Source organism: Halichoerus grypus, chromosome 6, assembly GCF_964656455.1.
Source record: "Halichoerus grypus chromosome 6, mHalGry1.hap1.1, whole genome shotgun sequence".
NCBI lineage: Eukaryota > Metazoa > Chordata > Mammalia > Carnivora > Phocidae > Halichoerus > Halichoerus grypus.
Window position 1 is genome coordinate 52,451,056 of NC_135717.1, and position 288,358 is coordinate 52,739,413.

General features: G+C 41.4%; 3 protein-coding genes and 1 pseudogene across 13 annotated transcripts; 3 read left to right on the forward strand and 1 right to left on the reverse strand.

The window, feature by feature from the left end:
* Positions 1 to 1,511: 1,511 nt before the first annotated feature.
* Positions 1,512 to 120,619, reverse strand: CCDC3 (coiled-coil domain containing 3). 3 transcript variants are annotated; one of them, XR_013448991.1, is made up of 4 exons: positions 119,944 to 120,607; positions 117,428 to 117,602; positions 3,828 to 4,175; positions 1,512 to 1,979 (listed from the first exon to the last, which is right to left on the reverse strand). XR_013448991.1 is itself a non-coding variant. In XM_078075147.1 (4 exons), the coding sequence occupies exons 1-4, from the start codon at positions 120,315 to 120,317 to the stop codon at positions 1,855 to 1,857; spliced, it is 885 nt and encodes a 294-aa protein (XP_077931273.1). In that variant the 5' UTR covers positions 120,318 to 120,596; the 3' UTR covers positions 1,512 to 1,854. The 3 variants fall into 3 exon arrangements, 2 of the variants coding, with proteins under 2 accessions (XP_077931273.1, XP_077931274.1); XM_078075147.1 differs by having other exon boundaries at positions 3,965 to 4,175; positions 119,944 to 120,596; XM_078075148.1 differs by lacking the exons at positions 1,512 to 1,979; positions 3,828 to 4,175 and adding an exon at positions 48,468 to 48,726 and having other exon boundaries at positions 119,944 to 120,619.
* Positions 26,752 to 27,812, forward strand: LOC118520391 (peptidyl-prolyl cis-trans isomerase D-like; annotated as a pseudogene).
* A 70,951-nt stretch (positions 120,620 to 191,570) lies between the features above and the next one.
* OPTN (optineurin) lies at positions 191,571 to 244,712 on the forward strand. Of its 6 annotated transcripts, none has more exons than XM_036068419.2 (15): positions 191,571 to 191,763; positions 198,695 to 198,871; positions 199,482 to 199,684; positions 204,245 to 204,427; positions 207,063 to 207,136; positions 209,088 to 209,222; positions 216,576 to 216,678; positions 218,366 to 218,481; positions 219,847 to 219,996; positions 220,376 to 220,469; positions 223,494 to 223,652; positions 228,486 to 228,616; positions 229,615 to 229,697; positions 232,727 to 232,886; positions 242,492 to 244,712. In XM_036068419.2, exons 2-14 carry the CDS (start codon positions 198,706 to 198,708, stop codon positions 232,852 to 232,854), a joined length of 1,725 nt encoding a protein of 574 aa, XP_035924312.1. In that variant the 5' UTR covers positions 191,571 to 191,763; positions 198,695 to 198,705; the 3' UTR covers positions 232,855 to 232,886; positions 242,492 to 244,712. The 6 variants fall into 6 exon arrangements, with proteins under 6 accessions (XP_035924312.1, XP_035924311.1, XP_077931278.1 ...); XM_036068418.2 differs by lacking the exon at positions 242,492 to 244,712 and adding an exon at positions 233,121 to 239,126; XM_078075152.1 differs by lacking the exon at positions 232,727 to 232,886.
* On the forward strand, positions 243,911 to 285,254 carry MCM10 (minichromosome maintenance 10 replication initiation factor). Of its 4 annotated transcripts, none has more exons than XM_078075149.1 (20): positions 243,911 to 243,979; positions 247,894 to 247,982; positions 250,771 to 251,112; positions 251,887 to 251,988; positions 252,126 to 252,263; positions 254,184 to 254,358; positions 256,206 to 256,371; positions 258,157 to 258,324; positions 259,771 to 259,887; positions 261,261 to 261,460; positions 263,113 to 263,213; positions 263,876 to 263,986; positions 264,072 to 264,189; positions 265,840 to 266,068; positions 267,170 to 267,311; positions 267,944 to 268,062; positions 269,640 to 269,753; positions 272,015 to 272,160; positions 283,264 to 283,306; positions 283,391 to 285,254. In XM_078075149.1, the coding sequence occupies exons 2-20, from the start codon at positions 247,976 to 247,978 to the stop codon at positions 283,472 to 283,474; spliced, it is 2,622 nt and encodes an 873-aa protein (XP_077931275.1). In that variant the 5' UTR covers positions 243,911 to 243,979; positions 247,894 to 247,975; the 3' UTR covers positions 283,475 to 285,254. The 4 variants fall into 4 exon arrangements, with proteins under 4 accessions (XP_077931275.1, XP_077931276.1, XP_077931277.1 ...); XM_036068410.2 differs by lacking the exon at positions 243,911 to 243,979 and adding an exon at positions 245,545 to 245,600; XM_078075150.1 differs by lacking the exon at positions 272,015 to 272,160 and having other exon boundaries at positions 283,391 to 283,457.
* Positions 285,255 to 288,358: the final 3,104 nt, after the last annotated feature.

Below are 288,358 nucleotides of genomic sequence, written 5' to 3' on the forward strand. Positions count from 1 at the left end.
GCTAGGACTTCCAGTACTATATTGAATGAAAGTGGTAAGAGTGGACCTCCCTGTCTTATTACTGATCTTAGAGGAAAAGTTCTCCATTTTTCACCATTGAGTATGTTGTTAGCTTTGGGTTTTTCATATATGGCCTTCATTGTGTTGAGGTACATTCCCTCCAGACCCACTTTTTTAAAAATCATAAATGGATGTTTATTTTGCCCAACACTTTTTCAGTAACTATTGAGATGATCAAATAGTTTTTATCCTTCCTCTTGTTAATAGGAAAATTATATGGAATCCCACCAAATAAGCTCTCATTTCTGATAGGCATTCGGCCTTTGTGGTGAATATTAGAAACAACAGTTATTCTTATATCTATTGAGTGCTTGCAGGGTGTCAAGAACCAAGCTAAGCATTTAAAGGAATGATTTTATTCAATCTTCTGAACAGCCTTTGAGGTAGAAGTGTTTATTATCCTCATTTTACAGGAGCAAGTATAAAGAGTGAAACCAAGATGGAGTTGAATCCTTGATTGGCCGCTTACACTATGTGTGTTCACTGGGCAATTAATCTCTTGAAATTCCAGATTCCTCTTTAAGCATGGGGAACAGGATCACTATTTTATAAAATTATTAGAAATAGTAAATGAGAATATGGTAAAAGAGCCTAATACAACCGGGTGCTTGATTTTTAAAACCACTTTAGAATATGGACTATTGTTGAATCAACAATTTAGGTTCTCTCTCCCCTAAGAGAGATGGGGCCTTGCACCACAGATGTGAGAATCACTGTTAACTTCTGTTACCAGGCAGGCACCAGGAAAAGAAGTGTGCCATAGCCTGGCATCAAAAAAAAAAAATCAGTAGGAACCATGGTCTGGAGTCCAACAAGGGCATTCACGTTGAAACACACCATGGAGGCCTAAGGAACTACCCCACACTAGCTGCGGCTTACATGCTGACAGCTGTGACTCCTGGGTCTGTAGCTGAAAGATTCTAGATTCTGTCTGCCTCTCATTTATTTATTTTGTGACTGGGGTTTGAGGAGGCCAAGTGATTTTCCAAAGTAGAACTCGACAGTGGTCTGTATCTCAGAGAAAATGATACAACAGGTTGGTTAAGCATATCAATTTTGAAGGACTTCTTGGATTCTTCTTGCATAAAACATTCCTACGAGTACAATAAACAGGTTGCCAGATGGCAATGCAGCAGATAACAGGCACCTGGGGAATTCCCTTTGGCAACAGATTCAAAGGTATTTTTGCAGACGTTGATTAATGAAGCTGCTTCTCCCCTGTGAAGAGCAGACCCAGATACCACTGCTTTTCTGCAGGTGTGTTGAAAGGTGGGAACCCTGGGAAAGAGGGTCAAGTCATATCGCCAGGGGAACATCAAAAGCGATCTGAGCTCAGTCTCCTACATGCCCCAGCTGTTACTCACAGATGCCCCCCCAAAAGGATCTAAAGTGCTTTTCCAGGCCAAAGCTGGAATCTCCCTGACCCAAAAGAAACACACATCACCTTACCATTGTGGCTGAAATACCGCTATTTATTAAAAAGGCAGAACATAATGCAGCTGTAGTGGTCCAGGTTCCACAGTTCTCAAAACACTAGCTGTAAATCACCCTGAGGCTTGTCATTCCCTTGGGTGGAAGCAAAAGTGCTTTAACGAAATGGCCCCAGAAAGACTAAACTATTGTACCGTACTATGAAGGATACAGCTAATAAAGGAGCAGCAGAAGCTTGGAAAAGAAGTAAAGCTGCCATTCTATCCTGTCCAGAGTGCAGACATCTCCCTCTGAGCAGTAGCCTCAAGTGACACAGGTCCGTCCTCCCAAACCAGCTGCCAGAGCAAGAAGAATGCGGTTTTCCTAAAGGCAGTGGAAGGGAAATCTGATAATTGCCATTTCCAATGGACAGGACAACATAATCAGGTGCTGCAGTGTCTGGAGTGGTCTAGGGGGAGATTTCCTGATGAGGAACCTGAAGGTTCTATCTGGAACAACACGGAAAAGAGACTTGTAGATTTGGAGGTCCACCAGAAGACGATCACAAGATGCTCACTCAGTTGCCTTCTTAAGAACAAAACTGTGACTGGTTCAAATGTACCTAAATTAAGGGCTCAGATGTTCTATATAGTGGATACTCTTTTTACTCGTAGTACTGTCTTTAAAGGTTTCTTTCCAAACAGGGTGAAGTGCTCTGAGATCATGTACAAAACCTGACACACTGTCAAGTGGGCTCATGTGCAAACATTACTCCCAGGGTTGGACAGCCCTGGTGGGTGGGAAGTGTGTGCATACAGAAGCAGACATTGGAATGCCTGGAACCCTGTCTGGTATTTCCACCATAGGCATCTTTGCCACAAGCATTTTCACTGCATAACTCATTGGCCAGAAGGCAATTTGGCCATAAAAGATAAAATAACAAAAAATAAAAGAGGCACCTTGCTAATTTCTTCATTATGTCCTTTTTAAGAGAAGTACCTATTTTCCAAATCCTAGGATGCATATTTGTAACTGAGCTTTGTATTACATTATGAAAGCTTTCTACATTACTGTTCATTCTTAGCATAATGATGCATGTCTATCAATACATGTTCAAAAATTCTATGGGACATACAAAAGAAAAGCTGTAATGCATTTCTGAGTTGTTATAACTGATAAACTACCACTCTGTATTACAGTATGGTATGCAATCTGGCCTTATAGTCTTATTTCACACTTCCAGTTACTGTATTTTCTATCAAGTTGATATATGGAGTTATCATCCACTGTTTTAAGACCACCATGTATACTGGTCATAGACCATTAGGAGGGCTAAGATTCATGTAACAGAAAAATGGGAACGTAGTTTGTCAATAGGGAAATGAAACCAATCAGTTATTTTCTCTCTGACAGCAAAATTGCCTTACAGTCAATTTACTTAGGTGGTGAAAATGCTTGCATCGAGACTCTGCAGAACTGCCTGGAACAAGCTCTTTGGGTGCCTGGATGGGAATGAGGCACGGTCACTTGATTCCAATAGGTAAGGAGGTATCTTTGCAGAACAGAAGTTAATAGTGTACTGGGTCAATTTACCTCAAATTCCGAGCAGCTGGAAGGAGTTAATGAGCAAGCAGTAAATCTGCATTTAGTAGGGGCTGAGATATTGCTCAGGCTCTTCCCAACTCAGGAACATGGTTTGGTAAAACATGACCAGTCCACAAAGGCAATTCTCCTTTAGACTAAAGTGACCCATAGGTATCCTCTTCAACTCTGGGTAACTGGTGTTGGAAATTGGGTATAATTCATCTTGTTCAAGTACCTGCTGCCACGCCCCCGCCCCAATGCTTCAGCTGTGAGGAAATGCTGGCTGGAGTAAGGACACCATGCATATATATATTTGCAGGCATCCTTGGGTGCTTTGCAAGCCTGCCCTCCTCCTTCCAAAACTGGCAAAAGAGACACCAGAAGGTTCCAAGACTTGCTGCTGATCCCTTCTCTAACTAATGATGGTCCTGGAGCCCAGACCTGGAGATCCCACTGCCTCTCTTCTGAAATAAGGTTGAAACCCTTGATTCTCGTACATCTAGAGATTCTAAAATATTCTTTCCATAGTAAGTACACTTTCCAGTGTGCTCCTGAAAGCTGGAGACAGGCCCTAGGCAAGCACATGACATTCCAGGATCGTGCTGCCTCTGGACTTGAAAGCACTAGGTCTGGGAGCAAGGCAGAGAAGGGAAGGAGCCCAGCAACTAAGAAAATTAGCAAGACTTGCCCCTTCAAGTAACTAGGCACTACCAAATGCATATTAAAAACATCATCTACAAGATTTTTTGACCTATGTGCACATTAAAACCTACCATCACTTTACATTCCCTGGCAAGAGGCAACATGTTCCAGCAGAGCCAGGCTAGGCCATTACCCAGTCCCTGCTACCCCCGCAGGTACGTGGCACCTGGTGGCTCCTGCCCCAGGGCATTAATGTGTGGGAGGGCACCTGCTGCAGCTGCTAACTTCTCGCTGAGCTTCTGGTTCACCAGCTCCAGGTGGCGACCATTCTTCCGTGCCTGCCTCAATGACCTCTTGACCTTCTTCACCCGATCCCGAAGCTGTTTGTTCCGCTTCTCCAGAGTGGCCACCTTCTGCTGCAGTTTCTTGACATGGTCCTCCTCCTCAAACAGAGCTTTCTGCACTGACGAACACATGAGCTGGGGGAAAAAATGCCATGGGGGAGGCAGGTGAGTTTCATAAAACCTCCCTAGAGCAGTGTCCCTGGGTGCTGTCATGTACCCAACAACACAGGCTCTGACAGCCAATCGCTCCAACCCCAGGATGAGGACAACCCTCAAGGCCCCTTCTGGGTTTCACCCTGTGAACCCTGCCCTAACAGCAAATATAAAGTACCCTCTCTGGGGTATCTTCCATAGTTTAATTTTTAAAAGCTATTGCATATTTTGTCTTTTGACATGCTTACCAACTTGTATACTATTGATTCCCTGAGGGGATTGGTGACTTTTCACTTTTCGCTCTGATTCAGCAATTTTGCCTATTCTAACCTGGTTTTAAAACATTTTCCAGGCAAGCCTAAGTGTGAGGATCTGCCATAGAGGGCCTTCAAAGTATCTTTACTTAAAGGGCTTTGCTGCACTATGCATCAAATACTCCCACTCTGGGAATTGTTCTGGTCACGGCAGGATGGGCTTGAAGGAAGGGGCAGTTTTAAAAACTCAGTTTTTGTTTCTTACCAAAACCCCCCTGGTTCTTTTGGTTGTTGTGGTTTTGTGTTGGTTTTTTTTTTGATATACCGATCAATTAAAAAAAGAGCTCCAATAAATCACTAAGTAAAAGACCAAAACCCAAAACAAAAAAATATACAAAGTGGGGCACCTGGCTAGCTCCGTCAGTAGAACATGTGACTCTTGATCTCAGGGTTGTGGGCTCGAGCCCCACATGGGTGTAGAGATTACTTAAAAAATCTTTATTAAGGGCGCCTGGGTGGCTCAGTTGGTTGGGCGACTGCCTTCGGCTCAGGTCATGATCCTGGAGTCCCAGGATCGAGTCCCGCATCGGGCTCCCTGCTTGGCAGGGAGTCTGCTTCTCCCTCTGACCCTCCTCCCTCTCATGCTCATTCTCTCTCTCTCTCAAATAAATAAAATAAAAAATCTTTAAAAAAAAAATCTTTATTAAAAAAAGAAAAATACACAAAGAATAGGGATAGTTCACTGGAAAGGAAATATAAAGATACATGCCAATTAGGGCTATAATGAATTGCTCTTTTTCAGACTGGCAAAATAAAGTCAATAGTTGGAGAAATAGGCACTCTTATCCTGTGGATAGAGTGTAAACCTCTATAAAAAGTGATTTGGCTATATCTACCAAAATGAAAACTGCATATTCCCTGTGACCTAGTCATTTTGGAACTTGATCTCATTGAAATACTCCCACATGTACAAACATATATATACAACAAATAACATTGTCCTAAGATTGAAGAGTGACATTAGCATCACGGCAGCCTAAGACCTCTCTCGTTTTTGTCCCCCAGCCCAACAATAAAAATTGCGCATCCATCCCTAAATATTAGTGCCTTTGAGAGAGCTATGGGATCCAGGAGGAGTCTGGGCCACCCATGTAACAGGCAGAGAGACCTCATTTCTACCTAGGAACCCTGCAGTCATCTGCGTACCAGTTCCAGGGTCTCTCAGTCAGAGGACCTCAACAGATTTCTCCAAAGATATAAATACAGCCAACAGATATATGCAATGGTGCTAGACATCACTACTCATTGGAGAAATGAAAATCCATACCACAATATTATCACCTCCTACCTATTAGAATGGCTATTATCAAAAAGACAAGAGATTCCAGTTCAAGATGGTGACATAAGAGGATCCTGAACTCCTCTCCTTCCATGGACACACCAAATATACAGCTACCTAAAGAACAATTTCCTCTGAAAAATAAATTAGTTGAGTGACTCCTACATATTATACAAACAAGCAAAAAACCCACATTGCGATATGTAGAAGAGGCGAAGACACATACCATCAACCCCAACCCCAGTGCCACAACTCAGAATTGGGAGGAGACTCACAATTCTGAGCTTCTCCTTGAGGAGCAAAGGATTTGAACCCCAACTGTTAAGATGTGTATCTGAGAGAGGAGCCCCTGTGCAAAAGGTAGCTTTGAAAGCCACCAGACTTACGTCCATGAGACTCACAGGCTATACAAAACTAAAAACCTCATGGCAACCACCCCTCAGGACCCAGTGTAGAGGCAGCAGACTGAAAAGCACCCCATCTTTCTGTGAAAAAAAGTCTATTTGCTTATCTTAGAGTTTTGGCCTGATAAGCAGGTTTCTAATTTAACAAACTGATAAGACTCTCCAAAGACTGCGGAGGCCTGTGGGAGTCCTCTTCATGCTCTCCCTCTGTTCTAGGTTAACCTCAAGAAAGGAGTTTGTCTACACATCTAGCACCCTGGCTTTTGTGTCTGATGCTCAGAGGACCCATCCCTTGAGAACATGGCACGTGTTTATGAGTTCATTAGGACAGTAGCAACCAAAGAAACACTTATTAACTGTCTAGCACCACAGACCTCAGCACAGAGGGAGCATACAGAAATGCCCATCTTCTTATCTTCCCCTGAAAGAGAAATCTGCAAACTTTAAAAGTTACTACCTCAAGTTCTGCTTTCCAATCAATCAGCCTGAATCCAGATGCTGACTGAGATCCTCCCCTTTGAGACAATGAAAGGTCTTGGCACAACCTCCACTTCTGGAAGCCACTAAGAATAAAGCAGGTTGCTTGGACAGTCACAGAGGTTGAGAGACAGCCAAGAGCTAATAAGCCAGAGGAGAATGGGAGACTTGGCTCTTTTATCTAATGCATAGAAACCAATACAGAGAATAGATCAAAATGAAGAAATAGAGGAATATGTTCCAGACAAAAGAACAAGATAAAACCCCAGAAAAAGACCTTAATGAAATGGAGATAAGTGATTTGCCTGACAATGAGTTCAAAATAACAGTGATAAAGATGTCCACTGAATTCAAGAGAATAACACATGAATCAAGTGAAAATTTCAACAAAAATAGAACAAAGTACCTAATAGAAGTGACAGAGCTGAAGAATACAATAACTGAATAGAAAAAGACTACAGAGCAGTTGCACAGCACACTTGAAGACAGAAAAAAGGATCCATGAATTCAAAGGGCAGTGGAAATTATCCAATCAGAACAGCAAAAAGAAAAAAGATTGGGGACCCCATGATGTGAATGTTGGTCTGCTTGATGTTGTCCCCTAAGAGAAATAGAGAAAGAGGCAGAAAATGTACTTAAATAATAATGGCTGAAAACTTCCCTAACCTGGGAAAGGAAACAGGCATGCAGATCCAGGATGCCCAGAATATTAAATAAGATGAACCCAAAGAGATTAGCACTGAGATACACTGTGATTAAATAGTCAAATTTAAAGATAAGGAGAGAATCTTAAAAACAGGGGAAAAAAAACTTGTTATGTACAAGGGGACCCACCACACATGAGACTATCAGCAGATTTTTCAGCAGAAATCTTCCAGGCCCATAGAGACTTGCATGATATACACAGGCATACCTCATTTTGCTGTGCTTCACAAATACTGCATTTTCTACCAACTGAAGATTTGTGGCAATTTGCTGAATAAGTCTATTGGTGCCATTTTTCCAACATTCACTTTGTGTCACGTTTTGGTAACTCTTGAAATATTTCCAACTTTTTCATTATTAAATGTCATGGTGACCTAGGATCTTTGATGTTACTCTTATACTTGTTCTAGGGTGTCACTAACCACACCCACATAAGAAGGTAACTTAAATGTGTGTTTTCTGGCTGCTCTACCAACTGGCCATTCCCCCAATCTCTTTCCTTCACCCTTGGGCCTCCCTGTTCCCTGACACACAACAATAGTGACATTAGGCCAGTTTATAACCCTACAATGGCTTCTAAGTGTTCCAGTGAAGAGTCATGGATCTTTCACTTTAATTCAAAAGCTAGAAATAATTAAGCTTAGTGAGGAAGGCATGGCAAAATCTGAAACAGGCTGAAAGCTAGACCCCTTACACCCAACGGTTAGCCAAGCTGTGAATGCAAAGGAAAAGTTCTTCAAGGAAATTAAAGGTGCTACTCCATTGAACACACAAATGATAAGAAAGCAAAACAGCTTTTTGGCTGATGTGAAGAAAGCTTTAGTGGTCCGGAGAGAAGATCAAACCAGCCACAGGATTAAGCGAAAGCCTCACTCAGAACAAGGTCCTAGCTCTCTTCAATTCCATGCAGTCTAAGAGAGGTGAGGAAGCTACAGAAGAAAACTATGAAGCTAGCAGAGGTTGGTTCATGAGGTTTAAGGAAGACACCATCTCCATAACATCCAAGTGCAAGGTGAAGCACCAAGTACAGATGAAGAAGCTGCAGCAAGTTATCCAGGAGATTCTACCTGAGATAATTAATGAAGGTGGCTACACTAAACAATAGATTTTCAATGTAGATGAAACAGCCTTCTATTGGAAAAAAGATGCCATCTGGGGCTTTCATAGCTAGAGAGGAGAAGTTAATGCCTGGCTTCAAAACTTCAAAGGACTGGCTCCTTTGTTAAAGGCCAATGCAGCTGGTGACCTTAAGTTGAAGTCAATGCTCATTTACCATTCTGAAAATCTTAGGGCCCTTAAGTATTATGATAAATCTACTCTGTGTTCTATAAATAGAACCAAAAAGCAGGCTGAATATGGTTCAGGTTAAAAAACAAAACCAACATGGTTTACTGAATATTTTAAGCCCACTGTTCAGATTTGCTCAGAAAAAAAGATCTCTTTCAAAATATTACTGCTCAATGACAATGTAGCTGGTCACCCAAGAGCTCTGATGGAGATGTGCAATGAGATTACTGCTTTCATGCCTGCTAACACAATAGCCAGCTTCAGCCCATGGACCAAGGAGTCACTTCATATTTCAAGTCTAATTATTTAAAAAATACACTTTATAAGGCTATAGCTGCCAAAGACAGTGATTCCTCTGATGATCTGGGCAAAATAAATTAAAAACTATTCTAGATGCCAGTAAGAACATTCATAATTCGTAGGAAAATGTCATACATCAACATTAACAGGAGTTTGGAAAAAGTTTATTCCAGTCCTCGTGGATGACTTTAAAGGGTTCAAAACTTTAGTGGAGGAAGTCACTGCAGATGAAGTGGAAGTAGAAAAGAAGCAGAATTAGAAGTGGAGCCTGAAGATGGGACTGAATTATTGCAATCTCATGATAAAACTTGAACAAATGAGGAGTTGCTTCTTATGGATGAACAAAGAAAGTGGTTTCTTGAGATGGAATCCACTCCTGTTGAAGATACTATCAAGATTGTTGAAATGAAAACAAAGGATTTAGATTATTACATAAACTTAGTTGATAAAGCAACAGGGTTTGAGAGGATTGACTCCAGTTTTGAAAAGGAAGTACTATGGGTGAAATACTATGAAACATCATCACATGCTACAGAGAAATCCTTCATGAAAGGAAGAGTCAATCACTCTGGTAAACTTCATTGTTGTCTTAAAGAAATTGCCCCAGTCACTTCAACCCCCACCCTGATCAGTCAACAGCCATCAATGATTACTACTCTGACCTGAAAGTTCAGATGATGTTTAGCATTTTTTAATAAAGTATTTTTAAATTAAGGTATGTATATGTATTTTTTTAAGATACAATACTATTGTGCACTTAACTTTTATATATACTGGGAAACCAAAAAACTCATTTTACTTGCTTTATTGCAACATTCACTTTATTGTGGTAGTCTGGAACTGAACCCACAATATCTCAGAGGTATGCCTATAGATATAAAGAGTGGAAAGAAAAAACTGCCCACCAAGAATACCCTACCCAGTAAAACTATCCTTCAGAACTGAGAGTTTTCCAGACAAGCAAAAGCAAAAGGAATTCATCAGCACTAGACCCACCTTTCAAGAAATATTAAAGCTGAAAAAAAGCTTAACAATATATGCAAGTATAAATCTCACTAGTAAAGGTAAATATATACTAAAATTCAAAATAATGTAATGTTATAAAGGCAGTGGGTTAATCACTTATAATGCCATTTCGAAGGTTAAAAAACAAAAGTAGTAAAAATAACTATACACATATTTGTTAATGGATAAAAAGATATTGCAAATTGTGACATCAAAAACAAAATGGAAGGGGAGAGTTAAAATGTGGAGCTTTAGAATGCTTTCAAAAATAAGTTCTGTGACCTTTAAAATACTGTTTTCAGTTGTTTTATATAGACTTCATGGTAACTACAAAGCAAAAACCTATAGTAGATACACAAGATAAAGGTCTCTAAGCATACTACTACAGAAAATCATCAAATAACAAAGAGAGCAATAGAAAAAGAAAGGAATAAAGAAATTACAAAACAACCAGCAAACCAGTAACAAAATCGCAATAAGTACATATCAATTATTAAATGTAAATAGTCTAAATGTTCCAATCAAAAGAAATGGTTTAATGGATCAAATACATGACCCATCTATATGCTGCCTACAAAAGACTCACTTCAGCTTTGAAAACACAAAGACTGAGGGTGAAAGGATGGAAAAGAACATCCATGCAAATAGAAACTAAAGGAAAGCTGGGGTAGCTACATGGTTATCAGAAAAATAGACTAAGAGAAAAGCTATAATAAACACAGATCATGATATAATGATAAGGGAATCAATTCATCAAAGGGATATGACATTTGCAAATATTTAGGTACCCTATAGAGCAGCACCTAAATATATAAAGGAAATATTAATAGACCTAAGGAGAGAGATAGACAGTCATACAATAATGAGGGACTTTACTATCCCTCCATCAAAAATTAATAGATTGTACTTAAACTGCATGTTAAACCAGATGGACTTAATGGAAACATACAGACTATTTCATCCAGAAACAGCAGAATACACATTCTTCTGAAATGCACATAGAACACTCTCCATGATCAATCCTATATTAGGCATCACATATCTTAATTAGAAAACTGAAATCCATATATCAAGCTGTTTTTCTGACCAAAATGGTATTAATTACAAGAAGAAAATTGGAAAATTTACAAATATGTGGAGATTAAACATGCTCCTGACCAGTGGGTCAAACAAGTAATCAAAACAGCAGAAAAAGCATTTGACAAAGTACAGCATCCTTTCTTGATTCAAACTCTTCACAGTGTAGGTATAGAGGGTACATACCTCAATATCATAAAAGCCATCTATGAAAAACCCACAGCAAATATCATATTCAATAGGGAAAAACTGAGCGCTTTTCCCCCTAAGGTCAGGAACACGGCAGGGATGTCCACTATCACCACTGCTGTTCAATATAGTACTAGAAGTCCTAGCTTCAGCAATCAGACAACAAAAAGAAATAAAATGCATCCAAATCAGCAAAGAAGAAGTGAAACTCTCACTTTTTGCAGATGATATGATACTTTATGTGGAAAACCCAAAAGACTCCACCCCAAAACTGCTAGACCTCATATAGGAATTCAGTAAATTGGTAGGATATAAAATCAATGCACAGAAATTAGTTGCATTTCTATACACCAACAACAAGAGAGAAGAAAGAGAAATTAAGGAGTCAATCCCATTTACAATTGCACCCAAAACCAAGAGATACCTAGGAATAAATCTAACCAAAGAGGCAAAGAATCTATACTCAGAAAACTATAGAATACTCATGAAAGAAATTGAGGAAGACACAAAGAAATGGAAAAATGTTCCATGCTCATGGATTGGAAGAACAAATATTGTGAAGATGCCAATGCTACCTAGAGCAATCTACATATTTAATGCAATCCCTATCAAAATACCATCAACTTTTTTTCAAAGAAATGGAATAAATAATCCTAAAATTTGTATGGAACCAGAAAAGAATAGCCAGAGGAATGTTGAAAAAGAAAACAAACCTGGTGGCATCAAAATTCCGGACTTCAGGCTCTATTACAAAGCTGTAATCATCAAGACAGTATGGTACTGGCACAAAACAGACACATAGATCAATGGAACAGAATAGAGAGCCCAGAAATGAACCCTGAACTCTATGGTCAACTAATCTTCGACAAAGCAGGAAAGAATGTCCAATGGAAAAAAGACAGTCTCTTCAACAAATGGTGTTGGGAAAATTGAACAGCCACATGCAGAAGAATGAAACTGGACCATTTCCTTACACCACACACAAAAAGAGACTCAAAATGGATGAAAGACCTAAATGTGAGACAGGAGTCCATCAAAATCCTAAAGGAGAACACAGGCAGCAACCTCTTCGACCTCAGCTGCAGCAACTTCCTCCTAGACACATCGCCAAAGGCAAGGGAAGCAAGGGCAAAAATGAACTATTGGGATTTCATCAAGATAAAAAGCTTTTTGTACAGCAAAGGAAACAGTCAACAAAATCAAAAGACAACGGACAGAATGGGAGAAGATATTTGCAAATGACATATCAGATAAAGGGCTAGTATCCAAAATCTATAAAGAACTTATCAAACTCAACACTCAAAGAACAAAGAATCCAATCAAGAAATGGGCAGAAGACATGAACAGACATTTCTGCAAAGAAGACATCCAGATGGCCAACAGACACGTGAAAAAGTGCTCAACATCACTCAGCATCAGGGAAATCCAAATCAAAACCTCAATGAGATACCACCTCACTCCAGTCAGAATGGCTAAAATTAACAAGTCAGGAAATGACAGATGTTGGCGAGGATGCAGAGAAAGGGGAACCCTCCTACACTGTTGGTGGGAATGCAAGCTGGTGCAGCCACTCTGGAAAACAGTATGGAGGTTCCTCAAAATTTGAAAATAGAGCTACCCTATGACCCAGCAATTGCACTACTGAGTATTTACCCCAAAGATACAAATGTAGTGATCCGAAGGGGCACGTGCACCCCAATGTTTATAGCAGCAATGTCCACAATAGCCAAACTATGGAAAGAGCCAAGATGTCCATCAACAGATGAATGGATAAAGAAGATGTGGTATATATATATATATATACAATGGAATATTATGCAGCCACCAAAAAAAATGAACTCCTGCCATTTGCAATGATGTGGATGGAACTAGAGGGTATTATGCTAAGCGAAATAAGTCAATCAGAGAAAGACAAGTATCATATGATCTCACTGATATGAGGAATTTGAGACACAAGACAGAGGATCATAGGGGAAGGGAGGGAAAAATGAAACAAGATGAAACTGGAGAGGGAGATAAACCATAAGAGACTCTTAACTCAGGAAACAAACTGAGGGTTGCTGGAGTGGAGGGGGGTGGGAGGGATGGTGTGGCTGGGTGATGGACATTTGGGAGGGGAGGTACTATGGTGAGTGCTGTGAATTGTGTAAGACTGATGAATCACAGACCTGTACCCCTGAAACAAATAATACTTTATATGTTAATTTAAAAAATTAAAATAAAAAACAAAAAAACCACAACATACCAAAACTTACAGAATGCAGTAAAATCTGAGAAACAAGAAATTCAAATAAACAACCTTTACACTTCAAGGAACTAGGAAAGGAAGGAAATAATACAGATCAGACCAGAAAAAAATGGAGAATAAAAAGAAAACAAAAAAGATTAGTGAAACAAACAGACTAGACCAGAAATCAAAGAGAAGTTACAACTTTTACCACAGAAACTGGACAATTAAAAAAAAAATGGATAAATTCCCAGAAGCATAAAACCTACCAAGAGTGATTCACGAATAAATAGAAAATCTGAACAGATTACTAGTAAAGAGATTGAATCAGTCATCTGTAAATCAAAAACCTGTCCAAAAAAGTCCAGAACCAGAATGCTTCAGTGATGAATTCTACCAAACATTTAAAGAAATATTAATACCACTCCTTGTGCAAACCTTGCAAATTCATTTTATAAGACTATCAATTATCTTGATACCAAAATCTGACAAGGTCACTACAGAAAACAAATTATAGGTCAATATCCCTGCTGAACATACAGGAAAAAACCCTCAACAAATTATTAGCAAATGAAATTAAACATAAGATCATATACCACAATCAAATAGGATTTATTTCAAGGATGCAAAAGTGGTTCAACATCTGTAAATCTATCAGTGTGATACACCACATAAACAAAATGAAGGATAAAAACCATATGATCATCTCAATCAATGCAGAACAAGAAATTGACAAAATTTAACATCCTTCATGATGAAAACTCTCAGTGTTATAGAAGGACTGTACCTTAACATAATAAAGGCCATACATGAGAAGCTCACAGTTAATATCATACTCAGTGGTGAAATGCTAAAAGATTTCCCCCTAAGATGAATAACAAGACAGGGATGCCTACTCTACTCTCACCAATTTTAAACCCAAGCTACAGCAATTAGACAAAAAGAAGAGGTATTCAAATTGGAGTAGAAAAAGTAAAACGGTCTCTATTTACAAAGGACATGATATTACATTTAGAAAACCCTAAAACTCCGCAAAAAAACTGTTAGAGTAAAAAAGTTCTGTAAAATTGCAGGAGATAAATATATTAAAATCAGCTGTGTTTCTATACTTTATTTAATAAACTATCAGAAATAGAAATTAAGAAAACCCATTTACAACTGCACCAGAGTATATAAAATCTAGGAATAAATTTAACCAAAGAGGTAAAAGACCTGTACACCAAAAAACTAAAATTAAATACAATCCCTATCTAAATTCTAATGGAATTTTTCACAGAAATGGAATAATCATAAAGTCTGTATGTAACCACAAAAGTCCCTGAATAACCAAAGCAATTCTGAGCAACAAAGATGAGACAACACACTTCCTAATTTCATACTATATCACAAAACCACAGTAATCAAATAGTATGATACTTGCATAAAAACAGACTCAGATCAATAAAACAGAGTCCAGAAACAAACCCATGCATATACAATCAATTAATTTACAACAGGGAGAGAAGAATATACAATGGGGAGAAGATAGTTTCTTTGATAAAGGGTGCTGAGAAAACTGGACCCCCATCTTACACCATACACAAAAATTCACTCAAAATGAATTAAAATACTTGAATGGAAGACCTGAAAAACATAAAACTCCTAAAAGAACACATAAAGGGTAAGCTCCTAGGCACTGGTCTTGGCAATGAATTTTTGGATTTAACACCAAAACAAAAAAGCAACAAAACCAAAAGTAAATAAGTGGGACTCCATCAAACTAAAAAGCTTCTGCACAGGAGAACCATGAATAAAATGAACAAACCACCTAGGGTAGACTGGCTAGATGGTGGAGTATGAGGATCCTGAGCTCAACTTGTCCCACAGACACAACTACATGTATTGTAACTCTCCCTGAAAACAGGTAGAGCAGATCCTCCACAGCTAGTTGTAGAGAGAAGGCCACACGGAAAAGGGTAAGAAGGGGTAGAAATGCAGTCAGGAACTAAACCTCTGGTGCAACCAACCACAAAAGTAAGGAATATCACAAACATGGAAAAGAGAGGGAATCACACCCCACACGGGGCACTAACCCCCTGGCCTAGGGACTCACACTAGGAAAACAAGTCCCCATAAGGTCTGGCATTGAAAGTCAGTGGTTCTTAACTCTAAGGGCACCTAAGGGTGATAGGAAACTGAGTTCCCACCCTTAAACAGCCAGCATTCCAACTAACTCTGCCCAAACACAGTTTGAAAAGCACCTAGGGTGTATGTGGAAAAGATTTGTTGACTAACCAGATGCCAGAAGTGCAGCCATCTGCAGGAGATTTCTCCAGGAACAAAAGTGCTGACAGGTACTGTTTTTCTTGCCCTCCCCCAGCCTAGACAGCCTGACACTTGGAGAGTGTTAACACTGGCTGTCACTGTAAACTCCACCCCAGCAGTCAGTCCTCCAAAATGGCTCCTGCCCCACCATACCCAGCGGCAGCCCAGCATGGGACTGGCACCTCTCCAAAGTGACTCCAGCCCTGAGGTGGGGGGTAGCTAACACCACACACCGATAGGCCCACAGCTCCTGCAGCCAAGCCTCTCATTGACTGTGCAGGGAGCAAGCGCTACTCATCAGTACACTCACAGCTGTCCTAGTGGTAAGTGCAGACACCCAGGTTGGTTAAGTGCCAACCCCACCCACCAGTCAGCCCAGCCTCTAAATTGCACATAGGGAGTGAGACGTACACCAGTGTGCCCATGGCACATAAAGTGGGTCATTGCAGCGAGCTGAGCTGAGGGCCAGCTCCACTTATGAGCATGCTCACATCAATCATGGTTCAGCCACAACCAGAGAGCATACACAGCCCACACAGGGGACACCCCTGGAGTACCTGGTTCTAGTGACCAGAGGGACCTGGACCACAGGGCACTATAGGATCCCATATACATAAAGTCACTACTTTCAAAAACTTCGTTGGCCTACCTAATACATAAAAACAAACAAAGAGAGTTAGACAAAATGAGGAGACAGAGGCAAAGATCTCAAATGAAAAAAACAAGACAAAATCACAGTAAAAGAGCTAAAAGAAACAAACAATATGGTTGATAAAAAGTTCAAAGTGATGGTCATAAAGATACTCACTGGACTTGAGGGAAGAGTGGATAAACTCAGTGAGAACTTCAACAAAGAGACAATATAAAACAGAGCCAAAGAATACATTAACGGAAATGAAAAGTACACTAGAGGGAATCAACAAAAGATTAGAGGATGCAGAAGAATGGGTCAACTTGCTGGAAGACAGAGTAATGGAAAGCAATCAAGCTGGGCAGCCAAAAGATAAAAGTATATTAAAGGAGAAGGAAGATGGCAGCAGAATAAGAGGACCCTAAGCTTGCCCCATCCCAAGAATACAACTATATAACTATGCTCTTGGAGAGAAGGAAGGGCAAACAGCCCACAACATACAGCATGGAAACTGATCTGAAGACCATCTGGGAACACAGTGGGGAGGTTATTTATGCATCTCTGAGTATGTCTCAGAGAAGCAGCATTCATGGAGACCCCTCCCAAGGAACAAAGGAACTGGCAGATGCTGTTTCCCTCCCCGGCCCCTCAGCATAACCACAGGACCACCTGCAGGAATCAGTGTAGAGCAGACATTAGCTGCCTAATTTGCTTACACCAAGCCTCCCCCCAACCCACTCCAGTGGAAGTGCCCTTCCCAGTCATGACTGCTTTAGTCCCAGCATGGCAGGCCCTAGCCCCCAGAAGATCAACCCAAACCCTTACCCCACACCATGTCTCCTGACCCAGGAGCTTTGCAGGACCTCAGTTCTGGCAGTGGTGGGGACAGATTTCATTTCACAAGCAGACCAGAACACAGCTAGTTAAAAATTGCCACATTCAGGCCAGGGACCAAACACTGCCCACAAATAGAGCCTCTGAAGATGGCTGGCCTGAAGGATAAAGGAGCAAGGACTAAATAGAGTGCACACAGCACACACTGGAGATACTCCCTAAAGTGCCAGGCCCTGAGAAACAAGGGACACTATACAGCAGGGCACTACAGGATTTCTTCTTCATAAAGCCATTACCCTCAAGAACAGGAGAGATAGCTGACTTTTCTGACAAAGAAGCAGGCACAAAGACTTAGACAAAATGAGAAGACAGAGGAATTTATCCCAAATGAAAGACTAGGACAGGACCACAACCAGAGACCTATGTGAAACAGATCTAAGTAATATGCCTGATAGAGACTTTAAAGTAATGATCAATAAGATACTCACAGGGCTTGAGAAAAGAGTGGAAGGCATCACTGAGACCAATTAACACAGAGATAAGAAATAACAGCAGAGATAAAAGAGTTAATCAACAAAATGAGAAACATGCTTGGTGGAAAGAATAGCAGACTGGAAGAAGCAGAGAAATAAATTAATGACCAAGAAAACAGAATAATGGAAAGTAATCAAGCTGAACAAAAGAGAGAAAAGAATTATGTAAAATGAGAATACTTAGGCAACTCAGTGACTGACTCCATCAAATGTAATAACATCCGCATTATAGGAGTCCCCAAATAAAAGGGAGAAAAGGAGCTGGAGAATTTATTTGAAGAAATAATAGCTGAAAACTTCCCTTATCTGGGGAAGGAATCAGATATCCAGATCTAGAGGCACACAGAACCCCCCCCCCAACAAAATGAACAAAAGCAGTTCCATACCAAAACATACTGTAATTAAAATGGCAAAATATAGTGACAAAAAATATTAAAAGCAGCAAAAGATGAAGTAACACACAAGAGAAACCCCCTAAGGCTAGCAAGGGATTTTGCAGCAGAAACTTTCAAAGCACAAGGGAGTGGCATGATATATTCAATGTGCTGAATGGGAAAAATCTGCAGTCAAGAATACCCTATCCAGCAAGGATATAACACAGAATAGAAGAAGAGATTAAGAGCTTTCCAGACAAAAACTAAAGGAGTTCATGACCACTAATTCAGTCCTGCAAGAAATATTAAGGGGGATTCTTTGAGTGGAAAGGAAAACCAAAAGTGATAGTATGAAGGTAGGAAACAAAAAAGGGGGGGGGTGAGTATTTCTGTAAAAAAAAGATCAAGGTACTCACAAAATAAAAGGTGGTAAAATATGAAGCCACATACCAAAAACATGGAGAGGAATAAACAACGGGTTCAAACTTAAACAACCCTCACCTTAATATAGATTGCTATGTACAGAAATATAAAAACCTAATGGCAACCACAAACCAAAAACCACTAATAAGGGGCTTAGTCAGTTGAGCATGTGAATCTTGGTTTTGACTCAGGTCATGAACTCGGGGTTGTGAGATCAAACCTCTAGTCAGGCTCCTCATTCAGCAGAGAATCCGCTTGAAATTCTCTCTCCCCCTCTGCCCACCCCCCCCCCCCCCGCTCACCCTCTCTCTCTAAAATAAGTGAATCTTTTTTTTTTAACACTAATAAATATGCAAAGAATAAAGAAAATATCCTGCTCTATAAGTAATGAAAACAAGAAAGGATGAGAGAAAATCTTCAGAAACAACCACAAAACAAGTAATGGCCATAAATACGTATCTATCAATAATTACTTTGGATGTAAAAGGACTAAATGCTCCAATTAAAAGACAAAGGGTGACAGAATGGATAAAAAAAATAAAAGACCCATCTACATGCTGTCTACAAGGGACTCATTTTAGACCTAAAGCTACCTGTATATTGAAAGTGAGGGGATGGAGAAATATTTATCAGGCAAATGGATGTCAAAAGAAAGCCAGGCTAGCAGATCTTGTATCAGACAAAATAAGACTATTTTGTGTGATTTTTTAAATTTGAATTCAATTAGCCAACATACAGTACATCATTAGTTTCATATGACAAAACACTTTAAAACAATGACTGTAATAAGAAACAAAGAAGGACATTATATAATAATAAAGGGGACAATCCAACAAGAAATAATAATTGTAAATATTTATGCACCAAACATGGGAGCACTCAAATACGTAAAAACAGTTAATAACAAAGGCACCAATTGATAATAACACAATAATAGTAGGGGACCTTAACACCCCCTTAAATCAATAGACAGATCATCTAAACAGTAGATCAATAAGAAAACAATGGCTTTTCCTTTCCCTTAAGATCAGGAACACGTCAAGGATGCCCACTCTTGCCACTATTGTTCAACATAGTACTAGAAGTCCTAGCAACAGCAATCAGACAACAAAAAGAAATAAAATGTATTCAAATTGGCAAAGAAGAAGTCAAACTCTCTCTCTTCGCAGATGACATGATACTTTACGTGGAAAACCCAAAAGACTCTACCCCCAAATTACTAGAACTCATACAGCAATTCAGTAATGTGGCAAGATACAAAATCAATGCACAGAAACCAGTTGCTTTCTTATACACTAACAACGCAACTGTAGAAAGAGAAATTAGAGAAACAATTCCATTTACAATAGCACCAAAAACTATAAGATACCTCAGAATAAACCTAACCAAAGAGGTAAAGGATCTATACTCTAGGAACTACAAAACACTCATGAAAGAAATTGAAGAAGACACAAAAAGATGGAAAAACATTCCATGCTCATGGATCGGAAGAATAAACATTGTTAAAATGTCTATGATACCCAGAGCAATCTATACCTTCAATGCCATCCCGATCAAAATTCCAATGACATTTTTCAAAGTGCTGGAACAAATAATCCTAAAATTTGTATGGAATCAGAAAAGACCCTGAATCATCAAGGAAATGTTGAAAGAGAAAAACAAAGCTGGGGGCATCACGTTGCCTGATTTCAAGCTATATTACAAAGCAGGGATCACCAAGACAGCATGGTACTGGCACAAAAACAGATATATAGACCAATGGAACAGAATAGAGAGCCCAGATATGGACCCTCAACTCTATGGTCAAATAATCTTCGACAAAGCAGGAAAAAACATGCAATAGAAAAAAGACAGTCTCTTCAATAAATGGTGCTGGGAAAATTGGACAGCTATATACAGAAGAATGAAACTCGACCATTCTCTAACACCCTACACAAAGATAAACTCAAAATGGATGAAAGACCTCAATGTGAGACAGGGATCCATCAAAATCCTAGAGGAGAACATAGGCAGTAACCTCTTTGACATCGGCCACAGCAATTTCTTTCAAGATACATCTCCAAAGGCTACAGAAACAAAAGCAAAAATGAACTTTTGGGACTTCATCAAGATAAAAAGCTTCTGCACAACAAAGGAAACAGTCAACAAAACAAAGAGGCAACCCACAGAATGGGAGAAGATATTTGCAAATGACACTACAGACAAAGCACTGATTCCCAAGATCTATAAAGAACTTAAACTCAACACCCAAAAGACAAATAATCAAGTCAAAAAATGGGCAGAAGACATGAACAGACACTTCTCCAAAGAAGACATACAAATGGCTAACAGACACATGAAACAATGTTCATCATCATTAGCCATCAGGGAAATTCAAATCAAAACCACATTGAGATACACCTTACACCAGTTAGAATGGCAAAAATTGACAAGGCAAGAAACAACAAATGTTGGAGAGATTGTGGAGAAAGGGGAACCCTCTTTCACTGTTGGTGGGAATGCAAGTTGGTACAGCCACTTTGGAAAACAGTGTGGAGGTGCCTCAAAAAATTAAAAATAGAGCTACCCTATGACCCAGCAATTGCACTCCTGGGTATTTACCCCAAAGACATAGATGTAGTGAAAAGAAGGGCCATATGCACCCCAGTGTTCATAGCAGCCATGTCCGCAATAGCCAAACTGTGGAAAGAGCCGAGATGCCCTTCAACAGATGAATGGATAAAGAAGATGTGGTCCATATATACAATGGAATATTACTCAGCCATCAGAAAGGATGAATACCCAACTTTTACATCAACATGGATGGGACTGGAGGAGATTATGCTAAGTGAAGTAAGTCAAGCAGAAAAAGTAAATTATCATATGGTTTCACTTATTTGTGGAACATAAGGAATAGCATGGAGGACATTAGGAGAAGGTAGGGAAAAATGGGGGGGGGATCGGAGGGAGAGATGAACCATGAGAGACTACGGACTCAGAAACAAACTGAAGGTTTTAGAGGGGAGGGGGATGGGGGATGGGTTAGCCTGGTGATGGGTACGAAGGAGGGCACGTACTGCATGGAGCACTGGGTGTTATACGAAAACAATGAATCATGGATCACTACATCAAAAACTAATGATGTATTGTATGGTGACTAACAAAACAAAACAAAATAAAATAAAAATAAGAAAACAATGGCTTTGAATGACACACTGGACCAGATGGACTTAACAGATATATTCAGAACATTCCAACCTAAAACAGAATACACTTTTTCAAGTGCACAGGGAACATTCTCCAGAAGAGATCACATATTAGCCCACAAAACAACCCTCAACAAATTCAAGAATACTGAAATTATATGAAGCATCTTTTTTTACCACAATGCTATGAAACTAGAATTCAACCGCATGAAAAAAATTTAGAAAGACCACAAATACATGCTACTAAACAATGAATGGGTCAACAAGGAAATAACAGAAGACAAAGTACATGGAAACAAATGAAAATAAAAACAAATGGTTCAAAACCCTTGGGATGCAGCAAAAGTTGTGCAAAGAGGGAAGTTTATAGCAATACAGGCCTACCTCAAGAAGCAAGAAAAATCTCAAACCACCTAACCATATACTTAAAGGAACTAGGAAAAGAACAACAAAGCCTCAACTGAACAGAAGAGAGGAAATAATAAAGATTAGAGCAGAAATAAATTTTACAGAAACTAACAAAACAATAGAACAGACCAATAAAATTGATAAACTTCTAGTCAGACTTATCAGGAAAAAAAATAGAAAGGACTCAATAAAATCACAAATGAGAGGAGTAATAACCAATGCCACAGAAATACAATTATAAGAGGTTATTATAAAAAACCATATGCCAACAAATTAGACAACCTGGAAGAAATAGATAAATTCCTAGAAACAAACTACCAAAACTGAAACAGGAAGAAATAGAAAGTTTGAAAAGACCAATAACTAGCAAAGAAATTCAATCAGTAATCAAAAAACTTCCAGGGGTGCCTGGGTGGCTCAGTCGTTAAGCATCTGCCTTTGGCTCGGGTCATGATCCCAGGGTCCTGGGATGGAGCCCCACATCGGGCTCCCTGCTCGGTGGGTGGCCTGCTTCTCCCTCTCTTACTCCCCCTGCCTGTGTTCCCTCTCCTGCTGTGTCTCTGTCAAATAAATAAATAAAATCTTAAAAACAAAAACAAAACAAAACAAAAAAACTTCCAAACAAAAGTCCAGGACCAGATGGCTTCAAAGGCGAATCCTACCAAACATTTAAAGAAGACTTAATACCTATCCTTCTCAAACTATTCCTAAAAATAGAAAAGGAGGGGAAACTTCCAAATTCATTCTATGAGGCCAGCATTACCCTGATACCAAAACCAGATAAAGACACCACTCAAAAGGAGAAGTATAGGCCACTATCTCTGATGAACATAAATGCAAAAATCCTCAACAAGGGCACCAGGGTGGCTCAGTCAGGTAAGTGTCCAACTCTTGGTTTCAGCTTACGTCACGTTCTCAGGGTCAGGAGATTGAGCCCTGCGTCCATGTTCAGCAGAGTCTGCTTGAGACTCTTTCTCCCTCTGCCCCTACCCCTCACCTCAAATAAATAAATATATTTTTAAAAATTCTCAACAAAATATTAGCAAACCAAATGCATACATTAAAAAAATCATTCACCACGATCAAGTGGGATTCATTCCTGGGTTGCAAGCGTGGTTCAATATTTGCAAATCAATGTGATATATCACATCAGTAAGAGAAAGGATAAGAACCATATGATCATTTCAATAGATGTGGAAAAACATTTGGCACAGTACAACAACCATTCGTGGTAAAAACCCTCAACAAAGTAGGTTTAGAGGGAACATACCTCAAGATTATAAAGGCCCTATATGAACAACCCACAGCTAATACCATCCTCAATGGGGAAAAAGTGACCTACCCTAAGGTTAGGAACAAGACAGGAATGTCCACTCTCACCACTTTTATTCAACATAGTATTGGAAGTCCTAGCCACAGCAATCAGACAACAAAAAGGAGTAAGAAGCATCCAAATCAGCAAAGTAATAAAGCTTTAACTATTTGCAGATGACATGATGCTATATATAGAAAACCCAAGACGTCACCAAAAAACTGCTAGAACTGAAGTCACAGGATACAAAATCAATGTACAGAAATCTGTTGCATTTCTATACACCAATAATGAAGCAGCAGAAAGAGAAATCAAGCAATCATGCCATTTTCAAGCATACCAAAAACACCAGGACACCTAGGAATAAACCTAACCAAACCTATACTCTGAAAACTATAAAATACTGATGAAAGAAATTGAAGATAACACAAAGAAATGGAAAGACATTCTGTGCTCATGGACCGGAAGAACAAATATTATTAAAACGTCTATGCTACCCAAAGCAATCCACACATTTAATGCAATCCCTATTGAAATGCCAACATTTTTCACAGAGCTGGAACAAACAATCCTAAAATGTGTGTGGAACCACAAAAGTTTCCCCGAATAGCCAAAGCAACCTTGAAAAAGGAAAGCAAAGCTGGAGAGGTCACAATTCCAGACTTCCAGTTCTGTTACAAAATTGTAGTAATCAAAACAGTTTGACACTGGCACAAAACTGGCACAAAAACAGGTCAATGGAACAGAATAGAGACTCCAGAAATGGACCCTCAACATTATGGTCAACTAATCTTTGACGAAGAAGGAAAGAATATCCAATGGGAAAAAGACGGTCTCTTCAACAAATGGTGCTGGGAAAACTAGACAACCACATGCAAAAGAATGAACTGGACCGGTTTCTTACGCCATACTAAAAAATAAATTCAAAATGGATTAAAGATCTAAATGCAAGGCTGAAACCATAACAATCCTAGAAGAGAGCACAGGCAGTAACTTCTCTGATATTGGCCATAGCAACTTTTTTCTAGATAGGTCTCCTGAGGCAAGGGAAACAAAAGCAAAAATAAACTATTGGTACTACATCAAAATAAGAAGCTTCTGCACAACAAAGGAAACAACAAAACTAAAAGGTAACCAATGGAATGGGAGAAGATGTTTGCAAATGACATATCTGATAAAGGGTTAGTATCCAAAATATATAAAGAACTGATAAAAATCTAACACCTCAAAAACAAATAATCTAGTTAAAAAATGGGCAGGAGACATGGTTAGACATTTATCCAAAGATGACATCCAGATGGCTAACAGATACATGAAAAACTGCTCAACATCACTCATCATCAGGGAAATACAAATCAAAACTATGATATCACCCCACAGCTGTCAGAATGGCTAAAGTCAACAACACAGGAAACAGCAGGTGTTGGCAAGGATGTGGAGAAAAAGGAACCCTCTTGCACTGTTGGTGGGAATGCAAACTGGTGTAGCTACTTTGGGAAAAGTATGAAGGTTCCCCAAAATGTTAAAAATAGAACTACCTTATGATCCAGCAATCACACTACTCATACCCAAAGCATACAAGAACACTAATTCAAGGGGATACATGTACCCCTATGTTTATAGCAGCATTATTTATAGTAGCCAGAGATATGGAAACAGCCCAAGTGTCCATCAATTGGTGAATGGATAAAGATGTGAGATAGATACATATATATTTATACATGTATATATAAATATATATATTATATATATAATATATATAATTTAATATTATTCAGCCATGAAAATGAAATCTTACCATTTGCAACAACATGGATGGCGCTAGAAAATATTATGCTAAGTGAAATAAGTCAATCAGAGAAGGACAAATACCATATGATTTTACTGATGTGCTATTTAAGAAAAGAAACAAGCAAAGGGAAGAAAAAGATTCAAACTAATAAGCAAACTCTTAACTATAAAGAACAAACTGATGGTTACCAGAAGGGAGGTGGGGGAGAGGGGCAGGAAATGTATTAAACAGGTGATGTGGATTAAGGAGTGTACTTGTTGTGAGAAGCACCTAGTGATGTATGCGATTGTTTAAGCACTCTATGTACACCTGAAACTAACAAAACACTGTATGTTAATTGGAATTAAAATAAAAGCTCAAGAGAATATTAAAAATGGATAGGTTAAAGAGACCTCTGTGACCTCATCAAGCATAATAACATTCCCATTCTAGGGGTACCAGGAGGAGAAGAGTGAGACAAAGGAGCAGAAAACCTTCTTTAGAAATAATAGCTACCATCTTCCCTAATCTGGGGAAGGAAACAGAAATCCAGATCCAGGGAACAGACCACCCCTAATAAGATGAATTTGGTGAGGTCCATACCAAGACACATAATAATTCAAATGACTAAAATTAAATGTAAAGACAGAAACTTAAAAGCAATAAAAGAAAAATAGTAATATACAAGGGAAACTCCCTGAGGCTATCATGTGATTTATCAGCAGAAACTTTGCAGGCCAGAAGACAGTGGCACAACATATTCAAAGTGCTGAAAGCAAAATACCTACAGCAAAGAATACCCTACCTGACAAGTTTATTTAATTGGGGAAGAAAAGGCCATAACTAGAAGAAATTTACAAAAGGAAAAAATTTCACAGGAAAAAGCAAACACATAGAAAAAATAATAATTACTTATAAAGGCAGTATGGAGATGAACTAGGATATTTTATCTACAAAAATTATTCAAGAGATACACAAAGTAAAAAGATGTAAAGTGTGACATATACATAAAATGTAGAGGTGGCAGTAAAAATTGGGTGCTTTTAGAATGGGTTCAAACTTAAGTGACCAGCAACTTAACAGAGACTGCTATACACATAAGATGTTATATATGAACCAGAGGGTAACCACAAACCAAAAACCTGTAACAGATACAAAAAATAAATAAATAAATAAAGAGAAAGGAAATACAGGAGCCACCCATAACTGTAAAGGAAACCATCAACCCACAAAGTAGGAGAGCAAAAGAGAAAGAAACAGAAGATTTACAAAACAACCAGAAAACAATGAACAAAATGGCAATCAGTATATATTTATCAATAATTATTTTAAATATAAATGGACTCAAGACATATGTGACCAAATGGATTTAAAAAACAAGACCCATCTATATGCTGCCTATGTGAAACCTCACCTCACACCTAAAGATACATACAGACTGAAAGTAAAGGGATGAAAAAAGAGCTGCCTGTCGTCCACAAGGTTCTCTGTTCACTCCCAAGCACATCTACAATTCAAAATGTCACACCCATCCCCCCAAACTAAGCCCTCCAACCCCAGTAATCCCAGAGTCTTCTTTGATGTGGACATTGGAGGGGAGCGAGTTGGCTGAATTGTCTCACAATTGTTTGCAGATATTGTACCCAAAACTGCAGAAAATTTTCATGCATTCTGTACAGGAGAAAAAGGCATTGGACCCACCACTGGGAAACCTCTCCAATTCCAAGGATGCCCTTTCCATCAAATTATTAAGAAATTTATGATTCAGGGTGGAGACTTCTCAAATCAAAATGGGACAGGTGGAGAAAGTATTTATGGTAAAAAAATTTGAAGATGAAAATTTCTATTATAAGCATGATCAGGAAGTTTTATTGAGCATGGCAAATGCAGGCTGCAATACAAATGGTTCTCAGATCTTTATCACAACCATGCTGACTTGTCACGTGGATGGGAAACATGTGGTATTTGGCCAAGTAATTAAAGGAATGGGTGTGGCAAGAATACTGGAAAATGTAGAAGTGAAAGGTGAAAAACCTGCAAAAGTAAATAAAATTTTATTAACAACAGAAGCCATAAAAAATATTGGAAATACAGGATGGGTCTTGTTTTTTAAATGGAAATAGATGGGTCTTGTTTTTTAAATCCATTTGGTCACATATGTCTTTTTTTTTTCAGATCTCAGAATTGGGAGATGGCCATTAAAAAATACACAAAAGTTTTAAGATATGTGGAAGGTTCAAAGGTTGTTATCAAGCCAGCAGATAGATTGAAGCTACAACCTATAGCTTTAAGCTGCATGCTGAATATTGGTTCTTATAAATTGAACATGTCAAATTGGCACAGAGCAATCAACAGTTGTTTGGAGGCTCTTGAAATAGACCCATCCAATACCAAAGCATTGTACCATAGAGCTCAACGATGGCAAGGATTAAAAGAATATGATCAAGCATTGGCTGATCTTAAGAAAGCTCAGGAGAGATAGCACCGAAAGATAAAGCTATCCAGGCAGAAGTGCTGAAAGTCAAACAAAAGATAAAGGCACAAAAAGAGAAGGCAACATATGCAAAAATGTTTGCCTAATAAATTCAGTTTTCCTTAAATATGCATTGATTCTTGTATAAGAATATTTACAGGTCTTTGTCTGTTATATATGCTCTCTGATGTGTTTCCTTTGATACTTTAGTTTCCTATTGTTTACAGTTTAGAAATAGTGAGAAGAGTTCACTCAATAAAACAATGTTACAAAATACAGTGAAATTTATTTTTTAAATGGCTATCTGCATTCATCACAAAGAATAATGGTGTCCAACCTGTTTCTAAACTCCTAAAGATACATCTTGTTGAAAAAAAAGATTAAAGCTTAAAAAAAATATAAAGGGATAAAAAAAAGTATTTCATGTAAATGGAAGCAAAAAGAAAAAAACAGGTAACAATATTTATATCAGAGAAAAATTGACTTTAAAACAAAGACTGAAAGGAGACAGAAAAGGTCATTACATAATGATAAAGGGATCAGTCCAATAAGAAGATATAACCATTGTAAATATCTAAGGACCCAACATAGGAGCACCTAAATATATAAAGTAAATACTAACAGACATGAAGGGAGAAATTAACAATAATACAATAATAGGACACTTTAACATCCAACTTAACATCAGTGGATAGATCATCCAGACAGAATATCAGTAAGGAATCAGTGGCTTTAAATGACACATTAGACCAGATGGACTTAACAGATATATACAGAATGTTCCACCCCCAAACAGCAGAAACACATTCTTTCAAGTGCTGATGGCAGATTCTCCAGGAGAGATTACATGTTAGGGCCACAAAACAAGTCTCAGTAAAACTTAAGATTGAAATCATAGCAAACATTTTTTCTGACCACAATGGGATGAAACTAGAAATCAATTATATAGGAAAGAAAAACTGGAAGAAACAAACACATGGAAACTAAACATGTTACTAAACAATCAGTGGGTCAATAAAGAAATTAAAGGTTAAATCAAGAAATTCCTGGAGACAAAATGGAAACCAATGGCCCAAAACCTCTGGGATGCAACAAAAGCAGTTCTAAGAAAGTTTATAATGATACAGGCTTACCTCAAGAAACAAGAAAAATCTTTAAAAAAAAAATCTGACCTTACATCTAAAGGAACTAGAAAAAAAAAAAAAGAACAGAGCCAAAGTTAGAAAGAAGAAAATAACAACAATTAGAGTAGAAATAAATGAAAGAGACAAAAAAAACCACACAAAAAACCAACAACTGGGGCACCTGGGTGGTTCAGTTGGTTAAGCGTCTGCCTTCCGCTCAGGTCGTGATCCTGGAGTCTCAGGATCAGGATTGAGCCCCACATCAGGCTCCCTGCTCAGCGGGGAGTCTGCTTCTCCCTCTGCCCCTCACCCTGCTTGTGCTCTCTCTCTCTCTCAAATAATATCTTTAAAACAATGACAACACTATAAAATATCAATGAGATTAAGACCTGGTTCTGTGCAAAGATAAATTTGATAAACCTTTAGCCAGACTAATCAAGAAAAAAAAGACTGGACTCAATCAAAAATGAAACAGTAGTTAAAATTGGTATCATAAAATACAAAAGATTCTAAGAGATTAGTATAAAAATTATATGCCAACAAACTGGACAACCTAGGATAAATGGATAAATTCCTAGAAACATAAAATCTTCCAAGACTGAATCAGGAAGAAACAGAAAATCTGAACAGACTAATTACTAATAACAGAATTCAATGGGTAATCAAAAAGTTCCAGACCAGATGGCTTCACATGTGAATTCTATCAACATTTAAAGGATAGTTAATACCTATCTTTCTCAAACTGTTCCAAAAAGTATAAGAAATAGAAAAGCTGTCCACAAGTCCAGCATTCCACAAGGCCAGCATTACCCTGATACAATCCATAAGGCCAGCATTACCCTGATACCAAAAGAAGACAAAGACACTCCAAAAAAAACCGCACACACACACACACACACACATAATAATTAGACCAATATCCCTGATGAACGTAGATGCAAAAATCCTCAACAAAATATTAGCAAACCACATTCAACAATATATTAAAAGGTTCATTCACTATAATCAAGTGAGATTTATTCCAGGGATATAAGGATGGTTCAATAAATCCAAATCAACCAATGTGATAGATCACATTAACAAAATGCAGGATAAAAACCATATGATCATTTCAATACATGCAGAAAAAGCATTGGACAAAATTCACTATCTCATCATAATAAAAACCCTCAAGAAAATAGGTATAGAAAAAACATACCTCAACACAATAAAGGCTATATATGACAAACACACAGCTAACATCAAACTGAATGGTGAAAGCTGAAAGGTTTTTCCCTAAGATCACAAATAAGACAAGGATGTCCACTCTTTTTTTTTTTTTAAAGATTTTATTTATTTATTTGAGAGAGAGAGAATGAGAGAGAGCACATGAGAGGGGGGAGGGTCAGAGGGAGAAGCAGACTCCCTGCTGAGCAGGGAGCCCGATGCGGGACTCGATCCAGGGACTCCAGGATCATGACCTGAGCCGAAGGCAGTCGCTTAACCAACTGAGCCACCCAGGCGCCCAAGGATGTCCACTCTTAACATAGTAATGGAACTTTAATTCAACATAGTACAGGAAATCCTAACTATTACAGTCAGACAAGAAAAACAAAAGATATCCAAATTGGTAAGGAGGAAGTGTTTATCTCTGTTTGCAGAGGACATGATACTATAAATAGAAAACCTTAAAATTCCACCAAAAAATGATTAGATCTTATAAATCCATAAAGTTGCAGGATACAAAATCAATACATGAAATCTGTTGTGTTCTGGTACACTAATAATGAAATAGCAGAAAGGGAAATAAAGAAAACAATCCCATTTTCAACTGCATCAAAGAAAATAAAATACCTAGAAATAAATTTAACCAATTAGGTGGGAGGATGCTTTTTTCTGAAAACTATGACACTGATAAAAGAAATCAAAAGTGACACAAATACATATACTATACTCATGGACTGGAAGAATATTATTGAAATGCCCATAATATCCAGAGTAATCTATAGGTTCAATGCAATCCCTATCAAAATACAAATAGTGTTGGGGCGCCTGGGTGGCTCAGTCGTTAAGCGTCTGCCTTCGGCTCAGGTCATGATCCCAGGGTCCTGGGATCGAGCCCCGCATCGGGCTCCCTGCTCAGCGGGAAGTCTGCTTCTCCCTCTCCCACTCCCCCTGCTTGTGTTCCCTCTCTCGCTGTGTTCTCTCTGTCAAATAAATAAAATCTTAAAAAAAAAAAAATACAAATAGTGTTAGGGTGCCTGGGTGGCTCAGTCAGTTAGGCATCCAACTCTTGATTTCTGCTCAGGTCATGATCTCAGGGTGTTGGGATTGAGCCCCGAGTCAGGATCTGCATTCACCACAGAGTGTGCTTGAGACTCTCTCTTCCTCTCCCTTTTCCACCCCTCTCAAATAAATAAATAAATCTTTAAAAAAATACAAGTAGTGGTTTTCACAGAACTAGAACCAAAAAAATCCTAAAATTTGTATGGAACCAGAGAAGACCCCAACTAGGCAAAGCAATCTTGAGAAAAAACAAACCTGGAGGTTTCATAATACCAGATTTCAGGAAATACTACAAAGCTATAGTAATCAAAACAGTATGGTACTGGCACAAAAATAGATCAATAGAACAGAATTGAGAGCCCAGAAATAAATTAATTGACCATATATGTATAGGTTTATGACAAAAGAAACAAGAATATACAACTGGAGAAAAACAATCTCTTTATTTAATGGTGCTAGGAAAACTGGACAGCTATGTGCGTAAGAAAAACTCTAAATGAATTACAGACCTAAATATGAGACCTGAAAAACTCCTAAAAAAAAAAAAAAAAAAACTGCATAGGCAGTAACCTCTTGGACCTTGGCAATTATTTTCTTGGATCTGTCTTCTCAGCCAAGGGAAATAAAAGCAGAAACAAACAATTGTGATTACAACAAACTAAAAAGCTTTTGCACAGCAAAGGAAACCATGAACAAGATAAAAAGGCGATCTACCAAATGGATGAAAATGTTTGCAAATGATGTTATCTGATGAGGGGCTAATATCCAAAATATATCAAGAACTTATTCAACTCAACACCAAAAAAAAAAAAAATCCAACTTAAAAATGGGTAGAGGATTTGAATAAATATAGAGAACTGGTGGTTGCCAAAGGGGAGGTGGTGGAGGATGGGCAAAATTGGTGGAGGATTAAGTGGTACAAACTTCCAATTATAAGTCACAGGGATTAAAAGTACAGCATAGAAAATATAGTCAATAATATTGTAATACACCTATCATGGTATTTCATAATATATATAATCGTTGAAACACTATGTTTTATGCGTGAAATATTATACATCACCTATACTTCAATTAAAACTTTTATAAATTTAAAAAAAGCAAAGCCAACCTATGGAATAGGAGAAAATATTTGGAAATTATTTATCCAATAAGGGGTTAATAACCAAAATATATAAAGAACTCCTACAACTCAATAGCAAAAAGGCAATTTTATTAAAAAATGGACAGAGGATCTGAATAGACATTTTTCCAAAGAAGATGGCCAACAGGTACATGAAAAGGTGCTTAACATCACTATTCATCAGGGAAATGCAAATCAAAACCACAAGGAGATATCCCCTCACACCTGTTAGAATGGTTATTTTCCAAAAGACAAAAGATAACAACTGTTGGTGACGATGTGGAGAGAAGGGAACCCTTGTGCACTTATGGTGGGAATATAAATTGGTACAGCCACCATGGAAAACAGTACGGAGGTTACTCAAAAAATTAAAAATAGAACTACTATATGACCCAGCAATTCCCCTTCTGTGTATATATAGATAAGAAATAAAAACAGTCTTAAAGAGGTATCTTCATTCACATGTTTATTGCACCATTAGTCAAAATAGTCAACATATGAAAACTACCTAAGTGTCCATCAAAGGACGAATGGATAAAGAAGATGTGGTACACATACACAATGGATTATTATTCTCGCCGTGAGAAAGGAAATCCAGCAATCTGTGACAATATGGATGGACCTTGAAGGCACTATGCTAAGTGAAATAAATCAGAGAAAGACAAGTCCTGTATGATATAACTTATATATGGAATATAAAAACGCTAAATTGAGAAACAGAATAGAATAGTGGTTACCAGGGGCTGAGAGGTTGGGGAAATGGGGAGGTGTTGTCAAAAGTTACAAGCTTCCAGTTATTAGATAATAAGTTATAGAAATCTAATGTAAAGATGGTAATTTTAGTTAATGATACTGTATTATATACTTGAAAGTTGCTAAGAGGGTAGATCTTTTTTTTTTTTTTTAAGATTTTACTCATTTATTTGACACAGAGAGAGTGACAGCGAGAGAGAGACAGAGAGCAAGCACAAGCAGGGGGACTGGCAGGCAGGGGAGAAGCAGACTCCCCGCTGAGCAAGGAGCCTGATGTGGGGCTCGATCCCAGGACCCTGGGATCATGACCTGAGCCGAATGCAGCCGCTTAACCGACTGAGCCACCCAGGTGCCCCAAGAGGGTAGATCTTAAATGATCTCACTGCAAAAGATAAGGGGTTATTACTAACGCTCAGGTGGTAATCATTTTGCAACATAAAGGTGTCAAATCAACATACTGTACACCTTAAACTTATATAATGTTTGATGCCAATTATATCTCAGTAAAGCTGGAGGGGGGAGAAAATTGAAAGCAATCTAAAAATGCCCATCAAGAAAAGATGGTTCAGTAAGTTACAGTAAATCCATGCAACAGAAACCTCTGCCATCTAAAAGAAAAAGGCAGCTGTATATGATTGGTACTATAGCAATATCAAGGTTATGTTATTATAAAATCAAGGCCCAGGGGCACCTGGGTGGCTCAGTTGGTTAAGCGACTGCCTTCGGCTCAGGTCATGATCCTGGAGTCCCGGGATTGAGTCCCATGTCGGGCTCCCTGCTCAGCAGGGAGTCTGCTTCTCCCTCTGACCCTCCCCCCTCTCGTGTTCTCTCTCTCATTCTCTCTCTCTCAAATAAATAAATAAAATCTTCAAAAAAAAAAAAAATCAAGGCCCAGAACAGTGTGGATCTTGTGATACAAGAGTATAAAAATATGGTATCCATATCTGTCTATACTGAAGTATACATATACTGTGTCTGGAAGAAGACAGAAGAAACTCTTAAGGATGGCTGTGTCCAGGGAGCAAGAGGACAGGGGTGAGGAGATTTTCACTGTGTATTCTTTCGTACTTTCAGAATTTTGTACTTTATGTTAGTATTCCCTTTATTGTTAAAAAAAAAATCTTACCTCCAAATCACTCTTCTCCCACCTATTCTACATGTCACCATTAAGACTTATGCCACCAAAGTAAGGCTTGAGCTGCAGTTTACTTCTACTTCGAAATCTCCGTCGAGCCCCCCTGAATACACTGCAGTATAGGGCAGTGGTGAACTGGCCAACCTCTGAGGCCAGGCTGCTCTGGTGAAAGTTCTGCCTCTTCTACTGATGAGTGGTGTGATCCTGAGCAAGCTTCTTAAATGCAAGGTGGTGGGATCTGTGCTATCCCAGCCAGACCCTGCTGACCCTACAGCCCTCCACTGAGTCTCTCCAGAAATTGCCCCTGCCTTCAGAGAGCCACCACACCTGAGGTCGCACCTCCTTCCCGGGCACCCACATACAATGACTGGGTGACACAAGGGAATGAAGGGCAGGACCCTTGGAACATGGAACCTGGAACATGTCTGAAGGGAACTCAGCTTTAGAGCTCCCACTGGGCAGGATTTGGCCTTTGCCAGACTGCACTGCAGTCCAGCTTCCACTGCCCAATCCTGCTCTTCCCTCTCCTTCCCACCCCTTCTCCAGAAGCAACCTAAAAAAATCTTCTCTTAAAAACAAACAAACAACAACAACAAAAAAACAAAAAAAACTTCTTGCATACTACTCTCAGCTCAGTCTGCTTGCCAGGGAACCCGGCCCACCATACTTAGTTTCCTCACGTGTACAGTGGGATAGTGGCAGTACCCGGCTTAGGGCTGTTTCAAGGATTTAATGAGTTTTACTTGTAAAGTGCTTAGAACCATACCCCCATGCTATGGTTTGAATGTTTGTATCCCCTCCAAAATTCCTATACTGAAATCCTAATGCCCAATGTGATAGTACTGGGAGGCGGGGCCTTTGGGGGTGATTAGGTCTTGGCAGCAGAACCCTCACGAATGGGAGTGATATCCTTATAAAAGTGGCCTGAGAACTCCCTCGCCCCTCCTGCCATGTGAGACTATGACTAGAAATCTGTGACCCAAAAGAGGCTCCTCACCCATCCGGGCTGGTACCTTGATCTCAGACTTCCAGCCTCCAGAACCGAGAGAGATACATTTCTGTTGCTTATTCACCACCCAGTCTGTGGAATTTTGTTATGGCATTTCCAACAGACTAAGAACCCCTGGTACAGAGTAGATGCTTACTAGATGTTAGCCATTATTTTGAGATCAAGTTCAATCTCTTTAAATCCTTAACCTTTGCGATTGGACTCAGCCTACATCTCCCGTCTTACTTTTCATTCTTCTATTCACACACTTTATGCCTAAAGCAACCTGGCTCCTGGTTGTCTTGCTTTTTTCTCATCTCTGCCATGTTCCTCCTTCCTCCTGGAGGGCTGGGCTCACCCAGCCGTGGCTGGCAATCCTATAACCATTCTCCAGACCATCTCCATGCTACTTTGCACAGAGCCTCCAACCATACATAACGTCTGCATAGTACTCTCTAGGTATCCACACAGCACGTGCCAAGTATAACACGGCACTGGCAGGATACTTAACTGCCCTGTCACATGACGAACTCAAGGCCTGCTTCACCTTTGCCTTTGTAGCCTCATCATGCTGGTCATTTTAGGCAGACACTGAAAAATCTGAATCCAGTTCAGCATTCCCAAAATAGCTGTCATTTAATAAAAGTCTTTGGCCCCCTGGAGCTGCCAGTTAGCAAGGGGAAGACCACACATTCAACACCGCCCTCTTCTGGCCAAAATGAACCCCTTGAAGACAAAAGAAGGTGGGCACAGGTCATGATGTCAGAGGACTTATTATTTATACAGACCAGACAGTTATCTGTATAACTTACTGAGGGTTTCCTATGGCCACATACTAGGCTAAGCACTTTATATCCACGCTCTCATTAAATCATGTTCTTTCTATAAGGTACGGCAGATTCTTCAACCAAGAATAGGATCAAAGAGTCCAAGCAAATTCTATTAAAACAAGAGCACTGGGTTTTAACATGTTTGTTCAAATTCTAGAAGGACAGAATCCAATATTGTGTTGGAACATCACATCAAAGAGAAGGCTAAGTTCTATTTTATGACATTCTTCAAAAGCAGCATTTTAAAACAATAAATAAAAGCAGACATAGTGGGATGGAACAAGATCTGTCCTCTTGGTAGAACTTCAGTGATTACCGCTAAGACATCAATATTCTGCAAGAGGCCAGGTGTTCCTTACTCTAGAGAGTTAGAGCAAGAGGAAGACCACGTTGACAATGGCCTGAAGAAACCAAGATGGAACAAGGGGTCACTTGTGTGACAGGGGTAGTTAAGATGGGATGGACAAGATGACTGAAGTTCCTTAGTGAATATGTCAATCTTGATCCCTGCAGCCTCTCCTTGATCTGGATAGGGTTTGAGTTGGAGCAGAAAGACAAAGGAGGACTCTTGGTAACTTGTCCAATGTCACCAATCCAAGCTGTGACTCAGGACCCCCTCCCAGGCTGAAGGTCTTCCTCTCTGTGGAAACTGGGCTATGGCTGCAAGTAGAGACTAGACTCCCCACCCTGAGAATAGAGGCTAATCCTATAAAATAAGGAAGCCGCCTGAATCCTGCCCATCACCTCTTGAGGAAGCAAGAATTTCTACACAAGAGCTGTTTTCAAAAACATGTGTTTCTTTAAGAAACTGTCCTTTCTCTGGGATGCTTTCCAAATGAAATTAATTTCTTTATAAATATGCTTTTATTTTTTTTTAAAGATTTTATTTATTTATTTGAGAGAGAGAGACAGCAAGAGAGGGAACACAAGCAGGCAGAGTGGGAGAGGGAGAAGCAGGCTTCCCGCTGAGCAGGGAGCCCGATGTGGGGCTCGATCCCAGGACCCTGGGATCATGACCTGAGCAGAAGGCAGACGCTTAACAACTGAGCCACCCAGGTGCCCCTATAAATATGGTTTTAAAAAATATATAAAAAGATATATCATTTGCTCACTTAGCTTTGTGGTAGTTTTTGGTAAGCTGAGGAGGGGAAGAACAAGTCAAGCTGAATTAGGTATTGCCACATTTTCTTTGAAGAAGAACCAAAGAGAAACAGATGAGTCTATCAGGTGACCCCAAAACAATGGACTCCTAATCACCAGTGCTGATTGGCTGAGAATGGAGAAAGCCCTTGCCCAGCAGGTCTGAGCCCCCCCAGCATTAGCCTATGGCAGGGATGTCTTTCTCTGGAAAACTCTACATGGCCAATGGGGTGCCTGCTCCAGGGTGGATGAGCAGACTGTTGTAGGGGGGCCTATGCTCTTATTCTCAGTGAGACCAAAGGTTGGCTAAGATATCTCTTCTTCATCATTTCAAAATAACACCTTTTGAACTATAAAAGCAACACTTGTTTATTATAGAAAAACTTTTTAAAACTATGGGACCAAAAAAAGACAAAAATCATCTGTCATTCTATTGTACAGAGATGGCCACTGCTGACATTTTAATGTATTTCTTCCTAGGATTGTTTCTGTGGGTATAGACAAATATTTAAACAGAGTTGGGATCATGCCACGTTAGACTTAGATCAAGCCATTGGGATCATACCATCAGTTCTAATTATTTCCCTTTGGCATTTTATCATAACTAGTTTCAGGACATTCATTTGCACACTGCCGTTAAGCATTTCAGTGGGAGCTGGGGGAGGGTGAGTCAGGTGGTTGTGCCTAGCTACCACGAACTGCAAGACTGCTCACTAGTTGCTAATTCTCCTCTACCCTTAGGGCCACAGGCTGACAGGGAAGGATGCCAAAATGGGCCTCTCTGCATCTGTAAGGCTGAGTGATCTTAGTGTGGTCTTTTGGGTGGTCACCTATCTCCAATGACAGGACAAACCCAGGGAGTTTCTCACCTGTGCTTCTACCTAAAATCTTCCTATGTGTTCTCTGCTTTCCCTAGGAATATCAGGTGCTATGGGGAAGTTTCACAAGACTCTGAAAGATTAAGGAACTGTATCTATGTTACCATCTAGATTAACCACATAGAATCACCATAGAGAATCCATATACCATCAAGTCACTTCTAAATGATTTTTAAATTTATTTCTAAACAGTTTCAGCTTCTGTATGTGCGCTCGTTCCAACAAGAAGCATTTATTATACCATGCCTGGCACTATATGGTGTAAAGTTTTCCTGAATTATTCTGCAATATACCAATAAACTCTGTACATAACTAAACAAAAAGACAGTGCATTAAAAATTACTATTTTATGGCAGCAGACATACCAAATACTCAGAAGATTCTTGCCTTCCACAGCTGCTTTCAATTTAAATAACCACCTATAAAGACAAGACAAAGTGTACTTTCTGAAATGTTAAAAATGAGGAAAGGCCAGTCCAAAAGAAACAACACAGACCGACAGCTTGCCTTTTTAACACTCTGTTCTTGTTTTGGGGATTCAGAAAAGAGAATGAGAAAAAGAAGGAGACAATTAAAATCTCAACCAGGGGTCAGCAAACTACGGGCCAGTGGACCAAATCAGGCCCCCTGCCTACTTTTGCGAATAAAGTTTTATTGGAACACAGCCACGTTCATCTGTTTACATATTGTCTGCAGCTACTTCTGTGCCACAGTAGCAGAGCTGAGTCGTTGCAACACAGCCTGTAGGGCGCAAAAAGCCGAAGATATTTATTATCTGGCCCTTTGCAGGAGAAGTTCCCCAGCCTTAATCTCCAGAGGGGCCCTGGGCAAATGGAGATGCAAAGAAAACGGCTGACAACTGCATGGGTTTGGAGGGGAAACAGCCAGCAACCGAAGAATGAAGGGAGAGCCAAGGGACAGGAAAAACACCCGGTACCCGAATCCCACCCTCCCCCCCACCAAGATCCTCACTGCTCATACTCACCCTTCTCACACTACTTTCAGATCACTGATTTGTGATTACTACTCTGGGCTTTCAACAATCCCTGTCAAGGATCCTTTTCACTCCATCTACTGGACTGCCGCCAATTTCAAACCTCCAGGCAGAAATGAACAGAAGAGCTCTTTGCAGAATGATTAGCCAACTCTTTCCAAAATGCTTCCCTGGCGACCCTGGAAAGATAAGCTCTCTAGAACCAACCAATGTGCACTGATCAGGAATGTTCACTATCGGTATGGAGATCCGGGGATCAGATGGTCATGCAATTTGTCAGTTCTGGAAGTTTACATTGCGCTGTGTTTTCTGACCTAGTCAAGGGCACAAGGAGGGATTCTTTCATTCTCTGGGTGATTCAGGAACTCTTGGGGGGCAGGGCATGTGGGTGAGCCTCAGTCCAAATTCTCCAAGATCTCTTTGCCCTTGTCTTTGTTCCATCACTGTTTTAAACCCCTGAGAGACAGATGTGTGAGGAAGTGGGCAGCAGGGCCAAGTCCATGCAGAATGGTTTCCTGAATGATTCAGCACCAAAAGGCTGGATGATACCCAGGGCTACTGGAAAAAAAAAAAAAAACCTCCCAAGCCACGGAAATGACAACATGGCAGTTCTTCTGAGGACTCTCTGGAGAAACAACCTGAGATTCCTATGACTGTATTTGACTTGGCGTCTGGTTCTTTGCTCCACCCAAAGTCCAAAGAGTTGTCTCCCGTGCCAGGAGCCCAACAGATGGGAAAGCCAATGCCCCTGACAGGCTGTGGCTGGAAGATGAGGAAGTGAGGATATGCAAGCGGGGTGTGGGGCAAGGCAGGGGTCAGGAGAGGGAGCTGGAGCAGGATCAGGCAGGCGCCCCTCCACCTGCCTCTCCCTACTCCCCCCTCCCCTCCCACCACTCTGCCCAGGCAAGCAGAAGGTGGCTAGTATCCTGGGTAGGAATGTGAAGATATGAATGCCTCCACCACAGACTTACTTTGAAGATGAAATCAGGTAATATGTATAACACATTTGACATAGCACCTAGCATAAAGTGAACAATAAATAGAGCTTTTACTAGTATTATTCACCTATACTTGAGCTTTCCTCATCAAACTACCGCTCCTCCTTGGCCCGACTGGGCTCCCTTCCATAGCTATGCCTTTGCACGTGTAGTTCTTTCTGCATGGAAAATCTCCACCAACCCACTCCTCACACTTTTATCCTACTGATAGAATTCTTCTGCTTCTCCAAGTCTCAGTTCAAGAGTCACCTCCTTGGTGAAGCCTTCCCTGATTCCTCCAGGCGGAGCCCTGTCACCACTCCTTGATTCCATTGTCAAGTTTATCCTATTGTGCCCTCTGGGCAAGTCCAACTTTCTCCTCAGACCATGAGCCCCTCAAGTACAATGGTTCTAGCTTCTCATCTTTGTATCCAGCACCCCAGCACACAGCAAGCACTTAATAAAGGAAGGGAAGGATGCAGATTGAAATAGGATCAAGTTCAACGACTTAAAAGGGTGAAACAGAGAAGCAGAAGCTACCTTTTGAAAGTGGGTGCTGAGTTCACCTCGATCCTTCCTAAGTCCTGATTCTTAAGAAGAAAGTTGGTTTTGACTACCTGTTCTGGGATGATCAGGAACTGGCTTTGGGGATTGCTGAAATTTGTGCATTCCACTTTTCTGATACTCTCCCCATCCACCCAGTTGGCTGGGTTATTTTCTATATCCCCATACCAAATGCCACAAAAGTTGAAGAACAGGAAGGAGAAAAGACCGGGAGTTTTAGGGAGTGACGCTGAGTTCCAGGACACCCAGGTTAATGCAGGAGATGGGATCCCATTTCAGAAGCTGGCTCCAGAGAACAGCCATGGCTAGGTGGGGACCGGAGGGGCACAGGGTCTTAGAGAGCCAGGGCTTAAGGCCTCCACTGACCCTAATTAGAACCAGGAACATCTGTGCTACCTTGGGTCACTAGCTGCCATCATGAAAGGGTAACTTTATAGGTTCAGTTCAGTTACAGAGAAGTAAAGTTCTAGCTTGAGATAAACTCACTACAAACAGTTGCCCCAAGTAAGGTTTACAAAGGGCTTCTCAACTCATGAGATGCTCGCATGGGGACAAAGGGATTTTTTTTTTTTTATTTTGGCCAGATAAAGTTCAGAAATGCTGCATATGTCGTCTCTCTCTTTGATGTAATACTCACTAACCTATCAGCCATGCACACGGGTCCTGCATTAAATAAGCCTCCTGTAACTCTGTTTTACCCCAAATCTCAGCTGACTATGGCAGAGCCCGCCACCAGGCAGCAAGAACAGACTACAAGGGTGTGGATACTTTGATGCTCTTGGTCAGGGAGGCCCCCGGAACTGCCGGCCGGTCCCCCGCAGCATTTCCCCCAGGGAACTGTTGCTCAATGTCAACTACAAAAATCCTTTGCTATGGTTGAAAATGGCATGAGTCTAGGAGTTTAGTAACTTTTAAAATTAATTTTGAAGACATTTTTATTACCACTCATTCCTAAGATGAATGACTTTCCTCATTAAATTCCCACTGGTCTTTCTCTAAATATTACTTAATTGTATGCAAGTGGACCTCACCGATGGAAACCGAACTTGTCCCGTTCTGTGACATTTCAATCTGGTTGCTAAGCTTCTTGTGGTGAATCTGTATCCCTCCAGAGAGTTTGGCAAGTATCATTTTCCATTGTCTAGGACATAAAGAAGACTGGAGAGCGCTAGACCATGGAGTACAGACTCCAACTTCCAATGCTTTTCTAGACCTACTAAGGGGAGGAAAAAGTGACCTCACAGATCTCTGGCTAAGAAGGCTGCTAGCAGCTCTTGGTGAATGCCACAAACTTTCCAAGGTGCAGTGGAGACAAGACTCCCAGGTAAAGTAGGTCCATTACAGACTTGCTGATGCCAAGATTCCCCTGGGAGGGATGGGTGCTCTTCGTGGTCCCTGGAATCTCAGGTTTTTGTAAATATCTGACCACTTGCCTTCTGATGTGTATGTGCTCAGCCTCCATGGTATCTCAGACTCTGGGAGAGGAAAGGAAAGGGTCTGATAATGCAACCTCCTCCCCCAAACCCAGCAGATGACAGATATGCTGCCATTGGGGGTGGGGGGCAATTTCATTCCTGCCTCAACCCTGGGGGTGCTAACTCTCACTGAGTGAGGTGCGTTGAGCCACTTAATCTCCAGGCCTTGGGTCACTGTTGTTGCCCAAGGGAACAGTAAGTCATTAACCAAGTCAAAGCTTCCACCTTGCTCTGTGAGCCTCTGAACTTGATCCAGGGTGATCTAAAGACAGTCCCCTCTGATCTCAGTGCATTCCCTTGAGGATGCTCAGAGTGGGAAGGCTGGGCCATGGCCCCAGCAGCCTACTGAGGAGGGGTACCCAGAACCAGCCTGCTCCGCCCCTGCTCTTTCCCCAGCTGCACCATTGGCCTGACTCCCCTCTGATCAGATGCTCATTTCACTGAGGTCTTTCAAGGTCTTGGGTTCTGAGTACTTGGGGTTCAGTCTCCAAGCTCTTCCCCTGAGAAGGGCAGCTAAGGACCAGGCTCTACTTTTCCTCCCAATGGCTAGTGTGTTTTCCTGGCATCATCACCAGCTGAAAACCCCAAAGAGCTCCTGCCACCCGCCCTAATGGGGAATATGATGGAGATTTAAGAGCTCTGAATGTGCTCCTGTTTACTTCTCAGCGACCGAGGACTTGTCCACACGGCCACATCCAAGGCCTGACTCAGCCTAAAATCTGTCTGGGAGAGTTTAATCAAACCCAGAAACAGATTTTTCTGCTACTGAATCAAGACAGGTGGCCCTGGAGCCATCTCTTCTTTGAGTAGAAAGAGCTGGGTGTGGGATTTGGTGGGACCTGGCTTCAAACCTGGTTCTGCCATTTACTAGCTATGTAGAGGTTTTCCTTCTTTTGTCAAGTAGAGGTACTGATGATATTGGTGAGGATATGCATAGACGTAGTTAGTAAGCCTTAAAGCCACTAAATGTCGACTGTCATCCCTACATATTGCCAGGCTCAGTCAATCAGCTCATGTCCCAGAATCAATTCACAGTTAATATTAGGTAAAAATATTATTGGAAAACCTTTAAAGAACAGATGACAAATGGATACTAAAGCATAGTGATGGGTTTCGGCCAACTTTCAAGGGCTGTCCTTTCTGATGCGGTATCTGGCACAAGTCCTTGTGAGCTTGAAAGTTTCAACAACAGGCTAAATTTACATGTGAATGGCATGACATTACAGAGTTCTACCCAGTGCACAGTTACAGCCAGACTCTGTGACAAATGAAAAATGGATACTAGCTTCGAGGAGAAATTTTAAATATGCCTTCATGAGAATTCTATTATATAAACAAGCTACGTTATTCCTAGCCACCTCCTTCAACAATTTGCTGTTCCATCTTTCTAGAATGCGGTTCTGTGACTCTGCATGGCAAGCTTGTCTGCAGCATTCTGGTTCCTGTGTCACCTCCTCAGATGTCTTCCCTTACGACCCTGTGACCTCCCTGAATGCCTATCTCAGCACCCTGCCTATGCCCCGAACAGCACTATCAAGTCCACTCATCAGTGGTTAAAGGTTTCTTTCTTCCACGACACCAAAAAACAAGGACTTGGTCTCCCATTTTTACGGCTATAGCACTGGTGCCTAATCAGAGCCTGGCACATAGTAAGTACCCAGAAGAGTAACTGTTGACTGACATAACAAGTTATAAAACTCTTACATGCTAATTCATTTAAAAATTATAAACTACTGAAAAACAGAAAAAAATTAAAAGTTACCCTCAAAGACAACTTTTACATTGGCATGATTTTTTTTAACCTTGTTATAAACTTGCTGTATTTTATTTTGCTTGTAAAACTTACATTAAAAAAATTATAATCTAAGAATGTCATTATTCTATTCCATTAACTTTTTAAATAATTTTAATTTCAGAGAGTGCACACATGCACGTGCGCGTGCACACACACACACACACACACATACACGTGCACGCATGTCTGCTTCCCTGCGAACGAGGGAGGGGCAGAGGGAGAGAGAGACAATCTTAAGAGGCTCCATGCCCAGCACAGAGCCCGATGAAGGACTGATCTCATGACCCTGACTGAGATCATGACCTGAGCCGAAATCAAGAGTCAGATGCTTGGGGTGCCTGGGTGGCTCAGTTGGTTAAGCGTCTGCCTTTGGCTTAGGTCATGATCCCAGGGTCCTGGGATCAAGTCCCACATCGGGCTCCCTGCTCAGCGGGGAGCCTGCTTTTCCCTCTCCCTCTGCCTCTTCTATGGCTTGTGCTCTCTCTGGCTCACTCTCTCGCTCAAATAAATAAAATCTTTAAAAAAGAGTTAGATGCTTTACTAACTGAGCCACTCAGGTGCTCTTCCGTTAACTATTTTTAATAAGGTTATTCTTTAATTTACTCATCCATACTCCTTTTACTGGGTATACATGCTATCTAAATGCTGTACTATTTTAAATAATGTTAAAGAGAATAACACCACATTTTTCTTTATCGGGATTCTTTCTTTTGAGTTGATGTTTGGAAATGAAATATTAGATTTGAAGTAAATAGACATTTCTAAGAATTTTGCTTTATGTTACCAAATTATTTTCTAAAAACATTGTGCTTGTTTAAGGTTTAATTCTTCACATGTATTTCCTGAATTTACCTAGAATTTATGTGGGTATATGTGATATGACTATATAAATTTTGGGGCCAAATTTTTAAAATCCAGACGGATGCTCAAAAAACCTTATAATGGACCTATGCATCTCTATACATATTTTGAATAGATCAAACACTATAGACTAATATTTAATTATCACATAACTTTAAAAATTAGTTCCGGGGCGCCTGGGTGGCTCGGTCGTTAAGCGGCTGCCTTCGGCTCAGGTCATGATCCCAGAGTCCTGGGATCGAGTCCCACATCGGGCTCCCTGCTCAGTGGGAAGCCTGCTTCTCCCTCTCCCACTCCCACTGCTTGTGTTCCTGCTCTCGCTGTCTCTGTCAAATAAATAAATAAAATCTTTAAAAATAAATAAATAAAATAAAAATTAGTTCCAAGTTTACCCATTCTGACTGGTATGAGATGCTATGTTGCTGGAGGGGAGGTCGGTAGGAGGGTGGGGTAACTGGGTGATGGGCATTAAGGAGGGCACGTGATGGAATGAGCACTGGGTGTTATATGCAACTGATGAATCACTAAACTCTACCTCTGAAGCTAATACACTACATGTTAATTAATTGAATTTAAATTTTAAAAAATTAAAAATTAAAATTAGTTTCAAGTATATTCTTTTCTGATCCATCTCCCTGCCCATTATTTTTCTTTAAGTATATACTCTTGATTCTATCTCTGTCTTGTTCCTATGGAGGTAATAAAGCCAGGAAATTTTGTGTTTCATACTGGATTTAACCTATCAAAGTTGCATTATCACCTCTTCTCATGCCCTAGCTAGAAAAATATGCACAGTTGTTCCTAATGACACAAACAAGGATGGTCACTGCAGAATTCTTTGTAAGACTGAAAAATTGGGAACTTTCATGCCCATCAATTTATAAAGGAACAGCTAACTAAACTATAGCCCATCTACCCTATGAAATACTACAGGAAATTAAAACATGAAAGGGGATGGAGCTCCAACATATATTATCAAGTTATCAAAAAACCATCAAGTTTTAGAACCATTCATGTTGTAAGATACCATTTATCGGGGAGGGGAAGCCCACAAAATGATTTTATTTTTAAGGTCCACGTATTTGTATATAAAGTCCTGCTCAGAGATCTAGAAGGATCTTTACCATTAGCATGGTTGCCTCTGAGAGGGGCTTGGGTCTGAGTGTATAAAGGAGGCTGTGCTTTTATTTGTAACACATTTTTTACACAGATAATGTATTCAAACTGTTTCACACGGGCAATTAGAACTTATTAAACAGGGGCACCTGGGTGGCTCTGTCGGTGAAGCGTCTGCCTTCGGCTCAGGTCACGGTCCTTGGGTGCTGGGATTGAGCCCCACATCGGGCTCCCTGCTCAGCAGAGAGCCTGCTTCTCCCTCTCCTCCCTGCTCATGCTGTCTCTCGCTCTCTCTCTCTCAAATAAATAAAATCTTAAAAAAAAAAGGAATTATTAAACACTTAGAGGTCATACTCTGAAGGGATTATCAGCTCTTGGGTTGCAGTCTCACACACACACCTTGATGCCATAGCACCATGCAGGTCCTTCTGTGGGTGCTCAGCACAAACTTAGCTCCAGCGAGCACCCAGGGCATGAACACTCTGCAGAGCAGGTGCACATTCAGCCCCCAGGGAGATGCGCTATGACAGAGTCCTCACCCTGAAGGAATCACAAAGACTCTGCCAGTTTAGGTAAGAAAACCATGCTCAGGAAAGAAAAGGGCTTGCCCGTGGACTGGCAGTGACTCAGAGCCCGGCACAAGTGGCATCTAGGCTTACCAACTGATGGGTCATGAACAGTTGCTAAGCATGCTAACTGTCCCAGCCCATCAATGACTGGTCAGAGCTGGTTAATGGCTCTTGGAGGGTGTCCCTGGGGAGGGGGTAGCTACTTATCCAAAGCACTAAGATCCCCAGACTTGGGTCTTCATCTTCACCATATTCCAGTGTTAGACAAAGAATGACAATAACTGCCATTTACTGAGCGTCTACTATTTGTCAGGCACTGTACTGGGGGTCTGGGATACATTCTCTTACTAACCACTGACATCCAACCCCTACAGCAGGTTGCACTCTTTCCCCCGTTTTAGAGATTGTAAAAACGATACTCAGGGAGCTGAAGTAACTTGCCTAGGGCCCCATGGGATGGGATGGAGCTTGAACTTGAAATCAGACCATCTGTCTTAAAAGGCATGCTCTGGAGCTCTCCAATAGACTACTGAGGTTTTCAAAGAAGGAGATTTATTTGCAAACCTGAAGCTCAAGTGGAGTTTCCAGGGGGCTTAGCTTTCCCGTCTCGGCTTTCCCCGACCCCCAACCCTCCACAGCGCACACAAGGGCACACTCTTCTTGCACAATCCCCACCTCCCAGCTGCTCCCCTGAAAACAGAAACTACATAGGATACTCGCCTGGGAGACAGTGGTTCTAATTACCAAAAAATAAAACTTGAAACCACCATTCCAGAGGACCGCATTCTCCTCCTCTTCCATAATCCCACTTGCGAGTAGTCTGGATATTCAATTTAAAACGAATTAGGATGGCAACCTGAGTGAGGAAGGACGTCAGCCCCAGCTTTAAAAAACGCAGTTAAGGGAACATGGAATTCCACTCCCGAGAAAGGTGACCTCTTGACTCATCAACTTTATACATCCTCTGTGGCCAGAGCCACCCCTGTGCCTTGATGTGGTCTGCTGTGAGGGCAGCCCAGAGCAGGCAGCAGCCCCCCATGCACCCCAACACCGCCACTCACTGAACGGGGAGCCAGGAAGCCCCACCCGCTGACAGACTTCACCGCCCAGCGGAAAAGTCAGGCCTTACTTTTTTTAATGATTTTTTTTTTTTCTATTGTGGTAAAACACAGAGAACGTAAAATGTACCATTTGGACCCTTCATACGTATGCTGTTCATGGGCGTTCAGAACATTCACACTGCTCCGCAGCCGCCGTACCGTCCATCCCCAGGCCATAACTTCGGACTCCCTAAGTGTTTCCACCACCCCCCACCCCCCCGAACCGCTCTCATTTGGTCCACTTCTCCAGATGGTTCTCTGGTTTTCACAGAGGCTCTGTGTTTGTGAGTGAAGCCTGCAGCGTGACCAGTCCACACTGCACAGGCTCCTGCGTGGCCCCTGCTCTGCCAGCAGAGCCGGCTAGGACCCCTCTCCCCGCTGCCCAGAGGGCTCAGGGGCTGCCACCTGTGCCTCCTCTTGGCCAGGCCCCTCCCCCTCCCCCCTCCTCCCCTTCCTCCTCCTCCTCCTCCTCCTCCTCCTCCTCCCCCCAGGTTACTATCCAGCACCTCCTTGAGCAGCTGCGTGGTCCTGGGCAGTTGACTGAACCTTGTGGAGCCTATTCACCTCTGCCCAAAATGAGGCCACTGTATCTAGCTCGGGGGGAGGGCTAGGCACTGATGTCCTGCCCCGTCTGTCCAAGGGCCCCGACCTGCTGCTCCCATTCTGGTCAATTACTTTCCTCCCCATTCTCATCTTCCTCCTTCCCTGCTCTTCTTCCCCTGACCAACCCCCCCTCACTCTCCTTTGGAGGGAGCCCCCCGTGCTCAAGTTATCCCAGGAGGTGTAGAAAGTAAGAGTCTCTCAGTTATCTGAACCCGAATGAGCTTGCCTTTCCCACCTCTTCTCTCTGGCGGATTCTAGTAAAGAAAAAAAAAAATGCCCACTTAGATGTCACAACTCATAGTGCAGAATGTGCCAAAAGAGCCAATTCCCCAAAAGCCAATTTACAGCCTAGAAGGGGAGCTTTCGGGGCTCTGGAAAATACACTCATGTCCTGATTCTTGCCAAATCGATATTCAGACTTATGACATCCTTTCTTTGCCTCCTCCCTTTGTGAGACAAGAAAGACAATCCCTTGACAGGTTTGAAGAATCAATCATTTATTTTTAAAAGTCAACAGGGGGAAGGAGATGATCCAGAGTCTTTGAAAGCCTCAGAACACAGGAAAGAAAATGAGTAGACAAAACCAGGTTGGAAAGGCCTTCTGTAGATGTCCCATGGGCCCACGTCTGTAACTTTAATCTTCTAGAAGGGAAAGTAACTCTGGATGATGTTCCCTTGCTTGGAGAACAGATGCTGGTCACTAGCATTATGTCATTTCTCTGCTCAGAAACCTTCAAAGGCAATGAGAGCTGTCAGGAGAGGGTCCTCACTTAGCTTCCTGATTTAAAATTCCTCTTTCGCAAGCACTAATTTACAGGCACACTGAACTATTCTCACTGTTCCTTAAACATGGTCCAAAGATCGCTCCTGAGTCTATTCCTGATGCTTCTTCCGCCCAGCATGTCTCTCCACCACCATCAGCTTAGCCAGCACCCTCCCCATGGCCAGTCTCGGATGCTACCTTCAGTCTTTCCTGGATCCCTCCACAGCACGCAATCCACCTGCTCTGCACTCCATGGCACTTGGAGCCTCTCTCTTTGCATCTGTCTTGCAGAGGCAACAGTGAAAACCAATTATGTTCTATTATGTTATAAAATACATAGGTCTACTTCGGGATATACATCATAGTCACATACACCTTGCCCTCGCCTCTACACTCAATGATCAGCTCTTTAAAAGCAACATGTGAAAACCACATTGAGATACCACCTTACACCAGTTAGAATGGCAAAAATGGACAGTGCAAGAAACAACAAATGTTGGCGAGGTTGTGGAGAAAGGGGAACTCTCTTACACTGTTGGTGGGAATGCAAGTTGGTACAGCCACTCTGGAAAACAGTGTGGAGGTGCCTCAAAAAATTAAAAATAGACAACCCTATGACCCAGCAATTGCACTACTGGGTATTTACCCCAAAGACATAGATGTAGTGAAAAGAAGGGCCATATGCACCCCAATGTTCATAGCAGCAATGTCCGCAATAGCCAAACTGTGGAAAGAGCCGAGATGCCCTTCAACAGATGAATGGATAAAGAAGATGTGGTCCATATATACACTGGAATATTACTCAGCCATCAGGAAGGATGAATACCCAACTTTTACATCAACATGGATGGGACTGGAGGAGATTATGCTAGGTGAAATAAGTCAAGCAGAGAAAGTCAATTATCATATGGTTTCACTTATTTGTGGAACATAAGGAATAGCATGGAGGACATTAAGAGAAGGAAGGGAAAAATGAAGGGGGGGAATCAGAGGGTGAGATGAACCATGAGAGACTATGGACTCAGAAACAAACTGAGGGTTTTAGAGGGGAGAGGGGTGGGGGGATGGGTTAGCCTGGTGATGGGTATTAAGGAGGGCATGTACTGCATGGAGCACTGGGTGTTATACAAAAACAATGAAATGTGGAACACTACATCAAAAACTAATAATGTACTGTATGGTGACTAACATAATAAAATTAAATTAAAAAAATAAAAAATAAAAGCAACGTGTGTCTGCTCCAGTCTTCATCACTCACCACCTCACTCCATGCCTGGAACTTACTGGATGCTCCATAAGCATTAGTCCATCAAGCTTTGCAACTCATAGCCCTACTCTTAGCCTACAGCCTGTGGACACAAACTCCCCTGCCACATGTAACTTTGCCAACATTGATAAGGACGCCTGAACTCAGCAAGGCACACATCCCCAAGGAATGGCTGCACTTTGCAGGAAAACCAAGAGGGATTAGAATTTCCTCCCTTTGGTGAGCTGATGAAACACTAGTTCTGGTGTGAGATTGATTTGTGAGCTCAATTTTGTGCCTTGGAAGAGACTGGTTTCAGATGCTAGAGAATGGTCATGGCCTCAATTTCTGCTTTACATATCTGGCATCATTAGCTTAAGCTATACAACCTCCTAGGTGAAGCTCTGAGTTTTTAGACCCCTTCTCAATCTCTCAGAAAGCTGCAAAAAAAGTCAAAGAGCTGCACATTCCTCGTTTCCAATTTATCTTTAAACCACTTTGCCATACACTGTGGCTTAAGACACAAAACACATTGCACCAGGGGCCTGCAAAGACTTTTGAGCAGAAACAAGCTTGTTCTATGTTATGTTTTAGGAAATCCTATGCCTGTGGGTTGAAGTAGAAATCCTAGAATGCCTTCCGAAGTAGAAATTCGTTGCCAAAACAGAATTTATAACTCAGTTGTCATGGCAGCCAATCTGTCACGTTTCACTCAGCCTAAGAATATCTAAAACCTGATGATTCTGAGAATACGCTAAGTACAAGAGCCAGGTGTGATCACCGTAAGGGGCCCAGGTTAACATCCATTTTACTGCTCCTGATCCACTGCCTTTCTATGGATCTCAAAAAATCCCTGACTTCTTCCTCATAATGTCATTGTTTGGACACAGGCTTTCAAAGTACCCAGGCTTTAACTCCTACTTTTCTGTCACATTCTCTGTGTGTATGCCTATGTGTGAGACTCTCCAAAATATGCGGGAAACTTGGGTCTCAAGAGCATGGGGGACCATGGACAAGAATGGAAGGGAATAAAATGAGAGTGGCTACAGATTTTCAAGGAAGACTTACAGTTCTGGAAAAGCCTGCATAGGACAGTGGAAACACTGACACAGGTGGAGAGGATGGGGTTAGCCTAAAGTTCTAGAAGCTTCTGTGTGCTGAAAGAGAGGCAGCCACCCATACTATTCAGGGGGAAAGGCAGGTTTGGGAGGCAGAGATGGTCTAAATAAGACACATGATCCCAGAAGAGTCCAACTGGGGAGCAATAACCCAGTGGGTCTCCATCAGGAAGCAGGCTGGTACGGAGGGGGATCCCAGCAAGGGTATAAGAAGCAAAGCCTGCAGAGATGGCTTAAGGTGCTGAGAAATACATCCAGTGGGAGGGCTGTTCATGTCCCCAAACTGGGGTGTACTCTAACTCTCTGGCTTATATTCAACAGGTAACCGTTCCTAGTCAAAAGATCATCAAGACTTCATTTCCCCTCTTCAAAATCCTTTGTGGCCCACAGTTAATCAAAAATAATTTCAATATCCAGACCCACTGATTCACATGTTTCAAGGTCCCATAGGCAACCTCTTACCCAGTGAAGGCAAACCCTCAGTATCTCCTCCAACAAGTAGTCGGTCAGCCCCCGGTGGCAAGACAATCCAGCCACACCTGGTACCCATCCCACTATTTTTTTCTAGCACAATAACCTAACCCAAAGGTAAATATACCCACATACTTTATAACAAAATGTAATATAAATGTTTTTACCTCTTGCTTCTGGAGTCACACGGACTAAAGCCATTTCCTTTTTACAAGGTAGCATGTCAAAGGTTTGAACACACATCCTACTTTCTCCATGTCCTCTCTATCCTGTGGTAAACATCCCTGGGTGCCTGGACCATTTCTCACAGTACAATTTTCCAGACCCCTCACGGTCTGACTATACATCTCAAGAAATTCTCCAAGCCATCCTGATAAGGTACCCAGAGGTGAGCACTGTGCTGAAAGATAGTCTGACAAGGTCTGTCAAAGCACAAACATTGTATTTGAGGCAAGAAGGAGCAGGGAGGGAAAAGCTGGGAAAGCCTGGGACTAAATCCTACTTAAAAGGACAGAGATGATCAAATTGGACACAAAAGCAAAACCCAACTATATATGCTACTTACAAGAAATGAGCTGTAAATACACAGACATGAATAGGTTCAAAGTAAAACAATGGAAAATGTATACATGTGTATCATGGAAACACTCTGCATAAGAAAGCTGGTGTGGCGGGGTGCCTGGGTGGCTCAGTCGGTTAGGCATCTGACTCTTGATTTCAGCTCAGGTCATGATCTCATGGGTCGTGAGATCGAGCCCTCCATCAGACTCTGCACTGGCCATGGAGCCTGCTTCAGATTCTCCCTCACTCTCTCTCCCCCTCCCCCCCACTCACATGCTCGCTCTTCTCTTGAAAGAGGGAAGGGAAGGGAAGGGAGAAGGGAAGGGAGAAGGGGAGTGGGAAGGGGAGTGGGAAGGGGAGTGGGAAGGGGAGTGGGAAGGGGAGTGGGAAGGGGAGTGGGAAGGGGAGGGGGAAGGGGAGGGGGAAGAGGAGGGGGAAGAGGAGGGGAAAGGCAGAAGGGAAGGGAAGGAGGAAGGGAAGGGAGAAGGGAAGGAGGAAGGGGAGGAGGAAGGGGAGGAGGAAGGGAGAAGGGAAGGGGAGGAGGAAGGGAGAAGGGAAGGGAAGGACGAAGGGAGAAGGGAAGGGAAGGAGGAAGGGGAGGAGGAAGGGAGAAGGGAAGGGAGAAGGGAAGGGAAGGAGGAAGGGAAGGAGGAAGGGAGAAGGGAAGGGAAGGAGGAAGGGAAGGAGGAAGGGAAGGAGGAAGGGAAGGAGGAAGGGAAGGAGGGAAGGGAAGGAGGGAAGGGAAGGAGGGAAGGGAGAAGGGAAGGGAGAAGGGAAGGGAGAAGGGAAGGGAGAAGGGAAGGGAGAAGGGAAGGAGGAAGGGAAGGAGGAAGGGAAGGAGGAAGGGAAGGAGGAAGGGAAGGAGGAAGGGAAGGAGGAAGGGAAGGAGGAAGGGAAGGGAAGGAGGAAGGGAAGGAGGAAGGGAAGGGAAGGAGGAAGGGAAGGAGGAAGGGAAGGGAAGGAGGAAGGGAAGGAAAGAAGGAAAGAAGGAAAGAAGGAAAGAAGTAAAGAAAGCTAGCTAGCTGGTGTGGCTATAGTGTTATCAGGAAAGTAAACTCCAGCACATGGAATTATTACCCAAGATATTAGGGGATATTTCATCAAGGGTCAACTCAATGTGAAGACACTATAATCATAGATGTTCATACTCTTAAAAACAAAAAAAAGTATGTCAAGTAAAGTCAGGAAACACTAATTTAGCATTGAGGGCATTAGAAGATTAGTAAAACAGTCACTTCCCCAGAGCAAATTCCATCTTGTAAAAAAAACAAAAAACAAAAAACAAAAAACCCAAGTATTTAAAGATTTTCAGAGTAGATATGAACAGCAAAAAAAAAAAAAAAGACACCCTAATATCCCAGTCTTCTTCCTATCAGCTGATGTGATATTTGCCAGCTCCTATTTTCCGTCTCCACCCAGAAAAGGAATCTTCTTTTAAAAAATCTTTTTATTATGGAAATTTCCAGGCACACATGAAAGTAGAGAGATTGTACCTATCACCATCCACCTTCAACACCCTCTTTTTTTTTAGAATTTACCTCTTCTGTTTCATCTACTCAATGGCCTTTACTATTTTCGGAAAAAGTATTTTAAAGGAAATCCCAGATATCACATTATCTAACCTGCAATTACTATTGTAGGCTTCTCTAGCTGATAAAGGCAATTTTTAAAAAAGCATAACCCCTCGAGGACCTGGGTGGCTCAGTTGGTTGAGCCTCCTACTCTTGGTCTCAGCTCAGGTCTTAATCTCAGGGTCCTGAGTTCAGGACCTTCCACCCCCAGCATGGAGCCTACTTTAAAAAAAAAAAAAAGCATAAACCCAAAATTTTACAGAATAACAACTCCTTACTATTAGCTAATATTCAGTAAAATTGCCTCACAGATGTTTTTTTTTCTTTTGGTTTGCTCAAATTATGATCCAAATAAAGCCCCTATATTGCATTTGGTTGTCAGAGTTCCTGAGTCTTTTTTTATGCTATAGTAATCCTTTTTTTTTTTTAATGCCATTGATTTAAGAGAAACTGGGTCGTTTATGCCAAAAAGTGGCAAAAAAGAGCTCTTTTTGATTTAAAGATCTCATCTAGAGATGATTACTACAACCACATAAATAAAGAGCAATAATATGAAAGTTTAAGACTGAATTCTTTAATACATACTCTTTGTTCCAAAACACTCCAGAGATTGCTTCTTTTTGCCCAAGGAAGTCACTGAAACTGTTTAACTCAATTTGAACCACATTACAATCCCTTAGACCCCACTAGAATCATCAAGGGCAGAGACATTTTCTCAATTCAATCTCAAGTGAAATTCCACCTGCATTTCAAAAGCACGAATAAGATGTGTTAGGTTCTATCTATCTCAAACTACAAGCAAATTCCAGAAAATTAAGATGGAGCAAGGTCTTCAGAGAGCCCCCTAAATCTGAAGGAGATGAACATTGCCAAGTCATAAGTAAATTTCTTCTAACCTCAAGGCCTGCTGTGGCATATGGGAGCCATCAAGGAATGCAGGAGTGCACACCCAGGGCTTCAGCGTGTTCAAACACAGCCAAGCAAATGGCATCTCAACGCTTTTCAAACACAGCTTAATATAGACATACTCAGAGCTTGGAAGAGGTACCTATGAAAACCATGGCCCAAGGCATGTGGTGTTAGCCAACCAGTACCACAGAACTATTTCCGACACTTGCCCACAGCAAACTCAAACTTTATTCTCTCTCAGAGTTCTCGGAAAGCCAAAATCTTGGGAAGAAAACGTTCAGAAGGCCCCAGGCCCAGAGGAGAAAAATACAAGAAAGAAAACAACAAAAGGAAAAACAAAGCACGAAATGACTGCCTTTTCTTGGCTGTTTCCTGCTAAGTCTCTCTCTGGTTTTTTTCAGAAATTGTAACACTTGATAGCCTCAATAGGACGCATCAGTGAACCAATAGCCGTGTATCATGCCTCCTCCTGCCCACTGGCAGGACTGCATTCAGTCCCCAGACGGAAGGTTGTCTCTTAAATAAGGGAGGTTGCATAGCGTCAGTAAGCTCCCCCTGGAACTCCTTTTAGGGGTGTATAATTTATACCAACTGTCAAGTCTTAATTTGGACCTGCATCACCTGATCTGCCAGTCTGCCTACACTGCCTCCCTGTAGGAGGCGATTCTGCACCCAGGAGCCCCTGCTGGAATTGAGCGTGAGGTATCTAGGTAATCTGTTCTCTGACCCCCATTCCATTCCCAGAGCAGCAACTGTGAAGCAACAGCCCTCCCTGCAGAGCTGGTTCTGATGTGGTGAGGAGCTCCTGTTCCACTGAGGACATTCCTAGTCCTCCAACATCCAAGAGAGGGGACAGGAAGGTCTCTACCACTGCAGCACTGTTGTTAAAGGAGCCTCTTCGGCACATGCCCCAAAGGGAACAGCAACAGCTTTATGGGCACCAGGTTGACCTCAACTGGAGGTAAGTGTGATGAGTAACTTTATGTGTCAACTTGGCTGGACTGAAGGACGCCCAGAGTTGGTAAAACATTTGTGGGTGTGACTTTCAGGGAGTTTCTGGAAAAGATTAACATTTGAATTGGTAGACTGAGTAAAGATCACCCTTCTCAACGTGGGTGGGCATCATCCAATCTTTTGAGGGCCTGACTGGAACAAAAGGGCAGAGGAAGGGCAAATTCTTGTTTTCTGCTTGAGCGGAGATGTCCACCTTCTCCTGCCCCTGACACCAGCACTCAGACTGGGGCTTACTCCACTGGTCCCCTGGTTCTCAGGTCTTTGGGTTTGGACTAGAATTATACCACTGGCTCTCCTGGGCCCTCAGCGTCCAGAAGGCAGATCATATGAGCCAACCCCTTCTAAGAAGTCTTCCCCTATTCCTCTGGGTTCAGTTTCTCTGGAAAACTCTGATTACCACATTGAGGATCCAGCCACCTGGGACGGTCAGACTGAGAGAGAACTCTGAAGTTCTATAGGGGGAATGTTGCCCAAACAGGACACCTGCCCAACTGTGAGTTTTATTTTTGCACCATGTCATTTTAGACAAACTACTCAACCTGCCTCTGCCTTTTCTTAAGGTCACGAGCTTTGATGTGCCAAGGCCACAAGGGGCTCTGACGAGGCCCTTGCACAAAAGCAGAGCTTGGGAGCGCTGCATGAGAGCTGCTCTGCTTCAGTGGCTTGGTTTCCCCATGCTGACACCCATGTATGCAGATGCTGGTTAGAGCCCACTCTGCCCCTTTCTGCCAAAGCTTCTCTCCACCACTATCATCCATATGACACTGACTCCAGAGTGATGCCCTCAGCCTTTGTGATGCCCCAGTACTAGCTCACCCCTTCTCCACGGGTGCATAAGACCAATACGCCTCAAAAATGACCCCATTTAGACTATCCAACACCATGGTCCTGAGCTGGTAAGCTCTACCTCTCCTTTTTTTTTTTTTTTTTTAAGATTTTATTTATTTGAGAGAGAGCAGAGAGAAAGCAAGCACGAGTAGAGGGGAAGGGCAGACGGAGAGGGCAAGGGATAGGGAGAAGCAGACTCCTCGCTGAGTGGGGAGCCCAATTTGGAGCTCCAGTCCAGTGCCCTGAGATCATGACCTGAGCTGAAGGCAGACGCTTAACCAACTGAGTCACCCAGGTGCCCCTAAGCTCTACCTCTTGAGGCTGTTCATTTATATTTAAAATGGGAGTAATGATGCCAGTCTAATAGAATTTGGGGGAGTATCCAACATAGAAATGTGTATGGAAGGTCTCTGAAAACTGTATAATGCTATATAAAAGCAGGCTAAGAAATCAAAGTGGGAGGGATAATGTAATCCTCTGCAGGGCACAATAGGAGAAAAGCTAGAATGAGAAAGAATGTTCTGTTTTTTACCCAGCCCCTGAAATGTCTTTTAGTAATGAGTACACAGAAAGGTAAAGAGTGGTAGAAAGTGGTTTGCAAACATAAAATGAGAAATGATGATTAACAGTTACATTTCCAAATAAAAATCACTGTTTGCACATGTGTATATATAACGATGAGAGATGCTAACTTAGGAGCAAGTTACAATGATGATTTTCTTAGTGTTCCGTAACTGCACAGTTAGAACAGAATTCCAGATGTCATCGAGCTCCTTCCTGCTCCAGGCAGAACCTCAGCCAAATCATTCTCATCAAATAGGTCTCTAATCTTTTTTTAAAAAGCTGTCCAGGGAAGGAGATTGTAAAGTTTGTCTACGAAATGGCTCAACATTTCTCAGTTTCTCTTCTACTCAGGGACAATAGGTCATCTACTTGCAACACACCCTCAAAAACATGTGTCCAAAAGCAGTTTGCAAACATTTAACAGTGAAAAGTATAATCATCTATTATTTGGAGGGAAAGCGTTCCCTAATTTCTGGCGACGAACACTGGGAACAGTGGAAAACATGCTCTGCTCATGATCCCAGTAACAGTCCCCCTCGTTTTGTGAATGTTCGCCTGTGTTATTAGTAACAGGTTAACTTGACATAAAGGGGATGAATGTCATTCTGATATATGCAGAACTGTCTTCCTGTGCAACTGCCAAAGCAAATAGGGGCTGTGACCATTGGGTTAACAGCTGAAACCATGTCCTAGAGCAACAGCTCTCAATCAGGGAGGATTTTAGCCCCTAAGGGACATTTGGCAGCATTTGGAGACAATTTTGGTTGTCATGAATTGGGGAATAATGCTACTGCCCATTAGTGATCAGGGATACTGCCAAACATCCCCAATGTACATGACAGCCCCATGACAAAGAATTTTCTATCACCAAATGTCACTAGTGCTAAGGTTGAGAACCCCCATCCTAGAAAGAGATCTGGAGCATAGAGCAAAAGAGGGGCTTGTAAGGATGGGGCTTCAGTGAGAACTCCAATGACCTGTGTTTGTCCCAGGCTCTGGTCCCACTCTGATTCTACACAGTGAGAGGGACAAATCACTCTAAAGCTCTGATAATTATACTGTATTCACAGAACTTTATGAATGAGGTCCACCCATAAATGCAACAACTATCAATTATATTAGTTTCTAGTTAGTTATTTACAATGTATGGCAGATAGAGTGGAATGGGAAAAGCCAGAAATCCTCAAATGTCTGCATTTCAAGAATATGGTCCTACTTGTGAGCTTCCTCTACACCGGGTCCTTAATCTGGGGTTCTCACCACCCAAAGGGTCTGTGAGTAGAATTCAGAGACTATGTGGATTTGGGTGGGAAAATATTACAGATTTTTTTCACTAATCTCCAACTAAAATATAGCATTTCGCTCTATTATGCATGTAGTGAACAGACCACAGCAGTACCTGACATTTTGTGAGCAATAAAAATCATAGGAATCTTGGGGCACCTTGTTGACTCAGTCATTTAAGCCTCTGACTCATGATTTTCTCTCAGGTCATGATCTCAGGGTCATGAGATTGAGCCCCACATCAGGCTCCATCCACAGCTTGGAGCCTGCTTAAGGTTCTCTCCCCCCCCCCCTTTTCCTTCATTCCCTCCCCATGCTCGCACTCACAGGCTCTTGCTCTCAAAAAAAAAAAAAAAAAAAAAGGATCACAGGAATCTTCACCTCAATGTTCTATCTTATTATTTATATTCATCATTACTTTGAAATTATAATTGTTATTAGACCTGCTGTTGGTTCTTAGCTTGTAGTGTTAGTAATAGAGCATGTGCCTTTCTATGTCGCAAATTTGTTTTTCATAATCTGATGACCTATGTACATTTAATTGGTTGCCTCTGTAATCCTGGGCATCTTATTTGATATATTTAAAAATGGTCATCTGAAAAGGGGTCCATTAGCAGACTGTCAAGAGCTAGACTGTCAAGGAGCTCAATGGCACAGGAAAATTTAAAAACCCTGTTGCGTAGAGATAGACTATGACTCAGAATAAGCCCATTTCACAGCTTGTTGCTGTGGCTAAAGGGAGAGCTGATGGTCCTGTGGAAAGTGTGTTCATTGTTCTGGTTCAGATGGAAGGCCTACCTGGTCCCCTTGGACGAAAGCCGGTATGGGGCCCCTGGCCTGCACCGAGGCCCATGCAACCTTATGCACGTCCCAGTATGGAACCTGAAAGGCCAACAGTCTGCCATGTCTCAATCATTACCCAGAAGGTGAGCCCCTTTAATCTCCCACCCTTTGCCCTACTTCCATTCCAACTTTCTATATTCTTGTGCCCCTGACCCAGGCTCCCCAAATGCTCTTCCCTCCCCAGTCCCTGGAACCTTGTAGTGGAGAAAATAAATCCCCAAACATCTTCAACTCATGCAGAGTACACTCCTTCCATCTGGCTGCTTAGCTAAAGCCTGGCTTCTTCCCAAGAATACAACTTCCCAATCCCTAAGACTCAGGGTCAGGAGGAGGCTTAGCTTCTTCCTTCCCCAACAATGGTATTTCCAAACTGTTCCTCCCCCACTCACAGGTCATCTGATTTTATCACCATCTCCACCTCTTCATTTTGTCATCTACTGCCTTCTAATCCCCAGCCACATTTGTGAATGCTTTTAGCCTCAAGCCCCTAACCCTGTCAGTATTCCAGGGGACATTAGTAATCCCATGGAGAAGACACCCAGCCATCTTGCCTCCAGGGACCTTTGCCCACACTCAGCCTTAGCCTCTTTATCCTGCTGTGTAATCACCTGGAACCTACCACCTGTAACACCCTGCATCCCATTCTGACCACAAGCTCCTAGAGGCAGTAGAGTATAGGGTGGAAAGATTGAGTTATGATGCCAAACTCCTTGGGTTCAAATCCCAGCTCTACCGCATGCACTAACTGGGAGACCTTGGACAAATTACTTGATCTTTCCATGCTTATAAAAGGTGAGTAATAATAGTTCTACCTCATAGGGTTACTGAGAGATTCAAGTGAGTTAATGTGTACAAAGCATCCATAATAGGGCCTGGCACAAAAACAGAACTACTGAAACACTGGCTTCCATTTTCATACTTTCAGATTTCTCATGGTTGTTCCTCAAACCTCCTGAGGCTTCTAATCTTCCGACCCTCCATTTCTACAATAGTATCCTTTTACTCCCATCTTTACCTCCTTCCCTAGCCAGCCACATTGTCTCCCATGGTTGCTTAAAAAATATTTGTTTAATGGATGAATGAATCAATGATCCATAACTCTTATCTCAACTATTCTCTTATTCATACCTTCAATTCCCTTTGTCCTTTCTAATAAACACCCTTGACAATACAGCAGCCCTAGATCTAACAAAAAAATCTATATTCTCTCCTCCTACTCCTATTGACTGTATCCACCACAACTTCAGCTCTGCCCATCATTCCTTTGTGTGTATCTAGCCAACTCTCTTTCCTGGTCCTGACAACACTAATGTCTAACCTTTAACACACTTCTCAAACCCCTCTTCCCCACTGCTTCTTTCTTCACTCTTGGCAGATAACTTTGCTTCCTACTTTATAGAGAAATAAAGGCTGACACATACACAAACACATACAGAAGTAAAGGCCCCTCAACTTTCTTCCCCGTTCTTTAAATGTATCTGCATCCTCTAACCTTCCCATTCTAGTAGAAAAAAAAGTCCTCTTTTTGAGTAAGGTCAGTTTCTACTCCAGCACTCAACTTCTGTCCAACCCATTGGATCTGTAACTTTCTCTTTTAATTCATTTTATGGTTTTTTAATTCCACTATAGTTAACCTACAGTGTTATATTAGTTTCAGATGTATAATATAGTGATTCAACAATTCTATAGAGTACTCAGTGCTCATCATAAGCGTACTCTTCATCCCCTTCACCTATTTCACCCATCCCCTCACCCACCTCCCCTCTGATAACCAGTTTGTTCTCTATAATTAAGAGTCTGTTTCTTGGTTTGTCTCTCTTTTCCCTTTGCTCTTCTGTTTCTTAAATTCCACATATGAGTGAAATCATATGGTATTTGTCTTTCTCTGACTCACTTATTTCACTTAGCATTATGTATTCTATCCATGTCATTGCAAATGGCAAGATTTCAATCTTTTTTATGGCTGAATAATATTCCATTATATATACCATCTCTTCTTTATCCATTCATCTATCAAACACTTGGGCTACTTCCATAATTTGGTTATCATAAATAATGCTGCAATAAATGTAGGGGTGCATGTATCTCTTTGGATTAGCATTTTTGTATTTTTGGGGGTAAATACCCAGTAGTAAAATTACTAAATTGTAGGGTAGTTCCATTTTTAACTTCTTCAGAAACCTCCATATTGTTTTCCACAGTGGCTGCGCCAGTTTGCATTCCCACCATCAGTGCAAGAGGGTTCCCCTTTCTCCACATCCTTGCCAACACCTATTTCTTGTGTAGTTGATTTTAGCCATTGTGACAGGTGTGAGGTGATATCTCATTGTAGTTTTGATTTGCGTTGCCCTGATGATGAGTGATACTGAACATCTTTTCATGTCTGTTGGTCATCTATGTCTTCTTTGGAGAAATGTCTGTTCATGTCTTCTGCCCATTTTTAATAGGATTATTTGTTTTTTAGGTGTTGAGTTTTATAAGGTCTTTATTTTTGATACTAATCCTTACTGGATATGTCATTTGTAAATATCTTCTTCCATTCAGTGGGCTGTCTTTTAGTTTTGTTGATTGTTCCTTTTGCTGCGCAGAAGCTTTTTATTTTGATGTAGTCCCAATAGTTTATTTTTGCTTTTGTTTTCCTTGAGACCTGTAGCTTTGAAGCTCCTTGAGAAGGAAGCTTTATATTTTATAACGAAGATTATTAGTAGGTAATAAATGGCAGGAGTGGATAAATTCTGCCAAGATATCAGCTGGCCTCTAAGAATAAATTAGACACTCTGTGAAGGTCCATCTCTCACATGGAGGCCAAGCAAAAAAAGTATTGCATGACTTCACAGAGATTCTGACCAAATCGTAATGTTTAGAAGAGTGACAAAATCAACGCTGGTCAATCGCATTAAGACTGACCAAAACACAACTCTTCTTACAGAGAATGATTTAATAAAAATATTAACTAACTGGCTAATCCTACAAATTTCCAGAACATCAAAATTGTTTGGTACCAGCACAGTTCATCAAAGGAGGTTGGAGGCCTTTAAAAGTAGGATAGACCTGGCCAGGGTGGATTAAATGCCCATCCTAGGACCCTCACCATCTCTAATTTTTCTTCTGCATGAATACACCAGACTGAAATGTCTAAAAACACGGAGATTTTTCTGAAAAGCACAGGACCCTGCTGGCAGATGTTTTACACAGAAAAGAAAACAGCTCAAAATACACCAGACTATTTCAGTTACAGAAGCAACAATGCAAAAAAGAAAATTAAGGCATCTGGAAAAAGAGTCATTGAAATAGATTTTTCCCTAAGCCACGGCCCTGTTCACTGTTTCTCCTGGGAGTGAGATTGTACCACCGGGACACGTGACATGGACAGAGCTGCCGCTTTTCAGGTATATGGCTGGCACGTAGGAGACTGCAACAGACAGGGTCTACAGGACCTTCCCCCCACGACCCTCGAGGGCTTCAAGTCTGCAGAAGTATCCTGAGGGTCAGAGTGAACATTCCACAGCCCCAGGGGAAAAGTGTAGCAGAAATAACCGAGGGTCTGCAGTCAGATACATCCAAATTTAAATCCTGCCCAACCACTAACTAGTTGCCTGACTACCACGCACTTAACCTCTCGGATCCTTATCTGAACACATAAGCACATTTCCTTCCTACCTTCAAGCACATTTCCTTCCTACCTTCGTGGTGAGGATTAAGCTAATGACATAAGTCAAGTGCACACAGAAGGTAGATAATTGATCCCTCTCTCCTTTGTCTCCTGCCCCTCAATCTAAACAAGGCAGAACTGAACAAGAAAGCCTGTAGCCTGACTCATTGTGTTACTAGTTCTGAAGAAAGAACTGATCAACAACAGGGAACAGCCTGGGGGAAGTCTGGAAGTCACTACAGACCTTTCTCCACATGAATAAGGGAGGTCAGAAGCCAAAGGAAGGAATCAAGTCCTAGAAAACCAAACAAAAAAGAAAGTAGGGGGCAGCCCTCTTATTACTGGTTTTCCTTCCTGTTTCTATCCCCAGATAGAAAATATATAGAATAAATAGAAATGTCTTTTTTCTGTCAAAAACTATACCCCTTCTCCCAACTCTGAGTCAGCCTCCTGCCCAGATTCAGGTATGCCTGATGTAGCCTTAAAGCAACTGCCATCTTCCTGCTCTGAGGACACCTCAAAAAGAGGCATCAGGTGGCAAAGGGGCTCCTGACTAGGGGTTTAGCTTGCCAAGGGCCTTGCATATCAAGCATTTGGTAAATATGATTTAGACTTGAGTTTCCAGGAAGTCAAAGGATATGACACTCTTCCTCAAGTTTATGCCAGAAATGGCCAAAGATTCCACACTCATTATTTTCTGCTTAATTCTCTGCAACAAACATTTCTTGAGCATCTACCCTATGCCTGGGTGCTGGGTGCCAAAATACATTAAGGAATCACAGCTGAGTTTACTTTCCCCCTCCACAGTGTGGCACACTGTCACCTCAGCTACAAGCTACCGTATCACCTCCGATGTCCACATTCTCAAATAGATTATAACCTCCCTGCGGGCAAGAACCCGCTCTTCTATTAGTGTGTGTGTGTGTGTGTGTGTGTGTGTGTGTGTGTGTGTGTACACACAACAGGAGGAGGCAAATGGGAGGTGCTCAGTACTTGACTGAGTAGAATACGCTATAATGAATTAATAAAGAAAGTGCCCCTTACCTGAAGACAGGAGTGGCTTGTAGATTTCCTTTAGGACAACATTAATAACGGCTGAAATTTGTGGAGGCCTTACCAAGGGCGAGGCACTATGCTAAGCTCCACTTCCTGACAATCCTGGGGGATGCCTTCTATGATTAGCATCATCCCCAGTTTCTAGATAAGGAAGCTGGGCCTACAGGACAGACCTGAGATGTCCCGGTCATTCAGCAGCAGAGCCAGGCCTGGAACCCATGCAGTCTGACTCCAGAGTCCAGCTCTTAGCCACGCTATACTGACTCTCAGGGAACAGGGAGAGCATGTCCTCACAGGCATCGATGTCAGTGATAAGAATCTGATGTGGCTGAAGGAAGGCAGGCAGTGTCCATGCATCACACAGGAGAAGGTCTACCTTCACCTTGGACCCCTCTTCTTTTTCCTTCTTGCTCTCTACTTGCGGGACTTTTCCTATGGTAGCTGATCTCTCACTTCAACTCTAATGTGAAGGTCACTGTCAGATAAGATTTGCCCTTCTTAGACCCAGAGTCTGATGCCTTTAGTCACTAACGGCACTGAAAAAAAGATCTGGGGACCAACTGAAGACCAACCAGTCTGGTCACAATTCAAGTGTGCTCATAAACCAGTTCACTTTACCCGGTGACATTATGAGGATCCCAGGGCAGCATCCAGGCTGCGAGTGGATTGCAACATCCCAGGAGATCTTAGGGTTCCTGGGGTGCAAGACTCCTAGTTAGGTAAATGGCAAAAGAACCAGAAACCACTGCCAGTGGTCCCCCAATACTGGTTCTCCCTTTTCCTCAGTATCAGAGAGCTCCTACAGGAACTGTATAATTGGGCACACAGCTGCCCAGAATAAAGCCCACATATTTCCATCTGCCTTGAACCAAATGTGGTCATGTAATTAAGTTTTGGCATGGGATGTTAGTGGAAGGACTATACACAACTACCGGGAAGTGCTTCATAAAGGGAAAAAGCATGCTTGTACCCTTTCCTCTTTCCCTCTGGCTAGAATGCAGACGTGATGGCTGGAGCTGGAGTGGACACCTTGGACAGTGAGGTGAACTCCATAGTAGAGGTTACGCATAGTGCAGCAACTAGATAGAAGGCCTTGACCCCACGGAGTTCCATTCCAAAATGGACTGTCTAATGACTGTCACAAGAGAGAGGGACAAACTTCTCCCTCAGCCTCCTGGGTTTTCTGGTCCTTGAGCTGAACCCACTCCTCCACAATACATGCCTATTAACCCAACATGACATGACTGGCTTGCTCGCTGGGAGAGAAGTTACCACAAGCTCACTATTCTAAATCAATGGAAGTAATAGCCTGGCCTGTCTCTTTGAGGTCATAGTAGATTCTTAGACAAAAGACTATTCCGTTAATACCACTATGCCTGGCTTTTCTGACCAGACAAGAGTAACCATGGACTGCTCTGAAAGCAGAGCACAATGAGTGCAGAGACTGTTGAGAAATGAAACACTTACACCAGGTTGAGGTTATGAATGTTTGGAAATTGTGTAGGCCCAGAAACCTATGCATCGAAATGGTGGCAGGAATGGATTGGGGATCGCACTGTACCAGTCTGAGCATGCTTCAGGTGCACACACTTGACTACTCTCCTAGCGTACCAGCACTTCCTGTGTCCCCTGGCTGTCTCCTCCCCAAAGCCGGCACCCTTTGACTTCCCCTTCCTGCATCTGCTATTTTCTTTAAGACACAGATCCAGCCCCATCACCTCCTGGAAGCAGGTCCTTTTCTCATCCATCCTTCCAGAAGCTCTCATCTGTGCACTGACCAACCCAAGGGCTCCCTCTGACAAGCGAAAGCTCAATAAATACTTATCAAAATAAACTAAATATGATCAATAGGGCTTCAGACCTGATAAGTTCAAGCTAACAGAAAACTCTTTTCAAAGCACCCCCCCCCCCCAGAAGCCTGCAAGTATGTATATTTGAGAGAGAGAATCAATCCAAGGAGTCACCAGGCTAGTCCGCCCAAGGGATTGTTTCAATTGAAAAAAAAAAAGGACACTGCAGAAATGCTAAGCAAGAACCCAAAGGAAGGAATTCATCCATCAACCTATCAGATTCTAGCAATTGCCACTGAGATTATTTCAGGAGCAAAGAGCAGAATGAGGTGAAGTATTCTCTATTAAAACCACATGAAATGCTTGGACATGCCAGGGTTGGTGAACCCCAGAAAAATGTGTATTTGTCATTTTTCCCCCTTCTCCTAGATTTTCTGGCTAAATCTCCTGCACACCATTAGAATAGAGAAGACAAACATTTCTAAATTTCCCACCTCCTCACCCCTATCAGCAACCCTTAAAAGAGCCTATGGGCTCCAACCAGAGCTGAGTGCACAAGCTCAGACCTGCAGTTTTCTCTGGAGAAAGGTGTACTGTCAGAATCATTTATTTATTCAGACCTAATAGTGAGGCCCTCCGTAAGGAGGGGAGTGTGGAGAGGCCGCTACTTTCCCACCACATCTGACTCTGTTTAATGCCCAAAGTAATGACCACAGGGCAGCCTGGGTTACCCCACCAAGGGCAGAGTATGCAGTAGGGCACAGAGGACCAGGTTCCTCTGGTGACACAAAGACTAAATGATCTATAGCTCAGTTTGTATACAGTTGATTGGGTTCTAAAAGGCCAAGTAGAAGCTGAAACAATTCATCAACAGCTGCTTAGTGAGAGCTGAGAGAAATAAAGTTGAAAACTCCATGTCAGCCAGCAAGGATGTTCAACTTCATGCAGTGCCTCTTAGCTTGGAGGCAGTGACCCAGTCGCGGTGGGTTGTGAAATCAATTTAGCAGGTCCCTGCCAGCATTTGTAAGTAAAGCAGGATAAAACAGTAAGCATCAGGGCATCGCTTTCATGATTTTGTGAAACTTCCTTTTTGGTTCTAAGATGTTGTTCTTTGAGCCACAGCCAAAAAATGTTGGGAAGCCATAGATGGAACAGATAACGGATGAGCTCATGTTCTCCTGGGAACTCCTCATTTTATGTCTCATGTGCATTCACCTTCCAGGGCATTCAGCCCCCATCTGTAGAGTGACGGATATTCTTCTGGTGTTTGCACTAAAATGGCCATGTGGATACCCTTTTGACCAAAAAGGGATAAAAGTGCAAAACAGAAAATTACTTCCTGTGGCCACACAGAGAAGGGAACCAAAATGGTTGGGCCAAAACAGAGAAAACCAAAAAACAGGCTTGCGTGGTTCTCCCCAAACCTTCTATGTAGCCAAACAATGAAGGAACACAGATGGCTTGTGGGCACCAGTTGGAACATGAGCTCCACAAGGGAAAAGTTTGTTCAGCTCACTGCTCTATCCTTAGTTCCTGCCACAGTCCCTGGCACAAATTAGGTCTTCAATAAATATTACTCAAATGAATAATTTAATAAAGAAATTAGGACAATCCCCAAACCCAAAAATACTTACTTACCGATGTAAACATTTACCTAAACATACAAAGACATCACGTTTCACTGAGGTGCAACAAATATGCTCCGCTAGATTTAGAGAACTAGTTAGAAACAACAAGGATTATCTGCCTCCAGCTTGAAATGTTTGGTTGGAATCCTCTAGACTCAACACTAAACTGACCCATGACACTCTTCCTACCTTCTGAGTTCCCATCTACCTGTCTAGTGACACATTTTTCCCCTCTCGCTCCATCTTAAAACTTATTCTTAAGCAATAATGAACTAGTTTGAATTCTCCAAACACATGGGTTTATTATAAGACTTGGTGCCATTGCACATTCGTTGTCTTTTGCCTGAAACAGTGGCCTCCTTTGAGAGCCCAGACAAATAGAACCATCCTCCCTGAAGTCCCAGGCCAGGTAGGACCTCTTCAAAGCCTTTCCTGACCACGTGCCCTTAACTCCAGCCTCTACAGAATAAACCAAGTTCTCAGCTAATGTATCTCTGCACTGGGTGCATATCCATTGTTTTTCGCATATCCTGTTGCACTTTACCTGGTTATGGTTTTATTCCCCCATGGGATTTTTGAGCTCCCTGAGGGTTACAGTGGATCTTCTTCAGTAAGCATTTACAAGAGGTATGAATGAAAGAATGATCCAGTCAGTCCTCCTGGACCCCTCTCTGCCCACTCTCACTTAGCCCACCTCAGCATATCCCCATAAGTTAAATATGTGGGGGAATACTGAGGGAATTAAATGATTAAAACATACACATGCAAATAAAATACTGATATGCCCTGAGGCAAAAGGAAAATAGGAAGTAAATGATTCATCATGTTTTCATAGGGATACCATGGAGATGTTATTCATCTGCTACTCAGGCATCAACTATTTAAATGTGGACAGGGAAAAATCTTCCCCCGATCTCCCTCTTCATTTGCTGAGGGACAATGAGCTAAGAGGAGGGCTCACTCAGGTTTTAACCCTGTGTGGTTGTAATTTAGGAGGAGCCCCAGGGAGCTCATGGGCACTCAGCCCAAGGGAATGCTCAGATAGGAGGTCCTTTCTCTTGGGGTCAAGCTATGTGGGAAGAAGAGAACAACAGAAGTCATTGGTAGGCTCTAGTGCAAGGATAGGCACACTTTTTTGGTAAAGGGCCAGTTAATATTTTCAGTTTGAAGGCCATGTGACCTGTGACCATTACTCATCTAGGCCATTGTAACATAGAAGCAGCCATATACAATATGTATTTAAACAATTGATCAAAGCTGTGAACCAATAAAACTTTATTTAAACACACTAAATTTTGAATTTCACACAGTTCTCATGTGTCACAAAATATTTTTTTTACATTAAAAATTGTAAAAACCATACTTAGCTGAGGGGTCATACACAAATAGGCAGTGGGCTGGATGTAACCAGCTGACCAGGTATGGCCTATGGGCTGAAGTTTGCCAATCTCTGGTCTAGTGTGAAGTCCTGATACACAATATTATCTGAAAACCTTCAGTCAGAAAACAAATACTGTAGTAGTTCACCCAGAATGCCCATTATCTGACCTATTCTAAATTACCGGTATTTCCAGAATTGGATATTTTAAATCCAAACAAATGTGATGTTCTTGAAAGACTTCATGCAACCCAAATGTTTATTTTGAATGGTCTTATGTTTCCTTCAATGATACAGATTACTGGATAGGATATATTATATATATTTGCCCAATTATAATCCAACACTCCAAAATGACTGTTATCCATGAAAACTTAAGGGACCTCTACAGTCACGATGCATTTGTCACCTGTGAGACTGCCATGCTAGCCCTGCCAACATCCATTACCATCTGCCTCTCCATTTTTAGCCTGTGGACTAGCCCACCTAGACATCACCAGTTGTCACTCACAGCCCAGTACTTCATGCGATCACCACACACCACCCACGACAGCAGACTGTTTTTCAATTTTGGGGGATGAATTATCACTGATTTTTAAAATGTTTAGAATAATTCTATTATTGTTCAGATGTGTCTGGCCTTTAGACTTTTTGATCTACCCAACAGTTATGAGTCACCAAAATTGTTTACTTCTATTTCCATAAAGAGTCACTATAAGATCCCTTTAAATACTAAGTTCTCCTGATTCAAAATCTAATTAACTTTTCAAGGACATATTTGTTAGACAACCTGTAGTCTTTTGCTTAAGAAAATCCTACTACCTGTTCTCCAATTAGGATTCCACTTCTCATGACTACTTCATCCTTGTCTCAGTGACTTGTGGTCACTAAGTCGCTGTTCTGCCAAACCACCATCCCCATGGTCAAAAAGAGGAAAACATTCTGACCCCATCATTCTATGCCTTTCAAGATATATTGGGCTGTCCCTGAGGGAGCAAAACAAATTAAGCTCTTCAGACCATTTTCCTCCCTCTAGAATTTTTGTGGAGCAGGAATATGGTTAAGATGGACAGTAACAGGCCCTCTGCCCATCATAGCTGGGGAGTCGGCATAGAGACCCACTGGGAGACCCAAAAGCCACATTCATCCCCTTCTTCCTGCCCATGTAACCCTGATTTTGTTCACCAGCTCAGAGAAAAGGTCCTTCTCCCCGCTCCAAGAAAGAATCCTGAGGAGTCTAAGGTTAGACTCTATGCTAATAACAGAAATCACCTTTCTTTTGTCACAATATAAGCCTAGAACTTCTTATGGCTTCATCTATCATGGGCTGATAATTCTGGCCAAGGAAATGACAAAGACCTCTCCTTAACCAAGCTTTTGGTCATGCACCTTGGAGTCCCCCCCCCTCAACAAAGGCCTCCACCTTGTGCCGAAAGAACAGCGACTTTTGGCACAAAGGACTTGGTTCACTCCACCACACTAGGAAACTCAAGCAAACTAACATGGCTTTTAGCTGCCTTCAGTCATGTCCCTCACTTGACCCAGTCCCCCTTGAGTTCCTGTCTGAAAAAACTCAAGGCTCTCAGAAGAATTTACCATTTGTTCCAGCCAACAACCTCAAAGGCCTCTGATCTTGCTTTTCATAATGTATTTTAAAACTTACAATTGTGACTCCTTCCCCTGTCCCTTTGAGATATGTATGTATCTCATACCTTCCTCAACAACCTGAAAGCCTTATTCCCTTGAAATGTTATCATCAGGAAGGACAGGACCCCGGCTGTGTGCGCAGGTAGGTGCCTAACTCCGATAAGCACCTGTTAGCAAACTCAGATGGCCGATCACACTGAGCAACCTACCTGCTTTTTGTGATTTTCTACTTGTCTGTCTCTGCTCAAGCCCCCACTTTGTCCCCCTTATTCTCCCTTTAAAACACCCAGTCACCTCTACACAGATCAGACATGCACTTGTGTCTCTTTCTCCAACTGCAAAGGCACTGAATGAAATCTTCCTTTACCATCTTTAACTAGGATTGGGGTTTGTTTTTCTTTAACAGAATATAAAAGTAAGTCTGCTAAAGGGTGCTAGAATTTCTCTCTGATCTAAACAAAAATGGGACCAAGAAAACAAACAAACCCAATAAACCAACAACCCAAGAAATATGAAGGAATTTGGGGAGAAACTTCCATTTAAAATAAAGCAGCCATGTGAGGAGGCAAATTCTAGAGCTGCAACATTGCTCCACAACGGGACAACCTTAAGGGCCAAGCCAGAGCTGCAGATGACAACCTAAGCATCTAATGACCCTAAATACCAATCCTGGACCCATGTTGCCTGGGGCTTCTTGTTATAGAAGACTGATAAATACCCTACCTGTTTAAACTGCTGTGGGTACAGTCTTGAAGTCAAATACATCCTGATTCAACCCATTCAGTAAAAAGCTACCCAGAGGACATGACAGAAAGACAATAGTGCCTGAAGAGTAGTACTGAGACTCAATTATAGGTGACACTCAATGCAAAACTTGAGCAGGTAAAAGAAATATATTGGCTAATATAACTGCCAAGTCCAGGCCTCACTTTATGTTCTGGCAGAGCTAGACTCAAATGCTGATGATGCCTTCAGAAGCCCCCTCTTCTCTGCTCTGCTTCCCCCAGCATCAACCTCACCCTTAGTAGGTCCATCCCATATTGAGATGAAGATGACCACCAGCAGCATCAGGGGTACATTCCTCCCACCTCACAACCCCAGTGGGAACAGAGAGCCTCTGTCCTTGTAGTTCCAGCAAATCTCATTGGCATGGCTTAGGTTTCTGCCCATGGCCAGGGACTATGGATTCTAAATGGCCAGACCTAGATCGGAGAGGTTATCAACCCAATGGGAAAGGACAACCAAGGAAAGTCAGGGTGCCATTACCCAAAACAAGGCAGGCAGAGGCAGCAGCTGTCCACAAGTAGTATATGAAGAATTCAATCTTCGATTCTAACTGATAGACTACTACAACTGCCCTAATTTATCATCAACTAGAGCAGGCCACCCCTCCCATTGCATCCATCCTCATTATTTTATAAGCTACGAAGAATAGGACTATGCTTTATTATTCCTCAGCAAATACTAATTACCCAAGTGTTCTACATATACCAGGGTGAGGGTGAGCCAAGGATTAAGCCCATGGAAAATCATCTTTATGGACACAGTATCTCCTTCACTCAAACAACAGAATGTCGGAGCTGAAAGACACCTCAAAAATCATCTAATGCAAACCCCTTGGTTTACAATAAACAAACAAATATACAAACACCAGAGCCCCAGAGAAGGTAAGTGCTATGGCCTGAATCTCAAGGCTGGTCAGGGCAAAAGCCAGGGATGGGGCCTCTTCCAGCCCAATGCTTACCACTGTGTCACATGGCACCCAGAACACATACATGTGAGACTCCAGGAAAACTAGAATTTCCTTTGCTTTCTTAAAAGTTTTCTCAGTATAACAGTACTGTCCTTGGGGGGAAAAGCAATAAAAAGAACAGACGTAAGACTTTTGAGTAACTGTTGTGTTTTTATCCTTTAGATCTACAGACCTTTGGCATTGTTGTATGGTTTCTTCCTGTTTCCATTGTGTTTGGGAAGATGTGGGGAGAAAAGCCAGAATGGAGGAAGGCTGGGCAAGATAGATCACGGGGAGCCAAACCACACGTCTGAGTCCTGGTGCCTCAGAGCATGGAAATTCCCCATCCCTTGGTTCAAGGCTTATCTGTTTATTGACTCAGGGAAGGCAGCTGCCAGGCACGGGAGATTTATACTAGGTCATTCCAACCCTGACCTATGTGGAACAAATGGAAGCCCACAACACTCAATGTGTGTCCAGTGCTTTTGTACAAGGCTCAAGAGCTTTCCCGCCACAATGACAAGCTATACAGAATCAAAATAGAAGGTGGGGCAAGGGAACCCAGCAGCGGGGGGGGGGGGGGGGCAAAATATGTGGGAAATGGCTAGGAAGCCCCACAAGGGGTCAAGGTTGCACAACCCTGCCCTAGAGCCAAGGGTTTGGAAAAGTCAACACTGATCCCAAGTAACTCTGTTGCCCAAACTCCAAACGCTGTATCACAAGCTGGGGATTTCTGCCCTGACCCACAGAATGAGTCCTACTGACCAAACCAAGCAGGATAGTAAATGGAAAAGCATTCTATAGCATAAAAAGTGTTCTGCACAAATACAAGGGCGTTTTTGCTAACAATTAGACTTTCTTACCCTTTACAATTTGGGTTGGTATTCTTAGAATATAGTATCTCAGTGGGAGAAAAGTAGATAGGAGGGGGAACAGAAGTGCATAACAGCAGGGGAGGAGCCTAGAAATACATCATCCACTTAGCAACATGGATATTCTTTGAGGTGTTGGCAGAGAGCACCACCATCAGGAAATAGCTCTATGTCGTGCTGTGAATGAGCATAGCTTTAGAATCCCACAGACCCAAGCCCCAGGCAAGATTCTGCCCTCACTAGCTCAGTGGCTTCAGCAAGTGGCTTAACCCTACCATGCCTCTGTTTATACATCTACAACATGAGGGTAATAACAGTATACACATCACAGGGCTGTTGTGAAAACCTAGCATCACCAGAGCCCTACAAGTGACTGCTACCCACACAATATCCTGTCCCAAGAACATGTCAGGAAAGAATAGAGCAGGTGGGTCAACTCGTTTCTTAAGACCAGTATTTCCTTTAAAGCCAAATAATAAGAATAAAGTCAAATAGCATGTAGAGAAAGGGGAAGAGCTTTCATCTGTCTTAAATTATCCTAGCTACAGTCTATGTAGCAAAACTATTAATAGAAAAGGTCACTATGAGCCTTTGCAAAGATGTTGGCATATATAATTTCAGGTGTTTTTCCTGTGGCTTCTTCCTAAAGACTCTGGGACCACGGCATACATGTATCCTACTCTCCAACCATGTTTGCTCTTAAGCCTACAACAACTTAGTACAGCTGGTGAAGTCCATTAGCTTGATTTCCAAAGGAGGGCTTTGCATTAGGAAGTTAATGGATTTTACGCTCATAGAACAGTAGACGCACAGGGGCGCCTGGGTGGCTCAGTTGGTTAAGCGTCTGCCTTCGGCTCAGGTCATGATCCTGGAATCCCAGAATCGAGCCCCACATCTGTCTCCCTGCTCAGCAGGGAGCCTGCTTCTCCCTCTCCCTCTGGCACTCCCCCTGCTTATACTCTTTCTCAAACAAATAAAACCTTTAAAAAAAAAAAAAAAAAAGAACAGTAGACGCACAAATGCTCTCCCACCCCCAAGTACTCAGCTGAAATCAGTATAGTTCCCATTTCAGCCCTCTCCTGGTGATCCAGGTTTGCTCTAACTACCCGCTTCCAAAGCTTCCAAATAGCTAGCTGCAGTCTCAACTTCAAAGAGACTATTCCAGAAACACAGAGAAACATCCCTGATCCCTTTTTGAGGGGTCTAAGTGGCAGGAAATGTAAGCCTCTGATAAAGGATGATTATTTGGACTCGTACATGTTAAGTGCCAAACCAAATAGACTGGCAAACATCAGATTTCCTGCAGTTGATTATAAATAATGGGGCATTACTTTCTGACAAGATTCAAAGTAAAATTTGATAAAAGCCCAAAAAGCATGAAAACAGAAACTGCAGTTTTCACACCAGAGTGAGAACTCCAAAATTTCTCCCTGCCTTCTTTGGCTTCCCTGAAGTAGAAGGATTTGATATGACACGTTCTACTGTCAGGTGGACACCTTTCCTTTAAAGTCATTTGCTTTGCATTTAAGAAAAACACAACAGTCAGAAAACACCCAAAATCTCTTCAAGGCTGTGAGAATAAAACTCAATGCGTTAGTGTGAAATGGGCTTTTACATTTAGAACTGCTGCTTCCTGATTTCTAAAGAAATGAAGAGTAGTTTTACAGTTGTCACCTGTCACATTTAAAATGCCATATGAAGTAGCCAGGACAAAAACCTAAGTCCCAAATGGCATCAAATACCAGCAGATACAACAGGGACCCTAAGGCACACAGCGTGAAAATGAACTCTAAAATTCAGGATACAGAGGCGACTTCTCAAGTAATGTATCAAACGTGGACCAGAAAGATTATTTTTAGTTATAGCTAAAAAGCTTCAAGAGCCAATTTTTGTCTTTTCCTTTTTCTTGGCTAAGACAGCTATAGTTTTTACATGGTTTCTTACAAGTGAATGTGTGTACATCTCATAAAAAGATATTTAAATTTACATACGTAGACACACAACACACAATTTTCTACCTCCATTCTCCCCCCACCCCCCATGAAAAGCAATAAAGTCTAAAGTTTTTATTTGGTTAAGAAACCTCTGGCTGTTTTAAAAGAATTCTGCTGTTAAATACCACTTTCAACCAGTGAAAAAAAATAGCTGTGGGAAAGAGACCGGTGGGGCTGGAACTCATTAACACTTTGGGCAATAGCATTTTTCCTTTATTTAGAAGCCTGTTCTAGCTCCTCCCAATGGAAAGAGGATGACCAAATATGGGCCAACTGCTTACTTGGTCTCCTCTTTGCCTCCAAGTATCAACTAAATTTCCTCCCTTGTTTACCTTTAACATCTACCTCTTTTATCTCCAATAAAACACCACCACTCATAATGCTATTTTTATTGGTGAGGCACTCAGTTATCCAACACATAAATTCATTACAATAAACACACACATATAAAGCACTTCCCATGTCCCAAGCAGTGTTTGAAGAGTTTTGTATGTGTTCACTCAATAAGCCATATGTTATGCCACTTATTCTTCAAAACAATCCTCTGAGTTTATTATATTGGTTGGTTCAATCCTTTTCCCCATCCTAATTAACCCTAATGTTGTTACAGTTCCACCCTTTTCCTCATGGCCATTACTTCTGGAGGGGCTGTCCCAGGAGGTGGGTCTTCATTGTTCTAAGCTCATTAAGGAGACCCCACTAGGTATAGCTATGTGACACACTTCTGGCCAATGACACAAGAGAAAGCCTGCTGCTTGTGGGGAAGGGGGACTGTTTGTGAGAATACTTTTTGTTTTAATAAAAGCCACACAGGATGAGAGAAGGTCTCCCTCTTTTGGATCCTGTTGAATACGGAGTTGATGCTTGGAACTGCTGCAGCCTTTTTGCAATGATGAGGGAAGCTAATCTGAGGACAAAGGCACAAGAGACAGAATACCAAGCCAAGAAAGTCACCCGGAGAGGGGGGGCCCAGAGCCCTGATTATACTGTGTCTGGAGCTGCCATAGCTTTTGCTCTTGCCTCATGTGGTAATACATTTCCCCATTGTTTCTACATTAGTTGATTTCTCTTTTACATGCAGCCAAAGGCATCTTTAATGACACAGTTAACTCTATGGATGAAGAAAGAAAAACTAAGAGGGTGAGTGACTTACCAAAAATTACACTGCTAGTAAGTGTGCTGAGAACACATGGGCTTTCAGGACTAAAGTGTGTATATAAAATTATTCTAAAGGGTGATAAGAGAAGGACTCTCAAATCCCAACATTTTACAAATTGTATGTATGCATGTATGCATAATTTCACAATCACACACACTCACATACACACTGATCTTGAAATTATGGTTAGCAAGTTCATCACCTAGGGCTCAATATCTATTTGATCCCTACTTCTAAAGATTGTTAGATTTTGATTGTGTGTGTGTGTGTGTGTGTGTGTGTGTTTGGAGGGGAGAGAGAGGGGGAGAGGGGGAGAGGGGGAGAGAGAGAGAGAGAGAGAGAGAAAGAAAATAGATATAAGTCACTAAAGGTCTCATAAGGCACATGGAAAGACAAATATATTGTCACTTGTTATTAAACTAATGCTTTTGACTCTAACAGTTCATCTTAACAAGTGATTAGCCATGATAAGCAAAGTATATACACAGGCAGTAATCTTCTGTTAATTATTAATGCTTCTTTTCTCCTGCAATCATGAGTCATTAACTTCTGGGTGCTCATCTTTAAAGAAAAGACTTCATTACTATATACTAACTAGAAAATAACATGTAGAAAAAGGAGGTCTGACTCAAGTGGGCAGCAAATGGGATGCAGAATACCATTCACTTTGGATCATCAATCACTGAGTTCTAGGAAAATGAACAGAGAGTTCATTTTAGCTACTACATATCATTAAGAGTCTCCAGCATATAAAGTGCATCTCCCACCCAGGCATTTTACTTATATATCCTCTTTGCAAGCCTTTTCCCAGATGTTCCTAAAGATATGTCTCAGTATACCTGTCATGGTCTATAGACAAGAAGCATCTGGAAGTGATTTAAATAGGCTGCATTGAATTCAGAGGCCACAGCATCCATTCTTGAGCAATGAATTACTTCTAAATGGTACTATATATGGGAAGAATCTCCTCTCTCCTGATGTCTAGTTTCTCTGTAGAGGATCTTTCGTTAAACGTTAGTTCCTGGTCTCCATTGGGACCCTCACTCACACTGCCCTAGGTACAGGCAGTGAATTCTCACTGGTATGTTCTGGAACAGGAAATGAGCATGCATCAGTCCCTCCTATCCTAACCCCTTATCCTCTTGAGAGCTGTTTGACTGCAGGGAGCTGCCAGTCCAGTCTTCTCATCAAAGCTGAAACTGTTAAGAGTATCAGAGCCCACAGAATGGGCTGCTTGTGCCCACCTAGGTGGGCCAGTCCATAGAATCCTGAGTTTGAAAATCAGCCCACTCACCTACAGAGAGGAAACCACATTTTCTAATAGCATCTTGATCATTTAAAAAAAAATTTTTTTTAAACCAATCTTCCACACGTTTAAATCAGAACATGGGTGAGGAAGCCAAGGATGAATTATTGAGCTCATTCAAACCCCAACATTTTCCAAAAATGGAGAGGCTTCACCACACCATGTTTTGTATAGTGCTTAATGGCAGTCAAAGCAATCTCCAGTATTTTATCTCTTTGGGCCATCTCAACAAACCTGGGAGGAAGGCAGGTTTTATTATCCCAACTGGACACCAGTGCGGAAACAGAGACCCAGAAATTTTAAGTGATCTATCCAGGGTACACAGTTCCACACAATGTTCCAGATCTCAACCTCCTGCGCTTCTGTTTTTTCTGGAATACCTTTCCCTCCCAGCTCCCTCTTGCACCACAAGAGTCTAATGAGCTGAGTGACTTACCCAAGATGGGGCAGGATGTGGACACAGGCTCTTTTCACCTCCCCCTCAAAACGGCAGTTCTGCTTTTTAAAGGCTACTTCAATACATAACACAATGCATGGACTTTGGTGCCATTTCATAAATAGCCTAATTTACCAGAAGCCCCAACTTTAAGTTTTACAAGCCTCAGGGCTTCTACCAGGCAAAGAAGATAATTAAATTAATTCTTTTGTCATTTTAAGTGACCTATTTTTCATTCGTAATCAGTATGTCTCTACACAAATTAGAGACTCTTACAAAGTTCTTTAAAAGTCACTCTATAAATTGACTAATAAACTAAGCAATTATAAAGCACTTTGCAAAGCCAGGCACATCATTAAATCCTGACTTCTCAGTGCCATAATTTAAATTGGGAATCTATCTACTTACAGGTGTAGTGTCAAGGCTAATCTCTCTAATACGGAAATAGACCAAGTTAGCATATTTTGAAGGGAAGTCCTTGACTGCCATTACATGGCATCAGACCCTAAGTTATCTACTGCCTCCCCGCCATCCCTGGGTGAGGCCTTGTAGACTCTATTTACACCATGGAGTAAAACTACCTTGCTAAATAAATAGGAAAGGGGCCATTGTGATCAGCTGCACCAATGCTGGGACAGAAAAAACAAGTGGTTAGTATCCTTTCTAAAATGAACTAGGATATTTTCTTGTCTTAACAGGTCCTGCACAGTGAACAGAACTCACTCTTTGAGGACCTCAGACCCCTCTCTCAGAGCACAACTTCTCATTGTAGACCACTGTAGGCAGAGCTTTGGAAAAGTGGGAAATTGCTCCCTGGGGTCCTACATGACTTCCTTCTTGCCAAATCCAATGTCCTTTCCGTGCCTTGAATTTCAGCTTTTGGCACTACTGCCCTCTTTCTCCTGATTGTCTCCATGTGTGCATCCCGCCACACTGTGGTCTTCTGCTCTACCACCCATGGCTCTCATGGGTCGCCGTCTGTCTGCCGAGTCTTATCCCTGTTTCCAGCCCCAATTGCAGCCAAACCCCAAGGCTGGACTCTCAAACTTGGTTCTCCCCTGTCTCCTCCGAGATGGACTCTCTCTTCCTCATGGCTCCAACCAGCTCCCTCCCAGGCTGGGAATGTATCTTCTCCTCACCTCTCATCCCCACTGCCTATAGGACAGCAACCCTGAATATCAAACCATTACCTCAAATCATCCACAACCTGGACCGAGCTCACTATTTCCACCCCAAGCCTTCCAAGGCAGCCCCTCTCCCCAACTTCACTTGTGGTATTTTTTGTCATTATACTCATAGCCACGCAGGCTTACAGTCCAAGAAAGCACAGTGTATTCAGGATTCATTCACACCTTGCCCCCCAGTTTCCAAACCCGAAACTTCAAATGCCCTCCAGTTTCTGCCATAGGTCCAGGCCATTTATTTGAGCTTCTCCCTTTTCTCCAGCCTGGCATTCTAGATGCCCTGCTGGACCTCACTCCCTACCCTGAGCCACATCCCATTCTTTGCCAGAGCCCTGTCTTGGTTCTTGCCAAGTCCCCACCCACCAGGGTGAGAAACCTGTCCCATAGCCACTTAGAAACCCCAGGTTCCTTTAAAATGAGGAACCCCAGAAATCAGCCTACTCTGGGGTGAACAGCACCATAGAGGGAAATAGGGTGGTACAGAAGAACCCCAACTTCGGATCTGGACTGACCTGGGTTTGAATCCCACTGCTGCAACTCACTTACAAATGTGATTAGGCAGACTTCTCCAAGCCTGGTTCTTCATCTGTGAAACGGGAACAAATTCAACCTTGATTTCAGAATTGTGAGGAGTAAAGGAAATCCTAAGAACAATGATAGCAACTACTATTTATGGAGCCCTTACTATGTGCTCAGCTAGGGACCCAGAGAAGACAAAGAAAGCAAAGCCTACAACTTGTTTTATTTCTTGAAGACCTGAGGTCTCTTGTGCTCATAAACAGTCTGCTGGATCACAATGGGGATAAGAGGTTAGCTGAGACTTGCCCTTAGGTGTGTAAGAAACAGAATACCACAGCAAAGCACAAACCCTTAACCCAGGATGGATCCTGGTACGGGGCCCACTGCAGCAGCCCAACCCACAAGGTGAGTTACAAGGCTGAAGAGAGGAAGCTCAACAAAGAGTCAAATCAAGGTGGGAGACCTAAGCAATGGAAAAGGGCAGGACAGCAAGCAACCCAGCTTGGCCTCATCCCTAAGTCCTGAAGGAGATCCTTTGGGGAAGGCCACTGGTCCTTGCCTGTCTAGACTGGCACTGTTCAGGGAAGGTAGGGGGAGCCAAGCATACTCTTCCAATATGGAAGTCTCCTCCAAAAGGTCAAAGGCAGTGATTATCTAGTGGGCTCCCAGGGCCACCTGAAAGCTGTTGCTGTCTCCATGTCAGTGAGGAGGCATCCTCTCACTCATGGCACGTTTCCCAACTTGTACTGGACTTTGGACTTACAGATTAACCTGACCCAGGTCTCGTATGCCCAAGGCCTCTTATAAATGACACCCTAGTTCTTCTCCAAGCAGCATGATGTAGAAAAAAGAGGGGGGAAAGTGCCAAATAAAACATTAAAGAACCTGAATTTTTTTCCTACCTGTTACCAACCTCTACGACCTAGAGTAGGTCACTTACCTCAAGGTTCTCACCTATAAGATCATCTGTGGTTGTGAAGGTCCAAAGAGAAGTGAAAACACCCAAAAACTAGGCAGACATCCAGAAAGGTCCAAGATGGTCGAAGGACACAGCCAGTAGCCCTTCTAATGGTAGGGGAGAATGAATGATGGCCAGAGCAACCCAAATCTGAAATAACCTCAGCCACTACAATGAAATTTTTTGGACAGGAAAGGCCTTTTGGGTACAGTGAAAAAAGTAATAATCGTACCCATGCAGAAATTAGGGCCAGGTTCTCAAACTTCCTGTCTGGAGTTTCCATTTATTAGATGGGCTGCTTTCTGAACCTGGCCAAGCCAGTCGGCATGTTCCATGAAAATCGTCATCAACAGAACACAAGAACAGGACAGTTCAGGGCAGGACGCAGGTTTCCACTACCACCAAAGTAACTATCCTGCTGGCAGGGACTGGCCACATTCCTCTCTGCCTGTTTTTCTGTGAAATTGTTTTTACAATTGTTATTTCTACCAGCAGAGGGGATGGAGCAGATTGATAGTAGATTGATATATTTAAGTGATAGCAATCATGAAATATGGAAAACATACATGTGACCATTGTATACACTGAAACTTGGCCTCATAATATCCTTAAAAAGGCAGAGGGGTGTGGAGGGCAGGGAAGGAGGAAAGGAATGGTGACCCAACCAGAACAGGAGGTAATGGCAAGTAGAGGGCATGGGGCAAAGACTGAGTGAACTCTGGCCGTGAGTCAACAAGTGGGACTGAGACCTGAGCTCTTAGTTAGGGAGCCCCAAACTGAGCTGCACCCCCAAGCCAACAGGATATCCCCAGCTTTCGAGAAGAAAGGAAGGTAGACCAGAGGGTCAACAAGAGGACTAGTTTTTGATAGTAATAGGATCTCCCCCCGAATCCCCCCCCCCAAAAAAATTGACATATTGTTTTAGGAGAGTTCTTCCCACAGCCCAGAGAAGCCCTATGTGTACCCAAGCCAATGGTCTGCTCGTTTCCTTCTTGCCCTAGAAGCCCATCCCTCAAGGTCTCATAAGGACATACTCTTGCCAGCTCGTGCAATGGTAGCAACCAACCTTATGGATAGCAAGATCTGATTTCTTCCAGGCACACAGGAAGAAAACTGGGCTAACTCAATGCAACAGAGATGGATGGGTGGGAGATGGGGGGCAGGATAAATACAGCTTCCACAAGACAGCTGGTCCCAACATTCCACACCCCTTCCTGGAAACTTCTTGAAACCCAAACTGAAAGTAGAGTATGGAAGGAGAAGATGGAGGTATGGGGGAGAAGACAGAAGTTAATCACAGTAATAAAAATAGAGCCATTATTCACTGAGCCCTTACTATAAGTGCATTAAGAATATAAGCAGGAGTTAATACCAAGTAGGTTGTATTATCCCATCTTTTGACATGAGTAGACTGATCTCAGAGCTCGTACTGACATTCACATTCATGGTTCACATTCACAGGACTTTAAAAAAAAAAAAAAATACCCCTGAGACTTCCAAAGCATGATTTAACTGTCACTTTGAGTAACCAAATAGAAAAGGGCAGCATGTCTGGGAAATGTCTTTCTGTGTGGCAAAATGGGAGCATGGCATGCTGTTGCTGAAAGCTTCTGTAAGACTGTAGGAGAGAGAAGTAGATGCAGCCCTGAACAGCCCTGGGGCACCCTCTGGTACTGACCCACCAGCAGAGGCATGTACACTTCTGAACACCTGGGTCATTGCTGCCCACTACATGGGTGAGCTCCCATCATCTTCGATCACTGCCCAACTGAGGGGCTTTCTGTGGGCTTTTGGCATCTTGATATCTTGGAGTTCTCAATGAGTCTTAGTAGAGCACAAAGCACAGCCAAATTCTTGAATCCTATCCAGGGACAATGACTGATGACCAGATTTGGATCTTCTTGGGATTTCATTAGAGCTACAGCATAGTCTCCTCAGTAACAGGTCTGCTAACAGTCCTCCCCCAGTTTAATAGTTGATAGTAGGTGTTTGAAAAATGGTAATTGTATCAGAGACTCGTGGTACCTAGTGTTTTATATACACTGGCTCATGAAATCACAACCCATCAAGGTAGGTATTGTTATACCTACCTTGTAGGTCTCCTGACAAATGAAAAATCTGAGGCTCTCATGGTTAAGAGATTCTCAAAGTTCAAAAAGCTAGCAAGGCCAGGAGTTAAGTCCACGCTAAATGATTATCATTATGTGGGCTTCTCTGGTCAGTCCCTCCCATAGGTTTAAATTGTTTAGTGCTGGGCACCTGGGTTGCGCAGTTAAGTATCCGACTCCTGGTTTCAGCTCAGGTCATGATCTCAGGGTCATGAGATTGAACCCCACTTTGGGCTCCACCCTCAGCAGGAAGTCTGCTTGAGATTCTCTCCCTCTCCCCCTGCTCACATGCTCTCTCTAAAATAAATTAAAAACTTTTAATTGTCTAGTGCTGTGGGTTTCAACACCCTGTCCACATCTTCTTCCCAAGCCCCTGACTCAGCAGACAGCAGGGACCAACCCCCTGCCCCACATAAATGTCCTCTACCCTGGGTCTTTTTGTCCTTGGCCGATCTCAGAGGGCTTAGTGAAGAAGGTCCTCACATGCCTTCCCACCGACCCCTTACACACACATGCACATCCCAGGCCTCTGCAAGCCCTCCAAAAGAAACAAACCAAGGTTGTTTTGGGCCTAGCCACCAGCCCAAGTTCTAAACAGACAAGAACCTTCCCATGTTCTGCTCAGCTCCCACTCTCCATGCTGGGTGTGTATTAGTTCAACCTTATAAAGGAACAGGAACACGATGGGTTTCAGGAGTCTTTGAAGAAAAAGGCTTAAAGAGAAAGCAAATCCACCAAACCAATCTGCCCCTGGTTGCTTTTCAATTAGAGGAAGGATGGGCATATCAATACTGAACCACCCCTCCCCTGGTCTTGGGACTCAAAAGTCTTCCTTTGTGTAAATGGCCAAACCAGCAGCAGGAGGCTCTGAAGGCAGGTGGCCACTGCCAGGCCTCAGGTGGGCAAGTCCCACTAACAGTAGTTCTTCTGTTGCCAGCACCCTCTGCCATTCAAAGGGGTGCCCCTAGCAGTTGACAGAAAAAAAAAATATGGACACATGGTACATTCAACCTGCAACTTTCACAGAACTACCTCAAGGCATTTCACTCTTGACATCCTTTAACCATGTTACTGAGGGTGACAGAGTTAACCCAGTCCCAGTTTGCATACACAAAATTTAATTTCCCCAGGTTTCAATGAGATAGGCTAGAAATTCAGGACATGGTGTAGTCATGGGACCTTGATCCCTAAGACATACCCTTCCACACTGCTTCTACTGCCTTAAAGACAAACGAGAATTCCCCAGGGCTAAGATTGCTATTATTTGCACCTAAGCCCCCATATCTCCCCAGATGGGGTCCAGACAGTGGAGCAATGCCATCCCAACCATCTCACACCCTTGCTCTCTCTGCTCAAAGCCATGTGCCTTGGCTTGGTGCGAAGAAACCTTTTCATGTCTCTGGAAACCCAAGCCTCTGCCCTATTTTCCCTAGATGGAATAATAGAAAAATGAGCAAGGGCAGCAGCGTAAATGAGGGAAGGGCAGCCTGTGGTCAGCAGAAGATTATGGAAAAGCTTGAATGAAAGCAAGTGACAATTTAGGAGCTGGTAGGTGAGCATTCACTCACTCACTAACCGAGCATTTGCTGACCAATTGCTGTGTGTTAAGCTCCAGGAGACAAAGATGAGGAAGACATGGTCCCTACCCCTCGACGATCTATTATAATGGAGAAGTGAAAGATAAGGAGTGGCAGGGATGGGGAGCAGGAGTGACTATGAATTCTAAGACAGAATTCTACCACATGAAGTTGAATTATAAAGGCAAGAATCCACAGCCGCAAAGAAACAGGTTATAGAATTTTCTTCATCTGATCCATGAACCTACTTTTATTCATTATCTCATGATGCAAATAGATAAAAAGATACATAGATCTCTAAATATGTCCTGTCCAATATGCAAAATCATTTAATTCTTGCTAAAAATCCAGTAAGACTAAGAGGGAGAGAGGAATGAATTGATAGAGCATAGGAGAATCTTAGGACAGTGAAACTACTCGTTTGCTACTATAATGGTAGATACATGTCATTATATATTTGTCCAGACCCATGGAATGTACAACACCAAAACCGAACCCTAATGTAAACTATGGACTTCAGGTGATGATGATGAGTCAATGTAGGTTCATCAACTGCAACGTATATACAACTCTGATAGGGATGTTGATAATGGAGGAGGCTATGCTTATTTGGGGGCAGAAGTTATATGGGAAATATCTGTCCCTTCTATTTGATTTTGCAGTGAATCTAAAACTTCTCTAAAAAAATGAAGCCTTTAAAAAAAAAAATCCAGTAAGACCACTGGATCATAATATTGACAGGTAGCTTAGTCTATTCAGCCTACTTTAAAAATTACAAGACAGGGTAGATCTAATAATTACTTTGAATGTAAATGGACTAAACACTCCAATAGAAAGACAGAGGATGACAGAATGGATAAAAAATACAAGACCTATCCACAAGCTGCCTACAGGAGATTCATTTTAGACCTAAAGACACCCGCAGATTTAAAATGAAGGGATGGAGAAACATCTATCATGCAAATGGGTGTCTGAAGAAAGCTAGAGTAGCAATACTTATGTCAGACAAAATAGACATTAAAACAAAGACTGTAACAAGAGACAGAGAAGGACACTATATAATAATAAAGGGGACAATCCAACAAGATGTAACAATTGTAAATATTTATGCAACCAACATAAGAGCACCCAAATACATAAAATCTAACATAAAAGAACTAATCAGTAACAATACAATAAGAATAGGGGACTTTAACACCCCACTTACATCAGTGGGCAGATCAGAAAATCAGCAAGGCAACAATGGCTTTGAATGACACACTGGAACAGATGGATTTAACAGATATATGCAGAACATTCCTTTCTGAAACAGAATACACATTCCTTTCAAGTGCACAGAATATTCTCCAGACTAGATCACATATTAGCCCACAAAACCAGCCTGAACAAATTCAAGAAGATAGAAGTCATACCAAGCATCTTTTCTGACCACAACGTTATGAAACTACAAGCCAACCACAAGAAACCATCTGGAAAAACCACAAATAACATGAAGGTTGAATAACATGCTACTAAACAATGAATGGGCCAATCAGGAAATGAAAGGAAGAAATAAAAAATACATGGAAACAAATGAAAAAGAAAACACAACAGTCCAAAACCTTTGGGATGCAGCAAAAGCGGTGCTAAGAGGAAAGTTTATAGCAATACAGCCTACCTCAAGAAGAGCAATCACAAATAAACAATCTAACCTTACACCCAAAGGATCTAGAAAAAGAACAAACAAAACCTAAAACAAGCAAAGGAAGAAAATAGGATTAGAGCAGAAACAAATGATATAGAAACTTAAACAAGAGAAAAGATTAATGAAACCCAGAGCTAATTCTTTGAAAAAAATTAATAAAATTGTTAAGACCTCTAGTCAGACTTATCAAGAAAAAAAGATAAAGGACTCAAATAAATAAAATCACAAATCAGAGAAGAGAAATAACAACCAACACCACAGAAATATAAGCAGTCATAAGACAGTATTATGAAAAACCATATGCCAGCAAATTGGATGACCTAAAGGAAATGGGTAAATTCCTAGAAACATAAGCTACCAAAACTGAAAAAGGAATAGAAAATTTTAACAGATGGATAACCAGCAAAGAAATCAAATCAATACTAAAAAAAAATTCCAACAAACAAAAGTCCAGAACCATATGACTTCACAGGCAAATTCTAGAAAACATTTAAAGAAAAGTTAATACCTATTCTTCTCAAACTCTTCCAAAAAAAAATAAAATAAAAAAGGCAAACTTCCAGATTTCTTCTATGAGGCCAGTATCATCCTGATACCAAATCAACTAAAGACATCACTCAAAAAGAGAACTACAGGCCAATATCCTTGATGAACATAGATGCAAAAGTTCTCAACATAATATCAACAAACTGAATTTAATAATATTAAAAAAAAAAAACATTCACCACAATCAAGTGGGATTTATTCCTCAGTTGCAAAAGTGATTTGATATTCACAAAATCAATCATTATGATACATCACAATAAAGGATCAGAGCCATATAATCATTTCAACAGATGCAGAAAAAGCACTTGACAAAGTACAACATACATTCATGATAAAAACCCACAACAAAGTGGGTTTAGAGGGAACATACCTCAACATAATAAAGGCCATATGTGAAAAACCCACAGCTAACACCATCCGTAATGGGGGAAAACAGAGCTTTCCCCCTGAGGTCAGGAACAAGACAGGGATGTCCACTCTCACCACTTTTATTCAACATAATTACTGGAAGTCCTAGCCACAGCCATCAGACAACAGAAATCAAAGGCATCCAAATCAGTAAGGAAGAAGTAAAACTTTCACTATTTGCAGATGACATGATACTATATATAGAAAACCCAAAAGACTTCACTAAACTGCTAGAATGGATACACGAATTCAGTAAAGTCATAGGATACAAAGTCAATATACATAAATCTGTTGCACTTTTATACACCAATAATGAAGCAGCAGAAAATTAATAAAACCATCCCATTTACAATTGCTCCAAAAATAAGATACCTAGGAATAAGCCTAACCAAAGAGGAGAAAGACCTGTACTCTGAAAACTACCAACACTGATGGAAAAAATTGAAGAGGACGCAAAGAAATGATAAAACATTCCATGCTCATGGATTTGAAGAATATTGTTAAAATGTCTATACTACCCAAAGCAATCTACACATTTACTACAATCCCTATCGAAATACCAATCACATTTTCTGTAGAACTAAAACAATCTTCAAATGTGTATGGAAGCACAAAAGACCCTGAATAGCCAAAGCAGTCTTGAAAAAGAAAAGGCAAAGCTGGAGACATCACAATTCCAGACTTCAAGTTGTATTACAAAGCTGGAGTAATCAAAACAGTATGGTACTGGCACAAAAGCAGACACAGATCAATGGAACAGAATAGAAAACCCAGAAATAAATCCACAACTATATGGTCAATTAACATTCAACAAAGTAGGAAAAAGTATCTAATGGGAAAAAGGCTCTCTTCAATAAATGATGCTGGAAAAACTGGACAGCCACATGCAGAAGAATGAAAATGGACCACCATCTTTCACCATATTCAAAAATAAATTCAAAATGGGTGAAAGATCTAAATGGAAGACCTGAAACCATAAAAATCCTAGAAGAGAACACTGGCAGTAACCTCTTTGACATCAGCAATAGCAACTGCTTTCTTATCTTGTCTCTGAGGCAAAGGAAACCAAGGAAGAATAAACTATTGGGACTACATCAAAATAAAAAGCTTCTATACATTAAAGGAAACCGTCAACAAAACTATGGAATGGGAGAAGATATTTGCAAATGACATATCTGATAAAGGGTTAGTACCCAAAATATAGAGAAAACCTTTTAAAACTCAACACCCAAAAAACAAATAGTCCAATTTAAAAATGGTCAGAAGACACGAATAGACATGAAAAGCTGTTCATCATCACTAATCATCAGGGAAATGCAAATCAAACTACAATTCGATATCACCTCACACCTGTCAGGATGGCTAAAATCAACACAAGAGCAAGTGTTGGTGAGGATGTGGCAAAAACAGAACCCTCTCACACTGTTGGTGGGAATACCAACTGGTGCTGCCACTCTGGCAAACAGTATGGAAGTTCCTCAAAAAGTTAAAAATAGAACTACCCTATGATCCAGCAATTGCCCTACTGGGTATTTACCCAAAGAATACAAGAACACTAATTCAAAGGAATACATGCATTCCTATGCTTACAGCAGCAGTATTTACAATAGCCAAGATAGGGAAATAACCCAAGTGTCCATCGATTGATGAATAGATAAAGAAGATGTGGGTATATATATACAATGGAATATTATTCAGCCATAAAAAAATGAAATCTTGCCATTTACAACATGGATGAAGCTAGAGTATAATGCTAAGCAAATTAGCCAAAGACAAATACATGATTTCACTCATACGTGGAATTTAAGAAACAAAATGAGTGAGCAAATTTAAAAAAAGAGAGATAAATCAAGAAACAGATTCTTAATTATAGAGAACAGATGGTTACCAGAGGGAAGGGGGTGGGGGATGGGTACAATGATAGAGATTAAGGAGTGCACTTGCAATGAGCTCCGGGGGATGTATGGACTTGTTCAATCACTATATTGTACGCCTGAAACCAATATAACACTATGTTCACTAACTGGAATTAAAATAAAAACTTCAAAAAAATGACTAAACAGGTGGCTTATAAACAATAAAAATTTACTTCTCACAGTTGTGGAGGCTAAGAATTCCATGTTAAATGTGCCACCAGAACTGTTGTCTGCATAGGACCGTTTACTGGTTCATTGACAGCCCTCTTCTGAGGTCAGAAGGGACAAGGGAGCTTGTTGAGGTCACTCTTAAAAGGGCACTAATCCCATCACGTAGGTTCCACCACTGCAATTAAATCACCTCCCAACCATCACATTGGGGAAGAGGATTTTTCTACATGAATTTGGGGAGACACATGCCGTCTATGATGATAGGAGTCCTGGGCATCCAGCCAGGCTACTTGCCTCAAGTACTCTCTTTGCCCAGAACCAACCCCCCCACCCCGCCACCCCACCCCGCATGGCAGGCATCAAACACACGCTGTCCCCAGAGAGAGAATCCCACATGCCAAAACAGGAGACATTTCACAGCATGCCAGCCTTTTGGGTCTCCTTGCCTACCCTCTGGGGTCTAAGATTTAAAGAGAAGAGATATCCCCTTGGAAGTCCAAAGTTTCTTGATCTGCAAGCTCTACATGCACACACGCATCACATTCTAAGATGGCAATTAAATGGGCCAAAATGCATGCCATTTGGGGATTTACCAAATTATAGATCTCCCATTCACCAGCTAGACACTTCTTACTCTGTGCCAGTGTGCTGCATAAGTATCTCATTTAAATCTCAAAATAATCCTGTGAAAAGAGATCATGATCCCAGTTTTGCAGATAAAGCAGCTGAGGTTCAGAGAAGCTGAATGACCTGGCTACAGTCACAGAAATTAGTTTGGAGCAGTACTAAGATTCAACCACTGGGTCTGCTCTAGTCCATCACTCAAGATAGTATCCATCACTTGTAGTGTGCACAAAAAAAAGCCTAAGCAGCATGTTCTGTATTGTTCCTTGGCATCCCTACATGCCTGGTGAGATCAGTACTGTTGAGGAGAGCAAACCCACTGCCCCGCATAGCAGCTGATCAAAATGCTGACAAAAGCAACTAAAACTAATTTCCTCAAGTCTCCAGAAAGCAGAAAATTCTAGCCATGAAAGAAACCTATTTGCAACATGAATTGGCTAGAAGGAAAAGAAATGACCTTCACTAGAAGATTTCAATTAGTGTTTCTTTTAACGCAAAATCCAAGCCTTCGCGGGGCCTTTCCAATAAGGCTTTATAAGCAGTTTGCAAACACTAAGAAAGACTCCTAGTGACTCCTTCAATCATATTACTACTTCATCATTAGTAGATACATATTAAGTTCCTACTGCCCAGAAGAAGAATCAGATTTAAAAGATAGGATTCCTGTTCATTAGTAGCTTATAACCTAATTATACACAGATACGTATAAAAGACACACCTAGCATAAATGTGGCTTAATCTTCCTTAGGAACAACCAGAGAGAAGAAAACACTCAGGCCTGGGCTGTGCATTATTGGATCAGCCACGTGGCTTGAGTGACCCACTGTGGCATCAAGAAAAGCTATTTTCCCCCTCTTGCTTGAAAGGCATGTTCCACTTACCTTAATTCTAAAAAAAAAAAAAAAAAAAAAAAAGTATCAAAAGCTCTCAAATGTACAAGTTTACAGAAAGCAAATAATGTCATTCCTATTGTTTTTATCACTTTACCTTGACTTATTCTATGGGATCAGCTTCAACTGTCCAGCAAAGCCTTGGGGTTACACAACATGGATCAGCCAAGTATTGGTGAGGCCTGGACAATGATACACTGAGACCAGGCAGGAAGCCGTGGGCATCCAGCAGGCAAGCCAACCTGGGTCTGCAGGGAGAACCCAGAGAGGAAAACCAGAGAGACAGCACAGAGAGACCAGCCTTGTCTCCACGCACAACTACAACCATCGCCCAGAAAACAGAGACATCAACCCTTCGATCCAGCCAGAGAACAAGGAAGTGGAAAAGGACCCTCTCCTCTGAGGAAATAAACAGACATAACTCAGAAAGCACGTACAGGGTTACCATCTGATACTGTGCAAAAGTGTCCTTCCTTTTATTTTTTGTGTGCACGTGGGTGGCTGTGTGCACACGTGTGATTTCACGTGCGTGTGCAGTCGTTCACCTCCCGCTTTGCTATGACCATTTGGCTTTACCACAAAGCTGTGACAAAGGCTTGCACACTTTTAGAACCCTATGCTATTTTCTAATTTGTTAATAGTTGTATCATTCAAGTTATGATTATTGTATTTAAAGTCAACAGTCAATAAAACAAGGAGGCAACCCACAGAATGGGAGAAGATATTTGCAAATGACACTACAGATAAAGGGCTGGTATCCAAGATCTATAAAGAACTTCTCAAACTCAACACCCAAAAAACAAATAATCAAGTCAAAAAATGGGCAGAAGACATGAACAGACACTTCTCTGAAGAAGACATACAAATGGCTAACAGACACATGAAAAAATGTTCATCATCATTAGCCATCAGGGAAATTCAAATCAAAACCACATTGAGATACCACCTTACACCAGTTAGAATGGCAAAAATTGACAAGGCAAGAAACAACAAATGTTGGAGAGATTGTGGAGAAAGGGGAACCCTCTTACACTGTTGGTGGGAATGCAAGTTGGTACAGCCACTTTGGAAAACAGCGTGGAGGTGCCTCAAAAAATTAAAAATAGACAACCCTATGACCCAGCAATTGCACTACTGGGTATTTACCCCAAAGACATAAATGTAGTGAAAAGAAGGGCCATATGCACCCCAATGTTCATAGCAGCAATGTCCGCAATAGCCAAACTGTGGAAAGAGCTGAGATGCCCTTCAACAGATGAATGGATAAAGAAGATGTGGTCCATATATACACTGGAATATTACTCAGCCATCAGAAAGGTTGAATACCCAACTTTTACATCAACATGGATGGGACTGGAGGAGATTATGCTAAGTGAAATAAGTCAAGCAGACAAAGTCAATTATCATATGGTTTCACTTATTTGTGGAACATAAGCAATAGCATGGAGGACATAAGGAGAAGGAAGGGAAAATGAAAGGGGGGAAATCAGAGGGAGAGATGAACCATGAGAGACTATGGACTCTGAGAAACAAACTGAGGGTTTTAGAGGGGAGGGGCGTGGGGGCATGGGTTAGCCCAGTGATGGGTATTAAGGAGGGCACGTACTGCATGAAGCACTGGGTGTTATACAAAAACAGTGAATCGTGGATCACTACGTCAAAAACTAATGATGTACTGTATGGTGACATAACATAATAAAATTAAATTTAAAAAAAAAAGAAATTCTTTGGTGATGTTGCATTAAGAGATTGGATTAGATGGCTTCTCAGCTCCTTCTAGCCCCCGACATTTCTTCATTCTGTATCTACACAGAAAAAAAAAAAAAAGGACTGACCCTTAGTGCACTCCAGGGACAGTGACCCTTGGAACATGCTGGCAGCATCCGGGTCTGCCTAAGCCCTGGGCAGGGAAGAGTGGGAAAAGCATGGTTCTGCCAGGTGTCACAGCTGATTTAACTAAAAGAAGAGAACCAGCCAGGGGAACCGAAGCTTGACAATGTTCCTGAGGGTCTGTCCAGTGACAGCCAGAGCAGTATGGGGGAGACAGGGGAGACCTCCTACAGCCCAAGATTCACAAGCAGCGTTTGTTCTAACCACTGAGATCAACCCTGAGAAATGTCCCCTCCTGTCTGCAAAACCAGTGTGTGATGAGAAAGGCAAGAGCTGAAGCTGCTGATGGGTTGCTGGGCAGGATAATGCAGAAGCAAAGGGCCTACGGGGGCGGGGGGATGGGGGGTGGGCAATAAGGCAAGTAGATTTTTCGCCTTTGCAAGAAAAGCTTGCATGAGCTAAGATGTCCACAGAGAGAGCTCAGATGGTGGCAGATTTTCCACTTCCAAGACAGAAGGGGAAAAATGATCACCATGTCTTATTGAAAATCATATCCCGATGGCTGGAGAGCTTAAAAAACTCTTGTTCCTCTTTGCAGAACCTCTGCACAGTCAACACATTCAGCCTCCTTGTCCACATGGGGACAATGAAACATTAAGAAAGAATTTAATGGGGGCGCCTGGGTGGCTCAGATGGTTAAGCGTCTGCCTTCGGCTCAGGTCATGATCTCAGGGTCCTGGGATCGAGTCCCGCATCGGGCTCCCTGCTCCTTGGGAGCCTGCTTCTCCCTCTGCCTCTCTCTCTCTCTCTCTGTCTCTCATGAATAAATAAATAAAAATAAAAAAATAAAAAAAATTAAAAAAAATTAAAAAAGAAAGAATTTAATGAACAAAGTAACTGCAGGAGACTATGGGAACAAAAGTCAGAACTTCTATTTCCCAGCCCACAAGACTCTAGGAATGCTTTATTTCCTTCACTTCCTGTCCTGGAGCACATTTCCATAGTAACTCCCCAGGACTGAGGTGACTCCTGTGGCCAGGTGGAGACTGGCTAGAGGATTCTCCTCCTAAAGCGCGCAGCAGACCCTGGATGAAGAACCACACTCCCATAGGATTCCCTCTCTTTCCATCTCAGTATACAGAGACGGAGGTACTCTGGAAAGGCTTTGGGATTGAAGTGTGAACTTCACTATGCAAGAAACTAAAAATTAAGGAAGAAATGAGGCCACTCAGTGAAGCTTCTTAACAAACCAGGATGAGCACTTTGTCCTGCTGACTTCTGGCTTTCTGGAATGGGTGCTAGAACTGATGGCATCTGTGAGGCCGTCCATAGGACAAGAGTACTAATTATTTACAAAGCTCTGAGTTTAATTACTCCTACGTTCCATGCCATAATGACCTACCGTGACCCATTCTGCTGATGGAGAAACAGAGTCATGTTGAGATCGTGTGTTTACCAGTGAGTTAAACATGAGAACTGACCTAACATGGGTCAAAACCCACAGCTAATAGTTACACGCTACAACGTGGATCAAGCTTGAGGACATCATGCTAAGTAAAATAAGCCAATTACAGAAGGACAAATATGGAATGACTCCACTTATAGGAGGTATCTAAAGTAGTCAAACTCCTAGAAGCTAAAAGGAAAATGGCAGTTGCCAAGGGCTGGGAGGGAGGGGAGCTGCTATTCAATGGGTCTAGAGTTCCAGTCATGCAAAAGGAAAAAGTTTCAGAGATCTGTTATAAGGCAATGTACATATAGTTAACAAATTTAGGTGTACAGTACAGTCTTAACAGAGTAGATTTCATGACATATATCTTGTGCCACTATAAAAAAACCTATAGCTGTGACTGGCTTCACAGTTGTGTCTCTGATCCACTTTAAGGGTTGCTTCAAGAAGTGTGAGGAAGTTTAATTTATAAAGGGAAATGTCTACAGCCATAGGTCCAGTAGGAAGAAAGGACAAACACAGACCAAAGACCTGAATAGATAGTTCACCCAAGAGGTCATATGGATGATAAACATGCAGACGAAAAGATGTCCAACATCATTAGTCATTAGGGAAATACAAGTTAAGACCTCAGCGAAAAGACAGCCCACAGATTGAGAGAAAATGTTTGTAAATCGTAGGTCTGGTAAGGGTCTACACAGTGGAAACACCTGACATTAAGTTTTTTATTATCATGTAAGTTTCTGACATTTAACTTTTGATTGTCAAGGCATCCATTTCAATGACCTCCATCTCAAAAAAATACTCTGCCAGCTGGCTGACCCAGTGACTAGCTGAGCAACTAGATAAGAAACCAGGCTGCCCACCCACCGTGAACTTCCCCTTTTATAAAGCCCTAGATAACCTAGATAAACGGCCACGTGAGTGACCCCACTTGCCCCTTCCTGTGCCCCAATTCCTGCTTTTATGTTTTCAATTGCCCAATGAAGAGTAAACCTTTAAAACCCTAGCCACTTTGCCCTTGGACCCTGATAAAGGTAGAGCCCCAGGCCCGTGCTCCCCTCTCTCTCCCCATCTCTCCCTGTGACCTTGCTGTGTAGCCATCAGTGTGTTTGTGTCCACCAAAACCTGCAGTAAATCCCGGGGCTCCCTCCTCCCCTGCAAAATCGCCTGATGGTTGCTGCTGAGTTGCATCTTGCAATCATAATAGCAACATGGCCTCCAGCAGGTAACAGGTCTCTGGTGGCTTCAGCACAAGGAGTACAGGCCTGAGGGAGCACCTCAGACATTCCTAGCCAACAGCATCATTATCAATAGGCTGTGATTCAAGGCATCGGTCTAGTATATGGAACATATAAGGAAATATTACAACCCAATGATGAAAAGACAACCCAATTAAAAATGGGGCAAAATACTTGAATAGGCATTTCTCCAAAGCAGTTACATACAAATGGCCAGTAAGCACATGAGAAGATGCTCAGCCTTAGTTATTAGGGAAATACAAATCAAACCCATAAGATACCACTTCACTCCCAGGATGGCTAGAATCAGTAAGAAATACTAACAAGTATTTGGTGAAGATGTGGGGAAACAATCCTTCATACACTGGTGTGGATGTAAAATGGTGTAGCTGCTTTGGGCAACAGTTTGGTGGTTCCTCCAAAGGCTAAGCATAGAGTTACCATATAACCCAGAAATTCCAGTCCTAGGTATAGACCCAAGAGAAATGAAAATGTACATCCACACAAAAAGTTATACATGAATGTTCACAGGAGCATTATTCCTAACAGGCAAAAGTGGAAACGATTCAAATGTCCATCCACTGATGAATGAACAGAATGTGATCTAACCACACAGTGGAGTATTATTCAGCCTTATAAAAGAATGAAGTAATGAGTCATATTACAACATGGATCTATGCTGAAAACATTATGCTAAGTTAAAGTAACAAGACACAAAAGGCCACATACCATAAGACTCCATTTATATGAAGTGTCCAAAATAGGCAAAACCATAGGCCCTGCAGATTAGTGGTTGCCAGAGGCTAGGAAAAGGGCAAAATTGAGAGTGACTGGTAGTGGGTACCGGGTTTCTTTTTGGAGGAATGGAAAGGTTTTGGAAACGGATGATGGTGATGGTTGCACACGTGTGAATGTACTAAAAAGCCACTGAGTTGTATACTTTAAAAAGGTGAGTTTTATGGCCTGTGAATTATAGCTCAATAAGTAAGAAAGTTGAAACCACAATGAGATAGCACTACACACCTATCAGAATGGCTAAAAGCAAAAACTGGCTGAAACCAAAAACCGTGGGAATACCAAAGGCTGGCAACAATGCAAAAAACTGGATCACTCACACACTGTTAGTGGAATATAAATGATTCAGCCACTTTGGAAAACAGCTTGCATGTTTCTTTTAAAATGAAAAATGGACTTTCCATATGACCCAGCAATGATACTCCTGGGCATTTATTGCAGAAAAATGAAAACTCAGGTCCACATCAAAACCTTGCCTGAATATTCAGAATAGATTTATAATAGCTAATAACTGGAAACTACCTAAATGTCCTTTAGTGAGTGACTGCTTTAACAATGATGGTATATCCACATTACAGAATATTACTCAGCAATAAATATAACTTGGATTAAGCTTGGAAAAAAGAGTCAAGAAAAATCTCAGAAAGTTACATACTGTGTGGCACACTTCTAGAGTACCTGAAACAACAGAATTCTAGACAAAGAGAGCAAGCAGATTAGTAGCTGCCAGTGTGCAGGAACGGTCAAGAGAGACGTATAGCTATAAAGGGGTAGCACAAGGGGAGCCTTGGGGTGATAGGATAGTCCTGTACCTTTTTTTTTTTTTTAATTTTATTTATTTGACAGAGAGACACAGCGAGAGAGGGAACACAAGCAGGGGGAGTGGGAGAGGGAGAAGCAGGCTTCCCGCTGAGCAGGGAGCCCGATGTGGGGCTCGATCCTAGGACCCCGGGATCATGACAAGAGCTGAAGGCAGACGCTTAATGACTGAGCCACCCAGGCACCCCAGGATAGTCCTGTACATTAACTGCGGTGGTAAGGACAGAAAGCTATGCATGTGACAAAATTTCATAGAGTTTTGGGTATGCACGTGCATAAATGGTAACATCTGAATCAGCTCTGCGGACTTTACCCATCATTACCTGATTTTGCTAATGCATTCTACTTATCCAAGATGTTCACAGTAGGGGAGAATGGGTGAGGAATACCAATCACCTCTCTCCCTTTCTTTGCAACCACCTGTCAACCTAATTTTTCTAAATCAAGGGGTTTTTTTTTAAGTAACTATACAGTGATGGCATCAGTCGATGTTTAAGAGTAATGGTTGTGTTTCAGTAACTTGTATTTGATGGCAAAGAAAATGATCGCCTGCATAGTACAGCCACAAGCCATGACCTCTGCATGTCAGAGGGAATCCTCCTCTTAGTGTGAGCTGCCCATACTCAAAAATGAGTGAAGAACTTCCAGTGCGGACTCACTCACTTATGTATCCTCATTTGCCCTCGGTTGCCCTGCATGCTACTCTACTGAACTCTAACACACGTTCAGTCTGAACTCATTCACACTCTTCTTCCCCACCTAACCAAACCCCTCCCATCACATAAGGCTGAGCAGCAGTATCCAGCCTGCCACGTGGGTTAACAGTATCTAACTGGATACTGGAGTTCGGAATCCAAGTTTTCTTCTATATTCTCCATAACCTACGACACAGTGCCAAGAATGCAGGGGGTACCCAAAAATCATCATTGATGGAATCAAGGTCTGTTGGCCTCAAGATCTTTTATTCTGGGCACCAGGGTGGCTCAGTTGGTAAAGCGACTGCCTTCAGGTCAGGTCATGATCCCAGGGTCCTGGGATCGAGTCCCACATTGGGCTTCCCCTGCTCTGCGGGGAGCCTGCTTCTCCCTCTGCCTCTGCCTGCCACTCCCCTGCTTGTGCTCTCTCTCTGTCAAATAAATAAATAAAAATCTTTAAAAAAAAAAAAAAAGATCTTTTATTCTTACGCTTGTGCTCTATGTGATGAAGGAGACCAGGCATATACAAAGGGGCATGAGAGCCATGATAGAACGTTTCACACATACCCGGTACTTTGCATGTTTAAATAGGTCCTTTCACTTATTACAGTGCCATGAATGGAGCCTAGTAGGTATAATCAGACCCATTTTGTAGATAAGGGGATGGAGTTCAGAGTGGTTAAGTGATACACAGTGTCACAGTTGGTACGGACTTGGGTGAGTACCCAAGACTCATTCGAAAGCCGGATCAAGATGCAAAATGCCACCATAAAACTTTTTTTTAATTAACACACAGTGTTATATTAGTTAAGTGTACAATATAATGATTCAACAATTCTATACATTTCTCAGTGCTCATCATGTTAAGTGCACTTTTAATCCCCCATCTCCCCCATCCCCCCACCCACCTCCCCTCTGGCAACCACCAGTTTTTTCTCTGTATTTAAGAGTCTGGGGTTTTTTTGTCTTGTTCTGTTTTGTTCCTTAAATTCCACATATAAGTGAAATCATACGGTATTGGTCTTAAAGCTTTATGTTTAAGGAGGCAAATTACTAGTTAATAGATGAAGATCTTAAAGCAAGTGTAACATTTTGCTGCACAAAATAGTATACTTAGCCAACACCTCGGGGATGGCCAAGGCCCTGCAGGAATAGGACACAGAGTAGAGGTCTTAAAAAGTAGGGACAGAAGAGTGGACCAATCAAGGACAAATTGGAAGAACACAGGAAAAGCACCACTTCCGAAGTATACCCTGAATCCAGCCATTTCTCTCCAGTGCCACTGCTGTCCCCTACTCAAGCTTTTATCACTCAGATCAGATTGCTCCATTCAATGGCTCCCCAGAGCATAAAGGGCTACACTTCTTACCCTTGCTTAGACAACTCTCAATAGTCTGGCTCCTGCTGACCTCTCCTAATTCACTTTGTTCCATTCCTCCCCCAACAGCAATGCTCCCTTCTCCTTTTCCCATCCCTCATGTATGCCAGGCCATTTCAGCCTCGGCTAATGACATTGGCTTTCTCTTCTACCTGAAATGCTCTTCTGCCTGATCTTTGATGGCTGGCCCTGTGGGATTCAGATTTCAGCTTGTTATCTCCTCAACCTAAAGTACCTACGTGTTCCTCTCTATCATACCATCCTCTTAAGTCTTTGCCAAACACCTATGATTATCTGACATTTTTCTTGTTGACCCAGGTATCAATGGATGTACTGACTGTCCCTCCCTCGCTCCATTGCAATGTAAGCCTCAAAAGGGCAGGGAGCTCTTTTTCTCTTGTTCTCTTTTGAATTCTCAGCACCTCACACAGGGTGTGTGTTTAATAAATACGCATCAAATAAAGGTATGAATGAGTGAAAAAGACCACCGCCCTGCGTACTTCAGTTTTGGCTCTTTCTGGCCAAAGGAACGGTCTAGTAATGACAATCTGAGAATAAGTTAATAGTTTTCACCTAAAAGGTAAGTGAATAGCACGATGCTACATCCCTCAAAAGCACTTTGAAAAGTCTATTATAGGTCATCTTACAACATCCAGATCAAGCCCCCTCTCTTCTCTGAACTTTTCCTAGACCCCAAGGCCTTACTGATCCCTTTTACTGTCTTCATCAATCATGTAAATTTGGAGATTATTAAATATCACAATAGTAGGAGGGCCTACCATGTGAGTAAACTGTGCTAGGTCCTGGAAATACAATGAGTTAGTAGTTTATGGGGAATTTATGCTCTGGATGGGGGACATAGATATTAAACCAATATTTGCACTAATGATTACTTAATTATATTTGTAATAAGTACCACAAAGAAAATTCAATTTGTGTTAATGGCATATTTGGAGGACAAAACCAGACCAGCTGGATAAAGGAAGGAAAGCAGGTACAAAGTGGGTCAGAGAAGTAATAGTTACTCTATAGGCTGGTTTGAGAGGCAAGAGACCATTGAGCAGGAAGGATGAAGATCATAAATAGCATGGACTTGAAGTAAGGAGATCACAGTCTCACTTCCAGCTCTGTCACCACCTCTCCACATTCCACTTGACTTGTCCTGGCTCATCTGAAGCAATGCTGTTATTAAGAACAAAAATAAAAATGTTTAGTGTTTGTAGAACTCTCTAAAGAATAAAACCCTTTCATTTTCTAGAGATGAAATAATTCCAAAGAATATTAAGCATATATTAATTATGTCCTGGGCACAAAGATCCATAAAGGTGAATGGATTTGCCCAAGATTAACATTAGTTAGTGGTAGTGTCTCAATTAGAATCCTTAGCTCCTGAATCCCAGCCATGGATTCTTTCCAAAGGCATCCATGGCCTTCCACAATGTGGTTCAACCCTGACTATGCATTTTTCCACTATTCTCAATGCTGGATGCCCAACTGCTGAAATCATCCCCAGCTCAACGCTTACTCTTGGTCTTCTGAAATTCTGGCCCCCAGTGTGAGGTCACACAGTTTCACAGTTCTGACTGTGAAATGTCCCCCACCCTTGAGCACTCAAGTACCACTTCCTCTTCTATTCTCTCATCACCAAGTTGATCTACAGCAGTGGTTCTCAAAGTGTGAGGATTCTTGGGGGATCTCAAGATCCTTTCAGTGCATCCAAGAGATCAAACTATTATTAGAATAATACTGAGAGGTCTTTGTCACTGTATTGACATTTGCACTGTTGGTAGAGAAGGAAAGGTAACTAAAACTACTGGCACCTGGTGCAAATCAAGGCGGGCACTAGTATTAAATTATATTAATAGTCATTGTATTCTTCAGTGTGGTGTTGGCAAAAAAAGAAAAGGCACGCTTAATTTTTTTGATAAAGCGGTAAAAATCATTAATTAAATCCTGACCCTTGAATACACATTTTTAATACTGTGTGTGAAGAAATCAGAAGCACACATAAAGCACGACTGCTGCTTATCAAAGTACAGTGGTGATCTCAAGCAAAAACACTCAGGTGATTGAGTTCTGAGCTGATCTAGTGGCTTTCTTCCTGAAACACTATTTTCACTTAAAAAAATTACAAACTATATTCATTCAGTATTGAGTATTCAATAGATATTTTCTTTAAAATGGATAAAGGAAGCCTGTCCCTTCAAAGAAAAACACTCTCAGTATTTGTTGCCAGTGATAAAATTCAAGATTTCAAGCAAAAACTGGAATTTTAAGAAACCTGCCTCTGTGTGCTTGACATTTTCCCAATGCTAAAAAGACTTTCTTGATGAGATCGATGATGATAATAGGATTTTTTAATACTGCATAATTAAGTCTCAACATTTGCAAGATCTGTGTAATTCTGTGAACTAATTTTCCATATAGTCAATTCACCGTGTTACAAAATCATGCACGGGTTAAAAAAAAAATCCATTTAAAGTGCAAGACAGACTAAAGATGGATTTTCCTGTAGGAATGCAAAAAGTTCATTGATAAGGTTTCAGTTTCTGCACTGCAACTAGCTTTTAGGAGACTCACTTTTTGAGTTCTGATGTGGTATTTTCTTGATTTTATTATTTTTTTTTTTAAGATCTTATTTGACAGAGAGAGACACAGCGAGAGAGGGAACACAAGTAGGGGGAGTGGGAGAGGGAGAAGCAGGCTTCCTGCAGAGCAGGGAGCCCGATGCAGGGCTCGATCCCAGGACCCTGGGATCATGACCTGAGCTGAAGGCAGACGCTTAAACAACTGAGCCACCTAGGTGCCCAATTTTATGATTTTCTTGATTAACTGTGGGCTCAAACCTCACTTTAAAAACTACAGATTCTCTTTCCCATTTCTATTTGCTTTTGATCATGAGGGGGAAAAAAACAATCAAGTAATGCTGTTCTTTCCCTCCCTTTCCCTCCCATGATGTTCTTAATGGGCCCAATCAAATAAAGATCGACTTCCAGTGCCATTCAAGATAAAATAAGTCAAACACAGCCTATGGCTCCTACTGATTACAATTAAAATCTCTGCACAGAATACAAAAGGCAACCACCTGAGGACTCTGAAAACTAAACAATTAGAGACAATGGAACCTGAACCAACAGAGGCTGAATCATTGTACTATACAGCACCAATTGCAGGACAAATCCCTCACTCCTATCCAAAAGACCCAGGAAAGGGGTCCCAGTGTACTAGAGAGTATGGAGTAAGTCTCTGGATTTCTTCTCTTTTTCTGATTTTTTTTCTCACCCACCTTGTCTTAAGGCCAACCCTGCCTCAGGTCTGCAGGGTGATCATGATATAGAGAAGTAGAAATAGGTAACCTGAATATACTCATCTATTAAAGAAATTTAATGAGTAGTTTAAAACCTTCCAACAAAAGAAAACTCCAGGACCAGATAACTCACTGAAAAATTCTACCAAACTATGGACCTAATTGTGTCCCTCCAAAATTCATAATTTGAAGCTCTGACCCCCCCACTACCTCAGAATGTGACTATTTGGAGACAAGGCCTTTAAAGAAGTCATTAAGTTAAAACAAGGCCATTTAGGTGTGCCCCAATCTCACATGACTAGTACCTTTGTAAGTAGAGGAGATGAGGATGCCTGGAGAGACACTAGGGATGCTCACACACAAAGGCATAACATGTGAAGAGGCAGCAAGGGGGCAGCCATCTGCAAGCCAAGAAGGGAGGCTTCAGAGAAACCCAACTCTCCTAGCACCTTGATCTTGACTTCTCGCCTCCAGACTGAGAGAAAAAAAATTGTTTAAACCACCAATTGTATGGTTTTTTGTTATGGTATCCCTAGTAAGGTAATACACAAATATTTAACAACAACAACAAATACCAATTCTATACAATCTCATCCAAAAAATCTTAACTAAAAATCTCATCCAAGAAGAGGGAACAAAACTCATTTTGTGAAGTTATTATTACTCTGATACCCTTTTTTGATTACAAGAAAATTACAAATATTCCTCATGAACAAGGTATTAAAAAATCCTCAACAAAATATTAGCAAAGTAAGTCCATCAATATATAAATAGTAAGGCTTATCCTGAGAATGTAAGTGTGGTTCAGTGTTTGAGTATCAATGTAGTTTCACTTTATTAACAAACTAAAGAAAAATCTCATGATTGTCTCAGATCCAAGAAGAGCATTAAACAAAATTCAGCTTCAACTCATGGTTAAAATTCTTAGCTAACTAGAAATAAAAGCGAACATACTTAACCCGATAAAAGTTACCTTCAAAAAAACTATAGCTAGCATACTTAAAATAGGCAGTCCATTCTCACCACTACTAGGCAGATCATATGGTAAGTCCTAGCCAACGCAGTAAGAACAAAAGGCACATAGACTTGAAAGAAAGAAAACTCTATTCATTGACAAAATGATCATTTACATAGAAAATGCAATCTACAAAAAGCTTTTAGAATAAGTGAGATTACCAAGACTGTGGGTTACAAGGTTACTATGAAAAATATACCATTGTATTTCCATAGACAAGCAACAGACTATTAAAAATAAGAACATTAAAAGGAATACCATCGATTGTAACACCAGAAAAGGAAATAATGAGGTATAAATCTAACAAAATATGTACAAGGTCTGTATGCTGCAATCTTAAACACGTAAAAGTACCAAACAGGAATCCTAGAGCTAAAGAATACAATAACTGAACTGAAAATTTCAATAAAGCAGCTCAATAGCATACCATAACAAGTGCCAGAAGGGATTGGTAAGCTTGAATACAGGTCAGTGGAAATCATCTAATCAAAGGAACAAAAAGAAAAAAAGAAAAAATGAAAAAGAGCAAAGATAGCTTAAGAGACCATCAAGAAGACCAACTGATATACATTATGGGAGTCCCAAAAGGAGGAGAGGGAGAGAAAGGGGCAGAAAGCTTACTCCAAGAAATAATGGCTGAGAATTTCCCAAACCTGGGGAAACAAATAGACATCCAGATCCAGGACACCTAAAGAACACCAATAAGATAAACCTCAAGAGGCCCATACCAAGACACATTATTATCAAACTGTCAGAAGATAAAGGTAGAATTTTCAAAGCAGCAAGAGAAAGGGGACTTGTGACACCCCCTCCCCAAAAAGACTATCAGAGGCTTTTTCAGAAAACTTGCAGGCAAAAAATGAGTGGGGTGATATATGCAAAGTACTGGAAAAAAAAAAAAAGCCAACTAAGAATAACCTTCAAAAATGAGAGGGAGATAAAGACTTCCTGAGACAAACAAATGCTTAGAGTTTACCACGTGCCTTACAAAAAAAAAAAAAAATGCTAAAGAGAATTCTTCAAGTTGAAATAAAAGACATTTAACAGAAACCTAAGAGATTAAGTAGGAAACTCATTAAATATATAGACAAAAATAGAATACTGCAGCAATGTAACAGTGGTAGGCAAATTACTCCTACTACTATAAAAGCTAAAAAACAGAAGTATTAGAAACTAAAACTAAATTTTGTTAATAAATATATTTATCAACATAAACTGTGACATTAAGAACACAGCATGTGGGATTAGGATCAAGATAGCAGAAGAGAAGGATCCTGAGCTCACCTCATTCAACAACACACTAAGTCTGCAATTACATATAGACAAATCTCTCGAAGAATAACCTAAATACTAGCAGAACTCTTCCACAACCAAAGATATAAAGACCGCAATGAAAAGGGTAGGAATGGCAGACACAGTCTAGTCAGGACCCACACCCCTAGCATGATAACCCACAAGCAGGAGGGATATCACAGGGATTGAAGTCCTCCATGAGAAGGGAGGGGTTCAAAGCCCACATAGGGCACCCTAAGGACCTGCATCAAGATGAGCCATCATAATGTCTGGCTTAAAAAAAAAAAAAAAAAAAAGTTGGGGGGCACCTGGGTGGCTCAGTCAGTTAAGCATCTGCCTTCAGCCCAGGTCATAATCCCAGAGTCCTGGGATCAAGCACTGCATCGGGCTCCCTGCTCAGTGAGGAGCCTGCTTCTCCCTCTCCCACTCCCCCCTGCTTGTGCTCTCTCTCCCTGTCAAATAAATAAATAAAATCTTTAAAAAAAAAAAAAAAAATCAGTGGAGCTTAACTCCAGGAGAGCAGAAGGGCTATAGAACACCAAGACTCCACTCTTAAAGGGCCCATATACAAACTCACTTGCTCCAAGACCCAGCACAGAGTAAACAGTTTGATAAGCACCTGGACCACACATGAAGGACATTAGTTGACCAATTCTAGGGCATGTGCCAGAGGAGCATGGATCTGTAGGAATTTTATCCAGGAATGTAATTGCTGGCAGGTGCCATTTTTCTTGCTCTCCTTCTGCCTAGCTAGCCTGACCTGGATGAGAAACAGTTCTGACACTTCCCATCTACCTTGCTAGCACCATTTGCCCTACCCCTGCATTCCACTGCAAATATGCCCTGCCCCACCCACCCACCCCAGCAGGTACTTGTCTAATGTGGCTCCTGTCACACCACACCTGGCATGTGGCTTGGCAAAATGTCCCCCCCCCCCCCACTGAAAGCAGCTCCTACCCAGCACACATCCTCAGCCAAAACCAGTACCCCTCCATCAGCTCCTGCTGTGCCAGACATACCCCCCCAATCAGTTCCTACCCTGCCACATTCAGCAGGGGGTCTCAGCTGGGACCAGCACCCCTACAAAGTGGCTCCTGTCCCCCCACACCTGGCTAATGGCCTTAGAACCAGTGCTCCACCAAAGCGGCTCCTGCCCAGGGGTAGGGAATGAAGCCCTATGCAACAGTGCAGACAGCAACCACAGGTAGGACCCTCGGCCAGCTACTCCACTCATCAGTTCCACCTACCAGCATGCCCACATGTCTCAGCCCAGCCACAACATGTACCAACTCAGGGGATGCCCCTGAAACACCTGGTTCTGGTGACCAGTTGGACTGCACTTCTGGGCTCCACAGGACTCCTTCAAGACAAAGAATTGTCTACCTGATCTACCTAATTACACAGAGAGCTAGGCAAAATGAAGAGAGGAGAATGTTCCAAATGAAAGAACAAAACAAAACCTCAGAAAAAGAACTAAATGAAATGGAGATAAACAGTGTACCTGATAGGAAATTCAAAGTAATTTCCATAAAGATGCTCACCAAACTTGGGAGAAGAATGGATGAACACAGTGAGAACTTCAACAAAGAGAAAATATTAAAAAACAATAAAAGCTGAAGAATACAACTGGGGGATATTATACTAAGTGAAGTAAGTCAATCAAAGAAAGACAATTATCATATGGTTTTACTCATATGTGGAACATAAGGAATAGTGCAGAGGACAATAGGGAAAGGGAGGGAAGACTGAATGGGAAGAAATCAGAGAGGGAGACAAACCATATGAGACTCTTGACTCCAAGAAACAAACTGAGGGTTGCAGAAAAGGAGGTGGGTGGGGGAATGGGGTAACTGGGTGATGGGCATTAAGGAGGGAACGTGATGTGATGAGCACTGGATGTTATACGCAACTAATGAATCATTGAACCTTATATCAAAAACGAATGATGTACTATATGTTGGGTAATTGAATTTAAATTAAAAAAAAAGGATACAATAACTGAAATGAAAAATCCACTAGAAGGAATAAACCGCATATTCAAGGACACAGAAGAACTGAGCGGTGATCTGGAAGAGAGGGTAGTGGAAATCCTCCAAGATGAACAGCAAAAAGGAAAACAAAGGAGAATAATTTAAGGGAACTCTGGGACAACATCAAGCAGATTATCTTTCTCATTATGTAGTTCCCAGAAAGAGAAGAGAAAGGGGCAGAAAACTTGCTTGAAGAAATAATAGCTGAGAGCTTCCCTAACCTGGTGAAGGAAACAGACATCCAGGCCCAAGAATTAGAGAACCCTAAACAAGATGAACCTGAAGACGTTCACACCAAGACACATAATAATTATGATGTCAAGAGTGAAAGATAAAAGGAGAATCTTAAAGGCAACAACAAAAAAAGCAACTAGTTATGTACAGAGGAACACCCCTAAGACCATGAGCAGATTTTTTAGCTGAAACTTTATAGGTCTGGAGGGAGTACACTAAAGTATAATCTACATGCTAAAAGGAAAAAACCTATAACCAAGAGTACTCTACCTGGCAAAATGTATCATTCAGAAATGAAAGAGAGTTTCCCAGACAGGCGGAAGTTAAAGGAGCTCATCACCACTGAAATGGCCTTACAAGAAGTGTTAAAGTACTTCTTTAAGCAGAAAAGGCCATAAATAAACTTAAGAAAACTGGGAAAGGAAAAATTTCATTGACAAACGCAAACATAAAAGTAGTGTATTGACTATTTATAAAGCTATTATGAAAATTAAAAGAAATAGCAAAATCAACTAGATCTACAGTAATTATTTAAGGGATACACAAAATAAAAATGTAATATATGGCATAAATTACATAAAATGCTGGGGGATGTTAATGTAGTGCTCTTAGAATGTGTTAGACCCTAAGCAACTGACGACTTAAAATAGACTGTTACGCATAGGAGGTTTTAACTAAACCTCATGGTGACCACAAACCAAAAACCTTTAATAGACACACAAATAACAAAGAGAAAGAAATCCAAGCATAACAATAAAGTCATCAAAGCACAAGAAAGCAAAAGAACTATAAAAACACTATATACAAAAATAAACTCAAAATGGATTACAGACCTAAATGTGAAACCTGAAACCATAAAATTCCTAGAAGAAAATATAGGCAATAATTTCTCTAACATTAACCATAGAAACATTTTTCTAGATACATCACCTCTGGCAAGGGGAACAAAAGCAAAATTAAACCATTGGGACTATATCAACATAAAAAGCTTTTACACAGCAAAGGAAACAACAAAACAAAATGGCAACCTACTTAAAGTAGATATTTGCAAATGATATATCTGATAAGGGGTTAGTATCCAAAATATATAAAAGAGCTTATACAATTCAACACCAAAAAAACAAATAATCCAATTTAAAAATGGGCAAAGGATCTGAATAGACTTTTTTGAAAGACATACAAATGGCCAACAGACACATGAAAAGATGTTCAACATCACTCATCATCAGCATAATGCAAATTAAAACCACAATAAGGTATCATTTTATACCTGTCAGAATGGCTAAAATAAAAAAGACAAGAAATGACAAGTATTGGCAAGGATATGGAGAAAAAGGAACCCTGGTGCACTGTTAGCAGGACTGCAAATTGATACACCTGCTGTGGAAAAGAGTATGAAGGGTTCTTCAAAAATTAAAAATAGAATTACCATATGATCCAGTAATTCGACTACCAGGTATTTACCCAAGGAATACAAAAATGCTAATTCAAATATATGCACCCCTATGTTTACTGCAGCACTATTTCTAATAGTCAAGATATGGAAGCAACGCAAGTGTCCATCCACAGGTTAACAGATAAAGAAGATGTGGGGTATGTATACACAATGGAATATTACTCAGCCATAAAAAGATCTTGCCATTTATAACAACATGGGTGGATTTAGAAGGTATGATGCTAAGTGAAATCAGAGAAAAACAAATACCATATGATTTCACTCATCTGTGGAATTTAAGAAAACAAGCAAACAAAAAAAATCTGTTTTTTAAAGATTTTATTTATTTTTTGAGAGAGTGAAAGTGAGCAAGCAAGAGAGAGAGAGAGAACAAGCAGGGAGAGGGGCAGAGGGAGAGGGAGAAGCAGACATTCATCCCACCCCACCCCCTGATGAGCAGGGAGCCTGATGTGGGGCTCGATTCTAGGACCCTGGGATCACAACCTGAACCGAAGGCAGACGCTTAACCAACTGAGCCATCCCAGGTGCCCCAAAACAGACTCTTAAATACATAGAACAAACTGCTCCTAAAGAAGAAGAGAGTGAGGGACTAGGTGAAATAGATAAAGAGAATTAAGGGTGCACCTATCATGATGAGCACTGAGAAGTATATAGAATTACCGAACAAATATAACATGATAGGTTAGTTATACTTCAAAACAATAAAGTACTACCAAAAAAAAAAAAACCATAAATCAACAAAATAAAAGTACATAGTACTTTTAATGATCACTTTAAATGTAAATGGCCTAAATGCTCCAATCAAAAGATATAGGGTGACAGGATAGATTAAAAAAAATAAGACCCTCTATATGCTGCCTACAAGAGACTCACTTCAGACCTAAAGACACATACAGACTGAAAGTGAAGGGTTGGAAAAAGATATTCCATGCAAATGGAAAAAAAAAAAAAAAAAAAAAGCTGGGGTAGCAATACTTACTAGGCAAAATAGACTTGAAACAAAGACTGTCACAAGAGACAAAGAAAGGCATTACATAACAATAAAGAAATCAATCCAACAAAAGGACATAACAATTATAAATACCTATGCAACTAACATAGGAGCATATGAATAGATCAAGCAAATATTAACAGACATAAAAGAAACTGACAGTAATACATTAAGAGTGCGACTTTAACACCCCACTTATGGCATTGATACATCATCCAGACAGAAAATCAATAAGGAAATAGTGGCTTTAAAGGACAGGTTAGACCAGATGGGCTCAACAAACATATATGGAACATTTCATCCAACAGCAGAATACACATTCTCTTCAAGTGCACATGGAACATTCTCCAGGATAGATCACAAGTTAGGCTACAAAACAAGTCTCGAATTTAAGAGGACTAAATTCATATCAAGCATCTTTTCTGATCACAAAAGGCATGAAACTAGAAGTTACAAGAAAAAAAACTGGAAAAAATACAAACACATAAAGGCTAAACAACATGTTATTAACCCAGGGAAGAGATCAAAAAGGAAATCAAAAAACACCTTGATACAAATGAAAATAGAAACACAGTGTTCAAAAATCTGAGACATAGCAAAGGCAGTTCTAAGGGGGATGTTTATAGTGATGCAGGAGGCCTAGGTCAAAAGAAAACAAAACAAAAACTTCAAACAATCTAAATGTACACCTACAGCAACTAGAAAAAGAAGAACAAAGCCCAAAGTTAGTAGATGGAAGGAAATAAAGATCATAGGGGCAATAAATGATATCAAGACTAAAATTACAATAGAAAAGATCAATCTAAGAACGGGTTTTTTGAAAAGATAAAACTGATAAACCTTTAACCGACTCATTAAGAAAAAAAAAAGAGGACTCACACTCAGAAATGAAAGAGAAGTTACAACTAACACCACAGAAATACAAGGGATAAGAAACAACTACCAACAATTATATACAACAAACTAGAAAACCTAGAAGAAACAGATAAATTCCTAAAAACATATCAACTTCCAAGACTGAATCAGGAAGAAATGTAAAATCTGAATAGACTATTAGCAATGAAACTGAATCAGTAATCAAAAATTCCCAAAACTCCAGGAGCAGAAAATTTCACAGGTGAATTTTACTAAACATTTAAAGTAGAGTTAATACCTATCCTTCTTAAGCTATTCACGCAAATTAAAGCAGTGTTTCCAAATTCATTCTACAAGGCCAGCATTACTCTGTTAGCAAAACCAAAAACACTACAAAAAAATTATAGGCCCATATTCCTGGATGAGCAGAGATGCAAAAATCCTCAACCAAATATTAGCAAACGCAATTCAAAAATTTATTAGAAGGATCATTCACCACAATCAAGTGGGAAACCAACATGATACAGCACATTAACAAAATGAAGGATAAAAATCAGATTATCATGATAGATGCAGAAAAAGCACTTGACAAAAATCAAACATCCATTTATGATAAAGAATCTCAACAAAGTGAGTACAGAAGGAACATACCTCAACATAATAAACACCATGTGTGAAAAACCACAGGTAACATCATCCTCAACAATGTAAAGCTGAAAACGTATCCCCTACAACTAGGAACAAGACAAGGTTATGTTCACTCCCATCATTTTTGTTCAACACAGTACTGGAAGTCCTAGCCAGAGAAATTAGACAAGAAAGAAATGGCAACCAAATTGGAATGGAAGAAGTAAAACTGTCTCTATGTGCAAATGATATGACATTAAATACAGGAAACCCTAATTTACAAAATTAATATACAGACATCTGTTGCGTTTCTACACAATAATGAATTATCAGAAAGAGAAATTAAGAAAACAATTCCATTTACAATTGCATCAAAAATAGTAAAATGCGGGCACCTGGGTGGCTCAGATGGTTAAGCGTCTGCCTTCAGCTCAGGTCATGATCTCAGGGTCCTGGGATCGAGTTCCGCATCAGGCTCCCTGCTCCTTGGGAGCCTGCTTCTCCCTCTGCCTCTCTCTCTCTCTCTCTCTCTGTCTCTCATGAATAAATAAATAAAATCTTTAAAAAAGAAAATAGTAAAATGCCTAAGAATAAATTTAACCAAGAAGGTGAAACATCTGTACTATGAAAATTATAAGGCACTGGTGAAATAAGTTGAAGACACAAATGGAAAGACATACCATGCTCATGGATTGAAAGAATTAGTATTGTTAAAATGTCCATACCACCCAAAGCAATTTACACATTCAATGTAATCCCTATCAAAATACCAAGAGCATTTTTTCACAGAAATAGAACAATCCTAAAATTTGTATGGAACCACAAAAGACCATGAATAGCCAAAGCCATCTTGATAAAGAACAGAGCTGGAAGGATCATCCTCCCACATCTCAAGCTATACTACTAGTCAGTACTAATCAAAACAGTATGGTACTGGCACAATAACAGACACACAGATCAAAGGAACAGAATAGACAGCCCAGAAATAAACCCACACATATATGGTAAATTCATCTACAAAGGAGGTAGCTAGAATATACTACAGAGAAAAGACAGTCTGTTCAATAAACAGTGTTGGAAAAAGTGAACAGCTACATGAAGAAATGAAACTGGACCACTTTCTTACACTACATACAAAAAGAAATTCTAAATGGATTAAAAACTCTAAATGTAAGACCTGAAACTATAAAACTCCTAAAAGAAAACATAAGCAGTAAACTCTTGGACATCGGTCTGAGCAGATTTTTGTGTAAGGCTCCTCAGGCAAAAGCAACAAAAGCAGAAATAAAAAATTGAGACTGCATCGAACTAAAGCCTTTTGCACAGTGAAGAAAACCATCAACAAAATGAAGAAGCAACCTACTAAATGAGAGAAGGTATTTGCAAAGGGTGTATCCAATAAGGGGTTAATATCCAAACCATACAAAGAACTTAGATAACAGCAAAAAATAATTGGACTTAAAAATGAGCAGAGGACAGCAAAGGAAACAATCAACAAAACCAAAAGAAAACCTATGGAATGGGAGAAGATATTCACAAAGGACATATTAGACAAAGGGCTAGTATCCAAAAATAAAGAACTTACCAAACTCAGGGCACCTGGGTGGCTCAGTCCTTAAGCGTCTGCCTTCGGCTCAGGTCATGATCCCAGGGTCCTGGGATCAAGCCCTGCAGTGGGCTCCCCGCTCCGCAGGAAGCATGCTTCCCCCCTCCCACTCCCCCTGCTTGTGTTTCCTCTCTCACTGTGTCTCTGTCAAATAAATAAATAAAATCTTAAAAAAAAAAAAAAGAAGAAGAACTTACCAAACTCAACACCCAAAAAGACCAAAAAAATCCAGTCAAGAAATGGGCAGAAGACATGAACAGACACTTCTCCAAGGAAGACATACAAATGGCTAATAGACACGTGAAAAAAAATGCTCAATATCACTCAGCATCAGGGAAATCCAAATCAGAACTACAATGAGATACCACCTCACACCAGTCAGAATGGCTAAAATTAACCACTCAAGAAACAACAAATGGTGGCGAGGATGCGGAGAAAGGAAAACCTTCCTACACTGTTGGTGGGAGTGCAAGCTGGTGCAGCCACTCTGGGAAATAGTATGGAGGTTCCTCCAAAAGTTAAAAATAGAGCTACCCTACCACCCAGCAATTGCACTACTAGGTATTTACCCAAAGGATACAAAAACAGTGATCTGAAAGGGCACCTGCACCCCAATGTTTATAGCAGCAATGTTCATAATAGCCAAAATATGGAAAGAACCCAGATGTCCATCAACAGATGAATGGATAAAGAAGATGTGGCATATATATATATAATGGAATTTTACTCAGCCATCAAAAAGAATGAAATCTTGCCATTTGCAATGACGTGGATGGAACTATAGGGTATTATGCTAAGCAAAATAGTCCAAGAAAGACAAATACCATGTGATTTCACTCATGTGGAATTTAAAAGACAAAACAGATGAACATAGAGGAAGGGAAGGAAAAATAAAATAAGAAAAAAACAGAGAGGGAGGCAAATCCTAAAGGACTCCTAACTATAGGAAACAAACTGAGGGTTACTGGAAGGGAGGTGGGTGGGGGAATGGGGTAATTGGATGATGAGCATTAAGGAGGGCACTTGATGTAATGAGCACTGGGTGTTATATGTAACTGATGAATCACTAAATTCTACCCCTGAAACTAATAATACACTATATGTTAACTAAATTGCATTTAAATTTTTTTTAAAAATGGGCAGAGGACCTGACTAGACACTTTTCCAGGGACATACAGAGGGCCAGCACACACAAAAACATGCTCAGCCTCATTAATCATCAGGGAAATGTAAACCAAAAGCACCATAAGGTATCACCTCGCACGTGTTAAGACAGCTATTATCCAAAAACTAGAAGATACCATGTACTGGCAAGGATGTGGAGAGGAGGTAGGTCCCTCATACACTGTTGGTGGGAATGGAAACTGATACAGCTGCTATGGAAAACAGTATGGAGGTTCCTTTAAAAATTAAAAATAGAACTACCAAATGATCCAGCAATCCCACTTCTGGATATAAACCCAAACTGGATGAAATCAGTACCTTGAAGACTTATCTGTGCTCCCATGTTCAGTGCAACATTTTTCACAAGAGCCAAGACAGGGAAGCAACCTACATGTCCACTGACAGATGAAGGGATAAAGAAACTGTGGTGTATATATACGCACAAAGATTATCTAGCCTTTACAAAGGAGATCCTGCCATTTGCAACAATGGACAAAGGATGGACCTTGAGAGCATTATGCTAAGTGAAATAAGTTAGACAGAGTAAGACAATTACCATATGAGCTTAGATGTGGAATCTAAGAACCAACCAAACACACGCACACAATGAGATACTACCACACACCTATTAGAAAGTCTATTTTTTCTGACCATACCAAGTACTGATGAGGATGCAGAACTAGAGCTTGCATACATTGCTAATACAAATGCAAAACTTTGCTGTTCTCAAACAGTTTTGCAGTTTCTTACAAGGTTAGACACACACTTACCGTATGACCCAGCAAACCCATCCTAGGTATTTACCGAAGACACGCTGAAATTTATGTGCATACAAAAACCTGTACATGTGTCTTTATGGAAGGTCTAGTAGTCTAAATTTGTGAACTTAAATCTCTCTCAACTGATGACTGGATAAATAAAACCATGATACATCCCTACAATGGAATATTCAGTAATTAAAAACAAAGTGAACTACTAATAAACAACACAAACAAATTTTAAATGTATTATGCTAAGTAAAAGCAGCGAAAATTAAAAAAAAAAAAACATACTGTAGATTCCATTCATAGGACAGTCTGGAAAATGCACAACTAGTGTTGGAGAACATATCAGTGGTTTCCGTGAGTTCAGGTGAGGGTAGGGCAAAAAAAGGGCAGACTGACCAAAAAGAGGGCAGAAGGGAGGTTCTCTTCAGTGATGGAACTTTTCCACACTGTGGTTATAGTTGTGATTATACGGTAATGTGCATTTATTAAAACTCATAACAGCATATGCAAGAGAGTGATTTTTACTGTATATGGATTTTCGATCTTAATGTAGAAAATGAGACAGAAAGAGACAGAGGCTTCTGCTTCCTTAGACATCAGATCTGTCTGGATGAGAGACAGGATTCATTTAACAAATGTGTAAGACCCATAAAAAAATGCACCAAGTATACAAGAGTAAACAAAGCAGATGTCCCTGCCCTTGGGTCGTTCAGTCAACTTGAATAGACAGCATCTGAGGAGTGGGAAAACAGAGACCAAGTGGTGTGAACAGGCTGCCATCTTTAAATACAACACAACCCCTCCCCTCAACTATTCTACGCTTCACCTGCAGCCTTATTATATGTATTAAACCATCCACAGGCAAACTTCATCAAAGAGTTGTCTACCCTCACTCATGCCCCACCACCTTACTCCCTCATATTACGGAAACTGTCCTCATTTAGATCACCAAAGAGAGGTTACTCCTCAGTCATCATTTTACTTGACTTCTCAACAGCTTTTGACTCTGATGATCACTCATTCTTCTAGAAACACTCTGTATCCTTGACTCTTCTAGCTTTCCTTGACTCTTCTACCTCTCTGACTGTTACTTCTCAACCAATATTCGCATTCCACAAGGCTCAGTCCTACCCTAGGGCCTATATTTTGCTCTATGTGCTCTCCCTTGAAAATCTCATTCACATCCAGCCTCAACTGACATCTAATTATTAAGTCCCAAGGTCTACCTGCCACTTAGAGCTCTTCTCAAAGCTCTGAATGGATAGATCCAACCACTATTCAAGATCTCACTTGGCGCAAAATGGCTCAGATGGCTCAAAAACACCTCAACTCTGTACGTTCAGCATCTGACATATGAATTCCCCTACCAAACCTTTCCTATTCACATTTCTCCGTGTCTGTCCTGGCATGCAGTTCACATGCCAGAAACCCAGGAGTTATCTTTGACCTTCCTCCACCTCCTTTTGCAACCAAACCATCAGGAACACACCTACTTATTTTCTAAATCTCTTCCAAATTTTTCCACTTTACTCCATCCCTACTGCCTCTACCATAGTCCAGCAACTACCTGGTAGCTTTTATAACTACTACCTGTTCTCACCACATCATTTGGATTCCTTCCAACCCAGTTGGTCTTTCAAAATGTAAATTTGATCCCCATCGCCCCTTCCTTTCACAACATAAAAGGTTTCCCATTACAGTTAGGACAAAGCCCAAATCCTCATTAGATCTGGCCCCACCTCCAGCTCTTGTCCCATCCTTCTCACTCACTCCCTTTGCTCCAGACAAGTAGCTTTCTTTCATTCCCTCAAAGGCACCATGAACTCTGCCACCACAGGGACTTTGGACTGCACTCCTCTCTCCTTGATCCCAACATTAACTAGGATGCCTCTTCATCCATCAGATCTTAGCTCCAGTATCAAGTCAACAGAGAAGGCTTTCTTTACCCTTAAGTCTAGGCCAGATTCCTGGATTTTTTTGGAGCATAGGTTTCCATTTAAAAGTATGCAATCATTAATGGGGTCTTTTGATTCTGTCAATCACCAACACGAGTACTACAAGCTCCAGGAGAACAGGCACTTTGTATTTTGCTCAACATTGAAAAACTAGCATCTAACACAGTAGCTCTTTATAGTAGGCACACAATATTGGCTAAAGATTGGACTCTGCAGTCCCACAAAATGAGGTATGTATAATATCCTACATGTCCACACTCTTTGTAATAGCTAAGTACTGGAAACCAACCTAACCACCTATTAACAGAGGACCTGATCAAATATATTGTGACACATGCACACAATGGAACACACTAGGCAGCCTTTAAGGCAACTTTCTCTGTACTGATATAGAAAGATCTTCAGGATGTACTTGTGAATAAAAGCAATGCACAGCAAAGTGTGCATAGTGGGCTACCATTTGTGTCAAAGACAACAGTAAATAATACAACTTTGAATTATTTGTTGGATGGAAATACTCCAACATTTATAAGAAACTAGGAACAGTAGCTACTTGTTTGTAGAGTAGGTGGGAACCGGGTTGGGCGGGCATCAGAGGTGGGAGAGAAACTCCATTGACTACCATTTTACACTTCTAGATTTGGGGACCCATGGGAGCCACTTACCATGTGCAAATTAATTCATCAACCCATAAAAATAGTCCTTGTCCCATGGGATACCTCAAACCCCACATCAGAATGCTCCCAGCAGTCTGTCACACTGTTCTAAAAACATCTCGGATGGGAGACTGGGACTGGGGCCACCTCCTCTACTGACCCAATCTTACATCATCCCAGCTCCAGTATGGCAATGCCGTTTGGGAAAGGGACAGTCTTCAAAATCTGCCTCCAACTCTGGCATCTGTCCCAGATGGGCAGATCCCTTTTATATCTTCAGACCCCAAATTATCTTAACCCTTACAATTCCACAACCACTTTGGCCACCCTGTACCTCTAGGTCTTCACAACTAGAGTTAACAATCATGAAAGTGTTAGCTCGGACAACCATTTCTTTGAGGACTTTTTCTTCTCCCTTAGAAGAGTCCCTAGAGCCTTATGCAATCAATGACAGTAATGATATAATAGTCCTAACAGCTCTCATGTGCTGAGTACTTACTCTGCCAGGCACTAGGTTAAAGGCTTTAATATTTTTTTTTTTACATAGTTAAATCATATTGCATCAACCCTATGATCTAGACTGTTTCCATTTCACAGGAAAGGAAACTGAGGCCATGTGCCAACCTTCATTCCATCTGTTCTCTCACTTTATGAGGAACCCCAGAGTAAAGCCTCAGGAATCCAGTTTATGAGCAGTGTTTTGGGGTTTGTTTTGTTTTTAACGGCCAGAGTAACAGGAGGGATAATACTCTTTGGTCTGGGCTTCTGGAAGAGCACTCTTGACTCCTTTGGTCACGGAATTCAGACAAGATGTAGTTGGTCTATTATTTTGCTGTGACCCAGGGAACAGCCAGTTCTTACCCTATTGTCTTCCTGGATCTCCCAGTCACTGGAAAAAGTTGCCAACTGCTGCCCTTGAGAACAGTTCGAAAACTGGAAAAGGCTGGAAAACATCCTTCTGTTCTCTTGAGTGTCTGGAAAGATGGCATCTTGGAAATTGACTCCATGAGGCAAGAGATTATAATTCTCATCCATCCTAATGGGAAAAAAAGAAAAAAAGCAGAACTGTAGACTGGAGAGCCATAGGGTATAGCAGCCTTAATCAAGAGTTGTAAAGACTGACGGTCTTGCCATTATGCAACTAGATCTCACATGGCTCTCATTAGAGGACTTACTATTTCTAAATGTTTCTCTGCCTCACACTGCATGAGTCTATCCTTAAGGTTTTCCCAGAGGGGAGTTTAGGTGAAGGGTTGCAGAGGGTGGGGATGCATATGTGTTTGTCTACTTGTAAATCTCCCAAGTGGCCTTCTTTCTCACCGAGTGTTCCTTGTTTCTTGATCAAAGGAAAGCCAGTTCTAAGGACCCAGGTTTGAATCCTGCCATTGCTACTGATCTTCTGTCTGAAGAGAGATGAATTTCCTCGATTATCTAAGCTTCACTATTCCAGTCTGTAAAAAGAGGAGGAGAATAGCACTTTCTTGCTGGTAGTGGAAGGACTGCATTAGATAAAGTGTCTGGCATAGAGTGAGTGCAATATAGATGTTAACATTTTTATAGAGCTAAGAATAAATCGCCTGTTGGAAAGATAAAGAAATCACGTAGAGGGAGAAGAGGTCGAAGTTACCCTCCAGCACAAAGAGGGGATGTAGGGCTCACCAGGGAGCCTCCACTGCCACTTTCCCCTGTGACACTGCCCAGAATCTGTTCTTGTCTCACTGGGTCCCAGAATAACAGGGGAGGAATGATTTGTATGCAGTTGTTAACTTCAGGGCAACACAGCCCTGTGAAATGGAAATCTGTCAGACTACCAGTTGACTCTGTATTTCTGCCCTAACTTTTTGTAAATATGTCAGAGGGAAAGATTAAAGAGCTGGCTGACCACCACAGAGCCACTGGACAAAGCTCTTTCATGATAAAAATCAGGAAAAAATAACGTCTGCTCAAGTCCTCCAGCTCTTTTTTCTTTGGAAAATAAAGTTTCAGTGATTAATAGCTTTATAGCTGGGGTCTCAGTGTCCTTCCTAAAGAGAAACATGAGAAATCTGAGTTAAGTTTCTCTGTAAGGATACTAGCTCACTCCTTGCTGACTTTATTTAGAAACTATACTTCCCCAGCAATTAAAAAGAAAGAAAAGAAAAACAACTTAATCTCACTAAACCACTCAAGCCAACACAAAGCACGCCATGTAATCTAAACTTAGAGGTTCTGGCTTCAATACGGGAAACATGTGTTGCCATGAGCTTATGAACGCCCCTCGGTGGATCTTACGGTTTTCTTTCTCAGAGGGATGTGAAATCTCAAGAGGTTAAAAGTGAATCCGCAGACTGGGGTCCTAGCCATTCCCAAAGTCCTTGTTGCCGCTTCAGGGACTGGGAAGACTGGAACCATTACCAGCCTCAACTGTGGATTAATTCACTCACTAGCCTGATAGGTAGGTTACATTCCAGTTCAAGGCTTCTCTCAGCTGCTCTACATCACTCTAATTCAACGGGAGACAGCCAATGCATTTAGGGTCCCACCTGCTTCAAACCCATTGACTGAATTCTTATAGGCGCGAATTGACTGCAGGCCAACTATCATGGAACTTGACAGGATTCCAGGAGTCTCCAGTCAGAGAGAACCTCCTGCCTGCTTCACCTCTACTCTTCAAAGCGCTACAAGCCAGGTCTTCCCCGCCCCCCCAGCAGGCCCCCACATAAACCTTTGCTACTTTGAAAAGCCCAGCGCTGAGGTCTGCTGGTGGTGGATGAGGGGGTGAAACAAAGGGACAGCTGCGCGGCATTCCACACCATGCCGATCTTGGCATTTAAGCAGGTGGGGAAAAGAGTGACTATTCCTTCTGCAGCTAACCTGCACCAGGTGTTCGGCATAACCCGGTTTCTCACATTATGAAACTGAGGATCCGGAGGTTCTTCAAAAGACAATTTGCTCAGAAATCACAGGAAGAGCAGAGCCAGAATTCCAACGAGAATCTGATTTCAAAGTCTGGTGTTCCCCAACCCCCTCACCATCCCAAGCTACTCCCAGGGAATCCAATTAAAAGTATAAATTTAAAGAAGAGTCAAATGGATTTTTGGAAACTATTTTGGGCTTTTGCCTGAAACACTCTTCAACGCTTTAAGCACTGAGATCATCCCTGTCTTGGGGTGTTGTTTTGTTTTTTAACAGCCTTAGCCAAATACACCCCAGGACCTTTGTCGAGACGTCCCACGGAGCAGAGAGAATAAAGAGTAAGGAAAGGAGCCCAAGGCGTATTCCAAAATGGTACGGACAGGATTCCCTGTTGTTCCTGACCTGGCTCGGGATAACGGGGCCCTCGGGAAGTCACGCGGATAGCTGCAGGAGAAGGAGTGGGCGGGACGTGCCGCGCTCACCTGAGGAAGAAGAAATACGAGTAGTCCTGGACTACGGTGTGGGAGTGACACGAGAAGTAGCCCAGGCCAGTGAGGTTGAGTCTGGAGCCCGCGGGCACCTCGAGCATGCTGCCCCACGCCTGGTCGCACAGCATCTCGATCTCGGCCGAGTAGAAGAGCCCCGCGTCGCTGGCCTCGTACTGCCACGGCAGGTAGTTGTACAGGCCGTGCACCTCCTGGTGCAGCGCCAGCACCTTGGCGTACACGATGATCTCGGCCAGCTCGGCGCGGCAGCCCTCGCTCAGGGGTCTCCACTCGGAGGGCAGCTGACAGCCGCGGGCGGGCCCGAGCCGGCCGGCCAGGCAGAGCGCCGCGAGCAGCAGCGGGCGCAGCATGCCTGCGGCGGGAGCGGGCGGCCCGCGCGGCCGGGGTCGGCGCTGCGCCCTGGGCGCACTAGCCTGGGCGCATGGCGGGGACTCCCGGGACTAGCAGGACAGAGCGGGGTGGCGCGCGGCCGCCGGGAGCGAGAGGCGTCGGCGAGCCCGGAGCGCCCGCCCCGGGGCCGACAGCGCCGCCCCGCCGGCCGGCGAAGGGCAGCCCTGTGCGCTGGGCTCGGAGCGCCGCTCTCTCAGCCGCCGAGCTTACGGCGCCCGGCCCTCGCCCGCGACGCTTTAAAGGGTCTCGGGGCGGGCCAGCCGCCCGCCTCCTGCCCTGCCCCCCGCGACGGGGCGTGGGCGGCGGCGGGACAGGGCGGGGAGGCGGCCGCGGCGGAGGTGGGCCCCGGGCCAGGGGCGCTCGGCAGCCGCTGCGCGCCGTGTCCGTCTCCCCCCCTGCCAGGCCCCGGCGCGGAGTTGGGGGGAGTGCGGGGGCTGCGCGAGAAGGTCACTCGCTGCCGGGGGCGGCGGCCCAGCCCTCCTCCAGCGCCCCACGGATGCGCTGGGTTAAAGTTTTCCAGACGGAAAGCCTGTTCCAAACCCGCGGTCTCCTGACAATGATCGTTGTTGCTTTGCATGATTCCTCGGTAGACGCGTTTACGTTTTCTGTGTAGTTCTTTTAGGGTCAAAACGCGTAGAAATCAAATCTGACTTTTGCTTCGCAGAGGTGAATTAGGAAATTCAGCGTGGGCTAATAAACTTTTTTGGAGAGCTCTCTCTCTTTCACTCTCTTTCTGTTGCTTATTTCATGATAATCTTAGGAAACCCTTAGTAAAAGGTTTGAAAAGTCGTTTTGTCCTGATTTTCCTAAAGCTGCATGATTTATATAATTCCTACTTCCAGATTCTGAACACCCTACACCTGTGGAATAAATTAGGAAGTAAATTCCAACCAGCTTTTCACAAGTCAATGCGTGAGTCTGATGAGACTCAGACTCAACAGTCTCTTTCTCTCTAAACTCAGCAGCTCCTTTTATCCCCAGATTGCCGTAAGTGTTCCTAATGTAGTAAGAAGAAGAAAAAAGAGGATGTTTATTTATAACTATATTTATAATATTTTATATATGTATTACATCGTACATATAATCATGCATGTAATATGCATTCCGTGGTGCATGTCATATATATTGTATGTAATATATATTTATAATAAATGTATAAGCAGAACTGCATTAAAATGGAAGACTCTTTGTCCTGTAAGCATCTTATTTACTAGGGTTTCTGCAAGTCTGAGTCTTGGAACCCAGCTAAATCCTTCCATGCACTGAAGGGAAAGTTCTTAGGGAATTCTGGAAGGAAAGGTAAGGAGAAAAGAGGATAAAGAAGCAGGAGAGGAAGTTTCAAGGCTGTGCCTCACCTCCCTATGGCCCCCAAATCTTCTTTCTGTGATCCCTAAATCTTCAGTTAGGGCAATTTAATTCATGAGTGCTCATTGTGACCGTAGTCTGAAAGGCAACTCTGGTCCAGATCCCACGCCTGCAGGACAGGGACTCCGGAGGAAGAAGCGGTGAGAAGGGCAGCCTCAGGCAATAGGGGGACAACCAAGGGAGGCCTTTGGGCATCCCCAGAACTGGAATGATCAGTACTCCAGCCAGCACTGCCCAGCTGGTGAGGGTATGGGAGGCCCCAGCTGACATGCAGTCACATTAGCCCAGAATCTGATCAGTGACTCAGTCAACCAAGTTCTTATTCCTACGAGGTCCGCTGTGATGAGCCTAAAAGCAGATAGAAGAGTGAGGGCTTCTCACAGATAATAACTAATACCTGCATATCTAGTAGTCAGCCTAGGGCTTTGATGAATTTTGTGGAAAAAAAAAAAAAACAGTTATCATTAGAAGGAATCAAGTGAACAGTAGTCCTGATAGTGTATATGACCCCCCCACACATACACACATGCCCCATGGTAGATACCAGACTTTCACACGATGGGTAAATGGTGTTCAAGGATGACCTCCAACACCATGTGTCAGCACTGCTCACTTGTCTCTCACTGAACATGTAAATTAGGAAACTTTATCATGTCATGGTCTTAGTCTGCTAGGGCTGCCATGACAAAATACACAGATTAGGTGGCTTAAACAACGGACATTTCTCTTATTACAGTTCTAGAGGCCAGAAGTCCAAAATCAAGACGTCATCAGGGTTGGTTTCTGGGGAGGGCTCTCTTCCAGGCTTGTAGACAGCTGCCTCCCCTCTGTGTCTTCACATGGCCTTTCCTTTCCTGCATGGAGAGAGAGATCTCTGATGTCTCTTCCTTCTTGTATAAGGACACCAATCTATCAGATTAGAGGCCCACCCATGTGACCTAAGGAAGTAATTACTTTTCTAAAGTCTTCATCTCCAAATACAGTCTCATTGGGGGTCAGGGACTCAACTTGTGAATTTGGGGGGGGAGGGAAGGAGATACAATTTGGTCCATTACAGATATTAACAGGCATTCTGCAGGTTTGCCACAGAGAGAGGGGATATAAAATGGTTTGTATTCCTGGCAAGCAGACTTTGAGCAAGCATTGCCAAATTATATTAACAATTGCTAGCTTGTATTCATTGCTTACTGTGGGCCAAGCACTACTGTAAGGACTTTGAATGTGTTACCTTAATTAATCCTTCAAACAACACTCTGAAGTACATACACCATCATCCTCATTTTGTAGACAAGGAAACTTAGGCACAGAGAGATTAATTGACTACCCAAGATCACAGAGCTGGAAAGTGACTGAGCCGGGATTCAAACCCCAGCATCAGACTCTGGAGTATGTGCGTTTAACTACAACATGAGAATATGGACAAAATAGGCAATGTTTTAAAGGTGCAAGTGGACCGTTCATCTAGAAGTGAATATATGCATAGTAATAGCCTTAACATAATCACCAAGGATCACTAAAGCAGTATGTCATTGGACTAACATTAATTTTGTATTAACCAGCAACCCTGCTCTGTGTTAGTCTTATGCTGTAACTTAAACAGACAAGATGGTAAGCAAGCTTTTCATTTGCATCTTCAAGCATCTCAGAAGCCCAGGAAAGATTTGTCCGCTCAACAGATCATAAAACCCTGACTTTTCTTTCCAATCAGACAAGCAAATAAAAAAAATCTATATGCATGGCTGATTTCTCTCTTCTTTTATAAACTTGACAGAATCCAAACTCTTCCAGTCCTACCCAGAATGTATTTTCCAAAAATGAGCACCTTTGAGAGATTGTCATTCTCCTGGATTCTTCACAGAAACGTCAGTCATGCTTCTCTTCTCCTCTGTCAGATCAGGCAGAGTGCTGCACTGACTGGGGTGATTTACCTCGGGCCATGAGGGTGTCCTCTGGTGAGCATCTTCTCTTCGGAGACTAAGCATTCCATACAAGCAGAGCGCAAGGTAGCCAGGGTGGGAAGCAAAAATTCTATCAATGAATGATTGGGCTTACAAGTGAATGAGCCACTTCCACTCCTTGATTCCAGGACCCGTATGTTCTGACTGTGGGGAAACGGCATCCTGGATTATTCTGTTTCAAAGCACATCTGGTATTCTTTTTTTTTTTTTTATGATTTTATTTACTTATTTGAGAGAGAGAGAGAGAGCACAGAGGGAGAGTGAGAGGGAGAAGCAGACTCCCTGCTAAGCAGGGAGCCCAACACAGGACTCGATCCCAGGACCCTGAGATCAGGACCTGAACCAAAGGCAGACACTTAACTGACTGAGCCACCCAGGCACCCCCTGGTATTCTTTAATATAGCACCCATTCCTTTCAGGGTATGACTCTCAACTGACACAAAAGAGTGTTCAGTGAGCCATTCTATTACATTAGTGAGCTTTCAAAATTTGTCCAGTTGCTTCTAGTTGATGGAGTATAGGAGAAGACCAGTTAATTCCATGGCCAAGAGCCCACTGCTGCATTCCCTTTGCTATAAAAGAAGCAATGCTATGGAAATCACTGATCAGAGACAGTGCTATGGGAGATACCATGATGGGGTGTAAGGGGTTCTATGAGTCCATAGATAGTGCTACTGGCAGAGGCATTGTGGGGCAGGGAAGGTGTATCCAGGTCCAGAACATGCCAGTTCCAATGAGGACCAATCTCTGTCCTCTCCAAGATGGAAGAGGTCCAATGTAATCAGCCTGCCACCAGGTGGCTGGTTGGTTCCCCCAGTGAATGGGACCATATTAGGGGATCGGTATTGGTCTCTGTTGCTAACACAGTAGGCTCTCAGCAGTGGTGTTTGCCAGGTCAGCCTTGGTAAGAGCAAATCCATGCTGTCAAACCAATGCATAGCCTCTAATCCTACCACCATGGCCTCTCTTTTCATGGGTCCATTGAGCAAGCACTGGAGTGGCTAGGAAGAGAGAATGATATCCACAGAGTACATGATTTGTCCACCTAATTACTGAGAATGCCTTCAGTGAATGCCTTTGGTCCTCATTTGGGGGGGACCAAATGGGTGGATGGGACACAAACATCTTTATAATCTGACCATTCCAAGAGGTCCATCACAGACCTCTTCCCCAGACATCCTTGTTGCCCATTTTCCAAATCTATTTCTTTCAAGTCCTTAGCAATCTGTGATGGTTAATTTTATGTATCAACTTAAATGGGCCACAGGGCACCCAGATTAAACATTATTTCTGAGTGTGTCTGTGAAGATGTTTCCAGATGAGATTAGCATTTGAATCAGTGGACTCAGCAAAGTAGGCAGCCCTCCCCAATATGGGCCAGCCTCATCCAATCCACTGAGGGCCTAAATAGAACAAAAAGTGGAGGAAGGAGGAATTTGCAACCCCATCTTTTTTCTCCTTGTATCACTCCTTTAGCTGGGACATCTCATCTCATCTTCTCCTACCCTCAGAATTTACACCATTAGGTCCCCTGCTTCTCAAGCCCTTGGACTCAGAATGATACATACCACTATTTTTCAAAAGGAAAATAGTCATATCCAGCACAAGGCATAGATTTGCTACAAAATCCTAGAGCTTGGTGCTGTGACTATCCTGTCGGTGCTTGCCCAGAGGCTCCTTACGGCATGCCCATTTGCCACAGACACTTTAAGTATCATTGGACCTGACGGGTAAAAAGCCCCAAGTGATACGTGGCTTCTACTACAGGCTGAACTTGTGGCAGGACATTCTTCTCCTTGTTTCTACTTAAAACTGGTAGCCTTATCATTGATTCTGTAGATGATCCAAGTAGCACATTCAAATGCCGTGTGTACTGTATATATTGCTCCCCGAATACAAAAAGGCTCACAGAGCATTTTTCCTTTTTTTTCATTGTAGGTGGTCCAAAGAACAGCAACTTTACTTTCCCTTGGGAAAGTGACATTTAAACTTCCAGAAACTTCACTGAGGTCACAGGCCCCTGGATTTTTGTGGGATCTATCTCCCACCTTCTAGTTCCCATTAGGAATGCCTCTTAGGTATCTGCTACTTTATGAACATCAGAGCCAATCATCATAATGTCATCAGCGAGGTAGAGTATGATATTTTGCGGAATGTCAAGACAATCAGGATCTCTGCAGAATAAATGTAGCAAAGAGCAGAATTGGCCTAGCCTGAGGCAAGACTGGAAAAGTGTACTGTTAGCCCTGACAAGTAAAGCCAAACTATTTCTGGTGGTCTTTACAAATTGGTATAGAGAAAAAGACATACACCAGGTCAGCAGCTGCAAAACAAACACCAAGGAACATGTCAGTTTGCTCCAGGAAAGATACCATATCTGGGGCAGCATCTGAAATTTTAGTTACCACCTCATTAGTTTGCAGTAAACATTGCTCCTTCTTCAAGATCCATGTGACTTTTGCCCAGGCCAAACTGATGAGCTCAAGGGAGACGTGATAAGCATCGTGTTTTGCGTAGGTCTCAGCTGGGGTCTGGACCAGCCCTTGTGGTTCTCATGATTAATGCAAGATGCCCTCAGCAATAACCATCAGGACACTTCGAAAAAAAGTTTATTACTTACAAGTCCTGGAAATTACACAGAACACCTGAGGCCACACGGCAAGGTCACGGGTAGAAAAAGAGCAGGGGTCTGGAGTTCTGCTTTTATTGGGGTTGAGGGTGGGATGCCTAGGGTTTAGCAGACTCCTTCACTGGTGAATTTAAAACATAAGACCAGAAATTTACAGCCTGGAACTAGAAAAACCAGCAGCTCAAATACTCAGTTATCAAAATCAACTGAGATCTCTAAAAGAAAGGAGCCTGGGGGCAGCTTGACTCTTCATCTAGTCCTGTAGCTGCACTGTGTTTATTCAAGATAGCTGTCTTTGAAGTGCAGGCCTCTTTGAAGTGCATGCCTCAGCCATCAAAGCTTCAATCAGACATTTGCATCACAAAAAAAGAAAAAAGAAAAAAACAACTAACTGTCAGGGCTTCCACTACCTGCACTTCTTTCATGCCTTCAGCCTCAGTATTAGTTTTTACAATCCCCGCCCCTCACCCCCGAGGTGCAGTATTACTTCTGACTTCCTTTCTCGGTATGAATGGAAATCCTAGGGGCTTCCACGTAGCCCTTCCTACCCTAGCGGCCGTCACCCATGGATCAGAGAGCACATGTGGGGGACTCTGCCACTTGCCAACTATGTCTATTCCATGTACACCTCCAGAAACAGGGAAAATAACCATTAGCTGAGTCTCTGAACCAAACTGGCCCAATATGGGTCTGATTTGAGCTACACTTCATCTATAATCTGAACACTGTAAAATTTTACTTTGGTGGTGGGGCCCTCTGGGATTAAGATCATTTCAGAGCTGGTGTCTAAAAATCCCCAAAAGGTCTTGGTATTTCCTTTTTCAAATAGACAGTCATCCCAGTAAATTGCCTCTGGTCCTTTTAAAGAAGTCCTAGAAGAATAATTACAATGTATACTTGTGGCAATGATGCAGAGTCCTTCCTCAAGGTAGCTGGTCTACCCTTCAATCAAAGGGCTCTGTCTCTGTGAATTTACCTATGTCTGGAAACTGGGTAAGAGGCCTCAACTCTCCTCGGTGGCAACTTTCTGCTATGAGGCTTACAGTTTTTCCTGTTATATAGATCAAGCAATATTCTAGTAGACTCCATATATTTACTTCTGAGGGACACCATGACCAACTAGCCACTGCCAAAATCTCCGACATTCAAAACATTTACTAGTATGTCCCTCCTGTCCTTACAGTAGATGGGCTTGTCTTAGGCAGTTAAATGTCACTGCTTGTCCCCCACTACTTCAAAATCCCATCATCCCCTTTACAATCAGGGAACACAACTCAATGGTGGCATCCTCTACAGTCATGCCTTGCCTAGAAAGGAGAGCAACCGCTAATATATATCTCATTGCTTTTGTGAAGGGAGTGTCTTTGGGCCATCTTGTGGAATGGGTTAGGAGCTGGCTGTGCAGGTCACACATAAAACATTCAGTTCAATATTCCTAACTTCTTAAGCCTTTGGATTCCCTCCTCATTATGCCATGGAAGCCCTGACATCTCAACCTCATTAAATGTATGCTATCACTGAGGGGCGCCTGGGTGGCTCAGTCGTTAAGCGTCTGCCTTCGGCTCAGGTCATGGTCCCAGGGTCCTGGGATCGAGCCCCACATCGGGCTCCCCGCTCAGCAGGAGGCCTGCTTCTCTCTCTCCCACTCCCCCTGATTGTGTTCCCTCTCTCGCTGTGTCTCTATCAAATAAATAAATAAAATCTTTAAAAAAAATAAAATAAAAATAAATGTATGCTATCACTGAATCTAAATTTTCGTCAACCAACCAAGGAAACTCTTAGAGCCACCTCTAGCAGTACATTGAATCTACACTCTCTGGTAAATGCATCAATATCAATAAATTTGGACAGAACTAGTGTTATACTCTGCCTACTTTAGTTCTGCCCAGATTCTGTCAATATATATTGGCAGAGTTTTGCAAGTCCTTTAGTGTATGGGCTATTTCCTCCTGGGTCATAGTTGTACCTGTCCCCTGGAGCATACTGAGCTTTGACCTTAATTACAGCTCTAGCTGACCTTAATTGTGGCTACAGTTGCCCTATGGGATACTCTTCTGCGGTAATCGAGCGGGACCATCCAAAGATGGAGAGACCAAGTACTGCCAATATGTCATTTCCTTCTAAAATAGGTTTAGCGAAATCCCAATCAAAAGCACAATGGAAGTTTTTTAAGTTTGATTTAAAAAAATTATTCTAAGTTAATCACAATAAGTAAATGAGTGAGTTCTTCTATTCTTTCTCCTCTTCATATCATTTCCCGAAAAACTCAGTCCTAAACCCCATGGGACCAAATATGTCATATGTCCAAGCTGGGGTGGGAAGAGGGATATAGGAGACCAAACAAAATAAGTAGTTTCCATCGCAGGAATGAGCCACAAAGGGTAAGGACAGCTCGATGCAAAGGAATGGCCCAGCACAGGATGTCAGAGCTCCAGCAGGGTTAGGAGGGAGTCTCTGCATATGAACTGTATGTCATGGGACTTTAGAGCCCAAGAAACTGAGGAAGATAACCACGGGGGAGATCAGCCTTTGCAGAGATGCATGTCTGAGTAGGGCAAAGAGGGGGCCTTATAGCGGTACAGCCCAACATGGGTTTCAGAAGCCAACCCGGGTGAGAACGTTCACATAGTTGTCTGGTACAGGATGTCAGTGCATAAGCTAGTGGGAAGAGCTTCCATGTGGAAGGTGATTGCAAGTGCAAAGTGTCAAAGTATGGTCAGAGTAAGGTGGTGTCCATGCAGAAGGGCAGCTCAGGGCATGGAGTCAGAGGCTTAGCAGGGTAAAGAGAGTATCCATATCAGGGAAGGCACCAGCAGTCCAGTGAGTGTGAGAGCCCAAGTGCATCTGCAGGAGATATGGGATGGTGGCAGTGATGGGAGAATGGATACACAGGAAGTTGACCAAACAAGCAAATATATTAAGGATAATGGAAGCCAGGTTTCTACTGCCAAAGAAAGGAGTTACAAATATGAAAAGGGAGAAAAACGGAATAAGCCATGTGGTTCATGGTTTTCAATATAATATAAAATGTTTTTAAATAATGTAGAAATATAATGGTGTGTGACTGTGCATTATGGATATACATCTTTGTCTCAAAGTCTTAGTGCAATTTCAAGCTTTAATAAACTCAGAAATATACATGTTACATGCTTACAAAAGAGAGAGAGAGAGAGAATTCTTGATTAAAAACTCTCAGCCTGGGTGGCTCAGTCGGTTAAGAATCCGACTCTTGATTTTGGCTCAGGTCATGATCTTGCGGTTGTGGGATCGAGCCCCACATCGGGCTTTGTGCTCAGTGCAGAGTGTGCTTCAGATTCCCTCTTCCTCTCCCTCCTCCCCTCCTCTCTCACTCTCTCTCTCAAGTAAATAAATAAACTCTTTAAAAAAAAACTCTCAGTAAACTAGCAATAGAAGGGAATTTCCTCAACCCAATACAGAGCATCTGTGAAAAATCTATTGCTAACATTAATGTGAGAGACTGAATATTTCCACCTAAGTCTACTCTTACCACTTCTATTCAACACATTACTGGAGGCTCTAGACAGTAGTAAGCAATAAAAAGAAATAAAAAACATTGTGAAAAGAAATATGTAAAATTCCATTTATTTACAGCTGACATAATCATCTATCTAGATAATACAAGTGAATCTAGAGAAAAGCTACTAGGACTAATAAGCAAGTTTAACAAGGTGCAGAATGCATGATCAATATATGAAAGTCAGTTGTTTTCTATACACTAACAATGAACAATTGGAAATTGAAATTTAAAAAATAATACAGTAGCACCAAAATTCATAAAATACCTAGAAATAAATCTGAAAAATACGTGAAAGACTGTACACTGAAAACTACAAAACATTTACTGAGAGAAATTGAAGAAGATTTTGAGAAATGGTGATACATGTCTTGCTAACAGGTCAGGAAACAATATTGTTAAGGTGTCAATTTTAACCAAACTGATCTGCAAATTTGATGCAATCCGATCAAAATCCCAGCAGACTGTTCAGTAGAAATTAACAAGCAGATTCCAAAGTTTATACAGAATGCAAAGATCTTAGGGTGTCTGGGTGGCTCAGTCAATTAAGCGTCTGCCTTCAGGTCGGGTCATGATCCCAGGGTCCTGGAATCGAGCCCTACGTCAGGCTCCCTGCTTAGCAGGGAGTCTGCTTCTCCCTCTTCCTCTGATTGCCTCTCCACCTGCTTGTGCTCTCTGTCTCTCTGTCAAATAAATAAATAAAATCTTTTAGAAAAAAGAATGCAAAGATCTTAGAATAGCCAAAATTACTTAAAAAAAAAAAACAGAGCAAAGTTAGAAGGCTAACATTACCTGGTTTTAAGACATAATAAAATTAGCGAAATCAATCAAGTGTGCTTTGTTGTGAACACAGACACATAGGTCAATGGAACAAAATAAGGAGTGCAGAAATAAACTCATATATATGATTTTCTATAACTGATTTTCTCCAAAGATACAGAGGCAATCATTGAAGGGTAGTGTTTTGAACAAATGGTGCTAGAACAACTGGATATCTGTATGCCAAAAAAACAAATCAAAACAAAATAGAAAAAAAGCCTTCAATCCCTACCTTGCATCATGTGCAAAAATGACCTCTCAAGCTTTTAAGACTTGAGTTAGACAAAAATTGGCCTTTATCAAAATTTAAAACGTCTGCTTTTCAAAAGACACTGCTAAGAGAATGAAACATCAAGCTATAGACCGAAAGAAAATATTTGCAAAGCATATATCTTATAAAGGATGCATATCCAGATACAAAAAGAACTCTCAAACCCAATAAAAAGACAAATGACCTGATATAAAAATGGGCAAAAATACTTGAACAGACATTTCACCAAAGAAGATATAAGGTTGGCAACTAACTGCATGGAAAAATACTTAACAATGTTAGTCATTACAGAAATGCAGATTAAAACCATTGCAAGATACCCTACAAACTTACTAGTATGGCAAAAATTAAAGAGACTGGCCCTACCAAGTATTGCTGAGAATGTGAAGGAATTGGAACTCTCATGCACTGCTCGTGGGAACGTAAACAATACAACCACTTCGGGAAACAATTTGATAGTTTCTTAAAAAGCTAAACATATGATCAAGCCATTCCACTCCTAGGTATTTACCCAAAAGAATTAAAGCATATTCCATACAAGGATCTGTATATCAATGTCCATAGCAGCTTTATTTGAAATAGTCAGAAACTGGAAACAACCCAAATGTCCATCCACAGGTAAATGAGTAAACATATACAATGAAATATTACTCTGCAGTAAAAAGGAATGAACTATTAATACACACAAAACATGGCAGAATCTCAAAGTAATTATGCTAACAGAAAGACACCAGATTCTTAAAAAAGGAATGTATCATATGGTTTCTTTTATGTAAAATTCTAAGAAATGCAAATTAATATATAATATCAGAAATAAAATTAGGAGTTGCCTAGGGCCCAGGGAGATGTGAGAATTAGAGATATAAAGAAACCTTTCGGGATGATGATGAATAGGCTTTTTATTTTTATTGTGGTTATGTTCTCATGAGTATATTCATATGTTAAAATTTACCTAATTGTACATTTTAATATGTGCAGTTTAGTGTATGTCAATGGTAATAAAGAAAACTATGTTTTAAATTCACATAATTACTATATTGTGCTATACACAGTTCTAGTCAATTTTGAAATTTTGTCAAACTTTCATCAGCTATTCCTCAATAACATAAAAGATTTCCTTTATAATTCTAGCTTTCAGATCATACAAAAAATGAGGGTTTTAGACTCTTATTGGTTTTGCTTTATTGAGACATAACTGACATTCCATAAAATTCACCCCCTTAAAGTATACGATTCAGTGGTTTTTAGTATATTCACAAGGTTGCATAACTATTGCTATGTAATTTCAGAACATTTTCATCACCCCAAAATGAGACCCCAGACCCACTACCAGTCACTGCCAATTTCCTCTCCCTTCAATTTTGGCAACTACTAATCTACATTCTATATCTATAAATTTTCTTATTCTGGACACCTCTTATAAATGGACTAAAACAGTATGTGGCCTGGGGCGCCTGGGTGGCTCAGTTGGTTAAGCGACTGCCTTCGGCTCAGGTCATGATCCTGGAGTCCCTGGATCGAGTCCCGCATCGCGCTCCCTGCTCGGCAGGGAGTCTGCTTCTCCCTCTGACCCTCCCCCTCTCATGTGCTCGCTCTCTCTCATTCTCTCTCTCTCAAATAAATAAATAAAATCTTTAAAAAAAAAAAAAAAACAGTATGTGGCCTTTTGTGTTAGGCTATTTTGACTTTGCATAATACTTTCAAGGTATATGCATGTTTAATATGAATTAGTGCTTCATTCCTTTTTATAGCTGAATAATATTCTATTGTAAGGATATACCATATTTTGTTTATCCATTCATTAATTACTGAACATTTAGGTTGTTTCCACTTTTTGTCTACTATGGTCAATGCTCCTGTGAACATTCATTTACAAGTTTTTGTATGAATATATGTTTTAAATTGTCTCAGGTAAATACATAAGAGTGGAATTGCTGGGTCCTAAGATAAATATATGTTAACATTTGAGGAAACTGTTTTCCCAAGCAATGACACCATTTTACAATCCCACCATCAATCTATGAGGGTTCATATTTCTCCACATCTTCAGCAACATTGGTCTTTGTTTTTTATTCTAGCAATTGTGTGTTAAACCAATCTGGCATTCCTGGGATGAATCTGTAGATCACTTTGGGGAGTACTATCATCTTTATTCAATGAACGTGGGATGTCCCTCCATTTATTTAGGCCTTCTTTAATTTCTTTCAATGGTGTTTTGTAGTTTTCAGTGTACAAGTCATGCACTTGCTTGATCCAATTTATTCCTATGCATTTTATTCTTTTTGATATTATTTGTAAATGGAATTGTTTTTCTAATTTCATGTTTTGCTTTTTCATTGCTAGTGTGTAGAAATGCAACTGGTTTTCGTATATTGATTTTGCATCCTGCAACCTTGATGATCTCGTATATCTGCTCCAATATTTTTTGTCAATTTCTTAGGATTTTTCTATAAAATATCATGTCATTAGCATATAGAGGTAGTTTCACTTCTTCTTTACCAATCTTAATGCCTTTTTATTTCTTTTTCTTACCTAATTAGCCTGGCTAGAACTTCCAATACAATGTTTAATAGAAGTGGCAAGAACAAAATCCTTGTCTTTTTCCTGATTGTAGACAGAAAGCTCTTAGTCTTTTATCATTAAATATGATGTTAGCTTTGAGCTTTTCACAGATGCCCTTTATCACATTAAGGATGTTCCCTCCTATTTGTAATTTCTAATTGGCTATATTTTTTCTTTAAGGGTGTTGGGTTTTACCAAATGTTTTTTCTTTGTCTATTGATTTGATTATGTGTTGTCTTTTACTTCTGTTAATATGGTGCATTGATTTTCATGTGTTGAACCAACCTTGCATTCCTGGGACAAATCCTACTTGGTCATGGTGTACAAACCTTTTTATATGTTGCTGGATTCAGTTTGCTAGTATTTTTTTGAGGATTTTTGCATCTATATTCACAAGAGATATTGGTCTGTATTTTTCATTTCTTGTGGTGATGGGGGTTTTTTCATTTGTTTTGTTTTGTTTTGGTATCAAAGTGTGACTGGTCTCATAGAATGAGTGAGAGAATGTCCTCCCATCTTTTTTTTGGAAGATTTTGTGATTTATTGGTATTAGTTTTGCTTTAAATGTTTGATAGAGAGGTGCCTGGGTGGCTCAGCTGTTAAGCATCTGCCTTCGGCTCAGGTCATGATCCCAGGGTCCTGGGATCGAACCCCGCATCGGGCTCCCTGCTCAGCAGGAAGCCTGTTCTCCCTCTCACACTCCCCCTGCTTGTGTTCCCTCTCTCGCTGTCTCTCTCTCTCTCTCTCTGTCAAATAAATAAATAAAATCTTTTTTTTTAATTAAAAAAACAAAAAAAATAAATGTTTGATAGAATACACCAGGGAAATCATGGCTACCTGAGCTTTTCTTTGTGGAAAGAGTTTTGATTACTCACTCAATCTCTTTACCTGATATAAACCCATTCAGATTTTCTAATTCTTTTTGAGTCAGTTTTGGCAATTTGTGCCTTTCTAGGTCCATTTCACCTAGGTTATCTAGTGTGTTGGAAGAATGTTGTTTTGATGAGTACATGACAGTTTTGATGTGATCCTACAAGAAAAAAATCTAATGGAGATACATCGGACAGAGGTGGCCAAGCAAGGAACCTCCACTACTGGGAACCAATCCACTGGTCTTAGAAATTCTCATGCATAAAATTATCACAAATAAAACCTTAAGATAAAAATTTATTATTCAAAATTCAAAAAACTAAATGTAAAGAGGTATAAATAACTAACCTTCCCAGTGATTTTTGTTTATTTATAGCATTTGTACTTCTGAAGTTATTAAAACCTAAGACTACACTAAGACTTAGGGACACCCTGACACACACACACACACACACACACTCCCCAGTTCTGTCTACTGAGCGAGCCAGGAGCAATAACACACAGAAAAAATAAGTGCACCTAGTCCTCAGATTCACGTTTCTAAATATCATTCTCCAACAAAGGAACCAGGGCTCTTTGGAGAAATGGCTGATTCCATAGAGTAGTTGTGGGATGAGCCAGGAGTATTGCTGTGCCAAAAAAGTCAAAAAATAAGGGAGTATTCAGTGAACAACAGGGACATGTCAACACACACACACACACACACACACACACACATACACACACAAAATCTAGCCTGAAGGAGCTCCCAGTGATCAATTAAAATTAATAATGATAGTAATGGATTATAACCTACAGTTTACTATTTATGACAATTGTAATTGTAAATAGCTTACTATTTACAGTAGTAAATGCATGAATGAATAAACAGAACATTTTAGGGATATTTACCTAGTTACAAGTAGCTCCCAACAACATATTTATTTATTACAAAGGAAAAAAAGAATAACTTTATGGTTGGAAAAGCCTGGCAGATACCACCTTCACCAAAATAAGCATCCTGAGTAATGGGACACATTGAAATCACATGCTACTTGGTAAAATGCAATGACAACATCACTTCCATGATGTTCCTGCTGAAGATGTGTAACACATATATAATAGTGAAGAAATATCAAACAAAACTGAGCAATATTCTACTGAATAACTGGCCTATAGTCTTTGGAAGTGTCAAGTTCACAAAAATCAGTAAAAGACCCTGTAGCTATTCCAGATTGAAGGAGATGGAAAAGACATGCAAAAGCATAAATGCAAAGCATGATTCTGCCCTGGGTCCTTTTGCTGTAAAGGATATTATTGGGACAAGTGGCAAAACTTGAGTAGAACCTGACATTTCAATGATGGTAACATATCAGAGCTAATTTTCGATTTCTACAGCCTTGATTGTAGGAAATGCACACTAATATATTTGCAGGTAATGGGGCATCATGGACCAACTTATATTCAAATAGTTCCAGAAAAAAAATTGTTGGTACTGAATCTGCAACTTTTCTGTTAGCTTGAGGATGTTTCAAACTAAAAAAGGCAGGAAAATTAATAAGTAGGATAGCTAAGACATGTTTAAAAGAGGACTGACAGGAGGGGCACCTGGGTGGCAGAGTCAGCTGAGCGTCCAACTCTTAATTTTGGCTCAGGTCATGATCTCAGGGTCCTGGGTTTGAGCCCTGCATTGGGCTCTGCACTCAACACAGAGCCTGCTTTTCTCTCTCTCTGCCTCTCCCTCAGCCCCTCCCCCTGCTTGCACATACACATACTCTCTCTAAATAAATCTTATAAATAAATCTAATAAATAAATAAATAAGGACTGGCAGGGATAATTTGCCCTTCCAGATATTAAAATATATTGTACAGCTATAATGCTTGAAATGGTGGTAACTATGCAAGGAGCAACTGGTATATCAGGAGAACAAAAGAGATCTGTGTTTATAAGAACTTAATACAGTATGTGGGAACAACCCAAACTGCCAACAGTCAGGGACTGCTTTATAAATTGTCACACATTTATAGATTTGAATAGTTTGTCACAATTAAACATATTTTAACAAATTCCAAATGACATGAACATGATGTAATGTTAAGCGAGAAAAGAGTAGAAATGATCTATGTGCACGTGATGGATTCTTGAGGGTGCTGACAACATTCCATTTCTTGACTGTGGTGGTAGCCATATGGTCATTATTTTGTTTCATAAATCTGTTCTACATATTGTCCTGATGTATATTACAACAGAAGATCTTTAAAGGACATCAAGACCCTTTATCACACCGGACTATATTTCAAATATTGACCTGCTAAGGAGATCAAATTTTAGCACCCTCTTATACCATTGCTCTCTGGGAGCTGATAGATACTATGGCCAGGATGTGGACTCCTCTGTGCTTTGGCCACAGCACTATCCCGTGTTGCCAACATTAGTGGTGAGAAAGACAACAGTTACTGTGTTATATACAACAGTTACAGAGATTATGTGCCCCCAAAAATGCATCAGACAGTGAGCTGAGCACTTTATGCCTATCACTCATCTAGCCCTCGCGGTAGCCTGAAAAGAGAGTATATTACTCCCAATTTACAATTAAGGAAAAGGGGCACAATATTGGTGAATGAAGCTGCAATTCAGATCCTAGTGCACTCATTAGATAAACACTAATTTGCAGCTCTATGTCAGGCTCTGTAAGATCCTGGAGACATCAAGACATTAAGACACAATTCCTACCCTCCAGGAGCTTACCATCTTGATGAACTCCAAACTTAGGCTATTCCATCTATGCCTACAGCTGTTCTCCAACAGAAGTACCTATCTGTTTTACCTAAATACGGTCCAGAGTCGAATACTTCTCCCAATCGTAATCCAGTTACCTCACCCCAAAGTTAACAAAGGAACAAAAACCCCCAGCAGCTATGGTTCAGAGTTATCCTATCTGAATTAGGTTCAGAACTTTCTTTTATGTTTGCCTATTCTTTTACTACTGTACATAGGGAGTAGACCCAGAAAGACTAACCAGAGTCTAAAATAGAAGATGTTCTATCTTCTAAAAATAGAAGACGTTCTTCCTATTATATCATATTTCCTACTCATGCAGTGCCTTTCTTGGAGGCTCCCAATGCAGCTATGTAAATGTTAACTCGTTCTTCCTTCTGGTATCCTTGGGAGGCAGGAAGCCAATGTTATTTCATAGATAAAGAAGCTGGAATCCCAAGAGGTGAAATGCCTTACCCGGGGTCACATAGCTATAGGCAGTCGGGGGTGCTGGGAATGGGGCATGGGGTTAGGAATCCCTGCCTGGGGTCCCCTGGCTCCCAAATGTGGCCTCCTCCTTATGAGATAACTTTGTATGTTAAAACTCTGTTGGAATCTTGCTTTATCACAGGAATGTTATGGGACTGCTGAGAAAAAACATTAATGCATGGTACATTTTCACGAGGTGGGTTTAGAACATGTAGCCACTGTCTACCTAGTTGAAAATACATCCAATTTAGAGACAAATATTTAGCCCAAATGACCCTTCCAGTGACCATGAGTCTATGACAATTCTGTCTTGTCAGGAAAGGACAGAAACAGGAGCCTAAACTCTTGATAGACATCTTAATCTGTGCCATTTTGCCATCTGCATTTGGGGGGGGGAATGAGCTAAGTTTGGGGTCAACAAGCACCCCATAACAATGCACTGCGCTTCCTTCCTCACTCCACTGCCTTGATGAAGACATTGCCACCAGCCCTTTTCACAGTTGGCAAAACAGAAACAGGGAGACCAGTTCATTTTTCAAGTAATCAAGATGAGACTCTAAGATTCCTATGATATTTTTAAGTCCATCAAATCAAGTTCCCAACATCCTCTTGTGTAAATTTTTAGACACTAAATGGAAATACAAGGCATGAGTTGAGCATTTTATATTCTGTAATCATCACTCAGTATGTGTTTCCATAAAATAACTTTCAACATTTACCTTTCAACTACTATGTGTCAGGCGCTATTCAAGTCCCTGAGGGAATAAAAATGAATAAAACAGACCATGTGCTCAAAGTCACATTAGTACCATTGATAAATTGGGGAGAGAAAAAATTACCTTTGAAGGCATAGCCTTTATCTAAGAAAGAACACCTTGAAAATCTAGTTCAACGTCCTCTGAAACACCTTCATTTAAATGTCTGTGTCACTGACTAGGTTAAGGTAATGCCAGATGTCAGGTGAATCTCTAAGAAGACAAGCTTCCCTTTTTTACGTTAGAGTATAACTAACCCTCAGACCTAAAGCAAGATGGTTTTCACTGATCTTTTCACATCAATGTCCTTGGAATGAAATGGGGAAAAAAAACAAGCTAAAGTTAAGAAAGGGTGGAAAGAGGGTATATGTGTGATTATCATAAAGCTGCCCTGAGTTTCCCTGAGATATTGTCAACAAGGGGCTCTTTCCCATAGGAAGTGAAGTCTCCTGGGGAGGTGGTAGAAGCCATGGAGGCTGGAGTGGAACAAAGTTCTTAAAAGGGAAGAGCCCTCCTGCTGAAGGGAAGGCCCACAGCTGGGCCCACTCAATAGACTGTAAATTCACAAACTGTGCATACTAGACCAATTTTCACCTCTGAGCACTTGCATGATATCTCAGCTCATCAGTATCTGCTCCGGGAATGTGCAAAGCTGATGGAATAGCATGCATGGGAAAGTTTACAAAGACTCCAAACATACATACCACTGTGTGTTTTCAATCTGCTGGTTCAATGTTTTTGCCAGCTGACAGAAGAGTTAAAATCCTGTTGAAAATCTTGCTGGAGAAATGGTCTCTTATTCTGGAGGAAGGATCTCACAGGATTTTTGGCTTGGTAGGACATTGTGATGACTTGAGAAATGAATAGAAAGTGTGGAAGAAATTCGGGTATTATGCTTACAATGAAAGCTCTGTATTAAAGGGCTTAACAAATGCTCTGAAACATAAATGAAAGTAGATAGTGCTGATTACAGCCCTTTTTTGGCATCCAATTGATTCATTTATAACAACACCCTGAAGGCATCACAATTAGTGTTTTTTCCTTAAGTGATTTTTCACTTGCACTCTGCGTTTACTAACCTTTCTATCTGTGCTGTCATTGCAAAGGCATAATCGTGGTATTTCAGCAACTTCTATGCCTAAGGTAAAGTACTTTGTAGAAGAATATCTGCTTTTTTCAAATTTCCCATTACTGACTTTGTTCCATTTAAAAATATTATGACTTAGTGCCAGTGACCCCACTTTATACATTACAGCTTTTAAAAATAAGTTTTCCTTGGGCGCCTGGGTGGCTCAGTCGGTTAAGCGACTGCCTCTGGCTCAGGTCATGATCCCAGGGTCCTGGGATCAAGTCCCACATCGGGCTCCCTGCTCTGCAGGGAGCCTGCTTCTCCCTCTCCCACTCCCCCTGCTTGTGTTCCCTCTCTCGCTGTGTCTCTCTCTGTCAAATAAATAAATAAAATCTTAAAAAAAAAAAAAAGTTTTCCAAATCTGCTTTAATAATATGAACACTAGGTATAGTGACTGGCATTCATCAGGTGCTCAATATTTGTTGAATGAATTAATGGATATATATGTTCCATAGCTTTAAACATACAACTTCAGCTTTCTGAAAGTTTGTTCCCCACTAAAACTGTTTATTCAGTTTAAATGTTCTCTTGCGTATTGAATTTGTATGTTTAAACTCAGAAGGGTGGGCTTTGAGGGGTACATTATAGCTATGCTATAAAAGAACTATAAATGTTCTGCTAATTATTTACAAAAATGAGTTATGTGGCTATAACTAAGCTTAACGTTTACCAATAGAAAGTAGATCTAACTCTCCTGGAACAACCTTTTAAAAGAAACCAATTCAAAGTACATCTGTTCCTTCCCATCTTTGTACTCTTGTCAATCACAGCTTGATCTTGTCCCCATCTCCAGATCTTCACTCAAGACCTGCTCCCTCCATTTCAAGCCTCCCTTGGAGTCAATGCCCTCCTACCTGTAGTGCCAGACTAGGAAAACTTGGCTTTATAAGTCAATCAGAGAAAGACATGTATCGTATGACCTCACTGATATGAGGAATTCTTAATCTCAGGAAACAAACTGAGGGTTGCTGCAATGGAGGGGGGTGGGAGGGATACGATGGCTGGGTGATAGACATTGGGGAGGGTATGGGCTATAGTGAGTGCTGTGAATTGTGTAAGACTGATGAATCACAGATGTGTACCTCTGAAACAAATAGTACATTATATGTTAAAAAAAAAAAAAAGATAGTAGGAAGGGAAAAATGAAAGGGGGAAATCGGATGGGGAGACGAACCATGAGAGACTATGGACTCTGAGAAACAAACTGAGGGTTCTAGAGGGGAGGGGGGTGGGGGGATGCGTTAGCCTGGTGATGGGTATTAAAGAGGGCACGTACTGAATGGAGCACTGGGTGTTATACGCAAATAATGAATCATGGATCAAAACTAATGATGTAATGCATGGTGATTAACATAATAAAATAAAATTTAAAAAACAAAAACAGAAACCTAAAAAAAAAAAAACTTGCAGTTTTTTTCAACACTAAGTTATGAGAACTTCAATTCAGACAAGCTCATGTCCTATGACTGCCTTCTCTTAGTCCATTGCTGAAGTGGTTCTGCCCAGAGGAGAAATTCCTTTGCTTAGTTCTCTCTCCTCCTTTCCATGGGGGAGAATGAGGAGAGAAATACAGAGTGATCTGCCCTCAGAATGTAAGACCTCCCTCGTTCCTCAATTGGTGACTTCCCCACATCTCATCACCTAATGTGTAGATTCCCCCCCAGTAAGACGGATATTGCAGAGGGATGGGATTCTTCAGTCCTCTCTGTCTACTCTTCTATTTCTCTACCCCCTCCTACCTCCACCCTCCCACAAGAGATGAAGGTTTACTAATTTTATTGATGAGAGTCCAGGACATTCGCTAGGTCCCATCTACTAGGTTCTTGGTGCCTTTAAAGGCCACACAGGTCAGCAGACCTCTTTCTCTTCAGCCTCCCCCCATGCACACTGTGAAAAAGCTGAATTCTCAGAGAGTTCATCTGTCCTTTTCCCACCTCTTCCATAACCTATAAGGCATGCTAAAACAGGCTTGGGGATCCAATTTCTCTCTAGTTCTCCCCTCCCCAAAGTTTAACCTGAGTGGGTTGTGCCAAGATTTAGATTCATGGTGAAAAGTAGGAAACTCCTCTTAGACCATGAGCCTAACACACATGCTTCAACTCAGCTTTTACCAGAAAGCCCAGCACTGACTTGTCCCAGGGCCTGCTCAGCTATAAATAGAGCAGTACAGGGGACCTCTCATTATATGAGCATACATTATCTGATCTGTTGACGAGAAGCAAAGTCATCATAAAGCAAAACTATATATTAATAAACTGACTTCTTATAAAATTAATCTCTAACCAAATCCCTTCAAGACATCAGTATCTACCTCACCATTATAGCAGATAATAAATTCAAATGCAGTAGAGGTCTACTGTGAAAGGAAATTATAAATAATACAAAAGATGCAGAATTTCAGGAAGTTGATGAAAGAAATATTGCAGAACTATTTGAAATATATGATGTTATAATACAATTTGCCAGTTAAAGAGAAAATAAACAAGAATGATAACATAAAAGATACTTTAAAAATAAAGATATTCAACTATCAAAGGATTAACAAAGCACTTGGGAAAAACTAAATACAACTTTTGGATATTTTTACAAAAATAGCCCTTTTGTGATTATACGGAAAAAGTCAAAGGTGAAGTAGAAGATATTTTATCCTACTGTTAGACAATTTTATCTAAAACTTATTAACTTCCTGTTTGGTTTATTTATTGCCATGTAACAAACCAGTCATACATGTAATAATTTAAAAGAATGACAGTGTGACATTTCTCACAGTTCTATTAGTTAATCTGGTAGTTGTTCTACTTCACATGTTATTGACTGGATTGACAAGAAAATCCAACATGACATCATTCACATGGCTGCAAGTTGGTGCTAGCCATTGGCTGGGAGTTTAGCTTCAAGTGTTTTCTGAGGTCTCAGTTCTCCTCCACATGGTTGCTTGGGCTTTTTCATAGCTTAGTGTCTAGGTTTCAAGAAGTACTGTCCCAAGAGAGCAACACCCAATGTACAAGTGCTTATCAAGTGTCCTATTGCATCAAACTTGCCAAATTCCCATTTTCCAAAACTAGTCACATAGCCAAGCCCAGAGTCAATGAAGGAGGGAATACCAGGATGTAAAGTTCACTGAGGGCTACCAAAGTACAGTCTACCACAAAGAACCCTCTGGCCTCTAATGGGTCATGCCCATTCCACATTCAAAATACACATGCCCTCTCCAAAGCTCCCAAGACTTCATCCCATTATGGCATCAAATATAGACTCTCATCGTCCAAGTCAGATCTAGAAGCAACCAAATTCTCCTGAGTGGAGCTTTTTTTTATCTGAAGTGTGAACTAAAGAGACAAGTTTTCTGGTCCTCACACAGTCAACATGCAATGAAGAGTCAAGGCAAAGAAAACTGTAATAGGTACTTCTACTCAAAAAGGTTGAAAATGGGAGGCACACATTAGTTACTGGTCCATCGCAATTTTGAAATCCAGCCAGACACATGTAGCCAGTTTCTTGATAATGACCCAATTCTATTCCCTGAGAGTGACTTTTTGTGGCTCTTACCTCCACCCTCTGTGCTCTAGACTCTGTTCTGAGTTCTAAGAGAAATGACCCAGGTGAACAGCTGAGTTTTCTTCTCAGCTTGCTTCCTCCAAGGAGTTTGAGGATCTTGAGGCATTTTCTCATTTTGAATTGCCCCTGTTCTTTTAATCTAGGCTCGTATAATTTCATTACATACTTTGTATTTTTTATGTATCAAATTATATTCACCTTATTAAACAAAATAACACTCATGAATCTCTTTAAGACAATCTTCTCTCCGTTTGGGGCTGCAGATCAGAATCTTATGGGAAAATACCCATTAGATTCTTAGAAGTCTTCTTGTCTAGCTGAGAGGATCTTTGAGATACTCCTCACACCTTTCAGATACCTTAGCACAGACCTTGACCCTGAGGGCATAGTTCACTACCAGCACCCTGGATTTCATCTTCAAACAAAGGCCATTTCTTACTTTGAGAAAATTGTTCTTGTAGAGACTGGGGATGAAAAACAATTTTACTATCAAACCCATACTTTCTAGCTCCTCTTTAGCTCAAATTTGGCTTGAAATCTGAGGAGTTCTTTCTTTGCCTCAGCATGTTCCTCCCATACTTTAGCATAGGCAGCTAAAAGAAGCCAGATGGCACTTTCCACATCCTTCCCAGAAATCTCCTTAGCTAGATTCACAAGTTCATTAGGTACCCTTTCTATTTCCCATAATACCACAAGCCATTTTGATCACTGTTCTGCCAACACATAACTCAGGTTCCCTGTTCTTCAGCTTCCAATGGGAATTTCCTCACTAACTTCCAGGCCCCACTAACAGTCTCCTTGTAATTCCTCCAAATTTCTCCCTTCCTTCTACCAGATTCAAAATCAATGCCTCATGTTTTGGCAAGACCCTAGTTTCAGGTAATAGTTTCTGTTTTAGTTATCTGTTGCTGTATAACAAATCACCCCAAAATTTAACCACTTATCACAATTTATTACTTCTTACAACTCTCTGGGTTGACCTAGAGGTTATTATGCTCCACATGTTGTTGGCTTGGAGTCGGGATGTCTAGAAGATCTAAAATGGTCTCATATTTGTGGCTGGAAATTGGTACTGGCTACAGGCTGAGAACTCAGTTGGAGTTGGCTAGAGGGCCTCAATTCTCCTCTATGTGGGCTTCTTCACACGGTTGCTTATGCTTTCTGATAGCATGGTAGATGGGTTCCTAGAAGCATCCCAAGACAATAAGGCCCAATGTGCAAGGATTTACCAGCCCTTCACTTGCTTCACCCTTGTTAATGTTCCATTGGCCAAAGCTAGTAACATGGTCAAGCCCAAAATCAATATGTAAAAGGACTCATAAGAGTACAAATACAAAGAAGCATGCTTCATTGAGGGCCACCAAAGTTAACAGTGTATCACATCCCTCAAACCAACACTTGATTTATTTTTGGTTGAGCAAAAATATGCTGATTAGTGCATAATTGTCATTATAAAATTATTTTGTTAATTATAAGACAAAATAAAGTTGTTTTTATAACTTTTCATTTTATTTTTCAAAAATCATACCTATCAAACCTGTTTTACATTGTCTACTATGACATTTTGGTCCCCACTTTAAGTGGATTCCATTTGAGTGGCCTTTTTCTGGTTTTTCTATTTCCCATTTAGTTTTCATGCCTTGCTTTCAATCTCAGGTCAAGAACCCTTTGCAGAGGAGGAGTGAGTAACAAAACAGAAATTGGGTGGGCATCACTGGTCCTTAAATAATACCATCATAATAGCACACACTTATCAGCCCTCATCCTGACATGGTTTCCTAACTTCACTCATAAAGAATTAAATGGTCACTCTCCCAGCAGCTAACTAGGCACTGATAACCAGATATGGCTTGAAAATATATACAATAGTACCTTCCTCATCAAGCCTCAATAACCTACAGCTTTTACAAACTGTTTCTGTATGAGAGTTCTACACCAATTTGTTCTAAAAGGCCTATAGTCTATACAAAGAACATTTGAACAAAGGTGTACTTTTTAAATAGAGGTTTGATTTTCTTCTCTGCTACATGTGTAAGTTTTAAATGAAACTTTAAAGAATAAGAGCACTTTGTTTTTTATAAGACTCTGCAGTCTACACCTGGCATTGGATAGCTGGGCCATGTCTTCTTTACATAATAGAAAAAAAATCTGAAGTGTTTGAATTCACTGAGACTTAGGAAGCACTCTCCATTCTTATTTAATTGTTGATGAAGTGACAGGTAATTTGTAAAAAAGGGATTTAAAATCCAACCAAAAAGTATATGTGTTGACCATTTTGTTTTTCTCTCATGAGATTCTCAGTTTAAATCATATACTAGGCAATGTAACATAAGCTTTCTTTTTTTTTTTACCCCAGCATAAATCTGACAGGTAGTGTAACTGAAAGTAATCAAAATGCTTCCACAGAGCCAATGATTCCAACAGTGCTGTTTGCGGCATCCCCGGGGGTGTTGTTACCTATTTTTTCATTTCCTTTTCTTGAACAGATCTATCATTTTACCAGGCCCAAACTTTGCATTCCTTTCACATATCTTCATAAGCAATTAACAAAGGATGCCCCCCACCTTGGTGTTTTGTCATTTTGATTTCAGTTTCCGTGGTAATCTCCGTCTTTTTTTTTTTAATTTTTTTATTGTTATGTTAATCCCCATACATTACATCATTAGTTTTAGATATAGTGTTCCATGATTCATTGTTTGTGCATAACACCCAGTGCTCCATGCAGAACGTGCCCTCCTCAATACCCATCACCAGGCTAACCCATCCTCCCAACCCCCTCCCCTCTAGAACCCTCAGTTTGTTTTCCCGAGTCCATTGTCTCTCATGGTTCTTCTCCCCCTCCGATTTCCCCCCCTTCATTCTTCCCCTCCTGCTACATTCTTCTTCTTCTTTTTTTCTTTCTTAACATATATTGCATTATTTGTTTCAGAGGTACAGATCTGAGATTCAACAGTCTTGCACAATTCACAGCGCTTACCAGAACACTTTAAAGGACCTGTAAATGCTGCTTCAATATGAGCTCTGTTTCTGTCACACTTGAAAAGAAAACTGCCAAAGGCAAACCAGCTAATCTGTCACCAAGCAAGAATGTAGGACCTTTATTAGGGATGGGTTTATGAGAAGCATCAGTGTCTGCGTTCATAGGTTGAATCTCAATAGCAATTCCTCTGCTAACAGCATTTCCCAGAGCCCAAAGTGCACCTCAGGAGGTAGTCCACTCTACAGCAAACTCTCAACAAATGGATATTGTCTTATATTGAAGAATCTAACAAGAAAGAAATTCAGTATCTTCCTTCAGAAATAGTTTCCATTAGTCATGATTTATCAGGAATTTCTTCACATCCCTTAATATTATGAAGTCTTCCCCTTTGTCTCCTTTCTCTCTGAATTCTCACTGCAGTAAAACACTAATCATTCATTCATTCACAGACACCATTCATTGGGCAGCCACCATGTGCCCATATTATACAACAACACTCTACTACTTTATCATTTCATCACTGTGACCTTACACAGTAAATATTATTAGCCCCATTTCAATGATAATGAATTAAAGCAATAGCTCAGAAAGGTTTTATTAACTTGCCCAAGTTTTCATGGTCATACAGTGAGTAAATGGTGAGGCCAGAATTTAAACCTCAAATTCTATCTTCTCAATTAGTGATGGAAGCCAAGGTCAACACTCCTCTTAGGGAGATATCATTATTCTTCAGTAGAATGCTTACCACATGTTCGACTAGGACCCCTTGGCTTACATGGCCAGGTTGATGCAATAGGCAGTGTCATAATGCCAATAGCTCAGAACAGAATTTAGAACACATGTGACCCAGACCACCCAGACACTTGAACGACCTTATTGGGATTTCAAGTTTATTTTTTTCTAATGTGAATACTCAATTCTCAGTTCATAGAGCACCCACAGATGACAGAGAAGAACCAAACCTCTAGGAATTCAAGTGGGTTGTCCTATTTCACACACGCACACACACACAAAGAGTAGTAGAGTGAATTTATAGACAACTACTAGTCCCTAGGCCTCATCTACTAAATAAGTGGTTTGGGTGAAAGTCCCAGGAAGATGAATCGATGGCGTACAAATACACACAAATAGGCAACAGGACAGTAAAATCTAAAGGGCACTATCTCTCTAATCGTTAAATCTCCCAAAACCAAGTTCTACCCCCCTAAAAAGAAGGTTTTTTTCCCATCAAGACAAGAACAATAAATGACCTAAGGACAGGAAGCACAGTGTTTCAGTCCCTATCACACCATAGCACCCTACAAAATGACAACTATATTATCAACACTCAACAGATATTGACTGGAATTTCCCTCTGATTCAGAGTAACCTGTTCTACAACTAAACCAAGTGTGTGGGTATGTGATCAAGGATGAAAGTGGACTCAGATGAGTTACCGGACTCTCTCCCGGTACTGCTGTGGTGTACTCTGATACCACTGCCTTCGCCATAGATTTCACCTCCAACTTTTAAACTTCTGGAACTTTCCATGGCATAAGAAAAGCTGTTTTGACATTGCCTCAAAAATCAGTTTTGTTTTGTTCATTTGAATTCAAAACACGAATGACTAAAAGAAATACTACAAAACCCAGTCCTAGCATCATTTCAGGGTGCCCAAATAGAGAGCACCATTGTTCTCTCCCTTTCCGGGTGGCAATCTTACAGATGGAGCCTTTGCTAGGAGGAAGTGGGCTCTGCATGGCTTCAGTGAATTTTGCTCCTGTTTCTGCTCTAGCGTGTCTTACATTATTTTTTTCTGCTAACTTCCTGAAAGCTAGACAGAAGAAAAACTTTTTGGCATGACTGCTATCATGGTCTGGTAACTCTGTTCTGGAATGAATGACCATATCCTTCAAAAACACTTTGTCAGGACAGGCCTCCTATCCTATGGGACCCTTTCAAAAAGTTTCAATTTTCGGGTGGTTCCACATTTGTCATTTTGGCTAGACCTGCGAGCTTCTCAAGGACAAGAAACATATCGTGTTTATATATGTTCCACTGAACCAAGATTATTCTGCTTGTTTGAGTCATACTAAGAAAGGGCCATATTATCCAAAGGTATTTGTTAAAATATTAAGAAGGCCAAGGAGCTCCTAAATATATAAAGCAAATATTAACATAGCTAAAGGGAGAAGTAGACAGCAATATAATAATAGTAGAGGACTTCAATACCCCACTTCCATCAATAGATAGATCATCCAGACAAAATCAATAGGAAACATTAGACTTCAATGACACATTGAATCAGATGGACTTAATAGACATTTACAGAACCTTTCATCCAACAGTAGCAGAATACACACTCTTCCCAAGCACACATGAAACATTCTCCAGGATCAATGTAAAGCCACAAAAAAAGTCTTAACATTAAGTTGAGATTGAAATTTTGTCAAACATCTTTTCCAACCACAATGGTATGAAACTACAAATCAATTAAAGGAAGAAAACTAGAAAAGTCACAAATATATGGCGATTAAACAATATGCTATTGAGAAACCAATGGGTTAAACAAGAAATCAAGAGAGAAATTTAAAAATACCTTGAGACAAATGAAAACAGAAAGTCAACACACCAAAAGTTATGGGATGCAACAAAAGCAGTTCTAAGAGGGAATTTTATAGCAATAAACACCTACATCAAGAAAAAATAACCTAACAAGGAATGAGAATAAATTAGAAGAAACCAAGTCTAAAGTTAGTAGAAGAAAAGAAATAAAGACTAGAGTGGAAATAAATGAAATAGAAATGAAAAAGACAATAGAAAAATATAAATGAAATTAAAAGCGGGTTTTTTTAAACTGTAAACAAAATAGACAAGTCTAGCTAGACTAACCAAGAAAAAGAGAAGACTCAAGTAAAGAAAATTATAAATGAAGGGGGAGACATTTTAGTAATACCATACAAAAACAAAGGATTGTATGAAACTACTATAAACATTGTATGCCAATGAATTTGACAACCTAGAAGAAATTAATAAATTCCTGTAAATATACAATCAACCAAGAATGAATCATGAAGAGATAGAAAATTAGAGCTAGGACAAATTCCCCAGTAAAAACACTGAATCAGCAATCATAAATCTCCAAGGAAGAAAAGTCCAAAATAATATGGCTTTGTGGGTGAATTCTTTAATTCACCCACAAAGAATTCATTTAAATAAAAATTAGTATCGATTCTTCTCAAATTCTTCTAAAAAATAGAAGGGAATACTTCCAAATTCATTTTATGAGGCCAGCATTACCTTGATACCAAAAGCATACAAGGACACTTCAAGAAAATTATAGGCCAATAAGCCTGATGAACATAGATGCCAAAAAATACTCAACAAAATATTATCAAACCAAAATCAGCAATACATTAACAGGATTATACACCACAGTCAAGTGGTATTTATTCCATGGATGTAAGGATGGTTTGACATCCACAAATTAATCAATATGATACACCACTTTAACAAAATGAAGGTTAAAAATTTTATGATCATCTCCTTAGATATAGAAAATGCATTTGATAAAATTCAACATTGATTCATGATAAAAACTCTCAATGAAGTGAATATAGAAGGAATGTACCTCAACATAATATAGGCCATATATGACAAACCCATAGCTTGTACTCATACTCAATATCATATTCAATGGTGAAAATGTAAAGCTTTTTTTCTAAGATCAGGAACAAGACAAGGATGTCCACTATCACCATTTTTATTTAACATACTACTGGAACTCCTGGCCATAGCAATCAGACAAGAGAAAGAAATGAAAGGCATCCAAATTGGAAAGGAAGAAGTAAAACTGTCTCTATTGAAGAAAACACAAATAAATGGAAAGATATTTAGCAATCATGGATTGGAAAAATTAATATTGCTAAAATGTCCAACTATCCAAAGCAATCTACAGATCCAATGCCATCCCTACAATGGCATTTTTCATGGAAACAGAGCAAACAATCCTAACATTTGTATGGAAAAGAATTATATGGAATACAATAGCCAAAGCAAATTTGAGCAAGAAGAACAAACTGGAGGCATTACACGTCCTCATTTCAAACTATATTACAAAACTATAGTCATCAAAACAGTATAGTACTGGCATAAAAACAGGCACATAGATGAGTGGAACAGAATAGAGAGCTCCCCCCAAAAACCCACCCATATATGGTCAATTAATTTATGACACAAGAGCTAAGCATATGCAACAGGAAAAGGACCATTTCTTCAATAAATGGTGTTAGGAAAACAACAGCCGCATGCAAAAGAATGAAATTGGACCCCTTTCTTATACCATACACAAAAATGAACTCAAAATGGACTGAATATTTGTATGTAAGACCTGAAACCATAAAACTCCTAAAAGAAAACATAGGGGGTAAGCTCCTTGACATCAGGGTTAGCAATGATATTTTTTATTTGACACCAAAAACAAAAGCAACGAAAGCAAAAACTAAACAAGTGGGACAACATCAAAGTAAAAAGCTTTGTACAGCAAAGGAAACCATCAACAAAATGAAAAGGCAACCTGCCAAATGGTAGAAAATATTTGCAAATTATATAAATGATTAAGAGGTTACTACCCAAAATAAAGAAGTCATACAATTCAATAGAAAAAAAAAATCTAATTAAAAAATGGGCAGAGAATATAAATAGACATTTTTCCAAAGACGTACAAATAGCCAACAGATATATGAAAAGGTGTTCAGCATCACTAATCACCAGGGAAATACAAATCAAAACACAATGAAATATCACCTCGCACCTGTTAGAATGGCTATTATCAAAAAGATAAGAAATCAGTATTACTGAAGACATAGAGAAAATGAAACCCATATGTACTGCTGGTGGGAATGTAAATTGGGGCAGCCACTATAGAAAACAATATGGAGGTTTCTCAAAAAATTAAAAATAGTACTACCATGTGATCCAGCAATTTCAAAATACCCATTTCTGGATATTTAACCAAAGGAAATGAAATTACTATCTCAAAAACATACATGCACCCCCATGTTCATTGTAGCATTTCCAAAACATGGAAATCACCTGAGGGTCCACGGATGGATGAATAAAGACAATGTGACATATAGATATAGACAATGTGATATATATAGATAGACAATGTGATACATATATTTCCAAAATATTTTATATATGGATATACATAATACATGGAATATTCCATATATTATTCATATAATATTCCATATAATATATGGAATAATGGAATATTATTAAGCCATAAAAAAGAAGGAAATCTTGCCATTTGGGACAACATGGATGGACCTCAAGGATATGCTAAGTGAAATAAGTCAGAGAAAGATAATATTGTTATGATCGATCTTATATACCAAATCAGAAAGCAAAAACCAAACTCATAGAGGACCAATTGCAGTTACCCAATGGCAAGGGGTAAAGGGGTTGGTGAAATGGGTGAAGGTCATCAAAAACAACAAACTGCCAGTTATAAGATAAATAAGTCCTGGGGATGTAATGAGAACATGGTGACTCCAGGTCGCAATACTGTATCATCTATATGAAAGTTGCTGAGAGCGTAGATCTTAAAAATTCTCATCACAAGAAAAAAACCTTTGAAACCATGTGTGGTGATCACAGTCAGATCATTACGTGGCACAGCTAAAAAGAACACAATGTTATGGACCACTTATATCTCAATACAATATATATTATTAAAAAAAAAAAAAAAAGAGCAACAATGTCTTATGGTCACCACTCACATACAATTCATGGTTCCTTGACCTCAGGTGCCCTGGAGTTGGAACCACTTGGGAAGACATTTCAGAAAATGGACCTTAATGGAAATGTTCAGAAAAACAAAACCTTTTCCCCAAAGGAGAAAAGCAAAAAGGAGCTGAAGTGTCTAATCCTACCCAGAAGTGCCCATCCGCCAATGTGAAGTAATAAGGAGAATGTGGGAAACAGATTGCCTTGGGGAATAGAGGTGTTACTATGAATCCTGCTTTATCTCTTTGGAACTGTGGACATCCATGAATTTAGCAGTATTTCCAAAACACAAAAAAAAAAAAAAAAATCCATAAAATAAAATATATAGATTTTAAATTTCAGGTAAACCATACCCAACTTTGCAAACAGAAACCTCTTTCCCAAAGGCCTTACATAGTTCTAAAAAACTATGCTCTCTCTAAGCTAGACAGAAGGTAAAAGCCTTACATATGTTGAGTACCTTTATCACACAACTAATGTCCATATTTTCATATAAGATATTTAATGTTTTCTGTGTTAAATTATCTTGATAAAAATTTCCAAATGTACCCCAAATAGAACAAAGCCCAGCTACCAGTCATCCAGCTTCAATAATCATCAACATTTTGCCATACTTTTTTATCAATAATAACTTTTTTTTTAAAGATTGAATAGATTAAAGCAAGGCCAAGTTTTCAAGTCATTTTGCTTCAGTAGGCATGTAAAAAGAAACGAATATTCTGGCACGTAACTGTATGCCATTAGCACACCCAACAAATCAATCATCTGATACTCGATTTCATAAAAGTTCCTCAAATGTCTAAAACAATCTCTTTTTACCATAAATTTGGTTGAAACACTGTATAAGGTATTATGTATCTTAAGTCTCTTTTATATTTCTTTCACACTAAAACATTGCCCTCTGTCTTCCCTTTTTTACCCCATGCCATTGGGTAGTTGAAGAAACTGGATCCGTAGTCTTGAAGAAATTGCCACACTCCGAATTTGGTTGCAAAGCCATTTCTTAAGCTCTGAACACTCTGCTAGGCTGAGATTTCCCAGAGGAATGCCCTTTGGTCTGGTGGGCACTCTGTGTTGTCTCGTTTAGTAAAACTGGCAGGTGTATAACCTGAGTGTCCACTACCCTGTTCGCCTAGATCCAGGTGGAGGGATGAAACTGATCACTGAGAACCCTAAGACACAGCTTTTCCAGAGAGGTCTCTAATAGATTGAGAGCTGGAGGACCACAGTAGTGTCCCCACAATTCAGTTACAAGAAAGAGGAGCCCAGAGCTGTGTAGGAGCTCTACTGGGAAGGAACAAAAGTTAACTGTTGAAGGGAAAAAAAAAAATAGTATTTATTTCCAGAAGAGGAAGCTCATATCACAGACAAATATATAGGACTTGCTAAGGCTTAGAAGTAGGAACTTAACGTCTCTTGTTGGAAAGGCACGTAGCAAGCAGCAGCCTGGGGTGCTCAGATGTATTTGTTTCTGTCCACCCAGCCCCATTCCTTTCTTTGTCTTCGCAGACACAGAGCCCAGGATCTGCAGATTAGAAACAATCAGGATGATGTTTGTACAGCACCTTGTTCCCCGCAGTTCAGAGCACTTGGCGGGCAGCATCTTGTTCAAGCTGCAAGAACTCCCGGGTGGGAGGGATTTATGGGCTGGCCAGGAGGCCTGCTCTGTGCACCCTGCCCAGCAACCCCAGTGGCTTTGTCTTGGCCACCTCCTCACACCTGCTGTCCAGGTGACTCCTTTAGTTCCCACTCAATCTGGACTTCTTTTCAGAGTCCCATTTCCTTACCACAATCCAAGCAAGCCCAAACCAGAGCCCCTGGAGTAATCAGAAATGAAACCTCAAAGAGATACCTTTTGATAAACTGCAAGAACAGCTCAAGTGGCTTTGCCTCAGGTCCAATGAACAAACATTGGCCGGCCGGCCGCTTCATGCCACGCTTAGCGCTTAGCCCGGGGGTGTAAAGAGCATGTTCCAGACCTGTCCTCTGGCAGCTGTCACTCTGGGCACAGCTGTGTTCTTCTACCCATCTCTGATCTGTTTCTAAAAAGTACTTCCCTAAAGGATTACAATGTAAATTTTTCTTCTGTAATGTATACTCTTGTTCATAGTGCCTTGTGCTACAAATAGATAAAAAGAAATAATTGGGGATAGTTATTTAGTATCTTTTGCCTAGGACTTTAAAGCATTTCAGGGCGCCTGGGTGGCTCAGTTGGTTAAGCAACTGCCTTCGGCTCAGGTCATGATCCTGGAGTCCCTGGATCGAGTCCCGCATCGGGCTCCCTGCTCGGCAGGGAGTCTGCTTCGTCCTCTGACCCTATCCCCTCTCATGTGTTCTCTCTCTCTCATTCTCTCTCTCTCAAATAAATAAATAAAATCTTTAAAAAAATAAATAAATAAATAAATAAAGCATTTCACAAACACTGCCCACAAATAGTAAATTAACTAGCATGTTCCCTCCCTGTTTTACAGATGGATAGTAGCAATAGGGGCATGAAAGTCAACAGATGTCAGAGTAAAAATCTGACTCCACTACTAATTTGCATCATGACCTCAGGCAAGCCACTCCCCCGCCCTGAACCCTGGTGTCCTCCCTGTACCCAGCATTGTCACCTGAAAGTGTTAGGACCCTCTCCTCCTCTCCCCCGGTATTTGGAAATGCTATCACAGTAGCTGTGGCAGATGCATTATTAATATGTGCTGTTTCTCCTGCACAAGAATGTTTGGCAGAAAAACATTTTCCTGCCCCAAATGCCAGTAGCCCCAAATGACCCTGGATGGTCATTGACACCCAGGTAAATGACCTCTAACCTCCTTCCCGGTGTGACAGACTATGTACATCCGTCTCTGAAAGTTCAGCCACAAAGGGATTCAGCTCTACGTTCAAGTAGTCTGTGCCATGTTCAGGGACATTTCAGAGGGCCGATCGGAACCAGAGGTGAGCACAGAGAACCAGCAAGGTGACTACCAACTGCAAGTTTTTCGGGTCCCCCAGATTTTGCTTCGGGAAAGGCCCCACCCACTGTTTCACCCAGATTTGCTTTTAAGTTCCGTGTAGGAATTTAATATTTGTGACCCTGTCAACTTGTGTTAACACGTTCACCAGCCCTAGATCAACTCTGACAAAAGCAAGCAGGTCCCAGCCATCAACGGAGGCTGAGTAACTATCATGTGAAGCTGCACTCAGAAGTAAACAGCAGGAGCCAACCAGTGAGAGTGGGTTTAATAAGTTCCAGGTGGCTAACCTCCTACTCATCTGCACACTGGAACTTCCAGGTGGTCTTTGAGGCTGATCCCTGACTGTTTACAATGCTGAAGTCCTTTCGTTAGTAAATTATTTCTGTGTGTGCTAAGAGGCCGTTAATTATTTACCATATATCTTGACAACATATTTACTCCTTTACGACCTAGAGAATCCATCACTTTCAGAAATCCCAATTATAATGTTCTTGAAGGGTCAGCTTCAAGAAACCCCTCACACTGAGGGATCAAAAATCAAGGCCCAAAAATGGAGTAATTATTTTTCTAAGATATATGTCCAGCAGCCTGAATGCACTTTAAAAAAAAAGTTCTCCTCAAAAGTTTGCAAAATAACATGTAAAGCATAGAGCAAGTCAACTTATTCAGCCAGATATACCTATTAACTTGGGCTTTTTGAGGTAAATTGAAACAGATTTAGCACTTCTCTTGGTTTCTAAAAGTCTTTTGTCTTCAATTAAAAAATAAAAACTGAAGCTAGATGATTGGTATTTTGACATCCAACCAAGTGTTATTTCTGGTACAACTATACAGACTAAAATACCGCTCGTGGCAAATCTGGTGCATTTTTATGTGAATGTTTGTTTATACTCATCTCGTCTTGGCTCCGCACCATCATATCTCGTTCCACATCAAGCATGCATATGTCTTGATTTCCCTTCTCGCTGTCTGCAAGTCTATTCCAAGTTTCTGGCAAAGAATCTCGATGGAGACCCCAGGGAGGAGCCGGCAGACAAAGACACTGGGCTAACACCCCCCACCATCTCCAGTGGGTGGGCCACTCCAGACCGGGGAGATCCTAATTGGTTTGCTTTGACCTTGGACTGAAAAAACCCCCCCGTGGCAGTGAGACATCGTGGATAAAGCATGGATTTCAAAGACAGATGACCCAGATCCAAATGTGAACTCCACCGTTTCTTGCAAATCACTTAAATCCTCTGAGCCCCAACTTCTTCATCTAATGCAGCAGGTTGTGGTAAAGAGTAAATGAGAGAATATAAAAAGGGAAACACTTTGAAGACCTAGACGTTAAGGCTAATTGTTGAGATGGTGATGGGTGGACGAGGGCTCAGGGGCCAGGACCAGCTGTGGGCTTCCTACCATCTGAGGGTTTCTGGGATAGGGGCAAGAATGAGGTGGGGAGTGTGAGGCAGGGGACCAGGAAGTGTCCGGAGGCCAAGTTAACATGGTTAGTTATCAAGCCTAAAGGGAAAGAGTGCTGGGTCCGGGGGGAGGAGGAGGAGGAGGCTAGGGGTAAAGTGGGACATTAGCTTGGGAGGTGAAGGACCCAGAGCTGGCTGGATGGATGTAGATGCCAGACCAGAGCAAGGGCTCCGTAGAGGGAGGAAGTATGAAATGGGCACGGGGCAGGAGGGACAACCCGAAGCTGACTTAGGCCAAACATTGCCATCTTTGGACCCATACCTTCTCCTTCTCCTTATGTGCTATTGGACACAGAGCCTTCAACTTCCTGCTCAGTTACCCCTGAAAATAATTTTTAAAAACAACACATCTTCTCACACCCTTTGAGGTTAACATCTAAAATATATCTTTATCTGTTTGAATAGTTAGAGAGGATATAACTCCTGGTGAATAGATATACTGGACATTAAAAGATAAAACTCCTATGACATTCAAAAAATGTTTCCAGTGCAATCTAATACCATAGCAATTTGATATCCACCATAATTCATTTTAAATATACACCAACAAGCAAAAAATTATTTCATCCACTTCCCCCACATAAATGTATGATGTGATATTTTCTGCCTGAAACCCTTTTATTGATCACCCAGAATTATCTGCAGCAAAAATATGCATATAATTTGAAATTAATCTTGCACATTTTAATTAATTTGAAATTAATGTTTAAAATTTCCTGTGACTATATAGGTCTAGGTATCAAAGAAATATTTCTGGACTGAATTGTCATTATAGGTATTATTAACATACAATTTATGAAAATAAATACAATTTTTATAAATATTCAACATAAGTCATAGAATTTTATTGGAAACACTACTCTTCATCAGACTCTTTAGTAAAATAGATGGGGTTTCTTATTAACATTATTCCCATCTTGCAATTATGGTTGTTACAGTTATTGTAAGCACTATGAGGCCATTTTCATAAAAATAAGTTTAGAATGGAAGGGTTTTATCATAGCTATGTCAATTACCGAGCCCCTTCTGATATGGTGATCTATCATCAAAATTATGATGATGATCTAATTCTCTGACAACTCAATTAGGTCTTCCCTCAATTTGCATGAAAGCAAAGAATTAGAAATCATCTGAGGTGCAAAAAGATGACTCAGTCAATAGACACATTCACTCTTGTGCATTTGTCAGGCACCCCAGGGATTTGCCTACCCTGGGGCAATGCAGCATTGCAAGAAGGGCTGCCAGTGTGCAAGAAGAACAGAAAGGGGGTGCTGCATCCTGCAGGCGTGGCTCCCTGCCATTCAGCTCCCCGAAGAGCCAGTGGAGGAGAGTGTGCCCATGGAAGTGATGGACCTAGAATTTTTTTTTTCAAATCCATGCATATTTATGTACTCTTAGCAAGCCTTTGTGTGCCCCCACGATGTAGGTACCCAAATGCGAAGCCCACTGGGCTAGGACCTGAGTGTTAGTGGAGCTGGTGACCCTGGGCAGCTGGGGCTTCCCTGACTTCTCCAAATGGCATTCTCCAAACTGGGTTTTGTGGAATTTTAGTGCCCTTCAGAATGTTAGAGATTCCCAAGGAAAAGGAATTCCCAGGTCCAAAGAGTTTGGGAAAAGCTTACTATTATTTCCCCCTCTTAAGAGATTCACAATGAAATCTGAACATTAAAGGCTGAATAAACCTGTTTCACTTTCTTTAATGCAGAATTTCCCAAACGAACTTGATCCAGTCCCATTTTGTCCCCCAAAGAATATCTAGTTATATATAAAGTCACCTTAGTAGTCTGCTCTGGTCCTGACAGCTCCAAGCTGAATCTCCTGTGTCTTGCCTACGTGGCCTGACTTACCCATAACAACTACAGAGCTCTTTAAAACACTCCAGAGGGACCGAGACCTCAGACTGCTTTGTTCCATGGAACTCCAGTACCGAGTAAGGAAATAATACCTTTTGCTGTAGCTTTCCTATTGAGTTCATCCATTTTTATTTTTTAAATTTTTTTAAAGATTTATTTATTTATTTAAAGATTGCGATCACAGGTGGGAGGGGGAGAGAGAGAGAGAGAGAGAGAGAATCCTCAAGCAGACTCCCCACTGAGCACAGAGCCTGGCGCGGGGCTCAGTCCTGAGACCCTGAGATCATGAACCGAGCTGAAACCAAGAGTCGGACGCTTAACCGACTGAGCCACCCAGGTGCCCCAAGTTCATCTATTTTTAGATAGAGGCCCTGATATAACAGGAAGGTTTCTGTGCTGTTGACTTTGGGTGGCAGCCAATGGGGCCATGAACTTGAAAGTGCTTCCCAAAGAGCCACACGTGGATGGTCAGCTTGGTGCTTTCCCAGCTGTCCTTCTGGGTCCCCTGGTCATTGGCAGTATGGAACTAGCCAAAAGAAGATTATAATTAGATGCAAAGTTAAAACCCAAACATACATAAGTGGGATGTGTGTGTGTGAGTGAGACATTGTGTCTCCGTATAGGACTGTTTTTCATTACATCCACAGCCACGTGGGTTTTAACCATCTAATTTGAATTTTCCATCTTTTCATTGCAAAACATGAAGAGTCGGCTATATAATAATGATGATTATGAGTAAACCAAGTTCATGCATCACAGCTGGAGAGAGCAGCCCAGGAATGAGGGCCAGGTCATTTGACCTGGCTCCTGGTTTGGGACATCTTGGGCATTTGACCTCTGTAAGACATCACTACTGAAGAGAAACAAAACTAAACCCCTGCCACCGTTTCCCTTTATTCACCAGAAAGACTACATACAAGACTACAAGTTAGAAATTACTCAGTATTCTGTACACAGGCCCTGAACATTTTGGTTAGTGTGGAGATCCAATTAGACTCTCCATTCTTGACTGGAGCTCAAAAAAACAAATCAGTCAGGGACCTGTGGAAAAGGAGGTTGGAGAGTGAGCCTCCAGAGCCCTTTTCTTCTTGGAATATGGGAACCATGAAGCATTTCTGTGTGTCTCCATTCACGCTACACACCTCCTGAGAGCAAGCAAGGTGGACAGAGCCAAAGGCCAACAAAGCTGATTACTGACTCAGCCTCAGCCAGAACCCACTTTGCTCTTTGGAAACCTCTGCCCTCACCCGTGAAGCTGGAAACGAATGCATTTTTATAAGCTTCTGCAAACCAAGGAGAACAAAACTCAAAATAGCTGCAAGAAAAGAGATGAAGAATCAAAACTAGTTTTTGATTGAAACCACTTGAGATTTCTTGGAGAATTATCCCCCAAAATCCCTTTTATGGGAAGACAAAGGCAGCAGAAACCAAATGATTGGCCTGCCATTGAAGAGCAAGTGAGCAGTGGAAATAGGATTGAAATAAGAGCCCTCCACCCTCCAGGTCTCGGGTTCTAGGAGCTAAGGTTCAGAGAAAGCTGCCCCTGAAGGGCCTGGAAATAAACAACAGCAGCAGGACCATCTGCTGGATACTGACTTGAGGGAAAGAACGTTTTCTAAAACCCTCAATCACCTAGCCATCCCCATCTGTGTGGGGGAAATGTCCAGGCAGTCAGGGGCTGTTACCTTTCCTTTGGCAAGGAAGGGACTCCCACCCTGTGTCAGGACAGCTGATGCATTAGGTCCTGATTAGATGTATCCCAGGTGTGGAGAACAGCTGTAGCAGGTTTTCAGCACACCTTTGCCTATTTCCCAAGAAACGATGTTCACCTCCCCATCAGCTCAGCTCTTCAGGTATTAGCTAAGGGTGGGGGGAAGCATAGAAGAAACGTGTTGCTCAAGGACACTGTCTAGTCCAAACCCACAGCGTTGCGTAAATCTGTGATTTTGATTCCACAGGAGGGAGAACCGAAAACCTGAAAGGTGGAAAAGTGAAATCGGCCCAGGTGTTAACCGGGGTGTGAGGCGGAGTGGAAGGAAACATTGTGTTACAGCCCCCCAGATGCGCGTGGCGGGGAGGGTCTGTTTTCAGCCCGTGGACTTGGCAGTGGCTGAGCCACCGGCGGGGGCAGCAGGGCTGGGCTGAGCTGCTGAGCCCACTATCTGGAGGAGGGAATAACCCAGGCATCCTGTGGACTACCCAAAGCTCTAAACGTCGGAATTCCTTTGAATTATTATTCTGACTCTGCTCCAGAGGAACCTCAAGTATTTCCAACCAACGTAATTTATCTATTTTGATCACAGCCTGCATATTAGATTGTTTGCTTAGAGAGGAAGGGGATACTTCTCTTTCAACACTGATTTGACATAACTAATCCCCACTAGGCTGGGTACTGGTGAGAAAAGCCCTGGGGTGTGGCAAAAAGATCCAGACTTTGGTAGCAGACAGGTCCTTTGTGTACAAATCCCAGCTCAGGTATTACGGTCTCAGCCTCATTTGTGTCATCCCGAAAATGGGAATGACAGCCCTCCCCTTAAAGAGTTGTTGTCAGCATTGGAGATTATCATAAAGCACAGGGCATTGGCGGCATACAGATGGCAGTCGTCACTACTGTTATTGTATTATTACTATTGTTTCAAAATCAGGGAAACACTCAGTAGGAGGGGCACTAGTCCCTTAAGGACAGAGTGTAGATCTTACCAAGGTGGGGCTGGGGTAGAAGCCGACAGCTGGCTACTGGAGATGGTGGGCAGGAGGTCCGGAGGTGGTGTGTCTAAAACAGGTAAGGATCAGTGGCCCTCCCCAGGGGAAAGGGAGAGTTGGGGAGGGTAGTGGAAAGGTAAAGATAAAGTCACCAGACAGGAGGAAAAGTACTCGACTGGGCAGGAGCAGACTTCAGAACCAAAAGGTCTGCCAGAACAAGATAAGCAGACATGGACCGGAGCCAAGGAATGGGCTGCAGGGGAGGAGACAGGAGGGCCTCACTTCTCTAGGTTCCTCCTGCAGAAGGTGAGCAGCTGCTCATCTGAGGGTAAGGAGAGAACGGCCCCTCCTGCGGGACTTTAGGAGGAACCTGGAACATGCAGACGACTAGGGTGTATGTTCTCCAAACTTTGTTGATTGCTTACCTGATGAAATCAGGTACCTTCCATATACATATTTTTATTTGCACATTTTTCATCTGCATTGATTATATATTAAGTATGGCTTAGATTAAAAAAACACACACAAAGATGGGGCACCTAGGTGGCTTAGTCGGTTGAATGGCCAGCTCTTGATTTCGGCTGCAGTCATTGTCTCAGGGTCCTGGGACTGAGCCCTGAGTTAGGCTCCATGCAGAGAGGGAAGTCTGCTCCAGCAGTCTCTGTCTCCCTCTTCTTCTGCCCCTCCCCCCACTTGCTCGTGCATGCTCTCTAAAATACATAAATCTTTAAAAAACACACATAAAGAGATCTTCTGTACAACACTCTATCATAGCTAACAATACTGTATTGTGCACTTCAAAATTTGTCAAGAGGAGAAATCTCATGTTAACTCTTCTTACATAAATTTTTTTTTTAAAAATGGAAGTTTCAGTGTTTTGGTTTTTTTTTTTTTTTTTTTTTTGTCCTGCCCTTCAGTGGATTTTTTTTTTTTTTTTAAGATTTTTTATTTATTTATTTGACAGAGAGACACAACGAGAGAGGGAACACAAGCAAGGGGAGTGGGAGAAGCAGGCTTCCTGCCGAGCAGGGAGCCCACTGTGGGACTCGATCCCAGGGCCCTGGGACCATGACCTGAGCCGAAGGCAGATGCTTAACAACTGAGCCACTCAGGTGCCCTCAGTGGATCTTCTTGCACACCGAATTTTGGATACTCCTCGCCCCCAAAACAGGAGGTGGAGTCGGAGGAAAGGGCATTCACCTCCATTCTCAGAAAGATAACTCATTTTTCTTTCTCCAATACCAGTGGTCTGAAAGTGTAGTTACTTGTTGGCATTTTTGTTTCTGTTTCTGTAGGTTGGAGGGTTAAAATCAGACAGAGAAAACATTTGACTTGTGTAATAAAGGCACACGGAGCCCATATTAATACTCTTTAGAAAAACATGAGGTAGAAACAGAAAGATTACCACTTTCTACAGGTGAAGGATGTTGACTCATTATTCTTGTGTCACTCACAAACCTGAGGCTGATACTTCATTTGTACACCACTCAGACCAAAACAGGAGCTGCCTTGTTTACTCCTAGTAAGGTGTACAGGCAGGCTCTAGATCACACAACTCACCATGTCATCTGGCACAGTATGGCACCCAGCACAACAAGGTAGCCATGTTAAGAACAAGGGGACTCAGCAAAGATGAGCTTCACCTAGTTTGCTGTCTCTCAGCCCAGCTATGGCAGAGTACTTGCGTTCCTCTTATTTACAGCCCTGATTCACCCCTCCTTGTCTTTGTACTCTCCCCCTGCCTAGAATGCTTTGGTTCCTCCCCTGCAATCCCCTCCAGCTACTCATTAAATCTCCTTGGCTTATAAACTCAGTTTAAGCTTTTAAAAATGGATTGCTTCCACTGTTTTGCCCCCCACTCAATATCAATTCCAATAACTAGTTGTGTGCATTTCTGTCTCTCTCTGCTGTGAGCTCCGGGAGGGCAGGGAGTGGGTCCTCCTGGCCTAACAGACTCAAGTATAGGGGACTTCAGTAATTCATACTCGTGTAACACCCCAATGTGGGTCCAAATTGGGGAGGGTCCTCAGCTCCATGCAGTCATTCAGGGACCCAGGGTGGTGTCAACACTGCCACCTTCATTCTGTGATTTCCAAGGTCATCCTGGGCATTGATACCCAGCTAGAGGAATGGGGGGAAAGCCCGGGAGACTTTCATCGGCCAAGTCTGGAAATGGGGAAGATCACTTTCTCCCACACGACACTGGCACAGCTCCGTCACTATAACAGAAACTAAGAAATATAGTCAGTCGTGTGCCCAGGAGGTGAGGAAGCAAGCTCAGTGATGAACAGGCAGCCTCTGTCACACCGTCCTGGACCAGCTCACACTCGCTGTGAGCCCTCGAAACCCAGAAGAGGAGGGTGAGTCAGCCTGTGCAATCAAGGCAGGGTTTTGCAGGGAGCTTGAGCGCATTTTTTCTCAGTATCTTCCCAGACTTGTGCACAGTGCCATCTGCTGCTCAGAATTAGAAGCCTGAAGGGAGGTGACACTGGGTTTGGGGATCTAAGGAACCGCGTTAAGAAGAGCTGGAATTTAGTGCTCTGGAACCTTCACTGGCTTGGTAACCAGAGGAGATTAGAGGACATTCATAACACCGTCATTTTCATCTAACAGACACCAGCCAATAACTATGAGGCCAAGGGAGAGGAGTTGCCTGGGTGGTTTTGCTGACTTCATTTTTCTGTGACGTTACTAGGAGGTAAACAGGATGAGAATCAAGAGGAATATATGAACATTCTTATGTTTGGAAGGAGCTAAGTCCAATGGAGCAGTTGATTGGAGTCAAAAGACCTAGATTTGAGTGCCAACTTTGTCATTAGCAGGCTATAGTTTCCTTAGTTTTAAAATGAGGGAACAGGAAGACTTTTGTAGATCCCTTCCAGCTGGGAGTTCTAATCCAGTCATATAAGACCCCTTTTTTTAAGTTTTTATTTAAATTCCAGTTAGTTAACACACAATGTAATATTAGTTTCAAATGGAGAACATAGTGATTCAATACCTCCATACATCACCCGGTGCTCATCACAACAAGCATGCTCCTTAATCCCCATCACCTGTTTCACCCATACCCACCCTCCACCTTCCGTCTGGTAACCATTCGTTTATTCTTTATAGTTAAGAGTCTGTTTCTTTGTTTCTCTCTTTTTTCCCCTTTTTTGCTCATTTGTTTTGTTTCTTAAATTCCACATGAGTGAATTTATACGGTATTTGTCTTTCTCTGACTTATTTCACTTAGTATTATAATCCCTAGCTCCATCCATGTTGTTGCAAATGGCAAGATTTCATTTTTTGTGTGTGTGTGGCTGAATAAATATTCCATTGTGTATATATACCACTTCTTCTTTATCCATTCATCAATGGATGGACACTTGGGCTGTTTCCATAATTTGGCTATTATAGATAATGCTGCTGTAAACATAGGAGTACATCTATCCTTTTGAATTTGTATTTTTGTATTCTTTGGCTAAATACCTGGTAGAGTGGTTGATAGGTCATAGGGCAGTTCTATGTTTAACTTTTTGAGAACTGCCATATTGTTTTCCACAGTGGCTGCCCCAGTTTGCATTCCCACCAACAGTGCACAAGGGTTCCCCTTTTTCCACATCCTCACCAACACTTCTTGTTTCTTGTGTTATTAATTTTAGCCATTCTGACAGGCATGAAGTGATATCTCATTGTAGTTTTGATTTGCATTTCCCTGATGATAAGTGATGTTGAGTGTCTTTTCATGTGTCTGATAGCCATTTGGATGTCTTCTTTGGAAAAATATCTATTCATGTCTTCTGCCCACTTTTTAATTGGATTATTTGGTTTTGGGGTGTTGAGTTTCATAAGTTCTTTACAGATTTTGTATACTAACCCTTTATCAGATATGCCATTTGCAAATATCTTCTCCCATTCTATAGGTGGCCTTTAAGTTTTGTTTTTTTCCTTTGCTGTGCAGAAGCTTTTTATCTTGATGAAGTCCCAATAGTTTATTTTTGCTTTTGTTTCCCTTGTCTCGGGAGACACATCTAGAAAAAAATTGCTATGGTCGATGTCAAAGAATCTGTGTTCTCTTCTAGGATTTTTATGGTTTCAGGTCTCAGATTTAAGTCTTTATTCCATTTTGAATTTATTTTTGAGTATGGTATAAGAAAGTGGTCCAGTTCTCCCAATACCATTTGTTGAAGAGACTGTCTTTTTCCCATTGGATATCCTTTCCTGCTTTGTCGATGATTAGTTGACCATATAATTGTGGGTTCATTTCTGGGTTTTCTATTCTGTTCATTGATCTATGCATCTACTTTTGTGCCAGTGCCATCCTGTCTTGATTACCATAGCTTTGCAATAGAACTTGAAGTTTGAATTGTGATGCCTCCAGCTTTGCTTCTCTTTTTCAGGATTGGTTTGGCTATTTGGGGTCTTCTGTGCATTTTAGGATTGTTTGTTCTAGCTCTTTGAAAAATGCTGTTGGTATTTCAATAGCGATTGTAGTAAATGTGTAGATTGCTTTGGATAATATAAACATTTTAACAATATTTGTTCTTCCAATCTGTGAGCATGGAAGGTCTTTCCATTTCTTTGCGTTATCTTCAATTTCTTTCATTAGTGTTTTGTAGTTTTCAGAGTACAGGTCTTTCACCTCTTTGGTTAAGGTTTATTCCTAGGTTTCTTATGGATTTTGGTGCAATCATAAATGGGATCGATTCCTTAATTTCTCTTTCTGCTGCCTCATTATTGGTGTATAGAAATGCAACAGATTTATGTATATTGATTTTGTATCCTGTGACTTTACTGAATTCGTGTACCAGTTCTAGCAGTTTTTTAGTGGAGTTTTTTGGGTTTTCTAGATGTAGTATCATGTTATCTGCAAATACTTAAAGTTTTACTTCTTCCTTGCTAATTGGATGCCTTTGATTTCTTTTTGTTGTCTGATTGCTGAGACTAGTCCAGTAATTATGTTGAGTAAAATTGGTGAGAGTGGACATCCCTGTCTTGTTTCTAAGCTCTCAGTTTTTCCCTATTTAGAATGATATTAGCTGTGAGTTTCTCATATATGGGCTTTAAAATCTTGAGGTATGTTCCCTTTAAACCTACTTTGTTAAGGGTTTTTATCACAAATGGATGTTGTACTTTGTGAAATGCTTTTTCTGCATCTATTGAAATAATCATATGGTTCTTATCCTTTCTTTTATTAATGTGATGTATTGCATTGATTGATTTGCAAATATTGAACCACCTTTGCAAGCCAGGAATGAACCCCACTTGATTGTGGTGAATGATTTTTTTTTATTATGTTATGTTAGTCACCATACAGTACATCATTAGTCTTTGATGTAGTGTTCCATGATTCATTGTTTGCGTATAACACCCAGTTCTCCGTGCAATATGTGCCCTCCTTAATACCCATCATCAGGCTAACCCACTCCCCTACCCCCTCCCTTCTAAAACTCTCAGTTCGATTTCTGGAGTCCAGAGTCTCTCATGGTTCATCTCCCCCTCCGATTCCCCCCCTCCTTCATTTTCCCCTTCCTTCTCCTAATGTCCTCCATGGTATTCCTTATGTTCCACAAGTAAGTGAAACCATATGATAATTGTCTTTCTCTGCTTGACTTATTTCACTTAGGATAATCTCCTCCAGTTCCATCCATGTTGATGTAAATGTTGGGTATTCATCCTTCCTGATGGCTGAGTAATATTCCAATGTATATATGGACCACATCTTCTTTATCCATTCATCTGTTGAAGGGCATCTTGGCTCTTTCCACATTTTGGTTATTGCGGACATTGCTGCTATGAACACTGGGGTGCGTGTGGCCCTTCTTTTCACCACATCTGTATCTTTGGGGTAAATACCCAATAGTACAATTGCTGGGTCATAGGGTAGCTCTATTTTTAACTTTTTGAGACCTCCACACTGTTTTCCAAAGTGGCTGTACCAACTTGCATTCCCACCAACAGTGTAAAAGGATTCCCCTTTCTCCACAATCTCTCCAACATTTGTTGTTTCTTGCCTTGTCAATTTTTGCCATTCTAACTGGTGTTAGGTGGTATCTCAATGTGGTTTTGATTTGAATTTCCCTGATGGCTAATGATGATGAACATTGTTTCATGTGTCTGTTAGCCATTTGTATGTCTTCTTCAGAGAAGTGTCTGTTCATGTCTTCTGCCCATTTTTTGACTTGATTATTTGTTTTTTGGGTGTTGAGTTTGAGAAGTTCTTTATAGATCTTGGATACCAGCCCTTTATCTGTAGTGTCATTTGCAAATACCTTCTCCCTTTCCGTGGGTTGCCTCATTGTTGGATTCAGTTTGCTAGTATTTTGTTGAGAATTTTTGCATCTATGTTCATCAGGGATATTGACCTCTAGTTCTCTTTTTGAGTGGTGTCTTTCTCTAGTTTTGGTATCAGGGTAATGCTGGCCTCACATAGAATGAATTTGGAAGCTTCCCTTCATTTTTTGAAATAGTTTGAGAAGAATAGATATTAACTCTTCTTTAAATGTTTGGTAGAATTTGCCTGTGAAACCATGTGATCCTGGACTTTCGTTTGTTGGGAGTTTTTTGATTACTGATTCTATTTCTTTGCTGGTTATCAGTCTGTTCAAATTTTCTATTTCTTCCTGTTTCACTTTTGGTAGTTTATGTTTCTAGGAATTTATGTATTTCTTCCAGATTGTCCAATTTGTTGGCTTATAATTTTTCATAATATTTGTATAACTGTTTGTATTTCTGTGGTGTTGGTTGTTATTTCTCCTCATTTGTAACTTTATTTCTTCAGGTCTTTTTTCTTTTGAATTAAGTCTGGCTAGAGGTTTATCAATTTTATTGATTTTTTCAAAGAACCAACTCCTGGTTTCATTGATCTGTTCTACTGATTTTTGGTTTCTATATCATTTATTTCTGCTCTAATCATTATTATTTCCTTCCTTCTGCTGGCCTGAGGCTCCATTTGTTGTTCTTCTAGCTCCTTTAGGTGTAAGGTTCAGTTGTTTATTTGTGATTATTCTTGCTTCTTGAGGTACATCTGTATTGTTATAAACTTCCCTCTTAGCACAGCTTTTGCTGCATCCCTAAGGTTTTGGACTGTTTTCATTTTCATTTGTTTCCATGTATTTTTTAAATTTCTTCTTTTATTTCCTGGCTGACCCATTCATTGTTTAGTAGCATGTTATATAACCTCCATGTATTTGTGCTATCTCAAGATTTTTTGTTTCAAGTTTCATAGCACTGTGGTCAGAAAAGGTGCATGGTATGGCTTCAGTCTTCTTGAATTTGCTGAGGGCTGTTTTGTGGCCTAATATGTGATCCAGTCTGGAGAATGTTCCGTATACACCTGAAAAGAATGTTTTAGGATGAAATGTTCTGAATATATCTGTTAAGTCCATCTGGCATATAGGACCCATTTTAAAGATGACAGTTGAAGGCATATAAATACATTGGATCCCCCAGGGAGTGTGGCTTTTGTTTCCTTTTTAAAAAAAGGTATCCAAATCCATATGTTTTGATTTTCATATCACAAACATCTGTTTCTTGCATTTAAAGACACATAAATATGTATTTTTTTTAACTAGGTAAGTAGGACTCACTGACTGATTGGCAGTTGTTGATGAGGTTAAGAGAGTTTCTAGGTTGGTATAACAGGGCAGGTGATGAAGTCCTGCAACTAACTAATAACAATAATTGTTAACCTACTCGTGAACATCAACGGTAAGTCAGGCACATTCTAATTGCTCTACACAGGTTTTCTCACTTTTCACAACAACCCCTGCACAATTGTTGGCCCTTTTTACAAAAGAGAAAATTGAGACTCAGAATTGGGGCGCCTGGGTGGCTCAGTCATTAAGCGTCTGCCTTCGGCTCAGGTCATGATCCCAGGGAGCCCCGCATCGAGCCCCGCATCAGGCTCCCTGCTCAGCGGGAAGCCTGCTTCTCCCTCTCCCACTCCCCCTGCTTGTGTTTCCTCTCTCACTGTGTCTCTCTCTCTCAAATAAATAAAATCTTAAAAAAAAAAAAAAGAGAGAGACTCAGAAAATACTGGTAGAAGAACAAATTAGGAACGGGAAGGGAAGAAAATGACAGATGGCGACCTCTTCATGGAAATGCGGTGCCACGCTCCCTCGTATGGTGCAGACTTACTGCTGGGATGGCAACTCTTCCCCTGGCATCTAAGTGGTCCAGTGGGGTGGGAATGGAAGTGGTGTGATGCTAACACATAGACATGCCCTTGCCATGTTCTCCTCTGCCCCCTCTCCTGACTGCACGTTGACACCAAGGCAACCTTGGAAGCTACCTATGGAAGATCTTAGAACCTTCTTGAGTCTGGATCCCTGAATGACCTTGTAGAGTGGGCCTCCTGTGTCACATTGCACCCTCCACCTCCTGGCCTACCGTGCAATGTGACACAAATGAGAAATACATTTTTATTAAGCCACTGAAATTTGGGAGTATCTTTATAACAGCAATAATAGAGAGTGGTTATCTTGCTATAGCCCAATAAAACTGAGGGGAAGTAAAGATGAGAAATAGTGGGCATGTTAAGTTTGAAATCTTGTGGGAAAACCAAATGAAAATGTCCAGGGGAAAGACAGCAGAGACTCAGGGAGTCATGGTTAATGCACGCAAATTCACCTGTGTGCTTGGTCTTAAATAAATAACAGAGGGCAAGAATTTTCTCTTTTTTCCATTTCATCCCATAGCGGTAGGCTCTAAGCAGGCAGTGAAATGGGGGGTATGAACCTGCTCCTCCTCCAAATGGTCTCACTTCCCTCATATGTCCTCACGATATGAACACCTCACCCTTCCAAGTATAATTCCAGTCTGTAACGAAAGTTTTTTTCTACATAATGGCTCCAAATTTGAGCCAGCTGTTTCATCTTATTCAACTGAAAGAAAACAACGAACAAGTCTCATGTTGAAGAAATGTTGTTTTTCCTCAGACCCTGATCTTAGAACTCAACCTCATACAGGATGTGACTCTACTCTGTAAGTTTGGGAATTACCGTTTTCAGGACAGCAGCTGATTTGTGTGAGAGGATTGGCTCTCTTGGGAAGTATGAAGAGAGGGCCAAAGATGGAACCCTGGGGACCCCAACATTTAGGAGGCAGGTGAAGGAGCTGCTCATAAGGGCTAATGAGCAGAAGTGGTAGGGAAAGTAGGAGGAGGACCCGGAGTATTTAGTGCTCCCCAAACCAAAGGAGAACAGAATGCCACAGAGTGAATAACTCATTGTTTCAAATTAAAAAAAAAAAAAAAGGCAAGTTGAGGAAACGGTCACTGGATTTGATAATAAAATAGGATTTGTGACTTTTGCCAGAGCAATTTCAATGGGGCTGCAGACATAAAAGTCAGATGTTGATGGATAAAAGAGTGACTGAGCAGTGAGATGGAGGGAGCATAGCTCAGAGGCGTCTTGTACTGGGTCAGGGCCAAAGGTCCAGGTGAGGTCTGGGAGCCAGCCCCGCAATCCTCCCCCACCATTTTCTCACTGTCCAAGGACTCTTGGACTCAGTTTCTTTATCTGTAAAATGGGTTTAATGATCCCTGTCTCGGAGATTTCTGAGGATTAAATGAGAAAACAGTTGTGATTGGCTTTTAAGAAACCAAACAACTTGGAATGAGAGAGAAGTTTGGGGCGTTCCAGGCATTGTAAAATCTTCCTTTCGATGAGGCAAGATGGCCAGGCAGCCAAGCACCTGTCCACAGGTGCCACACAATCCATCTCCTCCTAGATCTGCGTTGCTGAAGTGCCCTGGGGTGATGGTTTGAGGAAGGTTATCAGAGCAGCCTCGTGAAACCCTGGAGTTCCATTGCTGAAAAGATGCTGAAGATGTTGTGTATTGTATTACAAATTCTCAGCCTAAGCTGAGCTGGTGAGTTTCCCCTCGGGCCACAACAGTGCAAGTAATTGTGTAAGTAATTGTGTTTCTACTGAACAACTCGTGTCTTTTTATCTTGCAACTGATCATGTTCCCCTTTTCTGCAGTGATTACCAGAAAGCTTAGAGACAAATGTGTGGTCCCCCCATTGCGTGTACGTAAGACACCACATATGCGTTTTTGTACTAGACTCCTCTCCACTACTTTTATGTCCCTATTCTTGTTATTCTCGTACTTAAAATGTGTGTTATATGATTTTATATAATGCATTCTTAAAGTCTAAATGGTTTCTTTTACAAGAGAAGATACAATTTTCTTGGGGGGCTTGAATAATTTTTAGCCCCATATTATAGCTGATTTTCAAAATATATTAATACCTTTCCAGTCTACCTATATATCCTATGAAACTTATCCTTCTGTATCTTCCTTAATACCAGAACTCATGACAATAGCTGACAATGAGCCCTTGTTATGGGCTGTTCAAAGTGCTTTTATATGTATGGATTCATTAATCATCATAAGAATCCTATTTATGTCTGCTTTACAGATAAGGAAACTGAGGCCCATAAAAGTTAAATAACTTCACCAAAGCTAGGATACTGGCAAACCGGACTGGGGCAGGGGAACAAAGTAGCTGGATTAAAATTTCTTTCATGTAATGAAATAGGCAAAATACAGCTAAGAAAAATACCAAGTCTAAACATTAGTGTTAGGAATACAGATCTCTTTGTTAAATAAGTGATGTTTGATTTGACTAATCTCCCTCCCCTGGCTTCGAACAGTCCTAATCATCTTAGGTGCTAATTGCCCATACCTGTCATGTGTCTTATAATTTTAACTTTTTGAAGGCAACTGGATGAAACAAATATCGGTCTATGAGAAAAACAGGTTATACATAATAAGCATGTCATGTCAAGTGTTTCTACTCTTTATCAACTTAGTAGAGAATGGTCCAACTGACATCAGAATATTGAAAAAACAAGGAGACGATGTTGCTGATTCAGGAACTTTTGGCTTCTCATCCTTTATTTTTCCTCTGAAGGCAGTTAACGAGATTATACTTTTAATCCCTGGCCGTGCTTTGCCACTCTGCTATCTTTAGTATAGGCTTATGGATGATAATAATATTCTTGCTTAATAAATAGGATATTTGAGACGTTCCTGCATCTCAAATATCCTACTCACTTCTCATCATTCAGGCCCCAGGCAATGGCCCACCCCTTCCACAGAGTGGTTCTTCCTTTCCTGAGCACGCCAGCTCACATAGATAGACAAGACTTCCTTCTCAATCCCTCAGATACTCTTGACACCTACATCATTTCTACAAATGCAATACTTAACACCTGACATTGTCATTCATATACATATGAATATCTGTAACAGGCATTAGATAGAAGTTCCTTCAAGCAGGAACTGAATCTCCTTGTATTAACTGTGTCCCACAGCACCAAGTTCAAAGATAGGGCTGTGTCTCTCTCTCTCAAATAAAATCTTTAAAAACAAAAAAAGAGTTTTTTAACTTCCATAATCCCCGAGAGAAGCCATATTCCCCTGGGCAAACTGTGGTAGGGTCTTACTGTGGTCCTCAGTGGTCGTCTGTGTAAGATCATTGGAATATCTCACGGATGCTCTCTTTGTGTCTTCCCTTTTGAAATGTCTCCAGGTAGGGGCCCCAGGACACAGACAGAGAACCCTTTTCCAAACTAGGGTCCTGCTCTGGAAGCAGCTTCTAACCTAAGCAGCAGATGCCCCAACAATAGCAGGAATAAACCCCTTCTTCATATCCTCCACCTTATCCAGTGCAGACTTTTTATTTCAATGGGAGATTTTTTTTTAATTTATTTTAAGTTATTTATGTCAGAGATAGAAAGAGAGAGAGAGGCACGGGGGGAGGAGAAGAGGGAGAGGGACAAGCAGACTCTGCACTGAGCCCAGAGTCCAACACGGGGCTCAATCCCAAGACCCTGAGATCATGACCTGAGCCAAAATCAAGAGTTGAATGCCCAACCAACTGAGCCACCCAGGTGCCCATTAAATGGGAGATTTTTAAAGCCTAAAGAGAAAGTGAACCCAATAGGTCTACCATGACCATTCAACTCTGCTTTTTGTTGTTTTCCTTTTCTGCAGTAGAGAATGTCCTCTTTCAGAACCCAAAGCTTTGACTTCCCCTTCCCTAACAGGCACTGTGTGTGGTTTGGGTCCTTCCTAGTCTCTGAGAGCGCAGGAAGAGTCCCTTGAAATGAATTTCATTGAATTGGTTCTAGACGATTTGGTGTCTTTTTTCCTAATCCTCTACTTACATGATAGTCATTGAAATCCAAGTCACCTGTTAGGACTGCAAGGAATAGAGGAATGGGACCCTTTCGTCTGGACTTTCCATATTAATACTTTCAAAACTAAGTTCCCTACTATGCTCACTTGAGGACACTCTCATCTTCTCCAGCTTTTTATTCTCCTTATAGGCTTTAATACTTTCTAATTACCTCTTTTTTGAGGTATTTTTCATCACAAGTACACATACACACACACACACACACACACACACACGTGTCCACTCCATATTTCGATGCCACTTTACTAGGTTATCTCTTATGTTTCACCTACCTTTCCATTATTCCACAGTATTACCACATTCCAGGACAGGTAACCATTTTCTTGCCCACTTCTTATTTTGATCCACAGGTCACACTGAAAGAGAGCAAAGGGGTGCCTGACTGGCTCAGTCGGGAGCGCATAAGACTCTTGATCTCTGGGTTGTAAGTTTGAGCCCCATGTTGGGTGTGTAGAGATTACTTAAAAATAAAATATTTAAAAAAAAAAAGAAAAAGAAAGGGTCTGAGACAGACAATTTGAGCGCCCTAAGATGCTGGCTTTATCAAAATACATTTCATGTTTTCCAGAGGGGCCTGTGGTTCCCAGCTATAACCAGTCATTTGGGGCCATCTGCTGGACACAAACAGTCACAGGTTGGGGAAAATCAGATCCCGGCTTAATGAGCATCAGGTGCCCACTTCATACCGGGAGCTGTTCCTGCTGGAACGAGGCTCTCCATTCCTTTATGACAAATCTCTCCAACTTTTAATAAATATATCAAAAGCTAAGGGTCTTTCCTACTACTTCCTATTTCGTCTGCAGTTTCATAAAGCCCCTCTGTTTTATTTAGTTGGGCAAGTCCTAAGAACTAAGGAGACCCATGACAACCAACAACAATTAGAGAGTGGAAGTCACGTTTCCTTTGTCACTGTATCCCCAGAATCCAGCCTAGCAACTGGCACACGGTAGCAGCTTGGGGCCTTGATTTTGTTTTTGTTTTTGTGGCTTTCTGAATGCAACAGTAAGCAAGTATTATCTGAGGTGGGTGAAAATGACACACGGAGGTCTTTATTTGAAGAGAGAGTTTTCTAGACTTCTCTGCCTGGGTGGGTCCTCAAAAGCTCCTAACCAGGAACCCTCTTCCCACCTCTTATGTACTGAATCTTTTTTTTTTTTTTTTTTTTATTTGAGAGAGAGAGAATGAGAGAGAGAGCACATGAGAGGGGGGAGGGTCAGAGGGAGAAGCAGACTCCCTGCCGAGCAGGGAGCCCGACGCGGGACTCGATCCAGGGACTCCAGGATCATGGCCTGAGCCAAAGGCAGTCGCTTAACCAACTGAGCCACCCAGGCGCCCTGTACTGAATCTTTATTAAGGGAAGAAACACCAAAAATTTTTTAAAAATCAGTAACATACTCCTGGGTGGGGAGGAGGAGGGACTAGGATTTTACATTCTAGGTACTCCATGAGACCTAGCCTAAAACTGGAGAAATATTAAATGCTCAATATATTCTTTTAAACTGATAATTAAAATATTTGCTCAATATAATTTTGTGTGTCAACTTGGCGAGGCCTTCAGTTCCAATTGTTTGATCAAACACCAGTCTAGATGATTCTGTGAAATTATATTTTAGTTGTCATTAATATTTAAATCAGTAACTTTGAGTAAAGCTGATTACCCTCCATAATGTGGGTGGGCCTCATCCAATCAGTTGAGGGCCTTAAGTGCAAAGACTAAAGTTCCCCAAAGTGGGAAAGGCTTCCGGCCAAGGCTGCAGCATAGAAACCCTTCCTGAATTTCCAGCCTGCTGGCCCACCCTGTGGATCCTAGACCTCTTTCATCTCGCTCTTTCTCTCCATATATATAAAATGTTTTTTTTTTTCATCTGGAGAACCCTAATACATCCATATACTTCAATGTATATTCTACATCACTGGTTCTCAAACTGATAGGCATCAGGATACATACCATTTGGATGACTGTCTCTGGGAGCCCAGCCCAGGCGCCTATATGTGTAGTAAGTTCTACAGTTGGTACACTAAGTTTAGCAATGTGTATTACACCAGATTTGATTGACCTTTTTGATGCACATTATGTGCCTTATTCTTTATAGCCCACGTATGTTCTTTATATGCTTAAAGGATATATTCCTTATAACCTGTATAGCTTATTCTTTTATTCATTATAGGAATGGTAACTACCATTATGTACGTACTATGTGCCAGGTCCTGGACTAGGCTCTTCTCCATGTATTATCTCAAATCTCACCCAATTCTCTTGTTACAGAGTAGACCGAGTTATCTCAAGGTTAGTAACCTGCTCAGGACACACATTCATGTGTTCGTCAGATAACTGCTGAGCAGCTGCTATGGGTCAGGCACTTTGCATGGCCCTGGGGCTAGAAAGGTGAACGAGAGCCACGGTCCCCTCATGGAGCTCATTTTCTAGAAAGGATAACCAATAATAGTCAAGTGAACAAGAAAGGAGTACTGCCATAGGGCGTGTGGACCATGCTACAGGGGAAGTGAGTAGAGGGGAGGTGAGAGTTAAGTTAGTCACAGATGGTGAACTTCAAGCTCACAGAGACGTGGAGGAGGCCACATGAAGAACGCAGGTGCGGGGGCTGGATTGGGGGTCGCATCCCGGGCATGCTGGATAGGATGCGATCAGAACTGCTTCCGTCCAGTTATACTGGAGCTGCGTGTGTGGCTCCCCAGTGGGGGCATCTCCAGGAGGCAGGTGGACAGACCATCGTGGAACGCAAAGAAGAGGTCTGACAGGGGGATATAAACTTGGGAGTCACCACGGAGAGATGGGATTTAAGGACATGGCAATGATGAGGTCCCCTGGAAAGAGCTCACACACAGAGGTTAGAGCCCAGGAGCAAGACCTGAGGATTTCAGCCATCAGACATCAACGGGAGGAGTACCTGCTGAGGAGCAGCGACCTCCAAACAGACACAGGAGAACCAGGAGAGAGGAGTGTCACAGAAGTCCACCTAGTGCACAACAGGGTCCAGAATTCAGATCTGAGGTCTGCGTCCATTGCCCTTGCTCTGCTCACTGCATTCACCTGGTGCATTTGGAGATTGGAGCATTGCATGTGTATCCCGCTCTGGCGTATATCAGCACAGCTGATCCTTACAGCTTTAGAAGGCGAGCAAGGCAGGTGTTACCGTTTACAGATGAGGACACTGATGTTCAGAGAGGTAACTATTGAATGGTGGAGCCAGGCTCTAGCCTGAGTCTTCAGATGGCTGGCCGAGCATCTTGCCTGCTTAGTTCACAACCTCGAAGAACATTTTTATGGCTTCTTTATCATCGTCAAAAAGCTTGCCTTTTTAAGAAAGTATCTGTTGCACGAAATAGGGTGCAAAAAGTATTCAATTGTTGTAAATTGCTGGTGAAGAGGTTATGTGTGTCAAATGGAGGGAAGGGGAAAGTACCCATTCCAGGGCCAGAGATCAGGACCTAGAGGGACGCGGAAGGAAAATATGGAATTACGGGTTTTAAAAATAAAAACTTATGTATTTTTTTGGACCTAAAATCTGCCAGTCAGAGCTCCCAGAGCTTTCTCTCAACAACTTGGCTTCCAATGTCACCATTTTAGTGACTTTCGGGAGACAAATGGTTAGCTGCTGAAAGACCCAGGAGGGTTTTCAGCCAGGAACTGAAGGAAAAACATGGAGCTTCTGACCTGAAACTTAGTCTGTCATCAGTGAGAGTGAGAAAAGCACATCTCAAAGCCATCTTGTAGTGTTGGGGACCGTACCCTCCGAACATGGGAATAGGCAGATGGCAGTCATCACGACAGGACAGGTGGGAGTGGGGGCCCAGGAAGACCACTTTCAACCACCTGGAAGAAGTCCAGCCACTGAGGCAGCCATGTGCGGGACGGAGTCCTGAGGAGCCCCGACCGTTTGAGTCATCCCAGACATGGAGGTAAAGACGTCTCTCAGAGGTTCCCGCTCCAGCTCCATCCGACTGCAGCTGCATCTGCAGAAGGAACCAGGGCCAGGGCTGCCCCGCAGACCCCACTAAACCCTGGGTCCCTGAGCAAGACAACTGCTACTGTTTTAAGCCACAATTGAGGGAGGGGCAGTTGTTATACAGCAACAGGTAAATAGACGATTGTTACATTCCCACCTCATCCCCAATACGCACACACGCACGCATGCACACGCACGCACGTGCAGAACTTTGATAATCTTACTTCAGTAATTAAGTGTTCATTGATTGATTTCAGGGGCACCTGGGTGGCTCAGTTGGTTCAGCATCTGCCTTCCACTCAGGTCATGACCCCAGGGTCCTAGGACCCTGCTCAGCGGGAAGTCTGCTTCTCCCACTCCCACTGCCCCCCCACCTCATGCTCTCTCATGCGCATGCACTCTCTCTCTCTCATATATAAATAAAATTTTAAAAAAATAATAATCCTTATTTTTTAAAAGTGTTTATTGATCAATTTCAATGAGAAAGCCACTGTTCCATATATACAAAGCTAGGGGAAAAAAACACATGATTTCTCCTTCAAGAAGCTTATAGACTCATAAGAAAGAAAGACCACAAACAAAACCCCACAAATACAAGGTTGTAAGTGCCGTAATCAAAGCCTGCTGAGATGGGGCAGCTGACCCAACCTGAAAAATGGTGGGAGGGGGTTTCAGCTGAGCCGAGCCTCAAAGGAAAAAAAAAAAGATAGGAGCCAAGAAATGACACTGGAGAGGCAGACAGGGTTGTGTGTCCAAGAGCTCGGTGCACTGGTCAGTGGGGTGGATTGAATCACCCAAGAAGCCATCAGCATCGTTTCTGCAGGGGCGCTGGCATGGTCAGAACTGAGTGTAGCCGCTGGATACAGAATGGCTTAAGGGGAGAGGAGTTTGAAGAGGGACAGGCTGAGAAGCACCAAGGAGGGTTGGGGCCAATGTGTGCTGGAGCTGGCTTGTACCATCTTGCAAAACCCAACGCAGTTTCTAGAAATTTGGGGGAGACACTGTTAAACCTTGGATGGCTTGAATCAGCTATGGTGGGAGTATTTATGCCATGGATCGGGCAAATGCTACAAATCAAGGCTTCCCCTCAGAGCTGTTTGTTAATCGCTTACCAACACACCACTGACGGGAGCAGAGATGCTAATAGATTCCAGAAAAGCTTAAGAAGTTTTTTTTTTTTTAAGGGTCAGGTCTTGATGACTAACTCGATGTGGGGGAAAGAGTCAGAGGTGCCCCTAAATTTGTAACTCATTCAACTGTCTGAACATCATGACATGAATCGAGACGGAGAGTAGAGCGAGAAAGCCAATTTGGCCAAGATTATGAATTCGGGATTGTAACATGTTGATTTTGAGATGCTTCAAGGGTTGCAGGGAGTGATTGGTTACAGAAGGTCTGACGATTGGAGGAGAGCAGGTGCAGGACCAGAAGAGGGAGAGAGGCTTTCCAGGGTGAGGAGGGAGAGCGTTGAGCATTAAGCATTGAGGCGCGCTGAGGAGGAATATCAGGAAAACATTTCAGCTGTGAGGGAGGCCAGACGGAGCACTCAGGGCAGCGTGAAGAGAACCCAGGAGCTACGTGTATGAGCAGGTGTTAAATGCAGCAGAGGCATCAATAAAATAACACAAGGGAAGGAGCTAGAAATCATGCATCCATCGCACCATCCTGAGGTACAAAAAGCGGCATTTCTTTAGTATTCAAACCACAAGGACAGTAAGCTCCCAGCTGTAAGTGCCAACAGCCCATTCTAACATTCCCATGAAAGCTATCCATCCCAAGAAGTGTCACTTTACCGAGAAGGGGCAGGAGATGTGGCCAGTCCAGTGGTGTCTCTGCTAAAAGCCACCAGGTCTACGTCAGAGACTTGAAGCCAAGGATTTGAGGCTGCTGCCAGCCCAACGATGTGGGACACGGGAGGCAAGATTGCCTGTGTCCTCACTATTACCCTGAGCCAAGGTACCACTCCATGTAACACACACACACACACCACGCAGCTATTTTCCCCAAGAACCCTATGATTCTGGTGTGTTTGGGAACAGAAGCAGTGACCGCATCAGTTACCCACTGTGCATGGAAATCCCCCCCCAATCAGGTACCCCAGGATACCTTCCCACCAGCTGACTTTGTTTTAGTTCTCTCTGTTCCATTAGTCATGCTAATACATGTCAAGGGGACACGTCTTCCCTATTCCAGGGCTTTCCTCCAGGAAGGGAGGTAGGAAGGAGCTCACCGGGGCCACCCTTCTGGATCTTTCTGCCCATTTATTTACTTCAACCCAGGGGCGGCAAAGTGACTTATCTGAGTGGTAAATTTGGGAGGAATCACCATGCATATTTATTCCTTCCCCTTCAGAGGGAGTTGCCCACAAGAGCATGAGTTCTGCTTTGCTTCTCCAGGGCCCCCAGGGTGTGGTAGCTGGGGCTGGCCTGGGTGGATGCGTCTGTAAAAACTTCGCAAGCCAAGTTCCCCAGTAGATAAGCCATGCCCTCCAGCCAAGCCTTAATCAGTCATAAAGGAAAATGTTAATTTTCCCATCTGCCCTTCTCTCTTGTCTTATGTCTCAATTTGTTCAGAAGCCAGGCAAGGAGGAAGATCTTAGACACCCCAAAAGGGTTCTCAGTCAAAAGCATTCAGGAGGGGCACATGCACCCCGATGTTCATAGCAGCAACATCCACAATAGCCAAACTGTGGAAGGAGCCGAGATGCCCTTCAACAGACGAATGGATAAAGAAGATGTGGTTCATATATACAATGGGATATTACTCAGCCATCAGAAAGGATGAATACCCACCATTTGCATCGACATGGATGGAACTGGAGGAGATTATGCTAAGTGAAATAAGTCAAGCAGAGAAAGACAATTATCATATGGTTTCACTCATATATGGAACATAAGGAATAGCACAGAGGATATTAGGGGAAGGAGGGGAAAACTGAAGGGCGGCAAATCAGAGGGGGAGATGAACCATGAGAGACTATGGACTCCAGGAAACAATCTGAGGGTTTCAGAGGGGAGGGGGTGGGGGGATGGGGTAGCCCAGTGATGGGTATTAAGGAGGGCACGTGTTGTAATGAGCACTGGGTGTTATATGCAATTAATGAATCATTGAACACTACATCAAAAATTAATGATGTACCCTGACAAAACAACAAAGAGAAAAGTTTCTAGTGTCAGCAGCCTTCCCCCTGAAAGCTCTTTCCCCCTGAAACCTTTAGCTATGGTCAAGGCGTGGGGTCTACCTCAAGCCAGGGACCCAGTCCCTGCCTAAGGAAAAATTAAGTAAGCATGCTAGTGCACACTCCCTCTGAAAACGTTGCAGCTCAGGAACTAAAAGGGGCAACTCCCATGACTCTTTCCAGAACAAAGAAGGTCTGCTCCAAGATGACCGGGGTGTCCCAAGCCAGAAATAGAAAGGGCTAACCATTTTGAAATGTCATCTTCTTCTGCTAAAAAACAATTCTTCATCCCGTTACACATCCATTGAATTTAGCGACTGGAGGTCTTCGGTGATCTTGGATGGAGCAAAAGGGCTCTCAGTCAGGAGCATTAAGGAAATACTGAATTCTGTGTGAATAATGCATGCCACCATATCAAAGGCCATTGAAAGAAAAATGTCCTAAATTTTGCTTAACAGAGGCTTTTTGACCCACAATCTCCCCTTTCAGGCCATAAACCTTATGAATATCCCCAAAAAACAATGGAAATTCAGGGAGTCCCATATCACTTAAGACATCTGGGTACAGAAAATTAATTAGAAAGGATAAAGAGAAAAGGCCTTACTTATTTAGTGATGAAGTTATTTGGGGAATGGGAGGGACTGCCATAGGTTGCTAGGCCAAGGGAAGAAGGCCCAAGAAAGGGAAAGATGGCAAATAGGATAAACAGAATAATCTCGATCCCTCAAGGAGTTTATAATTAGGTAGCTTTTACTTGGTAAATATGTCCCATGCCAATGAGAAATGAAAGGAAGCCCCAAACTTATAAGTTGTAAATGCAAAACACATGGGTTATTATCCTTTTCAGATATTTCCAAAGATGTTGGCCCCACTGTTTCAAGTCACTCTTTTTTTTAAAATTCAATTAGCCAACATATAGCACATCATTAGTTTAAGAGGTAGAGTTCAGTGATTCATCAGTTGCATGCGACACCCAGGGCTCATCACAACACGTGCCCTCCTTAATGCCCATCACCCGGTTACCCCATCCCCCCACCCACCTCCCCTCCAGCAACCCTCAGTTTGTTTCCTAGAGTTAAGAATCTCTCATGGTTTGTCTCCCTCTCTGATTTCTTCTCATTCAGTTTTCCCACCCTTCCCCTATGATCCTCTGCACTGCTTCTTATATTCCACATTTAAGTGAAACCATATGATAATTGTCTTTCTCTAATTAACTTATTTCACCTAACATAATACCCTCTAGTTCCATCCACGTTGTTGCAAATGGCAAGATTTCATTTTTGTGATGGCTACGTAATATTCCATTGTATATATATATACCACAGCCATTCTTCTGTTGAAGGACATCTGGTCTTTTTCCATAGTTTGGCTATTGTGGACATTGCTGCTATAAACATTGGGGTGCAGGTGCCCCTTCAGATCACTACATTTGTATCTTTGGGGTAAATACCTAGTAGTGGAATTGCTGGGTCATAGGGCAGCTCTATTTTTAACTTCTTGAGGAACCTGTTTTACAGATTGGCTGCACCAGCTTGCATTCCCACCAACAGTGTAGGAGGGTTCCCCTTTCTCCACATCCTTGCCAACATTTGTCATTTCCTGACTTGTTAATTTTAGCCATTCTGACTGGTGTGAGTGGTATCTCACTGAGGTTTTGATTTGGATTTCCCTGATACCAAGTGATGTGGAGCATGTTTTCATGTGCCTGTTGGCCATTTATATGTCTTCTTTGGAGAAATGTCTGTTCATGTCTTCTGCCCATTTCTTGACTGGATTATTTATTTTTTGGGTGTTGAGTTTGATAAGTTCTTTATAGATCTTGGATACTAGCCCTTTATCTGATATGTCATTTGCAAAGTCACTCTTACCGATATTTAAAATGTAAGGCAGTTGTTCTTAATATTTGGGAGTTATGGATAAAACTCTAATTCCCTACAAAGTCTCCTACAATGAGCATTAGGGGTTCACCCCTCATTTCCAGGTTTGTCCCCAGAGCTGTGAGTCAGGAAGTTGCAGCTGCCCCCCCCTCCCCGAGGTCAGCAAAATGCAGAAAACCACTGTCAGTGGTCACCGATGTCCACAACCTGGGGACTGAGAACCATCAAAGGAATGTGGAAGGGACTGCAAATCCATCTGTTGAAGCCCCTGCATTTGGTGCAGCCACAACTTTCCCAGCCCGGCACAGACGCACCTTCTCAGCCCCCTCCTGAAGCCTCGTGACAAGGGAGTCTCAGAAATAGAGTTCCCAGACCTCTAGCCTCTCTGACACAGGGGAGAGCATAAGAGACAATCGGGATACTGCTGCCCCCATCCCTTCTCTATGCTCACCCCTGCTCCTCTCCCCGTGAAGAATCAACAAGAGGGCACGCAGTGACAAGACCAGAAGGAATCCCTGCAAACCAACACGAGGGGAGTCAGAACCCTGGAAGTGGGGTGGGTGAGAGAAAAGGACAGAAGGGTTATGGGTGACGGAAGGAGAAAATAAGAGGTCTGACGGGGAAGGGGCTTTCCTCCTGACCATAAGACATTGGCCATATTGGAGCAAGTATGGTCTGGCACCAGGGGAGAATGGGAGCAGGGTGCTAATTGCATAGCAGAGTCGCCGTGGTTGCACATGCCCTGTGAACTCTATAATGGCTGGAATGTATAGCTGGAAACTGAAGGCAAGATTTATTTATTCTTCCAGACTTTCTGTGTGTGCTCGCATGAAGACAAGGTCTGTACTACTCCCCCCGCTTTGATGATAGTATCATAGGCTGAGAAGTTATAGAAAATGATCAAGTCCAATCCAGGACTTCACTAATCAATGCGGGGCCTTTGTATAAATTAGAAAAAGGAATTGCTTCCCCGGGGAGATGCATGCCTTGGAGCTTATGGTACCAGCTGCCCAGCAGCCTGCATTCATCCCCGGGGCCAAGTGCCACTGTGCCATGAGTAGCCTGCACAATCGTGCAGAGCAGCTTCAATCAAATCCTAGCAAGACTAAACCACAGTAAATTCATGTTAGCAAATTTATATACAGAAAGTGTGGGCAGGCTTACTCACCATTTAGTCTTTTATTTAAAGATTGATTGATGATTGATTGATTGATTTCAGAGAGAGAGCTGTGGGGGAGGAGCAGAGGGAGAGGGAGAGAGAAACTCAAGCAGACTCCACGCTGAGTGCAGAGCCTTACGTGGGGCTGGATCTCAAGAGCCTGACATGGGGCTGGATCTCAAGACCCATGAGATCATGCCCTGAGCCAAAACCAAAAGTCGGGCACTTACCCGACAGAACCACCCAGGCGCCCCACCGTTTAGTCATATTTTATTGGCATTTTTTAATTGGTTCTTAGTTATCATAAAAAGATTCGACAGTTTAGAAATAGTGTTGAGAAGGATCAAAAGGATTTACATGCCATTCCAAAGAGAGAAGGATTCCAGTTCCATAGCAGAGATATAAATCTTGGAATAAATGAAGGGGAAATATGAAATGAGCAAACCAGTGTTTACAAATACAAGAAAGGAACATGATGAGAAGACATCCCTTAAAATGCAATGAAGTCAATATCGACTATAATTAGCACAAGCCACTAAGTAGGATGAATCATGTTGAAAAATAAGTGTTTGATCTTGAAAGGTAACATGAGCACCAGGGATGGAAGCTAAGCTGCAGATCTCCCATGGATGACATTCTAGAAATAACCGAAGCCACCAAGCAAATACAATAAGACAGGTTGTCTCTCACCTGCCTGCTCTTGTCTCCAAAAAATTAGGCAAAAGAAGTAAATGAGGCATTAAGCAACATCAAGGAGACAGGATGAGAAGGACGAAAGCATTTTTTTATTAACTGAATATTGAGATACATGTAGAATTAGCTTTAGAATAAATTTTCTCCTCAAATTCTCTAGGGCCTAAGATCCAAGAAATACATAGCCAACCACATAAACTATATCTTGCAGCTTACATATAATGGCCAAATCTGTAGAGAGTCATTTTTACATAATGAGTTTATTATTTAGCATGTATGAGCATATTTAATCAAATAAAGAACACAACCAGTTTAGTATTATTGCTTTATTCTTTTGAACTCAATGGGAATCGATTGACTAAAGTCTCCAAGTTCCAAACTTACTTCTCTGCTCCCATCCTTCTGATGGCTCTACGGCTTTTGACACTAATCTCTCTCCTGAGGTTCATTTTCCCAGATGGTTGTGGACATCACTCACCTGTCCCACAGGTACTTCACACACCTGTCTACAGGTACTTCACTTACCTGTCCCGCAGGTTCTTCAGATTCCACAGACAGGACTAATCAACTTCCCACTAATGCTGCTGCCCATCTATCTGGTCACCCAGGGCAGAAATTCTTAATTGTCTTCAACTGCTCTCTTCTCACCCATCACATCTCATCATCCTGAAATTCTGTCCACTCCACCTATATAAAAACTCCCAAATGTATCCCCCTTTTTATGACAGAGTCAAATATGTGACGTTTTTGTAGCTGAGATGGAGATGGAGGTCCCCAATATGTCCAATTTCAAGCTTACTGGGAAGGGCCCAACCCTAAAAAAAAAAATCTCCCCTCCCCCCACTGGTGGATCTCTGGAGCTCCTCTACGAGACAAAGTTTTTATTACAATGTTAGAAATGATCTTAAATGCAAAAGGCTCTAGAAAGGTAGCAACCTGCATTGAGAGCACACCCAGGTGTCACTGCTATATCACACAGCCTTCCAGGGGGAAAGGGTGATGGCACGAACAGAGAGTGAGGGTGGGAAATCAGAGGGTGGGAGACAAGAGCAGGAAGAAAGTGTGCTCGGGGCAGAGAGGAGTCACTGAGTGACATTTCATGAACACGTAGACAAACAGGTACGCTTGAGCTAACCAAGCCAGAATCAACTAAAATATACTTTTGCACTGAAGGTGAATAAAAAAATTCATAAGGATGTGAGCCAAGGTAGACAGGAAATTGTTTTATAAAAAGATCCACAGAGACTCTTCCCTTTTTTCTAGAATAAACAGAATGAAGCAGTTTCCCAGAATTTCAATAAGACCCAGTGAATGGGAAAGCTCTACATTTTTGTAAGATCTCTGAAATCATGGCAATGGGAAATAATACCTTAGCACTTCCAAGCTCACAAATAGACCTTCCTCTTAGAGTTTTCACAGCCAGCTTTGCAAAGCTTGGCCACCACTGCCATATTATTCCATGAATATCCAATTGTCTCTGCAAGAAGTGTATTTTGGCTAGGACTTTCTCCCGCCTCCCTGGGGTTGGATCACATTAACTTGGGGAGAATGGTTTATGTGAATTGCTTGATGTGACTTCCACATTGGAACGACTCCTGTGTAATCCAAGTCATTTTTTCCCTTAGTTTCCAATGGAACCAGAAAGAGGAAGGGATGAGGGCTGGAATATCAATGGAGTAATTGGTTGCAAAATTTAAAGGTCTATTAGCTGGAGAATCAACCCATGGAGCTTAGGAAAGAAATGTGCTCCTGGCATCCAGTTTGAAGATCTGAGGAGACCAACCCCAGAAAAAGCTGATTTCCTGTTCAGCAGGCTATCATGTCTATGAATTTAATAACTGTCTATTGACCTATGACAAGGGGAACAGGACCTCTGTCCACAAAACCAGAAAGGGGTTAATGTAGTCTGCTGAGGGGGAACAGTGAGGTTTTATGGGTACAAAAGGTCATGGGCAATCCAGGTAAGATTTTGTGTCCAGGTTTATCATAGTCTATTTGGAATCCATGCGTGAATACATTTTCTCAGGGGACTTAGGACTTTTCAAATTGCAGCATCATTTATGATCATTTAACTAACCAAGCACTAAGCCAGTCTCTATAGAAATATGACAGTTAATTTCATGTGTCAACCTGACTGGGCAGTGGGGTACCCAGATATTTGGAAAAACACTATTCTGGATATTTCCATAAGGGAATTTGGGGATGAGTTTAACATTTAGATGGATAAGACAGAATAAAGCAGATTGCTCTCCCCAGTGTGGGTGGGTCTCATCCAATCAGTTGAAGGCCTGAATAGACCTGGATGCTGACACTCCCCCAAATAAGAAGGAATTCTTCCTGCTTGACTGCCTTGAGCTGAGACATCAGTTTTTTCCTGCCTTCAGGCTCTAACTGAAACAACAACTTCATGGGTCTCAAGCCTGCCTGCCTTTGGATTAGAATTATACCAACAGTTCTCCTGGGCCTCAGCTTGCCGAACGCAGATCTAGAAACCTGTCAGCTTCTATTGGCATGAGCCAATTCCTCATAATAAATGTTTTATCATATACATACAGTTCAAATTGCAAAATCAAAATAAAATTGTATAGACACATACACATATATATCCTATTGGTTGTTTCTCTAGAGAACAGCGATTAACATAAGAAAAAAGAAGTCTGAACTGAAATTAGGTTAATTTGGCATCTGTTAAAACAGGATACCAAATATAATGAACCAAAAGGAATGCCGCTTTCTAAGAGTTGGAGGGAAGCTAAGAGATCACCTGTCCCGGCCTCTCTACCTCACTGACACAGAGGCCAAGGTCCAAGGAACTCTGCCCCTTCGTGTGTTCTCAGGTCAGACCCAGGTAGCCTGATACCCAGGACTGTGTTCCCTATGCCACCCTGCACTCTGAGAAGTGAGAAATTTCATTCTGAGAAAGAATAAGTGAGATGGAAAAAAGACAAATCACATGGGCTTCAGCAGTGACAGATGAATTATTTAATCAGAAGCAAGGAACGAGACACCCAGGCCATTTCCCACTCGCCAGGCATATAAGGAAGACAATGGCAGTGCTTTTCAGACCATGACGGAGAACTGTGGTGTTTTGGAGTGATTATGCTCCCGAATCACTGGCTCTGACTCATAAGTACTTCAATAGAACATTTTGCTCCAGGAATTTTTAACAGTTCTATAACAAAACAAGGAAACAAGAATTTAACGTGTAAATCTACGCTCTGCTTTGACTCGTGCAGGAGTCTAGGACAGCTTCTGTGTGTACGTAATGGACAGGAGCAGGAAGTAATTGATAAGCCGTCGTATTACTAGGCTGTTCTTTTTTAATATTCACAGAGGACTGATGATCACCTAAAAGATGAACACTGAGTCCTCCCCAACAAGTTTACTGTTTCAAGATTTACAGACGTGAGGCAAAGGAGAGGAATTACACACAGAGCACACACACAGTGCTCTGGCTTTTCATAAAGCAGGGTCATTGTTCCTGGCACTCAAGATACTTGGCGTGCAAACTGGTGGCAGGTTCAACTCTCATCCCAGAGCCTCGTTCTGATGGAAGCCTCGACTCCACACCCCACTCCTCCTACGGCAGATGCTACAGTGCCAGATATCGCTAAGAGGAAATACACACACTCGTTTGAGTCCCTGTTTTTAATCCATTGGGGTGTATGCCTAGGAGAGGAATTGCAGGGTCATGTGGTAATGCCATTGAACTTTTCTGAGGAACCCTTCATCAGATGTACCCTTCATCAGACCTCATGATTATTGACGTCAGTCTCCAGGGTGCTTTTTGGTGTTGTTTTTGCAACTCTATTGAGGTATCATTAACACCCTATATATTTCACCCATTGTAAGCTTGATGATTCTAATTATGCCAGTAAGAGTTTACAATGATCATGACAACCCCGTTTTAGAATATTTTCATCACCCGCCCCCGCCATAATTCCCTTGAACTCGCTTGCAGTCAAAGCCACTCCCAACCCCAGGTAACCACAGGTCTGCTGTCTCTCTGTTTCCCTTTTCCAGACATCTCATATATATGGAATCCTAGTACAGATAGATTTATTATATAATTTTTTTCATAGACTTTTCTTTATTGTTAAGCTGCAACATACATGGTTTAATACAACAAAAAAGCATTTAATCAAGTAAAAAATAATAAACTGAACAATAAACAAATAAACACTCCAAACAAAATATTTTCCACTGGAAACATATTAAGATTGTACAGGGTTTTGGGACCACCTTACTGCAATTTTCTTATGGGTTACTAGTCTACATACTCCTTGTTTTCCACAATCATGCAGACGTAAATGGAAGTGTGAATGATTAAATAAATAAAAAGTTTGTTTACTGCAGAGAATCATTTCACAAGGAAGCCAAAGTCGGTTTAAGGAACAAAATTATTTAAGAAATTCTTCGTGTAGTTAGGTTCACTTTAGAATCCATGAACTTTAAGCTGTTCCTCATGTCAATACCAACCTCCAAGGGACACTGACAAATGTTTTTTCTTTGGTCACCGTGACGCTCAATCACAGTATCATTATAGGCAAAGGGGCTGAGGCTCAACTCTTTGACGCTCATGAGACCACCAACCTCTACCCCTCTCCCACTTTGTAGGTGTCACGCTTCCTTCCCTCCTACTGCTGTGAAAGCCCTCCACCTAATAAAATGTCAACTTATAATGCTGTGGGCTCTGCTCCGGGGATCTCAGGAAAGCTATTATTTTTAACTTTTACCAAGGTCAGAATGATTTAACCAAACTTCAGAGCATGGGCACTATTTCTGCCGTGAGCACACTTTTTACATCTGCTTCATTAGCAAATACCCCAAAAGAAACATTCCTAGAGATAAGAGTAAGAATCTCCCTAAACTCCCATACCTCTGAAGCCCGCAACCTTGTACATACTAAAACCTAAGATAAAGTTTGTAATTTTCTTTTTTTTTTTTAAAGATTTATATTTATTTATTTGACAGAGAGAGAGACACAGCGAGAGAGGGAACACAAGCAGAGGGAGTGGGAGAGGGAGAAGCAGGCTCCCCGCTGAGCAGGGAGCCCGATGGAAGGCTTGATCCCAGGACCCTGAGCTGAAGGCAGACGCTTAACGACTGAGCCACCCAGGCGCCCCAAGTTTGTAATTTTGTGAAATGTCTTATGTCATGGTGAACTGTAACCTTTGATGTAAAAAAAAAACAAAAAACCATACATAACCCTGTATCAAACCTTCTTTCTCCAGAGCACTGTCCTCTTTGTGAAGATTGTGTATCCAGGGAAGTCGTCCTCATTTGGACTCGAATAAAACTTTCTTCCTTTTTTTTTTTTTTAAGAAACTAAAAGTCTTGTTCATTTTGCTTTGACACACACCCCCTGGCCTCTCTCCCCTTCCCTCCAGGACAGCTGGGGTAGATTGCCTTTAGAAAGGTTGTTTGTCCAAGAGTCCTGGGCAAATGCCCTTGAGGTAGGAACCACAAAGGGATGAACTGCCTTCTCCATGCAGAGGGGGTGAGGGGAGTAGGCGGGAGCACAAAAAGCATGAAATAAATGAATATCTCACTGAATATGCTGCCACGCTGCTTTGCAGTCACCTACCACAAAACCGCATCAGTGAACAGCTAAAAGCACGTTATAATTTTAGTCTTTTTATCTACACGTAGATTCCATCTACTTACGGAAGTATGAGAGGAAAAGGCACCACCCCACCAGTCAGGCTAAGAAGCAGAGCGACAACAATGACACTGTGCCCCCGGGTTACTTTTACTAATTTTAACCCTGCATCCTCACAATGGCCTTAGGCAGTAGGGGCTGAAGACCCAGATCCCTTATTTAAAGCCTGTGGAGCAAGCTCCCGTTTCAGAATTCAGAATTTTTTTGGATTTTAGAAAGGTGAGACAGTAATGTATTACAAAGTATGTAATTTATATAACATAACTCCCCAAGAGTGTCCGAAGCGGATCTCATACAAACTAAGTAATGTGTCTTCAATGAAATAAATAATCCCATGAAGTGGTCTAAAGAGTGTCAATACCTCTTCATCAGTTGAGGTCGGGTTTTGCCGCCAAATGAACTAAGAAAGGCTTTTGGTTCTCAGAACTTTTTGGATTTTGCAGATAAAGAGAATGAGGCAAGGCAAGACCAGGTAAGTTGCCCAAGGTCTCGGAGCTAAGAAGTGGCAGGGTTGCGCAATGCTTCAGGGCCCCTCCCAAGAGGGCTGAGAAAACTCCCTCCACCACTTTCTCTACCAGAAGCTCACCTCCAACCTTACTACTCCGAGGCTGAGAGCAGCCTGTGTACGACCTTCTTCCCGCACCTCCCCGCCCCCAAATCCTCTTATACTCATTTTATCTTACCTTAATATGGTTTAAAATAGAAGGAAACCCAGTGGGAGTGGGACTCACCCTAGGCACCGCGGACAGGCTCAGGAGGGACCCTCGGGAGTTGGGTGTGGGGCCAGGGACTGACTTGCTACACCTCTGCCTAATTTTAGAGATTAATTCAAGGGTGGTGTAAAAGACCAGGCAGGGGGAACCTGACGGGAGCAGGCGGTCTTGAAAGTGAAACTAAAAATCCTTCCGAGATGCCAGGAGAGGGCGCCTTCGCCTTTTCCCATTTAGATTTCGGATTTTTTTTTTTCCCCGTTGCCTTCCAACCACTGGGCAGTTTGGACGCACAACCACGTGCTGCGTATTCCTGCTGAGCAGCGTCAGCGTCTTCATTACTAAATCAAGTTCTTCCCGCACATGAAGTCCTTTTTCTTTTTTTACCCCCTTGGTTAGGGGTTAGGGTTTGGGTATTTTGCAGTTCAGAGACTCCAGAGAATAAAACCCCAGATTTCTGCTGGGTTTGGGGTTAGGGATTAGGGTCAGGGTTAGGGTATATGCCTGGTATTGAAAGTCCTTTTTGATCTTTGGCACAAACTTACTCTCAGACCCTATCCTTTCTGAACTGTCCCCTCCGCCCCCTCTCCCTCTCCCATTTCTGTTTTCTTGTCTTGCATAGGGTCCTGGTGCCGGGCACAGGCTGCCCCACCTTGGTCGAGACCCTGCCCAGATCTTGACCTCACTATCAGTTCCCTTCTGTGTCCTGTGTCTGCGTCCTTGCTCAACCCTTCTCGCTGTGCTTAGGACACAAATTATTGTGCTTCTTCCTCGTCTTGTTTCCTCCCTTTTAATTCTATCTAATCCGGAGGCATCTTCCCTCCTCCGGTTACAAGTAGATCAGTACTTCTGCTTCCCAAAACAATCCAAATCAATCCAGTAATCCCACGGGCCTGGGGCACTTGAACTATCCAGGCGTCCACCATTGGCCTCTTCCGTGGGAACAAAGAGCCCAAGAAGCATCCTGCAGGCTTTATGTTTTTAATTAAAGGTCTATTTTAAGGGCAAAGTCGGATGGAAAGCCATGCATGCTCAGTTAACCATATCTAGATGTAAGACTTAACAGAGATCGAGGGCGCAGCGAGCCCCTGCGGCTCCGGCCTTCTAAAGGGACCCCCGCAGAGGAGACCGACTCCGCACACTCCTTTAATTAAGAATGTATTTAAGTGAGCGCCGCGGGTCACGGCGGTTCACAGACCCACGTAGCCCTCATTTTCCAGGCTGGGGCCTCTGCGGGCACTAGCTACGCGGTGGGACTGCGGGCTGGAGGCGCGCGCCCGGAGGAGGGGGCGGGGCCTGTGGGGGCGCGGCTGCGGGGCGGGGCCTCGGAGGCGGGGCCCGGGAAATTCCCGGCGGGGGCGGGGAGGACGGCGCAGCGGTCAGCTGAGCGGCGCTGGGCGGGGTCGCGAGGCCGCAAGTCCGCCAGAGGCTCCCCGACCCCGCGCCGCTGCCCCCGGCCGGTCCCCTGGTCGGCGCCCGCATCCGAGTCCGGAGCCCTCCCCCAGCGGGCACGATGCGGAGGAAGCAGTGATCCCGAGAGCGGCCGTAGCGCGGGCGCGGGGTAAGCGGGGGCAGGGGGTGGGCAGGGGCTCGGCGAGGCGGCGGCTCCCTTTCCGCCTTGGAAGCTGTTTCCGCGGCCGCCTTCCCTACGACCCGGAGCCTGTCGCGGTGTGGGTGGCGAGGGATGGGGCGTCCTCTTCTCCGGGACGGTTTCCAGGCCTGGGCAGAGCCTGACCTGGTGGGAAACGGGAGCGGGGCGGCCATCCCAAAGCGACCTCCCCCCTTTTTTACCGGCCCGGCTGGCCGCAGGTGACTTCCTCTGTAGGTCACGGAGGTGGTTGGAGGGTGACATCTTCCTGCAGGTTGGGAATGATTATACAGCCAGTTCCTCATTATATGGGAAGTGGTTACAGGTATACCTTTGAGAAACAAAAACTACTCCATCTTTATGAGGTGGCCCAGGAACATTGAGGAACAGGTGACCTCTCTCTAAGGCGCTGGGACTCCTGAACAGCTGAAAGGAATCTTCATAAACCGTTGGGTCCGGGAAAGCATGTGTGTATGTGTTTTGTGTGTATATACATATATAGATCGTGAATACTCGATGAGGCTGAGAACCCCAGAGGAGTTGTTTTTACTGTCGGAAATGTGTAAGCTGGATGCAGAGTCAGCATCTCTAAGAGAAAATGAAACCCAGATTCTGGTCTAGCCTCCTCCTCCTGGTAAACTGTTGTATGGAAATGTATGCCCCAGAACTGTTGAAGGATGAAATGGAAAACAGAACCCGTAGACCAGTAAGGTGGTGGTAGGACCTCAAAAGCCTCAGATCTGGTTAAGCAGGGCAGCACTATTAACACAAGAACCAGCCCCTCCCCCTGCTCTTTGCTTGGGGAGAAAAGAGCAAGGGAACCCTGGCTACCTCCCAGGATGTGCCCAATTTGTACTGGGCTGGAGAGATCCTGCAACAGAGGCTAAGGCCAGGATCTGCCCTGGAATGGACAAGGTAAGTGAAATTTAAATGTGGCCTGGAGAGAGAGGACAGGGACTGGAATCTTCCGAGTGACTGATCTGTTTTTCTACTGGGCCACTTCTAGTGGTTCTTTGTATATTGTGTACAACGTTATAAAAATAGCGTCTTTTTTTTGTAACTGAGCTCAGGTTGCATATTATGCTATGGAATCCAACTAAACCCTCCAAAAAACAAAAACTTTATTCTTGAAAGGAATTGGCCATGGTATTACCTTCCTACAGAACCCTCTCCCCCTCTCCCTTACATGAGGTTGTACGGGCATTTTCTTCTCCAAGCCCTGCTTTTTCTGAATTTTATAGAGACTTGGACTATTTGATATGTTCTTTGGAATCAGTGGGATTAGTAAATCCAAATGAAAAGGAAGAAATTAAACTCTGTTCTTGAGAAGTAAAGTCTGTTTCGTTCAGAGGAAAGTATTATTTTGAAAGTTTTCATTTTGACACGTATATGAGGATGACATAATAGAATGTGTGTTATGAAATGACACCCAGATACCTTTGGGGATCATAAAAGAAATGGTACTAATTTTCAAAACAAGTTTTAAAAGTTGAGCTCAAGAATCTGGGAATGAGTGCGATAGAGCTGTAGAAAAACATAGTACTAGCATGCTGGGTTTGTCACTACAGAGCAGAAAGTGTTTTACAAGTGCTAGACCTTAAAATACCTTGTTACACTGTATTTCCATTTCATTTCAATGAACATTTACTGCGAGCCTGCTGTGTGCCGCTTACAAGAATAAAATAGAGACCTTCACTGATGTTTGATGGAAGGTAGACTGGAATGGGATGATTATAGGACTTTGCAGAGAGAGCCTGGTGCTACTGGGTACTGAGAGGAAAGAACAGTTTGTTTTACACAGGCCATCTATCTCAGCCGGACGTGGAACTGTCTGGTGGGTATTTGCCAGGGCAAACGTGGAGCCAGACATTTTGTGCAGAGGGGAGAACAGAGATAAGAGCAGAGAAGCAGAAGAAAGCGGAGAACTGTGAGCTCTTTGATGTGCCTTGCGAGCGAGTGGCGTGGCGAGAGGAGGTGATACGGGTGGGTAAGTGAGGGCCAGACTCTGAAAGGCCACGTTTTTCTCATTTGGGAGCTGGAACTCTGCCTTGTATGGGAAGGGTTTTCAGCAGGAGGGTGACCTCATGCCAGGAAAGAAACCGTAGTGGTAGGGGGACTGCAGTAGAAAGAGGCGAGCCAGACCGCGTAGGAGACTATTCAGCAAGCATTCTCGGTGCCGGGGACACAGTGGTGCACAGAATAGACAAAAATCCTGTACTCTGTGGAGTGCATCACTGTTGTAATTGAGACAAGACAAGGAGGGCCTGACCTAAGCTGGCAGGGATGGGGAGGAGGAAGAAGTACCAGCCACTTAGTGACTTTTCAGACTCAATAGAGAGAATCCAGACACTCCCAGGCTCTTGCCTTACGTGATAAGGGTAAATCCATTTCCATTTTCTGTAGGTTAGCAAATTACAAAATCAGAATACCATTTCTGGCATAAAAAGCAAAGCTTCTTTTTCCCCCTTCATAGGATACAGACTGAGTTCTTTTTCCACGATGATGATGGTTTTAGTTGATGTAATCTTGGATTCATACTCAACCCCCCCTCGTGATCCCAAACCAGAATTTGCCAATAGCCACCTATGGGCTCTGATCAAGAAATAGGTTTTTACTGTTTAAAATTAATTTATTCATGTGGGGATTGAACCTGTGAATGCTTATTAAGCCAGTTTGGAACATACCAGGACAAGGGCCTGGACTTACTCTGCATGATGCTCATTGGTCCAATGTCCAGTGGGTGGAAGTCAGTATAAGGCAGATTTCTGTTCCATACAGAATGACTTTCTAATGATGGGAATGGCCCCAGAACAGAATGGGCTGTGTTGCCTGCTAAAGTTAATTGCTCATATTTTCTGTCATTGAAGCCTTTCAAGCTTGGTGGGGATGACCATCTTCCATGGAAACCAGATAAGATATTCTTGCATTGAATAAGAAGTTGGACTGGATCATTTGTAAGGCCAGTTCAGGAATAAGATTTAAGCTCATGCCCACACCCACAAAGTCAAGTCATTGCTATAATTACTTGACCTCTGGAATTAAAAATGATAATATATTTAAGAATTCAAATAGATCTGGGAATAAAATCGAGGCGATTCTTCCAGGTAGTTTGCCTTCTTCCTCACTGGTGAAATCTTGATAAATCCTGTGCTAAATTAATTCACCCTCTGTAGTTAAATATCACCTTTGCTTAGAAGTGACATGTTTCAAGGGTGCCTGGCTGGCTCAGTTGGTAGAGTATGTGACTCTTGATCTTGGGGCGATGAGTTCAAGCCCCATGTTGGACATAGAGCTTACATTTAAAAAAAAAAAGAAAAAAATGACATGTTTCAGATCCAGGTTATGAGAAATTCTGTTATTAAAAAAAAAAAAGGAAAAAAGAAATTATGTTACCAGATAGAACCTTGGAATAAATGGCTTAGTTCCAATTTCTATAACCTTTGAAGATGTGTGCAAGAATTTATAATACATCTCTGTATTTGTTCAATTGAAAGTAGCTTAAGGTGATGTTAAATATTTAGAAAATTCAGCTTTCCCTAATGGGTACTCTACCAATAGACATTTTACATAAGCACTGTACTCATTACTCATAATGATGCCCCCAAAATACCTAAAATCATAGGGTGCTCTTTGGGTCACCAAAAATCAATTAAATTGCTTTTGGTAAAAATTGGTAATAAGTATTTACATTACATTACATTATGTTTGGCATATACACTAACTTCTTATTTCCTATGACATTTGAATTACCAAATAATTTTTCCTAACAATGCTAGATAATGAAGTGTTTGCTATGATTAGGACAAGCATATAATACATATGGTGGTATGGCCATGATGGTGCTGGGCTGTATGTGTTGGATGGTGGGGTTGGATCTTCCTACAAACTCAAGAATACTTTTCATGGGTTTTTGAGCCGAAAGCAAATGTAATGATCATCATTTGCTAGACAAGTCAGTAAATTATCATAAGAGCCACACATCTGGTTAAGGCACCCAATGTTTTGTCTACTGTCCCCCTTAGCATAACCTTGCTTTTCCCCCTCATGTCCTCCTAAAATCTGGGCAACCTGAAAAAGTTAGAAGCTCTGATATAACAGCTAGAACCAGTTTTAACTTTAGTGTGGCTGTGTCTAAAGGAGGTGTAAAGGAAAGTTGAAGAGGAAAAATACCTGAATAATTTTCAGGAGAAAATGTTTCTTTTCTCCCCTTCCCTCCCTTCTCCTTGCCTGCCCTCCCCTGCCCTTTCCCCTTCTCTCCCCTTTCCTCTCTCTTGGAAAAACCATTAAGGAGAAATGTGTATATAATAAAATGAAACTAAGCACATCTCTAGAGAACTGCTTAGGAACTTTTTTAAAAAAACATCTGTTGAATGTTTCCATTTACTTTTGCAAAGTGTGTTATAATCATTGAATACCTAAGCAAATTGAACGTTGACAAGTAAATGATACATATTGCAAGGATTTTTTAAATTTTTTATTTAAATTCAATTTAGTTAACATATAGTGTATTATTAGTTTCAGGGATAGAATTTAGTGATTCATCAGTTGCATAGAACACCCAGTTCTGGGGCGCCTGGGTGGCTCAGTCGTTATCGTCTGCCTTCGGCTCAGGTCATGCTCTCAGGGTCCTGGGATCGAGCCCCATGTCGGGCTCCCTGCTCAGCGGGGAGCCTGCTTCTCCTTTTCCCTCTGCCCCTCCACTTGTGCTCTATCTCAAATAAATAAAATTTTTTAAAAAGAACACCCAGTGCTCATTCTATCAAGTGCCCTCCTTAATGCCCATCACCCAGTTACCCCATTCCCCCCACCCACCTCCCCTCCAGTAACCCTCAGTTTGTTCCCTAGGGTTAAGAGTCTCTTATGGTTTGCCTCCCTTTCTGTTTTGATTTTATTTTTTCTTCCCTTCCCCTATGTTCATCTGTTTTGTTTCTTAAATTCCACGTATGAGTGAAATCATGTGGTATTTGTCTTTCTGTGACTGATTTGTTTCGCTTAGCTTAATACCCTCTAGTTACATCCACGTCATTGCAAATGGCAAGATTTCTCTTTTTTTCATGGCTGAGTAATATTCCATCGCATATAAACCACATCTTCTTTATCTATTCATCTGTCGTTGGACATCTGGGCTCTTTCCATATTTTGGTTATTGTGGACATTGCTGCTATAAACTTCGGGGCACATTGCAAGGATTTTATCTTTGGGTCTCTTTAGTATTCCTGTTATTTGGTAAAAACCCATTTTTATGAAATGTTAACTCCAACGTCATACTGTGTGAAAATGAGTGTTATGGAAAACCAGAAACTGGATTTCTCCAAATTGTTCTTGTCTAAATTATTTTATCCAGATTATTTTATTGGGGAAAGCAAAAGCAGTCTCTTCTAGTCACCGAATACTAAGAGCATTATACCTCTTTTCTAAATGCATTAGGATATGTAAAACATAGATACCTTCCAAAGGCTCCCAGTTGGATGGTATGCCTCGTCAGTGTTTTTCACTTCATAAATTGCCATCCTCATTAAAGCGTTCCATGAGACTGCCTCTCCTTAAGGTGGCTGCTCAGGGGAGAAGCCGGAGCCTGCTGTCCTGTCGTGGTACTATCTCTCGTGGCCTCCAGGTTCCTTGAGACCAAAAGCAGGTCACCAGGCTCTTGGGTCCAGGGGACCTCCACAGAACCCCCAAGCTTTGCTTCCAGTTGGGGGTGGGGAAGAAGTATTGCACCACACCCTGTGTGTTTGGTCGCATTTTAATATATGGTCACCAAGAGCACTCCTAGGTGTTAATGATACAGTGATGTATAAGAGAGAGTGCACTTATCCTTCTTCATCTTCCATGACAAGGCTTGTCATCATCTTCACGAAGCACAAAAAAGAAAATGTTTGCCTATAGCATGTTGCCAGTTGTTATAAGAGATTCCTGTGTTTGCCCAGGTGGTAGGGCATATATAAATGGATTTGGGGTACACTTGTCTTATTTATGTCCACATTGACCCCTCTACAAAATAAAGTGGTGGTATGCTTAAAATATTCCTGTGTTTGCCCAGGTGGTAGGGCATATATAAATGGATTTGGGGTACACTTGTCTATCTTATTTATGTCCACATTGACCCCTCTACAAAATAAAGTGGTGGTATGCTTAAAATATTCTCAGAATATGCAATAAGTGAGCAAGATCTCTTGGTCTTTTTAGGATGCCTTACAGAATTATTGGATATTGAAGCCTAAATATTCAGTAGCATCTTTATTGTATTACAGGGCTGGGTTTTGGTGTTGTTAATACTCGGTTGCACCTCTTATGAAGCGACCTTGGCCGAGCTGTAACACTGCTGCGAACTCAGCTCCGTCTCCTGTAAAGTAGCCATCCGTTTGGGTTTTAGCGAGGATTAGAAACTGACATTCTGGTGCGGTGATTCAGCACGTAGTAAGCATCCAAAATATGTTCGTTCTCCCTTTCCTCTTAGCCAAAAATTCAAGAGATAAAATATGGAGATTTTTTTAACAGCTTTATGTGCAATTCACCCAAAACAAAAAGATTTGAGCTTGAAAGATTTGCATAGGAAAACCAATTTAATGATACTTTATCCATGTCTACAAATATATTTTTGGAAACCTTGAATTCCTGTTAGGATTCCCGATTCTCATGATCTCATGCTCTTCTCTTCCTCCTCCATCCCGCAGGTCCTCACCGCACCCACATACACAGACGCACATGCACACACATACACACTGAAGCTAGCATATACCTTTTTTGTTTAAAGGGAAGAACCAAAAATGTCCAAAATAGAATTGGAGAGGAGGGAGGCAACTTTTGGAATACTCACTAGCAGTTGCCCATGGGTTTGCGCGACTCACGGGGACCCATTGCAGCGGGAAGACCTCTCTCTCTTCAGTTTGTGATGTTTCCCTAGGTCCTGCTGCCATGTCCCACCAACCTCTTAGCTGCCTGACTGAAAAGGGGGACAGCCCCAACGAAACCACAGGAAATGGACCCCCCAACCTGGCTCACCCAAACCTGGACACATTCACTCCAGAGGAGCTGCTGCAGCAGATGAAGGAGCTCCTGATTGAGAACCATCAGCTCAAAGGTGAGCAGCCCCTAGCCACCATGTTTCTTCATTCACGCTGGGCCTTCATGAACGGCATCTCTTTGTCAAAAGGCTTGTTGGTGAATTCCCTTCTCTCTGTTTCACTAGCAGGAGAAAGAGCACAGAGTTTAGCTTTTGGTAAGGCTAACATTGTTTCCATTGTTTACTTTGGGGATACAAGTAAGAATAAAAGGTACTTACATACCCCAGGGAAATGGCATAATGACATGTGGTCCCTTTAGAAAGAAACAGGAAGAATTACGGAGTTAGTCCTCAATATGACCTTGTTCACGGAAAGCATTCTGGGGTATCAGGCCATGGCTTCTGGCAGGACTGGTGTTTGAATCAGTCCTCTAGCTTGTGTGCCTTAGTGGAGGGACCCAAACTAGTTTTATTTTCTGGAGTCTTTGGAGGACTAGAAATGACATTAGGCCCCCGAGTCCTGTCTGGAAGCAAAAACCACTCACCTTGCTACATTTCCTGCCAACCCTGGGACCCAGGCCAAGCATGACTTCTTTGGATTTGGAGCCACGTGGTGAGGGTGGTCTTGGAGGTCGGATTCATCAGATCGAGTCTGATGTGTGACACTCTCACTCTGAACCCCGTACAGAAGCCATGAAGCTAAATAATCAGGCGATGAAAGGGCGATTTGAAGAGCTTTCAGCCTGGACAGAGAAACAGAAGGAAGAACGCCTTTTTTTTGAGATACAGAGCAAAGAAGCCAAGGAGCGCCTCATGGCTTTGAGTCATGAAAATGAGAAATTGAAGGAAGAACTTGAAAAACTAAAAGGGAAAACAGAAAAGTCCCTTGAGGTGAGCAGACTGATCAGCTGCGATTTTATTTTATTAATGTTTAGAGTGGAATCTTCCTTGTCTAGACTTCTAGGTCAAAACCTTTCACGGTTCTGGCTAGATGAGTATTTTGCATCATTTTGAAAGAACTGTTCTTGCTGAGGAGATTGGTTGCAATTTCAAGGGTCACGTAGAGTCTCTGTTGGGGGAAGGAAATTTGTACAGTTTTGACCATATTGATTATAGTCAAAAGAAGGTTGCAGTTATAAATCTGTATTTTGTATTATAGATGGTGCAGGAGAACCTCTGCCTAGAACCATCCAAGTGTTAGTTTTTAGTTTATGTCTTTGATATAAAATTACATTAAAAAATCTATTACTGGGGCACCTGGGTGGCTCAGTTGTTGAGCGTCTGCCTTCGGCTCAGGTCGTGATCCTGGGGTCCTGGGATCGAGTCCCGCATCGGACTCCCTGCTCGGCGGGGAGTCTACTTCTCCCTCTCCCACTCCCCCTGCTTGTGTTCCCTCTCTCGCTGTGTCTCTCTCTGTCAAATAAATAAAATCTTTAAAAAAAAAAAAATCTATTACTCCAAAGTTTTACTTACTGACCTAGTCTTTTCCTAAGTCTAAAATAGAGATTCCTCACTTTACATTTTATATCTACTTTCAAAAAATGGCACAATACATGTCATGTTGTGATAGGAGGCTGTCAGGTTGCCACATTTTCATTGACCCAAAGAACCTGAGAAATGTGCTCATGGCCAAGAGTGGGTGCCAAAGATGTTAGTGAGAAAATATGTATCAGAACACATTTGAAGCATCCGTCCATATTCTGAGGCTCACTGGATATTGTTCATTAGGATGGACATCTGCTGTTCATTGTCTTCCCAACCTGGAACTTAGCAGCCCCGTGAAGGGTGGAGCACTGGTTTGATTCAGGGAGGATAGAATCCCAGACATCAGAGATGTTTCTTGAGATACCTTGAACCCTGTTGATCTCTGATTTCTTGGGTAAAGTATGCAAACAAAAAAAGATAAGGGAAAGAAAATAACAAAAAGGGGACGATATGGAATAACCTAAAGAATGAAAATTTGTTTAGAGAACTGTATTGTGGTTTATGTCAGTGCTTTACTCATCAATCCCTGCTCATGGGACAGTGTGAACATTCTGCTTTAATAAACTTACATTTGTGTGGGAAATGATTCATTGTTGATTAGATTTATCACATCTGATGCTTCAATTTGTCTTACAGTTCAAAGAACATTAAGTCACTTCTTTGAGGGAAATCTCTCAGCATCTAAATATTTGCAAGGTAGAATACTCTAAAGAAATTATCACCTAGGATATATGAATAATTTTCTACTCTCTGTAAGAAAATGTCTTTTTATTTATCTGAGAGAGAGAGTGTACAAGCTGGGGGGAGGGACAGAGGGACAAGCAGACTCCCCACTGAGCACAGAGCCCAACATGGGGCTCGATCCCAGAACCCCAAGATCATGACTGGAGCCGAAGTCAGATGCTTAACTGACTGGGCCACCCAGGTGCCCCAGAAAATATCTCACACTGTTTTCCTCCTGTGGCTTTTGGGATGTGAGCTGACAGTTGGCATCAGCCTGTTGGGGCCTATCACATTGAAGCCCAGAAAGAAACTTCCAGAAGCAGTTTGTCTGCTTGAAATAGTTTATGTATGGGTTTTCCTAAAAAGTATTAGAAGAAATTGAGAACAGAAGCTGGAGCTCTGGACAGCTTCTTTCAATGCAGAAACAAGCTATAAGCAGGACTCAGAAGACGGTCCTTGGGACAGAGGACATGGGTACTTGGACAAAGAGACATTTATGGCTCTTTAAAACCCTTGGTCATCAGCTTTCTCCTCCAAAAATGTGCCTCCTAGGCCTCCCTATTGCCTCCCTGCCTCTTCTTTCATTTTTATTTCGTGGACCGGTTGAGGTGATGTGTAAAATTTAGGCTGTCATCTTCCTGACTTAAAGCTCTCACAGCTTCTGACTTTTCTCACTCTTGCTGACCCATCCTTGCTGCGGTCTCTCCAGAGAATCCCTCCAGCCACCAGGGCCTCTCACGTGTTCTGTGCCATACAACGAAAGAGAATAGGGAATTTCTTTTGGAGATCTGCCTTCTGATCTTCAGGGTGAGGCCCATCCTTGCTGCGGTCTCTCCAGAGAATCCCTCCAGCCACCAGGGCCTCTCACGTGTTCTGTGCCATACAACGAAAGAGAATAGGGAATTTCTTTTGGAGATCTGCCTTCTGATCTTCAGAGGCATTCATGGCTCTGTCCAATTTCACAGAATTATACATTATTATCATCTGTAGAGAGAACTTTTTAACTTTTAATGGTACAGATTGCTAGGCAGAGATCATTAGCTGGATGTTTCTTCTAGGATTATAAAATGCGTGGTAGTCTGGGCAGATTTCTGGGACAGCAAGATGGAGACATACGGGTACACAAGGAGAGCTGTTGTGTTGCATGAAGGTCAATGGTGGGCCCTTGAAAGTGATGAAAGACAGTAACAAATCACGGAGTTGAGGTTGATCATAAATAAAAGGTGTGAGTTCTAGTCCAGGAAGGGAATGGAAAGAGTCGGTAGTAAAATGAAGAGATATTTAAAATATTATCTTGTGAGGTGTTTTATGGCCAAATAAATAGATTTGGAATTTCCCAAGGATAGTGAAAAGATCCTCACCCTTGCAAAAAAGAAAATTAACCTGACAAGTCTGAGATTCTAGGATCATGGCCTTATATCCCTCGTCCTCAGACACTTGCTTAAAACTCTGTTTCCTACTCTTACGCCAAGGTGGTTTTACAATATTCCATTCTGGGGTGCCCGAGTGGTCAGTCAGTTGGGCGTCTGACTCTTGATTTCCGCTCAGGTCATGATCTCGAGGTTGTGAGATCGAGCCCCACATCGGCTCTGCAGTGGGTGTGGAGCCTACTTAGGATTCTCTCTCTCCCTCCCTCCGCCCCTCCCCATCCCCACTAACATGCTCACTCTCTCTTTAAAAAAACCCCAAAAACCAGCAATTCTATAAAATGTCCTCAGAGGGGTCCAGCAGGAAAATGTGAAGATTCCTAATAGAGCATGGCCTTGCCCTTACCTGCTTGCTTCCTAGTTCCAGGCTAAGCAGTGCCTCTCCTTTGACTGTTTCCACCCCTTTCACAGTACATTTCTTTGGGATGAGTCATTACCAAGAGAGGATGCCCAGGCTGATAACCTTTCCTTGCACACCTAACTCTTCAGCTTCACAATGAGTTCTTTTCTCTTAGGCCTGTGGTCGTTTTCTGGCAAGGGAACGCTCCCAGTGAAGGAAGAGCATGATCTCAGTGGTGTGAGAGACGCTCCCATGCTGCATGTTAATACCTTTCCCTCCAGGTTTTAATATTTCATGGACCAGCTGGTTTATGCATGTCCTTTCTGATGCTTTTTGGTTCTACTAACAGCCTTTGGGTCTGTTTCTGGTTCCTTAGGAAATCTATCACGGAGATGGGTGTGCATATGTGCATGTTTGTGTGTGTGTGTGTGTGTGTGTGTGTGTGTGAGAGAGAGAGAGAGAGAGAGAGAAAGAGAGAGAGAGAGGGAATTGTGTTGTAGTTCTCTGATAATCTCAAGTATATATTTCTGGTGGCACCAGGCCCGTAAAAGCAATGAAGGTTTCCTGAGGAGGAAATCGAAGAGGCCTCGTAGGTCACGGCTGGAAGGGACCACAGAGACCACAAGGGACCACATTTCCCTTTCTAACCTGAGAAAATGGAGGCCAAGACATTAAGCAAATCCGCTCAGGGCGTCGTAACCAGGGATTAGCAGGGTGTGGACTGGAATCTGTTTTCTCTGCTCCCAAATGAAAACACTGCATCTAAACAGGCCCTTTCTCCTACGACTTTGTCATGTGCAGTGATTGTAACAAGAGGAACGCAACACGTACTTGGTATTAGTGAAATAGAAATATTTGTTCTTCGTGTTTATATAGGCTGAAATTTAATTTTTTTTTACCTTTAGTAGCAGCCTCTGAATTTTCAGTTTTCTTATTTCTCCCCGGGCTTACTTTTAGCAAACCTAAAAACACCAACATAGAGTATAACAGCCACCAGCCTGCATGCCTGAGAGAATTTTGGACTTTCCATTGTCCTTTGCCATTCACGTATCAAGTAATGAAATGTCTTGGTGCTTTGGCTTCAAACAGTACATGACAAATATGGGGAAAGTAAGGGTAGGTCTGCCTTTGTGGGAGGAAAAAAGCGGCTTTTTGTCCCTATTTTCTGAGGTTTTGGACGACAATTTACCAGTCTACCACTGTCAAAGTCTGATTGGTTATTTTCATATCAGATTATCCCATGTGCTGAGGAAGACTTTCTTTCTTGTCATGAGGTTATTTTAAGTTTCTATTCTTTGAATATAATAATGTAAAATCTTCCATTTGAAGTGTTACATCAAAATATATCCCCAAGAGAAGGCTAGAATTTTCTACCATAAAGCATAGCTGCCTTGCCAGTGGGTGTGGGGACACTTGGGTTTGATGACCAGGTGTTAGTTTGGTTCACTGATTCACCTTGTTTCTCGTCATTTCCAGGACCCCACTGGGGACTCCAGAGTCCCCAGGGCAGAAGCAGACCAGGAACTGGAACAGCTGAAGACCCAGGTGGCCTATCTCCAAGCTGAAAAGGCAGATCTGCTGGGGATTGTGTCAGAACTCCAGCTCAAGCTGAACTCGGGCGGCCCCCCTGAAGACTCCTTTGTTGAAATCAGGATAGCTGTGAGTGTCCTGGTTTTGATTTAGTTTTAAGCAAATTACAAAACCTCACCTAGACACCTAGATTACCACCATGTCTTTTCAACACACGGAAGCCAAACTGAGGGGTGGGGGGAGGAGGGGAGTTTCAGCATCAATATCACCAAGATAAATTGGCTCTTTTTTTTAAGTATGACATAATCCTAGGGACGCTTGAGTGGCTCAGCCAGTTAAGTGTCTGACTCTTGATTTCAGCTCAGGTCACGATCTCAGGGTCGTGAGATCCTGCTTGGAGCATGGAGCCTGCTTGGGATTCTCTCTCTCCCTCTGCTCCTACCCCTGCTCACGCACGCGCTCTCTCTCTGTCTCGCTCTCAAAAAAAAAAAAAAATATATATATATATAATACTCATGAGGGTTATCATGGCTGAAATGGAAGACTATTGATTACCTTTTATGACAAAAGAGATAGAGCTTTTTTTTTCCCCCCTTCCCATAGGTACTGACAAATCAGACATTTTGTGATCTAAAAAACCAAAACAGAAACATAAACTTTTTTTTTTAAAGATTTTATTTGACAGAGAGAGACAGCGAGAGAGGGAACACAAGCGGGGGGAGTGGGAGAGGGAGAAGCAGGCTTCCCGCTGAGCAAGGAGCCCAATGTGGGACTCGATCCCAGGACCCTGGGATCATGACCTGAGCCGAAGGCAGACACTTAAGTGACTGAGCCACCCGGGTGCCCGAAACATAAACTTTTTCAGACCAGGTCCTTAGCTGTGTCCAGCACTGCACTTAGGCGAGCAGACTCATGAGCAGATGCGGTAAACTGATGGCTTTAAAACACTTTTTAATAATAGAACCCTCTTTTCAAACAAGCCTTACAAGGAACCTTGGTTGGGCAGTGAAGAAAAGAAAGGGCAGAGACGCTGGGGTTGTGGTTGAGGGTTGACCTTGGCTTTGCCCCACGTCTAACAGCAGCTGCCTGGGCACCTCCAGGAGCTGAGTGTGAAGCCCCCGGTGTCTGACACGTTTATGTGGAACTGAAAATGAAGTGAGCTCGGTGAAGTAGCGTGTGCCGGCCCGTTCCTGAGCACATGAGGAGCATCTGCTGGGGCCGTATCTGGGTGTGCGGGCGGTCCTGCTCAAGAACAGGGCAGGTAGATGAGCACAGAGGGGCCTCTCCTTCGTCGCTGCTCAAAGACACTGAATAGTGAGGGAGAAAAACACACAAGGATAAGATCCTCTGTGATACACACTGGCATTTTAGCTTTGTCAGACCGTACATATGACACAGGAAAAGAGATGGTGTCTCCGAGAGAGGAAAGTGGACCTTGTAGACAATGCGTGGGGAGCTTATAAAAAGCTGAACTCCTGGGCATGTTGGAATTATTCGCGTGTGACTTTCCAGTACGTTTGCTGCACTGAAGAGTAGTAGGATGGGGAAATGGCAAAGTAGGAACTTTGCCACCCATGCTCCCTAATAAATCTTTGGGTGCATTCATAGCAGCCGAAATCAGGAGAATTAAAATACCAAATGGAAAGCACACTTTGCCAGAGTACCCTCTCTGCAGATGACCAAAGATTGTGAAACGCAGGTTTGATCAAACAGCTTTCACCTTCTGCAAATACCTGGCAAAATTCAGGAAGGCCAAGGAGCGTATGAGAAGTTTCCAAAAGAGGCTTCTTCCTTTGGGGTGAATGGTTAACATAATCTGCTCCTTCACTGATCCGATGAGTGACAGTTATTTTTTAGTGTAAACATGCTTTTCTTGCCTTGCTTCTGTGAACTGGAAAACACTGCCCAAGATTTAGGAAAAATGTACATGATCAGAATTATCTAGAACCATCTTTGTCCATGCGTTTTTGGAAGATTTTCCCGCTAGCTCATTGGAATATTAATGTCTTTCATATCACTTAACTGGTCTTGGACTTCTTGTTCCCTTAAGTGGCCCACGATGTATACAAATTTCTGCTAGGAGCTAACTTTGTGCTTTGTGAGCTCTGCCTACAGAAAGCAGCCTCTTTTTCAACATTGCTTCAGCAAGTTCTGACGTTTTGCATTTTAAAGGCCTGTGCAGGGAAGGTGTGTGGAGGCGGCACTAGCTGCATGTGACCTTCACTTGGGAGAGAAGGGAATGAGCTGCCAAGGAGAAGGAGGAGATAAGTTTTCATGTGTTTGGGGTCAGGTTGGCTGTTCTGGATGAGAGACCAATCTTCACGCCTTGGCCTAGATATTTATAATCCTGACAGGGTGCGCAGGGTGAGGGAAGGCTAAATTCCCATTCCATTTCAGTGACCTCATTGAAACATCTCCCATTTAAATGTCGGTAGCTTCCTTGGGTTGCAGGTCATCCAGATCCTCGATCTTACTGTCTTTTTCTCTCTCTCTTTTTTTTTAAGATTTTATTTATTTATTTGACAGAGAGAGACACAGCGAAGAGAGGGAACACATGCAGGGGGCATGGGAGAGGGAGAAGCAGGCTTCCCACGGAGCAGGGAGCCTGATGCGGGGCTCGATCTCAGGACCCTGGGACCATGACCTGAGCCGAAGGCAGACGCTCAACGACTGAGCCACCCAGGCACCCCCTTTTTCTCTTTTGATAAAGAATTTGTCTTGCGGACATTATCATGGTAAAGCCCTTTCATTTCTGCCTTTATAGGAAGGAGAAGCAGATGTGGCGGTGAGAGAAATCAAGACGAGTCCTGGGCCCGCAAGAACTGATTCCATTGACACGTATGTGAAGACGGGCTAGGGCCGGCGGAGACACCTGTCGGGCAGTCTTGTCGCTTGCAGCTCGCCACGGGGAGGTCAAACATCCTGGGCTGCAAAAATCGATTCTTGCTAACTTAAGCCAGCACCTTTTAAGACCGTCCGGTTTGAATGGGATTTAGTGTTGTAGCCCAGGCTAGCAGAGGATAAAAACAGCGTGTGGCGCCTCTGTAGACAAACTCAACCCTCCCCACTCTGTTTAGAGGTGTTTCATCTCCCATAAGATGAGAAGTGAAGACAAACTTGTTCTTAATCAAAAGACTCAGGCTTGCTAATTTGTTTACCGGTAGAGTTTGACCTGGCCTGGGCTGTCAAGCCCGATAAGTGGGATGTTATCATTTTGTCTTCCCTGCTCATTCCCGAGGATAAGCCCAGGTGACTGATCCTGGGTAATCTCCTCTCGTGAGGACTGGGAGTGCTCTGAGTCACTGTCTTACCCAGTGGCCAGAAGTCTTACCTGTGGAGTCTCGAGTTGACCTGTTCTAAGTAGACATTAGGAAGCAGACATCTTAAATGGCGGTGTGTGGGGCAGGGGGACGGGGGGCTTGGCAGAAGAGATGGCAGAGGAGCTGGGCATTCGAGACTCTCACCCGGAACCCTGCACGCAGGTTACTGCTGGGTCAGTCTATTTGAAAGAGACTGTTATTACCGGAAAATTTCTCTAGGAATCTCTTCTGTCATAGGCTTTAAATACCTTTTTTTCTGTAACATGACGAATGTACTTATAAAACATGAAAATGGGCAATTTCCTTTTTTCCCAATTATGCTCCCAAGCCCTTGCATCAGGGAGAAAATAAGTGTTAGATAATATTCTTTCATCAACCAGGGCAGTGGGCATAAGTGAAAGTTGCACTTTGCTTAGTTAGCAGTCCCTCGGCTTTCCCCCCGACTGTTTTTATTAATATCGAAAGACTTTTCTGGAAGTGGTGGGAAGGAAGAAAGCCCTGTTTGAAATTTCCGAGCCACTTCCTCCTCATTTATATCCACCTGCTAAAACCACTTCCTCTTTTAAGCCACAGGTTGGTTGGTTGTTTTTTTTTTTTAAGATTTTATTTTTAAGTAATCTCTACACCCGACATGGGGCTCGAACTCATGACCCCGAGCTGAAGAGACACACAACTCCTCTGACTGAGCCAGGCAGGAGCCCCGAGCCACAGTTAATGTTTTAATAACAGCTTCCTTACCTCATTTGAAGGTGTATTAAGGAGTCAGAGATTGATTTCTGGGTGCAGAGCTCGGAGTCGGGAACTGGGATTTAATCCCGGCTGTTTATGAGACGTGTGACCTTGGACATGAGCATCAGTGCGGTCACCCGGGACGTGTAGCTGCCGTACCAGTGGTCCTGGTTTTGTTTGCCATCCCACCCCTTCTCGGTATAATCAGATTTCAAAATCAGGGAAAATATTTCACATACCAACGGTGCCTACATTTCTCGCTGTAATGATTTGAAATCAAAAACAAAAAGTGCTTTCTTCTCTTGACTTGAGAATATCAAGTTGAAGAAAGGCTGGCGGTCCGCATGTTGCCAGGCAGCACGCATGTTCATGTACTTTGTATGACTGGTCCTCTTTGAGACTAGTTCTCTGGGAAGGCCGGGCGCTGGAAACCAGGGCCACCTCTGTTCCCGGGGGCCCTGGGGTCTGATGTTGTGGGCACACTGGCTGTTTGGAGGAAGCGAGCATGTACAGCGCAAGGTGAGCCTACCGGAGAGCCCCCGCCCCTCTCCCCGGAGAGCGTGGAGGAGTGTGAGCCTGGGGGTCGCATGACCAGCTGCGTTTGGCCTGTAAATGAGAATTATTTGGAGAGTGTTCTGGGAAGCAGTTCCTTTATGTTGGTTCCAGTTACATTCATAGACCCTTTGACATTTGTGTTTCGTGATGAAAACCTTTTAATCTTTATTCTTTTCTTGATGTAGGAACAAATCTACAGAAAGCTCCAGGAATTATTTGGAATTTGAGAAATTAACTGTGAGCCAGCTCCTTCTTTGTCTAAGGGAAGAAAGCCAGAAGGCGGAGAAGCTTGAAACTGCACTCAAGGAAGCCAACAAAAGGTACAGAATTAGTAACTTGAAATATGCATTCATTGCTTTTTTTTTAACAGCTTTATTGAGATAAAACTAAGACACCCGGTAATCCATCCATTTAAGGTATACATTTCAGTACTGTTTAGAATATTCACAGTCATGTAGCCGTTACCACATTATAATTTTGGAACATTGTTTTCACCAGATAAGAAACCCAGTACCTGTCAACACTGATTCCTCATTCCTCCCAGCAGTCTGTCTTCTGTCTCCACAGATTTGCCTATTCTGGACATTTCATATAAATGGGACCATATAATATGTGGCCTTTTGTGGTTGACTAATTTTATGTAGCGTCATGTTTTCAGAGTTCCTGCATGTTGTGGCACATACCAGTCCTTCACTTCCTTTTTGTTGCCAAATAATAGTCCATTGTGTGACTAGTCAGCATTTTACTTATATTCATCAGTTGGGGAACATTTTGGTTCCCACTTTTTGCCTGTTGTGAATAATGTTTGCTGTAAACATTCTTGCACAACTTCTTCTGTGGACATATTTTTTTTAATTTTCTGGGGGTATATACCCAGGAGTGGGATTGCTGGGTCATTGGCTCTGTGTGTTTAATAGTTTGAGGAACTACCAAACTGTTTTCTGCAGTGGCTGCGCCATTTTACGTTTCTACCAGCAATGTATGAGGGTTCTGCTTTTTTCCACATCCTCCTTCACACCTGTAATTGTCTGTCTTGATTATAGCCATCCTCATGGGTCTAAAGTGGTGTCTCATTGTGATTTTGATTTCATTTTCCTAATGACTGATAATGTTGAGCATCTTTTCATGTTGATCATCTGTATATCTTCTTTGAAGAAATATCTGTTGAAATCCTTTACCCATTTAAAAAAATTGGATTGCCTTTTTATTACTGAGTTATAAGAGTTCATTATATATTCCAGATGCAAATCCTTTATGAGGTCTATGACTTGCAAGTATTTTCTCCCATTCTGTGAATCACCTCTTTACCTCATGGGCGCTATCATTGACAGCACAAAATTTTATTTTGATGTAGTCCACTTTATCTATTTTTCTTTTGTCACTTGTGCTTTTGGTGTTGTATCTAATGAACCGTTCACTTATCCAGGGTCACAACGATTCACTATGTTTTCTTCTAAAAGCTTTATAGTTTTAGTCCTTACGTTTAGGTCTCTAAATGTATTTAGAGTTCATATGTCTGTATGGTGTGAGGTTGGGGTCCAACTTCATTCTTTTGTGTGTGGATATCCAGTCATCCTAACACCATTTGTTGAAAAGACCATTCTTTCCCTCAATGAACCGCCTTGGCACCCTTGGTGTAAATCAGTTGGTCATGCATGTAAAGATTAATTTCTAAACCTTCAATTTTATTCCTTTGATCTATATGTTTATCCTTTGCTAATGCTACACTGTCTTGATTAGTACAGTTTTGTAGTAAATTTTGAAATCAGGAAGTCTGGGTTCTCCAACTTTGAAAGATTGTTTTGGCTATCCTGGGTTTCTTGTTTTTCTGTGTAAATCTTAGGATAAGTTTGTTAATTTCTGGAAAAAAAAAAAAAGCCAGCTGGGATTTTGTTAGGGATTGCATTGAATCTGGAGTTCAGTTAATATTGTTCTTAACTATATTAAATCTTCTGATCCATGAAGGATAACCCATAGATTTAGTTAGGTCATCTGTAATGTATTTCAGTGATGTTTTGTCATTTTTAATATACAGGTCTTAAACTACTTTTCGAAATTTGTTAGCACTGTTATACATGAAGTTGTTTTCTTAATTTCATGTTTGGAGTATTCTTTGCTAGTGTATAGAAATACTGCTGACTTTTTTGTATATTGTACATTGATCTTGTAGCCTGAAACCTTGCTAGAACTCATGTATTAGCACTAATAGTTTTTTAGTGGATTGCTTAGGATTTTCTTTATACAAGATCATGTCATCTGCAAAGGGGTAGTGTTACTTCTTCCTTACCAACAAGGGTACCTTGTATTTCTTTTTCTTGCACAATTTCCCTGGCTAGAGTCTCTAGCACAATGTTAAGTACAAGTGGAGAAAGCAGACATGCTTGTCTTACTTAGGCGGGAGAGCCCTCAGCCTTTTACCATCAAGTATGATGTTAGCTGCAAGTTTTCATAGATGCTTTTATCAGGTTGAGAAGCTCCCTTCTATTTCTAGTTTGTTGTACTTTTTATCGTGCAGCGTTTTGGATTTTGTGAAATGCTTTTTCCATGTCTATGGGGATGATTAATGGTTTTTTAAACTTCTGTTAATATGATGTATTATAGTCATTGATTTTCAAGTGTTAAACCAACCTTTCATTCCTGGGTAAATCCCACTTGGTCATGATGTGTAATCCTTTCTATATGTGCTAGTTTAGATTACTAAAATTTTGTTAAGGATTTTTTGCATCTTTATTCATAAGGGGTATCAGCCCATAGTTTTCTTTCCTTGTAATGTCTTTGTCTGGTTTTGGTGTAAGGGAAATACTGGCCTCATAGAATATGGTATACATGTAAACACACACACACACACTTTGGGGTAAAATTCATCTATATTATAGAGTTGTGAAGTCAATGAATTTGTGTGCAAATGCACTTTTTAGAAATGCAAAATCCACGGGTGCCTGGGTGGCTCAGTTGGTTGAGCAACTGCCTTCGGCTCAGGTCATGATCCTGGAGTCCTGGGATCGAGTCCTACATCAGGCTCCCTGCTCAGCGGGGAGTCTGCTTCTCCCTCTGACCCTCCCCCCTCTCATGCTCTCTCTCTCTCATTCTCTCTCTCAAATAAATAAATAAAATCTTTAAAAAAAAAAAAGAAATGCAAAGTCCTAAACCATATAGGAAATGGGAGAGGTTATGCATTGGTTTTAGGGCTCCAGCGATTGCAACATTTAATCATAAGTATACTATGACATAATTAATTCTCTCAGACACTATAAATGGCTTATTGATCTTAAAATTATAGCACTGTGAGAAATACTTTCTATCTGAAGCAGTTTAAATTTTAAGATTTATTCATTTTAGGGGCACCTGGGTGGCTCAGTCATTAAGCGTCTGCCTTCGACTCAGGTCATGATCCCAGGGTCCGGGGATCGAGCCCCGCATCGGGCTCCCTGTGCAGCAGGAAGCCGGCTTCTCCTTCTCCCGCTCCCCCTGCTTGTGTTCCCTCTCTCGCTGTCTCTCTCTGTCAAATAAATACATAAAATCTTAAAAAAAAGATTTATTTATTTTAGTGAGGGAGGGGGAGAGGGGCTAAGGGAGAGTGAGAGGAAGAGTCTCAAGCAGACTCCACCCTGAGCAGGGAGCCCAATGCGGGGCTCGATCTCACAATCCTGAGATCAGGACCTGAGCTAAAACCAAGAGTAGGACGTGTAACCAACTGCACCACCCAGGCGCCCCTGAAACAGTTTAAATTTTTAATTACAGAAAGATCTTTTTGTAAAATATGAAACGTAAGTTATTTATTCAGATGAGGTTAACCTGGAAGACACATCGGCATTGGTCCAATGACTTATTTCATAGTCAGCTCATTTCAAAAGGTGCTGGCTCTGACTCCCAGGTGTTTACACACCATATCCTACTTTGTCCCTTAGAAAATTTCAAAGGTTGACTTCTGGGAGACTAGTACCATGTATTCTAATGGAGCAAAATATTTGTCCTATCTTTCAGACAAATCCTAAAACATAGTAACAATGCATAGATAGATAGATAAAAACATTCTTTTTATACCTTAATTACCACAGCTGGTTTTTAAAGGGAAGATGTTACTCTTTGAAGGAGACCTTTACTAGCCATGAATAATCACTGTGTGTTTATATTTTGTAGGCACCTTTACCCCTCCTGTGTTCTGTATGCCATTCTCAGAAGTCGAGTTTAGCCAGTAATTCACCCGTACTTAGACAACATGATTAGCTTTCATGATGAAAGTGTCAGCTTAGGAATTTGCTAATTGTACCTCCTGATGAGGTTCATATGATATATATAATTCCTGCTTTCAGAATAATTATAGCCTTCTGCCTGCAGCTATAGCTCTTCGAATGGCACTAGGAAGTCAGTGTTTAGTCTCCCACCTTGAGTACCTGTAAAGGGTCCCTTTCTCAATAGCATCAAATCTCCACCCTGTGAGTCAGCCTTCTCTCAGTATTTAACAACTGGCAAGTTAACAGTAGTTGCCAAGACTCATGTTCTCTGGGTGGGTATCAGGATGATGATTTCCCCCTCACTATGGCAGAACCAAAACCAAGAAATAAAATCCCTAATACCTGGACAGCCTGGCTTGGTTTACATGCTGTATAGGATAATGAAAACACATCCCAAGACCTAACATGTCTCTTTCTCAAACAAGTGAGTCTTCAACTATTTTCATTAATCATGACAAATAGGGGCATAGACAGTGTGAAATTTATTCTGAAAACTTCTAGGAGATTTGTGGGGAAAGGGGATCATAGGTTTGTCTCTTTTTTTCTCATTGTTTTCCAGGACTTGTATTTCATGTAATTTGGGTTTTCTAAACAAATTTAAACTGACAACAAGAGGGGTAAGTGTGTAGGAAGTGTGGCTCAAGAGAATCGAGAAGTAGCAGGGAAAGGCGGTCCAAGATGAAAATTTGCCCTAGAAAAGTAAGATAAGTGATTATTCAGATGTAGATCAGAACCCTGGGTCATACATGAGTGGCGTGAAAAAGGCCCATCCATCAACCCCACACCAGCTGGCTCTTAACCCATTTATCTGGTTTAGCCCGAAATGGTGCCTGTGCACCAGTTAGGTTTGGCAGTTTGCAATGGTTGTGACCGTTTTGATATTTCCCTCCATGCGCCAGGCTTAAATTGCTACCGAGTTGTCCCCCTATTGTGAATGCATTCTGTTGACCTCCCATTGCACACACACATGCTTCTGGACCCAGCTTACCTGCTCCACCTCCGAAATTGGCTATACTGAAATTTAGTTAGGTAACTACTCAGTGTTTATGTTATTAGGCACACACAGGGAGTAGTCAGTTGAGCTCTGCTCTGTGCCTTGAATACTCTTCCTTTTTTTATACTTTTTTTTTTTTACTTCTGTGCATAATTACATCTTTAAAATTTGCTTAGTTTCCCCATACTCTTCCCCAGTGAGGAAATCTCTCAGATACATTCAGACATGTTAGTAGTCTACTGGTATTCTCTCTGGAGTCTGCCCTACTTGCTTTCTAGGTCCTGCCTCATGGCACTCATCTTGGCATCTCACTTTGCCTTCACCCTGAGGAACTCCTTCAACTTTCCTGTTTTCCATCACCTATTTCCTGAATCCAATGCCTTTCCTACTCTTTTTAAATGTTGTTGTTTTGTTTTGTTTTGTTTTGTTTTTTCAAACAGAGCTCACCACATTGCCACTAACTTACTGAGAAACAATATATGGGCAGTATATTTTCTGAGACCTGCATATCTGAAAATCTCTCCTTCTGCCTTTATACTTCTTGGATAGTTTGGCTAGATATAGAATTCTGTAATCGGATATAATTTTCCCTCCACGTTTCAAAAACATTGCTTCATTATGTCCTAGCTTCTTGTGTTAATGCTGAAAGACCCACTGCCATTCTGGTTCTTCATCTTTGGGCATGAGACTTCTCACGTGCTTTGGTGTGAGCCTGTTTTTCATCTCTTTGTTCTGGACACTCTTGGGCTCTTTCATTCTGCAAACTGATGTCCTTCAGTTCTTGAAAGATGATCTTGAATTAATTTAGCGATAGTCTCTTACCCTCAGTTTTCTTTGTTCGCTCTTTCTAGCATTACTATTATTTTGAATTGGATCTCCTCTAATTTTCTTAACTCCTTGTTCCCTTTTTCTGTCTCTCCCTTTTTCTCCTTTCTGATAAATTTGATCAACTTTCATCCTCCCTTTTTTGTGGGGGAGAACCTTTGAATGTTCCTTTTTTATTGTGTTCCATTTTTTTGTGGTTGTAATGTTTCCTCATATCTCTAAGGATATTAATGATATTTTTGACCTTTTTTTTCCCCCGATGGCATATTCTATTTTCAGTAAGTTACTTTTTTCTGCTTCATATTAAGATTTTCCTTAAATGTCTAGCAATCTTGGCTGTTTGATCAGATTTAGCAGGATTACAGGGTGTTAGAAGCTGATTGATGCTCTGGGTGCACCTGCAGGGAGATCTGGCTGGGAGGTTTCCTTGGGGAAGCCCCATGTCAGAAACTTTAAATCTTTTCCCTTATCCTGGTTACATACTCCAGAGGAGACTCTTCCAGCCTCCTGCCTGGAGGGTGTTTTTCAAACGCCGAAGTTCTTAAGATGAGGAGAGAAAGGTGGCTGAGGGTCTTAATGTTCTTTGTATAAGTTCTCCTTACAGAAGAACCCACGTCTCATCTCTGACTAACGTCTGAACCCAGAAACCCTTTATTTTGTGATATTCTAGACCCTCTTTTTTTTTTTTTTTTTAAGTAGGCTTCACACCCGACGTGGAGCCCAACGTGGGGCCCAAATTCACGACCCTGAGATCAAGAGTCAGACGCCCAACTAAGTGAGCCACCCAGGCACCACTTCTAGTCCTTCTTAAACAGGCCCCACCTTTGTCCCCGCATCCAGTGGTACGTGGTGTCACTGACTCCTGAGCCTTCTGCTTTCCACAGTGTCATTCAGGTTACAGCTTGGCTTTCCCTACTGTTGGCTTCAGACCCAGCCTTATTGGGCTGCCAAGTCAGTTCCCACTCATAGCTGTGCCCCCCAAATCTTCTTGCTGTTATTTCCTCTCCCTTTCTCTTTGTTCTTGTATGTATATGGCTTTTTAAAAGTCATTTTGGTGGGGTACAGGGTGGGAGAAAATTTACATGCATATATTCAGTTCGACATCTTTAACCAGAAATCTCTTCTTGTTTCATTTGCCTTAGGCTGGCTTTTGTGTGGTTATGATTCATTGAGAATATCGGTAAATTTGTTTGTTTTTAAGGGACTTGTGAACTTAGATGGGTCCAAAAAGACTTCCTTTCTCTGCCGAATCCTTATAAAGGGACACACACTCATGTAACACACATGCATGTATGTACGTACACACACACACACAGATTTTAAAAAATATTTCTGTGTATTACTGTTACGTGAAAAGAGGCAGTGTTTTTCAGTGTTTGGGATGATTTATGCCCATCTTTTACCTCTGCATGAATTCATATCTTAAATCACATCTAGCCAATTTTAGGATGAGAGCTAAACCCAAAAAGGTTAATGCATAATATAGCAAATACAGAGAGATTTTGAAACCCCCGATCCTTTATCCAAATTTTGGACAGTGTTCTTTTTAGTGCTTCTGCAATTGTTATTCCTCTTGAACCCAAAGAGAAAGTAACTTTTCCATATTCTGTATTTTTCAGAGTTTCCTATTTTGAAAAGAAAGCCAGTGATCGTTCTGAGGTTGAGACCCAGACAGAGGGGAGCACAGAAAAAGAGAAAGAAGAGGAAAAAGGCCCAGAAACTGTGGGTACTCAGGTTCTAAGGCTGCTATCACACCCCCAGTGGACCTAAGAGTCGTATCTGAAGTCAAGTCTTGTGCTGTGTTATTAGCTTTAGAAATAGAAATAATTTTAATGTTGCATATATTCTGTTTCTCTCATATTTCCTTGTCCTGATTTGAATTTCATCCATAGTAAATTGTAGCGAGATGTGTTCCTATCCCAGTGATTCTAAGGAATCACACTTCTGTCTCTTCTTTTTTTTTTTTTAAGATTTATTTATTTATTTTAGAGAGCAAGAGGGTACATGAGTGGGGGGAGGGACAGAGGGAGAGGGAGAAAGAGAATCCCAAGCCAACTGCCTGTGGAGGGCGGAGCCCAGGGCTCCATCTCACAACCCTGAGATCAGGACCCCAGCTGAAATCAAGAGTCAGATGCCCAACCCACTGAGCCACCCAGGCGCCCCTACCTCTATCTTTTCTTGACTGATTTTCTCTCCTAACTTTGTGAGTGAACAGGCCGTCTAGTGGAGAAAGGAATTTTGCCCACTTTATAATGAGATGTTTTAAGAATATGACCCAAAAACTTGAGACAGAATTGAAAGATCTCAATTCTCCCCTACTATTGGTTTGAATGAAATAGTTTGAATGCAGAGTTTCATGTTTCTATAGCCAGTGTTCTGTGGTACCTCAGAGCTGTGCGTTGGAGCCCATCACTCAGTCTTAAGGTCAGGGAAGGTGGATGAAGGCAGGAAGTTGTAAGAGCTGCAGTTGTCCATGTGAAAGACATTTTTTGTCAGATGCTCACTTTAGCCAATTCATTTATTCAACAAATACATGTAGAATGCCTACTGTTTGCATGTGCTGGGCTGAGTCTCCTACTTGAAGAGACTGGAGAACATTTAGAACACAGATGAAGAGAAGACCTGGGAGTCATAGTGCATTGTTGACTGAAGCCAATCTGACAACCAGTAATAGAGAAGTACTGAGATTTCCAAGGCACCAAAAAGCTCACTGACAGCCATTCTGGAGCTGCCAGGGAAAACGCAGTTCAGTAAAAAGAGTGGAGTTAACTCGAAACATAAATCAGCCAAGGACTATGGGCATAAGCTGCTCTCTGGGTAAATTAGATTGTGCTTTGACACCGCTGTGCTCTGTGATCCCCTGAGCCATGATCAGGATTAACTGAGGTGATGATAAAGGGTGAGGAGAAACTAGCAAAACCTGAAACCTTAACATCTGGGAGTGTTTGTGTGAATTTTGGCCCCTATAAGTCTTAAGAGAGGATGTTCTTGGGTTGCCAGAATCAAAAAGGAGACAGTTCTTCTTCCCTTTAAATAAACTCCACACATGTCTACAGGAAAAAAAAATTCTGACAAAGTCATTATCACAGTGCATCCGAATTGATCAGTTATGTAAGATAAACAGTTTTATATATAAATATTGCCATATGAATTAGTGATTATACATATAAATTACATATCATGGAATATAAAATGTTATATATAATTAGTAAATATAGACATACAAGGAAACAGTTGTATCTAAAACATTTCTTTTCAAAGAAGATGTTTACGGCATTAATTGTCAAAAGTTTAATCAACTCACCAGTCTTAGTGGGACACTGATGGTTCACACTGTTTTCTCACAAAGAAGTTCATTTAATCTCTGGTCTGAATCACATGTGCGTGTTTGGGATTTCCTGAATGACAGGTTGGAAGTGAAGTGGAGACGTTGAACCTTCAGGTGACAACTCTGTTTAAGGAGCTTCAAGAGGCTCATACAAAACTCAGTGAGGCTGAGCTGATGAAGAAGAGACTTCAAGAGAAGTAAGAATGAGAGATGAATTCTATTTTCCTTTAGAAAATGGACATTTTTAAGAAATATATTACTATGTAAAAACATAGTTTTGTTATGTTACTAGAAGAAAAATAGAAACCTAATTAAAGTATGAATTCAGCAAACACTAATGTCGAGATTAATGTACCTGTTCATTTATAAATATAATATACTTGTAATATGGGGGCATGGGGCCCAGGAAAATCTGATTCTGCTGTTCAGGGATGTTTGTTACACGTACTGTAGCCTATGTGAGGACCTGTAAAAAAGCAGTAAGCCAGATTTCCTGGGACTTAACCTGAGCTGACAATATGGATGTAAGCAAACATAAATGAAAGCTGCAAGGAGAAAGAACTTGAGTGAGCTTTATTGAGAAAAAAAATTCATTTTCAATCAATTATGAAGGCTAATATTTAAATTGAGAACTTTGCATTTGCTTGTTTTTCTTGGTGTAGCAAGTTACCCGAAATTTAAAAATGTTATTCTTTTGGATTAGTTGGCAAACATGTATCCAGCACAATACATGAGTGTATGTTGCCTTAGAGTTCACACTTACCAAGGCTACACGATGACATGGAAATCTGGCACAGCACAGCAGCTAAAGCTAAGGACTTTGGACAAACAGACTTAGTTGAACTATGGATCTGAATTTATTCATGGTATTGCCTTGGGCAAGTTATTTATTTAACCTCTCTGAGCCCTACTTTTATCATTTGTACAATGTGTGTCATTATCCCTACTTCATAATGTTGTATGGAGATGTTTACCATGCTTGGTGTTAATGCCTTGCGTAGCAACCATTGGTTCATATTTGCTATTATTATATTGAAATTCTCTTTTTGATATTTAAGAAAACTTAGGACACTTACTTTTCCCTTATTAAATCTTTGTCAGAAGTCATATTCTTTATGCTTAACAGAACCCAAACTTTTTAAAGTATTGAAGATATCCATGGATCGCTATATGAAAAGCACCTTTAGCCAATTACTATTTTGGTCTGTGTCTGAAGAACAAAAATATACTTGCATGACTGCTTAAGACAGTTATCCATAGCTTGTGTGGTCTTAGATCTGTAGTTTTTTTTATATTAGGCATAAGGGTTCAGAAATATGTAAATTTCTTTTACAAAAAAAAGATCTGTATTTTTTTAGTGTTTAGTCATGAGGGTTTAGAAATATTACTTGCTTCTAATAAAGAAGCAAGAAGGATAAAATATTTTATTTTACATTATTAAATCCTTGAAAAATGCAATCCAAAATTTCTTTGTATTTGCTACATAATCTTGGGATTGGTTTAAAAGCCACTGAGAAATGAAGGAGCATTGTTTATCCTCATGAAATTTTGATCTTTCCTAGATGTCAGGCCCTTGAAAGGAAAAATTCTGCAACCCCATCAGAGCTGAATGAAAAGCAAGAGCTTGTTTATAACAACAAAAAGTTGGAGCTACAAGTGGAAAGCATGCGATCAGAAATCAAAATGGAGCAAGCTAAAACCGAAGAGGAAAAGTGAGTATGCCACAACTGAATGACCACTTGCTAGAAGAAGGTAGAGGAGCACTTTTATAAGATTGGAATTAGGATTTAAGAATAAATTTAAAATTTTTCTCTTTTATGTATTTGAAGGAGTACCAGGAGACTTCTCCGAGGAGATAAAATTTGTTCTATTATAACAAAATGATTAAAGTTACTTGCAATCTATCTTGATTTTTTTTCTTTTTTTGGAAAGATTGTTTTCTTTGAGAGTAAGAAAATGCTAGCAGGTGGTGGGCTGGTAAAGGTAGGAGAGAAGATTTTGCTAGTCGAGTGTTCAGAAGAAGGTGGGAAGGCAAGACTAAGTTTTTATATTTTCCCCCAAGATTCCATTTCTTAATTTCTTTTTAAATAGGTCCAAGTTAGCCACTCTCCAGTTGACACATAACAAGCTTCTTCAAGAATACAATAATTCATTGAAATCACTCGAGGAACTGAAAAGGAAAGAGGTACTCATAGAAAAAAAACAACTTTTGTAGCCTTGTAGCGAACAGAAACTATAAACATTTTTTATATGTAAAGTAGTTGTGTTAATCCATAACTAAGTGTGGTTTCAGAGGTTGTTCTTGAGTTTATAATTGATTTCTTGTGTCTAAGTGGGTAGAACTTTGATGTTCTACCTGTGTATAATGTGCCTTGTGTGCAGAGATGGTTCTATGGGTTGGGGAGTAAGCTTTTAGCATTTCTTTTTTTTGTTTTTTTTTTTTTAAGATTTATTATTTGAGAGAGAAAGAGGGCAGGGTGGGGCGGGGCAGAGGGAGAGGGAGAGAGAGAATCTCAAGCAGACTCCCTGATGAACACGGAGCCTAACTCGGGGCTCAATCCTACGACCCTGAGATCATGACCTGAGCCGAAACCAAGAGTCAGACGCTTAACCGACTGAGCCACTCGGGCACCCCAGCTTTTAGCATTTCTAACAGTGAGTGGGTTTATAGGAGAGCTACCAGCATGGGCTCCCACGTGAGCAGGGCACAGCGAGACTGTGGGTGGCCACTGGTGGGGTTGTCTCCAGGGAGCTGTTACAGGGCTAGCTGGCTCCTGTCAGTGACCTTGCGACCCTGGACTCCCGGACTGCAGCTTACATTAATATAACACCAGCATGGTGTGGCAGTTTAAAAATGGGTAGATGTGTGAGGTGATAGGCGTGTTCATTAACCTGGTGGGGGGAGCCCTCTCCCACTGTGTACACATATCAAATTGTCACATTGTTCACTTTAAATAGCTTACAATTTAATTTGTCAGTTTCACTTGGCTAAAGCTGGGATAAGTAAGTAAAGATCATGGAAGCTTTGAATTAGAAGGGGTCTTTGAGTTTATATGCTTATAAATGTACTCTTTGTTTTTTTTTTTTTTTTTTTTAAGTTTTATTTATTTTGAGAGAGGGAGAAGGTACACACAAGCAGGGGGAGGGTCAGAGGGAGAGAATCTTTCAAGCAGACTCCCCGCTGAGTGTGGAGCCTGAGGACACAGCTTGCTCCCACAACCATGAGATCATTAACTGAGCCGAAACCAAGAGTCAGATGCTTAACTGACTGAGCCACCCAGACACCCCTGTTTTTCTTTCTTTCTTTTTTTTTTTTTTTTAATAGAATATTGTTCTTCTCTAGGACTTGTAAATTTTTTTCATTATTAATTTACTTTTTTTTTTTTTTTTTTTAAGATTTTATTTATTTATTCATGAGAGACAGAGAGAGAGAGAGAGAGACAGAGGGAGAAGCAGGCTCCCAAGGAGCAGGAAGCCCGATGCGGGACTCGATCCCAGGACCCTGAGATCATGACCTGAGCCGAAGGCAGACGCTTAACCATCTGAGCCACCCAGGCGCCCCCCTTACTTATTTATTTTTAATTGAAGTAGAGTTGACATACAGTGTCATATTAGTTTTCAGTGTCCAACATAGTGATCCGATATTTATATACATTATGAAACGCTCATAACTGTAGTTACTATCTGTCACCATACAAAGTCATTACAATAGTATTGACTGTACAGTTGACCCTTGAACAAAAAGGGTTTGCACGGGTCCACTTAATATTGCAGACTTTTTAAAATACAGAACTATATGTGTTTTTTCTTCCTTATGATTTTCTTAATAACATATTTTTTCTAGCTTACTTTATTGTAAGAGTACAGTATATAATACATATAACATACAAAATATGTGTTAATCCACTAAATTATTGCTAAGGCTTCCAGTCAACCATAGGCTGTTACTAGGTAAGTTTCTGGGGAGTCAAAAGTTACATGTGGGTTTGCGACTCTACAGGGGCTCAGTGCCTCTGACCCCTGCATTGTTCGGGGGTCAGCTGTATTCCCTGTGCTGTACTGTACATCCCTTGACTTGTTTATACCTCTTGATCCACTTCATCCCTCTATGTCCCTCTCCTCTGGCAACCACCGGTTCATTCTCTGTGTTTATAAGCTTGTTTCTGTTTGTTCATTTGTTTTGTTTTTTAGATTCCACATAAGTGAAATCATATGGTATTTGTCTGTTTCTCTGACTTATTTCACTTAGCATAATACCTTCTAGGTCCATGCATATTGTCACAAATGGCAAGATTTCAGTCTTTTATGGCTGAGTAATATTCTTGTCTGTGTGTGTGTGTGTGTGTGTGTGTGTTTGTACAAATATAGATCACATCTTCTTTATCCATTCAGCTATTTGATGGACATTTAGGTTGCTTCCTAAATAGGTAGCTATTGTAAATACTGCTGTAATAAACGTAGGAGTGGATATATCTTTTTGAATTAGTATTTTCATTTTCTCTGGATAAATACTGGGAAGTGGGATTTGCCGGATCATAGGGTAGTTCTGTTTTTAACTTTTTGAGGAACCTCCATACTGTTTTCCAGAGTGGCTGCCCCATTTTGCATTCCCACCAACAGTGCACAAGGGTTCCTTTTTCTCGTGCACCAGGGTTCCTTTTTCTTGTGCACGTCCTCGCCAACACTTGTTGTTGTCTTTTTGATACTAGTCATTCTGACAGGTGTGAGGTGATCAATTTTTAATTTAAACATGTTTCTTCTTTTCCACTGACTTCACTATATAAGAGTAATATCAGTGGGAAAAATAACAGTATCAGCAAGTTACAACCTCACTGAGATCAGGGTTTGTCATTATTTCCCTTATTTTAGTGTTTTTTTTAAATTGTTTTAAATTAAGAAATTATAATTTGCAAACTATAAGTTAAATGAATAAAACTTTCTGAGTTTAAGTTATCATTGCTAATTAACAGAACAGTTTAGAGCCAGGCATTTAAAAAAATAAAACTTCGTTTAATGTTTTACTAAAATAGGTTCAATTGGGGCGCCGGGGGAGCATCGTCGGTTAGGCCTGCTTGAGACTCCCTCTCCCTCTGCCCCTCCCCACCCCTGCTCATGCACACTCTCTCACTTAAATAAATCTTAAAAAAAAAAAAAAAAATTAGGTTGAGTTATTTCACAGCCATTTCTAGAATGATCTTGTGTCTTTCAGTCAGAAAAAGTGGATAAGGTGGTACTACAGGAACTAAGTGAAAAGCTGGAACTGGCAGAGAAGGCCCTGGCTTCCAAGCAGCTTCAGATGGATGAGATGAAGCAGACCATCGCCAAGCAGGAGGAGGACCTGGAAACCATGACTGTTCTTCGGGCTCAGGTAAGCTACGTTCTGAAACATGAACTGGGTGAGGCCAACCCTGATTATGTTCTCCTATGGGAAAGTGATGGTGTTCAAAATATATTTTTGGATTTTTTATAATTTCCACCAATATATTTAAAAACATTTTTTATTGAAGCATATCACGTGTGGAAAGTGCACCAAACTTTTAAGGGTAGAGCTCAATGAATGTATCCATTCTATGGTTGATAGGTAGTTGGATTATTTTCAGTTTGGGGCATTATGATTGAGGTTGTTCTGACATTCTTGTGGATGTCTCTCTTTGTTGGCCTGTGCGTTCCTTTCTGTTGGGTGCATACCCAGTTAGCAGTGGAATTGCTGGTTCCTAGAGTACACGTGTTACTCAGTGTTAGTGGATGTTGCCAACACTTTTCCAAAGTGGTTGTACCAGTTTTCACTCCCATCAACAGAGTCCCTGTTGCTCGACATCCTTAGCCATCCTTGTATTATCAGTATTTTTACTTTTGTTTGTAAGCATTCTGGTGGGCATATAATGGTGTCTCATTTAATGTGCATTTCCCTGATGACTAATGAGACTGAGTACTTTCTCAAGTGTTAACTAGTCTTCTTGGTGCTCCCTTTTGTGAAGTGCCTGAAGACGTCTTTGCCCATTTTTCTTCTGGTTTGCTGTCTTGATTTTATGAGTTTTTTATACACTCCAGACACAAGCCCTTGACAGTTATATTTGTTGCAGATTTCTTGGCTCCATGATTTGTCTTTTCACGCCCATAAAGGTGTCTTTTGATGAACAGAAGTTCTTTATTTTAATGTAGTCTACATTGTCAGTCTTTACACTTACAATTAGTACTTTTTGTGTCCTATTAAAAAACTTTCACTACCTCAAGGCCATGAAGATACTCTCCCATGTTGTCTTCTAAAAATTTTACTGTTTTGCCTTTTACATTAATATCTAGAAACCGTCTGGAATTAGTTTTTCTTTATAGAGTGAGGTAAGAGTGAAGACTTATTTTTTTGTCATGTTGCCTTGGCACCATTTATGTTAAATGTCATCTTAAGTAATGTGCTGCCTTCTTTGTCGTATCTTGTGTTCAGGTGTCCATGGGTCTATTTCTGGACTCTCTACTGTTCCATTGAGCTATTTTTGTATCCTTGCTCTGGTACCGTACTGTCTTGACTTACTATGAAGCACAAAAATTTTGATACCTGGTAGAGTAAGTCTTCCTACCTCATTGATACTTGTCAAGAGGACCTTAGATTTTCTTTCCCTTTTTCATTGTCATTTTAATTTTAGCATCCGCTTGGTATTTTACACACACACACACACACGCACGCACACGCACACACCCACACACAGAAAAACCTCCTGGAGCTTTGACTTGAATTATATTAAATAGATAAAAATCAATTTGGAGGTAACCGACATCTTTACAACAGTGACTCTTCCAATGTATGAACATGGCATATCTTCTTTAATTCTTCTAAGTAATATTTTTAATCTTCTTAGTAAGGATTTTGCTCATCTTTTAATAGGTTATTCATAGATACTCTCTATTTTTATGATACTGTTATAAATAGCACCTTTTTAAATCTTCATTTTTTAACAGCTGCTATTATATAGAAATACAATTGATTTTTATATATTGATTTTGTATGCAGTAGACTTGCTCAATTCACATTTTAATTTTAATAATATCTCTGAATATTCTTTTGACCTCTTTACATTCATAATCATATCATTTAAATAATGACAGTTTTGGGTTTTTTCCTTTTTGGTTCTTCCTATGTTTTATTTCTTTTTCTTGCCTTATTACACTGACTGGGTCCCTCATACAGTGTTGTGTAACAGTGCAGATGGCAGACAGCCTTGCCTTGCTCCCAGTCTCAGAGGCAGTGATTTTAACATTTTACCGCTAGGTGTATGGTGTTTGCTATAGGCTTTGTAGATATCACTTATCAAATCAAGGAAATTCCCTTTTCTTCCTTGTGTGCCAAAATTTCGAGTGGATGCTGAATTTTATTTAGGGAAAGTTTTTTTCTTCCAGTAATGATATAATTGGATAAATACATTCCTTTTCCCTTTAATTTGTTAAAGTGGTGAATCACATTGATTTTTAAATATTAAACAAACTTTACATTTCTTGAATTATCCTTCGTACATATTGCTGGATTTGGTTTGTTCATATTTTACTTAGGACTTTTGTATCTATATTCTTGAATAAGATTGGCCTAGAATTTTCCTTTTGCTAATGTCATTGTGAGGTTTTGAGATCAAGGTTTTATTGGCCTCATGAAAACAAGTTGAGGCACATTCCTTCTTTTACTCTGGAAGAATTTGTGTACCGTGGCTTATTGTTACTGGTTGGCCCCACTCTTGCTCCTGGTGGGTGGAGGACTTGCAGAAAGTTTATCAGTGGGAATGCATCCTGCCTGAGATGTAAAACCACAGAAAAAGGGGGGAAAACCTTTGTCTCTTGTTGTTATTTTGTTTGTTTGCTTAATTAAAAGTGGGATTGCAGTACACCTTTTATACTACAACTTTTCAGTCATGATGTATCTTGGACTTCTCTCCGTATTAGTACTCATAGCCATTTGTTATTTTTTGAACAGTTGTATGGTATTCCAAAGTGTGCATTACCATGATAGATTTAACCAGCCCTCTATTAATGGATGTATAGGTTGTACCAATATTTTTGCTATTATCAGCAATGCTGAACTGAACATTCTTGTATGTATGTCTCTGTGCACTTGTGGAATCTATAGTGAGATGTAGACATGGAATGGTTGGGTTATTGGCTGTGCCTGTCTTTAAGTTAAATAAATATTAACAAGTTGTCTTCCAAGAATGCGTAACCAAAATTATCCTCTCACCGAAGGAGAAGAGAACGTCTATTTCCCCACCTCCTTGTAGCATTCTTTTAAATGTTTGCCAGTCTGATAAAGATAAATTATTTTTAACATAACAAAGTCAACAGTTTATTATTTCTCAGTGACCACATACATACTCATTACTCAAATATGAACTCCAGAGGTGGTTGACTGGACTTAGAGTCTTGAGTTTTATTTCTATAGGAAGAGAATTTCAACCCAAGCTCTTTATAGCGTTCGTTTGTTCGGGTACCTCATGATACTGTTGTCATGTCCTTTGTCCTTCTGTACGTGGACATTTGTTGAGTTTTGATACTCTGGTTTATTCATTCAGCCACTTCTTTTTGAGCCTGAAACGTGAGCCACTGGTGTCACAGGGCATGTAGGAATGGACAGAACGACCCGGGTCTGACTGGCTCAAAGCTGATCAGTGATAGAAGTAAGACTGTAACTCAAATTGGGATCTGACTCAAAAATTCCCATGATGCATCAGTGGTCACATAAAATGTTCACAAATGGCAGGAAGTCCCTTAAAATGACCTTTTTATCACAGAGTTGTGTGATTTGTTTGTTTTTCGGGGGGGGGTAAGTAAAACTGTGATAGAATATTTTTTTATTTAATTTTACTTTCAAAAGTAAGAAAGATAAATATTTGTATCCTAGAACCATGAAATTTAGGGGGAAAACCCTAATTTTAAATATAGAAAGTTAAAAACTGGTCTTAGAGTAATGTTCATTTCACTATTAAGGAGTTCATCTTTACTTTAGAATTTTGTAACAGTGAAGAAATCACTATCATGGCATAATATTTATATATTTCTAGGTAAGAAATTATCCTCCATTTTAGCAGCTGCAGCAACAAGCATTTGTCATCTTCGGGTTTCTGTGGGTCAGGCATTCAGGAGCAGCTTAGCAGGGTGCTTCTGGCTCAGGGCCCCTCGTGAGGCTGCACCCAAGATGGACCGGAAGATCCACTTCCAAGCTGGCTCACTCACATGGCTGTGGGCAGGAGGCCTGAGTTCCTCACCCTGTGGGGCTCCCCACACAGCAGCTTGCATACCCTCATGACATGGCAGCGAGCTTCCCCCACAGCAGGTGACCCAGGAGAGAACAAGGCAGAAGCCATACACCATCATTTCTGCAATATACTAGTGGTTCCGCGGGTTGGCTCTATTCGTTGTGGAAGGGGGCCACATAAGGGTTTGAATACGAAAAGGTGAGCATCCCTGGAGCTGTCTTGGAGGCTGGCTACCACCGTGAGGACTGGCATAGAATATGGGCTTCAGTCTTGGTTCAAGTGCTGGTTTGACCACTTACCTAAATTACCCCGGACTGAGAGCTGTTAAACTTATGAATGTAAAATGAGCATAGCAATTCTACATTCCCAGGATTTATTTTTTATTATGTTAGTCACCATACATTACATCATTAGTTTTTGATGTAGTGTTCCATGATTCATTGTTTGCATGTAACACCCAGTGCTCATTACAACACGTGCAATAAGGTAGGAATATAGGCATCCAACGTAGGACCTTGTACATGTTTGGAATTCAATGAATAGCATCTATTTATTATTATTATTTAAAATTTAATTTAAGGCCAGCCTTCGTAAATATACCTGACAGTAAATAAACCATTTACTATATTAAGCTAATCCTGAATATGATTTTTTTAAAAAGACCACAGAATTTTACTGAACGAATGTTATGTGCAGTGTTTAAACCACCTATATCAATGTCATTGTCAGGTTCTGATTGTCTAAAGTGTGTGTGCGCGCGCGCGCGCGCACACACACACACACAACTTGTCTTCTGTCTGAAGGTGGTTGGAAGTCACGGTCGCCACTGGTTTCCAGCAGCACTGTGCGCCCCTGTTCCTTACGAGGGAATCACAGGAGGGAGCACTCCCCCTGCACCCGTCACCCGTTGGGCCGTAGAGAATCCATGTACGTCTGTGTAGTAACTTCTGTCTCTTCCCTTCTACCAGATGGAGGTTTACTGTTCGGACTTTCATGCTGAAAGAGCAGCAAGAGAGAAGATACACGAAGAAAAGGAGCAACTGGCCCTGCAGCTGGCAATCCTGCTGAAAGAGAATAATGCTTTTGAAGATGGAGGCAGGTGAGGCTTGGGAAGGCTCGGGAAGGCTCGGGAAGGCTCGGAGCACGCACCTGGAGCCCTGGGCACAGACCGAGCACAGGGGGCCTGTCAGAGGTGCTCCCTAAGTTGAGCTGTAGGAATCACGCTGAGCACACTTCGCTTGATTGTGTCCCTGACACTCAGCGTGACTTACCATGAGGCTTGGCCACATCTTGTGGGAACGTGATGAGTTCTTTGCTCTTGGACATGCTGTAAAAACTTTGACCTTGTGTGTTGCGAAGTCCTGTCTGCTGTTGTCAGGGGTATATAGTCTTAAACACTTTAAACAATTCTGTAATATGTTTTAGTATCAATATAATATCTATGTCGTATCTTGAAGCAGCATAATATTAGTTTCTCTGTGTGTAAGTTACAAAATGGTCACTAGGTATTGTTCTGCAGCTTATTTTATCTAACACTGTGATTTTGATACTATGTAAAAGTATAGAACAGATGGGGACGTTACCCCCTCCAAGCTCCAGGCAGTATGGGGCAAAGAGAGAGAGAGAAACATAGTGAAGGGTGGGGAACAGAGGAGGCTCCAACTTCGCCCTTTTTCCTTTTGATAAAATACATATGTTTTGTGTATATATATATGCAGTTTTATTTCATTCTCTTTAATTACTCTATAGTGTCTTGTTCTAGAAATACGCCACTTTTTTCTAATCCATTCCCTTATCAGTTGACAGTGTGGTTATTTACTGATGGATTTTTTTTTTTTTTTGTCCTTACTCCAGACTCTCTGGAAATCTTAGTATTTTATTTTATTTTATTATTTACTGATTTTTTTAATCCTAATTGTTAGTTTCTTTCACTACTCTGTGTCCTAGTGCCAATAATATTTAAAATTCAAGTTAATCCTTAAGTTCTGGTTTTCATGAACCTTGCATTTTTTTTCAGCTCTTTTTTCCCCATCCTGCTGTTGAATGTCTGCTAAATGTTGTCGTAGAACATCACTATCGTGTTGCTTTTCATCCCAGCAGGCAGTCCTTGATGGAGATGCAGAGCCGTCATGGGGCGAGAACCAGTGACCCCGACCAGCAGGCCTACCTCGTTCAGAGAGGTGAGTCACATGTGATTGTAGGTGTTCAGGGTTCCAGGGAATAACTATCCTGTGAAGAAAATGCTTGAAGACAAATTTCACTACATTCTACACAATGAATTCCAGATTAAACTGCGAAAAATATAGCACCCCTCAGTCTTATTTCCAGTGTACCCCGTTCTTGATCCATTACCAACTGAATCCAGACACCAGACTCTCTTCATGCTGACAGTGAAGGCCTGGCGTAGCTGAACTTTTAACCTTTCCCCGTCTAATTCTCTACAGCTGTTAGCCAGCTGAATCACTCCCTGTTCCTTGAACTTGCCCTAGGCCTGTATACCTGCATGTACTTGCTTACGAGGCATCCCTCCCTCACTCACCTCCCTGCCTCCCTTCCGTCTCTTTCCAGTGAACTCCTACCCCATCTGTAAAACCCATTTCAAATACCATCTCCATGATTCCAGCAGAATGTGATCTCTTCCTCCTGAATTTCTGAAGTACTCTCTTACTGTTGTATCTGCTATTTTATTTTATAATTACTGCTATTTTATTTTATAATAATAAGTAATTTTTATAATTACTTATGTGTTCTAAATGTGCATCTAAGTACCGCATTAATGAAGCTGTCCATTACCTGGTGTTACACACATAATAATGTTAGCATTTACTGAGTTTACTGTGGACTGACATGAACATTGGCCTCAGGCATGTTTAGTGTCACAGGGTAAAGCTGTGTTCTTCCCCAAAAGCTGTGTCTACCCACTTGAACACCACCAGATATTTTCTCTAATCTGATTTTAAGTATCCCAGAAACACCCATTTACCTCTGTTATTAAAAGTGCCTGCAACAGTGTTTTGGGCCCAAAAGGACAATCTCTTGCACCTGAATTTCTTTTTTTTTTTTAAGATTTTATTTATTTATTTGACAGAGAGAGAGAGAGAGAGCGAGAGCAGGAACACAAGCAGGGGGAGTGGGAGAGGGAGAAGCAGGCTTCCCGCCGAGCAGGGAGCCTGATGCGGGGCTCGATCCCAGGACCCTGAGATCATGACCTGAGCCGAAGGCAGACGCTTAATGACTGAGCCACCCAGGCGTCCCTGCACCTGAATTTCTTAGAGGAAGATTTTCTTTTGTCATAATTAAAGAAGGCAAATGCCTATTTATGTTAAAAAAAAAAAAAAAAACAGTCACATACTCTTCTACTTATATTTATAATCCAAAAATCATCACAAAGTACACATTTATTCATGACTATCCTAATAAGCTTTTTGTCTTGTAAATAGCAGTATTCCAAACAGAGACTGTCTTAAGATTCTTATTTTATTTTTATTATTATAATTTTTTTAGCTTCATAACAAAGCTGCCTTAAACAGTATCTCCTCTTGACTGTATTTCATCATTATGGTCACCTGTGGCCATCAATGCACCTGCCCTGGTCCACGACACTCAGCTGAGCACAAGGCATGGTCAGGTCTGTGGTGGCGTGTGGCCTGGTTGGAGAGACAGGAGGGGCACATAAAAGGATGGGTTCATAAAACAAGATAATATTTAAGTAATAGAAATAATGGTGCTGAAGGTCAGAGGACAGGTTGATCACTGAGGGCCGGGGGAGTTGAGAAAGGCCTTGAAAAGGTGTGACTTTAAGCTTGACCTTGAAGCTAGGATTTACATAAGTATGGTATGAGAATAAAGGGTCCAGGGCGGAGAGGAGTGTGATGTGTTAACAATGAAAACTGACTAAGCTTATTTTATAGCAGAGAGCCGGGAGGTAGAGGGAACCTGTTAACTGACTAATAGAACAGCCTAAGTCTCGAAACCTAGACCAGGACAAAAAAAAAAAGGCACAGATGGATGCAAGAAAGTCTCAAATGAAGAATCAGCAGTCCCTGGTAGTGCCCGGTTGTCATCTAGAGCAGAAAAAGCTGACTGACTCCTGATCTAGGACCATGGGACCATTAGAAAGTCCCCCACTTTCAGAACTCATACCCTGTCAGTATTTCTGTTCAAGGGTGCTTCTGGAGTTTGCTGAACACAAACTATCTGCAATAGTCTCACATATTATTCAATTCAAATAATATGCTCAGAAGCCAAAAGCCATGTTAAAGGTTGCCTCCACTGTCAGCCTCCAAAAACAAACATTCCGGAGGCTGACAGAAAGTCTTGAGATCAAAATGATTTGCATTGATCCAGAAAGGTCAGACCAAGGCGATGTCCCGGGAGCCAGAAGTCATTTCCAGCATTGATCAGAGTTTGCACATGTGGGACCTACTTAGAGTCAAGGCTTATTTCGAGCATTCTTTAATTTAGACTTGACCCTCGGTGCAGTTCCAAAATTGGACAAAATGACATGACCCATTCTTCCATTCTTTCTCATCACTTTGCCTGGGCAGCCCTTACCTGTGCCTAAAGCTCCTTTCAAGTGCGATGGGTCTCATCAGGGCGCCCTTCTTTGTCCTCCCACTAACCTGCCTTGTGCATGACACAGGATAGCCCGTCCCTCATGCATTCCTGATGTTGCTTTTCTCGCCTGAAGTCCCCACCATCTCTGTACCCCTCTCATCCACCTCCCGGGTGCTCGGACACATGGGCCAAGTGAATGTAGTTATTGTCTCTGCTTCTGAGAAGGTTCACACGGTTCTTAGGATATCTCTCCGTTGCTGCTCACTGTTTTCTCCACCTTCTCATCCTCTGTAGCTCATATCTTCATCTATCTGGTTCCTTCTCTCAAATATTCTTGTTTTTATTAGAGCACGTGTTGTCCTGTACCAGAACTGAAACCACTCTATTTTCACATACCTACAACCCAGACGAGAGCCCAAATCCCAAAGTAATAGGAAAGCAGGTACCATTTTGGGAGGTTTTCTCTGTGTGTGTAGATTTCTTAAGTTAAAGACCCCCTCCCTCCCAAACAAACCCTGTATTCACTCCCCTTTAGGTATCTGTTGCAAAGTTGAGCAGGTGTTAATATTAATCGTTTGTTATTTAAAATCAAACGAAGCCACTCGCAACATGGAAGAAATGGAATAGCGTTTCATTTAATGCTTATTCCCAGGAGCTGAGGACAGAAACTGGCGGCAGCAGCAACAGCGGAATATTCCAATTCATTCCTGCCCCAAATGTGGAGAAGTTCTGCCCGACATAGACACACTCCAGATCCATGTTATGGACTGCATCATTTAAGTGTTCACATCTCACTTCCCCCCAAACTGTTGGTAAATATCAGATTTTTTTCCTCCAAGAGTTGTGCTTTTGTGTTGTTTGTTTTCATGCAAACATTTGCCTCATTATGTTTATTTTAGGAGAAAGAAAATATGGTCTAAGTGGGACATTTTCTGTGGATTTCCTTAGAATCCTGAACATACCACTTTTCTGATAATAGATTCTTTCTTTTTTTTTTCCTTTTTTTTTTTAATGTTCCATGTATGTGGGCTGAACTGTTCATGCAGTTAATGAGCATGTGACATCATGGGACAGAGTAAATATAACTGAAGGAAGAGGCCTCACACATCAACTCTGAGAATATTTTAAGGAGGCAGGAAAAATGAAGTGGTCACAGATTTAATCAAGAAAAGTATCTTTGGAGTTTTTTTTTTTTAATAAATTATATTGTTATTTTTCTTCATCCATTTAAGACACGTCTATATGAGGTTGTGTGTATGTTATAGTTTTATTGCTGCCTGCAGTAACTGTACCAAAGTTATGATGGGCCTGTTTTCATACGAGTGCTGTGGGCTTTTACTTAATCATTGGGACAAGTGAAAACAGATTGGCGTACATGAGGAACATACATTAGGTTCGCTGGTTTCATTGTAGCCCCAGGTATATGGGTTTGTACAGTAGATAGTTTATTAATTTCTAAAAAAGAACAGCTGTCTGTTAATTTCCCTGGATGAGGCCATATATTCATAATCACAAAAATAGGTGTATTGCAAAATAAAATTTTGCTTTGGAGTTGTTCACATTGTTCATATATGGTTGGCCACGTTCATGGGATGTTTCCCATGTTCAGCTTCATATAAGCTTAATACTTATTCAAATCTGTTTTGCGAATTCTATGAATATAAGCAACCCCCTTACTAGAGACTAGTATGTGTTGTTTGCATTGGAAATTAATCTTGCTAAGGAAGTGAGAAGATAGGGATTTGCTATATTTTGTAAACCCACAGTTTACTGAGATTAGCTAATACTGGGCCAGTCATAAAAGTAAACAGTGTCTTTGTGTGTCTATATCCTAAAACATTTAGAAGAAAATTAAAAGATATACTCTGGGTTTGTCATAATAATCTCTCTTAGGCAACTTGATTTAATACACACACACACGTGTGTGTGTGTATCCATATATGTTTTTTAAAACCAGGAATCAAGACAGTTAATTCTGTCTTCATGCCAAGAGAACACACTGCACAGATTCACCAGTAACTTAGATTCTCCCACCTCACTCCAGGAAGAATGCTTATTAAAGACATGTCTAAAATAACCATGAAATTTTCATTTTAACTTCTTGTTTATAGTTTCTAGTTTAAATTTTTTTTCCTTACTATTTTGTATTCGAGGAAATAGATTTCTCTAGTGTCTTAAATAGAAAAGCAACCCAAATGGTTTCACATTTAAATGTTAAGGGACGATCCTTTTATGCTGTTCAAGTAAAAATATTAAGCTGATCCCAACTCTGAAGTAACAATGTGAGTGGGCTTATTAGAGCTGTGATCAAATTGTTGGCTGGATAATTCAAAGGATTGCAAATGAAGGCAAGTTCATATAGTCAGTTTAAATTAAAGCCATTGTACTGAGGGAAGCAAACATTTTGATAAACAGCTTGTAAACTCTGTGCATGTCTTCTCTAACTAATTTAGTCTCTTCGGAGAGCTAGCTCCCATGTTACAGGTAATGACACTTCATTGGAATGTCAGCCTCTCTTCTGGAACCTGCCGCTCTCCTGTGTTCTCAAAGTGTGGCTAAATGGGAGCAATAGAGAGACGAGAACTGGGAAGAAATAGGAATGAACCAATGAAAATTTTACAGCTAAATAAGATTATAATAAGTCTTCAAGTGTCGTATTTTAAAATGATTTTGATTTAGCCTGGCATGTAAGGAGCTTGAAAGTCATCACTCCCATCCTCCTAACAAGGAAAAGGCTGAACAGACTCAGAATCACAAACTCTTTTTAAATCCCTCAGAAAACTGAAGTCACAGGGCAAACCACTGCCCACAAATTGGAGAGACAGCCAGACAGGTACAGAGAGTCGCAGATTACCAGATCAGGGTCTCAGGAGCAGAAACCACAGTAGGAGCCAATACCGGAGTAGGAGAACTTGAACTATAATTGAAGATTTGCCAAAGGCTCAGTGTGGACAAACTTGAGAATTAAAAACTCTCATAGGAGCCCATTCTTAAGAGGACCCCACACTTGTGTGAATTTTACCTCCAGGAGCCCTAGAAGAACCTCACAGTGAAGATTTCTAAAAATTCTCCCATACTTTTAGCAGGGGGAGGGGGAAGTAGCCATTTTGAAAGACACCGGCGCACTCTGTTCTTCCTAGGAATGCCATCCCTCAAGGGAAATTGTTTTACCAGACCCTAAACTGTTGGATTATTACCAGAGCCTGACTGACCAGGGGGAAAGCAAATACCCAACTCCAGCCCCCCCAGCTTTACTCCTGTCACCTGAGGAGGAGAAAAAAGTGCGAGAAGGTCACAGCGCAGAGGGAGAAGCTCAGTAAAAGACCAAGACCTTGTCATAGGACTGTGGAACTCTTCTCCCCCACACCTACTTTACCACCACATCAACAAGGTGCCCATACAATAATGGGCTTACAACTGGAAGAAATTGCTCATCTTTGGGTTTATTAAGGAAGAGGTATATAGGGAATCCCAAAGACAACAAGGGGAGACAAAACAGGGACACCAGAGGAGATTGTAGCCCGTGCCACCTACCGCTGCAGCAGACAGTGAACATAGTCCAGCTCGTAGCCAGGTAAACATAAAACCTCACACTATTTACCTCAGTTCCTTTTACCTACTACATCATTTCCGTTTTTCAACAAGAAATTATACTGCATATTAAAAAAAAACACAGTTTGAAAAGATAGAGCAAGCATCAGGTGTGATAAATATAAGACTGGAAATTTAAAACAACTATGGTTAGTATCCTAAGGGCTCTAATGAGAAAAGTGACAACATGCAGGAAACGGGGGGTAATATAAGCAGACAGATGGAAACTCTAAGAAAAAAATCAAAAGGAAATACTAGAAATCAGAGACAGTGTAACAGAAATGAAGAATGCCTTTCATGGGCTCATGAAAAGACTGAACATGGCCAAGGAAAGAATCTCTGTGCTTGAAGCAATGTCAATAGGAACTCCTAAAACTGAAATGCAGAGAGAAAAAAGAATGAAAACAGAATATCCAAGAACTGTGGGACAATTTTTTTAAATGTAATATACGTGCAGTGAGAATATCAGCATGAAAAGAAAGAGATTGTGTTAAGTAATTATGGCTGAAAATTTTCAAAAATTAACGACAGACACCAAACTACAGATCAGGAAGGTCAGAGATCACCAAGCAGATTAAATATCAAAAAATCTTCACCTAGGTATATTGTATTCAAACTGCAGAAAATCAAGGGCAAAGAGAAAATCTTGAAAGAAGCCAGAAAGAAAAAAATCTTATGTGTAGAGGAGCAAGGATAAGAAATATATCAGACCTCTCTTCAGAAATCATGCAAGCAGGAAGAAGGGAGTGAAATATTTAAAAACCTATATGCAGTCTATAAGAAACCCACTTTAAATATAAAGAGATGGAGAAAGAAACAGCAAGCTAACACTAATTAAAAGAAAGCTAGAGTAACCAAATTGATTTAAAGAAGACTTCAAAGCAAGAATTGTCAGGGATAAAAAGGGACATTACTAAATGATGAAAGGGTCAATTATCCAAGAACGGTAACGGTCCTAAATGCATATGCACCTAACAAGAGAGCATCAACATGCATACGGCAAAACCGATGGAATTGCAGGAAAAGTAGATGAATCCACTAATACAGGTAGAAAATTCAAAATCTATCAGTAATTAACAGACCCAGTAGTCAAAAAAAATTAGTAAGGACATAGTTAAACTGTATAACACTATCAACAAGATCTAATTGATACCTATAGAATACTTCATATTCTAAATATAGCAGAGTACACATTTTTCTCAAGTTCATGGAGAACATTCACCATGATAGAACACATTCTGAGCCATAAAAAACACCTTACCAAATTTAAAAAAAGATAAGCCATACACAGTATGCTCTTATACCACAATGGAATTGAACTAGAAATCAAAAACAGAAAGATACCTGGAAACCCTCAAAAAAACATTTGGAGATTTAACACACTTGTAAATAATACATGGGCTAAAGAAGAATTCTCAAGAGAGATTTAAATAAATTTTAAACTAAATGAAATGAAAATATAACACAAAGTTTGTGGGCTGAAGTGGAAGCCATGCTTTAGCAAGAAGTGTATAGCATTGAATTAAAAATCTAAAATCGGTAATTGAAGCTTCCACTTTAAGAAACTAGAAAAGGAATGGCAAATAAAACACAAAATAAGCAGAAGAAAAGAAATAAAAATTAGAACACAAATCAATGAAATTCATATCAGGAAATCAATAGAGAAAATAAATGAAACTGAAAGCTGGTTCTTTGAAATGATCAACAAAATTGATAAACCTCTAGCTAGGTTAAGGAAGTAGAAGACACAAATTACCAATATCAGTATACCAGCAATGAATGGTTAAACTTTAAAAACACAATAACACATTAGTACCAAAAAATTGAATACTTAGGTATAAATCTAATAAAACATAAGATCTGATGAAAGAAATCATAGAACTAAATATAAATAAATGAAGTGATATTTCATGTTCATATATAGGGAGACAGTATTGTCAAGATTTTGGTTTTTCCCAACTTGATCTACAGAGTCAATACAATCCCAAGAAGTTATTTTGTGGTTATTGACAAAGTGATTCTAACAGTTTATATGGAGACACAAAAGACCCAGAATAGCCAACGTAATATTGAAGGAGAAGAACAAAGTTGGAGGACAGACACTACCTGCCTACAAGAGTTACTCTCAAGCTATGGGAATCAAGATTGTGGTATTGGTGAAAGAATGGACAAATAGACAAATCAGTGGAGCAGAACAGAGAGCCCAGAAATAGACCCAGGTAGTCAACTGGTCTTTGATAAAGGAGAAAAGGCAATTCAATGGAGAAAGGATAGTATTTTTAATAAGTGATGCTGGAACAAACAGTGGATATCCACATGTAAAAAAATGAATCTAGACACAGGCCTTATACCTTTCACAAAAATAAAACTCAAGCCACAGAGTGGGAGTAAATCTTTACAAAACCCATTATCTAATGAAGGAAGGACTGGTCTCAAAATATACAAAGAATTCTTAAAACTCAGCAACAAGAAAGCAACTCAATTTAAAAATGGACAAAAGATAATAGATACCTCACCAAAGAAGATGTACACTTGGTAAATAAACACATTTTAGAAGATGCTCAACAACATGTTATTAGGGAATTGCAAATTTAAACAATGAGATATCACCACACACTTATTAAAATGGCTAAAATCCAAAACACTGACAGCACCAAAGCTGAGGAGGATGTGAGATAGCAGAAACTTTCATTCATTGCTGGTGGAAATGCAGAATGGTAGTTTGGAAGAGAGTCCAGTGGTTTCTTGCAAAATTAAGTGTGCAATCCTTTGTATCTACCCAAATGAGTTGAAAACTATGTCCGCACAAAAACTGCACATGAATGTTTACAGTAGCTTTATTCATAATTGCCCAAACTTGGAAGCAACCAAGATGTCCATCAATAGGCAAATGCATAAACCAACTGTGGTACATCCATACAATGGAATATGATTCAGCGCTGAAAGGAAATAAGCTATCAAACTGCAAAAAGACATGGAGGAACTTTAAATGCATATTGCTAAGTGAAAGAAGCCCATCTGAAAAGCCTACATGCTGTATGATTTGAACTGTATGACACTCTGGAAAAGTCAGTATATGGAGACAAGATCATTGATTGCCAGGGGTTAGGTGGAGGGAGGGATGAATAGGTGAGAGCACAGAAGATTTTTAGGGCAGTGAAACTGTTCTGCATGATACTGTGATGGTGGCTACATTTGTCAAAATCCATTGAATGTAAAACATAAGAGTGAATCCTAATGTAAACTGTGGACTTCAGTTAAAAATAATGTATCAAAAAAATGTATCAGTATTGGCTCATCCATTATAACAAATGTCCCATACTAGTGCAAGTTGTTAATAATAGAAACTGTGTGTGGAAGGAGCTTTATGGGGACTTTATTCTTTGCACTCAATTTTTCTGTAATCCTAAAACTGTTCTAAAAAATAAAGTTCGGGGCACCTGGGTGGCTCAGTTGGTTAAGCATCTGCCTTTGGCTCAGGTCATGATCCCAGGGTCCTAGGACTGAGCCCTGCATCGGGCTCTCCGCTCAGCAGTGAGTCTGCTTTCTCCCTCTGTGATCTCTCTCGCTTTTGCTCTCTCTCAAATAAATAAAATCTTTTTTAAAAACAATAAAAAAGTTAAAAAATGAAGTCCATTATTTTCTTAAAAATGAAAAGAAAATTGAACCACAAGATTATTTAATATGAACATAAAATGTGTTGTGTGTGTCATAAAATCACAATTCTTGTGAAGATTGGCTAACGCTTCCATTTGACCCATAATGAAGGAAAGGGCTAACTTAGAATTGCTTTAATGAAATTAATTTATTATGCCATCATTAATTCAATGGAGGAAAGTTGATCCAAGAGCTAGTTGCAGCTTTTCAGTATAACAGGAATCAAGTCTATGAACCAACATTCAAATGTCTTAGTGGAACAATGAAAGGTACCAAAACTGCTTTGCTCTGAGAAGCAAATAAAAAGTAGAAATAATTTTAGTCTTTCGAATCCTTTGATTTACAGATTTCATCATTTTAAAAATTACTAAAATAACATTATGTACTCTTGTTGAAAAAATGTTAGTCATCAGTGAGTAATTTGTTATTTTTTCTAGCTAAGTACTTGCAAAGATGGGAAATATACAAAAAGTCTTCATTCAGAAACTCGTAAGTTGATAGATTTGTGTAGCAGTTTTGGTTTTTAAATACACAGAGCCATAATTATGGGTAAAATTTATTTTACATATATGTGTATTATATTTTATTATTATTTGCTGGGCTATAAACCCAGCAAAACCAAGGAAGAAATGTGTTGAACAGTCTTACGAATTAATTAAAACCAGCAAGGCTGGTGGTTTTATTGGCTTCCCTTTGGAAAACATCAGTTGAGGTAAGTAGATGGAGGAACATACCCCATTGTTTAAAGTAACTTCTAGGTTGATTGAAAAGCAATAGACTTATTTGCACAACAGAGACAATATTCTGTTAGCAAAATCAAGGAGGTGGGATTTCCCTCTTTTTCTAGGTAGAGGGTTGCCTCTGAGCAAGGATAACATTTTTCTCAGTGCAGGATCTTTGTCCAGTCAGACGAACACAAGTTTGGGATAAGACCTGAGAGAGTTCTGCACATTGAGCAAGGAAGATACGAATGCAGATGTAAACAGACATCTACAGGGAGGAGATGGTGGTGGAGGAGCTTTGGAAACTGGTCTGATTTTCTGATTTTCTGATAGCATTGCCTGTCAGGCCCAAAGATGCAGGCAGTGATGTAATCATCTGGTGCATTAACCAGGTAGACATACTGAAGAGTATTCTGCTTCTACAGTCTCTGCTTTGGAGAATGCAAGTACACTCACTAAACCTCCCCGCAGACCTGCACGTGAAGGCCTGCCACATCCCCCTGGCTTTGGTCACGTAGCTAAAAGTACCTGCTGAAATCCGCACCTTCGCCTCAGACTGAGCTTGCCATCTCCCCCCTGTCCACAGCAAGCTCCTCCTGGACACTCCAGTCCATTTCCGCACTTCTGCCAGGCGCCCAGGTGTGGCCAGCCTGGCCCTCGTCCTCTCCTTTTCCTGCCAGAGGTAACTTTCTTCAGCCAGTGACCAAAGCAGACAAGGTTTCCTTCGTAATGCCTTTCACGGGTCCCTTCCCTTGAACTCTGGCAGTCTGAAACTAAATGATCTTTAACTGGGCTTCTGTGCCTCCAGTTTCTGGTATGTTCAGTTCCAGGGCACCTGTCTTCGTTAGCTCACAGTCCCTAAGCAACACCTCACAAAAGTAGCAAGAATAGAAGTTAATACACACTTACCCTGACCTGTGCTGGGCACACTATGCGTATTTTCAAGTTTTTCTGATTAATCCTCACAATGCCCTATGAAATAACTATCACTAGCCCTGTCTTGCAGATGAGTGAGTGGAGGCACTGAGAGGTTAAGTACTTGACCCAAGGTTGCACAGTTAGTATGTGGCCGGCAATTAACAACCACGCAGTCTTAATTAATTTGAGTTTAAGCACTGAGCCGCTCCTTTCCTCTTCACATCGATCTTCCTCCCCAATCTGCTCAAACCCTTTCACTGCTTACAGAATATAATTCTTGGCCTGGTGTTCATCTTCCATACGGTCTTTCAATGTTCTACCTCATCTGTCTGTTCCCTCCTCCCCAGCAAGATTGGTGCCCATTGGTTGTCACCTTATGTTATTTATATTTCATGTATATGTCCCATCTCCCAAATTGGACTGTAAGTTCCTAGAATATGGACCACATCTTTGTCCAACCCCGTGTGCACCTGAGGCAGGAAGAGATTATGGCTGATAACCGGTGTGTGAAAATGTCCTGGAAATTCTCCTTTGAGCCCTTCTAAAATAGCCTCTAATCCACATCCTGCTGATATCAGCACTTTCCAGAGGAAGAAAACTGAGCCCCCAGATGCTAAAGGACTTGCTAAGGAGCAAATACTCTATTTGGGTTTTTTTTCTTTCTGGAACATTTATTGTGTGCCAGCCACCAGTAGCAGGAGGGAAGACATAGAAGAGATAGATGAACAAGAGTAGTTCCCTCGCCTCCAGATGAGGACACCACAGTGAGAAGCAGAAGACGCCCATGATCAGGATGCAGTGTGAAAGTTCTGTGTGCCCTCCCAGTCTCGAGTTCTGCGAAGCACCATACTTGGTGAACTGCTTAGTCCGAAGGGTCAGAGGGGCTTCACAAAGGAGGTGATGCCTCCACTGAGGGTGGGTGGATGAGTAGGAGGTGATCCAGTGGTTGAGGCTCTCCAAGCAGAGGGGTCTGCATGTGCAAAGGCTCTGAGGCATGCCAGAGCCCGGAATATTTCAGAAGAGGAAAATCCCAGCTCAGCTGTGACTGGGAGAAAGGCTGATTCCATGGGGAAAGAGAAGAGCTGAGGTTCGTGGAAAAGTAGGACTCAAGTCTGTAAGTCAAGTTCTGGAGTGGCAAGAAGTTTGGGATTACAGGAACAGAGGAGCCATTGACAAATTTTGTTCAGGGAAAATCCAGGCCAAGATTTTGTCATAATCGGGAGCAATAAGAGAAATGGATTGGAGTAAGTGAGATCAGATATAGATCAATTAGAAGTAAAAAGGATAGAGGTGCCCAGAGGTCAAGGAGGGTCACAAAAGTGAGGATGTAGTGAAGGGGGTGAGCTCAGGAGATGCAAGAGATGATCTGTAAGATTGGGGGGGGAGGGGCAGTGGACGCGGACGTGGAGAATGAGCACCTCTAGCAGGGGTGATGAGGGAGGTACTGAGCCCTAGGGCCCAGTGGCATTTGGGGGAAGGAGGCTGGAGCCCACTCACTTCTCCCTTTCTTGTTTTGTGATCTGTTTTAGAGGCCTTCCCGTGACTCTGGTGCCCTCTAAAGTTTTAGAACCACTGCTGTAGAAAGATGCAGCGATCACAAGGCTGAACACGGAATGTTGGCTCCCAACCTCAGTTTCTGATTCAGCAGGTCTGGTGTGGGGCATGAGCATTTGGTTTCTCACAAGTTCCCAGGGGCTGCTGCACCTGCTGCCCCAGCGACCAGACTTGGAGAAGCCCTGCTATATCACATTGACATTTGCCATTTCCTTCTTAACACTCTCCTTCCTTGGCATCCTAGGCCATCTCTTTCCTGCAGGCCCACCCCTTACACCGGAAAACTCTGGGGCCAGAATACAAACAGAGATCCTATGTGTAAAGTTTTAAAGTTTAGAGATAAAGCTCATAGTCTCCTTGGAGTTTCACACAGAAACATGGCTCCAGCCCTGCAAACCCTCCTTCTCCTCTCACCTGGACTCAGTTCTGTGTAGCACTTGGCAGCCTTTCTCCAAGTGTGGGGACACCGCTGCCTGCTATTCAAGCTCCCTTTAACTCCCATTCTACCCGCAACCCACCCACCACCAAATAGCCACCCCTTCGGCAGAGGGATCTGCCCTCGAAGGATAACCAGCGGAAGAGGACTTGCCGGGCCTCAAAGCAGACCCAGAGCCGTAGGGTAAAAAAAAAACCCAGGACGAGAGCTTTGGCTACAAGGCATTGCCCAGGATTTGGATGAGTGCATCCCTTAGCTCCGGGACACCTCACCCTGCGGGGAGGGACACAGCTAGATGAAGACCAGCATAAGGCCATGCGAAGGTCAGGCCCAGGCCTAGGGCTAAGCGTGGGACTGCTTTCCTAACCACTCCGGCTTCTCCTATTAGCTTCTGTCGCTGGCTCACATGCCTCGGGTTCTGGCCTTCTACACCAGAGGCTCTTAATTTGAAGAGTGTCTTTGGGAAAATATGTGAATCCCCTCAGAAGGTATACAAAATCTTGAGTGTATGAGGGTACATTTTTCTTGGGGGAGAAAAACCCATTTTCGTTCTTTTCTCAAAGGGGTCAGTGATCACTCCGTGGCAAAAAGATCAGAATCACTGCAATGCAGACCTCTCCTCTGCATCTCAGATCTGGAGATGAAGCTTTTCTAAATCCTAAGTATCTCATTCTGAAAGCTGAAACCAAGTCTGTCTTCTACCCTAAACATATTCTGTGTTTCCTGCGTTACCTCCTTCGGTGCATTGCCTCAAAAAACACCCTAAACTCCTTTCTGTGTTTCTTATCTCCCTCTCTTCCATCGGTGGGTCCTGAATCTACTCTCCTAATTCTTTCTCAAAATCACTACTGTACTCATTGTAACAATAATTTCTCGATCCCTCACTGGAGGAAAGTTTGAGAGCTTACATCAGTACAGTTTTCTACTTCTTGCATGGATTTGGGTGCCAAGTGGACCTGGAAAGTCAAGTTGACGAAAAGAACCTTGGAAAACAAATCAGATTGGTCCAGGAATGTCTACATAGCCAGTAAGTCTTTGATGAACCTTTATAATTAGATGTAGTGATGCATTTAATTTTCTTCAATTTGATTACAATAGTTCCTCCATTACTGTGAATTTTTCAACACTAGCAGTTCTCAAAAGGGGTATTATTCCCATTCCTGGGTCAATATAATAATTTCAGATAATAAGGAGCAATAATACTCCATTAGGACACAGAAAAAAAAAATCAATGTAGATGGTATCCAGACTGTTTATTTTCATCAACATGAAGCTGATTTTAGTTTTTCTGAAAATGAAGGCAAACACAATGGATAGAGATACACTCTTACATGAAATAATTAGCGGGGGGATGCAGGGCCTGAATAGAGCCTGTGAGAGGGGGATAAAAAAAGACTTAAAATGGTTATTTGAAAGTCAGAGAAAGACAAATACTATATGATCTCATTGATATGTGGAATTTAAGAAAGAAGACAGATGAACATAAGGGAAGGGGGAAAAGAAAAAAAGGAGAGGGAGAAACAAACCTAAGAGACTTAAGGACAGAACAAATGAGGGTTGATGGAGGGAGGTGGTTGGGGGATGGGCTAGATGGGGGATGGGCATTAAGGAGGGCACTTGTTATGATGAGCACTGGGTGTTGTATGTAAGTGATGAATCACTGAGTTTTACTCCAGAAACCAATATTGCACTGTATGTTAACTGACTAAAATTTTAATTTAAAAAGTTAATTAAAAAATCATCACTTGCTCCACCAAAAATCCTTTGAATTCTTTTAAATTCTGTAGAAGCTAAATATAATCCTGCACTTAGGGCAGTTCTCAGAATTATGTACAAGCACACTTTTTAGCATGTAAATACCTAAAAAAAGTCTGAATTTTACTAAAAAAATATCCTGTGAAAAATATGGCTCCCTAACAAGTTAGTCTGACACCAGTTACAATTCTCCAAGTCTGTACACCACAAATTCCTCTGTAAAGAAATGGTTTCTACTGCATCAAAGAATGTCGTCTAGACTTCAAGGCTCATTTTACAGATGGGGATGCAGAACCCCAAGGGCATAAGTTAGTTCCCCAAGCTCATACAGAATTAAAGGTGAACCAGATTTTTGTTTTTGAGTCCAGTCATCTCAGTTGAACACAAGAGGTTGTGAAATAATCAACCAGCTTATTTAGACCTCTCAAGGATCAATCCAACCACAGGACATTTGTGAGGGCAGGAGAAACGTCTGGAATGTGCTCCCTGTTTAAGTGTGTATGCGCAGGCTTCTTGGCCTCAGGCGTTACCCTTCCAGAAAGAAAATGAGGCTCAGAAGGATTGGATGACACAGTCCCAGAGTGCCAGGAATTCCGACCTTCTGTAAAAATACCCTACAGGACGACCTAAACTTCCCCACGCTGGGAGGCGCCAGAACACTTTATTTTGTCTAAAGGAGCCCAAGGCTTCACCGACCGGAAGTTTCCTTGCCCCCAACAGAGAGGGCGCCCCGTTACGTGGGCCAATCAGATTGCTCTACGCAAGGTCGGCCTTACGCGACGTAGCCAATCAGCGCGGCCTTAAGCCGGCGTGCGTCTGGCGTCAGAGGGGGGTGGAATTAAGTTGGAATTTTGGCGGGTCTGGATGTAGGACGGGAACGGGTTCGGAGTAGGGTAAGAAGCCGGGGTCTGGGCATGTGGGTGGCCTTCCGGCGGCAGGGGAGAGGGGCTGCCACGAAGGTCTGCGGGAGAGTTTGGAGAGCTCCGAGGGCGAGAGGCGCGGAGCCCGTGGAGGTCAGGCGGGCGAGACAGGGCGCGCGCGGTGTCCGAGCGGCCAGGTGGGCGCCGGGTGAGGAGCGGCCGAAAGGTAGGGGCGCCTCTCAGATGCACTGGGGAGGTGCCAGGCGTCGGGCGGTCCTCTCAACTTAAGGGGCCGGGTTTGGTTTTTTCCCTAAAGGAGCCTTTTAAGATGCCCGCGTGCCGTGTAGACTTTTATTTGTTCATTTTTTTTTTTAAGTTCATGATTTGGTAATCATTGAATGTGTGCCATGTGCAGGCCTCCAAACCTAAATTATTTATGAATTATTTGTGCCCTCATGAAGCGTAGACTCTAAAGAGAGTAACGTAACAAACAAGGACACCACAGTGGAAAGTGCAGTAGGGTCGCGAAAAGGATGAGGTGTGAGAGGGATCCAACGGGGCCACTCAGATAGGGTGGTCTGGAAGGCTCAGAAAAATCGATGCCTACGAGGAGCCCGAAGGGTGAGAAGGAGCTAGGGGAGCGCTTTCTAAAGAGCCTGAGGCCTGAGAGCACTCGGTGTGTTCAGGAAGTTGAAGGCAGGCTAGTCTGACTGAGGAGAAGTAGGCAAGGGAGACAGTACCCATTTCCTCATAGACTTTTAAATTTAGCTCAAGCAATGAAAAATCACTAAAGAGGTTTTTTTTTTAAGATTTTATTTGTTTATTTGAGAGATTGAGAGCGGGAGAGGGAAAAGCAGACTCCCCACTGAGCAGGGAGCCCCACATGGGGCTCCATCCCAGGACCCCGAGATCATGACCTGAGCCAAGGCAGACGCTTCACCGACTGAGCCACCCAGGTGCCCCCATTAAAGACTTTTTTTTTTTTTTTAAAGATTTTATTTATTTATTTGAGAGAGAGAGAGCACATGAGAGGCGGGAGGGTCAGAGGGAGAAGCAGACTCCCCACTGAGCAGGGAGCCCGATGCGGGACTCGATCCCGAGACTCCAGGATCATGACCTGAGCCGAAGGCAGTCGCCTAACCAACTGAGCCACCCAGGCGCCCCTTAAAGACTTTTTATTAAGGGAATACCATGATCTGATTTACATTCCTAGAAGATTATGAAGGAAAGAAAAGATTACAGTGGCTGCTGTATAACGAAGACATCAAAGAGACAAAGAGACCAATACCAGATGCTCATGCAGTCGTTCAGGCAAAAGATTGAGCAATGTTTTGGAGACAGATCCAGTAGCAGTTGTTGGGTGATACTGAATGTGAGAGTGAGGTAGAGTACACAGCTTCGGGGCAGGGAAAGGTGGTTGGTTATAGAGATGAATACAACAGTTGGCTAACCCTCAGGAAGCTTACAACCCAGCCGGTTACCCAGGAGACAACACAGTGTGGTGCACACGGTAGTTCCATGAAAATATTTGTTGAATAAATAAAAAGAAAGCATCATAATTGATAGTTGACATTAGACATACCAAGGTTAGCTATAAAGCTCATATTTGTTAAATAATAGTGTAGAAAAATTTATACTTTTTTCTTGCAGTTATTAAAATCAATTAAATGGGGGCACCTGGGTCGCTCAATCGGTTAAGCATCTGCCTTGGGCTCAGGTCATTGATCTCAGGGTCCTGGGATGGAGCCTTTTTTTGGAGACCGGTCAGCGGGGATCGTGCTTCTCCTTCTCCCTCTGCCGGTCCCCTCCCCCTGGCTTATGCGCACTCTCTCTCTCAAATAAATAAAATCTTTTTAAAGAAATCAATTAAATGAAAAAAGGAAAGTGCATGGAATAATACGAATTTACCCTACTTAGTTCTGCCAACTCTTTTGAGTTTTGCTGAGTAGTATTGAATCAAAATACTGATGTGACTAAGGCTGCAACTGAGTAGAACCACACACTAGACTGCTATGAATAAGGAAGCCAGCACATGTGTCACAGTAAATAAAATGGGATAATAGCCCTAATATTTAGGCCATCCTCAATAATACTTGTTCACAGTCTCTCCCATCCATGTAATCTCTACCTCAACCGAGTTTCTATAACCATAGTTTGGAGTCAAGATAAAGGGAGATGGTGTTGGTAGGTGGGGATGAGAAGTGGTCAGATTCTGGATGAATTCTGAGCTTCAAGCCCATAGGATTTGTGTGATCCTAGATTTGTTACATATGCGATGTGAGAGAGGGAACAATCAAGGGTGACTTTTCCCATGTTCATTTCATAGCGTAGCCAAGATTCGACATTACTGCCATCTCCTGGGCACCTGATTCTTGGAAGTTCTTGATCACAACTGTTCCCTCGACAGCATGGATGGTAAGTTTTCTTTGTTTCATGCAAAACCACCCTTGTGTCCATTTATTCTACTTGCAAAATAGTGAAAATAGGTATTACCCCTCCCTCAAGTATTGTCTGAGTGGTTCAGAGAAGATCTCACTTCAGTCAGTGAATGTTACTTGTTTTAATCAGGTGGGATTGTATCTCCTGGCAGCAGTGATTGTCTTTCATAATGATGATAGTTGGCATGTAGTTACAATGTGCCAAGCACTGTTCTAAGGTCCCTACTTATATTAACTGCCTTAGTCCTCTGAGCAACTGTATTTTTTAGAGTGGAAGACAGATGTTTAGTAATTTGTCACAGGTGAGACTTCCAGAGCAGGGATTTGAACCCCTGAAGTTTGACTTCAGAGTTCACGATTAATATTGAAGTCTGTTGAAATGGTTTTAGTCTAGCTCTGGGTTAAACTCTTATAGTCCTTTCTAATTTTATACCCTGCCCTTTTCAAAAAAGTAGAACCAAATGTTGAAACTCTTCACACTATAATAACATGTGACGTTGATTGTACCTTTGGTAAATTAATAGTGTCCTGTTTCCGAAAATCATCAAATTACCTTCAGGGCGATTAATGTAATATAAAGTATAAATATTTGCTAGGAGACAGTTATGAAAGTAAGTGGTGAATGGTATGTGTTCTCTAAGATATTGTATCTAATAAACATTCATTTGATTGGCACGGTGTTAACAATTTGGTCCAGTATAGACGAAATCAGAGCATTTACTGGTGCTAGGGATACATGGTTGAACAACATTCCTACTTCAGTTCTAGTACAGAGAGCAAGATAATAACAAATAAATAGGAAAATATTAGGTAGTTGGTACGTTGCAAGACACTAGAATGAATTTGTATGCTGAGAGAAATGCTCCAGAAGACAGGGAATATAATGAGTGATGTGGGGAAGAGAGCTGGTGCTTACAGACTTAAGTCCTTGAGGAGCTGAGAGGAAGAAGATCCAGTGTATAAATGGAGTGATGAAGCAGGGAGATTGGGTCGGCATAACATGGAGAAGACAGGATTTTCAGTGGTGACTGAGTTAAACCAGGATGGGAGGTATCACAGGATTAGACCTGGTGCTCTCATGAAAGAAACTGGGTTCGAGGAAGGGTATGGAGCCACTTGGCCACATTTGTCCCCTGGGGCTCCCAGTGGTGTGAGCCAAGGCCTCTTCTTGGGGTGTGCTCTCTTCCACAGCTGGGAACAAGACAGGGGAGGACCTCTTGGCTCTCTTGAGGGAATGTGGCAGTCTCACCCAGAGCACAGGGAGCCAGATTGCCTCTTCTCTCTTGCTGCGTCCTGCAGTTTTGTAGTGTTTGTTGACTAAGCAATTCAGACAAATTATTATGCAACCTCTGACTTTAAGATTTAGACCCTTTTATCAGATTCTAGGCCATGAGTTTGGCTACTGGCTGTTTTCCATCTGCTAAGAGTACAGAGTGGTGGAAAGAATATTGGATTTAGAGATCTCCATCCTAAGCCAGACTCCCTCACTAACCTCTTTCACCATATGGTCCTGAACAGGTCTTTGACCTCTCTGGACTTCAGCCCTTATCTTTGAGGTGAAGGGGGTGCATGAAATATCCTTAATGTCTTTGCTTTAAAATGGCTCAGATTTATAAAGGATTATGCCCAAATAGAAAAAAATGGGCACAGAAAATAAACAAATCAAGAAAGAAGAAATCCAAAGGGCCAATAAACGTAAACAATTCTTTGCCTTATGAGAATGCTGGAAATGCAAATCAGAACAATGAGATGCCTTTTAAAATCATCCATCAGACTAGCAAGAAATTTTAAGCGACATATCAGATATTGGTGAGGAGTAAGAAGAAATGGTACTTGCGTGCAATGCAAGTGAGGGTATAACCACTTTGGGAGCAGTTTGGCAGTATCTGGGAAAGTTGGAAAATGTGCATACCCAACAGTCCAGCAATTCCACTTCTGATAGGTATTTCCAGGAAACACACATATTGCAAGATGCATTTGTGGTTGCTGCATAGTTTGTGGTGGGAAAGAATTGGATATAGCCCATATGTCCTTTATTGGATTAAAAATATGGGTTAATAAAATGTGATAGTCTTATTATGGAATGCCATCTAGCAACTGAAAGAAGTAAACTAGAACTATATGTTTTGATTTAGCTCAATCATACATGCAATGTTGAATGAAAAAGTATGAAAAATAGACTAGAATGATATACCAAAATTATGATACTTATTGCAATGGGGCATGGAGGCAGTGGAAGGAATTGAGCTAAGATTTGGCACAATGAACTTAATAAACTTTTTTTTTAAGTTATCTAACATAAAGGCAAGAAGCAAACATGATCAATGGCTAATTCTGGGTGATGAAATATAAGTACATTTTATGTAATTCTTTGTACCTTTTCTACACTTGAAATTTTTTTCCCTCGAACAATTAAAAAGAGCCTAAATGTATGTTTAGTGTGTTTTTGGATTATTCCCTTTATGGGTTGGGTTTCTTGGAAGTCAGCATACAGGCAGTTGCTCATCAGCTGAAGTAGCACAGGTAAAAAGATGCAGCCCCATGCATGGCCCACTAGGTTCACTAAGCAGATACTAGCCCCTTCCTCCTTAGCCCAGTGCACTCTAAGCACCTGGAAAGAGGAAAGATGGACCAAGAACAACAGTTTTACCAGGCAAAATGGTGAATTAGCAGAGTCGTTTCAATTGCCTTATGAATGGTGAATGTTTTAATTCGCTCTGCTTGTCATTGTTGGTTTTTCTCAGGTAGGTTTTCTTTCTTCCCAGGGGAGGAAGATGATTTGTCTCTGCTGACTGCACTGCTGGAGGAGAATGAGTCTGCCTTGGATTGTAGTCCAGAAGAGGGTCACCCCTTGACCCAGGAGGATGGTGAACCTGACGCATATGACGAGCTCTTTGATGCAGATGGTGACGGTGAATCTTATTCAGAGGAGGCTGCTGATGGAGAACTGGGAGAGACTGAAGACCGAAAGGAAAATTTGGCCACTCTTTTTGGAGATATGGGGGACTTAACAGATGAAGAAGAAGTTCCCACGCAGCAATCGCCTAAAAATAGAGTCCTCCCCGCGCCTGGTCCCAATCAGGGGAAAACTAATCAAGAGTTGCAAGGTGCCTTAACTACTTGCTTTTCTAATTTCTTCAAGATAGAATGGATGGATCCGACAGTTTTCATCAAAATAGTTGCTGAGTCAGGATGGAGATAAATGACTTGGCCAAAAAAAAGGGTGGGAATTAGTAGATGAGACATTTAGGGCCAGCATTTCAGCATGCAGAGGCCCCCTGTCCCAGTGTCAGCCAGCTGTAATTGGTCCTTCCCAGAATGGCTCCACCATCTTTTGTGCCTGTTACAGAAAAATCTTACTTAGAGATTTATATGCATGTGGAGCCAGGGGCAGCCCTGTAGCCTTCTCATTCTGTTTGGGCAGGAGACCATTTCTGAACAGAAGCTTTGAGGAGTGCCCTTTTATTTGTGACATTGTCTCACATATTTTGAAATTCTAATCAAATTCAGTGGTTGGCTGTTTCTTCTAATAGAGGAGTCAGCATTTATTGTATTAATTATGGTATTCAGTTTATGAGATAATAATCATTCCCTGACACCTAAAAACTTGTTAACTGGGGATATATATCTGATATTTGTCAGTAGTACCGGTTCATAACTAGCTTAGGTATTAGAGGCTTGATTACTGAAAATACAAAGTTTATTTCTCTGAGGGACTTCTTTGAAGTGCAAAAGTTAATGGTAGCTCTCGGTATGTGATTATATTGTGGGTCTCAGGGTTTCAGGGTGGGGTGTGGACACCAAAAATAATTCCAGCATTTTTATCATGTATAATATTTCTTCTGCTGTGGATCTTAAATCAATATATTTTTCTTTCCTAGATGAATTAAAGAAGTTGCAAGAGCAGATGAAATCCTTACAAGAGCAGCTAAAAATGGCAACAATTAAGCAGCCTACAAGTCCATCCCTTCTGCCTAAATCTGGTAATCAGACTGTAATTCTAGCAATAGTATGCAGTTCCATTGTTAAGAAATTATAGCATTATTTCTGCATCCAGCTGCTGGTAAAATTATCTTTGAGCCCCTTTCTAAATTTTGTTTATTTCTTTTTCTTTTAATAGAGAAGTCTCCACGCCCCCCTCTTAAAGAGAAGAAAGTTCAGAGAATTCAGGAGTCGACATGCTTTTCTGCAGAGCTTGATATCCCTATTCCACCAAAACCCAAGCGGGTGGCTCGGACACCAAAGGTTTCACCTGCAGGTGTAGTACTCAAGGCCTCCCTGGTTTTTCACTACTCTTGTTCTATTTAAAATTCAGTTTGGCACTATCATATCTGTCTGCGGGGGAGGGCCAGGGGTCCATCTTATCTGCCCTTTGAGAAAAGTAAGTTTGTTGGGAATGAGAGCCATATGCTATATTTTGTAATCTTTCTCTACATCTCAGAGTGCTTTGAAAATCCTTAGATACAGAGTAGCTGTATTTACTAAAACAATGAATTGAATTTTTTTAAGCTCTATAGTCTTATAGTTGACTTGAATTGTAGTAAGTGTAAAGTAACCACTGGATTGAGTTCTCATGCAATCCAGAGATTACAGCTGGGCCTCTGGGTTCAAGGCACAGATTCCTTTTAAAGTGGCCAAGTTTTATTTGAAGCCAGGTTGTATTAAAGCAGAGGGTCCATTCTTTAGAAAAGACTTCTTTGCCCGGAGTAGAGATGTATATACTCAAATATAGTTCTAGTTCAGCCCACATGTAAGCACACAGTTAAAATGAAAAAAATATATGAGCCATATGTATTGATTTTGTTGCACTGCCTCAGTTTGCACATGGTAATAATTCTTTGGAATATCTAAGACAAAATGGTTTGGTTACTCAGAGTAAGCAGCATATTATTGACCACTCATGTTCAAAAAGGCCCATTTGAATAACAGTGGCATACAACACAATAGCAAAGAATAACAGCCTCTCCATGTTTACATTTGACATAAATTATATATTCCACGTATCCACTTATGAATGGCATCCTTCCCTTTAGGACCTTTGACATTACTAAGGTATTTCATTAGGTAGTGTTCAAAGTTTAGTTTTTTTGTTTTTTGTTTTTTTTTAAAGATTTTATTTATTTGACAGAGAGAGACACAGCGAGAGAGGGAACACAAGCAGGGGGAGTGGGAGAGGGAGAAGCAGGCCTCCTGCGGAGCAGGGAGCCCGATGTGGGGCTCGATCCCAGGACCCTGAGATCATGACCTGAGCTGAAGGCAGACGCTTAACAACTGAGCCACCCAGGTGCCCCCAAAGTTTAGTTTTGAAGGGTGAGGCATGGCAGGCTTTCTAGAGATTCTAAAGTTCTAGGTTTGTCCTAACCTCTAGCTTGGGAGCCACTAGTGACCCAAAGTCTCTTTGAGGGTAAACAGTGCAATGTTATTTCAGAGAAAGTGATATATATTAAGGAAAATATCCAAGTTTTCTGACCTTCAGGAACATTATCAAACACTTCGAAAGTAAGAAAACTAACCACACTGAGGATATTTAATGCAAGCAAGATGGTAGAATACCCTGGTCCCCCTAGTTCCCTACCACCACCACCACAAATAAAATGAAACGGAGTGGAATGGGTTGAGATGAAACCAGAAACAAACAAAGAAAGGGGAGTTAACTTTGGGTTTTCTTCAGGTATAAGTTGATCTGCACACAAATCACTAATCATTGATCCCTGAAGGAGGGCTCTTACTCCCTTGTGGAGTCTACCACAGCGCTCTGTGTATGGGGAGTACTCAGTAAATGTCATTGCACATGGGAACTGTGTTTGAGAGCAGCACTGTAATACAGCTGCCACCTGCTACATGTGGCTTTGTAAGTTTAAATTAGATTAAATAAAATTAGACATTCATTTCTTTGGAAACACTAATCCATTTTAAGTGCTCGGTGGCCAAATGTGGCTGGTGGCCACCATATCAGACAGCATCGGCGTATAACCTTTCCGTTGTCACAGGAAGTTCTTTCGGGCTACACTGAAAAGGTTTGGAGGGTAGTACAGAAATGGTCTTGTGGGCTTCCTTTGTTCTCAAGATTTGGTTATTGCATATGTTGATTTAAAAAGAAACAATTCTATAAAAACAAATTTTGTAAGGATCAGTGTGATTTTTTTCCTTTCACTTAACTTTTGTGTTAATTTTCTAGAGCACAAAAGCTCATCTTTGAGGATGACAAATACACCTCCCCAACCACTCCGAACTACTCCTGGAAACAAACCTAGTGGGTTGACCAGAGATCAGAGCGCAGGGACCCCCAGGAGTTCTGCGGAACCGGCTCAGACAGTGGTTTCTGTGGAAGCCTTCTCGGGCCTGAGGCTCAGGTCAGTAAGTGTAAAGGTCTCTCACTCTGTTCTCATGGCCCACCTGTCCTCTTTCCCAAGGATTGAGCCTTCTAGAAATAATGTGTTTGTACAGCAAATCCACTTAACACCACCAGCTCTTGAATTTGGCAGTAAGACGAGCCATAGCATTCAGTACAGTTTGCATGTGAAATGTTTAAAGAAGCCTTTTTCTTGTTTACTAAAACATAATTTAAAAAAAGGAAATGGACAAATAAATAATAGTATATTTAATCAGAAACAGTGATAGAGACTATTTCTAAATCCATGAAGGTATATGCAGTTTAACCAGGATAGTAGTATCTTCTTATAACTAATGTTAAGAAAAGTACCTGTGCTCTTTTTCCTCCTCAGAACTTTTAAGGCAAATTTATGTCCTTTGCTTCAGTTACAACTGTGGGGAAATTAAGATACTCGGTTAAAATAGGCATACCTCCTAGGATCAGTTCGGTTAAAAGCCTTCTAAATCTTCTGTGCTCCATACCACTACTCCATTGTATCTCTCTTATTCTGTCAAAGCCCCAGTCAGAGCAGGGATCCTTACTCTGAGACCACATTGCTTTTTGTACAGTCCCTCTGAGTAGCTAAGTGCAGTCCCTTTAGAACATCTAACCCTTGTCAATCTAAACTAAAACTGCTAAGGTCTTAGATTATATATTGAACAGGGGGAGAACGTAGCTGTCAAAGTGTATTGTAAAGACTCTGTACTCTCCAAAATCGGAAGAAAGTACCCAGTTACATCTGAGACAGCCTGTGGGGTGGGATGCAGTAAAAGCTGTGGTTCCCACTGAGGGCACCGCAGGGGTTTTTTTTCAAGGTAAACACCCCCCTACCAAGATGATGCTGCCTGCCCCAATGAGTTCTCAGTTGAAATTCCCCACAGAGAAAGATGGTGCTAATGGGAGTGCACTGCACACGTGGATTGACTGGAGGTAGACAAAGTCAAAACTCGGCCAGAGTTGCTGAGCAGCCTACAGATTTAGGGGACTGCACAATTGTTTGAGTCTGTAATTGCTATACCTGCACCTCAAGCCCTGAAGATATTCCAAAGGGCAGTAACATGAGAGTAACCGATTCACTCACAGAAATCAGGCCATGAGAAGGATTTCTCCACCTGCATCAGCGTTTTTCTCCTGAATATTCTTAATTGCTTCAGAGTTAGCTCTATGACTTTCTATTCCTAAAGACTTTTGAAATAGTCAAAAGGCATGGGTTTTTTTGTTTTCTTTTGTCCTTGAATATATAATATGATCAAGTACAGAATAGGTATTAATATTCTCCTAGAGAAAACCAACTTTTACAAATCCACAAGTGTTTGGCCAGTCATGAGGAGTAAGAATATATTAACTGAAGCTAGATTCCACGCCTCTATTGTTATATGAAAATGTTGGGTTTAAAAAATCCAGTTAGAAATTAGAGACCCTGTGAAATTCTTGCAGAACTGATGAAATGTAACTCTTATTTTTAGTATCAATTCATGATTTTGTATTAAAGTCAAAAGAGATTACTTTTAAAAGACAATTGTAACATACATTATAATTTATAAGAACTTAAAGAGTGTGCAGTCTTTCTTGTTTTCTGTATAAGCTCCAGTTCTCTATCCAAGGAATCATAAACTAGCTTTAAAAATTATCTTATTTTTATTTATCTGCCATAAAAATGTTTGCCTTGTCCATACTACCTAACCAAACCTCCCCGAGAACAGGTACTTCAGAGATTTCTGCCCAGAACGTCTCTTCTAACCAACCTGCTACAGTGCCAGGTAATCTCTTATTAGAATAATAAGAGATTAGAATAATAATCTAATCATTGCTGATTTCTTGACTCAGGCGGCCTCGAGTGTCCTCCACAGAGATGAACAAGAAAATGGTCGGCCGAAAACTGATCAGACTGTCTCAGCTCAAGGAAAAGATGGCAAGTGAGAAGCTAGAAGAAGTAGACTGGGTGACTTTTGGGGTTATATTGAAGAAAATCACTCCACAGAGTTGTAAGAGTGTAAGCTATCTTACTGATTTCTTAGCTGCTCCATCACAAGCTGACTGGGTGCTCGTGTTCTTGATTTCTCTACCTTAAGCCCATCAGTATTTTATTTTGAGAAAGCTGCTAGTAAATTCGCAGATTGCCTCGCCATCATTGGATTGCTATCTGAAGGTTAAATTTGTAAAGAATGCCCTACTTACAGAACACCTGGTTGTATAGAGTCCTTGGGCTTTTCACTGTATTATTCCTGCTGCATTTCACTTGTCATTGTTTTGGGGGTACATGTGGTGGTCCCTGTGACACTACCATCCCGACTGTGTGGGAGAGGCCGAGTTCCCAGATCCTCGGGAGAGCTTGCCTAGAAGGAAGAGGTCGTCAATCTCAGAAGTTCTGAAATTGCAGAGCTGTCCAGCACAGTGGATCTTACAAAGGATGTAATAGGTTTTAAAATCGCACTTGACCGAGGTAACAGGAAGATGACTTGTGGCCTGGCAAGTCAGAAAACCTGGGTCCTGAGCCTCATTCTCCTTAGCTATGTGAACTTAGGTTGACCTTTAATCTTTTTTATTTTTTTTTTTAAGATTTTATTTATTTATTTGAGAGAGAGAGTGAGAGAGAGAGAGAGAGAGCACAAGAGGGGGGAGCGGGAGAGGGAGAAGCAGACTCCCTGCTGAGCAGGGAGCCCGACGCGGGACTCGATCCCGGGACTCCAGGATCATGACCCGAGCCGAAGGCAGTCGCTCAACCAACTGAGCCACCCAGGCGCCCGGTTGACCTTTAATCTTTAAGGACTTCCATTTCCTTCTTTGTAAAGGGAAGAAATTGGCTTTTGGTTATATCAGAATTCTCTCCCAGTAAATACTATGCTTAAGCATGCTCAATCCTGATTTCTTTCTCTAGTTGAGATCTTGGTCAACCTGAGATTGTTCTGTGGGTCCTGATCTAGCCCTCTGACAGTCAAGGTGAACATGAACATGTCTGGTTCATTTGATTAAGTTCTTAACTGTGTCACAAGGGGCTATAATGACATTGAAATAATATGTGTGAAATTTTATCTGAACCCTTCCAAGAAAGGCTTTGTACAAATGCATGGAAGCGTAGTTATAACACTTGAATCCAGTCAATAATTCACCATAACCTAAAACCACACCTGTCCTGGGATGCCTGTGTGAAATAGCTTGATTCAATATTCAAATTATTTTGTTAAAAAAAGAAACTGTGAAAGTGGAAGTTTTTATATAAATGGTTAGCATTTTGAGTTGCATTTTTTCAGATATATAATACTAATGAAATTTTACAGTTAAACATAACCTGTTGTCTTTAAATGATGCTTTTGTTTTTCTTCTAAGCTAGGCAAAGATTGAATAGCACCGAGCTGACACCTTTTTATTAATATTAATAATATAATTAGTGATAAATAATAGATCCACTAAATTTATATCAGTAAATTATTAAATGGTAGTGCCGCAACTTCCACTGATCCTTTTAATATTCTGTGTGTGTGTGTGTAGTTAGAAAGGCCATGCTATCCCATTGACTATTAGACCTGAGAATTAGAGACTTCACTAGCGTGTTTGCTACTGGTTTGCCTTACTTCACCTTCATTTCTAAAATGAGAAAGGTAATAAATAGTAAAGCCTAGAGAGAGAATTAATTTATAATGAGCAGACCACATTCTCAAGATTATATAGTCAAGGTGGTTTATATATGTTTCCGTAGTAGAGCACTTGAACCATAAATGGAGATAGTATAGCCCATTGTGCAAAATTTATTAAAAATAAGAATAAATATTTGTTCCAGGGGAAAACATTTAGTATCTGGCAACTGAATGATCTCCGTGACCTGACACGGTATGTGTCATTGTTCTTGTTTGGAGAAATTCACAAAGAACTCTGGAAGACTGAACAGGGTACTGTCATAGGTTTGCTCAACGCTAACCCCATGAAGCCCAAGGATGGTTCAGAGGAGGTAAGAATCTGTTTCCATGGTTGGTTGGTTGGTTTCTTTCTTTCCTTCTTTTCCGTCTTCCTTTCTTTCCTTCCTTCCTTCCATCCATCTGTCTTTCTGTCCTCTCCTTCTTTCTTTCCTTCTTTCCTTCTGTCTTTCTTTCTTTCTTTCCTCCTCCCTCCCTTCCTCCTTTCCTTCCTTTCTTGTCTTCACAGCTTGACCAAGTTCTATCAAGAACTGGTCTACCTCCAGATACTGAATCATGTTTTTATGTATCTCCACTAATCTGATTTTTTGTTTGTTCCTCACCCACCAATATTCTGAATTTCCACCTACTCTTAAATGTTTCATAACAACTTCTTTCATTAAATCTTTCCACATTAGTTCCAAGTTTCCTGGAGTGTTTTGAACTATTCTGCTCAGGTTTCCTTAAATCTCTTTCATCGGTCTCCGTTGGCGGCATCAAGCAGGCAGGATTTTCTGGTTGACGGGACTTTGCTCTGTTAGTTGTACAGCGATAGCTGCAACTTAGAATCAGAGTGATTTCATCTTCTCAAGCAGCAGTAGAGTTTTCCCTGCTGTTGCAGACTGAGATCTGTGAGAGGCAAAGTTATTTCTTTTCTTCTTTCACCAGAGAATGGCAACAAATCTTCATCTGTTGGTTCAAATGTGTTTGGCTACAAGTAACAGAAAAACTTCTCTACAGGTTTTTTGTTTTGTTTTGTTTTAAGATTTATTTATTTATTTTAAAGAGAGAGAGAGAGGGCACTAGCAGGAGGGGCAGAGGGAGAGGGAGAGAGAATCTTAACTGGAGATGGATGTGGGGCTCAAGCTCATGACCCTGAGATCACAACCTGAGCTGAAACCAAGAGTCGGGTGCTTAACCAACTGCACCACGCAGGTGCCCCACACTACAGTTTGTTTTAATGGTAAACATTGGGGTTTGTTTTTCTTACATAATAAATAATCCCAACATAGGCAGTGTAGTGATGTCAGGGCCAGTATCTGTGAGCCTCTCAGCCTTCTCCTCTTTGTCACTGGATGGCTTTGAAGCTCTTGCCCTCACATCACCATTCAAGGCAGGAGTGAGCCAGCCCCACCCTGTCTGCTTTTGTTGGGAACTCCTGTGTCAGTTTCCTTGGCCAGAACACAGTCCCATGACCATTGCTAGCTTTAAGGGATGCTGGAAAAATGAACAGGATTCGTCACCTGAGGCTGAGTGTTGGCCAGCCCGAATGAAACTCAGATTCTATAGCAGAGATGCAGGAGACAATGGATACTGGGTGGAGAGTTGAACATGTCTTCTATGCCTCCCATTCCTAAAGCTGTTTTGTAGGGTCTGGCTTCTAATTCCTGTAGACTGCTAAAGCCTTGCTAACTCCCACCAACCAACCTCTTACTCATTCTTGCTGATGAAAGGCCACACCTTTGTCAGCTTTTAACTCCCACACTGTGTCTTCTCTGCAGGTATGTTTGTCTATTGATCATCCTCAGAAGATTTTAATCATGGGTGAAGCTCTTGACCTGGGAACCTGTAAAGCAAAGAAGAAGAATGGACAGCCGTGTACACAGACTGTTAATTTGGTTGGTTTCCATTCTGTTGGGATGGTTTCTGCTGAGGACGGGATCTAATGGGAATAGATTGTAGATAGCTTAGCAGTAATAATCAATTTGGAACAGTTTCCTACATAACAGGAAGCACCAAAGTAAGAAAATCTAGTGTGTGGTTAGTAACTTCCAGTTTGAAAAACTGAGGACAAGGGAATGATTTAACGTCTCAGGAAGGTGATCTTTTATTACCAACTGACTAGGAGGTATAAGGAAATGGAATTTTAGTTGCCCTCAATTCTGAGCAGTGCCAGAGATCAAACACTATGATGAAATGCACTGAAAACCTTATTTTAGTCTCTGAACTCCAACATGTATTTTCTTAGAGCTTTTTAAAAAATAATAGTCATGATAACTTGAGCTATAATTCACATACCATACACTTGACCCTTTTAAAGTTCAGTAGTTTTAATACTGAGGTGTGCAACCATCAACGATTACGTAATTTCGGACTCCCCCCACCCCAAAAAACCCCATACTCACTAGCAGTCACCCCCCATTACCCTCTCCTCTCAGTCCCTGGTAAGGACTACTCTGCTATTTGCCTGTATGGATTTGCCTCTGGACATTTCATGTAATGGAAATTGTGTCTGGTTTTCACTTAGCATGATGTTTTCGAGATTCATTCACGTTGTGTGCATCAGTACTTCATTCGTTTTTGTGGTTGAATAATATTCCATCGTATGGATAGACCTGTTTTGTTCATTCATTAGTCAGTGGGCATATTATGAATACTGCTGCTACAAGCATTCTTGTACAGGTTATTATGTGGATGGATGGATGTTTCCACTTTCCTTGGGTATATAACTTGGAATTTCTGGGTTGCACGGTAACCCCATGTTTCAGCTTTTGAGGAGCAAGCAGACTGACTTCCAAAGTGTCTTTTACATTCTCACCAGCAAAGAGGAGGGTTCCATTTTCCACATCTCGGCCAGCACTTGTTTTTGTCTCTTGCCGATGACAGCCATCCTAGTGGATGTGAAGTGGAGCTACTTAGAGCTCTTTGAACAGATTAAATGGCAAGTTTCGGTTTCATCTCCTTTTAGTTCCCTCATTCCTGCCTAACAGATGAGCTAGTGAGCAGGAAATAGCAGGAGGGAAATAGCTGGGAAAAGAGGTCTCAGCAGGAAGTGCCTGACAGATCTCCACATAGCAGTGCTATCATTAAAACCCCATTGTTGCTGCATCTAAGGGAATTTCAGGGTAGTCACTGCATAGCTGCACTTGAGGAATGGCCTTGGAGCTCAATAGGAGGGGCTCTGTACTCAATAGCACCCCTGAAGCTGGGAGAAAGGAACAGTGTTTATTGACATTGTCGCCCTAGTCCTGATGCAGCTGCTCTTTTGCAGAATGACTGTGAGTACTGTCAGTACCACATCCAGGCCCAGTACAAGAAGCTCAGCGCCAGGCGATCCGACCTGCAGTCCACCTTCTCCGGAGGACGAATTCCAAAGAGGTTTACCCGCAAAGGCACCAGCCTAAGAGAACGGCTGTGTCGGGATGATTTTTACTATGGAGGGGTTTCTTCTGCATCCTATGCAGCCTCAATGTAAGACATTCTCCGGGGCTTCTTTCGGGACAGGGATCTTGCTTCTCTCCTTATGAGAATAAACCCAACGGTTGTACTTTTCTGTAATGGTCCTAAAAGACTTGTGCAGGTTTTATCTTTCGTAAACTCACAGCCTGAAACAAGGTAAACAAGGACCTCCTTTATTCCCAGGTAGAGAGGAAAACACAGGAGGGGGGAACATTAAGTTGTGTCATGATGGTCTTTAACACAGAGCCCACACTTCTTCTTTGGCTTCTATTGTAAATAGTGCAACTTTGTCAGGACTGATTGTATGGCCATTAAAAGTATGTTAATCCCAGTGTTGTCATCCTTTAAGTCATTTTCCTCATGACTTACAGTGAGGTGGCAGACCTCTTGGAACCCACATTTAACTCAGTGAATTAATAGCAGTGAAGCCTTAAATAGGAGTGGGATGCTGCTGAGGCAGACATTCATGGCCTCTCTTCTGGGGATCTCAGGCCCTCTATAGAGTCCCCGAAGTAGGTGATCAATGCCCTTGTCACCGGAGGGAAGAAAGTACATCTGAGGACGTGGCTGGTTCAGGACCTGTTACAAAGGAGCTACCACTGGTCCAAGAACAAAACATTTCTTTCCCAGGCTAACAAATTGGGCAAGAGGACTTTCACCTCCTGCCTAACTTGTCATATTGAGCACATTTTTAAGATTTAAAATAATGCCGGGCGCCTGGGTGGCTCAGTCGTTAAGTGTCTGCCTTCGGCTCAGGTCATGATCCCAGGGTCCTGGGATCGAGCCCCACATCGGGCTCCCTGCTCGGCGGGAAGCCTGCTTCTCCCTCTCCCACTCCCCCTGCTTGTGTTCCCTCTCTCGCTGTGTCTCTCTCTGTCAAATAAATAAAAAAAAAATCTTTAAAAAAAGATTTAAAATAATGCCCGTATTTTTCCAGACTGCAAAAAGCAATACTCCTGCATTATAAAAACGTATCTGTATATATACAGTTCAGTCAAAAGGAGACTGTAAAAACTAGGTGTAATCCCACTACCAAATAATCGTTCGTTCCTTGCTATCTATTGAACACGAGTGCACACACGTGCACGCGCGCACACACACACACAGCTGTGTATGCTTTTAGATGTTTTTTTCCCATACGTATAAATTTCCAGTAAGATAAAATGAGATCATATTAGATCTATACTTTGCAACTCCCTCCTCCCCATAAAATAATTAATGCTTTCCTTATCGAATATGCACTTACGGCATTATTTTTAGTGGCCACGTAGTCTTTTTTTACATGGTTCTGTGATAAAGCCATTCCCTATGGTATTTCTAACTTATAACGTTGCAAACAATATTTTAGCCCATTAATATCCTAAGTTTTTGCCTAGTCCTTAATTTCTTTAAGATAAATTCCTAGACTACTTGATCAAAGTGGGGCATATTTTTTCTTTCTTTTGCCATATTGCTTTTCCAGAATGGCTTCCACCAAATTGGCAGGTTGCCTGACATAATGCATTCACCAGCTATGCTGTAGGATCGTGGTATTAAAGTTTCCTTATACAGTGCTTTGAGAAACTTTGACAGATTGTAATAAATGAATACTTCTGTGCCTTAACCTCATCAGAGCATTGAATTTTAGTGACTTTCTTTTTGGGGGGTGACTCTTGTCATTTCAGTGCAGCCGCTGTTGCTCCTAAAAAGAAGATTCAAACCACTCTGACTAATCTGGTTGTTAAGGGGACAGACTTGATCATTCAGGAAACCCAACAAAAACTTGGTAACTTTGTTTCTCGATACCATATTTCTTTCTGCAGCTTAAATACGTAGTCTTTAGGATTGAAAATGGTCACAGTTGTTCATGCCTTAAGTTGTAACTATCCACTCTTCACTATAGTTAGTGAGTGATGTGGCCTAAGCACATCAGCCTGCTTGGCAGCATCTTAAGGAAAAACAGCATATTAATCATGGCTGAGTCTTTGCGTCAATACTTTGTAAATTTTCTTGATGTATCTGGTCTAATTCTTAATGTCCAGCATTAGAATCGGTAGTATCAAGTTCCTGGTCAAACCCATGAGTTACCTTCTCGTTAAAACAGGTCTAAGTCAAAGAATGGCACCTCTGCCCTTCTCACTTGGGGCTTTGTCCATAACAGTGGTGAGGGCCTAGCACAGACCCTACCCATAGCAAACATTCCAGACAGTGTAGGAAATGACCCTACAGACACTGGTGTTCTAATCATCACTTGAAATAAGATCTTTGTCATGCCTTTGCAGTCCTACTAATCTACTAGAGGCTAAGGATTCTTATTTTTCTCTTGGCATTCCATCTACGTCATTTACAAATGACTAAGTTGTGAATGCAGAGTTTTAAAAGTGACGTCACATAATCTCAAACTGCCAGAACTTTGAGTCCTCTAAAGCTGATGTTTGTATATTCCAGGAATACCCCAGAAGAGCTTGTCTTGCTCTGAGGAATTTAGGGAACTGATGGATTTGCCTACGTTTGGAGCCAGAAACTTAAAACAACATTTAACCAAAGCCAGATTATCAGGTAGAGTCAGCCTTCCCCTGCTCTAGCCCCATGTCTGTGTTCCCATGGCCCCTTGGAGCCCCTCAGTCTGTGGTTTGTGTTTCAGGGGTGACGGGGAGCCCGAAACCTACTTTCCAGTCTATCTCAGCATCAGCCCTCTTGAAGCAGCAGAAGCAGCATGTGCTGGAGATGAGGAAGAAGAGGTCAGAAGAAATACAGAAACGGTAAGAATAACGGTTTGATATATCCTATTTAGATAGCTCATCTCAGGGATCCTCCTGTCTTAATGGATTTAAGGGGTCAGAATGTCTTAATGGATTTCCAAAATGTGGCTTTAGTATTTGGATGGTTGGCTACCTTTTTAACTTTGAAAGTTCAAAAGTGATTTTAACATAACCTAAGAAGATAGCCTTTCTAGTTCTGTATTTCTGACGCATGATAGTGAATCTGAGACTAGGTGGGACAGGTTACAGTAATTAGCACTCCGAGGAAGAAGAGAAAGAAGGAACACTTGAAGAGGGGATTGTGAAAGGGGAAAGTGCGTGTTGACCTGTTTCCTCTCATTTCTTATTTCTACCACAATTTGTTTTTTAATTACTGGCTAGGCCAGTGAGTAGATTTTGCAGTTTTTCAGGTAAATGATAAAAATGAGGCAGTGAAAGTGGAGTCATTGTAGAGGCAGAAACAAGTAGAAAATGGTGCAGAAGGTAGATGAATCAAAGATTCATAACTCAAGTTATCAGAATAGTGGTAAGAGTAACAGTTTACAGATGCTTAACATGTACAGAGCATGCTATGCACCGCATACATACAACGTCTCATTTGGGCCTTACCATTATCTGTGAGGTGCTGTTACCCTTGTTACATGAGTCATGTAACTGAGCGCCAGAGAGCTGGTTGGTGATGGGGCCCAGGTTTGGACTCATACCTGTTCTGCCCCCGTTAAAACAGTTAATGCTGTCCCAAATCTGGGCCACTGAAAGGTAGATGGTTCAATAAACAGGAAAGTCAACTTTAAGCCACCAGGAAATTCTCTTGAAAAATCCAGAGCATAGATTTGGCCTCAGGCAGGTGAATTTGAGGTGCTGATGGAATATCTCTGGAGGCGTTCTTCATGTGGCTACAGATGATATAAATAGATAGATGGAGTTCTGGCCTTGTGTGAAATAGAGGGCACCTGCCCATTGAAAGGTATTACAGTTGGAAGTTTTTCATAATTTTGCTGGCCAAATAAAACATCTCTTTGGGCAGGTTCTCACAGGCAGGTTGCAGGAGTGGGCATGTGGTAGTGAAAAGAATCCTGGCCTGGGGTTACCTGGTACTAATCCTCAGCCTGTCACTTACGAGCAGTAGGGTTTTGGGTTCAATTTCTTCATCTATAAGATGAAAGTTCTGGACTAAATAGTTTGTGGCGACTGTTGTTTTTCAATAGCCCTTAAGACTATTTACAAAATAAATCACCATGTGGATTATAGTGTCTCTCTGTGAAGGACTTTCAAACGTATCCTGTGTGTTATCTCTCCCCAGTAAACTAAAATACAGAGAAATTCCGTGAGTTCCTGAAGGTCCTAGCTAACCAGAGAGCTAGGAATACAGCGCACATCTCACCTTCAGGGCTGTGTTCTATAGAGAGGCACCGCTAGAAACCCGGTTGGCAAAAATAGTAATCATGTTCTAAATTGGTAAAATAGTGAGAGCTTATCAATGAATAATCAGTTAACCGGAGTTAGCAAAGCCAGCATGTTCTCAGTGTGTGCTAATCTGAATTCTTGACCAAGGAGGGGCAACTCTTTTACTAAGCACTACTTACCAGCTGGTGGCCTTGCCTGCAGTGTCCCAGTCTGCATATTTTGTGACTGCATATTTCTTTAAAGATTTCTCCAAAGCTCAAATGGGGTTGAGAGCCCAGCTGTGCCACCCTCTTCTCAACGGGCCCCTTCTCAGTCTCTGCAAATGGGGGCTGCGTTGCCCGGCCTAGAAGGAACGCCAGCCACACAGATACCCAAGCTTGGGCGAGGCATCTCAGAAGGAGATGATGTTCTCTTTTTTGATGAGTCGCCACCACCAAGACCAAAACTGAGTGCTTTAGCAGAAGCCAAAAAGGTAAGTGGTATCTATTTTCAACATTTGAATTTGCATTCTGTAGGACATACCTGGAGTTGCAAACTTTATATGTCTATGATCAGGAAAGACCGTAATAACTATTTATTGATCATGATAATTAGAGTCAAAGGAATTTCAAGTGATAATGGTATCAACATAATGCCATTGATTTAATCCAAGAACGTTACCCATTCTCAACACTGTTCCTTGTGAGGCTGAGGGAGATGGCCTAAACGCTGGCCGGCCTGAGGGAAACAAATTCTGGGAATTGTTAAGGCAAGACTGTAAAATGGTGGTTTAAAGAATCCTTCTTTAAAAGAAATCTTACCCAGGAGCTAAGTTACTCTGATTGACGTAGGAGTTGGGAGTGCTCAGAACCCCACCCCACCCCTTCCTGAGTCACCCTGAGCCCCGACGAGAGCCTGTCTTCTCTTTGTTCTCATTAGCCGCTATCACCGCATGAAGGGCAAAGGCTAGTCATAAGGCAAAGCTGCACCTGCAGTAATGATAGTGATAACAGTTGCACATGTGATCTCGGGGTCATGAGTTCGAGCCCCACGTCGGGTGTAGAGATTACTGAAAAAATAAACTGTAAAACAAAACAATTGCACATGTACCCGTGATATATACACACATGTTGTTTACTCCATATAGGTTTGTGCTTTGCACGCATTCTCTCTTTGCATCCGCACAACCTAGTTAACGGTATCATCTCCATTTTATAAATGTAGAACCTGAAGCTGAAAAATTAATTTGTGTAAGGTTACAAACTAGTAAGTGGCAGAGCTAGAATCCTATCCTCATTCTGTCTGATTGTAAAACAAACTTCCACAATGTTTATGTGGTTCCTCTGTGGGTCCTAAAGCCCACAGTGTAACTGAACTGTTGAACTTGGTATTTAAATAAGCTGAAACTTTATTAGCTTATAGACCTGTCTCCATGCTTTAAAATTTTAATAACTGGGTTAATAATGCTAAGCAAAGAGAAGATAGTTTTGCTGATTTATATTTGAGAACAGAATTCACTGGTTAAAAACTAGAAAAGGGACATAGGGCTACAGGTAACTGTCTCATCTTTGACTGTTATCTCCTCTTTTTCTAGTTAGCTGCTATAACCAAATTAAGGGCAAAAGGCCAGATTCTTACAAAAACAGACCCAAACAGCATTAAAAAGAAGCAAAAGGACCCCCAGGATGTCCTGGAAGTGAAGGAACGCGTAGAGAACAACACCTTTTCTCCTCAAGGTACTGTGGATTTCAGAGTTAGCAGTGGGAAGTCCGCCGTCTGTGAGGAGATGTTCTAAACTATAACCACCATCCCTGATGCCAGAAGTCATTGTTTTACTTAAACTGGCCTCTCTGTACAATGCCTAAATAGAATCTCTACAACTGGAACTGACCGTTTTCTATAAGCACATTAAATTGAAATGAAATTATGCACAATCTAAAAACTTCAAAGATTACTCATGGATCTTTGTACAGATACATTAGTATGAAGATTTACTTTGAAAGAAGTAGAATTTCTTTGTTTGCAAATTACCGTTTTTACTTTGAAAACTCTGAAGTTGGCAGTGACATTTTACCATCAATTTATAAAAAGTATTTTTGTTGATGTTACCTATCATCATAGTCCGCTCCTGTCTTAAGGTGGAAGAGATTCTCATCCAGTGGTCAAATCTGCCATCCCCCGTATTGTAGGCCCTACTTCTCCGCTCACTCCTGAGGAGTTTTCCTCTGTTGGTACCTAGTGGGGTAAATGAAATTTGAAGGGCCTGGTGGGCAGAGACGGAAAAAACTGGAGGAAGCTGAGTCCCTGAGGCTCCCTGGCTTCCTGAAATTCCTCTGTGACAGCTGCCGTTGTTTCCTTTCTGCTCTAGCTGAAGATGAATTGGAGCCTGCCAGGAAAAGAAGGAGAGAACAACTTGCCTATCTGGAATCTGAGGAATTTCAGAAAATTCTAAAAGCAAAATCAAAGCACACAGGGATACTCAAAGAGGTAAGAGCTCAAAAGGTCAGAAATGATAGAGATACCCTCCAGACACGAGGCACTTTGTCGTGGGACTAAGAATTTATTTCTTCGGCCTCAACCAAGATGTACTTATATGTCTGAGTTGACTTTGAAGAACAGGAATATTTGTGATAGAATTTAGCTTCGCCTCTGTTCTGGAATTGAAGAATATCATTTATCATTATTTTAATGGACCTCAGTGTTATAATAATGTTGCCGCATAGTTATGGCTTTGAATTGATGTTTAAGCGGTTCATCGCTATAGCTTTCTTTTCTGTCCTGCTATATGGGAAGGGATATTTTTTTTTTTCCATTCAAGTATTTTTATATTGGTATTTCAAATACTGTAAATCAGTAGCTACCAACCCATTGGGGGTAGTTGCTCCCCATGCCATGTATTTTGGATTGCTCCCTTATTATCCTGAAATAAAATTCTTGGATTATATAAATTACCTAACTACAAATTTCAAGAATATCAATATAATATTCTACATGTAGCGTAAAGAAGAAAAAAGGAAAATGTTTATATTAAAAATATATATTTGATTATGTAACTATGTAGGTACAACTATCCCAGAAGAAATAATGAAGTTTTCAGAGGGTTGGATTAGAAACATAAATGAGGCAAGTAGAAATGAAGGCTCCTTAGGTGTGTTTGCTGACTTAAGTACCAATTTGAACCACAAATACTGTAGTGTTGTATATAAAGCCAGTTAGGTTTGAGGGTTATAATTGGGTTTTTCATCCACATGGGTGCCTTCTAGAACAGTCGGAAGAATCCTTTCATATGAAGGGACTGTTCCATGCATTGTGGGTGCAGCCTACCCGGTCCCTGCGAGTAGCAGGGGTAGCAATCATTGGGATGACCAAAAAAAGTGCTCCCACTGGTTTTCACAGTGTCTCCATGGGGGCAGTGCTCTGAGTGCTCTGCTCTTTTGATAAACTACTGACTAATGAGACAGTTGTATATCCCACCATTCCACCAGACCTGAAACTTGGCCGGGAGAGAAGCTGGGGCCAACCCTAAGAGGCTGTAGAGCTGAGCTCCTGGCTCTGTGGCCACCAGAGTCCCCGGGCCTTGTGCAGCTGCAGTAACTCCCCAGCTGTGACCACCTTCTGCTCTCAATCTCTCTCTGCCCTCACACCTACTCCCTGTTCCAGACAACCAGGGATTGCTCCTGCCAAGTGCTTGGTCTGGCAAATAGACTGGGCTGTCATAAGTGGGGGCCACTGAATGCCTTCCATAGCCTGAGTCTGTATTGGCACGGGAGAAATAATTCCCTTCTGTTGCACACACTTGACGTGATGATGCTGTTAATAATGTTAGTATTTTCAGTTTGTATTTGGTGTTTTAAAATTTAAATCACCAGATGCTTTCATCGTAGTTTTTGGAAAAATAAGAGCTTATGTCTACTTCTGATCATCTTTTGGTTTACAGTTCCTTGAGCTCTTATCAGGTGTCCTTGTAACAGCTTGTCTCTTCGGTTGTTTTTATTATTATTAAATCTGTGCCTGAATACGTGTTGGATTTGGTGCAAGGTCTCTTGTATGCCTTGTCATTCCAGGCTGAGGCTGAGCTGCAGGAACGTTATTTTGAGCCACTGGTGAAAAAGGAACAAATGGAAGAAAAGATGAGAAGCATCAGAGAAGTGAAATGTCGAGTAGTGACATGCAAGACGGTGAGTATAGGAGATGCTTCTAACCCTGGGCCCAGTTTGGAGCTGTTGTGACCTCTTGTGACTCAGTGGGACATGGAGATATATGGGATATGGGGCCATGTCTTGTGATTGGAGTCCTGCACAGGTCATTTAATTAGGCTGGAAAGCAAGCTGCTCACAACAGCCAAGGACCTGGCTGCCTGCCCACTTGGCCTCTGAGCTCTGGTGGCAGGGCGTTGGTGGTGAGATTCTCCTCTCATTTGACCACAGCTGCTGGTTCTGCAGGCAAGCCTTGTCCATTGGACCCAAGTTATTCTTACCTGTCGTTCTCAAGTTTCTAGCACACCCTCAGTCCGTGGTTCACAGTCCTGGAACATGGGTTGAATGATTTCCTTTGGCGTCACATGTTAGGACCAGCTACTATTGTCCCTTTCTACTCAGGGCTTAACCTGCTAAATTGAATCTCAAGGCAAAGTGTAAATTACATTATTTTCTATATTTGCAGAATTTTTACACTAAGTCTATTCGAAAATGTTAAACCCCCTATCCATCAACATTGATAAAATAGGACCAAAAAATAGTTCTTGCAGAACCGTATCCTTCCATTACCACTCATTTTATCCTCCCTCGCTAATCCCCCTCATAAGCACGTGTAAGAGGAGGAAGAGGCTTAGCTTGCCAAGTACAATTTTCTCTGTCTTTATTCCTTTTCAAACCTTAACACTCCTTTACGTTTAGGGGATGGCCCTAAATCAGCTGTCACCAGAAGGCAGGGCTTCCTTGAGAAAGTTCAGAATAAGTAAAGGTTTTACCTCAGACAACAGCTTTTACTCTGACAGAACAGCAAACCTAAGGACATAGCTGGTGTGTTAGTTTCCCATTGCTGTTCAGATAACCACCACCTTGACAGTTTAAAGGACACAACTTTATTATCTTGCATTTCTGTAGGCCGGAAGTCTCCGTGGGTCTCACGGGGCTAAAATGTCTGGCAGGACTGCGTTCCTTCTGGAGGCTCTAGGGAAGAATCCGTTTCCTTGCCTTTCCCGGCTTCTTGAGCCCACCCGTATTCTTTGGCTTGCAACCCCTTCCTCCATCTTCAGAGCCAGCCATGGCAGGCCGAGTCCTCTTCTCACATCCTCCGGCCTCCTCCCTGTGGAGTCCCACTTCCACTTTTAAGGGCCCTTATGATTCCATTGGGCCTACCCGATAATCCAGGATCATGTCCCAATTTTAAGATCAGCTAACAACCCTGGTCCCCCTTTGCCATGTAACCTAACGTGCTCATGGGTTCTAGGGAGTAGGGTGTGTGTGTCTTGGCAGGGGGTGGCTGTTCTGCCTCCCACAGCTGGCGTACCATTCTGCTCTGTATTTCTGAGGCTGCCAAAACCAAAAGTTACTTCTCTGTCTAGACTCTGATTACCGGAAACCACGGTGCTCTGTCCCAGCAGCTATTTCAATGTTCACCCATCATTTCCTTCTTTCTCTTTCTCTTTCTCTTTCTTTCTTTTCTTTCTTTCTTTCTTCCTTTCTTCTTCCTTCCCTCCTTCCTTCCTTTCTTTCTTTCTTTTTCTTTTTCTCCCCTCCCCTCCCCCCCTTTTTTTTAATGTATCATACAATTACATTCATGCAAAATTCAAAACCAGGCAAATGAATCTCTGCTGCTAGAAAGCAGGGTGGTAATTATCCTTGCGGTGCAGGGGGAGCAGTGCCTGGAAGGGGGGTGTGCGGGGAGTGCTTCAGAAGTGCTGGGGAGGTTCTCTTTCTTAGTCTGGATGCTGCTAAGTGTTTACTATTCTATTCAGTCCTTGTGAGGATCAAAATTACAAGTGAATTATTAATGTCTCTGCTTGATTTTGCTGCTTATGAAATAAGTGTAGTAATAAGCTTACATCCTTTTCTGAGGCTTTTTAAGAGGAAATAAAAGGGCTACTGAATAGGCCCCAAGTGTCAGTGTCCTATCACCAAACAATGGCAGTAAATTTAGGACAGACCTGATGAAGCTATTGGGAGGTTTCCAGTGTTTCTGTCTTGATGTTACAGAAGGTTGTTGTGTACTTCATGCCTGACCAAAAATTGTGGCAAACACAAGAAAAAGTGGCATCAGTCCGCGGGACTCAAGAAATCAGTGCAGCTAGTAGATAAGGTGGTTGCTCTGCTCTCAGCTACCTGGGTGGTGGTGAGAAAACAAAAGTTCTCATGGAACAGATTGCCCTCTTAGCAGCTAGCCAGTTTCTCTTTCAAAGCTCTTGAGAGGTGTGTGCCCTCCTGTTGGTTTTATGCAGTGTGCCTACACCCACTTCAAGCCTTTGGAGACCTGCATCAGTGAGCAGCATGACTACCACTGGCATGACGGCCTAAAGAGGTTTTTCAAGTGTCCCTGTGGAAACAGAAGCATCTCCCTGGATAGGCTCCCCAAAAAGCACTGCAGGTAGGAGAATTACCTGACGTTCTTAAACCCTCTTTCCAGTTCCCATGTGATGCCGTTCTACTAGAACACTGGACAGTCCATTTTGAGGGTCAGGCCTTATTTCCATGTCTCTTACAGCTTCGGGCCATCCCTAAAAGCTCACAGAGGGAAGGGACCCTGCCCTCTTCGCTGCTTTACCCCCAGTACTTAGTATAGTGCCCAGCCCATAGTGGGTCCTCACAAATGTTTGTTGAATGAAAGACAGAAGTCATTTCTCTGAAGGTCCTGAAGTTGCTGGGACAAGAACTAGGGAACCAGAACCAGGGCAGACCTTAGAGCGATGAGCTAACTTCTGTGGCCATTTTTGCCCTGGGAGCATTGGCAGACTCTAGGCCAGACGGAAAGCTGAGAGTCTGGGTTTTGTCCTGGAGGAGGACCATCCACAGAACTGTTGATGGAGATTGGGATTCTCCTACAGTGGTTGATACTCCCTTTAGGATATTTATTTCATTCAGGTTTTCTAGATGTTCTCAGAGTACTAGTTTAAGGACCATCCCACTCAGAAGTAGAATTAGGATCACATTAAATGAATAAACCAATTTTGTGGGGACTAATGTCTTTTATATATGAAATCATCCCTTTTTAAGATCATGGAGTATCTTCCCATTTATTCATTCCATCCTCTATGGCTTTTATTAATTTTTAAAATTATCTCCACTGAAATGTTGAGTATTCTTAATTAATTCTTAGATGTGTCATTGTTTTTGTTGATACTGTGAACGGCAACTTACTTTCTAGTATATTTTTTAGTTGCTTATTGTTGGTGTAGAGAAATGTTACTAATTTTTTTACATGGTGATCTTGCCTCTGGCAAGCTTATTAGGCTCTTATGCCAGTAACTTGTTGATTTCTCTATGTAGTTGATCATCCACAAATAAAGAAAATTTTACCTGTTTTGTTCCCATCCTTACACCCTCTATTTCTTTGTCTTTCCTGATAGGGCTGGCCAGACCTCCAATACTATGTTAAATAATAGTGATGATAGTGGGCTTCCATTTCTTGATCTTTATCTTAAAGTGAATGTATCCTTCACAAATTTCTCCTCCAAGTATAACCTTTACCAACTTAAGGAAAGTTCCTTTTTATTTCCAGTTTACTATGATTGTGAGTAGATATCTTTTCTTCATTGTATGATCTTACCATTTAGCTTATCCATGGGTTGTTTTTAAGTTGACTGACTTCTTTATACATTTTGGATATTAACCCCTTGTCTGATAGATGGCTGGCAAACATTTTCTCCTGTTCTGTAGGTTTTCATTTTGTTACTTGTTAATTTTGATGTGCAGAAACTTTTGAGTTGATGTGGTCCCATTTGTTGATTTTTGCTTTTGTTGCCTGAGTTTTCGGCATCGTGTTCAAAAAGTCAGTGCCAAGACCAGTATCGATCAACTTTTTCCCTACATTTCCTTCTAGGAGTTTTATGGTTTCAGGTCTTACGTTTAAGTGTTTCATCCATTTCAAGTTAATTTTTGTGAGGGATGTGAGATAATGGTCCACTTTCTTTTTCTGCGTGTTTCTCCAGTTTTCCCAGCACTGTTTGTTGAAGAGACTGTCCTTTCCGCATTGGGTATTCTTGACCATATATACTGGGATTTAAATCTAGGCCTTCTATTCTGTTTTACTGGTCAATGTATCTATTTTTGCACCAGGGTCATCCTGCTTTTATTACTATGGCTTTGTGGTATAGTTTGAAACCTGGAAGCTGATGCCTCCAGCTTTATTCTTTTTTCTCAGCATTGCTCTGGCTATTCACGGTCTTCTTTGGGTCCACACAAATTTTAGGGTTGTTCTTTCTTTCTTTCTTTCTTTCTTTCTTTCTTCCTTTCTTTCCTTTCTTTCCTTTCTTTCTTTTTCTTTCTTTCTTTTCTTCTTTCCTTTCTTTTTCTTTCTTTCTTTTCTTCTTTCCTTTTTCTTTCTTTTCTTTCTTTCTTTCTTTCTTTCTTTCTTTCTTTCTTTCTTTCTTCTTTCTTTTCTTCCTTCCTTCCTTCCTTCCTTCCTTCCTTCCTTCCTTCCTTCCTTCTTTCCTTTCCTTTCCTTTCCTTTCCTTCCCTTCCCTTCCCTTTCTTCCCTTTCTTCCCTTTCTTCCCTTTCTTTCCTTTCTTCCTTTCTTTCTTTCTTTTTCTTTTTTGAAGAATGCCTTTGGTATTTTAATGGAGATTGCATTGAATCTCTGCAGATTGCTTTGGGTAGTTTGGCCATTATAACAATATTAATTTTTTCAGATCCATGAACTGGGGTGTCTTTCCATTCATTTGTGTCTTCAATTTCTTTCAGGAAAGTCTCATAGATTTCCATTCACTTCCTTGGTTAAATTTATTACTACGCATTTTACTGTTATTGAGTGCATCCTGAGTGTAAAGGAACGTAATTGATTTCTGTTTGTTGATTTTATATCCTGCTGCTCTACTGAAATTGTTGATTACTGCAATGGTTTTTTGACTGACTCTCTGGGATTTTCTATGTATAAGATATGTCATCAGCAAATAGCAACAATTTTACTTCTTCCTTTCCAATTTGGATGCTTTTTATTTCCTTGTCTTGCCTAATTGCTCCAGCTAAGACTTCCAGTACTATACTGAATAGGAGTGGTGAGAGTGGGCATCCTTGTCTTGCTCCTAATTTTAGAGGAAATGCTTTCATTTTGTCTCTTTTGAGTATAATGTTAGCTGTGAATTTGTCATATGTGACTTTTATTATGTTGAGGTATGTTCCTTCTATACCCAATCTATTAAGGGTTTTTATCATGAAAAGGTGTTGTATTTTGTGAAGTGCTTTCTCTGTATCTATTGAGATGATCATGTGATTTTTATTTGATGTGATGTCTTAAATTTATTGATTTGTGTATGTTGAACCATCCTCACATCCCACGGGTAAATCCCACTTGGCATGGTGTGTAATCCTTTTAATGTGTTCTTGAATTTGATTCACTAATGTTTTGTTGAGAATTTTTGCATCAATATTCATCAGAGATATTGTCTACCTTTTTATTTTTTTGTGGTATCCTTCTCTGGTTTTGGCATCAAAGTGATGCTGGTTTATTCATTATTGCTCTGTTCAAATTTTTGGTTTCTTTTTGATTCAGTGTTAGGTTGTAGGTTTCTAGAAATGTATCCATTTCTTCTAGGTTATGTAATTTGTTGGCATATAATCTTTCACAGTCATCTCTTATGATTCTGTGTGTTTCTGTAGTATCAGTTGTCTCCTCTTTGATTTCTAATTTTGTGTCTTCTTTTTTTTTTTAGTCGAAAGGTTTGTCAATTTTTTTTTATCTTTTCAAAGAATCAGCTCTTAGTCTCGATCTTTTCTGTTGTTTTTCTGGTCTCTATTTTTTTCTGATCTTTATTATTTCCTCCTTTCTGCTAAATTTGGGCTTAGTTCTTTTTTTTCTAGTTCCTTGAGGTATAAAATTAGATTGAAATGTGTCCAGTTCATTAACATATATTCCATCCCTTCACTTTGAGCCTGTGTGTGTCATTAGAGCTGAGACGTGGCCCCTGTAGGCAGCATATGGTTGGGTCTTTTTCTGTCCATCCAGCCACTCTGTGCCTTTTGACTGATGGATTCAATCCATTTAAATTTAGGGTGATTATTGATGGGTAAGGATTTACTACTGCCATTTTATCTTTTGTCTTCTGGTTGTTTGGTCTCCACATTGTTTGTTTTTCCTTGTTTCTGCCTACTTTTTAAGTTGGTGGTTTTCCATGGTGATTTGTTCAGTCTCCCCACCTTTTATGTTTAGTGTCTCTGCTCTAGATCTTTGCCTTGTGGTGACCATGAGGTTTGCATAAAACATCTCTTTGGTAAAATAATCCTTTCTCTGCTATCAGCAATTTATCTTCACCTATAAAGGGTCCATCCTTTTTCTCTTCCCTTTTTATATTTTATGTCACAAATTATTTCCTTTGTGCTGCGATGTCATCACCAAGTAGTAACCATAGTTATAATGCTCTTTTCCTTGAACTTTTATATTTTTTTATCTTATTTTTTTAAAGAGTTTATTTATTTGACAGAGAGAGCACAAGCAGGGGGAGTGGCAGGCAGAGGGAGAGGGAGAAGCAGGCTCCCTGCAGAGCAGAGGGGAGCACGATGCAGGGCTCCATCCCAGGACCCCGGGATCATGACCTGACCTGAAGGCAATCGCTTAACCAACTGAGCCACCCAGGCACCCGAACCTTTATACTATAATTAAGAGTTTAATATACTATTCTAGAAAAGAGTTAACAATTTTCTAATTCTGACCGTTTATCACCTTAATCGGAGTTTTGTGTATTTCTGTCTTTTTGTTTCAGCTCTAAGAGCTTTCAGCATTTCTTTCTTTTTTTTTTTTTAAGATTTTATTTATTTGACAGAGAGACATAGCGAGAGCAGGAACACAAGCATGGGGAGTGGGAGAGGGAGAAGTAGGCTTCCCACCGAGCAGGGAGCCTGATGCGGGGCTCCATCCCAGGGCCCTGGGATCATGACCTGAGCCGAAGGCAGATGCTTAACGACTGAGCCACCCAGGCACCCCAGCATTTATTATAAGCAGGTCTATGGTAAATGCCTCAGCTTTTGTTTGTCTGGGAAAGTCTTTATTTCCCCTTCCCATCTAAAGGATAACTTTGCAGAATATTGGCTGGCAGCTTTTAATCTTCAAATATTTTTCATATGCCATTCTACTCTCTCCTGGCCTATAGAGTTTCTGCTGAGAAATCTGATTGCCTGATCCTTTGTAGGTTGCTATCCGCCGCCCCACCCCGGTTGCCTTTCACATTTTTTCTTTATCATTGACTTTTGACAGCTTTGATATAATTGTGTCTTGGAGAGGTCTTCTTGCATCGCGATAAGAAGGTATTCTACTAGCTTCATAGACTTGTGTATCCAGTTCCTTCCCCAGGTTTGGGAAGTTCTCAGCTATTACTTTTTTTTTTTTTTTTTTTTTTTTTTATTATGTTATGTTAATCACCATACATTACATCATTAGTTTTTGATGTAGTGTTCCATGATTCATTGTTTGCGTATAACACCCAGTGCTCCATGCAGAACGTGCCCTCTTTAATACCCATCACCAGGCTAACCCATCCCCCCACCCCCTCCCCTCTAGAACCCTCAGTTTGTTTCTCAGAGTCCATAGTCTCTCATGGTTCATCTCCCCGTCTGATTTTCCCCCCTTCATTTTTCCCTTCCTACTATCTTCTTCTTTTTTTATTTTATTTTATTTTTTAACATATAATGTATTATTTGTTTCAGAGGTACAGGTCTGTGATTCATCAGTCTTACACAATTCACAGCGCTATTACTTCTTTAAGTAAACACTCTGTTCTTGTCCTTCTGTCTTCCCCTTCTGGAATACCCATCTTTCTTACATTGGCTTTTCCAATGGAATCTGTTTCTATGTGGAATCTCAGAGGACTTCTTTTCTTTTTTAAAATCTTCATTCTCTCACTTCTTCCACATGAATCATTTTTAGGTTCCTGTCTTCCATCTTGATTTGCTGTATTTCCAGTGCATTCTGTTGCATTCTTCATCTCATTTAGTGAGTTCCTCTGCTCCAGAATTTATTTGGCTCTTTTTTAGAATTTCTTCTGTGGGGACGCCTGGGTGGCTCAGTCGTTAAGCGTCTGCCTTCAGCTCAGGTCATGATCCCAGGGCCCTGGGATCGAGTCCTGCATCGGGCTCCTTGCTCAGTGGGGAGCCTGCTTCTCCCTCTGCCTGCCACTCCCCCTGCTTGTGCTTTCTCTGTCTCTCTGACAAAATCTTAAAAAAAAAAAAAAAATTTTCTTCTGTGAAGTTCTTCTGTTTATTAATCCTGAGGCCATTGTGTTGCCTTTCTAAGTTTTCTTGTAGCTCACTGAATTTCTTCATAAAAGCTGTTTTAAAATCTTTATCAGTTAGATCGCAATATTCTTTAGGCTCCTTTGCTGGAAAATTGTCAGGTTGTTTTTGCTTTTATTTTTAATGCTATATTACCGTGATTTTTCATGGTGTGTGATAAAAGTGTCTCTGCCATCGCATTTGAAGTAATGAACACCTTTCTTAACTTAGGCAAGGTTTTGTTCACTTTGATTCTGACAGTTCAACCTGTAATTAATTAGGAGCCTTTCTTTTGTTTTCCAGAAGGTGGCACTATAGCACATGTTTTTGATTTCTCTAGGCAGAGTGCACTTTAAAAAGGGGGGGGGTGGCCAACTCAGGGGAGGTGTGTACTTAGCATTTGTGGCTTTAGGTGAGCCTAGAAGTCCGTGGGTCGAATCCCTGGGCAGGTAGGAGGAGGCACTTTCCTGCGGTCCCTCCAGCTGTAGAAGCTGCAGAATGGGTGGCCGACCCTCACTCGACACCTTCACCCTCCACCTCCTGCCAGAAGGGTGTTGCTGACCTGCCGTTTCCATGACCGCTCCCCTCCTTCGTTGCCCTCCCTACTCCCATCCACCCTTGGTGACTTGGATGCTGTGCACAGGTGCTTTTGTTTGTTTGTTTGTTTTTTGGTTATAGATGTCCAATTACTTGTAAATCAAAGGGGAGAGGAAAAAGGAACGGCTCACCTTGTGATGGTGACATCACTCTCAGAAGTTTCCTTTCATTCTTTGAGTAGACCCTACTTGCTGATTTTTTTTTTTTTTTAAATCTGAAATCCCCTTTATCCATTCCACTCATCTCCCCACCAAATTCCCCTCTGGCAACTACCAGTTCTCTCTGTATTTAAGAGTCTGGTAAATGTCTCTTTTTTTCTTTGTCCATTTGTTTTGTTTCGTAAATTCTGCATATGATATTTGCCTTTCTCCGACTGACTTATTTCACTTATCATTATACCCTCTGGATCCATCCATGTTGTTGCAAATGGCACAGTCTTACTCCTTTTTTATGGCTGAGTAATATTCCAGTGTGTGTGTGTGTGTGTGTGTGTGTGTGTGTGTGTGTGTGTGTCGCGCGCGCACGCTTCCATAATTTTGTTATTGTAAATAAATGGTGCAGTAAACAGGGGTGCATATATCTTTTCAAATTAGTGATTTCATTTTCTTTGGGTAAATACTCAGTAGCAGGATTACTATGTCTTAGGATAGTTCTATTTTTTGTTTTTTTGAGGAACCTCCATACTATTTTCCACAGTGGCTGCACCAATTTGCATTCCCACCAACAGTGCACGAGGGTTCTTCTTTCTCCACATCCTTGCCAACACTTGTTATTTCTAGTCTTTTTGATTTTAGCCATTCTGGGAGGTATGAAGTGATATCTCATTGTGGTTTTGACTTATATTACCCTGATGATCAGTGATGTAGAGCATCTTTTCATGTATCTGTTGGCTATCTGTGTATCATTGGAAAAGTGTCTATTCATGTCTTTTTTAATTGGATTATTAGTGGTTTTGATGTTGTGTCCAGGATTTTTTATTTTAATATACAGTTATATTGAATTAGCTAATATTTTATGTAGGATTTTTTTTTAAGATTTTTATTTATTTTTTGACAGACAGCGAGAGAGGGAACACAAACAGGGGGAGTGGGAGAGGGAGAAGCAGGCTTCCCATGGAGCAAGGAGCCCAGTGCAGGGCTCAATCCCAGGACCCTGGGATCGTGACCTGAGCTGAAGGCAGACACCCAACGACTGAGCCACCCAGGCGCCCCTTTATATAGGATTTTTATATCTACAGTTGACCCTTCAACTGCACAGCTCCACTTATATGCAAATTTTTTTCGATAAACACAGTACAGTACCTAAATGTATTTTCTCTTTCTCATGATTTTCTTAATAATATTTTCTTTTCTGGGGCGCCTGGGTGGCTCAGTCGGTTAAGCGGCTGCCATCGGCTCAGGTCATGATCCCAGGGTCCTGGGATCGAGCCCCGCATCGGGCTCCCTGCTCAGCGGGAGGCCTGCTTCTCCCTCTCCCTCTGTCTGCCACTCTGCCTACTTGTGCTCTCTATCTCTGTTAAATAAATAAATAAAAATCTTAAAAAAAAAAAAATAATAATATTTTCTTTTCTCTAGTTTACTTTATTGTAGGAATACAATATGTAATACATATACAAAATATGTGTTAATTGACTGTTATCGATAAGGCTTTGGTCAGCAGTAGGCTGTTAGTAGTTAAGTTATGGGGGAGTCAAAAGTTAAATGCGGATTTTCAAGTGCAGAGGGGGCGGCACCCCTACCCCCATCTTGTTCAAGGGTCCACTGTATATTCATAAGTGAATTAGACCTGTTTGTTTGTTTGTTTGTTTTTTAGCCTTACCTGGTTTTAGAACAAAGATTATATGAGCCTCATAAAATGAAGTGAGCAGCTTCTGGAAATAATTTATATTAAATAGCAATTAATTATTTCTTAAGCTTCTAATAAACCTCAACTGTAAAATTATTTAGGCCCAGGTTTTAAGGCCCGAAGTGGCTTGATAACCATTTCAATTTCATGGTCTCTTCTGCCAATTTCAGCTTTTTTTTTTTTTTTCTTTTAATTCACTTCATTTAGGTTTTTAAGTATATTGACATACGGTTGTTCCTAATAAACTTTTATTGTTTTTAATCTGTTACTTGCTATTTTTTATTAGTAGGCATTTACTGTATTTTGTGCTGTTATTTTTCTTCTCTTTTCAGAAAACCATCTTTTAGCTTTCTTAATATTTATTGATTTTCTTTCTGTTTTACTGATTTCTGTCCTTATCTTTCTGCCCTTCTGGTTTCTTTGGGTTTGCTGTGTATCCTTTTGCCAATGTCAGTTAATTGCTTACACTCAGCTTACTCATTTTTAAATTTTCTCGTTCCCACATTAATGTGTTTAAAGCTACATGTTTCCCTCTAAGCAGTCTTGCTTTAGTGTCTCCCACAACATTTGGTCTGTAGTTAAAAGTATTTCTTGGGGTGCCTGGCTGGCTCAGTCAGAGGAGCATGCAACCTCGGGGTTGTGAATTCGGGCCCCAGATTGGGTATAGAGATTACTTAAATAAATAAATCTTTTTTAAAAGAAGGATTTGGGGCGCCTGGGTGGCTCAGTTGGTTAAGCGACTGCCTTCGGCTCAGGTCATGATCCTGGAGTCCCTGGATCGAGTCCCGCATCGGGCTCCCTGCTCAGCAAGGAGCCTGCTTCTCCCTCTGACCCTCTCCCCTCTCATGTGCTCTCTCTCTCTCATTCTCTCTGTCTCAAATAAATAAATAAAATCTTTAAAAAAAAAAAGAAGGATTTGATTTCCTAATGCCTTTGATGACTTCCTGTTTGACCCAAGGGTTAGTAATGTTGTTTAATTTTCAAATATATGGGATTGATTTTTACCCTTTTTTTTTTTTTTTTTTTTTTAATTTCTGACTTTATTGACTTAAAGGACAAAATTTGTATGATGATAAGTCTTCGGAATTTGAGGCAATTTCAAGATCTCCTTCATTCTTCCCAAGAATGTCTCACCAGGATAGTCTCTCCACCTATTTGCTTACTTTTTGTTTTTTGGGTTTTGTTTACTTCCTGGAACCCATACTTCACTCCAAGTTTCTCCAGGGTTGATTGGGGTTGGGGAGGGGACCCGGACCCCGTGCTAGTTCATTACCTAGTCGGGAGCTGGTTTGTGAAATTGCTATGATCTGGATTATAATTTTTTAAAGTATCTATCTGTATATTGATACTTGACTTTTCCAAAATATTTTAACAGCAAGAGCATATGTAAAACATTTGAGTATCAGAAAAATTCCATTAATAAGCAGTAAGTACAACTCACAAATGAAAGAGCAAGATGCTTTTTCATCCTCCAGGTGGTGCTGTTACTTTTGTTAGCAACTGCTTTTCTAGACTTTTTCTTGTCAATTTTTTTTTTTTAATATTTTATTTATTTATTTGACAGAGACACAGCAAGAGCAGGAACACAAGCAGGGGAAGTGGGAGAGGGAGAAGCAGGCCTCCCACTGAGCAAGGAGCCCAATATGGGGCTCGATCCCAGGACACCGGGATCATGACCCAAGCTGAAGGCAGACGCCTAATGACTGAGCCACCCAGGCACCCCTTTTTCTTGTCATTTCTTGATCTAGAGCAGAACGGGGCAAACTTTTTCTGTCAAAGCCCAGATAGTAAATATATTATGCTTCATGAAGCAGGTGGTCTGTTTCATAACTACTCTGCTTTGGTGTTATAGCTCAAAAGCAGCCATAGGTAATACAGAAACAAGTGGACATGGCTGTGTTTAAATGAAACTTTATTTACAAAAGCAGGTGGCAGGCTGGATTTGGCTCATGGGTAATAATTTGTTGACCCCTGACTAGAAGTTTTGTTATGTATAATTTCATCATTGATCTACTAGTAGTCTAGAAAATTTCTTTCAAGAGATACTCAGTCTCTAGACAGGGAACGTGGTGAAGAGGCTTAGGGCCAAGGCCACTGGTATGCTGATTCTCAGGGCAGGAGTAGTCTAGACTTTGAGGAAGAAGGATGAGGCAGGTAGGGCAATCCCCTGTGCCCTAGAGCCTCTCAAATCCAAGAGTGCCGCAGCCATATTTCCATGAGTTGATTGTGTTTCTTTTATTTGTTTTGGCAGAGTGAACTGTGTGGAAAATAAGCTTTCTCTGTAGTAGTCACATCTCTGCTCAGGGTTGGACTCACATACCATGTTAAAAAATGAGAATAAGAGTCTCTATGCCCTTTGAACAATAAGAGAGTAAACATCTTTAGGTTTGAAGAGGGAAGGATTGGGCAGACCAGGAGGAAGACTAATCCTCTCTCATCACAAGCTTTTAGTTCCAGAAAAGGGGAAAGGAGGAAGCCATCGACTGCATGGCATCAGAGGGTTAGCTTCCTCTTCTGAGTCTCTTCTCAATGCCCAGCAGTAGAAACCAAGCTTGTGTTCATCACCTGCCGTTGGCATACCCTGTTATACCATCACTGGGTATTTCATCTCTGAAGTATCTAGCTTTTTACAAATTTGAAGACCATTTCTCAAATCATTGGAGTGTGTATTTTCAGTAGCATTAGAGCATAGCCTGTAATATGAGTGTTACCTTGATCATCTTCTGTTTGAATGGCGGATACTCTTCCTGCGAGTGCAGTGAACCCAGTTGACTTAATGTGTGTCACCCACACCTCACCACTGAGTAAAGCCCCTCTTTTCTGTTTCAGTAACTGTGGCCTCTTCAAATGGGAACGAGATGGAATGCTAAAGGTAGGTCATTGCAAAGTGACCAATTTTAGTGATCCATGCAAATAATGTTGACCCATCTCTCACTAAACTATTGTCATTTTTTAGGAAAAAACAGGCCCAAAGATAGGAGGAGAAACCCTGTTACCACGAGGAGAAGAACATGCCAAATTTCTGAATAGCTTTAAATAGCCCTGACTTCAGACAGGTACCCACGACCTACATTGCTTCTTATGGCTCTGGAAAAGCAAGGGTGTTGCTCTGTTTGCTCGTGTTCCTGATTGACACAGTCCAAACAGACACTTATTAAGACTACACATTTTACCTACTTATTTTCTGTTGTGTTGGTTTGATACCAAATTTAACACTGACCTTTAAGTGGTAAATCAAAATACCATCATCTTCCGTGTTCTTGCTACTGATGGCTGCATTCATGCGGATTTTTTGCTCAGAAACGGGAAGGTAAATTGAGAGCTGTGTTTCTGTATGTTTTGGGTAATAGAGTGTGCAGTGTTGCTTCTTGATCAGAGTAAAGTTCTGGTATTTATATGGGCACACAGAGGCAAAAGAATTAATTTAGCTCACCCTGGGTAGATTGCATAACTTCTGGGCTTCAGTTTTCTTACCTAGAAAATGAGGAGGCTAGGAGTAAATGATGTTGAAGTGTATCTTTCAGCACTCAAATTCTACAAATAATACAACTTCTCCCATATAAATAATTATGCTCATCAACCTTGACACAATCTTGATATATTGACATCAAAGCCAGTTTCCTTCTTTCATTTCTATTCTTATCTCTCTTTTGTTTTGCAAATTGATTAATGCACTGACTCATGTGGCATTTAATTCATATCTATATGGTTTCTGTGTCCTTAAAATATTGTGGAGCTCTTTAATAGAAACACTAAAATCTCATCATTTTAAAATATGGCTTTGTTTAAATATGGCTTAAAGAAACTTCGAAATCTCTAAAACAAATAGAGAGTTTAAGAAGCTATGAACAATGATTGAAAAACAGAAACATCTCAGAAAGACAGAACTCAGGGAGTTTGAGATTTGCAGATATACTCTATCATACACATCAAGAATTAGAGGTCAAACCCTGTGCAACTTAGCACCCCAAAAATGCAGTTTAGGAGATTCCTCTGTCAGGCAACCTGATTTTCCAAAGTGAATGCTGATATCATCCTAAGATTGAATAAATTAGTAGGATTATTATTACATTGGGATTTAAACTCTAGCTAGAAATAGATCAGGTTTCCCCCAAGATGGTATTATGGTAGATAGACATAATGCTTATAGGAGCTGGTTGTGGGAGATGTTTGATATAGATTTTCAAGAGCTAGAAAAAACATGTACATGCCTTAGATTTCATCAAGCTCTGTCTGCTCAATATGAGTGTTCCTCCTAAGGTTATATATTTTTAGGAGGATTTCACTTCCCAGGAGGTGTTTGTTTTAATTTTTAACTAATGAAGAAAAGAATAAAGTGTTTAATTCTTAATAGGGACTGAAGGCATTCAACGGTGGTATTTTTAATGGCTCATTTAGAGTAGATTTGTTTATCCCATAAACTTAAAATAGAGCTATGTATTTGAAGAAAGTCACAACTAAGCGGCTGCCGAGAACTCGAGCTCCAGGCTGCTCCTCAGGCAATCCCCTTTCCATGAAACACATTCCTGTTTGAACCAAGGGTGCCATTAGAGTTCCCATTCACTTGTGTATCATATATAAGTATTGTAAGGTACTGTAATAATTTAAAAATCATTGAATTACTTCTCAGTTACTCTAGATCTCTGGGGGCTTTCGTTTGAGGTCTTTTGTATGTATGCTTTCATAGATCAGTGATGAGAAGCGGTAGGTGGGCCAGAAGGGGGACTTGTTTGCACTGAAATTACGATTCATCAGTGAGATCAGTCTTTTAATACTATTCTCTTTATCAGTGTATTAAATGCTTTTATATAAATCCAAAATGTGTGTTTAATTTTTCCTTACCCTGTCATTAGCAAGGTGGTCTATAATCTATAATCATTAACCATGCTGTCTTAATGATTATAGGGCTTATTGTGTAATCATGTAATCATAGGCCATCCAAACAAGGTAGGTACACAGTGATCTAAATTAGCACACAGAAACTTTGTATTTCAGGGGGAGGTAGTTGATCTGACTGTTCTGATTGTCTCAACAGATTTTGTTTTCGCTGTGCCTTTTTTTTTAATTTTTTTTTTTTAAGAGAGAGCACACGAGCCGGGGGGGGGGTGCAGAGGGAGGGGGAAGAATCTAAACCAGACCCCCCCCACTGAGCACCGAGCCTGATGCAGGTTTCGATCTCATGACCCTGAGATCATGACCTGAGCCGAAAGCAAGAGTCAGATGCTTAACCCACTGAGCCACCCAGGTGCCCCTGCCTTTTTTTATGAAGAGGAAACAAGTGGCTTTTGTTTTTTGTTTCTTTTTTAATCACCTTTCTCTTGAGTTTTGTTTAAATATATTTTCTCTTCCAAACAAGAGAAGGAAGACTGAAGTAATTTAGATAACAGTGATGCAGAGTAGCAAATAAGGAGCTTCTGAGTGATTGGTATGGAATGTTCCTCAGAGGCAACTTAGAAAGCTTAAAAATTTTAAAGTTTTCAACTTTTAAAAACATTACAAGTTGACCCATCCATAGCAAAGTTGACAGGAAGAGATTTCATGAATTGGGTTGTGTAAAAGTTGATGAGGACACAAGTGAAGCTTGATGTTTATAGTAGATTAAATGTGTCTGAGAACATGGATTTTTAAAAGTCAGGAGAGTAAATCTGTTTGCCTCAGTATGTCACTCATAGCAGCCCATCAGTGCTCTACTTGACAAGTAAAATAGACATCTCTGATCCCATGAGTAGAGATTTGGAAACAATACAGCTCTCAAGGATGGATGGCTCAAAAAATGAAATTCTATATTCACCAATATTGAGGAAAGAAATGGTGATATATCTAAAGAAAATAATAGGCACAAAATAGAAGAAACCAGTTGACTTAATAGCAGTTTGTGGAAAAGCTGTGAAATTTTTGAAAATTAAAATAAGCCAAGGGGTGCCTGGGTGGCTCAGTTGGTTAAGACACCGGCTCTTGATTTCAGCTCAAGTCATGATCTCAGGGTCCAGGAAATTGACTAAGGGATTTGAAAATGTGAGTTGAAACTCAGATTGGAACAAAGGCTGTGGTAATTTTGCTTGAGCAAAGACTTCTCTGTTGGTATTTTTCTTTCCAGTTTTAGTATATATGCTGCCAAAGTGAGCAAATACTGGTCTCTTTCTTAATCAACTTTATTAAGGCCTAAATTTCACATAGTAAAAGGCACACATTTTATGATGTGTGATACAATAAATTTTGATGAACACAGATACCCACGTAAGCACCACCACAAACAAGATGTGGGACATTTCCATCCTGTCAGTGGCTTGTGCGATTTCCCTGTCCTCCCCGACCCATCACAGATCCGTTTTCTCTCCCTGTAATTTCTGCCTGTCTTTTGAGTCTCACTTAAATAGAATCATGCAGAATACACTTTTGTGTCTGGCTTCCTTCATTCACCATATTTCGAAATGCATCTCTGTTGTGGCATATATCAGTAGTTCATTGTTTTTTATTGTTGAGTATTTTGCTGGATGGATATGCCCCACAATTTAGTTATTCACCTGTTGATGGACATCTGAGTTGGATTATTTCCAGTGTGGGGCTGTTATGAATAAAGCCTCTACCAATATTCAGGTAAATGTCTTTCTGTGGATATGTGTTTTTGTTTCTCAGGTAAATATCTAGGAATGGGATTTCCAGGTCAAATGGTAAGTGTATGTTTAGTTTTTAAGAAATTGCTAAACTAGGGGTGCCTGGATGTCTCAGTTGGTTGAGTCCTGGGATCGAGCCCTGTGTCGGGCTCCCTGCCCATCAGGGAGTCTGTTTCTCCCTTTCCATCTGCCTCTTCCCCCTACCCCTCACTCATGCTCTCTTTCTCAAATGAATAAATAAAATCTTTAAAAAAAAAAAAAAAAGAAACTGCCAGAATATTTTCTAAAGGGGTTTACCCTGGGGCGCCTCGGTGGCTTAGTCAGTTACGTGTCCCACTCTTGATTTCGGCTCAGGTCATGATCTCAGGGTTGTGAGATCAAGCCCCATGTGGGGCTCCATGCTCAGTGGGGAATCTGCTTGGGATTCTCTCTCCCTCTGCCCCTCCCCCGGCTCATGCATGTGCACTCTCTCTCTAAAAATAAATAAATCTTCAAAAAAAATGAAGGGGATGTACCATTTTACACACCCACTAATAATGTGTGAGAATTCCATTTGCTCCACATTCTCACCAGTATTTGATACCATCGGTCTTTTTAAGTTTTAACCATTTTAATAGGTGTGTGGTGGTATCTCATTGCAGTTTGAATTTGCATTTTTCTCATGACTGTTGATATTGGGCATCTTTTCATGTCCTGTTGGCATTCCTGTATCTTCTTTGGTGAAATATCTGTTTACTGATTGATCGAGTTGAGTAAGAATTCTTCCATGTATTCTTATGTGGAATTTAAGAAACAAAACAGATTAACATAGAGGAAGGGAAGGAAAAATAAAATAAGATGAAAATTGAGAGGGAGGCAAACCATGAGATGCTGAACTCTAGGAAACTGAGGGTTGCTGGAGGGGAGGTGGGTAGGGGGATGGAGTAATTGGGTGATGGGCATTAAGGAGGGCAGTTGATGGAACTGAGCACTGGGTGTTGTATGCAACTGATGAATCACTGAATTCTACCTCTGATACTAATAAAAAATAAGTAAATTTTTTTAAAAAGAGTTCTTCCTATATTCTGTATACAAGTGTTTTGCAGATATATGTGTGATGAATATATACTCCCAGTGTGAGACTTGCCTTTTCATTTTTTCTTAACAGTGTCTCAAAGAGCAGGTTTCTACTTTCTTGTAGTACATTTTATCAGTTGATTCACTTTTGGTTCATGCATTTTGTCTAAGAAATTTTTACCTGCCTTAAAAGTCAAAAAGATGTTCTTATAGAATATTTTATATAGTTCTAGCTTTCACTCTTTCATCTGTGG

What these genes read in the sequence shown, in the direction of transcription:
- CCDC3 (XM_078075147.1), bottom strand. Translation starts at nt 120,317, where the DNA reads ATGCTGCGCCCGCTGCTGCTCGCGGCGCTCTGCCTGGCCGGCCGGCTC. An exon ending in TCGTATTTCTTCTTCCTCAG is followed by an intron (nt 117,603 to 119,943) that starts GTGAGCGCGGCA and finishes TTTTCCCATTAG; the next exon opens with GATGGATGAGAATTATAATC. An exon ending in AGATCCAGGAAGACAATAGG is followed by an intron (nt 4,176 to 117,427) that starts GTAAGAACTGGC and finishes TTTTTCCCCCAG; the next exon opens with CTCATGTGTTCGTCAGTGCA.
- OPTN (XM_036068419.2), top strand. Translation starts at nt 198,706, where the DNA reads ATGTCCCACCAACCTCTTAGCTGCCTGACTGAAAAGGGGGACAGCCCC. An exon ending in AGAACTGATTCCATTGACAC is followed by an intron (nt 207,137 to 209,087) that starts GTATGTGAAGAC and finishes TTCTTGATGTAG; the next exon opens with GAACAAATCTACAGAAAGCT. An exon ending in GGCCTACCTCGTTCAGAGAG is followed by an intron (nt 229,698 to 232,726) that starts GTGAGTCACATG and finishes GCTTATTCCCAG; the next exon opens with GAGCTGAGGACAGAAACTGG.
- MCM10 (XM_078075149.1), top strand. An exon ending in CTTTAGCAGAAGCCAAAAAG is followed by an intron (nt 266,069 to 267,169) that starts GTAAGTGGTATC and finishes CTCTTTTTCTAG; the next exon opens with TTAGCTGCTATAACCAAATT. An exon ending in ACACAGGGATACTCAAAGAG is followed by an intron (nt 268,063 to 269,639) that starts GTAAGAGCTCAA and finishes TTGTCATTCCAG; the next exon opens with GCTGAGGCTGAGCTGCAGGA.